General features: G+C 45.1%; 7 protein-coding genes across 8 annotated transcripts; 3 read left to right on the top strand and 4 right to left on the bottom strand.

The window, feature by feature from the left end:
• The first annotated feature begins 10,931 nt into the window (after nucleotides 1–10,931).
• LOC120992184 (zinc transporter ZIP10-like) lies at nucleotides 10,932–40,369 on the top strand. Its single transcript, XM_040420984.1, has 10 exons — nucleotides 10,932–11,130; nucleotides 17,619–18,559; nucleotides 21,172–21,343; nucleotides 23,896–24,065; nucleotides 26,164–26,358; nucleotides 30,409–30,532; nucleotides 31,762–32,103; nucleotides 33,272–33,352; nucleotides 33,427–33,617; nucleotides 34,754–40,369. The coding sequence occupies exons 2-10, from the start codon at nucleotides 17,630–17,632 to the stop codon at nucleotides 34,910–34,912; spliced, it is 2,364 nt and encodes a 787-aa protein (XP_040276918.1). The 5' UTR covers nucleotides 10,932–11,130; nucleotides 17,619–17,629; the 3' UTR covers nucleotides 34,913–40,369.
• A 5,543-nt stretch (nucleotides 40,370–45,912) lies between these two features.
• Nucleotides 45,913–58,294, top strand: TTC23L (tetratricopeptide repeat domain 23 like). The gene is made up of 12 exons (XM_040420989.1): nucleotides 45,913–45,949; nucleotides 47,191–47,312; nucleotides 49,493–49,667; nucleotides 50,788–50,911; nucleotides 52,252–52,408; nucleotides 53,164–53,289; nucleotides 54,961–55,138; nucleotides 55,292–55,400; nucleotides 55,882–56,009; nucleotides 56,355–56,492; nucleotides 57,351–57,433; nucleotides 57,894–58,294. The coding sequence occupies exons 2-12, from the start codon at nucleotides 47,245–47,247 to the stop codon at nucleotides 57,913–57,915; spliced, it is 1,308 nt and encodes a 435-aa protein (XP_040276923.1). The 5' UTR covers nucleotides 45,913–45,949; nucleotides 47,191–47,244; the 3' UTR covers nucleotides 57,916–58,294.
• A 179-nt stretch (nucleotides 58,295–58,473) lies between these two features.
• On the bottom strand, nucleotides 58,474–67,054 carry BRIX1 (biogenesis of ribosomes BRX1). Its single transcript, XM_040420990.1, has 10 exons — nucleotides 66,888–67,054; nucleotides 66,165–66,276; nucleotides 63,767–63,810; nucleotides 62,746–62,816; nucleotides 62,253–62,302; nucleotides 61,113–61,186; nucleotides 60,917–60,967; nucleotides 60,731–60,832; nucleotides 60,504–60,632; nucleotides 58,474–58,796 (listed from the first exon to the last, which is right to left on the bottom strand). Exons 1-10 carry the CDS (start codon nucleotides 67,011–67,013, stop codon nucleotides 58,548–58,550), a joined length of 1,008 nt encoding a protein of 335 aa, XP_040276924.1. The 5' UTR covers nucleotides 67,014–67,054; the 3' UTR covers nucleotides 58,474–58,547.
• Nucleotides 67,055–71,090: 4,036 nt separating this feature from the next.
• Nucleotides 71,091–78,924, bottom strand: RAD1 (RAD1 checkpoint DNA exonuclease). The gene is made up of 6 exons (XM_040420991.1): nucleotides 78,788–78,924; nucleotides 78,162–78,365; nucleotides 75,834–75,942; nucleotides 74,987–75,245; nucleotides 73,140–73,238; nucleotides 71,091–72,533 (listed from the first exon to the last, which is right to left on the bottom strand). The coding sequence occupies exons 2-6, from the start codon at nucleotides 78,354–78,356 to the stop codon at nucleotides 72,350–72,352; spliced, it is 846 nt and encodes a 281-aa protein (XP_040276925.1). The 5' UTR covers nucleotides 78,357–78,365; nucleotides 78,788–78,924; the 3' UTR covers nucleotides 71,091–72,349.
• A 200-nt stretch (nucleotides 78,925–79,124) lies between these two features.
• Nucleotides 79,125–100,657, top strand: DNAJC21 (DnaJ heat shock protein family (Hsp40) member C21). Of its 2 annotated transcripts, none has more exons than XM_040420987.1 (13): nucleotides 79,125–79,284; nucleotides 82,652–82,745; nucleotides 82,929–83,052; nucleotides 86,462–86,584; nucleotides 87,151–87,455; nucleotides 91,293–91,435; nucleotides 92,893–92,980; nucleotides 95,518–95,648; nucleotides 95,709–95,751; nucleotides 96,494–96,536; nucleotides 97,288–97,445; nucleotides 98,318–98,399; nucleotides 99,839–100,657. In XM_040420987.1, the coding sequence occupies exons 1-13, from the start codon at nucleotides 79,188–79,190 to the stop codon at nucleotides 100,004–100,006; spliced, it is 1,599 nt and encodes a 532-aa protein (XP_040276921.1). In that variant the 5' UTR covers nucleotides 79,125–79,187; the 3' UTR covers nucleotides 100,007–100,657. The 2 variants fall into 2 exon arrangements, with proteins under 2 accessions (XP_040276921.1, XP_040276920.1); XM_040420986.1 differs by having other exon boundaries at nucleotides 99,836–100,657.
• A 5,045-nt stretch (nucleotides 100,658–105,702) lies between these two features.
• On the bottom strand, nucleotides 105,703–153,613 carry AGXT2 (alanine--glyoxylate aminotransferase 2). The gene is made up of 14 exons (XM_040420988.1): nucleotides 153,492–153,613; nucleotides 123,839–123,909; nucleotides 122,977–123,161; nucleotides 122,486–122,609; nucleotides 121,318–121,412; nucleotides 121,047–121,140; nucleotides 119,686–119,779; nucleotides 118,942–119,042; nucleotides 118,676–118,768; nucleotides 116,901–117,033; nucleotides 115,451–115,539; nucleotides 110,521–110,670; nucleotides 109,944–110,042; nucleotides 105,703–105,998 (listed from the first exon to the last, which is right to left on the bottom strand). Exons 1-14 carry the CDS (start codon nucleotides 153,547–153,549, stop codon nucleotides 105,891–105,893), a joined length of 1,494 nt encoding a protein of 497 aa, XP_040276922.1. The 5' UTR covers nucleotides 153,550–153,613; the 3' UTR covers nucleotides 105,703–105,890.
• Nucleotides 153,614–182,894: 29,281 nt separating this feature from the next.
• Nucleotides 182,895–215,089, bottom strand: PRLR (prolactin receptor). Its single transcript, XM_040420985.1, has 9 exons — nucleotides 214,857–215,089; nucleotides 195,720–195,828; nucleotides 195,457–195,589; nucleotides 192,079–192,248; nucleotides 190,398–190,567; nucleotides 189,633–189,774; nucleotides 186,438–186,537; nucleotides 185,231–185,300; nucleotides 182,895–184,373 (listed from the first exon to the last, which is right to left on the bottom strand). The coding sequence occupies exons 2-9, from the start codon at nucleotides 195,781–195,783 to the stop codon at nucleotides 183,366–183,368; spliced, it is 1,857 nt and encodes a 618-aa protein (XP_040276919.1). The 5' UTR covers nucleotides 195,784–195,828; nucleotides 214,857–215,089; the 3' UTR covers nucleotides 182,895–183,365.
• Nucleotides 215,090–243,793: the final 28,704 nt, after the last annotated feature.

Genomic DNA, 243,793 nt, shown 5'->3' with positions numbered 1-243,793 from the left:
TGCGCTTCAGTATTCATTTAAATATTAGCTCATAAATCATCAGATTATAAATATTTTAGGGTAGAAATTGCATAAAATAATGACGTTATGGTCTAATATACAGGTAGAAACCATACAGATAGTTTAGTAAGAGAAGCAATTTAGTAAATTTATAAATGGACATTTCTGCATTCATTCCCCAGGTCAAAAAGAGGGACTATTAATGATCAAAGAGGGACATGGGTGAAAAAGAGGGACTGTCCCTCCAAAAGAGGGACACTTAGGAGGCATGAAACTGCTGTGGTTCGGAAACTGCTGTATGGGCACACAGCAGCGCTCAGAAGGGAAGGAGTGTTATATGGTTTTTGGAGAGGGTCAGACATGGGGCCTGTACCTATCTGACATTGATAGCATTTTCTAGCAATACACCATCAATGTAGCAGACAGGGAACCCCTTAAAACAGACTAGAAAAAACAATGCATTTCATGTAACCTACATTTTATCCTATAAAGGTGTTCTATCAAAAAACCTTACCCCGTGAAATTCCCTTACCCCTCGCGGCTTCTGGTGATGCGGCCGCACCGGACATAACTAAAATCAGCTGCAGGAGGGGGTGTGCGCCTCAGGGCAAGCGCAATACCACGGGTGCGCAAGCGCACTACCACAGGTTATAAATTACAGGGAGCGCTGCACAACCACCCAGAGAAACTGCGCCTGTGCACGGAGCCTTATAGAAACATAGAATGTGTTGGCAGATAAGTACCATTTGGCCCATCTAGTCTGCCCAATATACTGAATACTATGAATAGCCCCTGGCCCCATCTTATATGAAGGATGGCCTTATGCCTATTCCATGCATGCTTAAACTCCTTCACTGTATTTGCAGCTACCACTTCTGCAGGAAGGCTATTCCATGCATCCACTACTCTCTCAGTAAAGTAATACTTCCTGATATTACTTTTAAACCTTTGCCCCTCTAATTTAAAACTATGTCCTCTTGTATCAGTTTTTCTTCTTTTAAATATTCTCTCCTCTTTTACCTTGTCGATTCCCTTTATGTATTTAAAAGTTTCTATCATATCCCCTCTGTCTTGTCTTTCTTCCAAGCTATACATGTTAAGGTCCTTTAATCTTTCCTGGTAAGTTTTAACCTGCAATCCATGTACTAGTTTAGTAGCTCTTCTCTGAACTCTCTCCAAAGTATCAATATCCTTCTGGAGATATGGTCTCCAGTACTGCACAAAATACTCCAAATGAGGTCTCACTAGTGCTCTGTAGAGCGGCATGAGCGCCTCCCTCTTTCTACTGGTAATTCCTCTCCCTATACACTCAAGCATTCTGCTAGCATTTCCTGCTGCTCTGTGACATTGTCTGCCTACCTTTAAGTCTTCTGAAATAATGACCCCTAAATCCCTTTCCTCAGATACTGAGGTTAGGACTGTATCACTGATTGTATATTCTGCTCTTGGGTTTTTACGCCCCAGGTGCATTATCTTGCACTTATCAACATAAAATTTTAGTTGCCAGATTTTTGACCATTCCTCTAGTTTTCCTAAATCCCTTTCCATTTGGTGTATCCCTCCAGGAACATCAACCCTGTTAAAAATCTTTGTTTCATCAGCAAAAAGATACACCTTACCATCGAGGCCTTCTGCAATTTCGCTGATAAAGATATTAAACAATATGGGTCCCAGAACAGATCCCTGAGGTACCCCACTGGTAACAAGACCATGGTCTGAATATACTCCATTGACTACAACCCTCTGTTGTCTGTCCCTCAGCCACTGCCTAATCCATTCAACAATATGGGAGTCCAAGCCCAAAGACTGCAATTTATTGATAAGCCTTCTATGTGGGACAGTATCAAAAGCCTTACTAAAGTCTAGATAGGCGATGTCTACTGCACCTCCGCCATCTATTATTTTAGTCACCCAATCAAAAAAATCAATAAGATTAGTTTGACATGATCTCCCTGAAGTAAACCCATGCTGGTTTTCATCTTTCAATGGTTTCCATTAATTTTCCCACTATTGATGTCAGGCTTACTGGCCTATAGTTGCCTGATTCCTCCCTACTACCTTTCTTGTGAATGGGCACAACATTTGCTAATTTCCAATCTTTTGGGACAACTCCTGCTACCAGTGATTGGTTAAATAAATCTGTTAATGGTTTTGCTAGTTCGCCGCTGAGCTCTTTTAATAGCTTTGGGTGTATCCCATCAGGCCCCTGTGACTTATTTGTATTCATTTTAGACAGCTGACTTAGAACCTTTTCCTCTGTAAAGACACATGAATCAACAGACTCATTAGTCTTCCTTCCTAACTGAGGTCCTTTTCCTTTATTTTCCTTTGTAAAATACTGAACAGAAGTATTCATTGAGGCAGTCATCTAGTTCTTTATCTTCTTCCATATACCTTCCTTCTTTTGTTTTCAATTTGGTAATTCCTTGTTTTAGTTTCCTTTTTTTATTTATGTATCTGAAGAATGTCTTATCGCCTTTTTTCACTGACTGAGCTAATTTCTCTTCTGCCTGTGCTTTAGAAGCTCTTATAACTTGCTTGGCCTCTCTCTGCCTAATCTTATAAATTTGCCTGTCATCCTCGTTTATTTTTTTTTTATAATTACTAAATGCTATCTTTTTGTTTTTAATGATTTTGGCCACTTCTGCTGAGTACCACAGTGGTCTCTTCCTTTTTTTGCTTTTACTGACAAGACTAATGCAATTATCTGTTGCCTCCAATAGTGCCACTTTTAAGTAGTCTCATTTCTCCTTTGAAACTGTTCCAATCTGATAGGGACTCGTATACCACTAATCTAATTTTCTAAAATCTAAAACTTTTGTTTGTGTGGTGTGACTCAGTCACTGTACTTATAGTAAACCACACTGACTGGTGATCACTAGATCCCAAGCTTTCTCCTACAGTAATATCAGATACTAAAATCCCATTGGTGAATACTAAATCTAAAATGGCGTCCTTCCGGGTTGGCTCCTCAACTACTTGCTGTAGAGATAATCCCAGTAGGGAATTTAGAATATCTGTACTCCTGGCAGAACTAGCTATTTTGGTTTTCCAGTTTACATCAGGAAGATTGAAGTCTCCCATAATGATAACTTCCCCCTTCAATGTCATTTTAGCTATTTCCTCAACTAGTAGATCATCTAATTCTTTGACTTGGCTAGGTGGTCTATATATCACACCTACACGAGTTACCTTATGATTATCAAGCTGCGGTAGGAGGGGGAGGGGGTGCATGTCCGTGAGTCAGGCTGTGCTGGCTGGCTCCACACGTGCGCACTGAGGGGTAGGGAGTTCGAATGGTGTTTCGCAGTGCGAGCGAACCCTGGCCGATGGAGCGCACGCGCAGTGGAATCCCGATGTTTGTGGCCAACGGGAGTACATCACAGTGTTAAAGTAGCCCTAAATTAGAGCATTTGAGATACACTCTGGTGCTCCAAATCAATGTACCCCCAGGGGGTTAATATCCACGCGTGGTTTAGAGACTGGACACTGACACAGAAGCTGGTCAAATAAATCTCTAATTTATTACAGAAAGTAAGTGGTATATGTATCTTCAGAAAAGGGCAGTACTTTCTGAAGCCCAGGCATTATTTCATTGGCTCAAAAGGAAGAAGAGATAAGAAAGAGAAGATAACACCCTGGCATCTGCGCACTACTTTGGAATGTGAACTAATGTAAACATCTGGTTATCGTCGCCATTTTGTAATGGCGTTTATCCTAACAATGCTACTGCATACTTCATATGTGACACTTCAAGGAGGTGCTTCTCTATAGGCAGTGTATACATATCATCAAGTCATATGATTGGCCTATGCATTCCTCCACAATCTATACACCTATACAAAGATGAGAAAACAGACACTTCTCACAGCACAGCTCTTTGCCCCTCCCTCTCTTCTCCAGTCTTGAAACAAAGACGGGGGTGGGAGGCACTTTAAAAAGAAAAAGTTAACTCATTACATTCCTAGAGATACAAAATATAGAATAAAATTCACACATCTTTAACAGTCCCCCCTTGAATTTCATTCTCTCCCTAAACCTAAACATCTGTCCCAATGCTCATCTTCACCAGCTTCCACGAAAAGCCATTCCTAGTGAACAGCCTCCCATGACACTGGATTTGAGCACGGGGAAGTCACATGATCTTTCCCTAATTTGCATTGACATCACATGGGGGAGACTGGAGGTCATCAGTGCTTCTGATTTGACTGGACCGAAGTTTTCATACAATTTTCCATATTCTTTTGAGTCATGATCAACAGTCACACAAGGGAAAACCAGTCTCAACACGTCCTTGAAATCAATCCAATTATGCTTTTCTTTGAGCTTCACTGTTCTTGTGGTCAACAACACTCGGAATGGACCATCAAACCAGGGTTTTAGGACTTTCCTAACGTGTCTTTTACTACCACCCAATCTCCAGACACAACTGGGCGGGTTCCTGGTACTTTATCAAAACCTGGAAGTGAAGCAAAAACTCGAAAATGTACTTTAGTCAAATGTTTGTACAAAACTGATCACATAATCTGTCAGACAACCATGTTGCGTCTGGAGCTGCTGTGGGAAATAAAATCCTATCCTAGGGGCTGACCCAAAAAGGACCTTATAGGGACAAAGGCCTGTCTCACGGTTAGGCGTATACCTTACTAAAAGAGGGCTACCAGCAGGCACTCTATTAAGGCTTTTTAATCTTTAACTTAGTGTCCCGTTCAGTTCCTTTTCCCTACTCTACTGCTGCTTTGTGGATGGTACGAAGCATGTAAGGCCTGTCCTACACCCAAAACCTTCACCATCTCCTGCATCACTTCACCTGTGTAGTGAACACCTGTGTCACTTTCAATGATCTAAAGTACCCCATACCTGCACCCAATTTCGGTCATAATCTTCTTTACTTCTTTGGGTACGGTTTTGGCCATCCTGAAAACAAGTCATCACATATCAATACATACTCATACCTGCCCACCTTGGGTAGTTGAAGGTAGTCTGCAAACGTTGAAACAGATACAAAAAGCAAGACGTGTTTCTTGGGTACCTTAACCACCTTGCCCACGTTGTTCTGGGCACAAATCATTTATCCTTCAGTATGTCTGACTGTTACAGTGCTGAACCCTGGGGCGTACCATATGCTACGTACTAAATCACACATAGCAGTTTTTGTCTGGTGCATCACTCCATGGGTTGCCTGTGCCATCGTGGAGTAGAGGGACCTGGGAAGGCAAAGTTTCCCTTCTTATTTGTAGTCCCCCCCCTTTTCCATCCACCGGTCCCTTTCCTCCTTCCCCATCTGGTTCTGTAAGGTCTTAAGAGCTTTCGGGAGACAGGAGGAGTTATTTCAGGGACCTGAACTGTGGCCACTTAAGACAGGGGTCTGCTTAGGTAATTTGGCAGCCATTTTTGCTATCATCCCCCCTCATGTTAGTGACAAGAGGGCTTCCATCAGAGACCTCACTGCTTCCCCATTTTCGATGAGTTTACCTGAAGCGATCAAGGAGTCTCTGGCTTTCCATATGGGCCCATAGTCATGGGCTATCCCAAAAGCACACCTGGAATCAGTGTAAATGTTGGCTGTTTTTCCATCTGCATATCTGCAAGCCATCTTCAGAGTCTTTTAGCTCCACTTCTTGAGCAGACATGTGTGGTAATTCACGTTTAATCACCACTGCCCAACCTGTGTAGTACCTGCCATCCTGGCCATACCTCAATCCATCCACAAAGAGCACATGATCTAGATTACCTAATGGCTGATTTACCAAATCCCACTACCTCTTGTGACATCATCTGCAAACAGTCAGGAGCCTCTTCCTTTGAATCTGGAAGAAAAGTTTAAAGTGCGGTGCCCTAACTCTTCCCTCCCCCCTTGATCCAGAGGCAACAGGGTGGCTGGGTCCAAAGTATTACACCTTTGGAGAGCAACATTGTCAGGCAACAAAATTGAACACTGCATTCTCAAATAACGGGCAACAAAACAATCATTTGGATTGTACGTTCATGAGGATAGATGTAATATCACCATCACTTTGTGGTTCAGAACTATCTCAGAGCTTTCATCAAAGCATAGCTAGTACAACTACTACAGCTCTGATGCAGAAAGGGGCACCTCTGGCCACGGGATCAAGTCTGACTGAATAATATGCTACGGGGCGTTATTGCTGGCCATGCAGTTGGGTGAGGACAGCTGAGTCATGGCCACTCACTTCATAACAATACAATCTAAATGTAATAATCTGATAGGCCCAGTGTGGGGGAACACAAAGTTGCCAGTTCTAGGCATAAAAAGCATCTACCACCTCATCTGTGAGGCGGTAGGGACTAAAGGACAAATCAATCACAGTGGAGTGAGAAGAGGTAATGGGAACCTGAGCCAACAAGGTATGTTTATTGGGCACGATGTGGGTGTTAGAAACTGTGGCTTCATTAACGACATGTAGGTCATGTACCATCCAATGGTGAGTGGTTTTGCTTTCTCAGCTTCTGGGAGTACTGATACAAACATGGACCAGGGAATTTTATCACTAATGGCCAACAAACAAAGTTCCTAGTCATTGAGGGCACATGTAAGCTTCACAGTGCCGTCCTCCTGATATGAGATACTAGCATGTACTTTTGCAAGCAAATCTGCACCCAGGAGGCAACAAGGGGCGTTACCACTGACCAGCAAACGGGCAAGCGCATCTTGGTTAGGGGCAAATCTAATATGGATGGTTTCTGTTGAAAAGGGAGCGTACTACTTTCCCATCCACTTCTACCCAAAGACTGGTGTCCTTGGAGAGTAAATCAGGGGAGGCCATGTTTGCTGTGCACAACTGTCTTGGCTGCTCCAGTATCAATCAAAAACGGGACTACTTTTTTCATCACCCAGAGTGAGGGATATCATTGGGCCAGACTGAATCTGCTAAAAATGTTTAAAAGTAGAGCCGATACTGGATTTCCTGTTTCCTAATCTTGATCTAATTCCCCCCCCCCCCCCTTACCTGTCTTTGTTTTTTCCTTATGACAAAAAAAACCATGGGTGTCTGTGGGGACGGACAGTGATCCGGGCATGGTCAACATAGAATACAATCCTCTCGTGTGGTGTGGACGAGGAGTACCACACACAGCACAACACTCTCTCCTGGGATCTGGGTCCCACAAACTCTGCAGGCCCATCTCCCAGGACCATTATAGGGTGGCAGACTTACTTTTTCCTCACTTCAATGAGGCGTTTGACATCAGGGCTGAAACAATGCCAAAGGAACACTACCTATGGTTGGCACCACTGAACCACCCAATGCTGCTTGATGTTACTCTGCATTTTGGCTTACAGAAGTATCCAACTTTTCCTATAGCGGAATTAATAGACTGGAAAACAGGACTTCTCATCTTCCATGGGAGTGTCTTATAACTAGGGGATGGGCACAAGGGCTGTCGTTGTCTGTAAAGTCCACCCCTCTCCTCCTCCCTCCACTCTGAGTCATCTAAGTCCACCCCTTTCAGTTGGACGCTGTGGTCCTCCTTTTGTCCGTCAGTAGTGTGCCAGCTGTCCATTAGAACAGAGCTCTGATGTTTTTTCACAACACTTAACATGTAACACGTAACTTCAAACATTGAAACAAACAGATCTGACAATACAGACATGAACACACAAAGGGCCCATAAGAAACTTTCCATTGACTTCAATTTAAAAAAAAAAAATGTACAGCTCAATCAACACTGTTGGCACCAATAAAAAAACAAAAATCTTCTAAGGAAAATAAAATAAAATAAAATCCTTAATGCGCATATTATTTAAAAAAACAAATATCGTACTCCATACGCATTCACATTTTCATGTTCTCATTTTCACAAACAGCTCATAACCACGCCCTTATACATAAAATGTGAATTGCATTCACAGCTTCTGCTAAAAACATCAGTCTTCACACATATTCGACTCAACTACAACTCAAAGCCACACCCATTCACATTCCACTGAATCATTTATGTCTTCCAACCCAGCCACATAGCTTACTTTGTTTCATCCCAAAACTTGCAGCACAGACAAACACAGCTTTCCTGGAAACAGATAACCACACCACACCCAGAATTACTGATGTCCTATGTCGCTGTTGTGCTGTGTTTTCCAATGTCTTCTGGTCTTCACTCTGTGATTAATCAACTCTTATAAGAAGACAATATACATGTTATAATCATACAGTCATTTTGTTAAAAGCTGGATTCCCACATTACACTGTTTGGGAAAGAAGAAAGAAAATTATTGAACAATTCTTCGTCTTGTATAATATATTACACATCACTTACTCTGCATGATTCCCTATTAAAACACACACATATTATTAGGGTAACAAAACTTAACCAGTTCATTTCTGAACATTTAACACAAGCGCCGTTCTGATTGCAGACACTGGGGCACTTTCTTTCTTGCTAGTGCCATCAATTAACATCCTGACACTGCTCTGTTTTCTCACTCATTAGAACCGCCCCCCCCTCAACATCACAGGAGTTCTGATGCCCACAGTCTGTAAGCCCTAACTTCACATTTTCTTACAGATTTTCATCCCTGTTGCCAGCCGGGCGACCTGCTGTCCGGGGCCACACTTTCTCTAACATTCTTTTTCACATTTTAACTTTCAATTCTCCATTAATATCACATCCTATAATCTCCCTCTTCCCTCGCTACTAGCTAGGGGCTGTATTTTCTCCTTCTTCATAATACTGGGACTGACCCATTTCGACAGCAGTATTTCAGACTGACACACACAAAACAGAGGAGTAAAGAGGCACCTTTAACCCTTTCCTCCACAGACAAAGGATTCACCCTCCCCTCTGGTTGGCTCAAATCTGACTATCACGTCTGACTAGTCAGCTGGGACTCCCCGCACGTCTTCCCCTCTCCAGGGGTCAGGCGGGCTCCGCACGCATCTTTCTGGGGGTCAGGTCAGGTGGAGAATATCTCCGCAGTCTTCCCTTATCTAAGGGTCATGTGGCTCCACGCGTCTTCCTGAGGTCAGGTCAGGTGGAGAATATCTCCGTAGTCTTCCCTTATCTAAGGGTCATGTGGCTCCACGCGTCTCCCTGGCCAGGTCAGCCGGAGTTTACTTTGTCCCACACCTCGGCGCTACAGCGCCCCCTTCCAAACCAGGAGGTTACTGTCCCCTCCCTTTGTCTGTGGTTTTACTGTCTGTGCTCAACTCACTCCTCAGATAAATCACAGACACACACAAAACATATACACACCAGAGTGATCTATCAATTCAGATTATGGTTCTATGGACCCAAGGCTTTCAGCATATTAGCCGACTACTATACTTACATGGGTACCACCTCACAGCAGACTAAGCCAACATGAAGTGACGAACTAAATGGCAGAAAGGCGGGTAAGAGTATTCTTACCGTTCTATTAAAGCCTGCCATCTCCTCTCTGCCGTTCGTCAAGTCCTGGGGCCTCTTGTGTGTCGGCTGTTGATGCTCCCTTCGCCTTGGGGTCCCATCTGGGGTGCCATCTGTTATAGTAGCCCTAATTTAGAGCATTTGAGATACACTCTGGTGCTCCAAATCAATGTACCCCCAGGGGGTTAATATCCACGCATGGCTGAGAGACTGGACACTGACACAGAAGCTGGTCAAAGCAATCTCTAATTTATTACAGAAAGTAAGTGGTATATGTATCTTCAGAAAAGGGCAGTACTTTCTGAGGCCCAGGCATTATTTCATTGGCTCAAAAGGAAGAAGAGATAAGAGAGAGACGATAACACCCTGGCATCTGCGCACTGGGCACTACTTTGGAATGTGAACTAATGTAAACATCTGGTTATCGTCGCCATTTTGTAATGTCGTTTATCCTAACAATAATACTGCATACATCATATGTGACACTTCAAGGAGGTGCTTCTCTATAGGCAGTGTATACATATCATCAAGTCATATGATTGGCCTATGCATTCCTCCACAATCTATACACCTGTACAAAGATGAGAAAACAGACACTTCTCACAGCACAGCTCTTTGCCCCCCCCCCTATCTTCTCCAGTCTTGAAACAAAGAGGGGGGGTGGGAGGCACTTGAAAAAGAAAATGTTAACTCATTACATTACTAGAGATACAAAATATAGAATAAAATTCACAGATCTTTAACAACAGCTTGCACCCCCCTTCCTACCGCAGCCAAGGCTCCGTGCGCAGGCGCAGTGTCTCCCGGAGCCTAGCTGTTGGTGGTCGCGCATGCGCATTTGGTGGCCGCTTCTCCCGCAGTGCTCCCTGTAATTTTACCTTACCCGCGGTAGTGCGCTTGCTTGTGCAACCGTGGTAGTGCGCTTGCGCTGAGGCGTACACCCCCTCCTCCAGCTGATCTTCGTCATGTCCGGTGTGGCCGCGTCACCGGAAGTCACGAGGGGTAAGGGATTTTCACGGGGAAAGGTTTTTTGATAGAATTGAAACACAATTTTTTAGGGGCACTAAAAGTAATTTGAGCTGCGCTGAGATTGGTTTTCGTGGGCAACACAGACAGTACTTCTTTTAGACAGTTTTATAACTCTGCCCTAATGTATGGCTTATCCCTTCCATGGCAACTGATGGGTTAATTATATGCGTTCCACGTAGGAACACAGGGCGCGCATTTTTGCTAAGCCCTATTGGCCTAGCCTGACACGTGACTTCGCCACTTCCTGTTTCGTCCTGTAAGCGCTTTTTGTCCAGTCGACCTCTTCTTAGTCATGTGACTTACTCTCATCCGGTTTCGGCCTGGCCGTATGTGACTGTATGTTATTGGCCTGTGTACGAGTTAACAGCCTCCTTATGTCGCCTCCGCCACTGACGTCCGTTACCAGCCTTTTTTTTAATGATTTCGTCTGCTTGGGTTTCCCTGAGGAGCACGGTGCGTTCCACGTTGGAACGCACTGGTGGACCGGACGTGTCACATGACGCCGAAACTTCCGGTTCCTACCGAGCATCCGCGAGACGGACACCTGGGGTTTTTCTTTGACATGGTACTTGTGTGTAGGAGATAAGTGCTGAGTTCTGGGCGCCCGAGGAAAGAGTCCCCGAAACGTTGAGAGGTGTTTGTCCTTGTGGAGCGTCGCCGTTATTGGATGAAGTGTCTGCCTTATGTCTGGAGTAGGACTCCTCTATTAGGACAGGACATCTCTAGACTCAGGGGGTGAGTGTGACCCGGAGACCCCTTGGCTGGGTCATCGCCTTTGTTGCTGACGCTGTACGACCACCGCTACGCGCACAGCAAATCTGTGGTGGATGAGAATTTAAGCGCGTGTTCACACGGCGTATTTTCCGCGTGCGTTTTGCTCTATCGTCTGCTCTGAGTGGATCCCGTTTCCCGTTGCTTCTTATTTGGGAGTCCGTGTCAACTGAACGGGGCTAAATCCGCGGATCAGCTTCGCTTTCCCGTTGCAGAAGCCACGGCGGATTTTGCAACGAAAATAAAACCGCCAAGTGGAATATAGCCTGACGGATCCGCTGACAGAGGTTATGGCGGCCCCGCGGGTCAGTGCGCTTTAGTAATGAGATGATCGCTGTCTGCTGGTTGGTTGTTAACGGCCGCGCGGTTAGCGTCTGGGATGATAGACGTGCGTCCCGCCATCTCTCTCAAGAATGGGGCCCCTTTTCTGGCGGTAGCATACGCGGAGGTGGCGGCACATGCATTGACTTCTATGGGACGTCCAAACCACTGCTGTTTTCAGGACTCAGACGGAAGTGAATGGAGTGATGTGCGCATGCGCCGCCACCTCTCCGCGGCAAACAGGGCCCCCTTCTCTAGATAGCTGCGGACCTCAGTGGACCTGCGGATGAGCTGTAGATGCTTGGTTTACCTGGCTGCAGCGGTCACTTGTTGTCGATGTGATGTCGCCGCTGCAGCCAGGTTACTCGTGTGGGTTTGCAATGGCCTGTCTCCCCCCCCCCCCCCCCCAAAAAAAAAATAATAATTAACTGCAGGATCAGACTGGACAGGTTTCTTTGTCGCCCGTTACCATGGAGACACATAGGTCTGCATAGGAACTGTAGAAGCAAAGACATTTGTAATGGAGACTGTTTTTTTGTTTCGCATTTTGAAAACATTGGGGTGACAAAAAAAAAAAGGGCACGGTCTTTAGGCTACATGGCGTCACGTGTCGCGCAACATTTTTTATCATGACAGTCAATGGTGTCTCCCTTCGCAAAAAAATCAGGATTTTTGTGCAACCCCATTGACTATCATTGCAAAAAAAGTCGCCGTAGCCTTAAAAGGGAACCGGTCACCGGGATTTTGGGTATAGAGCTGAGGACATGGGTTGCTAGATGGCCGCTAGCACATCCGCAATACCCAGTCCCCATAGCTCTGTGTGCTTTTATTGTGGGAAAAAAACTATTTGATACATATGCAAATTAACCTGAGATGAATCCTGTCCCTGACTCATCTCACGTACAGGACTCCCCTCAGGTTCATTTGCATATGTATCAAATCAGGTTTTTTACACAATAAAAGCACACAGAGCTATGGGGACCGGGTATTGCGGATGTGCTAGCGGCCATCTAGCAACCCATGTCCTCAGCTCTATACATCAAATCCCGGTGACAGGTTCCCTTTAAAGGGGGATTCCAGGATTTTATTATTGATTGAAGTGAATAGGAGCAGCGCTGCAGTAACAAGCTCCATCCACTGCGCAATGGGCGGCGCTGTGCAGCTCCGGAGGTGGAGCTACTCGGGGGTCTATTTCCTGAAAGCCGACAACCTATTGATCGCTGTGGACGGGACGGACTGTTGACGGCCGCGTCCACCTTCATGTAACTTTGTGACAAACAGGAATTATTTGAAAAACGCATCAAAACAAGCATTTGAACCTAAAACGCGTATCCAAGCAACAGTTCACTCATTGAAAAGCAATGTAAAAAATATAACCTATTGAGGTGTGCAAAGAAACACGGACACGGAGGCCCCGGACTATAATGCTCATCATCCACATACGTGTTGTACCCGGCAAACCGCTTCTAGGCTACCAGACAGAACGTGTATAAAAATCTAACCTCCTCATTAAAGTAGTTGTGCAGAGCTGCGTAGTTGGTGACCGCTCCTTCATTACGAACTGCCAGTAATTCAGACCTTCTAGCAGGAGTAATAGAGGAATCACACAACCTAGTCATTAGGGGTGGGGGGCGTTGTGTCCATCTCTTTCTGTGCTCTCTGAATTGGCAGCGAATTTTCATACGCCTCGAGGTGTCGCTATGATGAGACGTTCAGTCACTTTTTTTTATTTTTTTTAATTTCCCCTAGACAAAGTAGGTTCATTGCAAGTTAAAAAAAAATCCCAAAGTATGTTGATCGCCCGGTGAAGAATGTGCGAGTGCTCTGCAAGACTGTGATAGTCACATGAGGCTGGTCATGGGGATGGGTCATCAGAGGACTCGAAGGAATCTCAGAGTAAAAAATAGCTACAGGAAAGCCCGCCAGCTACACGTCTTAGAATTCAAAGAGGCTCCGAAAACCCCACCAAAAATACCTTTAAAGGGGTTCTCCTACCACATATATCCCCGGGATTGGGCATCAGTATTTGCTGGGCGGAGGTCTGACTCCCGGAACCCCCGGCTCAATGCGACAACACTTCCTCGTCTTTTAGGCCTCTTTCACACGAACGCGTGCGTTCCGTGGCCGTATTGCAGATCCGCAATACACGGGCACCATACCCGTTCACTTCAATCCCTAGATACGGAACCCTATGTAACCACTGCGGAGTGCTTCCATGGGGTTTCCTCCCGTACTTCCGTTCCGCAAAAAGATTGGACGTGTTCTATCTTTTTGCGAAACGGCCGGATTGCGGACCCGTTAAAGGGAATGGATCGGCGATCCGCTGCGGCTGCCCCACGGTGGGTGTTCGTGCATTGCGGCCACCGGGCGCACACAAGAGGCCTTTACACTACACGTTGTCTCCCTTGCAGCGGTGGCGTCTTGTAATCACTTGAATGGAGCGAGTGCTTGTAATGACACTATGCCACCACTAGAGCGGAGACGACGAGCAGTGTAATGAACAGGAAGATGGGCCGCATGAAGCGCCACCTTCTCGTCAAACAGCTGATCTGGCGGGGGTGCCAGATTTTAGACCCCCCGCCAGATCAGATATTGATGACCTAGCCTCAGGATATACTGTATATGGCCGGACAACCCCTTTATAGGGTCACTAAGTTTTGGTAAAACCTTTGATACGTCATAGAGACCTATCAAAAGTTTCTATAATTTTTAATTTATTTTTCTTGATCTCCTTTGATACTTTTATTCTTAGAGTGGAGAATTCCTTTAACCAGTCCCAGTGCTTTGTCCTCTCTGCACAATTCGCTCTTCGTCGCGCCCCTGCATTCAGCAGCTGACCCCCTCATGTGATGTGAGGAATTCAGACCCGGACAGCGCACTGTGGAGCAGACTGCTGAAGTGAGGGACTGTAAGGAGACGGGCAGCGCTGCTGGAGGGACTATAGGGAGCCTGCCCGTGTGCGGAGCGGTAACCTTCCAGTCCTTGTGATCAGTACTCTGCCTCCTATACGGTGCCGGACCTCGGAGAGATTAGTAACCACTGGACCCCAGGTATGAAGGATTAACCTTTCCACTGCCCTCCTACAGGGATCTTACACTTAACTCTTTGAGTACCTTATAGACCGCCAAGGAGCCTCACATTAACGTTTTCCCTGTGCTCCTTTCACTGCTCCAGAGCACCAGGCATGTAGATATTAACCCCCTCACTTCCGTAGACCACTGGGGATACGGAAATTTATCCCATCACTGGCCTAGATCACCAGGGATTCAGGAATTAACACTTTCACTGCCCTAGACCACCAGGGTCACTGACATTAACCCATTTCACTGTCCTAGACCACCAGGGTTATTGAATTTTGCCCCTTTTACTGTCCTAGATCACTAGGGATACTGAAATTAATTAAAAAAGGAACATGGATCGCACATCCACATGCTATGCATTGATCTATTACTTCTCAGCCCGATTCGCTTTGCTTCTCATCATAATTAATACTTTACAGCGCCATAATGTGCATACTGTACACAAGACCTTTGCATACGTTTTAATCACAATGCATAAGCCCGCTCCTCACTAAGCAATGTGAATTGTGCTGAGAAACAACAATAGATCACTTTACTTGCCTTAACCACCTGGGATACTAAACACACACAATAACCATTTCACTGCCCTAGACCACCAAGTATACTGCAAACAACAATTTCACTGCCCTAGACCACCAATGATGCTTCCCTTACCTAGATCATAGAATCCCTTCCCTACCTAGATCATAGAAATGAATCTCGTCATTGCCCTAGACCACCAGGGATATTGATTTTTAACCCTGGATCAATAGGGACTTTGTGGCAAACACATTTACTGACCTAGATCCCTAGAGATGCTGATATTAAATCTTTCACTGCCTTAGACCACCAGAGGTGCAGACATTACGCTCTTCTCTAGTTCTGCACGCTGTTCAGTACTAGTTCCTGTAATCTCACCCAGGTCCCAAACTTCTCCGTTGCAAAGTATTATAGGGAACATTTATGGCCAGCCATAGCGACCGGAGGAAAAAAACCTCTTCCGTTTTGTCCCCATTCATTGTCATGGGGGACAAAACGTAACTGAACAGAATGGAGCGCTCCAAAATGCATTCCGTTCCGTTTGGTTGCGTTCCCATACCGGAGAGAAAACCGCAACATGTTGTAGTTTGCTTTCAGTCCTGGGATGCGGAGAAAGACGGATCCGGCATGACCCCCAATGCAAGTCAATTGGGACGGATCCGTTTTCTTTGACACAATAGAAAACGGATCCGTCCCCCATTGACTTTCAATGGAGTTCATGACGGATCCGTCGTGGCTATGTTAAAGATAATACAACCGGATCCGTTCATAACTGATGCAGACGGTTGTATTATCAGTAAGGGAAGCGTTTTTGCTGAGCCCTGTCGGATCCAGCAAAAACGCTAGTGTGAAAGTAGCCTAGGGGCTCATTAACACAAACGTGTGCTGCCTGTTGCCGTTTTGCGGGTCTGCAATACACAGCCACTTCAATGGGTCCACAATTCCGGAAATACGGAACACAACGGAAGCACTGCGGAGTGCTTCCTGGGGTTCCGTGCCTTCACACCACAAAAAGATAGAACTTGCTCTATCTTTTTGCAGAACGAATGGTTCCGCGAACCCCTTGCGGCTTTGCCACGGTCGGTGCCAGCGCATTGTGTACCGCGTGAACAAGCCCTAAGTCTGAAGGAAGAGCGAGTGTAAGCCCAAGGGGCTCCTTGCATAGGCTGCCCTAGTTGCGTTTGAACCAATGAGCCTAAACTGTGTCTACTGTCTCTGCTATATTTTATATTTAGTGATGATTTAAAGTATTTGACTTTTTCCTCCGGTCACCAATGTAATTCTTGATAATTGGCTTTATTATGCTGACATGTATTTATTTTTTTTTATTTTTTTTTTCTGGGTGTACAGTGGTATTCACTAGTGATTGACCGATATAGATTTTTTTAGGGCCAATACCGATAATCTATGAACTTTCATGCCAATAATTTATACCGATATTCTGTGAATTTTCATTTTTGAAAAAAAAATACAATTTCCTAAACACATCTGCTGAAAATGAATGTTTATTGTTAATGTGTAGTTTTTTTACGTTTTTAATTTATAATTAATAATTTTTTTTTATTTTTATTTTTTTTACTAACTTTTAGCCCCCTTATGGACTAGAACCCTTCTCCTATTCACCCTGATAGATCTCTATCAGGGTGAATAGAACCTCACACTGTCCCTGCTGCTCTGTGCTTTGTGCACACAGCAGCATGGAGCTGAACATGGCAGCCAGGGCTTCAATAGCGTCCTGGCTGCCATGGTAACCGATCGGAGCCCCAGGATTACACTGCTGGGGCTCCGATCAGAACTGCCACTGGGGAGGAGGGGAGAGGGGACCCTGTGGCCACTGCCACCAATGATTAATACTGGGGGGCTTGGGTGGGGGGGGGGTCACACTGCGCTACCAATGTCTTTAATTCTGGGCTTGGGTGGTGGGGGGGCTCACTGCGCCACAGATGTTTAAATACTGGGGCTGGGGGTTGGGGGGGCGCACTGCGCCACCAATGAAGATAACTCATTCATTCATATACAGGAGGCGGGAGCTGGCTGCAGAATCACATAGCCGGCTCCCGACCTCTATGAGCAATAGCTGCGATCCGCGGCACCTGAGGGGTTAACTACCGCAGATCGCAGCTACAGTTCATAGAGGTCGGGAGTCGGCTATGTGATTCTGCAGCCAGCTCCCGCCTCCTGTATATGAATGAGAGAGGTATCTTCATTGGTGGCGCAGCGGCCACAGCCCCTCCCCTTCTCTTGTCTTCTCTCCTCTCATTGGTGGCAGCAGCACAGGGGGAGGGAGACACGGCTTCCTTCTCCCCTGTGCTGCTGAGGGAACACGGAGAGCGCTGAGAGCAGCGCGATCCGTTATCGGAATATCGTTAAAATAGATGCCGATACCGATAACGTTCAAAATACTGAATATCGGCCGATAATATCGGTAAAACCGATAATCGGTCGATCCCTAGTATTCACGATGCTATTGTTTTGAGCTGCACCTTGAGTGCATTAACCAAATTCGTGTTTTTTATTTTATTTTTTCTCCAGGTGGATTCGAAATGAAGGTACACTTGCACACGAAATTTTGCTTTTTTTGCTTGTTAACTTTTATTTTTCCTCACTGCAACCACTGCCACGGGTACGTGCACGACCACACCTCCGAAGAAAGCCACACTCACAGTCACAACGACTACCAGATTTCACAAGAGCCCTACCTGCAGACTCGAGCCTCCGAGCCGTCCACGAGCAAGTCTCCATCGTCCGAAGCCGAGCACGAGCAAAAATACTTTATCGAAAAATTATTCCATCGCTATGGGGAGAACGGAAGACTGTCGTACTACGGGCTGGAAAGACTTTTATCTAGTTTGGGTCTGGGGAAGCTAAAAGAGGTTGAAATAGGTCACGAGGACACTGACCACGATCCAGTTTCACATTTGGATTTGGATCATGTAGATTCCCACCCCCATGATAAAAATGACTCAAAAACTGCCAAGGAGTGTAAAGACAAAAAGGCGACGAAAGCCATCCACAAAAATCACCCGCACCACCACCACGTTCATAATGCCACACACCATTCTCACAACAGTAGCCACCATAATCACACGGCCAGCCACGTGTCGCTCGACGGAAAGACAGACGAACCCTTGAACGGTACAAATACCACCCTGGAGCAAAACAAAAAGAAAACGCGCAAGCATAAAGAGAGGCGGAAAGGGGCAAAAACCAGCGAGGTGACCGTAGACTCTCAGTTGGATTTTGAACACGCTCAAGATGAGAACAAGCTCGGCTACAACCCCGACCATAACCACGCCGAATCGCTTCGATCCAACGTGGACGCTGATAATCTCGAATCTGAAGAACACAAGCAGGGCTCTGAATATCTTCAGAGAAACACCCGTAAAAGAGAGGCTCCCAATCATCACACTACTATAAAAACCCACACGAGAAGTCACGGCCCACATGACGATAAAGTGCATGAACATGATGAGGTAAGTGCAGGACATTGCTTCTGGATGCTACCCTGACAGTAGAATTTATGAAATCTCATTTACAGCTGTCTAGGACAGGCATCCTCAAACTGCGGCCCTCCAGCTGTTGCAAAACTACAACTCCCAGCATGCCCGAACAGCCTACAGCTGGGCATTGTGGGAGTTGTAGTTTTACAACAGCTGGAGGGCTGCAGTTTGAGGATGCCTGGTCTAGGAGGATTGAGCATAACGGTCTGATCAGCTGGGGTTCGACTGCTAGGGGGCCGCTCACGAGAAAGGGAGCCTTGTGTTTCCCCGTTTGAATGGAGAGCCCCCATTTAGCTCTTTGGCACTGCTGGAGACAGCCACGGTCAGGTGCTCGCCTATCCTTCCGCCGCAGGATGTTGGGTGGAACGGCAGTGCACAAGTGTGAGCGCTGCTCCTTTAAAAACACAGGATCTCTGTTCTTGTGGTCGTGGTGGCCCCAGCGGTCGACTCCTGCTGATCAGACACTTATCCCTAATCCTGGCGTAATGAGAATAAGAAAAAAGAATAATTATAGGTCTCTGAGTGTGAAGAAGAAAAAGAGGACTTAAAAAAATGCTCTGTCCTTAAGGGATTAAATCTTTGCATTCCTGATGGAGAACGGCAGAGCACAATAGAAATAGGAAAGGTGTGAATTAACCCTGTGCTGGGCCATACTTATCATATAGTGCCGCTCAGTATATACTGTGCCATACTTATCATATAGTGCCGCTCAGTATATACTGGGCCATACTTATCATATTGTGCCGCTCAGTATATACTGTGCCATACTTATCATATAGTGCCGCTCAGTATATACTGTGCCATACTTATCATACAGTGCGCTCAGTATATACTGTGCCATACTTATCATATAGTGCCGCTCAGTATATACTGTGCCATACTTATCATAGTGCCGCTCAGTATATACTGTGCCATGCTTATCATACAGTGCCGCTCAGTATATACTGTGCCATGCTTATCATATAGTGCCGCTCAGTATATACTGTGCCATGCTTATCATATAGTGCCGCTCAGTATATACTGTGCCATACTTATCATACAGTACTGCTCTGTATATACTGTGCCATACTTATCATATACTGTGCCATACTTATCATACAGTGCCGCTCAGTATATACTGTGCCATACTTATCATATAGTGCCGCTCAGTATATACTGTGCCATACTTATCATACAGTGCCGCTCAGTATATACTGTGCCATACTTATCATACAGTGCCGCTCAGTATATACTGTGCCATACTTATCATACAGTGCCGCTCAGTATATACTGTGCCATACTTATCATATAGTGCCGCTCAGTATATACTGTGCCATACTTATCATACAGTGCCGCTCAGTATATACTGTGCCATGCTTATCATATAGTGCCGCTCAGTATATACTGTGCCATACTTATCATATAGTGCCGCTCAGTATATACTGTGCCATACTTATCATATACTGTGCCATACTTATCATATAGTGCCGCTCAGTATATACTGTGCTATGCTTATCATATAGTGCCGCTCAGTATATACTGTGCCATGCTTATCATATAGTGCCACTCAGTATATACTGTGCCATACTTATCATACAGTGCCGCTCAGTATATACTGTGCCATGCTTATCATATAGTGCCGCTCAGTATATACTGTGCCATGCTTATCATATACTGTGCCATACTTATCATACAGTGCCGCTCAGTATATACTGTGCCATACTTATCATATAGTGCCGCTCAGTATATACTGTGCCATGCTTATCATATAGTGCCGCTCAGTATATACTGTGCCATACTTATCATATAGTGCCGCTCAGTATATACTGTGCCATGCTTATCATATAGTGCCGCTCAGTATATACTGTGCCATGCTTATCATATAGTGCCGCTCAGTATATACTGTGCCATGCTTATCATATAGTGCCGCTCAGTATATACTGTGCCATGCTTATCATATACTGTGCCATACTTATCATATAGTGCCGCTCAGTATATACTGTGCCATACTTATCATATAGTGCCGCTCAGTATATATTGTGCCATACTTATCATATAGTGCCGCTCAGAATATATAGTGCTATGCTTATCATACAGTGCCTCTCAGTATATACTGGGCCATACTTATCATATAGTGCCGCTCAGTATATACTGTGCCATACTTATCATATAGTGCCGCTCAGTATATACTGTGCCATACTTATCATATAGTGCCGCTCAGTATATACTGTGCCATACTTATCATATAGTGCCGCTCAGTATATACTGTGCCATACTTATCATATAGTGCCGCTCAGTATATACTGTGCCATACTTATCATATAGTGCTGCTCAGTATATACTGTGCCATACTTATCATATAGTGCTGCTCAGTATATACTGGGCCATACTTATCATATAGTGCCGCTCAGTATATATTGTGCCATACTTATCATACAGTGCCGCTCAGTATATACTGTGCTATGCTTATCATATAGTGCCTCTCAGTATATACTGGGCCATACTTATCATATAGTGCCGCTCAGTATATACTGTGCCATGCTTATCATATAGTGCCGCTCAGTATATTCGTTACAGATTTTAATTCATTTCTTTCTTTCTTCCAGTGTTTGAATGTCACTCAGCTCCTCAGTTACTACGGGCTAAACGCCGACTCTCCCATTTCCCCCGAGCAGTTTGCTTACCTGTGTCCTGCGCTCTTGTACCAGATCGATAGCCGGTTTTGCATCAAGCATTTCACCGATTTGGAAGTGGAGGAAAATAAAGGGGCAGCATTTGGTAAGTCCCCACTGGTCACCCTCCTCTTGCCTCTGATGCTGCACTAAACATTGAAATTGGAGAACCAAGAAGGGAAAGTCATGGAAATCACAGGATAGATAGACATGTTATAAAGGGGTTTTCCGAGTATTTAATACTGATGACCCAAGTGAATGGGGCAGAGCTGTGATACCAAGCACAGCCTCTATACAATGTACGCCGCTGTGCTGGGCGAGCAGAGACAATGCAGCTGCACTCACAGGAACGCCGGTGCCTTCTCCAAACAGCTGATCAGCGGGGGTCTCCACCAATCAGGTACTGATGACCTCTCCAGAGGATAGGTCATCAGTATACAATCTTGGAAAACCCTTTTAATGATTATATAAATGAGAAGGTCTTTTCATGGCGTTGTCCACGTTGTCTCCAGACCAATCTATCATTGCAACCAATACAAAATGGACTCTCTGAAGAGGACGGACCTCCATTGCAGTCTTTCCTGGCATCATGATAGCCTTTGAGCGGTGGTGTGAGGTCAGTAGAACACCTGTAGATGGACGTCTGGCTCGTAGCCCAATGTCCTGCAGACGCCTTCTGATTGTTTGACATCTCGGCCTAGTCGCCTTGCGATCTGCCGAAGTGATAAACCAAGGCCTTTCAGGTCAAGCATTCTGTCTCTGTGTGTGACAAGTGGTGATAACTGGCACGTGGATGAACAGGGGGCATCACACAATCATCCCACATGACCTGATTTTTGAAGCTTCATGTGGCAAAAAAAAATCTGCTTTCAATCTGCCTTTTATGCCCCTCCCACACGCCACAGATTGGAGCTAGGTGCTGAAAACATCTTCGTGACGCCGGCTACTTCCTCGATTTGTATAACCGTACAGCTCGTCCTTCTTGGTTTTGCAATTTCAGTGTTGTGCGTGCTGTATAAATGGTCGAAATAAGGAAGTGAAAAACTGTAAGTTGCTGTTGTAGCGCAGTCTGTATATCCTTTAGAGATGACCTGTAACTTAAAGGGGATGTCTGCGATGACTTCAAGGTCTTCAGTAGCGTAAAATCTAAAATGATACTTACCCTTTGTCCTGTGCCTTTTCTGTGGTGCTGGTCCGGGACTCCTTCAACCACTTGCAGAAGTGATGTCCGGGATACGGCACGTGACCGCTGCAGCCAATCACTTTAGACCGCCGAGGACTGTGATCGGCTGCAGCGGTCAGGTGCCCTATAATGAGGATTCTAGCAGAAGCTTACTCACTTCTGACAACACATGTATGGGGAAGGGAGGAATAGCTGTCAGCCGAAGGAGTATTTGATCTTAAAGGGGTTTTCCGAGACTACTGATGACGTATCCTCTGATCAGCTGTTTGAGAAAGAACCAGCACTCACAGTAGCACCTCGGGCTTCTCTCAGCTTAGCCTAGGTCATGTGACATCACGTTCATCGGTCATGTGGCCTAGGCGCAGCTCGTCCCCATTGAAGTGAATGGGGCTGATCTGCGGTACCAAGCACAGCCGCTATACAATGTACGGTGCGTCACTGCGCTTGGCGAGCTGAGGGAAGGCCACGGTGCAACTGGGAGCAAACAGCTGATGGGTGGGGGTCCCAGGTGTCGGACCTCCACAGATCCTGGAGTCCTATCCAGAGACGGAGGCCTTCCTCAGAGAGGCTATGCCGCAGGTGTGGAGGAGGAAAAACAGAATGGAAGACGCAGTGTTCATAATATGTGACGGAAAAGACGCCATTTCCCTCACATGTGTTTACACATCTTATGAACGCTGTGTCTTCCATTCTGTTTTTCCTCTTCCACACCTGCGGCCTAGCGTCTGAGGAAGGCCTGCGTGTCGAAACGTAACACGCATGAATTGCCGTATGTTGAATAATCTAAAAATATCAACCGTAAAAATTTAAATCTACAAGCTGTGGTTGTATCCATTACTGGAACCCTACCTACAGCAACTTCACTAGGTGAGAAGCTATCCGGAGATGGGTCCTCAGTCGTAAAGTCTTGGGAAAACCTCTTTTAAAGGGATTTTCCTCAGTCTGAGAAAAAAAAAAATATATATATAATCTATCCACTCACCTGCTCTGGTTGTCCTGGTTCCTGTGGTGCATCTCCCCACCGCTTCTGGTCCCGAAGTGTAGTGTGATGTCACCGGTGCCAGCCAATCAGTGGCTTCAGAGGTTGCTTCTGGGCAGGCCGAGACACGAAGCACAGGGGATAGAGACGCACAGCAAGAACCTGGATGACCAGGCCATCCCCAATTATTTTTTATTTTTTCCAGACAACGTCTTTAAGGTCAAATGCTCATTTAGCGGACAGGCATTCCTCGCAACGGTGCAGGATATTACAGCAAAGTTGTAATACTCTGCACCACTGCTAATGTGGGTGTAATGTGCAGACGGGCACTGAAGAAGTGAAAGATAAATGACTGGTCGGGGTGCCAGCGGTTTGATATAGATGCCCTCCCCTAAGGATAGGCTGTCGATTTATCCTGAACCCAGAAACCCCTCAAATGACAGATTGTATGATCCTTATGTTGTGTATATGATGTGCTGTCTTTTGCATTTTCTAGCCTGGATCTGCGGCCTCATCTCTATCACGGTCATCAGTCTCTTGTCTCTGCTGGGGGTGATTCTGATTCCCATCATTAACCAAGGTTGCTTCAAGTTCTTGCTTAACTTCCTTGTGGCCCTGGCTGTGGGAACTTTAAGTGGCGACGCTCTTCTGCATCTCTTGCCCCATGTAAACACTTCATTTTATTACTACTAATGTAATCCAATGACATTTTCATTCAGTATGTGATAAGGGCACAGGGCTGTGCACAGGTGAGTGTTTGTTTTTTTAAAATTGGGAACAGTTACCAACCATTGAGGTTGTCTGCTCCTCGGCTAAATGACCCCCTGACAATTAGGGCTCATGCACACGATCAGAAGTATTTCACAATCCGTAAAAAAAAAAAAAGGATGACATCCGTGTTGCGTCTTTTTTTTCTTTCTTTTTGCAGATCCATTGTAACAAAGTTCGTTCTTTTCTGCAAAAAGGACAAGAATACGACAAGATCTTTTTTTTTTTTTCTCTTTAAGCCCTCCGTTGAAATGAATGGTTTCGTATATGGACTTGTAAAAAAACAAACAAAAAAAATGGAACGGAAATGGAAGCTCGTGTGCATGAGCCCTTAGAAGCATAAAAAGCGGGGACTACAAGAGGATGCCATACATATGCTACGGGCGACATTCAGGTCATATGGTACAAACACAGCAAGCCACGACTGCCACGGCACCCGTCACCCAGCTCCGAGATTCAGCTGCTCCATACTGAGCATAGCGACATAATGAACGTGAATTGCAACTCACAAGTTATTGCAGCCGGACAGGGGCAAGAAATCCACCAGGTTTGGTCCCCAGTCTTCGTGACCACGTGGCTGTGACCACGTATGGTACAGCCAAAGTTACCGTGTAACCCCAGTATAGTGTAGAAGAATTACATTTGCCTCGTTCATCCAGACTAGCCAGCGGACTGCTACACATTAAATAAAAAAGCACATCTAATGGTGAAAAATACTGTGATTCTAAGAATATATTTTGCTCTTTTATAGCTGTGTATGATCTGCGAATGACGCAATCATAACCGCCCAGGAAATCAGTTATTGACTGCTGCGTAAAGTAACACTAAGCATAGAAAATGCACAAAAGAAAGCTACAATAAAAAAAATTAAAGGTCACGACAATCCCTTTCTAACAAAGCGAGAACCAGCCCTGTACCTCACATGGATCCTGAGATCTCCCCATTCATTGCTCTGCTAGATTTACTTCAGGCTGGGAGCACGGGGGACTGGGGGTGTCCTCTCTGCTGCAGCTCTCATCCTATCACAGCTCCTTACTGCTGTAGCGCTTTCCCTGTAACTGTCACGCCTTCTAACGGTAGATTTGGCTGTTGGCAAGATTTAAACTTGAATGTGTGAGACCATGAAATGAGGAAAAGAGCAAACAGCAGGTGGCGCTATACAGATAGTTTTTATTGACTAGCTCAGTGACTGTACAAAATTTTGAATTACCTGCAATTACAGAGGTATTCAGATCCAGTTGCTGGTTTTGAAAAATGTAGAGTATATTTTATTTAAGAAGGGTCCAAAGTGTCCCCTGGCTGTGTACTGTGGGGAGTCCTGGTGGTAAGTGTGCTGTTTCTCTGCACAGGGGTAGGTTCAGACAAAATCCCCTGCGTATTCTGCGTCAGAAACCGCTGCGCGTTCTGCCGTGGGTTTTCATGCAGACCTTGCTCTAGGTTTACCTCCATTGAGCGGAGCTAAACCGCGAGCAGGCTCCCGTCCCAAGAATGGACCTGTACGTTCTTGGCGCGGGCTTGAAAACCAAGGGGCAGAAAAAGCCGGAGCCGCATGAACTATGGCAAGGTTTGGCAACCGTCGGCACTCCAGCTGTTGTGAAACTACAACTCCCAGCATGCTCCATTCCCTTCGATGAAAGATCAGAGAACAGTTGAGCAGCTTTGCATGCTGGGAGTTGTAGTTTTCCCAACAGCTGGAGTGCCAAAGGTTGCTGAACCCTGCTATAGTTCATGCGGCTCAATGGGTGGCAGTTGCAGCACAGATCTAGCCCAGTTTTTGGCACCGAATCTGCCCAAAATCCTCAGTCGAAACATGCCCTTAGACATTGGCTTTTCCCATCAGCCTCCTGTATACTGCGATAAAGCCAAGACTAGAAGGGGCTTCCATAGATCCAAAACTCCCTGCTCACCCGGTATATCCGTAAACTCTACCGCACAATGTCCGATTCTGTCTCTGGTCCATTCCTTTTGTTAACCTACGTTTCTATTTTGTTTGCAGTCCCAAGGGGGGCACGACCATGCTGCAGGAGAACACGGTAACGGCCATGGCAGCGATTTGGATGCAGCCCCAAGCAAGGAGTTTTTGGAAGAGTTTGACAGTGTTATGAAGGGTCTCGTGGCCCTCGGGGGGATTTATCTGCTCTTCATAGTTGAGCACTGTCTCCGAATGTTCAAACATTATAAGGAGAGGAAGGTAGGTGTCCTTTTTTTCCCCCATACTGTCCCTTTAGTATTTTCTCTGTCCTGTACTGTTCAGGTACTTTTAGTGGAGAAGGAACCCTGCGTCCTATAAACCAGTTTCAATGGCTTCCATTTTTATGCACATTAGGACCCTTTCAGACAAGCAAGTGACTCGCTGGTTTGACCCCCCAGCACTGCCGGGGTCACATAGCATTATATTGATTTATGATGATTTATGATGCTATATAACCCTTTTTTAGTTCTGGAATGTATTAGATGACACTGACATAATGCTGTCAGTGTTATCCAGTACATTCCAGAACTGTAAGGGTTATATAGCATCATAAATCAATATAATGGTATGTGACCCTGGCAGTGCTGGGGGGGTCAGGCCGGGTGCCTTGCTGCGAGTCCGCAGCGAGACGCTCGCCGGTCTGAGAGGGGCCTTAATCTCCTCAATCACCATCCTCTTGTCCATTTGATGCCTCCCAGACCTCGTCATGCTTTGCTTCCCTATTTAAGAACAGGTTTATTAAAAGGCACCTGTCATTTTAACAATCTTCAGAGTCTTACGAGAGAAATTCTGATCTGTGGTGGTCCAGGTACGGAGAGCCCCACCGATCGTGTCTCGTTTCTGTTCCGCTCTCCTTGGACGGCAGAGCATGTAGTGCACGGACTCATAATGGTGTACAATGCTTGCTTGAAGATGGGTACACAGCGTTCAGCCCCTACATTTTTAGTGCCTGCCCCCCCCCCTTCCACTAATCAAAACCTCTGCCATGTTATATCAGCAGTTTGGTAAAATGATCGGTGCCCTTTAAAGGGAACCTCCTGCATTGAAAATGCATTGTAATCTGCAGGAGGAGGGAACCAGATAGATTTTTTATTTTTGCGACAAGATTCTGTGTAACTCGTAATTATTATTTTTTTGTTAATTTCTGCTCATTCTAGGCTTTGGGGTGAAGGACGGTCCTATCTTTGTATGCCCAGTCTTGTTGCACCCAAGTGCCACTTATTTCTGTGGCTCTCACTGCTTCGATTGACAGGGCCAGTAAGCGGTAAAACAGAGAGGGAGGGGCTGACCTTGGGTGCAACAATGACACCCTTGTTGCACCAAAGGCCGAATTTGCATATTAAGAAAAAGAATCATAACTTTAGTACGGAAGCCTCGGATCAACAAAAGAAAAACTGCATTTTAACAGGTGATCCACACCATGTGTGTATGCAAACAGTTTGATTCCAAGATGCCATTTAAGGGGTTAATTAAGAGTAGCTTCCCATGAGTTAGTCAGGTCCATAAATATTGGGACATCGACACAATTCTAACATTTTTGGCTCTATACACCACCACAATGGATTTGAAATGACATATAGCTTTAATTTGAGGGTATTTACATCCAAATCAGGTGAACGGTGCAGGAATTACAACAGTTTGCATATGTGCCTCCCACTTGTTAAGGGACCAAAAGTAATGGGACAGAATAATAATCATAAATCAAACTTTCACTTTTTAATACTTGGTTGCAAATCCTTTGCAGTCAATTACAGCCTGAAGTCTGGAACGCATAGACATCACCAGACGCTGGGTTTCTTCCCTGGTGATGCTCTGCCAGGCCTTTACTGCAACTGTCTTCAGTTCCTGCTTGTTCTTGGGGCATTTTCCCTTCAGTTTTGTCTTCAGTAAGTGAAATGCATGCTCAATTGGATTCAGGTCCGGTGATTGACTTGGCCATTGCAGAACATTCCACTTCTTTCCCTTAAAAAACTCTTTGGTTGCTTTTGCAGTATGTTTTGGGTCATTGTCCATCTGCACTGTGAAGCACCGTCCAATGAGTTCTGAAGCATTTGGCTGAATATGAGCAGATAATATTGCCTGAAACACTTCAGAATTCATCCTGCTGCTTTTGTCAGCAGTCACATCATCAATAAATACAAGAGAAGCAGTTCCATTGGCAGCCATACATGCCCACGCCATGACACTACCACCACCACGCTTCACTGATGAGGTGGTATGCTTAGGATCATGAGCAGTTCCTTTCCTTCTCCATACTCTTCTCTTCCCATCACTCTGGTACAAGTTGATCTTGGTCTCATCTGTCCATAGGATGTTGTTCCAGAGCTTTGAAGGCTTTTTTAGATGTTGTTTGGCAAACTCTAATCTGGCCTTCCTGTTTTTGAGGCTCACCAATGGTTTACATCTTGTGGTGAACCCTCTGTATTCACTCTGGTGAAGTCTTCTCTTGATGGTTGACTTTGACACACATACACCTACCTCCTGGAGAGTGTTCTTGATCTGGCCAACTGTTATGAAGGGTGTTTTCTTCACCAGGGAAAGAATTCTTCGGTCATCCACCACAGTGGTTTTCCGTGGTCTTCCGGGTCTTTTGGTGTTGCTGAGCTCACCGGTGCGTTCCTTCTTTTTAAGAATGTTCCAAACAGTTTTTTTTGGCCGCACCTAATGTTTTTGCTATCTCTCTGATGGGTTTGTTGTGTTTTTTCAGCCTAATGATGGCTTGCTTCACTGATAGTGACAGCTCTTTGGATCTCATCTTGAGAGTTGACAGCAACAGATTCCAAATGTAAATAGCAGACTGGAAATGAACTCTGGACCTTTTATCTGCTCATTGTAATTGGGATAATGAGGGAATAACACACACCTGGCCATGGAACAGCTGAGAAGCCAATTGTCCCATTACTTTTGGTCCCTTAACAAGTGGGAGGCACATATGCAAACTGTTGCAATTCCTGCACCGTTCACCTGATTTGGATGTAAATACCCTCAAATTAAAGCCGACAGTCTGCAGGTAAAGCACATCTTGTTTGTTTAATTTCAAATCCATTGTGGTGGTGTATAGAGCCAAAAATGTTAGAATTGTGTCGATGTCCCAATATTTATGGACCTGACTGTATATCCTAAGACTGCGTGCATTACGTGGTCACCCCTGAGCCAAAGTTTTCAGATTTTAGGACGTCTGTCGATTGCAGAGCAACCTTGGAACAGATAATGCAAAGTGTCTTCTTGCAAAAACTCCTAGTAAGATTTTTTTATTTTTTAAACTGCCATATTAAATTCAAGGGGTCATGTGATATATCAATCTCGGCTAGAAACATACTGGAAGTGTTAGTTTTGACCTATCTTTAGCTGTATAGGAGGTAAGCGAGGGCAAAATTTCCTAAAGTACTTTACGTGACGAGTTCAATGTGTCCACCATTCTGCTGTTCTACGTGAACACGCTGAAGAACCGCAGGTGATGCTTCTTCACAGCGCCATCGGATTCGCAAATTTCAGGTGAGCCCTATCGCATGTTTTTCCCGCATAGATAAGGTATTTTAAACGACCCCCTCGATAAAAATCCAAAGGAGTTAAGTCCGGCGACCTTGGGGGGGGGGCTATTCTGTCGGACCCTTACGCCCAATCTAGTGCCCTAGGAATTTCACATCCAGCCATCTGCGTATGGTTCACCTGAAATGGCGACTCCAACAGCGCTGTGAAGAAGTATCACCTGCCGTTCTTCAGCGCATTGATGGAGACCGGATTAATCGATGAACCTTGTGCATTCAGCAGAATGGTGGACACATCAAACACATCGCTTTGACTCCTACACAGGTAAAGATAGGTCAAAAAACCGACACTTCTGTAGTGTTCCTGAGTAAATTCTAGCCAAGACTGATATATCACATGGCCCCCTTCCCATTGGAAGAACCTGAGTGGAATTCAAGATGGCAGATTTCAAGATGGCGGCTGAAAACATTTTCCTCCACCGAATAAAGCCACCTCCCTCCTCACATATTGGATGTCAGCTTTACACAAATTCCACCCGTTAAAGGCGCCTGTACGATGTGCAGTAACCTCACTGACTGCAGGCCTCCATGTCAATGTATTAAAAAAGACACCTTTTTGACTTCTCAAGGGGCAAGAGTCAAATATTTTTTGTCATTTTAGTGCCGATCTGATGCCGTGTGGGATGAGAAAGGCATTTATTGGCTATATGCTCTACCCCGTGTCGACGGCTTCTTAACCTGACGGAAGAACCTTCATCATTTAACGTGTTTTTATTTTAAGGGAAGACCAAGTAGGTTGAAGTGGAAGCAGAAAGCAGACGAGTCTGCAGTGGGAAGGAAATTGTCCGATCACAAGCTGAATCGCCGATCAGACACCGTGTGGTTACAACTAAAACCCTTGGCAGGTAATGACATTGATTTTGATGAGGCCGGTGACTAATGTACACACAATTATACAAAGCGGCTCTGGATAGGTTACCTCCATGTAAGATTAGGAGTAACACAGCCTTCAGGTTTTGTTAGATGGCAGACGTCCTCTTCCAGTCTAAAATGCTTCACGAGGGTCATGAGATGTGACGAGAAAGCAGCGTTCACTGGTATTATTTAAGCTCTTAACCCCTTAAGGATACGGCCTAGTTTAGGGTTTTCCATGCTTCTGATATTCATGACCCATCCTCAGGATAGGTCATCGCTATCTGACCTCTGGGGGTCCGACACCCAGCACCTCCGCCGATCAGCCATTCGTTGCCTGGACTAGCACTTTGAACTGGGCTAGATGCACAGCTCTATTGAAGGTGTGGTGGCCACGTCGCAGTAATGGCAGCTTAGTCGTGGTAACCCAGCGCGGCCACTACACTTTGAATGGAGCTGTGCCTCCGACTTCATTCAAAGCATCGGATAGGACAGCTAATCGTTGGGGGGTGGGGGGAGGGTGCAGGGTGTCAGACCCCCAACAATATATTGATGACCTAGGTCATTAATATCAGCAGCGCAGAAAATTGTTGTCACCATATTTTATAGAGTTTTTATCATTTGAGACATTTGGGGCCCGCACCTATCTTCAGGACGGGGCCCCCTGAATGTGAAGGAGAAGGCACCGCACATGCGCAGCATGCACTCTTATTTGTTTCTTTGGGAGATTTGAAAATAGCCGAGTGAACGTACTCTGTTATTTTCGGAAGTCACGTATAAATGAAGGACAGAGCACTTCGCACGTGCGGCCTCCGCTCCATTCACGTCTATGGGGCTGTCGGAAATAGCCGAACCAGCGCCTCGGGTATTTTCGGAACTCCCATAGAAATGAATAGAGGGTGGCTGTGCTCTCCCGTCCTGGAGATAGGAGCAGGTCCCAGGGGTAGGACCCGCATTATCTGACATTAGTGACGTATCCTAGCAATATGCCATCAGTGGGTGAGATGAGGCAGCCACTTAAAATATCTAAGCCCCAGAAACCGCCTTTAAATCGTGTACTTAAAAAAAAAAAAAAAAAAAAAAAAAAAAAAACGACTAAAATGCGTTTGGTCTTGAAGGTCCAAAACGCCCTAGACCTAAACCGGGTAAAGAATTGTCTCCAGCTGATAAAATGCGTGTTTATTATTTTCAGCACAATATCTCTTTCTCTCTTTTCACGTAGTCACTGAAGACGCGGCCGCCTCCGAATCCCAGCAGCTGAATGAGACCGAGATGACGTACGTGGACAGTCTCCATCAGTCGCCTGGGAAGGTTTTCGTTGCGGTTGACGACGCCGTGCCGCACATCAGCAAGGACGACGATCACAGCGTCGATGACGGACAGTTTGATAATAATCATGCACAAGCCAACATGCCAAAGAGACACAGTCACCTCAAACACTCCCACCATTCCCATGGCCACTGCCACTCGGGGAAAGACATGAAGGACACTGGGATTGCCAATATAGCGTGGATGGTGATCATGGGAGACGGGATGCATAATTTTAGTGATGGACTCGCCATAGGTACGATTTGTGCTTTCTGATTTTTTCTTTGGGTCGTCTAAAATTATATTTCAAGCAAAAAAAAAAGGAAAAAGTTTTATTATGAATAAGAAGTCGGCTGCCTGTTAATATCACAGCGAAACCGAAATTTGTACCTATGTGATGAAATATTTAACCCCTTAAAGGGGCTGTCCAGGATTGTACAAGTGATGGCCTATCCTCAGGATAGGTGATCAATAAATGAAGGCCATTCCCATTAATGTCCACTACACGATGGGCAGAGCTGTGTAATTCTGTTGCTGACTTCAGATGCTGAAGTGGGGTGCTGGACCCCCGCCAATCAGATACTGATGGCCCATCCTGAGTATGTACAATCCTGGATAACTCTTCCGCTAACAAGTTATACCCTATCCACTGTATAGAGAATAACTGTAGGATTGGTGGGGGTCTGACCACGGGGACCCCAAGAAATGAGGGTCGTGTGTCTCCCAGTATGGCTGTAGCGACGTTGAGCATGTGCTTCATTTATCTCTCTGGGAGTGAAGGCGATAGAGTACAGCTTGGGGCTCTCACATGCTCAACCTCACTACATTAATACCGGGTACACAGCACCCCCCAATCTTGTGATTGGTGAGGGTGCCAAAGGTCAGACATTTATCCCCTATACCAGGGACCGGCAACCTCCGGCACTCCAGGTGTTGTGAACCTACATCTCCCATCATGCACACTTTCTTGGCTGTTCTCTAAGCTCCCACAGAAGTAAAAGGAGCATGCTGGGAGTTGTAGTTTCACAGCACCAGCAGTGCTGAAGGTTGCTGAACCCCTGCCCTATACAGTGCATTGTGTGTTCAAAGATGGCAGACCTATGGGCTTTCGTTAGGCCCCCAGCTGCCATAAAAACCCAGCGGCAACCAGGTCTAACCACCGAGATGCTGCAATCAGCATTGACTGCAGCATCTAGTGGGTTAAGTTGTTGGGATCATTAGAGACATGTTGGTTTTCTGATGCTCCTTTACCTGCCCCGTCACATCCTATGTCGGTTTGCTGGAAATACCTTCCTGCCATCATAGTACATGACAGTGGGATAGTCATTAAGTGTGCCGCTGTGAGAAATGGCTGGAATACCTGACTTTCAGATCTCTAGGATCTCACCTCTTGGCTTCATCTCTTGTGATCTGTTTGGTTCTAGGCGCTGCCTTCAGTGCCGGCCTGACAGGTGGAATTAGCACGTCGGTCGCTGTTTTCTGCCACGAGCTGCCCCATGAATTAGGTAAGTGGAAAATCTCGGGCCCCCCAGAGAAATGTCTCCTGAAAACCGTTCCTTACGTGACGTCTCCTTTACAGGGGACTTTGCTGTACTTCTGAAAGCCGGGATGACGGTCAATCAAGCCATTGTGTACAATCTCCTGTCTGCCATGATGGCTTATGTAGGCATGCTGCTAGGGACAGCAGTCGGACAATATGCCACCGATATCACTACGTGGATCTTCGCCATTACAGCCGGCATGTTTCTATACGTGGCACTTGTTGATATGGTAAGGGAGAAGGAACACATTTTTATGTATTTGTATGTGAAATTGTGTAAACGCGTGTCCTGTAGTTGGGTGAGACCTTCTCATGTGTGATGACCATGACTGGTAGCCTACGCTGGTCCGTGTCATAAGAAAGCACTGGAAAAGACCATAACAAGGGGAATGCTCTCCTGGCCCTCCAGCCAGGGCTTAGGACCCCCCACTAGGCTTTCACAGTGGGGGGCATTAAAGGCAGTGCACTCCCTGTACAACAGACCGCTGCCAATATTCCAGTTGTTGGCTTAATGTGCGCCAAATAAATGGCTTAATGGCAAATTTGGGGTATCTTTTAAGTAGTAAGTCTTTGCTCCTGTCTCGATACCGTCTACTGCATTGCAATGATGGGGCACTTTGTATGTGAGCACGTAGACGCTGTATGTGAGCGCGTAGAGGGGAGAACTCTGCGAGCGCTCTCCTTGTTCTTGCAATTAGTGGGGGCCTCAGCACTGCCAATTTTTGATATATTTCAGCAATTTTTTTCGTGATGTACTTTTACTCCATAATAGATTATTTTTTTTTTTAAATTTGCATTCATCATTATTTCCTGTAAATTTTGATATGTTACATGTCTAATTTTGGATGATTGGGTCTTGACTAGTGGTACAACCGTGGTTAGAGTGTGGGATTGTTTTTTAAGGTGGGTGTGTGTGTGTGTGTGTGTGTGTGTGTGTGTGTATATATATCAGGTTCAGGAACAGCCGTACTTTGCGCGCGGTGTAGTGAATAGATGCATCGGCAACTTCGCTGCCTCTATCGGACCCGATGTGGTGTTCTTCATTAAAGGGGACCTAAACCTTTGGTCGTGCAGCACTGCTTCTCAGAGCGCTCCACATTGTTGGGTTTCATGGGCTCTGCTTAGCTTTTCCAGCGCACGGAGTACAGATCCACGGAAAGTATATGAGATCCGTGCTGCACACGCTGGAAAAACAGAGCAGGTGAAACGCGACAATGCAGAGCGCTTACGGTTTCACCAAAGGTTTAAGGTTTCGGACTTCTTTGGTTTGTACTTGGGTCGGTGTATTATCTCTTTTGTATTCAGTTCTCGATAAAGCTCTGCGTTCTTCCTTTAAAAATATCTTCTGCCTCTTTGTACTTCCCAGCTCCCAGAAATGCTGCACGGGGACGGCGAAAATGAAGAACACGGAAGCTGTCCGATGGGACAATTCATCCTGCAGAATTTGGGACTTCTGCTCGGTTTCACCATAATGCTGCTCATTGCCCTGTATGAAGATAAAATAGTGTTCGACATCCAGTTCTGATGGCACTCGCCATGGTCCAGGCCTAACGTTTGTGTCTGTCCGCTCGCTTTCTCTGTGAAATGATGCAAGCACATGCAGTAAATGAAACCCCCTTCCCGAAAATTGCATCGTAAGGTACTCCGTCATCACTGCAGGCCCACCAAGAAGTCCTAAGGAAATCATCACTGTGATCCGTGTTCCGCTGCCTGTTTCACCAATGGACATTACCATACACTGAGATAATGACTTTCTCATCGGTTCTGGGTTTTGGAAAGCTGCCGGGTTTTAACGCTTTACTACGTAGTAGTTGATGAGGTGGAACTTTTATTTTTTCCAGTTTGCTTGCATTCCAAGTCCTTGCGGTACCAAAACCCTATCAAAGTATTATCTTCACGTTGGGAGGTCTCTGGAGACGATTTACTTGATAATCACATAGTGTTCCTTGTTTACATGTTCTCGTCGGAGGTCCATTCTTCAGTTTTCGGTGCTTTTTTTTTTTTTTTTTCCCACAGGGGCCGAATCATTATCTTCATGCTGGAAAAATGTTCACGTAGAATAAAAAACAAATGTTTGCAAGGAATTATGGTTTCTCCTCCGCTCCTGTAATGTTGAGCGTTCGTGTGGCGCTACTGGTTTAAGCCATGCTTAGGACAGCAGGGAAGCCTAACGTGTAGGTATCCTTATAAATCACTGCACCCGAAAATATGTCTCTATGTGTAATGCAGAGTTGCAGACCCTTAAATTTTATGGATCTGAAATTTTTTTGAGGGATCTTCTCTGGGTCTGATCTAAAAGTTTCTGGTCTGTTGTCTGAATACATTTTGGGTTCTGGTCTGATGTCTGAATTAATTTAGGGATCTAACCTCAGACCAGGCCCGCCAGGTAATTCATACACTAGAACAAAAACCTAGAGTAATTGGGCGTGACTCCTGGGGCCTTGGCGTGACTCCTGGGGCCTTGGCGTGACTCCTGGGGCCTTGGCGTGACTCCTGGGGCCTTGGCGTGACTCCTGGGGCCTTGGCGTGACTCCTGGGGCCTTGGCGTGACTCCTGGGGCCTTGGCGTGACTCCTGGGGCCTTGGCGTGACTCCTGGGGCCTTGGCGTGACTCCTGGGGCCTTGGCGTGACTCCTGGGACCTGGGCGTGACCCATTCTAATCTCAGACATTCCATAAAAGACATATTCTACTTTGTCTTCGTGGTAACGTTTTTATGCAGACCTGATGTAATGTCTATTTTTCTGGCCCATCTGCCTGTACTTCATGCTGCAATTTAAAAAAAAATATATTTTTTTTAAATGTGAAAAAGTCAAAGCCCATAAAACGCATCAATAGTGGTGCAGTTTCCAAAAATGTGTTAAGCAGCGACATCTGGGAAAACTGCTCCAGAAATATCTGTTTTTGCGCAGAGTGAAGCTGTCTGTATTTTACTTGATAAATCAGTCCCTGAAGCGGTTTTTTTGTACATATCATTTTCACAGCAACACAAAGGGATGTGATTTCTCTGATCTTTATAATTTTGTACTAAGAAACTGTGCTGGAATTATTAATGGCGGTTGTCCTGCCCATCATATGGTGCACACAAAGGTAAAGAAACTGGAAATGTAAACATTTTCTTTGACAATCTGCCAGTGTTGATGTGCCATGGCTGCATGTAACCACTGCAGCCAGTCACTGTGCCATACTTGTTGGCATCACGTCTCTTTGGGTGATGCCAGTAGTATGGCTGCTGAAGATGCATGCAGCCATGGGTACGTCATCTGTCAGCCTCTCACCAGAGACCACCACCGGGGTTGGTTTTTATTTTTTTAGTTTTTATAACATTTGCAGCTTTTTGTTCTTTTAGGAGACAGTAAACCCCTTTAACTGTGTTACTTTTGTTCTCTAGATCTATTCATAAGGTGCATCCGGCTGTAGCTGTGAGAACCTACCTAAGCTTTAATGCTATGGTTTACATAGAACTGGTTGTGTCTCCTGCTATGGAGAAGGGGCAGCGCACAGAACAGGTACATATGGCAGATGAGCGGCCTGTCGTATCGCAATCTGTTTACAATAAACGGGTCCTCTTGTCCTTAAAGGGGTGTGCCAAGATTTAAACTTATCCACAGGGTTAGGGATAAATGTCTGGTTGGTGGGGCTCCGACTGCTGGGACGAGGAGGGGGCTCCTTAGTCTCCCATATGAATGGAGCAGTGGTTGAGCATGCGCACTGACACTCCATTTCCCTATGGGATTTCCAGAGATGGCTGAGTGCCGTACTCTCCGGCAATCCAGTGGAAGGGAATGGAGCCGCAGTGTGCACGCATGGGTCGGGGAACCACCCCCTTGAATGAATGTATTTCTGTGTATCATCCCATGACGATCCTGCAGATCATATCATTAGGCGTGTATAATGTTAACTCCCAACCATTATAGTCATGTAAATTGTATGCACATACTCTGCTGAGTTGTACGGCTCTTTAAGCCACAGGCGCATTTTGGTCACATCAGGATAGCGTTCAGCGGCAGAATGCGATCAAAAGATCCATAGTTGCAGCGAACCGGATGAGGTTTAAAGGTTTTGGACATCTTCAGGCAATTTTTTATTATTGCATTTTACTCATTTTGGGCTATAAATATAGATATTTTTTTCAATTGGTCTTTAAAAATTTCCAGCAGTTTTTTCGATACACGGGGTTAAAAATCAGTCTATTTGCAGACTGTATCTCCTGGGTTCTGCTCATTTGAGGCCTTATCTCTGATCTCCTGACCTCATAAACACTCATTAAGGCCTCATTCTTATCTTTTTAGCTAAAAATTCGTGTTTGAGGCCACGAGATCAGACTTGAGACTGATTTTTAACACCATATATCACAAAAACTGCTGGAAATTTTCAATACCAATTGAAAAAATATTTTTTACCCCCAAAATGAGCAAAATGCAATCTTAAATAAACCGCCCCAAAGGTGTCCATAGTCTTCCAACAAATCTCATCCACTCACTGCATGAAAATTGATGTCACAGATTTGAAATCCACCACACAGGGTAAAATCCGCTTTTTACATCCCGTTCGGACGTACCTTAAGAGCTCATTCACACTTGCGCACTGAATTCTCATTTGCGTATGTTTTTTGTTTTTTTTCAGTGCGCAGATTTTCAGCGAATCCATACTGTTTTAGCCCATATAAGTCAATAGGTTAAGTTAAAAAATGTGCGTTCCTTGTTTTACGTAGTTCAGGCATGCACATTTTGTTCCTTTTTTTTTGTCCAAATTTGAGCAAAAAAAAAGGTTAATTCTTTTTGACAAAAATAGAACATATTGGCTGAAAAAACTGACAAATTATATAGAAATGCAGCACAAATTAAAAAAATAAAAAAATTTGTATTTAATGCGTATTTTCATACGCAAGTGTGAATGAGCTGCTCTTGTTTTGTGAATGGGGTCCTCGGTGTTGCGCCAAAATGTAAACTTATCCGTGGGATGGCGGAAAAGTGTCTGATCAGTGGGAACCAACCTCTGGAGGTCCCATGTGTCCCCCTCCCCTTGTGAATGGAGCAGGGTTGAGCGTGCCCCCATTCATTCTCTATGGTTGTGCTGGACACGTATGGCGCTCGGCTATCTCCGGGAGTCCCGTAGAGACTGAATGGAGCGCCAATCCTGGACAACCCATTTAAGAGGTTAAAAGGGTTGTCCGCTCCATTCATTCGGGGAACCAATCTATATTGTGGCGCTACCCCAAAATAATATGGATGCATAAAAGGTTATCTGGCGTACAGATTGATGCACCGATACGGGAGGATTTGAGACATGCAGTGTGAACAGGCCCCTGGAGTCCTGATTTTTCATAGTTTAGATTTTTCCGCTCTTAGCTGATTGAGCGGGTTGAACTTCGTTACTAATGTAGGTTAGGGTAATTAACCTCTGCACATGTCTGGATATGTACGAGCTACTGTTTCTTTCTTTGCACTCTGATTTTATTTTTTTAGAGGTTTAATGTAGAATTTTTTTCCGAAATTTTGCGCTCTACACTCCGGAATGAATTGTAAAGATGTTACCATTTTTTTTTTTTTTTTTTTTACTTGTGTATTAAAACACCACATTAAAAAAAATAAAAAAATCATGTTTTCCTGGTATTGTCATGTTATTGGAGGCATTGATGGTTCCGGGTCCTGAAAAAAAAAAAATACTTGGAGAGACACAAGATAAGCGACAACAGAGTTGTTTGGCGGCCGCTTATCCCAATCTTGCTAAAGGAGTAGCATTCTTATCGCGATGACCTCGACGGGCGTGCCTTGGCTTTATTCTGCTAGGATTTTGATATTGATGGACTGTCCTTAGGATAGACAACCCCTTTAAGAGCCTGTGCAGAGATCAAAACGAGCATTACAAGGGGTATTCCCATCTCGGACATTAGGGTCTTATAACACTAGAACAGGGATCGCGCAAACCTCCAGCACTCCAGGTGTTGTGAAACTACATCTCCCATCAGGCACACTTGCTTGGCTGTTCTCTGAGCTCCCACCAAACTGAAAGGAGCATGCTGGGAGTTGTAGTTTCACAACAGCTGGAGTGCCAAAGATTGCCGATACTTGTGCTAGGAAATGTCTACAATGTCTGATAGGTGCTGGTCCCATCTCTGTTACCCGTACTTAGAATGGACACCACAAAGTGCCTGAGGGTGCACTGTGCATGTGCAACCGCCCTCCATAGCTCGGCTATCTCCGTCAGCCCCATAGAAGAGAGTGGCTGCACTTGTGTGATGCGCTTCCCATTCATTTCAGTGGGACTTCCGGAGCTCATTGATATATGGGGGGAGGCTGCTCACATTGGAATCGGGAGAGGGTAGGTAGTCAGTAAGGGCAGGTTCACACGGAGGATTTTGTCTGCCACAGCAAAAACTGCTGCGGTGGGTTTTCATACAAACCCGCTTTAGGTTTAAGTGCCTTTCAGTGGCGCTAAACGAAGAGCAGGCTTCTGCTGTGTCTTTGTAAGAGGTTCGTGCGGTAACTGCGCCAAGAACGGGGCTGTACATTCTTGGAGTGGTCTTGAAAACCGCATGGCACAATCCCTCAGCCGCATGAACTGCGAAGCGGACTCTGATTGAAAACAATGGGAGGCTGTTTTGGCACAAATTTTCGGCACCGAATCCGCTCTGAAACCTGCGCCCCAAAAATCTTACGTCGGAACATTCCCTCAGACCTTCCATATCATGTTAATCCCAAGATGATCTTCTGCATTTGCAGACGCCACGCTAAAGTCGCCTCATCAGGAGGTCTCCTAATCGCTGGCGATTTCAGGACACAGCCGGTCCACAAGCTGAAAGCCTAGAGGTGATAACTGCTGCAAGCGACTGCTTATATGCACTGCTTGCGGTATTAGGCTGGAGCCACATAGCGACTTTGCACGGCCGCGGATGGCGGTGTAGATATGATCCCTGACGGGCAATGATCGTATGCCATCCATCTCTAGGTATAGCGTTAGGCAGGAACGCTTCATGTATCAGCCCAATGCTGGTTGCCAAATTATTTTTTAATTTTTTTTTTCCACCATGGTATTACTTTAGTCATCCTTCATAGGCAGGTAGTTTGCATAGCATAGTAGAATTGTTACCTGGTGTGACGTGAGTATCCAGGCGGCTTGAAAAGGAATAAAACCCTTTTGCAAAAAATAAAAATTGGGACGCCACGTGTGTCGTTATTGCTGACCGTGCCGTACATGCGGAGCCAGAGCCGTCTGCTGGCCATCGGTACATGTGTCACGCTGCCCATTACATGTACATTGCTTCATGTATGTGGAGGTGATTGATGCTACTCGTAACACAATGTTGTCACTGTGTGACATGAACCGGACGCTTTACACCCAGGAAATGTTACTGTGGTCAGTACATCTTATTGTCCGTGAGTCTGTCGTCGTCTTCATAGTCTGTGATTGAAAGCATCTGATTGTGTCATGGAAAAAAAAATCACGTGTTAAAACCAAAACTGCGCTGTTAAAAAATGGAGGCTTCTTTTTGTGTAGAATATCAAAAATGTCAAATAAAAGATCTTCAAAAATAATGATTTTATTCCGTTATTTTGTTTCAAAGTTTATGCTTTCAGGAAAGGCCCCATACGCACGACCTTGTCTGTTTTGCGGGCCGCAAACCGCAGATCTGCAAAATGCGGGTGCAGTCCGTGTACATGCCACTCTTTGTTGCGGACCCGTTGTCTTAAATGGGTCCGCGCTTTGCAGACAAGTATAGGACATGTTCTACCAATGGTTCCGCAACCAAGTGCAGCGTGTACAAGGACTGCGTAATTTGCAGATCTGCGGTTTGCAGAGGGCAAAGTGGATGCGGTCATGTGCATAAGGTATAAAAGTGTTACTGAAATGATGTATGGAGACAGCTGGCAGCTATGGACATCTTTGCACTGATATTTTAATTGGCTGCTTCCTAAATGCAAAATGTAGCGGCTTGCATTTGCATCAGCATTTTGCTTCTGCAGAGTGTGTGAAAATCCTTCACCTAGCTGCTGGCGCTGCTGAATCTGGCATCTATCCTGCCCTATTCCTGACCGCTCTCTTCTTTTAGGCCTTTTTCACACTGCTGTGGAAAAATGGCAAAGTGACGGCCATGTTCAGAACAAGGACAGTCTATGGATGTATTCACATGGCCTTTTTCACAGCCTGACAGCCCCCTTACAATTGAAGGAGACCAGACCTGGTTAGCTTTCAGAAAGGCATCAGTGAAAAACACAGATCCCAGCCATATGCATGTTTATTTTTAATTTTTTTCCCCCCTTGTAGAAATGTCCTATCCTTGTCCGCAAAACGGACAAGAATAGGACATGTTCTATCTTTTTGCAGGCCAACAGAATGGTGGATCGGATGTGGACTGAAAATACGATCATGTGCATGAGAGCTATGGGGGTCATTTATGAAGACCAGTGTTTTTTAGACGCCGGTCTTACTAACCCCTATAGCTGGCGGTGTATCCTCCGAAGTTAAGCGGTGCCGGCCTCTACATATCTTCAGCGTCTCCAGCGCCAGTTCTAAATGTAAGACTGCTCCCTTGCTGTCTTACATTTCAACCAAATTTCTACAAATTAAATCAGGCACAGAAAATGAAAAGTGAGGCGGGCCTACTAGCCCATCCCTGCCCACACCATGCCCACTTTTTTTGAAACCTGATGTGATCTGGGAAAATTCGCAGATTGCGGCACAAATAACTTTTGTGCCGCATTCTGCACCAGAAATACGCCTGATATAGGTATGGAGATCAGAGGGAGGAAAGAATACAAGGTGGGCAGATCTCACATCTTTAGATAGGAAGGTGTCACTCACTGCAGTCTTCAGGGGAGGAAGGGGGAATCAAACAGGCCGTAAGCGGGGAGGAGAGCACACACAAGGCATTTGAAAGTATGTGTAAGTGTAGAGAAAAAAAAAAAACAGCGCCCACGACAGACTGCAGGGCAAGAAAGGGAAAAGACACTCCTCACCTCAGCATGTGTCAATACAAGTAAGAGAAGATCCCTCAAAGACTGAAGAAGGAGAAATCGGTCTGGGAATGAAGCTGTGCTGATTCATAAGAGCTAGTGAAGGCAGCAGCATTCTGGACACACAGATCTCACATCTATGATGTATTACTGGTAGGGACACAGCTACGTGAGTTGAATATTGGGGTCTGAAAATGAATGAAGACTGCAGCTGAACCCCCCCCCCCCCCCCAAAGTAAGACTTCTCCTAGTGGTCACCCAGAAGGGCATGTGAAGATCACTGTTCCCTGCTGTGTTAAGCGGGGAACAGTGATCCATAATCTATATGGAGCACCACCCTGCAGCGCAACCACAGGGGAAATAAAGTATTACACAGTTTCCATTCATATCAGTGGATTCTCTGTGCAATACAAAGTGCGTCTCTCTCTAGTGGACCTGTCCTGGAACTGCTCTGCATTCTGGCCAAGAGATGAGAATCCTGAACAGAGGACCCATTAAAAGGGTGTATGACGACGGGTTTTATAAAATGGACAACACCTTTTATTTCATAATATATGGTGGTTGGAGCTACTACTGTCTACAAGAGGTTAATCTCATCCCAGTCTTTCATGGTAGTGATTAGAATAACCCTTGTAAGTGGTGGCATTGCCAGGAGATCCCACTATGTCACATATATTACGTGATATTGCAATATGTTCTTCCAGGCAGGAGCACATGTGGTTATTACCATAGAACCCCTGAGGCTGATGCCAGCTCATTTACATATCTCTAAAATCATTTTTTAAACAAAATAAAAGCACACAGCCCTATAGGACAGGTATATTGCGGACATGCTAGCGGCGATCTAGCCGTGCATGTCCGCATCTCTATCGCCGAAAACGAGGTGACAGAATCCCTTTAACCATTTCCTAACATCCACCGTACAGAGCTCCATAGCTGTTTTGCACATGAGTACATGATTGGCGATAACGCCGATCACAGACTTTTGTCCCCCTTTAGATGCCATGGGCAATTGTGACCACAGTATACGGGCGGTCACTTAACTGGATCGCTGTGCTCCCGATGACCGAAAGGCTCCCCTGCACCAAGATTGCATGCACTATTCAGTTGCTATGTCAGCCCTGGGTCCTTCTGAAGGCTCCAAGTCCTGCCATATCAAAGTTCCTATCAAGCCCTATAGGAATGTAGTGATTCTCCTATAGACTGCACTGGTAAATCATGCAATCAGATGATCACATGGTAAAGGGGTTATCCAGGAAAGGATATTTATGACTTATCCTCAGGGTAGGTCATCGGTATCAGATCTGTGGAGGTGCGACATCATGGACTCCCCCCTGATCAGCTGTTAAAAGAGACTTTGAGTGCCACAGCCTCTTCCTAGGCCAGTGACATCACTGTACATCGGTCACATGGCCTAGTCCTCTAATGGCTAAACTCTAGCACTCCAGCTGTGGTAAAACTACAACTCCCAAGATGCACCACTTACTTGGCTGTTCTCATAACTGCATAGAAATGAATGGAGCATGCTGGGAGTCATAGTTTCACCACAGTGAAGGAGGTTAGCCATCACTGCTCTAAGGTGTCCTGCCTCAGTCATCACAGTGTATAAAAGGGCCCCTAGTTGAAGCTCAGCCCAATTTAAGTCAATGGAGCGGAGCTGCAATACCAAGCACTGCCACTATACAATGTATGGCGCTGTCCTTGGAATGCTGCTGGGAGCCGCATCGCTCACCAGTGCTTCAGTGAGAGAAGAGGTTTCCTGAAACCGCTGATTAATGGGGGTGCCGGGACTTGGACCCCCGCAGATGTGATAATGATGACTCCGTCTGTATAAAAAGTAACCTACGGCCACGGATCACGGACGCGGATGCCAATCTTGTGTGCATCCGTGTTCTTTCACGGACCCATTGACTTGAATGGGTCCGTGAACCGTTGTCCGTCAAAAAAATAGGACAGGTCCTATTTTTTTGACGGACAGGAAACACGGATCACGGATGCGGCTGCAAAACGGTGCATTTTCCGATTTTTCCACGGACCCATTGAAAGTCAATGGGTCCGCGAAAAAAAACGGAAAACGGCACAACGGCCACGGATGCACACAAGGGTCGTGTGCATGAGGCCTTATCCTGAGGACAGGTCATTATTGTTTTCTGGATAACCCCTTAAAAACTCTCTAAGAGGACCTAACGTACTGTAAGTGTAAAAAAAAATAAAAAAAAGTTTTTAAAATATAAAGAAAAAACAATTTAAAAAAATTCGAATCCCCCCTTTTTTTTAGAAAAAAAAAAATGATCATCGGTACTGCTGGGTCACAAACTGACTGTACTATCTAATTATCCCGTACAGTGACTAGCAAAACAAAAAAAAATTCCGAAACTACAGATCGCCCTGCAAAAAATTAAAAAGTTATAGCTGTTAGATCATGGCCATGTACAGAAAAAAAAAAAAAATTTTTTTTCAAGTTTTACTGCATAGTAAATGCCATAAAAACTAAACCCATAAAACTGTGGCAGAGTTGCATTTTTTTTCCATTTTCACCCCATAGAGAATTTTTTCCCCCACTACATCGTATGCAATAGTAAATGGTGCATTAGAAAATATAACGTGTCCTCCCAAAAAAAACACTCCCTCCTACGTTTATATGAACAGAAAACATATTTTTTTTAAATGATGGCTCCCGGAAGTAAAAATAAAATAAATAAAAAATACCAGAAAATCGCTGTGTCAGAAAAGGGTTAAGCTACTCCATGACTATTATTGATGCAAGGTTAGATGTGCGCCCATTGATAACATGTGATGCCCTACGCCAGGGGTAGGCAACCTCCGGCACTCCAGCTGTTGTGAAACTACAACTCCCAGCATGCATACTTCCTCTGCTCTTATCAGAACTCTCATAGAAATGAATGGAGCATGCTGGGAATTGTAGTTTCACAACAGCTGGAGAACCGCAGGTTTCGGGCCCCTGCCCCACTGCGAGCGTCGTGTAGAGAGGCAGCCACAGACAGAACGCAGCTCCTCCCGGACGCCTCCGCAGGTTTCCCTTTCTAGTCCTCAAAATGACTTCCTGGCAGAAACCACTTAAACAATGGAGTACATGGAACCAGCTCCCATCATGCCTTGAGTGCTGTGACCCCGCCCCTGTTGTCAAGATGCCTCCACTAGATCTCCCTAGCAACCAGACAACTAGTGTAAACAAACACTGGAAGAAACACAGGGCCGAGGATCAGCTGTGAGGTATACGCCACGTTATATGGGGTTCCTTAAAGGGGGACGCCCCCATGTCAGAAGATATTGTGGTGGGGGGGCAGGCCAGGAGCTAGGACCCCTTAAAATTAGGAGATTCAGGGGATCAGAGACTTTTTGCACCTCAGAGATTGAATGGAAAATTCTGCTCATAGGCAGCAATTTATTTTTCTTCAATCGCTGCGTTCCTCGATGTAACTGTACTTTTTTGCTGTTATTTTTTGGGGCACCTACTGTATAATGAATAACTTTTCATTTTATTTTTAGGAAAATGAAAAAAAGCATTTTCGCAATTTTTTTTTTAATGGACTTAAAATTCTGCAGATGGTTTGCAACTGCGGCGGTACCAAATTTACATTTTTTAGTTTGTTTTTTTTTTGTTTTACACAAAAATGACTATAATTTATTTTTTTGTCCCGCCATACTGTGTGGGGGGCTTGTCTTTTGCTTGAATTTTTTTGGGAAAGAGGGGTGAAAAAAAAATCTGCCATTTTTTTAATCCTTTAGGGCTCGTTCAGACGACCGTGTGAAGCCCGTGCTGTGGACCGCAAACTGCGGTCCACAATGCACGGGCACCGTCCGTGGGGCAGGCACATGGGGATCGCAGACCTATTCACTTGAATGGGCCCGCGATCCTTCAGTTCCGCAAAAAGATAGAGCAAGTTCTATCTTTTTGCGGTGCGGCAGCATGGAACGGAACCCCAGAAAGCACTCCGTAGTGCTTCGTTCCGTTCTTCCGTTCCGCATCTCCGGATTTGCGGACCCATTGAAATGAATGGGTTAGCATCCGTGATGCGGAATGCACACGGAACGGTGCCCGTGTATTGCGGATCCGCAAATGCGGTCCGCAATACGGCAACGGGCATCACACGTTTGTGTGAACGAGCCCTTATGCGGGATAAATAATGTACTGCCCCGGTGGCGCTGATACAAATTATGTGTAAATTATATATATATATATATCATATTTCATTTTTTTATTTATTTTTTCATTTCTGACCATTCTATTATATTGTTTAGTCCTACTTGACCCTCTGCTGGGTTGATCGCTGATAGAGTACACTGCAGTACTTCTGTATCGCAATGTGTTATGCCTCTGACAGGGCCTAATAGGCTCAGACATGTAGCAGACCTGCAGAACCTCCTTTAGGCCACCAGTTGCCATAGCAACCCATCGGCACCTTGTGATCTCAGGGGTGACAGAGGGAGACTCTCCGTCTGTCTGACAACTTAGATGCACCTAGTGACTGCGGCATCTGAGAGGTTAAACGGACAGGATTAGAGTGGTACCAGTTTGCGGTATATAAATCTTATTAATCTATTTTTATTATTTTTTTATCTTTTGGGGGGTGAAATAGACACGGGGCTTAGTTGTCCATAGCAACCAATCAGCTTCTACCTTTCATTTTCCAAAGGAGCTCTGAAAAATAAAAGGTGGAATCTGATTGGTTGCTATGGGCAACTAAGCCAGTTTTCCTTTACAACACATATAATTATGCCTTTCTGACCCAGGGGGGCGCCACCAGATAAAGAGGGGGCAGCAAATGTAATATTTTCTCTCAGGGGAAGGAAATAAATGCATAACAAAGCAGATTTGTGTTTCAGGTGTCCGGGAAAGCTGGGTTGACAGTCCCTGTGGAGCCCCCAGGTGTCTGGGAGATGATGACGTCCATCCCTATACGTATCCCCACTGACTCCATATATGAAGAGGCCGAATCGCTGTGCACGTGCGTACATAGAAGCCGGGACGTCCTATAGTCAGGGTTTACGGCTCTGTAGGCTCAGGGGGAGTCTCCCAAGGACATAGGAGCACGGCTGTGACCCCATCAGATCCTCCAGGGAGAAAGATAGTACAATGCCCAATATCCTGGACCTAGAGCAAGCCAGTGCCCCCAAAATACAGTGTTAGTACCCCAATAATAGTAAAAGTCATGCCAATAATAACAGTACCAACTAAGGGACTCTATACTGGTGCCAACCACTAGTACCAGTACAGGGTCCCTATAATAGTGGCATCCACAAGTCCTTTATTATAATACCAATACAGAGCACCTATAACAGTACCAACCTAAAGTCCTCTATAACAGTACCAATACAAAGTACCTATAACAGTGCCAACCTAAAGTCCTCTATAACCATACTAATACAGAGCACCTATAACAGTGCCAACCACGAGTCCTCTATAACCGTACTAATACAGAGCACCTATAACAGTATCAATACAGAGCACCTATAACAGTGCCAACCACGAGTCCTCTATAACAGTATCAATACAGAGCACCTATAACAGTGCCAACCACGAGTCCTCTATAACAGTACTAATACAGAGCACCTATAACAGTGCCAACCTAAAGTCCTCTATAACAGTACCAATACAGAGCACCTATAACAGTGCCAACCTAAAGTCCTCTATAACCATACTAATACAGAGCACCTATAACAGTGCCAACCTAAAGTCCTCTATAACCATACTAATACAGAGCACCTATAACAGTGCCAACCACGAGTCCTCTATAACCGTACTAATACAGAGCACCTATAATAGTATCAATACAGAGCACCTATAACAGTGCCAACCACGAGTCCTCTATAACAGTATCAATACAGAGCACCTATAACAGTGCCAACCACGAGTCCTCTATAACAATACCAATACAGAGCACCTATAACAGTGCCAACCTAAAGTCCTCTATAACAGTACCAATACAAAGCACCTATAACAGTGCCAACCACGAGTCCTCTATAACAGTACCAATACAGAGCACCTATAACAGTGCCAACTACGAGTCCTCTATAACAGTACCAATACAGAGCACCTATAACAGTACCAATACAGAGCACCTATAACAGTACCAATACAGAGCACCTATAACAGTACCAATACAGAGCACCTATAACAGTGCCAACCACGAGTCCTCTATAACAGTACCAATACAGAGCACCTATAACAGTGCCAACCACGAGTCCTCTATAACAGTACCAATACAGAGCACCTATAACAGTGCCAACCACGAGTCCTCTATAACCGTACCAATACAGAGCACCTATAACAGTGCCAACATAAAGTGCTCTATAACAGTACCAATACAGAGTACCTATAACAGTACCAATACAAAGCACCTATAACAGTACCAATACAAAGCACCTATAACAGTGCCAACCTAAAGTCCTATATAGCAATACCAATACAGGGTCCCTACAATAGTGCCACTCTAAAGTCTTATAATAGTACCAACCACAGGGCCCCTCTACTGGTACCAATACAGGACTATAATAGTAACTAAGGGCTTCTATACTAGTGCCATTACAAGGCACCTATAACAGTACTAAGGACCTCTATAATAGTACCAACTAAAGGCCTCTTTACTAGTGCCAGTACAGGGCACCTATTAAAGTACTAACTAAGAGCCTGTATACTAATGCCAATATAGGACTTCTATAATAGTGCCAATAGTACCAACTAAGGGCATCTATGCTAGTGCCAACCACTAGGCCACTGTACTACTGCCAATACAGGACCCTTATAACAGTTAACTGTGCTACCTCTGTAATAATACCTATAGGGGGCTCTGACAGTGTCATCCACTGTGCCTCAATAATGGTGCATGGGCTGCAGTAATAGCGCCAACCACAGGGCCTCTATAATGGTGCAAACTCAAGGCCATTATAACAGTGTCAACCACAGGGCCCCCATAACACAGACAGCCCCAGTGACTCCATAAATGGGTCATCTACACCGCCCTAGTAAAACCTCCTTCCTGAAGTCTGAAAAAGCTGGGTGACAACCTGGGAGGTAGCGGTAATGGTGGCCATACTGGTTGTCAGGGTTCCCATACACAGGGACAGCTGAGGAGCATTTTACCAAGATGAACGATGAGAACACAAGTTTTAATGTCTTGCTTCACAGGACCCCAAAGTCAGTGGCCGCCAGTCAAGACGAAGACGGAAGCCTAATAGACTATACAGAGAGGTCATGTGATGGACCAAACCACGCACCCCGTGGCCTGAAGAATCGGGCACTTCCTCTGGATAAATTATCCCGGGCTCAGCTGATGGTGGAACAGTACATCAATGACAACGAGGTGAATGCACAGCTGTCCGCAGTCTCCTGAGGCGGTCATGTTTTCTTCTCTGTTCACACCCAAAGCAATTCGGCTGCTCCTCTGAACATGACCTCCGTTTATTTCAACGCTGTCAGACATGTGACCGACAAGCTTTACTACCATCTGTGCTCCCACAATGCACAGCTCTTTGGTAACGGGAACCCAGCAAAATCGTGCATTATCTTTGGATGTGAATGGAGAAGAAAATACAGTGCTGTGTTTTGCGGTCCGCAAATTGCGGATCTGCAAAACACGGATGGCGCCGTGTGCCTTCCGCAATTTGCGGAACGGAACAGGAGGCCTATTATAAAAATGCCTATTCTTGTCCGCAAAACGGACAAGAATAGGACAGGACTCATCATTTTCGTGGGCCCACGGAACGGAGCAACGGATGCGGACAGCACACAGAGTGCTGTCCACATCTTTTGAGGACCCATTGAAATTAATGATTCCGTGTACGGACCGTATGCAAGATACGTTCGTGTGAGGCTACATGCACACGACAGTTGTTTTTCTCTGCGTCCGTTCCGTTTTTTTTTTGGGCTGATCGGATGGTTACCCATGCATTTCTATGGAGCCGTTAAAATTGCGGTGTAGTCAACCATTTCTTTTCCGCGTCCGCTGTCCGTGTTTCCCATCCGCAAAAAAAGTATTGCATGTCCTATTTTTGTCCGCAATAAATGTTTTGCGGACCCATTGAAGTCAATGGGTCCGCAAAAAAATGCGGATGACCAACTGAAGCCATCTGTATGTCATCTGCATCCGTTTTTTTTGCAGATGGTTGCTGGGAAACCTGTATATATTAAATTTCAAGAATTACAGCCTTCAGGGTTTTTTTTGCGGACCGCAAAAAAAAAATAATGAAGACACACGGAAACACAACCTACAAAATTTGCGGACAAACTGAACGGATGTGGATGTAAAAAAAACAGGAACACGGATCCGCTATTTGCGGACCGCAAAAAAACAACTGTCATGTGCATGTAGCCTGAACGAGCCCTTAAGCAACATTTTTCATAGGTTTCCACAGTAAAATGTTGCAAAAATTATATTTTCTTTTTCCAATGGGCAATATTTTTAAATGGTTCCTTTTTATCAGCTGCTAAAGGCGCACAAGGAGTTAATCCGCTGCGTGGCACTAAATAAGATAATACATGGAGACGGCCACTGGAGACTCGCGAAGGCGTTTGCGGACCTTGCCTACAGTTACCTTTCCGTTAGAGGTAAGTCACGTGATAAATGCGCCCCGTCACTTGCGTATACTGGACACGGCCATTTTGGGAATTTGCATAAGTATTCAACCCCCTTAAGATCAGTACTTGGTAGAACCCCTCCGCAGCTATTTGGGGTACAGTAGCGGTTAGTGACGCACAGAACAGCATTTTAGGCAGGGTTTTCTAATAAAGAACCCGTTTCTTGACAAACATTTGCAAAAACATTCACATATTATATATAATTGCACAGAAATATTTTTCACTAAAAGCAAGAAATGATCAAACTAAAGTGGATTTATCGGTCACATGACCAGTAATAGGAAGAAAATGCTATTTGTAGTCTGAAAACTTTGAAAACTTCTTGGAGTCCAATGTGGAGGATGCTACTGCCATCTGGTGGTCAATCTATGAACAGCAGGACTTTACCCACTAAATTTAAGCAGGTTTATTTTTAATATTGATGAGCTATTTTTAGGGTGAGTTAGGAATATCTGACCAGAGGGGGGGCTGGCTCCCTGCACCTATGGTGATCAGCTGTTTGAAGGGGCCCCAACACTGCAGCCTTTTCATACTCTACCAGTGGCAGTGCTTGGTATTGCATCTCGATCCTGTTCATTTGAATAGGGCTGAGCAGCGCAAAGGTCATGTGACCAATGGACATGGCGACGGAAGAAGCCGCACCGCTGGCTCGAGCATCCCCGGCCCCTTCAAACAACTGACCCTCGGGGCCCGAACAGTCCCATTCAATTGAGCTGCCATACCAAGTACAGCCACTATACAACATACAGTGCTTTGGTATACCATGACGACAAACGCGACCGCTTTCTTACAAAAACAGCGCCACACCTTTCCACAGGTTGTGTCTGGTATTGCATTCCTACTGTTTTTGGAAGAAAGCTGCCGAGATTTTGGTAATCTCATTTCAACCCCTTTAATCCCCTAGACCAGGCATGCTCAACCTGCGGCCCTCCAGCTGTTGCAAAACTACAACTCCCAGCATTCCCAGACAGTCTACAGCTATCAGCCTGCAGCAGGGGATGGTGGGAGTTGTAGTTTTACAACAGCTGGAGAGCCGCAGGTTGAGCATCCCTGCCCTAGACCAAGGATGGTAAGCTTAACCACGTCATGTCTGACTGCCGAGACCCCAGGAGGAGCTGCAAGCGCTCATGCATTTCTTCTGCAGCACGCTGCACCACGTCTGGGGGGCTTTTTGCATTGTGGAAGGGAGTCCTGAGCCTACGACCCCCCTTTTATAACATCACTATGCCCTATTGAGAATATGGACAATCCCTTTAATCCTCACAGAGTACCAGGGATTTTCTGCTGTATCTTGTGCTCTGACTGTCTAGGGTTACCCGTCCAAGCCAGACAACATGCCGAATCTGCTAAAAACATCCTGCTGCAAGGAGTGGACATGTCGAAATCCCTAGAAGAGAAGCAAGAAATCCTGGGAACGCTGGTGACCATTTACTATACCCTGGGCATGTCTCACCTGCTGCAGAATAAATATCCTTTATTACAAAGTGCCACCCTAGGGGGCGAGGCTTTTTTCCATAGGGTGAGTGTATAATGAGGGGCATTGACTCACACCTACCATGTACTATTTACAATACCGGTTGGCAGAGGGGCATTTGGGCCCCTGGGACACCAGGGCTTGGGTATGACTTCTACCTCTGGGTGTGCAGACTGTAGCATCTGACTGTCCTTTCCACAGAGACCTGACAACTACGACTTTACATAACGCAGCCGTTTTCTTCCAAAAACAGCGCCACGCCTGTCTACAGGTTGTGTGTGGTATTGCAGCTCAACCTCATAACCTGAGCTTAAATACCACACGCAGCTCATTTGAATGCCGATAGATAGGATTACTCACAGCAGCACAGAGTACTTCGGCATCATAAAATTTAAAGTGGCTCAGTTTATAAGATAGGTGCGAAGTGAAACATATTCAGCAGGAAATGATCCCCCCGGATAGACTTACACATTCATTTCTAAGGATGGAGGAGACGGTACAGCTGCTAAGGTGCCACTTATCTTGGGGGGGGAGCAAAATAATCACTTGATGAAAGCAGAACATACTTGTAAGTTGAGACCCCCATTATAAGCTAGTGAGGAAGGCTCAGGGTGGGTTTTGTGTCCGTGCCATAGTATCTGGTCCAAGATTTACCTGTAATCGTAGACAGTCATGTGAGGTCATATGACAAACTCCGCTCTGCTGCATCAGTCCACTACTGACAAGCTGCTGTCCTTAATTTCCATACTGGAAGAGAATCCTATCTCAGTTTGCAGAAAGTGGAGAAAATCGTGAAAGAACTGGAAGAATTGCAGGAGAAGACGTCTGTTCTTGGCAGAATATCGGACAAGGACATCGCTATGGCGCTGGGCAGGTATGGGCTGCGGGGGATGATCGGGTTTATTTAGGCAGCGGCAATGGATAACGGAGGTGACCACCATGTATACAGCGTCTCAGTTTGCCATCACAGGTTCCTTTTAAACCCAAAATTAGGAACTAGGGATTGAGGTAGATCCTGATATCACTGATGACTTAAAGGGGTTTTCCATTTATATATAAATAAAGTTTAAAAGGGGTTGGACACCTTTTAGTTTTTTAAGTTTTTTGACAGACCCCTCCTCCTGTAAAGGGAAGCATACTTACCTGCTTCCTGCCAGTGGGTAACAGCTGCTTTGCTCCACAGCCATCGCTGGGGTCCTCTGCTGTCAACAACCACTCTGATGCCGCTGCAGCCAATTACTGGCCACAGTGGTGACCTGCCCCCTTTGCGTCATGTCAATTAGTCACGTGACATGGAGGGGGGGGGCAGCCAGTCAAAGTGTATGTTGACAGAGGGGTATTACAGAGAAAAAGCTGGGGAGCGAAGGAGCCAGGACCCCATGAAGGGAAGCAGGTCTGGCTAGGAGGTGGGAGGGTGTTTGCCACCCTCCCAAAAAGGTGGCGAACCCCTTTAACCCTTGTTTGTATAAATGGGAGGTTTAGCAATTTGCTAATAGACTTTGCCTAAATTTTTCACTATTTTCAAGATTTCTGGTTGCTGTCAGTGAATGTGAGCACTATAGATTCCATTCAGAGGCAGTAATCCTGTCCATAGCTAGTCCTGCTCTCCGAAGTGGATACAACTGTATCCAGTCTAGAAAATTCTCTGTGAGCTAAACCCATCAGCAGCAGCAGCTGCACAGATCTCTCTGCTGGTTTGTTACAATGTATCAGTCTGGAGTCCGGGCTGTTTAGCTCACAGAACATTGTCTAGACTGGATACAACTCTGCTAGTTTGTTACAATGTATCAGTCTGGAGTCCAGGCTGTGTAGCTCACAGAGCATTGTCTAGACTGGATACAACTGTACTAGTTTGTTACAATGTATCAGTCTGGAGTCCGGGCTGTTCAGCTCACAGAGCATTGTCTAGACTGGATACAACTCTGCTAGTTTGTTACAATGTATCAGTCTGGAGTCCGGGCTGTTTAGCTCACAGGGCATTGTCTGGACTGGATACAACTGTACTAGTTTGTTACAATGTATCAGTCTGGAGTCCGGGCTGTTTAGCTCACAGGGCATTGTCTAGACTGGATACAACTCTGCTAGTTTGTTACAATGTATCAGTCTGGAGTCCGGGCTGTGTAGCTCACAGAGCATTGTCTAGACTGGATACAACTGTACTAGTTTGTTACAATGTATCAGTCTGGAGTCCGGGCTGTTTAGCTCACAGAGCATTGTCTACACTGGATACAACTGTGCTAGTTTGTTACAATGTATCAGTCTGGAGTCCGGGCTGTGTAGCTCACAGAGCATTGTCTAGACTGGATACGACTGTACACACTTCTCAGGGCTCCATCTTCTGTTAGGCATTTAAAGGAGTTGTCAGTTTTAAAATACTAAACTAACGCCTACTTGGAGTCAGAAGCCCCTCTGCTCTGATCCTCCCATTTGTGTGACTGCAGCAGTAACATGCCGTCTACCGCTGAGGCCAGCCACTGGATGCAGGGATGAAATAACATCTGGTTGCAGCCTAAGATGAGAAATGACCAGAAGTCTTCTTTGGCAGGGCCTGCGTGATGCAGAACAAGCTCAGCTTAGCTATGAATTACTTTGACCAAGCTGTAAAGATCGTCATCTCGTCTGAAGGGGACAGCTCTGCCGAACTGATAAACCTCTACCGGGAGATGGCCCGGGCTGAGCAACAGAAGAGGAGGCACCAGCAGGCCATCCACTACCTGCTGCAGGTCAGTTACCAGTCCCGGCACAGAGGTGGCTGCCATTACAGAGCCCCCTGCCTGGCACTGCATTGATGTCATCATGAGGCCTGGGGTATAAATGGCGCATGCTAGGTGGGGGCCCTTTTTGTATTTTCCTTCTATGCCGTTCTGTCTCCCTAGGCCCATTCTATATGTCAGGCAGAGTATAAAAAGCTGAGTGAAGAGGCCGCACAGACAGGGCTGCTCCTAGCTCAGGCCTATGCTGCTGCCGGACATTCTGAATACAATGGTAAGTGCCGCATCTCATACATTTCTAATACTTTGGGTGGGTATGGGACACTGCCTGCTATAGAGCCCTCCGCTGTGACATCACTCAGTGCAACATATCTTGAAATAGGTGCACTTATTTTTATAATGGTCAGAGCCCAGTATTGTTTCATATACAGAGTTAGACCTCAAACCCCTCTGCTTTCACTCACACAGCCCCAGTTGCACAATATTGTTTGCCCGCAACCACCACGAGGAAGAGCTCACTGCGTATGGATTTATACTGATCCCATTGAGCTCAATAATAAGTCTGTAGACTATGAGCGCCCCCAAGTGGCAGCAGAAAATATATTATGATTTAACTCTTTTGGAGAACAGCTCAGGTAGTTTTTAGGCAGCAGGATTTTTTTTCCCTATAATTTGCATATGAGGATGACAGAGAAGTTTCCTTTCTAGCGATTTATCCTCAATTCAGTGACATTGTGTTTTTTTTTCTTTTCTAGAAAGCGCTGATAAGTACTTTACTGAGAGTCTCAGCATTTACCAGGTGGTGCTGGGCCCGGACGACCCTCAGACACTGACCACGTGCGTGCAATTTAGCAAATGGCTCATACAGATCGGTAGGACTCAGGTATGGCGGCCGTCAGGGGGTAGCTGCGTTGGGAAGGCTGATGAGTGACTATCAGGGGAATCTGCTAAGTCAGATATGCACAGGATTTGCTCTAAATGTCTGACCTGTTCCTACCTCCAGAATGAAAGTCCACTACCCATATGGTGAGGCACCTGCCATATCTAGGCAGAGAGTGAAAAGACAGTCACCTATACATTCATTCTCACCTGGATGCGAAGTGGGAATATCCTATGGATACGCCATAAAGCAGACTCAGTGACCAGACCTCCACAGTCTGACTTTTAATTTATGCCCATCTAGTAAATAACCCTTTAATTGTGCTGTAATTGGTCTCTGTTCTTGTAGGACGCGTTCAAAATGTTACAGGAAGCGATGGGCACAGAGACGGACTACAGCGAGACTGTGGCTGAGATGCTCAGTATCATGGGCAGTATACATCTGGCAAATGGGAAAATACAGAAGGGCTGCCGACTCCTAAAGAAGGTGATTCTTCTTTCAAAAACTCATAATCACAGATTTAAAGGATAACATCAGGTCTGCCATCAGTCACCACTAGAGGGAGCTCAGGAGACTACTGCATACAGATATATACAGCCGCCACTAGAGGGAGCTCAGGAGACTACTGCATACAGATATATACAGTCACCACTAGAGGGAGCTCAGGAGACTACTGCATACAGATATATACAGTCACCACTAGAGGGAGCTCAGGAGACTACTGCATACAGATATATACAGTCACCACTAGAGGGAGCTCAGGAGACTACTGCATACAGATATATAAAGCCACCACTAGAGGGAGCTCAGGAGATTACTGCATACAGATATATACAGCCTCCACTAGAGGGAGCTCAGGAGACTACTGCATACAGATATATACAACCACCACTAGAGGGAGCTCAGGAGACTACTGCATACAGATATATACAGCCACCACTAGAGGGAGCTCAGGAGATTACTGCATACAGATATATACAGCCACCACTAGAGGGAGTTCAGGAGACTACTGCATACAGATATATACAGCCACCACTAGAGGGAGCTCAGGAGATTACTACATACAGATATATACAGCCACCACTAGAGGAAGCTCAGGAGACTACTGCATACAGATATATACAGCCACCACTAGAGGGAGCTCAGGAGATTACTCCATACAGGAGATTACTGTATACTGTTATGAAAGAGTTTAGTGTGTAGACATTATGCTGTAGGCTCCTGAGCTCCCCCTAGTGGTGGCTGCAGGCAGATGGGATATTTTTGATTATCTGAAGTCTTTTCTTATGTCTGCTGCAGTCAGCAGGTATCAGTATATAATGGCAGGACTCCTTTCTTTCTTAGAGTCTAGAGATTCAGACCGTGTTTTATGGCTCCCAGCACAACAAGACCAGAGAAACCCAGAATCTCCTGACCACACTGCAGAAGTAAGTGGCAAAGACCGACTTCAAATGTAGTGTCTTAGACAGTCTTAAAGAAATCCTCTGTCTCCCAGGTGGTCAGCTATTTTCCTGGCTATCCTCAAGCTGGCTGCAGACCACAGTCAGCAGCGGGAGCCCTCCAAAACTGATGCTCACCCCATTCCCTTACAATAGTGGCTATTAGTTGTACACACTGATACACTGTGACCTATATTGCGCCCAAATTCACAGTGTACCCCAGCCTAGCATATACAGTTGCAAGAAAAAGTATGTGAACCCTTTGGAATGATATGGATTTCTGCACAAATTGGTCATAAAATGTGATCTGATCTTCATCTAAGTCACAACAATAGACAATCACAGTCTGCCTAAACTAATAACACACAAAGAGTTAAATGTAACCATGTGAAGTGCTCACGTATATTCAGTCTGGATAATTTGACCCCATAAATGTTCTTCTTTGCAGGTCTGGAGCAATAGGGGAGTAAACTATGGCTGCAGGTTCTATCCAGATCCTCGTCCTACCAACCAATGAGGAATCTCCTACCTATACCTCAGAGGAAACCTTCAAGGAGATATCCGTGGGGTCCGCACTTACCCCTGGAGAGATACATGGCCTCCTATGTAGGATATCATGGACACAGGCTACAGTTATCATCAGAACTGATGCCCGCCAACCTGCGGCCACGTACAGCGACAGGTGCACCCATCTGAACCCCAGTTCAATCCCATTCACTCCTGTGGGTTGTGATGCTTTTGAAGTTAAGGCACAAAATCTGAGGCTGCACTACTGAAGGATTCTGCCCAAAACATGATTTCTGTCGGCCATAATTATGTGTGAATTCAGATCACCACCCTGGCTGAAAATGTCTGCGATTTGGATCCAATATCTCCACCTGATAAATCACAATCTCAGTAGTGCAGCCTCAGACTTTGGGCCTGTAATAGTCTTTCCTCTTTGTCCCCCATTAACCCTTCATTACCTGGCGCCATACAAATTACAGAGAGGCTCACAAGTGAAGCGAGGTAACAGACGACGGCTCAAAGACTTTTCCTTCCTCTTTTAATGTATAAAACAGACCGCCGGCCCCCGAGCCTCGCACACAAGGCCTCGCACAGTTCAGAAGCGTTTTTTGGCCATTCTCTGGCGTTTGAACTTTTTGTCTTTCCGTTTCACCCTGGGTTTCTGTAATGGCGGCTCCGTCTCAATAACGACGGGCTTGTCTGCAGCTGGGGTGGCGAATACGTCCTCCGTGGGGTCCTTGGGAACAACCTGCGCCCCCTCACTCTTCTTCATTTTATGAAGTGTCTTCACTTGCTGCTTCTCCCGAACCTTCGCTGCCGTGGCCAATCGGATCATGCGTCGATGCTGGAAGGAAAATACTTCATTAGCTGTTAGCGCAGAAAATCACATCAAAACAAGTCAACATTTACAGCTTGACCACGTCTATTTTTTTTTCGGAGTCAGAATGAAAATGTCAAAAATTTGGCTCAGTTTTAAAGGGCGTCTGTCAGCAGTTTTGTACCTATGTCACTGGCTGACCTGTTACATGTGCGCTTGGCAGCTGAAGGCATCTGTGTTGGTCCCATGTTCATATGTGCCCGCATTGCTGAGAAAAATGATTTAATATATGCAAATGAGCCTCTAGGAGCAACGGGGGCGTTGCCATTACACCTAGAGGCTCTGCTCTCTCTGCAACTGCCACTCCCTCTCCTCTTTGATTGACAGGGCCACACAGTAATCAAGCTTCACCCTGTCAAAGTGTAGAGGGAGCAGAGCCTCTAGGAGTAATGACAACGCCCCCGCTGCTCCTAAAACAGCACTTTTTCAGGCACATGGACTCCATGCCTATGGTGTCAGGACCACACAAAATGTTTCCTGATGTAATATTTTTTTTTGCATCAATTTTAAAGGAATATTCACCCTTAGGGGGCCTTTCGGGCAGACTTTCTCCGTGGTATGGCCAGACCTCCTGAGGGAATTATACTCCACTGGGTTCAGGCTCCTTTGTTGCCGCCTCTGCATCCAATGACTGGCTGCAACACTCATGTGTCACGTCACCCAGTGACATGATGCATGCGGATATATGTCACCGCTGTAGTGCCCACGTGACCTACCTGATCCCCGCTGGGTTCCGGTTCAACGTAGGAAGAGTGGAAGCCATGGAGCGAAAGAGCCGGAACCCAGCAGCGGGGATCAGGTAAGTATGATTTCCTCTGAGGGTCCGGCCACTCTAGAGTCTGCCTGAACAACCCCTTTAAGGAATAGCAGTAAATAAAAAATAATAATAATTTCTTTCATTTTAAGTGGTTTATGTCTTTCTACAGCCATACTGTGATGGTTGTGAGGGTCTATACTATTTTATACAGCATGTGTTTTATAAAATGTCATTTTCTTAAAATGTGTTTTGCATCATTTCAAGTTATATTTCATAAGGGCCTTTCATTTGGGCTGGGTTCAGATCTGCACTTACGGTAAAAGTAAAATAATGGCAGCGCCGGATCAGTCACATGGCAGACACCACTAACACCAGATGGACCCCATTTACTGTAATGGCATTCACCGGGTTTCTATCATTTTGCAGATATAGACGCAGGCTATGTCCATACTGACGGGAGCCCCGGATATCATGACTACAATGAGCTTCCTCCTTGTCTCCTTGATCGCAGTGCTGAGTGGGTGCCCGGCTAGGATCGGATTGCAGCAGGCGCCTGGCTGTGCTCTTCAGCTGATACCAGCACAGGTACTGAGGCAGCCTGCGCACAATCCCCTTGGCTTACTATGACAAAGGGGTTAAAGCAGGCATCTCAAACTCGCGGCCCTCCAGCTGTTGCAAAACTACAACTCCCAGCATGCCCGGACAGCCTACAGGTATCAGCCTACAGCAGGGCATTGTGGGAGTTGTAGTTTTACAACAGCTGGAGGGCCGCGAGTTTGAGATGCCTGGATTAAAGGAACACTCTGGAAAAAAGACACACTATTATGCCTAGTGCACGGCCGGAAGAAACACGAGAGAATACGCCCCTCAGCAGGCGTAACACAGCGTTACCAGGAGCGTAAAGCTGAAGAACGCACCATGTTTGGAGACTGGTAGTGAGCGTTCTCGTACAGGGTTGGTCCCCCAAAGCTGCCTTTGAAGATCTTGATAAGATTTAGCACAAAGCGAGGTCCGATTTCCACCAGAGATGCGTCCTCCTCGATAATCTGCCATGAGACAAGAATACAGCTTTCCTTGAAACGGACAGAACTGAGAAAAAAAAAATATATATACTTTTTGGACTCAATACATGGAACCAACTGACCTGATAATTCCTAAACCAGATCCTCTTGTCTGCTACGGAGAAGGTGAATACGTGGTCCACGAAGGGCTGACTCTTTGGGTGGTATCTCGGGGTTCCGAAAATCTGCAACCAGAGAGAGACCAGGATGTTAAGTGGCGGCCGAATGGCGAAGGAGCGCCGAGCATGTAACCCCGAGGCAGCCATTACCTGTATGAAGAGCTCCTTTAACACTGTGAGGTATGGATCACGATCAAACGCCTGCAGAACAGGGGGAGATTCAGTCAGCGAGATTTTACCAGTATGTTACTACAGCACTCACGACTAACCAAGGAATGCTGGGAGTTATAGTTTTCTATATAAAGAATTTAGTAGCTGCAAAAGCTACATTGAAAAAGATACCAACCGGGTCGAAGGAGAGCAGCGGACGGGAGCCCTTCAGGCAGTTTCCGGTCATCTTCAGCTCTGCCAGGGTATGAACTGGAAAAGGGGGAAGACAGGAGATGAGCGGGATCCACTGTATGATATACGGCAGGGATGGCCAACCTGCGGCTCTCCAGCTGTTGTAAAACTACAACTCCCACCATGCCCTACTGTAGGCTGATAGCTGTGGGCATGCTGGGAGTTGTAGTTTTGCAACAGCTGGAGAGCCTCAGGTTGGCCATCCCTGATATGAGGGGTCATTTTAAGTCAGTCACAGTCCTCCCATCAGTTGGTCCCCCATGATTTTGCTCTGTTGCAGTTTTTACACGGATACTACAGCACACAGTAGGCTGAAGCTACCCGTTTTCTGCAGCTAACTTTTCAGCTTTGCTTTATAGACTGGGACTGGATGAGCAGGGTCATCTCATTATCAATATAGGGCATGAAAGTTAAGGACAGCCCTACTGTCTTTCTGGAGGCCAAGATAAGGCACTATACACACAAACACTGTCACTCCCTGATCTCGGGGGGGGGGGGGGGGGGGGGGGGGGGGGGGGGGGGGGAAAAAGGGGGGCTGTACTACATCACTTCCTGCAGACTGTAACCTATAATATTTCTCAATCCATTGACTCCCATTCATTGCATCTGCTATAAAGCACACACACTCACACAAGTGTGCCTCCAATATGGCCACCACTAGGGAAGGTTTTATAAAATTAAATATCGGTACCAACAACATTTAGAGAATGACACCATTAGGACACATTCCCTTTCTCCGGGCTTTTAATATTGATGACGAATCCTCTATGACAAAGCAGCGGCGAGCAGGAAGAGAGACGGCACATACACATACATGGAATGCAACATACATGGAAGATGCAACATACATGGAATATGTGGTCTCATCCAGTCTGCCAGAGCGGACCACCGTGATGTCCACATGTTCTGATTATGACAAAGGACTGATACCAGATAGTCTGTTCTATCGGGGGCGATTCTGTGTGCCCAGACCCAATGCAGAACAAATTTATAATGCTGCCCCCTAGTGGCCTGGAAGATTTTTTATCATCTTTATACAATCGCATTCACCATAAACAAAGCAGATGACGGAGAAGTCACTTACTGTTCTGGACTAGGAACTTTGCAGATGGTCCCTCAGGGGCGTTTGATATCCTAAAATATAGGAATATATAATCAGATGGGCGGAAAAGCGATTAGAAATCAGAATAAATACAGATTGAATGATGGCAGCCCTCCTACAAACAGTCCAGTCATAGAAAGACTATCACTCTGGAGGACCTGACCTGTCCTGCATTAGGCCTCGTGCGCGCATCCAGGATCCACGGTTTGCAGACCACAAAACACTTATGGTTGCCTGCATGAGGCCTTACACAGACAACCCACTGAAGTCAATGGACACTCTGCAATACTTAATTTCTCCTTTGGTGGCGCTGTATGAAAACTGAACACTTGATGCCAGGTTTCCTCCCAAGCAGCCGCTGATCGACCAAGCAGGGGTAACATCTTGCGATTAACTTATTGTAAAGGGACCTATCTAATAAACTAGGGGTTCCCCAAAGCGGAGCACCCCTTTAATAAATAAGGGGGTCACTCACCACATATACAGATCCTGCTTCTTCTTTGCTTCAAAATAAATACACTTGTTGCAGTTTTTCATTTCACAGACCTGCAAGACAAGCAAACGTCACACAGAAGGACCAGAAGGGGGTGCTGTAGGGTGCAGCAAGTGGCCGCAGCGCTATCGTCGTTGCTACTGTGATCAGCTTATCCCCAGGAGAACCCAACAGATTGGGCATGTTGAAATCCAACTGCGCAATCCTCATTTCTGCAGACATCTGCTGTCAGTTCAGAGGCTCCCTTACACATTAGATCAAGGGTGTTGTGAAACTACATCTCCCAGCATGCTCCACTCACTTCTACGGGAGTTCTGAGAACAGCCAAGCAAGTGTGCAAGCTGGGAGTTGTAGTGTCAGCACAGCTGGAGTGCCGGAGGTTGCCGATCCCTGCACTAGATGGTCGGCCAGTCTACTGACAGGTCGTTGGGTTAAAAAATAAATTATACATTTATTATTATAAATTCAAAAGGGTTTTCTGGGAGTCAAAGGGGTTGATGAGGCCGGTGACTGACTGCAGCGGTCACGTGTTGCAGAAATGACATCACCACTGCAGCGGCAGGGGATCTGCGAGGTAAATACTTCCTGTTTTTTTTTTTTTTCTGTTTTCGGCAGATCCTTGGGCTGTCCCGTTTCCTCCTGAAACCAGACAACCCCTTTAAATATCATCAGGATGGGTCATCACTATCAGATTGGTGTCGGTCCGACTTCCTGGACCTCCACTTAGCTGCTTGAAGGGATCAGCGATGGTATGCCAAGTACAGCGCCACACGTCATATAATGGCCGCACCTGGTATAGCAGCTCAATCCCATTTACTTGAATGGAAGTGACCTACAGAAAGCCCTTGTGACCTCACAGGCTGATCGGCAGGGGTGCTGGGGGGTAGCACCCTAACCAATCAGAAGTGACATGTTCCATGTGCCCTAACAAAAACTGATTGTCTAATACAGGAACCCCCCCCCCCCCCCCCCCTGTAAGTCGTGATAAACGGACATCACTTACCTCGTTGATGACAAACAGTTTATCTTTCCGGTCCATCTTTGTATCTGTAAACGTAAAGTAAGAAAGTGAATGGGAGGAGGAGGAGGAGGAGAGCAAGAGGAGGAGGGGAGGAGGAGAGCAAGAGGAGGAGGGGAGGAGGAGAGCAAGAGGAGGAGGGGAGGAGGAGAGCAAGAGGAGGAGGGGAGGAGGAGAGCAAGAGGAGGAGAGCAAGAGGAGGAGAGCAAGAGGAGGAGAGCAAGAGGAGGAGAGCAAGAGGAGGAGGAGAGCAAAAGGAGGAGGAGAGCAAAAGGAGGAGGAGAGCAAAAGGAGGAGGAGAGCAAAAGGAGGAGAGGCGCGTCCGCTCTGCATCACCTTATACCATGTGATGGGACGTGTATGGGGAGATACAGAACCAATGTCAGGAGGGCGTCTCTAAAAGGTGCCCAGAAATGTAATGGTGAATGATAACACTGTGACCTGAGGAAGCGACATTCCTATTGTAGCATGCAATGACATCACTAGGGCATTCTGATTATTGGGGGTCGGATTCTGGGACCCCCTCAATCCACAGATCGCTCTCATTGACAATACAAGTGCACGGGGCTGTGTAATACATTCCCTGCCAGGAGCTCAGCAAGGATCACTGGGGGCCCCAGTACTTGTTGGCCCCCACCAAGTAGTAATCTCTAGGATACGCCATCACTTTCAATAGCGAGGGAACCCCTTAAAAGGGGCTGTCCAACTTCATATAGCTTTTTTTAAACACCCCCATAGGACCTGTTGAAGGAAGCATACATACCTGCCCTGTGAGGCCGGCCCGGTTCTGGCTCTGTGGGTCCAGCGCTGTCTTTGCTCCCTGCATGTAAACATTCTGTGATGGACGGGGCCACATGCGCCCAAGTGGCACTTGACTCAGCAGTGACATACCGCTTGGGGAGACGTCAACACTGAGGCCGGTCATTGGCTGCAGCGGAGCATGTGACTCATCATGCGTGCTGGAAGTTTACATGTGGGGACCGAAGCACAGTGAAGAGAACCATGGAGCCGGAATGTCTCTCTACCGAGTAGGACATTTAAAGGGGTTTTCTGACTTTTTTATTGATCATCAGGGACCCCAGCTGTTTGAGAAGGCACCGGAGCTTACAGTTTACCCTACACCAGCGACATCACGTTCATCGGTCACATCATCACGTTCAAGTGAATGGGGCCGAGCCGTAATACCAAGTGTGGCCACTACACAATGTACGGCGCTGTGCTTGGGGAGGCGCTCACTGGAGAGCTCCTGGAACAGCTGATCGGCAGGGGTCCCACCACCGATCAGATACTGAAGACTTATCCTGAAGATCATCAGGTCATCAATATAAAAAAAAAAAATTATATATATATATATATATATATATATATATATATATATATATATATATATATATATATATAGTCAGAAAACCCCTTAAAAAAAAAAAACTATTTGAATTTGGACAACTTCTTTAAACGATGTTTACGACTTGTTTTTCAATGGTTATTAAATGTTCGCGAATATCAGTACATCACCCTTCCCAATACCTCTGCTTGCTGTCAGTAAATGGGAACATTCTTAGGCCTCTTTCACACTTGCGTTGTTGGGATCCGGCATGCACTTCCGTTGCCGGAGGTGCCTGCCGGATCCGGAAAAACGCAAGTGTACTGAAAGCATTTGAAGACGGAACCGTCTTCCAAATGCGTTCAGTGTTACTATGGCACCCAGGACGCTATTAAAGTCCTGGCTGCCATAGTAGTAGTGGGGAGCGGTATACTTACAGTCCATGCGGCTCCCGGGGCGCTCCAGAATGACGTCAGAGCGCCCCATGCGCATGGATGACGTGATCACATGATCCATGCGCTTGGGGCGCCCTGACGTCACTCTGGAGCGCCCGGGGAGCCGCACGGACGGTAAGTACACTGCTCCCCCGCTCCCCCCCGCTCCCCACTACACTTACCATGGCTGTCAGGACTTTAGCGTCCCGGCAGCCATGGTAACCACTCTGAAAAAGCTAAATGTCGGCTCCGGCAATGCGCCGAAACGACGTTTAGCTTAAGGCCGGATCAATGCCTTCCAATGGGCATTAATTCCGGATCCGGCCTTGCGGCAAGTGTTCCGGATTTTTGGCCGGAGCAAAAAGCGCAGCATGCTGTGGTATTTTCTCCGGCCAACAAACGTTCCTGAACTGAAGACATCCTGATGCATCCTGAACGGATTTCTCTCCATTCAGAATGCATTAGGATAATCCTGATCAGGATTCTTCCGGCATAGAGCCCCGACGACGGAACTCTGTCGGAAGACAATAACGCAAGTGTGAAAGAGCCCTTAGTCGCATGCTGAGGTCCCACAGGAAGCATTACATAGTATGGCGGTGTGAGGGGCATCACGGGGGGCACCCACCGGCCTTGGCGTGCGGCATTAACGTTCTCAGGTCTTGCATCAAATGTCTGGTGCGGAAATTAATCCCACGGGAGGAGAATATCAGCACCCGCTCCTTGTTCTTCCACTTGCCCTGCAACAATAAGAGCGCGGTCACACACGGGCGCCCAGGACATCATAGGCACAGCGGGTACTTTGGCCCCCATAACACCAAACCAAGCTACGTATGTGGAGTAACGGACCACGAGGTTTCCAAGCCTGGCTGTTTAACCCCTGAAGTGCTGCACTGATTGACACTCCCATTGTCCCATCACAAATCTCCTCCGCCAGCCCGACTGACTCCATTACAGTCCACGGAGCTGCGCCCGCATCCGTCAGGCGAGAGATCCGCTGCTTCCGTTATTTTCGGAAATAAGAATGCCAATGTGAACGCGGCCTAATATGAAGTCCTGAACAGGAGCCGCCCCCACGAACGTCCAATCAAAGGACGGGTCACCTGAACGCAGCAGACTAATAGTGTAAGTATATTAGATTTTTTTTCCCCCCAAAAAAAACGTTCCTGTGTTGTTTTAACCCTCTACTCCCAATAATTGAAACAAGTGTGCGGTCCCTTTAAGAAGAAAAATAAAAAAAAACATATGGTGAGGTCAAATGACATTTTGACTGCATGGTGTGAACAGACCCCTGTTTCAGAGGACAGGGCCCCGGACTCCTGTGTTTCCCCTGGTGGGGGCAGTACCCTACCTCTGACACCGGCGGCGGGATGGTGAACTCGTCCTCATTCTCCGCTGCCTTCTGCTGTAATTTCGGTTTTTTGCTCTGGCCGGAGGACTCGGCGACGAAGCCACGTTTTCTCCGGTAGGCTGCCATGTTGGTCTGTTACCGGAAGCTGCTGCTGTCTGCTCTGTACTCTGTACGGCAGGAAGGACTCTATGGTTCTGTACTGCGCCAGTGCGCCCTCTGCTGGAGACTATGAGGAGCGGCGACCCGAGCTGCAGACTATGAGGAGCGCGCCCTCTGCTGGAGACTATGAGGAGCGCGCCCTCTGCTGGAGACTATGAGGAGCGCGCCCTCTGCTGGAGACTATGAGGAGCGCGCCCTCTGCTGCAGACTATGAGGAGCGCGCCCTCTGCTGGAGACTATGAGGAGCGCGCCCTCTGCTGGAGACTATGAGGAGCGCGCCCTCTGCTGGAGACTATGAGGAGCGGCGCCCCGAGTGGCAGACTCCTCCTTTCACATTATTATAGGAAAATCATCCTGTGTCCAAGAGAGAAGTGTAATAACCGCAGACAGGATGTGTAAAACCCTCTCTGCTTTCTGTCTGTGAATGGAAACATTTTTACATGCAGAGGCTGAAATTCTGTCTTAATTGATAACAGTATAAAATCCATAAGCAGAGGTTGTCAGAGCCCTGCGTTGCAGTGTCGCAGAGGTTGTCAGAGCTCTGCGTTGCAGTGTCGCAGAGGTTGTCAGAGCTCTGCGTTGCAGAGGTTGTCAGAGCTCTGCGTTGCAGAGGTTGTCAGAGCCCTGCGTTGCAGTGTCGCAGAGGTTGTCAGAGCTCTGCGTTGCAGTGTCGCAGAGGTTGTCAGAGCTCTGCGTTGCAGTGTCGCAGAGGTTGTCAGAGCTCTGCGTTGAAGAGGTTGTCAGAGCCCTGCGTTGCAGTGTCGCAGAGGTTGTCAGAGCTCTGCGTTGCAGTGTCGCAGAGGTTGTCAGAGCTCTGCGTTGCAGTGTCGCAGAGGTTGTCAGAGCTCTGCGTTGCAGAGGTTGTCAGAGCCCTGCGTTGCAGTGTCGCAGAGGTTGTCAGAGCTCTGCATTGCAGTGTCACAGAGGTTGTCAGAGCTCTGCGTTGCAGTGTCGCAGAGGTGGTCAGAGCTCTGCGTTGCAGTGTCGCAGAGGTTGTCAGAGCTCTGCATTGCAGTGTCGCAGAGGTTGTCAGAGCTCTGCGTTGCAGTGTCGCAGAGGTTGTCAGAGCTCTGCGTTGCGGTGTCGCAGAGAATGTCAGAGCCCTGCGTTGCAGTGTCACAGAGGTTGTCAGAGCTCTGCGTTGCAGAGGTTGTCAGAGCCCTGCGTTGCAGTGTCGCAGAGGTTGTCAGAGCTCTGCGTTGCAGTGTCACAGAGGTTGTCAGAGCTCTGCGTTGCAGTGTCGCAGAGGTTGTCAGAGCTCTGCGTTGCAGTGTCGCAGAGGTTGTCAGAGCTCTGCGTTGCAGTGTCGCAGAGGTTGTCAGAGCTCTGCGTTGCAGTGTCGCAGAGGTTGTCAGAGCTCTGCGTTGAAGAGGTTGTCAGAGCCCTGCGTTGCAGTGTCGCAGAGGTTGTCAGAGCTCTGCGTTGCAGTGTCGCAGAGGTTGTCAGAGCTCTGCGTTGCAGTGTCGCAGAGGTTGTCAGAGCTCTGCGTTGCAGAGGTTGTCAGAGCCCTGCGTTGCAGTGTCGCAGACGTTGTCAGAGCCCTGCGTTGCAGTGTCGCAGACGTTGTCAGAGCTCTGCATTGCAGTGTTGCAGAGGTTGTCAGAGCCCTGCGTTGCAGTGTCGCAGAGGTTGTCAGAGCTCTGCGTTGAAGAGGTTGTCAGAGCCCTGCGTTGCAGTGTCGCAGAGGTTGTCAGAGCTCTGCGTTGCAGTGTCGCAGAGGTTGTCAGAGCTCTGCGTTGCAGTGTCGCAGAGGTTGTCAGAGCTCTGCGTTGCAGAGGTTGTCAGAGCCCTGCGTTGCAGTGTCGCAGACGTTGTCAGAGCCCTGCGTTGCAGTGTCGCAGACGTTGTCAGAGCTCTGCATTGCAGTGTTGCAGAGGTTGTCAGAGCCCTGCGTTGCAGTGTCGCAGAGGTTGTCAGAGCCCTGCGTTGCAGTGTCGCAGAGGTTGTCAGAGCTCTGCGTTGCAGTGTCGCAGAGGTTGTCAGAGCTCTGCGTTGCAGTGTCGCAGAGGTTGTCAGAGCTCTGCGTTGCAGAGGTTGTCAGAGCCCTGCGTTGCAGTGTCGCAGACGTTGTCAGAGCCCTGCGTTGCAGTGTCGCAGACGTTGTCAGAGCTCTGCATTGCAGTGTTGCAGAGGTTGTCAGAGCCCTGCGTTGCAGTGTCGCAGAGGTTGTCAGAGCTCTGCGTTGAAGAGGTTGTCAGAGCCCTGCGTTGCAGTGTCGCAGAGGTTGTCAGAGCTCTGCGTTGCAGTGTCGCAGAGGTTGTCAGAGCTCTGCGTTGCAGTGTCGCAGAGGTTGTCAGAGCTCTGCGTTGCAGAGGTTGTCAGAGCCCTGCGTTGCAGTGTCGCAGACGTTGTCAGAGCCCTGCGTTGCAGTGTCGCAGACGTTGTCAGAGCTCTGCATTGCAGTGTTGCAGAGGTTGTCAGAGCCCTGCGTTGCAGTGTCGCAGAGGTTGTCAGAGCCCTGCGTTGCAGTGTCGCAGAGGTTGTCAGAGCTCTGCGTTGCAGTGTCGCAGAGGTTGTCAGAGCTCTGCGTTGCAGTGTCGCAGAGGTTGTCAGAGCTCTGCGTTGAAGAGGTTGTCAGAGCCCTGCGTTGCAGTGTCGCAGAGGTTGTCAGAGCTCTGCGTTGCAGTGTCGCAGAGGTTGTCAGAGCTCTGCGTTGCAGAGGTTGTCAGAGCCCTGCGTTGCAGTGTCGCAGACGTTGTCAGAGCCCTGCGTTGCAGTGTCGCAGACGTTGTCAGAGCTCTGCATTGCAGTGTTGCAGAGGTTGTCAGAGCCCTGCGTTGCAGTGTCGCAGAGGTTGTCAGAGCTCTGCGTTGAAGAGGTTGTCAGAGCCCTGCGTTGCAGTGTCGCAGAGGTTGTCAGAGCTCTGCGTTGCAGTGTCGCAGAGGTTGTCAGAGCTCTGCGTTGCAGTGTCGCAGAGGTTGTCAGAGCTCTGCGTTGCAGAGGTTGTCAGAGCCCTGCGTTGCAGTGTCGCAGAGGTTGTCAGAGCCCTGCGTTGCAGTGTCGCAGAGGTTGTCAGAGCTCTGCGTTGCAGTGTCGCAGAGGTTGTCAGAGCTCTGCGTTGCAGTGTCGCAGAGGTTGTCAGAGCTCTGCGTTGCAGAGGTTGTCAGAGCCCTGCGTTGCAGTGTCGCAGACGTTGTCAGAGCCCTGCGTTGCAGTGTCGCAGACGTTGTCAGAGCTCTGCATTGCAGTGTTGCAGAGGTTGTCAGAGCCCTGCGTTGCAGTGTCGCAGAGGTTGTCAGAGCTCTGCGTTGCAGTGTCGCAGAGGTTGTCAGAGCTCTGCGTTGCGGTGTCGCAGAGAATGTCAGAGCCCTGCGTTGCAGTGTCACAGAGGTTGTCAGAGCTCTGCGTTGCAGAGGTTGTCAGAGCCCTGCGTTGCAGTGTCGCAGAGGTTGTCAGAGCTCTGCGTTGCAGTGTCACAGAGGTTGTCAGAGCTCTGCGTTGCAGTGTCACAGAGGTTGTCAGAGCTCTGCGTTGCAGTGTCGCAGAGGTTGTCAGAGCTCTGCGTTGCAGTGTCGCAGAGAATGTAAGAGCCCTGCGTTGCAGTGTCACACTGAGGTTGTCAGAGCTCTGCGTTGCAGTGTCGCAGAGGTTGTCGGAGCTCTGTGTCACAATTTCACATTATCCAATTCGCTGTCTACATGCCGAGCTTCAGGTTATAAACAGCAGCCAACCTAAACAAGCAAAGGCTGCAGTGTAAAGCAAGGGGGAGAGAGACAGAAATATTGATCACTTATTCTCAGGATAGGTTCTCAGTATCTGACTGGTGAGGGGCCCGACACCCATCCCCCCCCTGCAGCGCTCACAGGAACAGCTTCACAAACACTTGAATGGGACTGAGCTGCTCTTACATCAGGTGACCGATAACTGTGATGTCACTGGTCTAGGAACAGGTCCCAGCACACACTGGAGCGCCGCAGCCTCTATGGGGGGTACCGGGCTGATGAGGATAGGTCATCAGTATCAAACACGCAGAAAACCCCTTTAAGGATGACCAGGAACGAGTGAAGATACTTTTTATAAACATTTATTGAAAAAAATTGCAACAAAAAAATACATTTTGTACATCCAAGAAAATATACAGTAGAAACCCTTCATATACAGCTCCTAATCCCCAGTAAATGCAGACCCTCCTCTGCCCGGTTCTTCTATCTGTTTCTGGGAAAGTTTGGTGCCACGAAAACCTCATGCAGGCGTCCGTGGAACACCGGACTGGCATTGGCAGGAGCGCGCGGCGTCATAGCAACCAGCGACGCAGTGCGCTCCTGCAATGCCAGTCCGGTATCTCACGGACGCCTGGATGAGGCCTAAGTCTGTAGCCGTGCCGCGGTCCAGAGGCAGACTGATTTCTTAATATATCTCCATCGGTATCAGATGCTGATCCAGAGCTCCAGATTCAAGATTCCAGCTCCTGCAGCCACCACTAGGGGGAGCTCAACTGTATACTGTTCATACTCTGCGCTCAATTATATAGTAAGCTCTCCAGCTCCTCCTAGTGGTGGATGCAGATAGGCAGAATATACATTTTTAACTCTATATCTGTAAGAACCAAGGGTTTTATGCATGTGTGTCAGATTTTAGGGGGTGGGGGGCGCAGACTGTCAGCGGGAGAACGCCAAATATCTGGCATTAAACCTATGCTTAGTCTTCCTCCGCACCAAGCAATGAGTTCACCCCACAAAACAGCAGAGCTGACCTTTGTGTTTTAAGATCTCACCAAGATCTCTGCTTGCTCTCTGCGAATAGGAACACCGTCTATATCCAGAAACTAAAAACGGATACATGCCTAATGTTCTTCACAGCTGACATTTCGTCATAGTTGCATCCTGTGAACTAAACAGTCTTCCCTCCGTACAGATACATTTGACCTTCACTGACACATTGTAGCGAATGATTAGGGCAGGAGAGAGATTTGTGCAGCTTCTGCGTTTTTGGCGAGGACACTGCATCAAAATTCCAGTGGATGCGCCTCCTATTGTTTTCAATGGGCTGCAGTTCACAGGCTGGTGGTTTAAAGCCGCGACTAACAAGGGATGTGTCCCTGGTTGGCGCGGCGCGAGCCTCGGTGGGTGGACGGAGCTACAATCCGCATATGTGGACATGCCCTTAGAGAGGTTCTACGCTGGATACAATGGTAACAAACCCTCAGCTGTGTCTGCACAGGTTTTAAGCCTCTGGGTGTAATTCATTTATTCACCGACAGCAAACAGAGGTTTTGAAGCTGGTGAGGAATAAAAGTTAGAAGAACTTTTTACGTGGATTACGCTTTGTTCCACAAATCCAGAAGGTTGGAGGAAACCATGAAGTTAAGATTCTCCGTCCTGGAGGTCCTCGTCGGGACAGCAGTAATACTCCACAAAGCAGATCTGGCCGTCCTCGTTCCTGACCATGTACTGCAGCGAGAGGAAGCCTCGGTTGTCAGTCCGTATGGACACCTTGCAGGACAGGGCCAGGGCCTTGGTAGACGGCTTCAGCAGGGAGATCTTATATCTGCGCAGAAAAGAACCATAAATGTACAGAATATATACAGCCGCTTGTCAGCTCCGAGGACCCGTCCCCTCTTCTAGCATCCTCCATATAATAACAATTCTGGGGCATCTATCACTATGACTATGTCGTGCTGTTCCTTTATTATTCCTGCTAGAAGTAATGAATGAATTACCAGCAGTCGGCAGTAAAGGTCCATCTGGGTGTCCCTGTACAGTCTGACCCCTCCAGCACTGACTGGACAGGGACACCTCCCCCTCAGATGGTCTTTGATGGCATGAGTGGAGTGATTGCAATTCTAGTAGGAATAAGAGAGGAATAGCACAGCATTAAGTCATAAGCACAGATCCTCCCGAATTGCTATTACACGGGGAATGCAAGTAGTTACGGACATGTCAGGAGAGGGGACACAAAAAAAAAAAACATAAAAAGAATAAAATATATATTTACAGGTAGGAAAAACATCCCTACGTGTCATAAACTACGCTGGTGTCACCGCCAGAGGTGGCCAATCGTGTGCAAAAAAAATTGTGTCCAGTCATTTAGGAGTTAAAGAGCAGTGCTCAGCGGTTCTGACGCCACGCTGCGGCTGAGGTGCCGCCATCTTACCTGTTGGTCTGCGTCTGGGTGCAGTGAAACGCTTCTATCAGATCCGAGTCTTTGGGGTAATCCAGGTGGGCGCTTCCCGCATTACCGAACGTGGACAATCTGTAACACAAAGCAAAAAGGAACATCATTTACAATAATCTCTCATAAAAAGGTGGGTGCAGCCGCAGAGGGGGGCGACAGGGGCATCTACCTGTCTGACCCTCGGCACAGGGCGGGGTGGGGCTCTGTACCGATATTTTTGGAACAGTCTCCTTTAAAGGGGTTGTCTCATCAGAGACAATGGGGGCATATCGCTAGGATATGCCCCCATTGTCTTATAGGTGCGGGTCCCATTGGTGGAAGCCGCACCTATATTGGGAACGGAGCCCAGCAAAGTGGTGGACAGCGCACTACACATGCGCAGCAGCCCTCTATTCATTTTCTATGGGGCCGCCAAAAATAGCTGAGCGCTGGCTCGGCCATTTCCGTCGGGCCCATAGAAGTGAACGGGAGCAGGGGGCCGATCATGCGCGGTGCGCTCCCATTCACTTCTGTGGGGAGCCGGCTTGGTGGTGGCCGGACCGCAGTCGATACCACCTTACGGGGCTCCGTTGCCGATATAGGTCCGGATCCCTGCGGTGGGACCTGCACCTATAAGACGATATGCCCCCATTGTCTGAGATGAGACAACCCCTTTAACTAAACTGAGCAAGTCATACAATCCCACCCACGCTGCGGATCTGAAGCACACGAGCATACACCTTTAAGGGGGTTTCCAAATTTATGTAAGCAAAGCTTTAGCCTTGTAAAATGACAACTTCTGCAAGTTTCTAATTGACCTTCCAATTTTCAAGATCTCTGCTTGCTGGCAGTGAACAAGAATGTTCTGGTTTACTCTACGAGGAGAAAACGCTGGTCCTAACCAAATCTATCTCACGGCTCAGGGTTTGTTACAATTGTATCCAGTCTAGACATTCCTAAAATGAGCAGCACAAATGCAGCTTCAACCAATAGCGGCAGAGCAGGAAGTCTGTGAGGTGCGGCTCCAGCCAATAGCGGCAGAGCAGGAAGTCTGTGAGGTGCGGCTCCAACCAATAGCGGCAGAGCAGGAAGTCTGTGAGGTGCGGCTCCAACCAATAGCGGCAGAGCAGAAAGTCTGTGAGGTGCGGCTCCAGCCAATAGCGGCAGAGCAGGAAGTCTGTGAGGTGCAGCACCAACTAATAGCGGCAGAGCAGGAAGTCTGTGAGGTGCAGCTCCAACCAATAGCGGCAGAGCAGGAAGTCTGTGAGGTGCGGCTCCAACCAATAGCGGCAGAGCAGGAAGTCTGTGAGGTGCAGCACCAACTAATAGCGGCAGAGCAGGAAGTCTGTGAGGAGCAGCTCCAACCAATAGCGGCAGAGCAGGAAGTCTGTGAGGTGCGGCTCCAACCAATAGCGGCAGAGCAGGAAGTCTGTGAGGTGCAGCACCAACTAATAGCGGCAGAGCAGGAAGTCTGTGAGGTGCGGCTCCAACCAATAGCGGCAGAGCAGGAAGTCTGTGAGATGCAGTTTCAACCAATAGCGGCAGAGTAGGAAGTGATGTCAGAGAAGGGGGTGTGGTTTTGGCAAACTCTGCTGTAGAGCCCAGGATCATGCAGCAGAGGTTATTTTTGGTTATTTTTTCCTGTGGTGTACAGAGCGGCTCAGGAACTTGTATTTGGGGCTCGGAGTGAAATAATGTATGTTACATGACCCATAGATCTTAATTTGCCCAAAATTACACTTTAAGTCTCCTTAGTGCGGGACACTCCGCACAAATTAAAGGATAACTTTATTTACAAGTCATAAAAGCACAAGGTGGCAACGACAGACAATCGCTGGTGTCCGTACCTTAAGTAGGGTTTGTCCGGAGACATGGTGATCTGCAGAAAGTCGCTGGTCATGTCCAGTTCGGAGAACGCCTCCCTGAGCCCTTCTGACTGCAGGATGATTTTATTTAGGACATTGGTGCTGCAGAAATCAAAGTCCAGGGTCTCCTCCGGCTCCTGGGTGTGAATTTTACACACTGTCACCACCCCACCTTCCTCTAGAAATAGGGTGAGGGGGTGGCCGTAGCCCTGGTAGCCCATCTTCAAGGCTGTGCAAGTGGCTGCAAGGTAGAATTTACACAGAATGTTATATATTAAAGAATCAGGAGGCTCAGGATGAACAAAGCTACAGGTAAGGCTACTTTCACACTAGCGTTTTTGCTTTCCGTTAGTGAGATCCGTTCCGTTTTGCCCTAATGCATTCTGAATTGAAAAGGATCCGCTTGAAATGCATCAGTTTGCCTCCGTTCAGTCTCCATTTCACTTTGGAGGTGGACACCAAAACATTGCTTGCAGCGTGATGAAGCGGAGCCAAATGGATCCGTCCTGACACACAATGTAAGTCAACGGGGACGGATCCGTTTTCTATGACACAATAGAAAACGGATCCGTCCTCCGTTGACTTTCAATGGTGTTCAAGGCGGATTCGTCTTGGCTATGTTAAAGATAATACAAACGGATCTGTTCTGAACGGATGCAGACGGCTGTATTATCTGAACGGATCCGTCTGTGTAGATCCATAACGGATCCGCACCAAACGCGAGTGTGAAAGTAGCCTAAGCTGCGAAACGCGCCCTCTTCTTCCAAGGATCAGACGAGGCGATCCATAGAGTCTTTATGGGCTCTCTCTCTATCCAGACTATAATTACCTGGTACAGCGCTTGCCCCAAAAATAGTCAAACAGTCGAGCAGGACGGTCAGATTTATGCGAAACACGACAGAATCCTCCCGGACGTTGAATTCCTGAAATATCCCGGCCTGATATACAAAATAAGAAAGACACATAAGACATTGTATAGTGTTACCTCCAGCTCCATGACCTTAGCTTATCGAGGAGGTTCCCAGTTTTATCTATGAATAATCGACAACTTTCTCCTAGTCTTTTGAGGAATTTATCATGAGGGTAATATTGGAGGTCAGGCCCCGCGCAGGCGACCGTATCCATTGTGTGCTCTGCAGATGCCAAGACTGCCACCAAATAGGCCGGCGCCTTTTCCTATGGTGTGCAAGCACGACCACCACTGCTGGATTACAGGGTGGTCATAACCATGGAAACGAGCAGTGTCTAATGTGAGGGGGGAAATAAATCCAGCCAGCACAGGAGGCAATATGGAGAATCACAATACATTAGTAAGTGGCCTGTATTAACTTTCTCTACATGATAAATGTCATTTGCTGAAGTGGGAGGACCCCTTTAAGCTCAAAAAGTGGGAAAAGCCCTATCTGGGGGCTTGATAAATTCTCTCTTTATGATTTAATCCTGTCCATAGCCAGTCCTGTTCTCAGCTGAGAAGTGGATACAATTGTGTCCAGTCTAGACAATGCTCTGTGAGCTAAACAGCCCGGACTCCAGACTGATACATTGTAACAAACTAGCACAGTTGTATCCAGTCTAGACAATGCTCTGTGAGCTATACAGCCCGGACTCCAGACTGATACATTGTAACAAACTAGCACAGTTGTATCCAGTCTAGACAATGCTCTGTGAGCTAAACAGCCCGGACTCCAGACTGATACATTGTAACAAACTAGCACAGTTGTATCCAGTCTAGACAATGCTCTGTGAGCTATACAGCCCGGACTCCAGACTGATACATTGTAACAAACTAGTACAGTTGTATCCAGTCTAGACAATGCTCTGTGAGCTATACAGCCCGGACTCCAGACTGATACATTGTAACAAACTAGTACAGTTGTATCCAGTCTAGACAATGCTCTGTGAGCTATACAGCCCGGACTCCAGACTGATACATTGTAACAAACTAGTACAGTTGTATCCAGTCTAGACAATGCTCTGTGAGCTAAACAGCCCGGACTCCAGACTGATACATTGTAACAAACTAGCAGAGTTGTATCCTGTCTAGACAATGCTCTGTGAGCTAAACAGCCCGGACTCCAGACTGATACATTGTAACAAACTAGCACAGTTGTATCCAGTCTAGACAATGCTCTGTGAGCTAAACAGCCCGGACTCCAGACTGATACATTGTAACAAACTAGCACAGTTGTATCCAGTCTAGACAATGCTCTGTGAGCTAAACAGCCTGAACTCCAGACTGATACATTGTAACAAACTAGTACAGTTGTATCCAGTCTAGACAATGCTCTGTGAGCTAAACAGCCTGGACTCCAGACTGATACATTGTAACAAACTAGCACAGTTGTATCCAGTCTAGACAATGCTCTGTGAGCTAAACAGCCTGGACTCCAGACTGATACATTGTAACAAACTAGTACAGTTGTATCCAGTCTAGACAATGCTCTGTGAGCTAAACAGCCTGAACTCCAGACTGATACATTGTAACAAACTAGTACAGTTGTATCCAGTCTAGACAATGCTCTGTGAGCTAAACAGCCTGGACTCCAGACTGATACATTGTAACAAACTAGTACAGTTGTATCCAGTCTAGACAATGCTCTGTGAGCTAAACAGCCCAGACTCCAGACTGATACATTGTAACAAACTAGCACAGTTGTATCCAGTCTAGACAATGCTCTGTGAGCTAAACAGCCCGGACTCCAGACTGATACATTGTAACAAACTAGTACAGTTGTATCCAGTCTAGACAATGCTCTGTGAGCTAAACAGCCTGGACTCCAGACTGATACATTGTAACAAACTAGTACAGTTGTATCCAGTCTAGACAATGCTCTGTGAGCTAAACAGCCTGGTTCCAGGCGGTTTAGCTCACAGAGCATTGTCTAGACTGGATACAATTGTATCCACTTCTCATCTGAGATCAGGACTGGCTATGGACAGGATTACTGCCTCTGAATGGAAACTGGAGTGCTCTAATTCACTGACAGCATGCAGAGGTCTTGAAAACAGTGAGGAGTTGAAACAAAGTCTGTTGTGAAACTTTTCATTCATTTGCAGATGTCAGGTGACCTCAGCCGTTCCTTTGGCTTTCACTCCAGACTCTCCTTCCTCGTCGGTGTTACGGACGTCGGCACATCCGCGGGGTGGAGGCTCCTACCTGAATAAAGGCATTGGCCTGCAGGCATTTAGCATTCTCCACTGTGACTTTCAGTCCGTTGCTGGTGGCGAAGCAGGATGCGTGGTCTTTGAAGTGGATGGCCTTCAGGATGTTGGAGAGGTTGCGGACGTTGTCCAGGCTGCAGGTGAGCACGTACTGGTCCTCATCCACGTCAGGCTGTGACAAGAACGACATGCTGGAGACCTGGACACAAAACATCATGATCAACGCAGGAACGTTCACACCCGTCTGGTATTTGGGTCTAATTCTAGAAGGACTTATATAGAAAATCTAATTGGGCCTTTCCTGCAGCGATTTACCCCCCATTGTAATCCACAGTGAAGCCCGAACTAGGAAGCGGAGACCTGGTAAGTATCAGAGACGGCGGCGTGGGATCGGTGAGGTGAAAAATGCCTTGTTTTTTTTTACCCATTCTTCCACTTTTAGCCATTTGGACAACCCCTTTAAACAAACGCTCCCTTATTTGTGCAACGTATGGGGAGAAAGCCAATGGGGTGTCACCTGCTGTATCTGCCCCACTAAAAATTGACTGCCATAAGTTGGACCAACTAGTAGTACTACAAGTCCCAGCATATTCTAATATGCACCTACTATATAACACTTACCCTTCACTGACACCTGTCTGCCAGGCCGCCCTTTATCAGCACCGTAGCTCTCTTCAAATACGGCTGTAGCCAAGCATCTTCCTGCCTATAAATCTACTTCAACACGGCTAAGCGCTGTCAGCCATGTTTAAGAAGACGGACGCCGTAGAAATAACCGCAATCGGGCGCATCAAACATGGCGCCTGATGTTAGGACACTCACGGAACACGCCGTTTTCCCCCTCGGGACGTTCTTGTTCAACGACAGGCGCGCATGCGCACAGAACCCCGCGCGCTGCATTGTGGGACAATGCAGAACTGGTTACCCTGGTGAGAGCGAGTGGGCGGAGCTACGGCTTAGCAGTTCCGGGTTAGAGGCACGCGTGTGTATTAGGGGGGTCAGCCGGCAAGTTGTCAGGGCTATGCGGTGTCACTACGAGGTGCTCGGGGTCCGCAGGGACTGCACTGACGATGACCTGAAGAAGGCGTACAGGAAGCTGGCCCTCAGGTGGCATCCAGGTGAGGCTTATGGGGCTGTCGGTTTCCATGTCCCCCTTAAAGGGCATTTTAAGATTCCTTAAAGGGGAACTCCATTATACAGTGTATGTTATTGTAATGATATGTTTGGTTAATTTTAAAATGTCCTAAAATAAATAACAGTTTCTGCCGCCCCCTCACTGCGATCTGTCCGTCCTGGTGCCATGTGACCGTGTCAGGTGATTTCTGCTGGCTGTTTTGACACTTGTCCATAGTGACATCATCATCAGCAGCTGTTATTGGCCGCTGCAGTCATGTGATTTTGATGCGATGTAAACATAGCAGCGATCAGCGGACACCGGTGCACAATTTACAAGGTAAATGTCAGAGACGTTAATCTTTTTCTCCCTGGATCAGATTCCCGGGGGTTTTGATGATTGTCAGTCAGTCCCTTTAAGTAGGTTACGTCTCTAGAGGCATCGGTGGCGTGCAGCGAAGATCTGACCAATGGGGGTCCGACCCTTGTGCCCCCCATGTCACTAGAATGAAGAGGCGCTAGTGACGCTCTGTGCCTCATCGGCTGCGACTGATCCCCACAGACTGACTGCTGAGGAAGCGACAACTGCGCTGAGCAGGTTTCTGACACATTAGGAGTTGTCACCTTCATGGCTGTTACAGTCTGTATGTGCTGCACTGGCCCCCTGAGAAACACATCCGTCTCCTCCTCCCTGTACCGATGGTATGGATTAGCAGTCAGGGCGGGAAACCAGAACGGGGGGCACAGCGGGGAACGGGGCATCTCCTCAACATGCCCTACACCGCAAGGTACTTAGATTGTAATGTCAGGTCCTCTAGAACTGCAATACCAGGCACAGCCACTATGCAATGGACGGCTCTGTGCACCGATTAGATACTGAGGGCGGCAGAAAACCTTTAGGCCTCTTTCACACGGACGTTGCGGGAACACCCGCGATTTTTATGCGCGAGTGCAAAACATTGTAATGCGTTTTGCACTCGCGTGAGAAAAATCGGCATGTTTGGTACCCAAACCCGAACTTCTTCACAGAAGTTCAGGTTTGGGATCGGTGTTCTGTAGATTGTATTATTTTCCCTTATAACATGGTTATAAGGGAAAATAATAGCATTCTGAATACAGAATACATAGTACAATAGCACTGGAGGGGTTAAAAAAAATAAAAATAATAATTTAACTCACCTTAGTCCACTTGATAGCGCAGCCCGGCATCTCCTTCTGTATTCTTTCTTCAGGACCTGGGTAAAGGACCTTTGATGACGTCACTCCGGTCATCACATGGTACGTCACCATGGTAAAAGATCATGTGACGTACCATGTGATGACCGGAGTGACGTCATCAAAGGTCCTGTAATGAAAGGGTTTCTGTCACCCCACAAAACTCATATATTTTTTTTTGGATAGTTAGATTCCTTTATAGGGCGATATAGGAGAATATAATAGTCTTACTTACTTTCATGCGGCCGATTCTTTATAAAACGAAGTTTTATAATATGTAAATGAGGGCTCTACCAGCAAGTAGGGCGTCTACTTGCTGGTAGCCGCAGCAGAAATCCGCCCCCTCGCCGTGTTGATTGACAGGGCCAGCCGTGATCTCCTCCTCCGGCCGGCCTTGTCAGTAATTCAAAAATCGCGCGCCTCTGGTCATTCGGCGCAGGCGCTCTGAGATGAGGAGGCTCGTCTCCTCAGTGCGCCTGCGCCGATGACATCACCGAAAGAGAAGACTTCATCGGCGCAGGCGCACTGAGGAGACGAGCCTCCTCATCTCAGAGCGCCTGCGCCGAATGACCAGAGGCGCGCGATTTTTGAATTCCTGACAGGGCCGGCCAGAGGAGGAGATCACGGCTGGCCCTGTCAATCAACACGGCGAGGGGGCGGATTGCTGCTGCGGCTACCAGCAAGTAGACGCCCTTCTACTGAATCTAACTATCCAAAAAAAAAAAAATGAGTTTTGTGGGGTGACAGAAACCCTTTAATGCTCACCACAGGTCCTATTCAACAAAGGAGACAGAAGGAGATGCCGGGCCGCGATCAAGTGGACTAAGGGGAGTTAAATTTTATTTATTTTTTAACCCCTCCAGCGCTGTTTTACTATGCATTCTGTATTCAGAATGCTATTATTTTCCCTTATAACCATGTTATAAGGGGAAATAATAATGATCGGGTCCCCATCCCGATCGTCATCCTAGCAACCGTGCGTGAAAATCGCACCGCATCCGCACTTGCTTGCGATTTTCACGCAGCCCCATTCACTTCAATGGGGCCTAGCATGCTGCGATTTTCACGCAACGCACAAGTGATGCATGAAAATCACCGCTCATGTGCTCAGCCCCATAGAAATGAATGGGTCGGTATTCGGTGCGGGTGCAATGCGTTCACCTCACACATCGCATCCGCGCGGATTACTCGCCCGTGTGAAAGGGGCCTTAGGCTGGGTTCACACGGGCGTGTCCAGATTAGGTCTGGATGCGTCCCGGTGTATTGCGGCAAACCCGCGGGAGTAGGTACCCAATTGCAGTCAGTTTTGACTGCGATTGCGTTCCGATGTTCAGTTTTTATCGCGCGGGTGCAATGTGTTTTGCACGCGTGTGATAAAAAAACCGACTGTGGTACCCAGACCCGAACTTCTTCACAGAAGTTCAGGTTTGGGTTAGTTGTAGTGTAGATTTTATTATTTTCCCTAATAACATGGTTTATAAGGGAAAATAATAGCATTCTGAATACAGAATGCTTAGTAGGTGGTCAATTGAGGGTTAAAATAAATAAAATAATTAACTCGCCTTCTCCTCTTGATCGTGTAGTTCCCGTCTCTTCTTTACTTCTTTAATGATGAACTACCGGCTAGGACCTGTGGTGACGTCAGATCACATGCTCCAATCACATGGTCCATCACCACGGTGATGGAGCATGTGATCGGACTTCACCACAGGTCCTTTGGCCCACAGCTCATCATGGTCAGCCCCCTCGATGCCTCGCCCTCTCGATACCCCACTCTCTACATGGTCAGCCCTCTCGATACCCCACTCTCTACATGGTCAGCCCCCTTGATACCCCACTCTCTACATGGTCAGCCCCCTTGATACCCCACTCTCTACATGGTCAGCCCTCTCGATACCCCACTCTCTACATGGTCAGCCCTCTCGATGCCTCGCCCCCTCAATACCCCAATACGTGGGGGTATCGAGGGGGCATATAATATTAGTGTTGGCCGCTGCTGACCCCCCAGTATCTTCGCTCACCAGCTGATTGCCGGGTCTGTTCTGTTGTCATGGTGACATCACCCCATTAGCAGCCGCGCCCGGTGACATCACTGCGTTGAATTTGGTCATGTGTAATATATCCCATAATTCCGAGCGCCGTCACCTTCTCTTACAGATAAAAACTTGGACAACGCAGAGGAAGCGTCAGAGCAGTTCAAACTGATCCAGGCGGCCTACGATGTGATCAGCGATCCCCAGGAGAGGGCTTGGTAAGTGATCTGTCGGCTCTGCTATGCCAGCACTACTCAGGTCTACCATTCAGTGTAGCCATGTTTGCTAGCATCGAAATAAAATCCTAAAAATGCGGGGGACTCCTCGTCCTGTGCAGAGAGGGGGCCACCACCTTAGAAGGATCACAGGGAGGTCACCGCTTCTTACTGTATGTTCCGCAGGTATGATAACCACAGAGACGCTCTGCTGAAGGGCGGCGTGGGCGGCGAGTACCAGGACGACAGCTTGGATCTGGTCCAGTATTTCACAGTCACCTGTTACTCCGGTTATGGAGATGATAAGAAGGTGAGGCTATGCGCAAGATGGAAATTGCTCTTTATAGAAGGGTCCCCAAAAAATCAGCTGTGATCTGTGCGGAAACTTGGTAGTAAGTCTTCAGTTTCCCTGCAGCGCCTCTGCAGGGCAAATTAAGTATTACACAGTGTCCATTCTTATCTGTGGGCTGTCTGTGTAATGCAGGAGAGGACAGGTCCTCCAGAGTGAGAGACGCTCTTTGTAGTTGCTCTTTGCGTTGTACAAGAAATTAGGAACCCAAAATTCACTGCTAGGGGATATGGAATTGGGTCTTATTAACTTGACACCCCCTTTAAGGCTGCAGCACCTATTCATACACGTGATTGACGTATACAGAAGATAAGGATCTAAATCTGTCTGTATTGTAAGCGCATTATATCCGTTTTCTCTCTGTGTTTTCCTAGTTCTGTATCTGGTGATCTCTAGGGGGACGGGGGTTTGGCCACAACTTTAACACTTCCAGCCCTGGGCGATTTTTGTTTTTAATTGCCTTCTTGGAGCCATTTTTAAAAAAAATTTTTTGGTTGGACAAGTACTTTCTGATGGCACCATTTAATATGATAGTGGGTAGCGGGAAAAAAATTGTCTGGATGTGTCCCGGTGCATTGCGGCAAACCTGCGCGAGTAGGTACGCAATTGTAGTCAGTTTTGACTGCGATTGCCTTCCGTTGTTCAGTTTTTATCGCGCAGGTGCAATGCGTTTTGCACGCGCGTGATAAAAAACTGAATGTGGTACCCAGACCCGAACTTCTTCACAGAAGTTCAGGTTTGGGTTCAAGGTTGCGTAGATTGTATTATTTCCCCTTATAACATGGTTATAAGGGAAAATAATAGCATTCTGAATACAGAATGCATAGTACAATAGGGCTGGAGGGGTTAAAAAAAAAAAAATAATAATAATAATTTAACTCACCTTAATCCACTTGTTCGCGCAGCCGGCATCTCTTCTGTCTTCATCTGTGAGCAATAGGACCTTTGATGACATCACTACGTTCATCACATGGTCCATCACATGATCTTTTTACCATGGTGATGGATCATGTTACGGACCATGTGATGAACGTAGTGACGTCATCAAAGGTCCTATTCCTCACAAAAGAAGACAGAAGAGAAGCCGGCTGCGCGAACAAGTGGATTAAGGTGAGTTAAATTATTATTATTTTTTTAACCCCTCCAGCGCTATTGTACTATGCATTCTGTATTCAGAATGCTATTATTTTCCATTTATAACCATGTTATAAGGGAAAATAATAATGATCGGGTCCCCATCCCGATCGTCTCCTAGAAACCGTGCGTGAAAATTGCACCGCATCCGCACTTGCTTGCGGATGCTTGCGATTTTCACGCAGCCCTATTCATTTCTATGGGGCTGCGTTACGTGAAAAACGCACACAAAGAGGAGCATGCTGCGATTTTCACGCAGCGCACAAGTGATGCGTGAAAATCACCGCTCATGTGCACAGCCCCATAGAAATGAATGGGTCGGTATTCAGTGCGGGTGCAATGCGTTCACCTCACGCAATGCATCCACGCAGAAATCTCGCCCGTGTGAAAGGGGCCTTATGGTTTCGTTTTTACAGCGTTCCCTATGCAGTAAAACTTATCCGTTCCCTTCATTCCCTGGGTCAGTACCATTACAGCAATACCACATTTAAATAGTTTTTCTTGTGTTTTAATAATGAAAAAAAAAATTGGGGGTTTTCAATGCCATATTCTAACCCCCATAACTTTTATAGTTGCGTAGCTGTGTGGAGGGTCTTTTTTTTTATTTTTGCGATCTGTAGTTTTTATTGATACCATTTTGGATAGTTTGTTGGGCCGCAGAGGAGAGAGGGGCGCAGACGCCAGGCACGCACATCAGGAGAAGGGGAGAGGGAATCCCTCCCTCCCATGACGCGGCCGCCGCAGAGCCCAATACAATGAGCGGGCGCTGAGGCGCCGCACCACTGCCACCAATGAATGTGTGTCTAATATTAAAGTAGGAGGAGGGACGGGGGAGGGTTTACCGCTGCGCCGTCTCAGCCTGTGCTTGGCGAACGGCAGAAGCGGCCGCCTCCTCCTCCTCCTCCTCCTCCTCCTCCTTTTGAGTCTTGTGTTCTCCAGTCCCCAGCCATTAGTGCCCTGAAAAGTGCAGGTACCCACACACTGCAAGATTATTGGCCTTCCTCAAAATAAAGGCAGGCAAAAAACATGTATCAGGCAGCCAGCAAGATTTGGGGTTAATGTGACTCATTAACCGCAATGTTGCCAGTAGCCATAATTTGAGAAGATGGGGTCGCCTATTATTAATCTGAGGTACATGGTGCTATTACATTAGTACCCCATGTACCTCACAATAAAAGTAAGTGGCCCCCAAGCACCTCATCTAATAATGGGCAACATTGGGTTAACCATTAATGTGAGGTACACATGATGAGGTTAGTTACTATTAATGTGAGGCACATGCAGGTCCAAATTGAAAAAACGATGTGCCTCATATTAACAGGAAGTTACTCCAGCATGTACCTGATGCCATTAGCCCCATCGTTATATATTTTAATATGCACCTTGTGTTTTCTTATGCGCGTGAATCAGTCAGCGCCGACCAGCACCCCCTAAGCCCCACCCGGTCCCTGGGAAAATTGTCTTGCATGAAACTGGTCCTTGGTGCAAAAAAGCTTGGCGACCACTGCCTTAGAGGACTTGAACAAGTGATTTTTAGATCACTTGTCCTAAAGACTTAATTACCATTGCAGCCTATGGGAGTTGCCATATGTTCCTATGTAGCCCTGACACCTGCAGGCCTCCATAGGAACTACTGCTGTGATCGCCTTGGTCCCTCTGAAGGAATGAACTGCTCCCCAGATCACTGCATCTGGGGAGCCGTTCGGGCCCCAAGGAGCGCAGCCTCAGATGCTGTGTTCACAATTGACCACGGCAACTGAGGGGTTAAATGTCTGCGATTGGCGTTCTCGCTTGTCACTGACATTAGCCCTGTGCCTCTGCTGTGTGAAACAGAAACACGGCAGCTGTTGTGCCCGCTCCGCCCTAGAGCAGGTGCCATATTTAAAGACCCGGCCAGTGCCGTACATTTACGGTGCTGATGAGGAAGGGGTGAAATGGGCAATCGCATCCTGCACCTATGAGGCAAACAGGGGGTCCCACTGACTGTGTTTGTTTCTGAGTATTATTGAAATCAACAGAGAGATGTCTGAATATGGAAGGCGTCACACAAGCAGCACCTCTCCATTGATTTTAGTGGGGAAAAGTCATTCACTTTGAACCTTCTCTGAGACCCACAGCATTGTAGATATACTGGTGGATAGGCCCAAGATGTGACTACCCTTTAATGCTGCAGCCATGTGATATTCTGGGCCATCACGGTGTAAGTCACTTACCATGTCATGCTCTTATGTTCCAGGGCTTCTACGCCGTCTACCGACATGTCTTTGACCTGATTGTGAAGGAAGAACTGGATAGCAAGATAAACGATGACGGCGAGGAATACCCAACGTTTGGAGACTCTCGGAGTGATTATGACACGGTACGCTATACCCCTCTGCCTTCTTAAACCCCCAGATGATGAGCTGCAGTGGAAATGTAGTATGACCTGCCAGCCAGTCAAGTGAGGGTGCTCAGTCAGCCAAATCAAGAGCCACTGTTTGCAGGGTGGTCCCAAGTGGGAACCCCCTCTATGATGTTGATACGCTTTAATAGGGCATATGGACGGGAGTCGTAACGAAATGATCCCAAAGGGTTTCTTAAGGACAGGTTTGGGAAACTGCTCTGACCTTTCTATGTTGTGGCTGAGGCTACTGCATATGGCTTTTTATTCATGTGGTGCTGGTAGGAAACAAAAATGTAAAGAACATTTAAGTTTTTTTACTGGGAATTCCTGCTGTGAGAGGGGAAGATAGAGCCGTACACCTAGTTGTTCACATAGCTGCTCTTGGTGACCGCAAGCTGAGATTCTGGTATTAGAAGCTGTAGAAGAGTAGTTATCAAAAAAATTAAAAAAGGGATCAAGGACCAGTGTTTTATAAGTAGTCTAAAAAAAGCTTTGGCGTCCTGGCATGGGGTCAGTTATATTCACCGTATGTCCTGCTGCAGGTGGTGCACCCGTTCTACGCCTACTGGCAGAGCTTCTGTACAGGGAAGAACTTTGCTTGGAAAGAAGAGTACGACACGAGGCAAGCCTCCAACCGATGGGAGAAGAGAGCCATGGAGAAGGAGAACAAGAAAACACGGGACAAAGCCCGAAAAGAGCGCAATGAGCTTGTCCGGGAGCTGGTGGCCTTCATCAGGAAAAGAGACAAGAGGGTACAAGCCCATAGGAAACAGCTAGAGGAGCAAAACGCAGAGAAAGCCAAGAAGGTGGAAGAGCTCCGAAGACAACAGAAGCTGCAGAATGCTAAGTAAGTTTGGTGAGAAGACCAGCGCCCCCACTCATCTACCCCCTGCATTACAGCCCTTATTCTTCTGTGTTTAGCCTACCGAGTCCTAGATAGGATTCTGTAGACTTGGACTTCTGCCACCATTCATTCCCAACCAAAATTTGACAGCAGTGGCTTCTATTTTTCTTCCCCTTCTTCCAAGAACCATAGAAATTGTCATTGTCATGTGAGGGCTTATGTTTATTGCAGGGCAAGTTGTGTGTGTATATATATATATATATATATATATATATTTTTTTTTTTAACAGCGCCATTTAAAGGGGATTTGGTCCCGTGACTGCCTGTGATTGGCCGTAGCGATCATGGGACAAGCCACCTCCTGGTCCAGCGGGGACTAGAAGTGGCCAGCATAGGGGTAGCGGCACGAGCATGGTGGCAATGTGCTTTATTTTATTTACTTCTTAACCCCTTAGACACCCAGCGTCATACATGTGCGGCACTAGGAAGGTCTTTAAACATGGGGGCCCCCTTCAGACAGCAGAGGCCAGCGGCTCATGTCTGCCGCTGGCAATAATGCTGATCAAAGGCATTTAACCCTTTTTTAGATGCCGTGGTCGCAAATGGCGAAAAACAAGGAAGTGCACGCTTCCAAGTTAAGAGCGGCTCCCCGTGCGACGTCAACATTGGATAACAGCAATTTCCACGTATACTGTAGTTCTATGGAAACTAATGTAAGCTAAATAAATCTGATTAGTCAGTTTCGAAGCCTCCTAGAGAGGTTTGAAAAAGAAAAAAAAAAAAGTTAAAAATATAACAAAAAAATATAAAAACTTAAATCGCCCTCCCTTTCCCTAGAATAAAAAAATAAATACATATACAATACAAAAAATAAATATATATAAATATGTGATGAGTAGAGTTGAACGGACCTGACAGGTCCGCAGGTTCGGGTTTTGTGTAATGGATTCTGTTCTCAGGGAATCCATAACGTAATTCAGTGCCTTTTTAGAGGCATTCTGTTTTGCATGCCATCATAATACAAGTGTATGGCCAGCAGAACGGAACCCTCGGGGGGGGGGGGGGGGGGGGGGGGGGAAGGGTGTAAAATGTGATCAAAAAGTCACACATGCGCCAAAATGGTATCAGTAAAAATTACAAATTGTCCCACGAAAAATATGAGCCCCAACACAGCTCAGTAGATATAACTATAAAAAAAATTATGGGGGTCAGAATAGGGCGATTGTAAGAAATAAATAAAAAAATAAAAAAATTCTAAGTTTTTTTCTTCCGCATAAGGAACGCTGTAGGGACAAAAAACCCATAAAGCTAGCAGAATTGCCAGGAATTTCCAATTCCACCCTATTTAGACTTTTTTTTTCCCCCCCGCCTTCCCACTACATTGTATGCCATATTAAATAGTGGCTTTACAAAGTACAACTTATCCCGCAAAAAAAACAAGCCCTCATACCGCTATGTAAATGGAAAAGTAAAAAAGTTATGGCTCCGGGAAGAAAAATGAAAACGCGAAAGCAAAAAAACTCCAGTATCCAAGGAGTTAATGAGGCACGCATTAGGAGCATTGGGCTGTCAGCTTCTAGGGAGGACAACCCCTTAGGGCTCTTTCACACGAGCGGATACTGTGTGGATAATCCGCTGCGTGAAAGAGGGCCAAGCCCCGTTCCGGAGAGCAGAGACGCGGAGCATTAACATGACTGGTAATACTCCGTGCCTCTCTGTGATCTTTTTACTACAAAATCACGGTGACAACTTTATTTCTCTGTGATTTTGTAGTAAAAAGATCAGAGAGGAACTGAGTATTATCAATCTGCTGTCCGGAGCGGGGCTTGGCTCTTTCACGTATTGGATTACCCGCACGGCATCCTCTCGTGTGAAAGAGCCCTTAAAATGTTCCTTTATAATGTATTTCAAAACTTGAAAAATATTTATATTTTTTTATTTTTCTTATGGTTTGGAATTGGCAAAAAAATGTAGTTCCGCCTTTTCTATATATATATATATATATATATATTTTTTTTTTTACAGCTGTAAGGAGAAAACTTAACTTAATTCTGTGTGTCTGCGAATAAATGACGTTATATTTTAATATTTCAGACATGTTCAGATGCAGCAGTGCTGATAAGGTTTCATTTTTTTATTGTTTTATTTGATAATGGAAAAAGTTTTGTTTTTATAGTATGAAATATTTTATCATTTTGGTTTATTTTATTATTATTTTTGATTTTATTTTTTAGGTGTCCTCAGGGAACTTGAAATGCGTTCATTTGATTGCTTGTACAATACATTGTAATATTTCTGTATTGTAGCGTAGGGTGCTTTGCTATTATTCTATTAAGCCCTGCCTCTGTCGGGGTGTAATAGGAGTTCTAAAATGGCAGGTGTAGGGGGCCCTCACTATACTCAGAAACCCCTCAAACTTGTCATGGGGAGAGAGGGGCCCCCTTTGGTTTTAGGTTTAGTAGAGATTCCAGAGGGACGGGTCCTCACTGATCTTAAAGGAAATCTGTCACCAGAATCATCACCATTAAACTAAAACTATTGTCTTGCAGAACTTACTACCTCCTTTCCAGATGTGCTTTTCTTTCCTTGCTGCTTGGTTTCTATCTTGAAAAAATCCACTTTATTCCTTATGCAAATGAACCAATAAGGTGCCCAGAGAGGCGTTATTTTTGTTCAAAGGTGCCCAGGAACGCTCCCATTGAGTGCCCAGGCCCGCCTAAGCACGCCTCTCCTCGGCTCATACTCTACGCCCCCAGCAGCGCCGTTGTCCCCCCCATATCACTAACAGCAGATAACCCCACCCACCCTTGCTTTCAGCGTCGCTGACAAATCTTGCCGCGCTTCTTCTCCTTTTCTTCCAGCAGAGGATGAAACCGTCACTGGGCTCGGCGCATGCCCAGTAAAACATTTTAGGCTGATGCCCTCAGTTCCGAACACTGCCCGCGCCTCCGCTCTTCTGCTTCAATTGAGGGCATCAGCCTCAAATGTTTCACTGGGAATTGTTACAATATAGCAAATAAAGATGACACATTATACTCATATATCATATTTCAAAATACAAAAACGGGTCCGCAATCCCGTGTCCGGGCAGCACATGGTGCTGCCTCATAGCAATGAATGGGTCCGCAATTCCGTTCCGCAAAATGCAGAACAAAATTGCGGACTTGTGAATGGACCCTTAATCATGGTTTAGGAGCCCTCTAAATTGCAGATTTCATCAAAAATGCTGGACAAACTAGCAGTGTATTCAGCGGTAAGAACGCGGACACCGCGACTGAAACCCCAAGTAGCCCTTTATAGCCAGTGTCACTAGTGTCATATGACAGATCCGTCTTTCGTTCTGTTTTTCTGTTCCTGTGACATGAAGGTTAGGGCAGTGCGAATGGAACCGAAAGTAGAATTGTCCAGATTTAGGAAATGTACAAATATTCCCTGTTACTGCTTGTATAGAAAAGTTTGTCAGTTGTACTGGGAGTTCCTGCTGGGAGAGGGGAAGATAGAGCAGCTTTCCTTTTTGAGAAGACCTCCATGCTTACGGGCAGCATTTGTCCTGATGTTCATTCTAACCTTTGTGTAAGTAGGTCTTTTCTGATGGTACATGTGCAGTAATAAGGGATTTTATATAATGGATTATAGTAAATGACCAGATAAGCAAGTAAATCTTGTTCTAAAATATTTCTACATTGGACTTGTACGTGGCTGGTGGTTGTTGTGACTGCGGTGCAGATTTACTGTGTGGACTCCATGGGATGTTTAAGCATGGCATAAATGGGATAGGTCTCTTAAAAGGCTTATTCTGCCTGTTTCTTGTGTTCCTGATCTGTACCATGTGTGTTGCAGGCTGGCCGAGCAGTACAAGGAGCAGAGCTGGATGGCCATGTCTCAGCTGGAGAAGGAGCTGCAGCAGATGGAGGCTCAGTACGACAAGGAGTTTGGAGACGGCTCGGAGGACGATGAAGAGGAGGCAGAAGATCAGCAAGATGGTAATGAACGCAGTCATTCGGCTGAGGGTTCAAAACAGTGCGAAGGTCCCTACTAGGGATGAGCCAATCGACTTCAGATGAAACATCCAAAGTCGATTCGCATAAAACTTTGTTCTAATACTGTACGGAGCAGGAGCTCCGTACAGTATTAGAATGTATTGGCTCCGATGAGCCGAAGTTATTGCTTTGCCCAATAACTTCATAAATTAATTTGTACTGTAAAAAAAAACATTTCCGGAACTCGGTTCGGCTCATTGGAGCCAATACATTCTAATACTGTACGGAGCTTCTGCTCCGTTCAGTATTAGAACGAAGTTTTAGGCAAATCGACTTCGGATGTTTCATCCGAAGTCGATTCGCTCATCCCTAGTCCCTACTAAGAACATTACCAGAGCACCAGTCCTCAGCATAGGCCTTGACTATTTGATGGCATAGGTTCAGCTCCAGTTATTTCTTAGGCTACTTTCACACTTGCGGCAGAGAGATCCGGCAAGCAGTTCCGTCGCCGGAACTGCCTGCCGGATCAGGCAAAACGTATGCCAACTGAAGGCATTTGTAAGACTGATCAGGATCCTGATCAGTCTTAAAAATGCCTGATCAGTCAAAAAAATGCATTGAAATGCCTGATCCGTCTTTCCGGTGTCATCCGGCAAAACAGATCCGGCATTTATTTTTTTCACCATTTTTTCAGTCTGCGCATGCGCAGACCGGAAGGACGGATCCGGCATTCAGGCAAGTCTTCAGTTTTTTTTCACCGGAGATAAAACCGTAGCATGTTGCGGTTTTCTCTTTTGCCTGATCAGTCAAAATGACTGAACTAAAGACATCCTGATACAAACTGAACAGATTACTCTCCATTCAGAATGCATGGGGATAAAACTGATCAGTTCTTTTCCGGTATAGAGCCCCTGTGATGGAACTCTATGCCGGAAAAGAAAAACGCAAGTGTGAAAGTACCCTTAGGCTCCATTCACACATCCGTGGTGTGTTGCGGACCCGCAAATTGCGTATCCGCAACACACCCGCCCGGCACCCCTATAGAAATGCCTATTCTTGTCCGCAGCTGCGGACAAGAATAGGACATGTTCTATCTTTTGCGGAGCTGCGGACCCGAAGATCGGGGCCGCGCTCCGCAAATGTGGATGCGGACAGCACACTGTATGCTGTCCGCATCCATTCCGTCCCCATAGAGAATGAATGGGTCCGCACCCGTTCCGCAAATTTGCGGAACGGATGCGGACCCATTTGCGGACGTGTGAATGGAGCCTACAACAGCTCATTTGAAAGGCCTGCCTGATCATTGTTTGCAGAATCACAGCGCCATACATTTGGTAGTGGCTGTACCTGGTATTACAATGACAATTGAAAGTTATTGGGACTGAGCTGCATGTGGCTGACAGTCACTTATTACTATTTTCTGATAGATCAACCTTATTCCATTCTCTTTCCCCCAACAGGACGAGCCAGCGATGAGATAGATGAAGAATTACTGTACGACGACCTTTATTGTCCGGCATGTGACAAGGTGTGCCAGTCCGAAAAATCGTGAGTATACCCTTGCCTCATGTAGAAATGAGAGAAACCTGTATCCATAAAATGATTTGAGAATCAATCACTTTTGATTGGGGCGAAACTCAAATTTGGCAAAAGTTTGGTGGAAAAGTCTGTAACTTTAAATTAGGTTTATAATGGACAAGCTCTTTAACCCCTTACCGACATTTGGCATATATTTACAGCATAATGGAGGAAGGTGAGCACAGATCAGGAGCTGAGCCCACTCCATACAAAGCAGGCACCATCCGTGTTATACACCCACCTGCAGTGACCAGGGTCGATGATGCCTCTAGTCCTGGTCGTTTGACCCCTCAGATGTTGTGGCCCTTAGTGACCATGGCATCTGAGTGTTTAGACCAGGGGTAGGCAACCTCCGGCAGTCCAGATGTTTTAAAACTACAACTCCCAGCATGCATACTTCCTCTGCTCTTCTCAGAACTCTCACAGAAATGAATGGAGCATGCTGGGAATTGTAGTTTTGCAACAGCTGGAGCGCCGGAGGTTGCTGACCCCTGGTTTAGACAGAGAGTGGGGGGGCCCGCTGTATCTTGCAGTCATCCTGCTGCGTCAGGATTGCCAACCGTACAGAAATTTCTTGACAGTCTGTAAAAATGTGACATTTTCTCCTGTGTCCGTGATTTTTTTTTTATAGATTTTTCTTTTTTAGGCTGGTGCGTCTTGGCTGGGTTATTTTGGTGGTAATTATCATTTTACAGCTCACAGTAAATGCTGGTAATGGGTTCTTATCAGTATATTGAGCTGTAAACGTATTACTTATAATCTTCGTTATTCATTATGGTTGTTGGTTGTCCGTAATTTTGGGACAAGTTGTCCAGAAAAAATAAACTCTGGTTGGCAACCCTGCCCTGTGTCGAAATAGTAGGGTGTGGATCAGTTGTTATGACAACCTTGGGCCTCGTCAACGCTTCCCATAGTAAACTGCCCATTAATGGATATAGACACCTTTTGTTTAAAAAAATAAATAAAAAAATTATACTAATTTATTTTGTGGAGAAAATCATTTCTCCAATTGGTTCTATTTATCTATCTTTTTCCGTGCTTCCTATGCCCAGCAGGCTGCTCTCAGTGAGTTTACAGAGAATCCTCCTGGCTCCACACAGGAGCGCGCAGTGTCTCTCCCTAGAAATCCCCCCCCCCCCCTCCTTCAGGATGGCAGAGTGTCAGCTGTAACATACAGCTGACACTCTGCTTGAAACAGCTGTTTAACCTCTTCCATGCCGCGGTCTCCTTCTGGCAACGGCCTAATGCTTAAGTGGTTAATGTGGGGAACATGCCCCCAACCCAATCTGCCCTGTTCAGGATGGCCGTCTGTCCACCCCCCCCCCCCCCCCCCCCCATCCTGCCCGGCCACCACCATTCCCCCAGGATGGCGAAGCGGCAAGCTGCGCAAGTCACCCACCCTCCCATTCAGGACGACGCAGCAGTTGTGTACTGTAGCCCCCCCCCCCCCCCCCCCCATTCCAGTTATTACTTTAGTTGCCCTCCTCTGGACCCTCTTTGGTTTGTAAAGTGGTAGGACTATGTTCTCATCACGGGCATCTATGCCCCTTTTGATGCAACCCATTATCTTATTGGCCTTGGCAGCAGCTGCCTGACACTGGTTTTTGCAGCTTAGTTTGCTGTTTATTAAAATTCCTAGGTCCTTTTCCATGTCAGTGTTACCGAGTGTTTTACCATTTAGTATGTACGGGTGACTTGCATTATTCCTTCCCATGTGCATAACCTTACATTTGTCAGTGTTAAACCTTATCTGCCCAAGCCTCTAATCCACTGATGGCGAACCTTTTACAGACCGAGTGCCCAAACTGCAACATAAACCCACTTATTTATCGCAAAGTGCCAACACAGCAATTTACCTTGAATACTACAGTCCAATATAGTATATCTTCCATGTACTTTATCATTTATCTACAATAGCCTGCCTACATTCAGTGCGCTGCCTGTGCTGTTCATAGTGCGCCCTGCGCTGCTGAATGGCAGGAAAAGTCTAAGGCATATTGGTAACACCATAGGCTTTTTCCAGGGTGTTGGTGCCCACAGAGAGGGCTCTGAGTCAATACAGACGTTTTCTCGCAGTCTGAGCATTCTCATTTTATGTACTAACCTTTCATGTGGTACAGTGTCAAATGCTTTGGAGAAGTCCAGATATACGACATCCATTGATTCGCCCAAACTGTGACCAATTGATTGACTTGAATCTTCCCATGAAGACAACTACTCAATACTAAAATACACATCGTTGGTATTGCTGCATGCCAAAATGGCCCAACCGGAAAATATTAAAATAATATTATAAACACCGTAATAGAAAAAAATCTAAATGGCTGACTTGCCATAAATGTGCAGCAGATATCAAGGGGGTTAAAAATAAAAGTCTTAATAATCTCATGGATTCCTGCAAGGCTTGTACCTTTGTTTGGAGAAAGAAATGCGTAGTATATATCTATAGCATACCACAAGATGAATGCACGTGGATGTCACATTCATGTTTTTCTTTTATAAACCAGGATGAGGAATCATGAAAAGTCTAAAAAACACCGGGAGATGGTCGTCCTGCTGCGGCAGCAGCTGGAGGCAGAGGAGGAAGAGTTCAGCACCTCTGTTGGAGAAGAGAACGGTGTAGTGGAGGGAGAAGACGGTGTAGTGGAGGGAGAAGACGGTGTAGTGGAGGGAGAAGACGGTGTAGTGGAGGGAGAAGACGAGGAAGAGGAGGAGAATCTAGAGGAAACCTTAAAACCTAAGTAAACACATGTTTTATACTATGTGATAGCATTGGCTGCCTGAAGCCGCCACAAGGGGGAGCTCACTGCGTGTGGATTTAGGCTACTTTCACACTAGGGTTCAGCAAAAACGCTTCCGTTACTGATAATACAACCGTCTGCATCCGTTATGAACAGATCCGGTTGTGTTATCTTTAACATGGCCAAGACGGATCCGTCATGGACTCTATTGAAAGTCAATGGGGGACGGATCCGTTTTCTATTGTGTCAGAGAAAACGGATCCGTCCCCATTGACTTTCATTGTGGGTGATGCCGGATCTGTTTTGCTCCGCATCCCATGATGGAAAGAAAACCGCTGCCATCTGCGGTTTGCTCTCCGGTATTGGAAGGCAGCCAAACGGAACGGAATGCATTTTGGAGCTGCTCAGTTCTGTTTTGTCCCTATTGACAATGAATGGAGACAAAACGGAAGCGTTGTTTTCCGGTATTGAGATTCTCAATATTGGAAAATGTAAACGCAAGTGTGAAAGTAGCCTAATGCAGCTGGATTTGACTTCTCCCCCGGAGGCAGCAGCCTTTGATGGAGACCCTTGCAGAGATGTCCTCCCGGTTTGTCAGCCGGGTTTTGTCCAGCTCGGGATCATGGAAGCCATTATGCCGATGTGATCAGATGTGAACTGGGTACATTATCATAATGTGGTGGAATCTTAAGAAAATTTAATTCTATGTTTTACTTTAATAGCATTTTTATTCTTCCCGTAGGCTTAGTAAAAAGCAAAAGAAGAAGAAGCAGAAATCTTCCAAGGTATGTGCTCCTGGGGGTTGTCCACCAGCCCCCCTCACCCCTTAAAATCTGCCCTGGAAACTGGGCGACAAGTAGTTGACATCCAGCAAAGGGATACAATCAGAAAGTGATTGCAGTTTTTGTCACGTGCTGACATCTCGTCAGACATGTTTCACTGCAAACTGTTTTAAATGGAATTTCTAGGATCAAAGTGATCTTTAGAAGAGGCCGTCAATTTGCATTCAGTTGGAGGTTCACCCCTGGGGACCCCACTGATCTGCAGAACAGAGGGGCACTGACGCTCGCCTTAGTCCCTTCTCCTGGTACAACCCAGCAGGCTCATGTGGACTTCGCTGAAAGCTTCTACAAACCTGTGATCGTCTGAAACCAGCTAAAAAAAAATCCTCCCTCAGGTCCGGACTCCAGACGTATTCAGCTATCTGGATTGTCTAGGCCAGGCATGCTCAACCTGCGGCCCTCCAGCTGTTGCAAAGCTACAACTCCCAGCATGCCTGAACAGCCTACAGCTATCAGCCTACAGCAGGGCATTGTGGGAGTTGTAGTTTTACAACAGCTGGAGGGCCGCAGTTTGAGGATGCCTGGTCTAGGCAGTATACATTTATAACGCGCCCTCAGTATTAGTAGTATTAAAATGTATTCTGAGTTTTATATAAAGCTGGAGACCCCCTTTAAATGTGTCCCTTTTTAATATTACCATAACCATTTACATATAATATAGGAAGTAATAATGCCTTTCTCTTTTTGCTATCAGACGTCTGATGAAAGCTTGATGGTGGAGAGTGATAAAGAAACGAGTCCAGCAGCCAAACCCGCAGAGGATGAAGCAGAGCTGAACGGTGTGACGGAGCAGCAAGAGGACCTTGTACCAGACGCAGACAACACAACAGCCGCTACTGAGGGGAAACAGCCGTAAGTCACAGCTTTCTAGTCGAGAGGATGTCAAAAGGGGCTCTCCGCTTTGGAAATCACCTTTTTAAGAGTCTTCCTTGATAATGAGCTGGTCACTGGCTGATCAATATTCTGCAAGTGTTCAGTTTTCCTACGGCGCCACCGCAGGGGGTTTGAATTATTGCATATTGTAACCTGTAAGACCTGGAGGCGTAGAGCCCTCCTGAGAAAGACGCTCTTTGTAGCCTCTCATGACAGGGTTCCCCTCTATTAGGCCTCATGCACACGACCGTTGTTTTGGTCCGCATCCGAGCCGCAGTTTTGGCGGCTCTGAATGCGGACCCATTCACTTCAATGGGGCCGCAAAAGATGCGGACAGCACTCCGTTTTGCGGACAAGAATAGGCATTTTTATCAATGGCTGTCCGTGCCGTTCTGCAAATTGCCATCCGTGTTTTGCGGATCCGTCATTTGCGGACCGCAAGACACACAACGGTCATGTGCATGAGGCCTTAAAGGCATTGTCCATTCTTGGACTAGGCCATCAGTATCAGATCTGTGGGGGTTTGAGTCCGTCACTGTTTACCAGGAATAGTGCTGTACATTTGATTGCGGCTGTGCGTGGTACTCCAGATCGATGCAGATCCATCTCATGTTAGTGAATGGGACAGAGCTACGTGTAGTACCGCGCACAGCGCAGAGCCTGGCAATAAAGAGACCGTAGTGCCCAACCAAGTACGGAAAAAAAAACTTCAAACAAGTGATCAGCGGGACTGCTGGGAATCTGACCGCCACGGATCTGATGCACGATCCTGAAAATATATATATTTTTTAAACCTGCTGCTGTCATCTCCTGTTTGTGCGTCTACCGTAAATTCCTTTTAATTCTTACAGAACAACAAAGCCGAAGGGGAAGAAGGCAAAAGATTTGAAGAAAGCCGCCAAGATGGCAGCAGCCCAAGAAAACCCGGAGCAGGTAATGAGACATTTGATGCGCTGGAGCTATAGAGCACATGACGGAAGAGCCTTGCATCAGTCTTGGTGGAAGGCCCCCAATGTATGCCACTGTATACATATGTCCTCCATAGACTCCTAGACAAAATTATAAGCCTTGTGCACCGCACATGACATGAAAAGCAAAAAACGGAGGCAAGGCCGCATGGAGCCCTATGAATACGTGGAGCATATATGCGGGGTGCTTTTCTCCATGCATACACCACATGTAATGTGTACAGAGCCTAAGAGGTTTGTGCTTCTGTTTGGTTCTAGCAAATACGCAGTAATAAAATGGGTAAATCCATGTTCACACTAGGTGGACGCGACCCTGTTCACATACTATTGGGGGAAATTAAAACTGCCTAGGTTTTATGGCATTCTGCAGAAAGGTGGTGGATTACACTCTTTTTGTAAAGGGTTAAATCCGCATCAAAATCTGCATCTTTTGAACACTGTAGATTTCATGTGTACTTTTGTGTTTTTTCAATTTCTCACCGTTTTGAACCTCCACCTCTGTTTGTTTGCAGTCAGTGAACGAGGACATCCATCGTTTGACAGCCAATACTTCTCGCAGCAGAGGGTTTGTTACATTTGGGTCCACTTTAGACTGTGAGCTATACATTTGGGACTCTAGACTGATGCATTTCTCCTGCACTGGAACACTGTAGCACAAGCTTTTGCAACGGCAAATTGATGTGTTTAGCTCACATGTCGATGGTCTGGACTGGGTGCAACAGTAACAAACTCTCATCCGTGATCAGTATTTCAGCCTCTGCATGGAAGCAGGAGTGTTCTTATTCACTGACAGCAAGCTGTGTTGTGTTAAAAATCAAAATGTCTGCTTTAAAGGGGTTGTCCCACGAAAAATAATCTACAGTTTTCAAACCAGCCCCTGGATCTGAGTTGGTTTTTGTAATTGCATGTAATGAAAAATTTAGCATAGCCACTAAGTTAGTCCATAAAATTTATCTGTATAGCGCCACCTGCTGTTTGTATTTTTTCCTATTTCCTTGTTCAGCTCACTGAGGTGGTCGGACATGCTCAGTTTCAATCTACAGCTGCTTCCTGAGTTGTGATAGGGAGAGAGCAGCAGCAGAGTGGACACGCCTCCTGAGCTGTGATAGGGAGAGCTGAGACACGCCTCCTTAGCTGCAGCAGAAAGGACACTCCCCCTGAGCTGCAGCTTGATATAAATCTAGCAGAGCAATGAATGGGGAGATCTCTGGATCCATGTGAGGTACAGGGCTGCTTCTAGCTTTATTAGAAAGAGGTTGTCATGTATTATATGATGTCAGATTTATTTATTTTTTACGTTAGTCATGGGATGACCCCTTTAAAGAGGAAATATCCCTCTAATAAACCATATAGCATTTTGTAAAACCCAGTTCATACATCCAACATGGCTTTTCTTTACAGCAGACCGAACAGTCCCTAAAGTGCAACACCTGTGGGACCGAGTTTTCTACTCGCAACAAACTGTTCACACACCTGAAGAACACGGGCCACGCAATGTCCGTCAGTAACGCCCCCACAAGCGTGGCGGCGGCAGCGACCAGATCCAAGAAGGACAAACGGAAAAATAAATGACCTAAAATAGAGGAACTGAGCTGGACTGATGACTGCAGCGCTGCGTGCAGGGAATGGTGCAGGACCGTAAAACCTACCGCACAAGCCTCAGACCACCCACCAATGCATGGGATTTATTAAGCTGGTCTTTCTACTGCACAGTTTTTGGGGTAATGTCATTGAAGCCATGCCAATGGAAGAACCTGGCGTGAACAACACCCCCCCACCCCTTCCCATCATCAAAAACATGGAATCTGATCCGCACCAAACGCGAGTGTGAAAGTAGCCGTAACGAGAACATGTTATTTATTTATTTTTTTTCCCCTAAAAGCTGCAAACAATAATACAAAAAGCCCATGAAGGTTTATATCTTAAGTAAAGCTACAATTCAGAAGCATTTTAACAGTGCACTATGTCCACCTATGAGCACTATTTATTTTGTAATTTGTGGCCAATTTGTGCGCATTCATTACTTATCCTCTACTCTATAATGCTCCAGAGCTGTGTGCATACTTTACGTATCTTCTATGGCAGTGTATTTATATACACAATAAAGCCACCAGCAGAATAGTGAGTGCAGCTCTGGAGTATAATACAGGATGTAACTCAGGATCAGTACAGGATAAGTAATGTAATGTATGTACACAGTGACTGCACCAGCAGAATAGTGAGTGCCGCTCTGGAGTATAATACAGGATGTAACTCAGGATCAGTACAGGATAAGTAATGTAATGTATGTACACAGTGACTGCACCAGCAGAATAGTGAGTGCCGCTCTGGAGTATAATACAGGATGTAACTCAGGATCAGTACAGGATAAGTAATGTAATGTATGTACACAGTGACTGCACCAGCAGAATAGTGAGTGCAGCTCTGGAGTATAATACAGGATGTAACTGAGGATCAGTACAGGATAAGTAATGTATGTACACAGTGACTGCACCAGCAGAATAGTGAGTGCAGCTCTGGAGGATAATACAGGATGTAACTGAGCATCAGTACAGGATAAGTAATGTAATGTATGTACACAGTGACTGCACCAGCAGAATAGTGAGTGCAGCTCTGGAGGATAATACCAATGTAACTGACGTCATAGGCATGCTGTTATGTAGAAAACGTGATTGGGTACGGCCACACGTTCTGGTTTCATCATAAAAGGAGATAAAATATTAAGGATAGATACAGCTTCTCCTCTTTTATGAATTCACTCCTGGTTTTGACTTTCAAAACGGCATCATTTGGCTGTAGGGTAATTGTTATGGATTTACCCGACTAGCGATCTGGACGGGTCTGCTTCAGAGAGCAGTTATACCATTGGGCTATAATCCTCCTCCTGAAGTTTCAGGCCTGTGCATTCCCCTTCTTCATCGGTGCACCAGGAGAAAAGTGCTCCCAGCTTCACAACGCATATCCAGGGAGCAGGAAGAAACCAGGCAGACAGCAGATCTCTGGAGTGAATGTGATGACGTCGGCCCGGACGTCACACAGTCATTAGCGTGCCAAGTTTAATGAGTGCGTAAATTATTGCTGTGGTGTCAGGAAGTTTCAAGACCTCTAGTGAGCAGCACCAAATTTATCATACAATGTGTACCCACCAGATAAAATCGGTGCAGCTTCTGCCTCTCTGCTCTTATTTTATCCAGCAGTAATAAATCTGCCCCATATAAATCCGTATGATGCCGTATTGTGGATCTGTTCTCCCGTGGAGCACCATATGGCGGCAATAACTTAAAAGTTGTGTGTCTATACAATGCAGCAGGGCTGATCTGTACATACTGGAGGAAGGGGGCACAACAATGCAAATTTGAATATAGATTGTATATAGATCATTCAGAGGCCGACTGCAGGGACCCCCGCCGACGCTTGTCTGGGTTCTCCCTGTAGTAGGTTGATCAAAGTTATGCAATTCAATCTCTGCTTGCTGTCGGTGAATGAAAGCAAGTCTTCTTTATCTCCAGAGGTTAAAATCCTGTGATTATTGATATTTACATCAGCATGTGCTTTAATCATATCCCGTCTAGGCAATGCTCTGTGAGCTAAACAGCCCGGACTCCAGACTGATACATTGTAACAAACTAGCAGAGTTGTATCCAGTCTAGACAATGCTCTGTGAGCTAAACAGCCCGGACTCCAGACTGATACATTGTAACAAACTAGCACAGTTGTATCCAGTCTAGACAATGCTCTGTGAGCTAAACAGCCCGGACTCCAGACTGATACATTGTAACAAACTAGCAGAGTTGTATCCAGTCTAGACAATGCTCTGTGAGCTAAACAGCCCGGACTCCAGACTGATACATTGTAACAAACTAGTACAGTTGTATCCAGTCTAGACAATGTTCTGTGAGCTCAACAGCCCGGACTCCAGACTGATACATTGTAACAAACTAGTACAGTTGTATCCAGTCTAGACAATGCTCTGTGAGCTCAACAGCCTGGACTCCAGACTGATACATTGTAACAAACCAGCAGGAGATGTTTTTTCTGCCCAGCAAGCAAAGATTTTGAAAATAGTAAGAAATTGAAACACGATTAGAGCTGTGTAATTTCTCATCATATCAGGATTAAATGGATATTTTGGTTGCAACAAGTTATCCCATACTAGATAGGGGATAACTGTTGGAGGGGTGGGAGTCTGACCCCCAAGGATCATGAAAACGGGGGACCCTGTTCCTTGTATGAATGAAGCCGTGTAATCGCCAGTCCTATAGAGAAGAACGGAGCCGCAATACATATGCTTATGTTTGATTCACCCAGGCAGACATAGGACCCCCGTTCTTGTTAGTCAGACCCCCACCCATCTAACAGTTATCCCCTATTCTGTGGATAGGAGAGAACATGTTATTGGAATACCCCTTTTGTATAAAACATCTACATGTACTGGTAGAATGACACACTCAGCTCTGCTACATCTGCTTGTCAGAAATCTTGAGGATTATGTCCTATGGAGGGATCATCCAGCGGTTTTTGATGGCAGGAGAAAGTTCATGGCTTCTTGACCCTAGGATTGAGATGTAACTATTCCTAGGAGTAGCTGCTGCGGATTGTATGGAATCCATGGCGTTTCTGGTGACCTACGACCCCCGCCGTCCCGCATTTCTGCAGTTACTCACCGGTTCCCAACTTGTACAGCTGAAAATAAATTATTTTAATACCACAATTAACTTTGCTTTGTTCTTATTAGTCATTGATTGCAGTTCATGGCAATGTGGCTAAGGCTACATGCACACGACCGTATGTGTTTTGCGGTCCGCAAAAAATAAACGGATGACATCCGTATGCCATTTTAATTTTTTGCGGATCCATTGTAACAATGCCAAAAACAGACAAGAATAGGACGTGTTATATATATATATATATATATATATATATATATATATTATATAATATTTTTATTTTATTTTTTTTGCGGGGCTACGGAACGGACATACAGATGCGGATAGCACACAGTGTGCTGTCCGCATTTTTTGCGGACCCATTGAAATAACTGGGCCCTCATCATATCCGCAAAAAAAAAACAGACACGGAAACAAAATACGTTTGTGTGCATGAGGCCTAAAAGTGAGGCGGTTTTCTGTTTTATCACTCCATTGACTCGTCCCGCTACGAGTGGCGCTGTCTTTTAAAAAAAACAAAAACAAGCCCTAAATGAAATTGCAGTAAAAGCTACGGTAATGGATTTTTGTATTATTATTTTTTTTGCAGTAGTTTAAGCGAATGTGTGAGCGTACCCTAAGACAGTGCTGCTTCTCTAGTTCCCACTGTTTGTCAGAGCATGTTGGGAGTAGTAGTTGTACAGGGTGGGCCATTTATATGGATACACCTTAATAAAATGGGAATGGTTGGTGATATTAACTTCCTGTTTGTAGCACATTAGTATATGTGAGGGGGGAAACTTTTCAAGATGGGTGGTGACCATGGTGGCCATTTTGAATCCAACTTTTGTTTTTTCAATAGGAAGAGGGTCATGTTGCACATCAAACTTATTGGGAATTTCACAATAAAAACAATGGTGTGCTGGGTTTTAACGTAACTTTATTCTTTCATGAGTTATTTACAAGTTTCTGACCACTTATAAAATGTGTTCAATGTGCTGCCCATTGTGTTGGATTGTTAATGCAACCCTCTTCTCCCACTCTTCACACACTGATAGCAACACCGCAGGAGAAATGCTAGCACAGGCTTCCAGTATCCGTAGTTTCAGGTGCTGCACATCTCGTATCTTCACAGCATAGACGATTGCCTTCAGATGATATGAGATGTGCAGCACCTGAAACTACGGATACTGGAAGCCTGTGCTAGCATTTCTCCTGCGGTGTTGCTATCAGTGTGTGAAGAGTGGGAGAAGAGGGTTGCATTGACAATCCAACACAATGGGCAGCACATTGAACACATTTTATAAGTGGTCAGAAACTTGTAAATAACTCATGAAAGAATAAAGTTACGTTAAAACCAAGCACACCATTGTTTTTATTGTGAAATTCCCAATAAGTTTGATGTGTCACATGACCCTCTTCCTATTGAAAAAACAAAAGTTGGATTCAAAATGGCCGCCATGGTCACCACCCATCTTGAAAAGTTTCCCCCCTCACATATACTAATGTGCCACAAACAGGAAGTTAATATCACCAACCATTCCCATTTTATTAAGGTGTATCCATATAAATGGCCCACCCTGTATAATAGCTATTCAAGTTCATTCACAATTTAGTCATTATCCTGCAGCAACTCCAGTGAGAGTAAGGGAGGCTTCACGAGTTCCCCTTCTTCATAATGAGAATGCCCCCTTTTTTTTTTTGTCTCCAATTTGCGGTGAAAAATTAACTTAAAAGGTCGCAATCGAAACACGGACCGAATTTCTGCCATGATTTGCCGCCGTTCTCACTTTTTGGCATGGAAGGAGGACAAAAGTGGATGTGGTCTCCCGGGAGACTTAGTATAGGACTAATGGAACTGGAGTATGGGAAAATTACGTAAATTTATGGCGCAAATCTATTTGTTGCATAGCAGGCAAAGAAGGATAGAAAGCTGAGTGCGCCAAATTCACGTGAGACGTGCGCTTTGTAGTAAATTAGATGCGTTACTACTGTACTCTCTAGCCTTTATTAGTACATGAGGGCCAATGAACACTGCAGATGAGTGCACCAAAAGGCACATGCCCTTAAAGGCTATGAACACCTTTTGGGTGCAATTATTATTATTATTTTTTTAACTATTATTGCTTTTTACTTATTTTGGGCTTGAAATAATTTTTTTTCAATTGGCCTTTATTAAAAATTTTCAGCCACAATGATGTTATCTGTGTTTTTGCAGAGCAGGAGGGTTCTATGTTTACATTGAATCCCATCATTTGACGGCTCATGTTCATCCCTTAACTCTGATTTCCTGAGGCTCATAAACACTTATTTAAGCCATATTCTTATCAGTGTGGCAGGAGTTCAAAGAATAGGCCTACAGACCGAGCAGGAGGGTCTGCTGGATGACGGGACTCAATCGAAACTGACAGTCTGTAGGTGCTCTCGTTTAACCACTGTACGGTAGGTAGTTCAAGAACTGCTGGAAATTTTTAATGAAGACTAATTGAATTAAATGATTTTTAGCCCAAAATGAGTAGAATGCAATCATTAAAAAAAAATTGCCCCCAACAGGTGGCCTTAGCCTTTAAATAAAAAATGGGTGCCATTCACACCATCTTCAAAAACATCACTGTGTATCTGGAAAGGCATAATAATATAACATTTATTTTGGCACAATTACAGAGTAATTATATAATGAGGCGGCTGGTCCTCCTGACGCGGAGCGGACGGCGTCACTTTACACAGTAGTCCTGTTTATTATCCAAATCCATTGAAATTTGTCATTTTCCTCCTGTGGTCAGTACGGTACAGCTGTGGCGTCTATAGTTTCATCTGGCTGCTCCGTCCAGGTATTTAGTTAATGCTGCCTCTAACACCGCCACCGCAAAATCTGCGTCTTCCTTCCTGATACACATTGGAGGCTTGATACGGAAACTCTGTTGAGAGAAGTAAAATATATATATATAGTTTTGACTGACCACAGAGCCTCACAATAGGTTGACACTTCCTGTTCTGAAGAGATCACGTCATCTCATTATTCACACAGGCAGGATTACAATCACAGATAACACACTTATACAGGGAGTGCAGAATTATTAGGCAAGTTGTATTTTTGAGGATTAATTTTATTATTGAACAACAACCATGTTCTCAATGAACCCAAAAAACTCATTAATATCAAAGCTGAATATTTTTGGAAGTAGTTTTTAGTTTGGTTTTAGTTTTAGCTATTTTAGGGGGATATCTGTGTGTGCAGGTGACTATTACTGTGCATAATTATTAGGCAACTTAACAAAAAACAAATATATACCCATTTCAATTATTTATTTTTACCAGTGAAACCAATATAACATCTCAACATTCACAAATATACATTTCTGACATTCAAAAACAAAACAAAAACAAATCAGTGACCAATATAGCCACCTTTCTTTGCAAGGACACTCAAAAGCCTGCCATCCATGGATTCTGTCAGTGTTTTGATCTGTTCACCATCAACATTGCGTGCAGCAGCAACCACAGCCTCCCAGACACTGTTCAGAGAGGTGTACTGTTTTCCCTCCTTGTAAATCTCACATTTGATGATGGACCACAGGTTCTCAATGGGGTTCAGATCAGGGGAACAAGGAGGCCATGTCATTAGATTTTCTTCTTTTATACCCTTTCTTGCCAGCCACACTGTGGAGTACTTGGACGCGTGTGATGGAGCATTGTCCTGCATGAAAATCATGTTTTTCTTGAAGGATGCAGACTTCTTCCTGTACCACTGCTTGAAGAAGGTGTCTTCCAGAAACTGGCAGTAGGACTGGGAGTTGAGCTTGACTCCATCCTCAACCCGAAAAGGCCCCACAAGCTCATCTTTGATGATACCAGCCCAAACCAGTACTCCACCTCCACCTTGCTGGAGTCTGAGTCGGACTGGAGCTCTCTGCCCTTTACCAATCCAGCCACGGGCCCATCCATCTGGCCCATCAAGACTCACTCTCATTTCATCAGTCCATAAAACCTTAGAAAAATCAGTCTTGAGATATTTCTTGGCCCAGTCTTGACGTTTCAGCTTGTGCGTCTTGTTCAGTGGTGGTCGTCTTTCAGCTTTTCTTACCTTGGCCATGTCTCTGAGTATTGCACACCTTGTGCTTTTGGGCACTCCAGTGATGTTGCAGCTCTGAAATATGGCCAAACTGGTGGCAAGTGGCATCTTGGCAGCTGCACGCTTGACTTTTCTCAGTTCATGGGCAGTTATTTTGCGCCTTGGTTTTTCCACACTCTTCTTGCGACCCTGTTGACTATTTTGATTGAAACGCTTGATTGTTCGATGATCACGCTTCAGAAGCTTTGCAATTTTAAGAGTGCTGCATCCCTCTGCAAGATATCTCACTATTTTTGACTTTTCTGAGCCTGTCAAGTCCTTCTTTTGACCCATTTTGCCAAAGGAAAGGAAGTTGCCTAATAATTATGCACACCTGATATAGGGTGTTGATGTCATTAGACCACACCCCTTCTCATTACAGAGATGCACATCAACTAATATGCTTAATTGGTAGTAGGCTTTCGAGCCTATACAGCTTGGAGTAAGACAACATGCATAAAGAGGATGATGTGGTCAAAATACTCATTTGCCTAATAATTCTGCACGCAGTGTATATATATATATATATATATATATATATATATATATATATATATATATTAGCAGAAGGACCCGACTTTGCACGGGTATATTTTATCTATCCCCCTATAACAGTGACGACTACAGTACACCGCCCCCTTAAGTGACCTCCACAGCCCCCCACCCCTTAACACTGACCCGCCCCAAAGTGCCCCGCCTCCTTACAATGGGACCTCCACAGCAGCCAACCCCTTAACTTTGACCTTCACAGTAGCCTGCCCCTTTAACAGTGAGTTCCACATCACCCCACCGTCTGGATAATGACCTCCACAGGGGCCCGCCCCCTTAACAGTGACCTCTACAGCACCTGCCCCTTAACACTGACCATAGGTTACAGTCCCCTTAACTGTGACCTCCACCATTCCTGACCTCCACAGCGACTACCCCTTTAACAGTGACTGCCACAGTCCTCCGCTCCCTTAAAGGGATTCTGTCACCACTATATGACCATATACAGCACTTACATGGCGCTGTAGCACACCTATACATGAATCTAATGGTACCTTTGTTATATTCTTTAGACATCCAGAAGCAGGAAAAACAACGTTTATTTCATATGCAAATGAGCACTCGCTAGTGCCCAGGGGCGGCGTTCAGTGTGTAAGTGCCCAGGGGTGGTGTTCAGTGTGTAGGTGCCCAGGGGTGGTGTTCAGTGTGTAGGTGCCCAGGCTGCTCTGCTTTTTTTAACCGTTACTCCTCCCCCAGCCTCTTCCTTTGCCCGCCCTCCTATTCCCTTGTATCATCCCTAGATCCGGCCGAGATCCCGCGCCTAAGCACTGCTTCGCCGGCTGGCGCATGCGCACTAGTTGAGTTGACCCCGTACCCAAAATGGGCATTGCAGTGTGCATGCCCTGGCCCGGCGAAGCAGTGCGCAGGCGCGGAATCTCGGCCGGACCTAGGGATAATACAAGGGAATCCCCATCGGCAGTGGAGTGGGAGGGGGCGTGGCCTAATAGGTTGGGGCGTGACTTAGCAATACCCAGGGGAGGGGTTTTTAAGTCAGTCTGTGGACTGAATGGCCACCCTACATGCCCCCTTAACTTTGACCTCTGCAGTACTCCGCTCCCTTAAGTGTCATCCACAGTGCCCTGCCCCCTTAAAGCTTGACCTACAGCAGTGAAGAAAAATGGCTCGGTTGTTATGGAAACCTGGTGTAAAACTGAGTGTATGTGGAGACTAAGGGCTTGCGGGCTTCTATTGGCCGATAAGGGTCATGTGACCAGGATTCTATTGGCTAATTCATTTTTTTGGGAATATCTCAGGAACGGTACGTCCTAGAGAGATGAGACCTGGTCTAAAACCTTCCTGGACACCTGATGTACCTGTGTGCCAGATTTCGTGATTGTAAATGTGACGGTGCGGATTCCTTTAGTGAACATACATACATTACATACATACACACCACTTTATATATTAGATATTCAATAACACTGGATCCATCATTCACAATAGGTGAGGCGGACAGTCCAGCTCCTCTCTGTTTGCAGCATGCCCTGGGAAATTGTGTGCACGTTATTGAGAATGATCAGAGGACTGGCACACTAGTGGGCATACCTCCATAAGCTCTGCCCACAAATCACATAGAAGGGAGCTGTAACCATTTTGAAGCCAAAGGGGGTTATTTACTAAAAACGGGCGTTTCACACACCAGTCTTAATAAAATAAAAAAAGGCCTCTGGGGTAACATGCGGCCAATTCATTAAGAGGTGGAGGCCTCCAAAAGTCACAAATCTTGCAACTTTTTGTATGCCGGTTGGCATACAAGTTTTGTAAATGATTCCCAAATACCTTAGTGTCTAGGCTAGGAGTTTATTAAATTGGGGGAGATTTCTCAGACTCCTGCTAGAGCAGGCAGAAATTTCCTACACTCACCACTAGGGGGAACTTAATGCTTATACATTATTACTCCTATTGGCTTAAATGGGAGCTGTAGAGTTATGTATACAGTGAGCTCCCCCTGGTGGCTGATGAGGACAGGTGGAATTTAATCATATAATTCTGTGTAGGAAACAGGGGATTTGGACTTTCCAAGAACTGAGCGCTGACCCATATAAAGACATAAAATGAACAGTTTATGAAGGGGCACTTGGCAGACAAATACTGGGGGCACTGTTTGTGGGTGGGAACTTGAATGGCATTGTTGATGCTGTCATTATGCATCCTGACCTGTAGATATAAGTGAGGTTTAACCCTACCCTAAAGCCAAACTTACATTACTGTAAAGTCCTCCTTTTCCGACCAGCACCCCGTTTTCTCTGCAGTACTCCCATATAATGTTCAGCTCTTCTGCAGGGAGTGGTCGCCGTGTTTTCTGAAGAAGTAAAAATAAGTAATTTCATGAAATGGTTAAAGGGATGGCCTGGTTTAAAAACCCATTACTAAAAAATTGGGGTGGGGGTGACATGCTGGACCCTAATCTGTTAGCCATTGCAGTTACTCTCTGGAGGGCCCCTGCCTTACACATACAACCCATTGATTTCAAAAGTGTAATGCTTCATTTCACCTATGGTGGCGCTGCAGGGAAACTGAGCACTCAGATTACAGCTGATTGCTGGAGATCTCAGCTGAAGGACAACCTGTGATCTCCTTAGTGTTGGGGGAGGCGTCTAACAAAAAGTCATTGTCCAAAGTGGATGATCCCTTTAATTTTAATTGGTAATCTTACAAGATGGAAGCAACGCAAAACTCCTGCACTAAAAGGGAGCGAAGTAGAATATGACCTGCTAAGCTTCTGCTCGCATGTTCTCACCGATCCCCAGAAGATAGATTCTGTCCTCCATCGTGCTCACCTTATCAGTCACCAGCTCCACCCCGATCATCAGTCCTTTCCCACGAACGTCTCCAACAATTTCAAACTTATCCCGAAGCTTGGAAAGTTCCTGCAGGAAATGGCTCCCCACCGTCCTGCAGTTGTCCTGTAGACCGTCTTCGTCAATCACCTAGAGAGAGGGGTGGGAGAACATCCGGAGACCGTCAGTGACACAAACTTGTCCTGTGTCGGTCATTGTATTGAAAGCTGCTCGTAGAGAATGACAGATGGGCAACTTCTTTAGATATGACTGGTGGTCCTGTACTTTTCTTTTGGGGTCCTTGAAGGGATGTACATTAAGTACAGTGAAGAGATATTGCAGGAGACTGAAGAGATTGAAGAGATACTGCAAGAGATTGGCTTGGAGTTTGCAACTGGCTCATCTGTGTTTTTTTTTGCTGACCATTGCTTGAGAAGAGGTAAGGAATTTGGTCAGGTGTTTGCTATTGTGCGTTTGCTAATGAGCCTAGCTCACTAAGGTGTTACATTTGTTGCTGGGGGAGGAGCTTGTGAAGGAGTGTGTGTATATATAAAGACAGACTCATTAGCTGGCCTAATTCATTAGCTGCAAGTACTACCTTTAAAGTACTACATTAAGTACAGTGAAGAGATATTGCAGGAGACTGAAGAGATTGAAGAGATACTGCAAGAGATTGGCTTGGAGTTTGCAACTGGCTCATCTGTGTTTTTTTTGCTGACCATTGCTTGAGAAGAGGTAAGGAATTTGGTCAGGTGTTTGCTATTGTGCGTTTGCTAATGAGCCTAGCTCACTAAGGTGTTACATTTGTTGCTGGGGGAGGAGCTTGTGAAGGAGTGTGTGTATATATAAAGACAGACTCATTAGCTGGCCTAATTCATTAGCTGCAAGTACTACCTTCAAGTACTACATTAAGTACAGTGAAGAGATATTGCAGGAGATAGTCAGGAGGTAGGCTGGAAGGTGGAAACAATACAAAAAAAGGTAAGATTTGTTTGTTTGATTTAAATTTACAATTTTTTATTTTTTTTTCCTCTTTAAAATGGCAGACTTGGTTCAGTGCAGGAATTGTTGTGCATTTATTTCATGTTCCACTCTTTGGAGATTCGGATGCTGTCAGATCTGTAGACAGTTCTCCTTACTGCAGCAGGAAATTGCATTTTTGAAATCTGAGATATTTAAATTATCTGTTAAACAAACTCCAGCTAGGACTGCTGCAATGCCACTGCCACAGAGGACCCCCAGAAATGGCAGATGGGTTACTGTAGGTTCTGGAAGACTTAGAGTGGTGGATAGAAGACATGTCCCACAGTCGGTGGTTCTCCATAATTCATTTGCAGCACTCTCAGAATGTAAGGACAACATGGATATGGACTCAAGCACAGAGGGTGAGAAACCATCGACTCCTATGTCTAATGTATGCAAGACTGCAGCCAAGTACAAAAAAGATAAAGTGAAGTCTCAAAGGAAGCAGCTGTTGCTGGGTGATTCAATCATAAGAAGTGTGGAGCTTAAAGAAAATGGTTTTGTGAGATGTCTCCCTTGGGCTACTGCTAGAAGAGATAGAAGACGTATTATTAATATTGTTAAGCAAGCAAAGCAGGAAAGGGACGTGGATGTTCTTGTCCATCTAGGGACAAATGACCTGGCTTGCAATGAAGTGTCAGAGGTGAAAAAATCTTTTATCACACTTGGTAATGACGTACAGGATTTTGCATCCACCATTTCATTTTCTGAAGTTCTGCCTGTGCATAATGTTCAGAATGATAGGCAGAGGCGCATAAAGGAGTTCAACATATGGCTTGGTAAATGGTGTCAAGAGCAAGGATTTGGCTTTGTTTCTCATGATAGCTCTACTTGGAATAGAAAGGAACTGTACAAAAAAGATGGTTTGCATCTTTCTCTCAAAGGAACAAATGTACTTAGTGAACAACTCCAAGAATTTGCGAAAGAGTATTTAAACTAGGAAGGGGGGGGGGGGCAAAAGAGTGAAAATAAAAGAGTCCAATTGCCCCCCGAAACAATGCCAGAACAGGTCAGAAGCACAGAGGTTAAGAAATGATAAGCTCAGAGTCCTGTCTACAAATGCTCGCAGTTTAGGTAAAAAAATCTATGAACTTGGGTTAATAATGGCATCTGAGAATGTAGATTTAGTGGCTGTTACGGAGACATGGTTTAATGAAAGAAATGACTGGGACATAACCATAACCATACCTTCCTACAGAGGAAGATGTTCTAAGTTTGCTGTCTAAAGTGAAGACAAATAAGTCACAGGGGCCTGATGAGATACACCCAAAATTATTAAAAGAGCTTAGTGGTGAGCTGGCAAAACCGTTAACAGATTTATTTAACCAATCATTAGTAACAGGAGTCGTCCCGGAAGATTGGAAATTGGCAAATGTCGTGCCCATTCACAAGAAAGGTAGTAGAGAGGAATCGAGCAACTATTGACCAGTGAGTCTGACATCAATAGTAGGCAAATTAATGGAAACCCTATTAAAGGATAGGATTGTGGAACATCTAAAATCCCATTGATTGCAAGATGAAAAACAACATGGGTTTACTTCAGGGAGATCATGTCAAACAAAAAAAGATTTTTTTGACTGGGTGACTAAAATAATAGACGGTGGAGGTGCAGTAGACATCGCATATCTAGATTTTAGTAAGGCTTTTGACACTGTCCCACATAGAAGACTTATCAATAAACTGCAGTCATTGAGCATGGACTCCCATATTGTTGAGTGGATTAGGCAGTGGCTGAGGGACAGACAACAGAGGGTTGTAGTCAATGGAGAACATTCAAAACAAGGTCATGTTACCAGTGGGGTTCCACAGGGATCTGTACTGGGACCAATTTTGTTTAATATCTTCATAAGTGATATTGCAAAAGGCCTCGATGGTAAGGTTTGTCTTTTTGCTGATGACACAAAGATATGTAACAGGGTTGATGTTCCTGGAGGGAAACGCCAAATGGAAAAGGATTTAGGAAAACTAGAAGAATGGTCAGAACTCTGGCAACTGAAATTTAATGTGGATAAGTGCAAGATAATGCACCTGGGGCGTAAAAACCCAAGGGCAGAATATAGAATATTTGACACAGTCCTGACCTCAGTATCTGAGGAAAGGGATTTAGGAGTAATTATTTCAGAAGACTTAAAGGTGGGAAGACAATGTAATAGAGCAGCACGAAATGCCAGCAGAATGCTTGGATGTATAGGGAGAGGTATAAGCAGTAGAAAGAGTGAAGTGCTTATGCCGCTGTACAGAACACTGGTGAGACCTCACTTGGAGTATTGTGCGCAGTACTGGAGGCCATATCTCCAGAAGGATATAGATACTCTAGAGAGAGTTCAGAGAAGAGCTACTAAACTAGTACATGGATTTCAGGATAAAACTTACCAGGAAAGGTTAAAGGACCTTAACATGTACAGCTTGGAAGAAAGAAGAGACAGAGGGGATATGATAGAAACTTTTAAATACATAAAGGGAATCAACTCGGTAAAGGAGGAGAGCATATTTATAAGAAGAAAAACTACCACAAGAGGACACAGTTTTAAATTAGAGGGGCAAAGGTTTAAAAGTAATAGCAGGAAGTATTACTTTACTGAGAGAGTAGTGGATGCATGGAATAGCCTTCCTGCAGAAGTGGTAGCTGCAAATACAGTGAAGGGGTTTAAGCATGCATGGGATAGGCATAAGGCTATCCTTCATATAAGATAGGGCCAGGGACTATTCATAGGATTCAGATATATTGGGCAGACTAGATGGGCCGAATGGTTCTTATCTGCCGACACATTCTATGTTTCTATGTTTCTATGTTACATTACAAGACATCCAGAACACTAGTGGTGATTTCCCATGTGGAGTAGTTTCCCTGTAGTGTGCAGGTTGTGGTGGTACTTCAGGTTGCCTAGCAACTACTCGTCTCTATAGTGTGCAGGTTGGGGTACTTCTGGTTGCCTAGCAACAACCTATCTTTATAGTGTGCAGGTTGTGCTACTAAAGGTTGCCTAGCAACCACTTGTCCTTTTAGCTTGCAGGTTGTGGTGCTTCAGGTTGTCTAGCAACAACTTATCGTTATGGTGTACAGGTTGTGGCACTTCAGGTTGCCTAGCAACTACACATCCCTATAGTGTACAGGTTGTGTTACTTCTGGTTGCATAGCAACAGCCTATACTTATAGGGGGTCATTTAACAAACTGGTGTAAAGTAGAACTGGCTTAGTTGCCCATAGCAACCAATCAGATTTCACTGTTCATTTTGGACAGCTCCTTTGGAAAATGAAAGGAGGAATCTGATTGGTTGCTATGGGAAAGTAAGCCAGTTCTACTTTACACCAGTTTGATAAATGACCCCCATAGTGTGTAGGTTGTGACACTGTTGGTTGCCTAGCAACTACACATCCCTGTAATGTGCAGGTAGTGATACTTCAGGTTGCCTATGATGTTGCCTAGCAACGACTCCTCTTTCTCGGTGACTACTATCCATATGTTCATAAGTTATGACTTAAAATCGTTTCCTGCTCTGCAGTTTCCCACTTCTAGATTCTCAGCCACAGACAATGGCGTGAAGTCCTTGTGATGTCATGTGATCATGGTGGCCAGCCACCACCACATGACGTGGTGACATCAGCCTGGACATAATAGCGGCAGGTCTTGACTGACTGCTGCAATCACATGATGACCGAGACATGGACTTCAGAATGCGACCCCCTTGTTCCTTTGGGTTGCCATGTAACGGGGAGACCTAACAATGGCTCCCAGGCCCAAGACTGGAGGGAATCCTACATTAGTTACCTTATTAGGACGAAAGAAAACAAATGTTGAATAAAGTTTTCATAAAATCGTAAAAAAAAAAAACTATATTGGGATCCAAAAAGATTGAGGAGCGCGTGCTGTCCGTACACAGTAATGAGGGTGGATATAAAACTTACATCGAGGACCGCTGAGCCAACCGCACATGCAATGGGATTCCCGCCAAAGGTGTTGAAATGAAGAGCGCGATTGAAGGAGGTGGAAATCTCTGAAATGAGAGAAAACGGTGAACAACTGATATAGACCTACCTCCCGTCACGTTTTTTATTGGGGGGGATTGCGTAATTGAATGGACCGCCAAAAGAGCATGTCTTGTGCAAATATGTCCCAAAGTGGGTGTACCTGGGAGGTGCCTCAGACGGATCTTGGGTGGTCCTTAGAAATGACCCGTGAGGATTTAATATGGACAGCCGGACCCAGGGCTCCAGGAATAAATTGGCACCCAGTATTATTTAGCAGTGAATGGCGATATTATGAAATGTAGTGGATTCTTTACAGGCGGTACGGTGTGGATTCACATTTTTATTTTTTTAGGCACTATAAAGTAGTAGGCATGATATAGCTGCATTATTTTGACACTATATGGCAGTATTATGAAATATAGTGGATTCTACACATTTTAGACACTTGAATCTTAGGCACTTTAAGGAGGTATCATGCGGTCACGACTTAGCTGCATTATTTTGACACCATATGGCGGTATTAGGAAATGTCGTGGGTTCTTTAAGGGAGGTACTGTGTGGATTCTCCATATTATTTAGGCATTATAAGGTGGTATCATGTGTGCATTATACAACTATATTATTTTCACACTATATGGTGGTATTCTGAAATATAATGGATTCTTTACAGGAGTTACTTTATAGATTCTGCATATTATTTAGGCACCATAAGTTGGTATCATGTGTGCATTATATAGCTATATTATTTTAACACTATAGGGTGGTATTATGAAATGTAGTAGACATTATGGGAGGTACTGTGTGGATTCTCCATATTATTTAGGCACTATAAGGAGGTATTATGTGGGCATTATATAACTATTATTTTGACACTATATGGCAGTATTATGAAATGTAGGGGATTCTTTAGAGGAAGTACTGTGTGGATTCTGCATATTATGTAGGCACTATAAGATGGTATCATGTAGGCATTATATAACTATATTATTTTTACACTATATGGTGGTATTATGAGGGCTAAAATTATGAGGAAAAACTCTGGCTTTAATGTGTCCCTACTTATTACTTATTAATTTTCTATAAAATCCCTCCCTAGCCAGATATACTATTCAGTATATTAGATAAGTCTATCCTCTTAGACCCCCACCGATAACATGTATGGAGGCCCCTACCCCCCAAGGACCTCTGAAATAAAAGGAGAGGCGATGTAGAGCATGCACACGGCCACTCCCTGTTTCTGGAGATGAATGGAGTTGGGGGTATGCATGCTTCATTAATCCATTAATCCATTCATTAACTGTGGGGTATGGGGTCCCCATTTTTGTGATTGGTGGGGGTCCCAGCAACCTCTATTTACTGGTAATCGTATTTCTAATCTATCAATTACCTTCTGTTGTCACCACAGCAGCCATTGGAAACCCATTACCAATCCCCTTGGCCATGGTCACGATATCAGGCATAACCTCATGACTCTGAAATCCCCAATAATGGCTTCCAGTTCTTGCGAAACCAGTCTGGACCTGTATCCGGGGTAAGTAGGACATAGAGATAGATTATAGGTGCCGCCATTCTGTGCTCTGTACGGGGCCACATTACAGCACTACTCTTCCCCAGAATACAATTGATGGTAGTAGCTCCAGTGCGACATTTTACCTTGAAGGGGGTGCTGACTTTTGCATAGCTTTTTAACACACCCCACAACGTGGCCAGACCGGCGGCGGTAATCGTGCTTACCCGATCCCCACTACTGTGTTCCAGCTCATCCCTCCCCTTCTGCCAGCTCTGCAGGTCCCGGGTTTCCCCACATCAACATCCAGTTTGGCGCCGGGTCATGTGACCACTGCCAAAGACTGACTGGAGTGGTGACATGTCACCCTTGCAGCACTTCAATCAGTCATGGGTGACATGACACTGCTGAGGCCAGTCATTGGGTGCAATGGTCACGTCACCTTTCATCAAACTGTATGTTGGCATGGGGAGACCTGGGACCCGCTGAGCTGGCGGAGCAGTGATGGAGCCAGAAAATAGTGATTATTACCGCGGGTCCAGCCGGGTCCGTTGAAAACGCCTTTAAGGTGACTGTCTAGATACCTTTGGGGCAATTTTTTTATGATCGCATTTTACTTATTTTGGGCTGAAAATAATTTTTTTCAACTGGTCTTTATTAAAAATGTTTGACCATTTTTGAGATACAAGGGTTACAAAATCTGTCTGCAGAGAATCACTTCTCGGTCCTGTCAGCTGACGGCTTATGTGCAGCCTTATCTCTGCTCTCCTGACCTTACAAATGCTCATTATGGCTAAATTATTATCAAACTGATAAGAATATGGCCTAAATGAGCATTTATGAGGTCAGGAGATCAGAGATAAGATCTATACATGAGCTGTCAGCTGACAGGACCGGGAAGTGATATTCTTCAAACAGACAGATTTTTTAACCCTTGTATCTCAAATATGGTTGAAAATTTTTAATAAAAAAACTAATGAAAAAATGATTTTCAGCCCAAAATAAGTAAAAGGCAATTATAAAAAATGCCCCAAAGGTGTCCTTAGCCTTTAATATTCAAAATAATTCAGTACGTACAGGGGGTGATCACCTGCTAGTTATCTTGGTCCTTGGCTGTGTTTTAGCTCCGTTCTGTCAGGGCACAGCTGTGATCTGAGACTACTGTTTAGCTACAGGATCTACAGGGAGTTTCAGGCAGTCTGAGACACGCCTCCAGTCTCCCCATTGGTCCAAGCTGCTCGCTCACCCTGCAGCTCTGACTCCTCTGATTGGCTGCTCTGCTTAAACCAGTGATGAAAAGATAATGAAATGGCTCCCCGTAGGTAGGGGCGCACCTATCCTTTCTGCAGTCTGAGGCAAAAATTGAAACAGCCTCATGCCAAATTCTCAACCTGACCCCTTCCCTCCAGCACTACTGTTAAAGGTATACTCTGATACAGTAGACTATAGAGAGATTCCACAATGGAAGCGCTCATGTCCCACGGTCCTGCCACCGCTCCCACTTGTCTCTAGGTCTTGCCGCCTGAGGCAATATCTTCACCTGGCCTCATTGGCGGTGCGCCTCTGCCCGTAGGCTGAACCAGATGAGCCTCAGCATGGTGAGCCAAAGAGAGTCATTCTAAGCCGAGTCCCTGCTTTTACCAAGAGAGACTTACCTCATCCGCTATACATAACCCTCCTCTTTCTCGTACAAGCTCGTATGCATCTTTTAGAAATCCTTTGGGATACTGAATGACTCCTCCAACGCCCTGGAAGAAAAGGGAAATTTGGAATTGGGAAAAAAGCCATGTTTTTCTAATCCTGGACAACCCCTTTAAGACACTGCTGTACACACCCCTACATTGGTGACTGATACTTTCTAATATTGTTCTTTTATGAATCTTTATTAATCTGACAACTTTTGTGGCATTTTTTTTTTTACCATGATAGGTTCAGCTATAAATCCGGCTATCCTCTTGGCTGTGCTGGTGTTCAGGGTATCCTTTAACTGTTCGATATATCTATCTTTTGCTTCACAGGTGCCTGGAGAAACAGAGAAAGGGTTAAATTGATCCATGGAACAGCGACAAGTGTCCACATTATTAGGCCTCGTGCACACGACCGTGGTGTGTTTTGCGGTCCGCAAATCGCGGATCCGCAAAACACGGATGGCGTCCGTGCGCGTTCCGCAATTTGCGGAATGGCACGGACAGCCTTTAATGTAAATGCCTATTCTTGTCCGCAAAGCGCGGACAAGAACAGGACATGTTATATTTTTTTAGCGGGACCACAGAACGGACCAACGGATTCAGACAGCACACGGAGTGCTGTCCGCATCTTTTGCAGCCCCATTGAAGTGAAGCAGTTTTGGGGATTTTATGCACTCCCGTTATTGTGACCTGTCAGATGTCTTTGGGCCGAGACTAGATTTTAGCTCAGAATATTCTTAAAGGGGCTGTCTGCTTTAGGCGGTCTCCTTTTATTTGAAGGGTCCACCAAAAATAAGCCGATCAGAAATTGCAGTGATCAGGAGGACCCAGCAGCAAGTGTTGATTTTCCCTGCAGCGCCACCACAGGGTAAATAAAGTATTACGAGCTTGGGGTCCTCTAGAGTGAGAGATGCCAATTCTCTGATCTGGCTTATAGAGGGAGGTCTGGGACCTATATAATTCATCACGGATCCTACCAGGAGAACAGGAGCAGCTCCGCGTGGTTTGAATAGGGGAATCTCGGCAATTGCTTCCTCCCCATATACCTTGAAATACATCAGGACACATTGTCTATAAAGAAGACATAAAAATGATGATACAATATAAAAAAAAACTGCAACATCCCTCACCCTACTATAGCGCCAGCCTGTTAGGTGGGGGCTAGCCCTGATATCCCCACCGTACTGTATTCATTTTCCCCCCTTGTGTTTGTTGTCGGTGTTGTGTCCTCCAGTGTGGTTGTCCCTGCGTATGTCCCTGTTTTGCCCTTTGTGTTGGCAGCTGTCAGTGGGTTGCTATAGGTGGAGGCTCCCCCCAAACCCTCCCAATATCACTGGCAAAAATATGGGGGAACCTGTTTTCCAGCGTACAAAAGTCACTTGCGCCTCTTAATACATTTTTTGCATCCTGCTCCAAGACTTTTGACTAAGCCTGGACCATAGTTTTCAGGTTGCCATTTTGCAGGAGGAGCGGTTCAGCGCCTGCGCAGGTCCACACAAGATTTGGCCGTGCCACGGCATTGCTGTGTAGGGAGAGGCCAATGATAGGGCTGATAAGTAGGAGGAAGGACCAGGTGCACATTGTTCTGCTGCAGACATATCTTGTGTACAGATGCACAACTACTCCCACGCCACAAAAAAAAAGAAACAAAACTGCCTGGTAAAAATATGGGTCCAGATGTTTCTGGAATCTTTCCCACGTCATGTCACTGTTGCGCCTCACACAGTAATTACACGTATGTTTTTCTGTTGTTTGTTTTTCCCTCCATTGATGTCAATGATCACAACAGATAAATCCATATTAATCAAAAGTACAACCGACTCAGACATGGAAATGTGCAGACACAAAGGAGAGCGGAGCCTAAGGCTGTAATAAAGAATAATGACATCTAATCAGACAGTGTGGAGTCAGCGGATCAATGACTACAACCCCAGGGATGGAGAAAAGTAGTTCATCTGACGTTTATTATAATTTACACTATGCTGGGTGTAATCACCTCCTCTTACCCTAGGGTGGTAAATACAGTTTATATTACTGGGTATCGATCTTCCTCACTCCATGAGTAGTTCTGCTGTCCCTATCGCTGCAGTGCGTTGCACTTAAAGGGGAACTCCACCTAAATCCACCTTCTGACTTACCTTAGTTTGGTGAACTATGAGTCCTGCAGATTTCTGGGCATTTTGGTTCCAGGGTGGGTGGGTGGGTTTCAGTAGGTGTATATTTGTTCTTTAACATCTATAGGACTGGTATAGTGCAGTATATGGACTGGTTTTACTGGTTATTTTTGCTGTAAAATGTGAAATCTAAACCAAGGAAAGAAATAAACAATAAACGTTACCGTATGACACCCAAAACCATTGGCCACTCCAGGTTTGTAAGCGGAGATGGCTGTCGCCCCCAGGGCGTAAGGACTGGCACCGTGGTATCCGTTCCTGCAGCCGCAAATAGGATTAATTAGCCAGAAGTATAGTTATTAAAAGGACACTGTACAAAATCAGCATTGCAATTATTAAAGGGGTTCTCTGGAGCAGATAGTGGTGGGGGTCAGACCAGCCGCATGAAGCGCACAAGGCTATAGTATTTAGTAGCTGCAGCTCTCTTGGACTTGCCTTAAACTGATGATGTCATAGTTGCCAGTGTATATTCTTGCCATATACAAGGCAAGGTCATTGGCCTCTGATCCACTGTTGGTCAGATACAGAACCTGGAACGAGAAGATTTCAAGAAGAATGTTTTGCATGAAGCAACACTGCACTATATTATGACTATCTATCTATCTATCTATCTATCTATACTTTATCTATCTTCTGTCTATCTATCTGTTACAGTGGTGGCTTATGGCCACAGCTGTTTTACTCACTGGTCCCGGGGCTCAGCCTTCTGGTGGCCCGGATCCACCACCTGCTCTTCTCCTCTTTCTTGCAAGCCCCGCCACTGGGTAAATCTCATCCTGTTTGCAGGCTGAGACCTGTTAGGTTGTGCTTTCTGCACTCTTTCCCTCTGACTCTTACAGGGCCATCTCGCATGTCCCAATCTTTACCAGACAATGGTTGGCAACCGATGGATATTTAAGTCGCCTTCCCCTGTGGGAAGGTGCCTGAACAATAAGGTTCTTAGGTTTTTCCTGCACAGGTGTGCTGTTTTGTTGTCTTCTTGTGTATTGACCTCTGTCCGTTTCCTGGCTCTGATCTTTCGCTGTTGACCCAACCTGTGCCTGGTTTACCATTCTGACATTGCGTTGCTCGCCCTGAACTTGGTTCTGTTTCCTGTATTCACACAATATCTACCTGCCTGTCTGATGTCACCCTATTACTGACTATGGTTTTGACTGATCCCTTGGTGCCTTGCATCGGTGTCTCTGACCCCTGGGTGTCAGCTGTCAATCCTACAGAGACTACTTCAGGAGGAAGTGGCCTGGTGGTTCACCTGCAGCAAAGTCCAGATCTCTGTATAGGGATTAAAGGGTGAAAACCAGAGGCATGCCAGAACAACATCCTCGAGTCAAGTCCAAAGTCAAACCGGTTAGTTGGCACCGTGGTTTTGTCTGTCTGTCCAAAACATAAGGATGACCCCAATTTAATATTCTTAAGACCCTCTATCTACAATACATTATGAGAGTTTACTTTTCCTATATAAAACCTTGCAAAACCAAGCATGATTTTGCAGAAACCAGGAAAAAAAACAGGGGTCTTGGAGGGTATGGGTGGGGGGCTATGTAACCTTTTGGACTGTATGTTGCATGTATAAATTAGAGAGCTGACCACTCAACCATGGTACCTTCAGCTTCCCTGGCAGCCGACTGGTCAGTTTCTCGGCATATTCGTGGAGTGGAGAATGGAGGTAGATGTTTGTTGTGTGCCAGAGACGATCCAGCTGCTTCTTAGCTGCTTCTGTGACCTTCCTGCATAGACAGCACATACAGACATATAAAACATAGCAGAATGGCGTACATACAAGAGAGGGGCCCCCATTACAGTGCCAGGCTTTGCCACCCAGGGTGGCATTTATAGCAACGTGTATTCTGCTGATGCCATTTTACAGGAGTGACTCAGGGTCCATTATGAACAATGAATGGTCTTCCAGCCACTCTGGAGAACCCAGCACATCCATATGCTAAATGGACAGCCCATTCATTTGAATGAGAACCTTGTAATGCTTCTTTTTTCCTGTGGTGGCGCTGTGGAGAATTTAAAGACTAGCTGGCAGCTCTATGATTGGTGGCCCTATAAACCCCAAGTTTGTATGAATGATACTTCTAGGATACATACGGGTGACAATGTCCAACACTAACGGTCACAATTCCTCCGAAGAGGTCAAGGTAGCGACGTCCTTCATGATCAAATAACCACTGCATGTGCCCTTGGTGCAGCAGGAGGGGCTTCTTGTAATATGTTAATAGTACTGCCGATAGGTTCTTCTTGCGGACCTCTACCACGTGGTCATAGGGAAGAGACTGGGGAGCAAAGGTCACAATTTCATGCCAAGCACCTCTAAAATAACTACAGACCTGAGACTAGGCCCTCTTAATAATACAGATCTTAGACCAAACACCCTAAACAAATGCAGGACCAAAAACAGACCCCCTAAGCTAATACAGACTGCAGTCCATGACCATAAATCACACTGGACCAGACCCTCTAAATAAATGCAGACCCCAGATCAGACACTCTAAATATTTACAAAACTTAGACCTGATACCTTAAGTTAACACAGACTCTAGCCTGGGTCCTCTAAAGGACTACAGACCCGAGACCAGACACCCTTAATAATACAGATCCTACACTAGACACCCTAAACAAGTGGACAACCCAAAACAGACCCCCTAAACAAATACAGACTCCAGACTCGACCCCCTAAATAAATACAACCCTCCCCCCGACCAAACCTTCTAAATGACGACAGACCACAGAATAGACCCCCTATAAATCTCATACCAGACCCTCTAAATAACTACAGACCTTAGACCAGACCTCCTCAATAACTACAGACCTTAGACCAGACCCTCTAAATATCTACAGACCTTAGACCAGATCTCCTCAATAACTACAGACCTTATACCAGACCCTCTAAATAACTACAGACCTTAGACCAGACCTCCCCGAAACAGTATAATCACAAGAAGACACTTACCTCATACTTTTCGGGTACAAAGTCACAGGGGGGCATTGTCAGCTCATTGCTCGATAAATATCTGCAAGACACTATTACGTATAATTATCAATATATCATCTATCTGCAGTACCCCAGAAGAACTACTGCAAAGGTTTAATGAAATGGTATTGAGTTAAATGTTGCGATTTATTGTGTTCTATGTCTACTTAACAGCAATGTGTGGCTGACCAGCTAAGACCTGTCCTGGGTTGCTAATATAGCTTATATGTTTATACAGCTAGACCTGCCAATAACCTTAATACAATTCCTATGTTTATATGTTAAAGACAAAAGCAGAGTTATTTACTGTGACTTCATGTTTTTAGTTGTCACATAACAGTTATATATTGTGTTCACAGAAGCAGAAAAGATAATATGCCTTTAAGATTCATTATATGAATGTGAGGTAAGCTCAATGACACAGCATAAACAACAGAAAGCATAGAGTTAAACTGTTGTTACTGAGCAGGAGTCTTGACCAATCACAGCCAGCCTCACACTGAGCAGGAGTCTTGGCCAATCACAGACAATCTTACACTCAGCCTGTGTGGGAAATTCCCCTAGCTGGAATCATTATACACCAGAGGAGAGGAGCTGAACAGACATTCACTGCACTAAGAGCTGTGTTTTATGGAAGCAAGACGCCAAAATAGGTATTTAGAACAGTTATTATAATGTTCCTATTGTTAATGTAGTAATTAGAAATGTATACTAAACCCGTTATGTGTTTACTTACAGTTCCACCAAATTCCATACAAATTACAACCATACAAATTGCAAATTGCATACAAACTGCAAACTGCTCATACCAGATCATAACCAATTATATAGAGCAAACTGCAAACCAAGTTGAGCAAGTAGAACTATTGGTTACCTCAGATATACCGCTCAGAGCGATCATAAAGTGCTTAAATAACTTAAAGTGAGAGTACAGATACTGAAGAGAGAAATATATCCACCATTTTTTATTGAATGACAAGATTGAATAGTTGAACCACCATCTTATGCATACCGCCATTTTGTGATACTTTATTCAACACATGTTTTGTATATTTGCTGCAGAGGCGGCAGTGTTATATATGAAGAAAAGTTGAAGTTAATATAGAAGTTATTTCAAGCATTTGGTGTGCTCTTTAAACCTACTGTTTCCATAGAACGGCGCTAGAAGTATTACAGAGTAACAGACAGTCTGGTTAGACTAAAAAGTCAGAGATATCAAAATTCTTCTAATGCCACAGCGCAAAAGGGACTTCATAGTGCTGCGCCTGCCACAGTGGAACTATTACCCTCAGATGGTAAGCAATAGCACTCCTTAACTTGTACAGTAAAGAGCGCATTAGAGCAGCGGAGCGCCAGCATATACCGCCGCGCAGCAACTGTTCCCTGAGTGAGCAAGCAAAGACAACTCAGCGGAGCTACCATAGAGGCCATAGAACGTGTGCATTAGTCAAACTGCAGCCGACCCTTAAAGTGGCAGAACAGCAAAGGCAAGATAGTCAGAGAAAGAGCGCAGCAGAGTATCCAAGCCAGGGCATCGCAAGTCATCACAGATTGTCACAAGTCATCACAGATTGTCGCAAGTCATCACAGATTGTCGCAAGTCATCACAGATTGTCGCAAGTCATCACAGATTGTCGCAAGTCATCACAGATTGTCGCAAGTCATCACAGATTGTCGCAAGTCATCACAGATTGTCGCAAGTCATCACAGATTGTCGCAAGTCATCACAGATTGTCGCAAGTCATCACAGATTGTCGCAAGTCATCACAGATTGTCGCAAGTCATCACAGATTGTCGCAAGTCATCACAGATTGTCGCAAGTCATCACAGATTGTCGCAAGTCATCACAGATTGTCGCAAGTCATCACAGATTGTCGCAAGTCATCACAGATTGTCGCAAGTCATCACAGATTGTCGCAAGTCATCACAGATTGTCGCAAGTCATCACAGATTGTCGCAAGTCATCACAGATCGTCGCAAGTCATCACAGATCGTCGCAAGTCATCACAGATCGTCGCAAGTCTGCACAGAGCATCGCAAGTCAGCGCAAGCATCGCAAGCATCGCAACACATCAAGAAATGACACGTCTCCTTTAAGACTGACATTTGTTCCTGCTCTTCAGAATAAGGTCAGAGCTTTCCTATTATTACTTATCATTGCACATAGGTTTTCGCCTATAGAGACATTTTCGTGTTCAGGAATAAAAGACTCTAAAGTAAAACAAAGGACAGTTTGTAATATATAGACTCTAAAGTATTTAAAGTAAAAGTCATTTATTGCCTGCATTTATCGCTGTTACATTTAAAGTGAAAGTCATTTATTTATGCATTTATTAATATTGCAGTTAAAGTGAAAGGCATCATAATATTCTTTTTGATTGTTATAGCATTTAAAGTAAAATGTCTGAGCCTAGTATTACCATGCCACTGTTAGAGGATACAAAAATAGATAAAGTAGAGGGGGAAGAGCAAGAGAACCTGTCTGAGTTAGAAGAGTCTGATGCAGCATTAGTCTTGCCTCAAACAAACCTAGTCCAAACAAATGAACTAAGACGTTCATCACGTGCCAGAAAACCGACCCCAAAGATGCTGGAAAATTTGGAGCAAGAAGCAGCATTAAAATAGAAAAAGTTCGCCCGAATGTATGATAAGTGGAAATTATACATTAGAGGCATTCATGGAAAGCTAAAACAAGAAAGTATAAAAAGGAACTTGAGTGATATAGTAGAGACGGTAGAAGAATCTGAATCAGAGCTTATGGCAGCATATGTCTACGACAGCTTCCTAGCATATTGTAAGGAACATGGATACATGTACTGCGGTCACTAAAAATTTGGTAAAGCTCATGAGAGAACTATCATCTGCAGAAAAATATGATGAAGTTAAAGCAAGACGTAGAATTAATGATCTTTTTATGAGACTATGCTAGGTCCTTAGGTGGAAGCACAATCTCAAGTGTGACTTCCTTCGCTAGCAGAAGTGCCATCCACATATCAGAGTCCTCAAGTACTTCAGCCAAAAGAAAGGAATTAGCTGAACAACTTGCTGTCAAGAGTGCAAAAATTGAGATGGAAGCTGCCATCAAGGCGCAGTGCCAACGGATAGCGGAAATGGAATCTGAAAAGGATGCACAACGCTATCAAATGGAAGCTGCAATGGATGCACAATGCTATCAAAAGGATGCACAACGCCTTCAAATGAAAGCTGAAATGGAGGCACAGCACCATCAAATGGAAGCACAGTGCCAACAGATGAAAAGTCTGGAAAGGCAGCAAGACATTAAGATCATAGAAGCCAGACTAAGAGTACACGAAGAGGATATGAATCAGAGTGGTCATAGGTTCAAATCTGTACTAAGTGAAGAGGCAGACTCGTACTTTCCTACATACTCCCAGGAGAATGGAAGGAAATCTCCAGCACTTAGTGAGAAAATAAGTCATTATCCTTCCATCCCTGCTCAGAAAGACAAAGAGAGGCCTAGTCCAGTGGAAAAAGGTGTGTGGATTTACCTTCTATCTCTACCGGAAAAGATGAAGAAAGGGACTCACCTAATTCAGAATTAAGATTCTATTCCTAGATGCCACGGCAATGCTCAGGAAAATGTTACAACCATTGTCCCAGCAAGACCACAGAGAACAGTCCTAGTTAGACTTCCCGTTCCAGAACCTACTGTATTTTCAGGAGATGTACTGAAGTTCATAGAGTGGAAGGCAAGTTTTGAAATGATCATTGAGCATCATTGCTTCAGTCCAGTTGACAAGTTATTGTACCTTCAGAGATATGTTGGTGGAGAAGCCAAGGAAGTTCTTGAAGGTAACTTCTATAGAAAAGACGAAGCCTACAAGCAAGCTTGGGAAAATTTTTATGCAAGATATGGTCATCCTTTCTTAGTACAAAGAGCCTTTAGAGAGAAACTGAATAACTGGCCTAAAATAGGTCCTACTCCTAAAGAACACTTCAGACTCCAAAAGTATGGTGACTTCCTGCAAGCATGCAGCAATACCATCCCACATGTACGAGGACTAGAAGTACTACTGAACGATCATCTAGAAAGCCACAAGATGCTGTCTAAGCTACCTGAAGAAGTGGCTTCTAAATGGAATCGCTATGTGACTAAATAGTTAGCTCTAGGTAGCTAGCCAACACAGCAGCTAAAGGTCTAGACACCTACGAGAGCAAGTTCAAAGTCACTACTGGGATTAGTAGAGAGACAGAACCGACAAATCTTCAGACTACCTTCAAGTGTATGTTCTGTGGAAAGAACCACTCCATACACAAGTGCTCCAGATGAAAAGAAAAAATATGTACTCGATAACCAACTGTGTTTTGGATGTCTAAGAAAAGGCTATGTTACTAAGGAGTGTAAGAAAAAGGCCACATGCAGGGTTTGCAAAGGATGCCATCCTACACCACTACATGAAGAACATCCAAAGAAAGATAAATCCTCAATACCTAAAGATACTGAGGAAAAAAATAAAGTATCTGTATTCTCTTGTAGAATGAGGGAAGGAGAAAGCAATGACACATCAATGGTTGTACCAGTGTGCATTTCAAATCCTAAAAGGAGGAACAAGAAGGTATACACCTATGCGCTACTGGATGCCCAGAGTGACGTCACCTTCATTGATCAAGAAATCTGCAAGAAATTACAAGTGACTACAGAACCAGTGAAGCTCAAACCACAATGACGGGATGAGACACATTAGTGAACAGTCAAAGGGTCAAAGGACTGAGAGTTAGAGGACTTCATTAAAACTTCACATTAGATCTACCTCCAACTTATACAAAAAACTATATACCTCTAGATCGAGATCGCTGAACTACCTGTGAAACAGATATCTGTCATATCTCATGAAATGTCCCCGCTGAAGGAGTTTGGTGTTGGACTGTTGATAGGCTACGATTGTCCCGAAGCCTTGGTACCACGAAAGGTAATCACAGGAGGAAGGGGTGAACCCTACGCTGTTCAAACTGATCTAGGATGGGGTGTTGTTGGAAGAAAACAGCAGGTCGCAAACTCATGATAGGTGACAGGATTGTGTCATCGAATATCTGTACAGCAAAAGTAATCAAGATCCTTGAATCCGACTTCGCAGACATAAGTTCTAAAGAAAAGAGTGTATCCCAAAAAGACATAAGGTTCGTACACACTCTAGAAGAAAGTATCCAGCAGAATCAACAAGGTCATCTTGAAATGCCCTTACCTTTTAGAGAACGACCTCGTCTGCCAAATAACAGAAATCTTGCCCTAGCAAGATTGAAATGTTTGAAGGAAAAGATGGGAAGAGATCCCAAACTCAAGAATGATTATTTGAAATTCATAGAAGGCATCCTCGAAGAAGGACGTGCAGAGAAAGTTAATAACCAACCTAAAGAAGGAGAAGTGTGGTACATCCCACATTTAGGTGTTTACCACTCAAAGAAACCAGATAAGATTAGAGTAGTATTTGATTGCTTAGCAAAGTATGATGGTGTTGCATTGAAAGATCATCTACTAAAAGGACCAGATCTTACAAACACTCTGCCTGGAGTACTCTATAGATTCAGAAAGTATCCCGTAGCGGTCATGTGTGACGTTGAAAAGATGTTCCACCAGTTTCATGTGAAGAATGAAGATAGAGACTTCCTGAGGTTCCTATAGTGGGAGGACGGAGATACAGATTCAGAGCCAGCAGAATACAGAATGAAAGTACACTTGTTTGGAGCAGTATCATCTCCAGGTTGCGCCAATTATGGTATGAAGTACCTGGCCAGTCAGAATGAAAAGGATTGTCCATCAGCAGCAAATTTTCTGAAGAAAAACTTTTATGTAGATGATGGTCTTATAAGTCTAAAGTCCACAGAATCTGCAATCAAACTAGTAAAAGGAAGCCAAGAGTTATGCGCAAGAGGAAGCCTGCGCCTTTACAAATTCATCTCAAATAACAGAGAGGTACTGGAATCCATCAGTGACTCTGAACGTGCATCAACAATGAAGAATGTAGATCTCAATTATGATCAACCAGTTCAGAACGTATGGATTAGGATGGAATGTAGAAACATAGAAACATAGAATGTGTCGGCAGATAAGAACCATTTGGCCCATCTAGTCTGCCCAATATACTGAATACTATGGATAGCCCCTGGCCCTATCTTATATGAAGGATGGCCTTATGCCTATCCAATGCATGCTTAAAGGGACACTGACAGGCCAAATCAGCATATATAGTTAGATATATGACATTACAGGTCTTATAGAGTCTTTTAAAATCATATAAGTATCCCCCCTGTCCACCTTATAAAGAGTGAAATATAAAGTTTTATAACCTGCTTGTCCGGTCAGCAATCTGCCCAAGGGGCGGCGTTTCATGTGAAAATGCGCCCAGCTAGCCGCTCCCAACTGCCGTTCTTAAGCCCCGCCCAGCTCATCATTATTCACTTCGCTGGGCGGCGGCTAGAACTCTCCCCAGTCCGATCCTGCGCATGGGCAATTCAATCCTCTGGGACGCACTATTAACCCCTTTGACGATGTGAGTGAGCAGCGCTCTGAAGCGCTGCTCTGAACAGTGCATGGCTGAGGCTGCAGCTGCCTCCAAGACGCAGGCAGGCTGTGTGTGTACGCATGCGCGATCTAACCACAGTGGGGCGCAGGCGCAGAAGATTGGGCATGAACGATGCCCGGAGGATTGAATTGCGCAGGATCGGGACTGGGGAGAGTTCTAGCCCCACCCAGCGAAGTGAATAATGATGAGCTGGGCGGGGCTTAAGAACGGCAGTTGGGAAGGCTGGCTGGGCGCATTTTCACATGAAACGCCGCCCCTTGGGCAGATTGCTGACCGGACAAGCAGGTTATAAAACTTTATATTTCGCTCTTTATAAGGTGGACAGGGGGGATACCTATATGCTTTTAAAATACTCTATAAGACCTGTAATGTCATATATCTAACTATATATGCTGATTTGGCCTGTCAGTGTCCCTTTAAACTCCTTCACTGTATTTGCAGCTACTACTTCTTCAGGAAGGCTATTCCATGCATCCACTACTTTCTCAGTAAAGTAATACTTCCTGACATTACTTTTAAACCTTTGCCTCTCTCATTTAAAACTATGTCCTCTTGTAGCAGTTTTTCTTCTTTCTGTCTCTCGTCTTTCTTCCAAGCTATACATGTTGAGGTCCTTTAATCTTTCCTGGTAAGTTTTATCCTGCAATCCATGTACCAGTTTAGTAGCTCTTCTCTGAACTCTCTCCAAAGTATCAATATCCTTCTGGAGATATGGTCTCCAGTACTGCGCACAATACTCCAAATGAGGTCTCACTAGTGCTCTGTAGAGCGGCATGAGCACCTCCCTCTTTCTACTGGTAATGCCTCTCCCTATACACCCAAGCATTCTGCTAGCATTTCCTGCTGCTCTATGACATTGTCTGCCTACCTTTAAGTCTTCTGAAAAAATGACCCCTAAATCCCTTTCCTCAGATACTGAGGTTAGGACTGTATCACAGATTTTATATTCTGCTCTTGGGTTTTTACGCCCCAGGTGCATTATCTTGCACTTATCAACATTACATTTTAGTTGCCAGATTTTTGACCATTCCTCTAGTTATCCTAAATCCTTTTCCATTTGGTGTATCCCTCCAGGAACATCAACCCTGTTACAAATCTTTGTGTCATCAGCAAAAAGACACACCTTACCATCGAGGCCTTCTGCAATTTCGCTAATAAAGATATTAAACAATATGGGTCCCAGAACAGATCCCTGAGGTACCCCACTGGTAACAAGACCATGGTCTGAATATACTCCATTGACTACCACCCTCTGTTGTCTGTCCCTCAGCCACTGCCTAATCCATTCAACAATATAGGAGTCCAAGCTCAAAGACTGCAGTTTATTGATAAGCCTTCTATGTGGGACAGTATCAAAAGCCTTACTAAAGTCTAGATAAGTGATGTCTACTGCACCTCCGCCATCTATTATTTTAGTCACCCAATCAAAAAAATCAATAAGATAAGTTTGACATGATCTCCCTGAAGTAAACCCATGCTGTTTTTCATCTTTCAATCCATGGGATTTTAGATGTTCCACAATCCTCTCCTTAAGTATGGTTTCCATTAATTTCCCTACTATTGATGTCAGGCTTACTGGCCTATAGTTGCCCGATTCCTCCCTACTACCTTTCTTGTGAATGGGTACAACATTTGCTAATTTCCAATCTTCTGGGACGACTCCTGTTACCAGTGATTAGTTAAATAAATCTTTTAATGGTTTTGCTAGTACACCGCCGAGCTCTTTTGATAGCTTTGGGTGTATCCCATCAGGCCCCTGTGACTTATTTGTATTAATTTTAGACAGCTGACTTAGAACCTCTTCCTCTGTAAAGACACATGCATCATTAATTAGTCTTCCTCCCTAACTGAGGTCCTTTTCCTTCATTTTCCTTTGTAAAAACTGAACAGCAGTATTCATTGAGGCAGTCAGCTCGTTCTTTATCTTCTTCCATATACCTTCCTTCTTTTGTTTTTAATTTGGTAATTCCTTGTTTTAATTTCCTTTTTTCATTTGTGTATCTGAAGAATGTCTTATCGCCTTTTTTCACTGACTGAGCTAATTTCTCTTCTGCCTGTGCTTTAGAAGCTCTTATAACTTGCTTGGCCTCTCTCTGCCTAAGAGAGAATGACAAGTTCTTCTTTGAAGTATCTATTGAAGAGAAAGTTGCAACTAGACGTACCATTCTTTCCACAGTGGCTTCTATATATGATCCATTGGGATTCTTGGCCCCAGTAATCCTCAGAGCAATAGAAATACTACAAGAATTATGCAGACAGAAAATGGGATGGGATGAGCCCATACCTGAAAATTTGAGGCCAAGGTGGGAGAGTTGGATAAGAGACTTGCAAAACTTGAGAGTGATAAAAGACACTTGAGAGTTGAGAACCTGATGGCAAATTCCCTAAATTCATGTTTAAGTCCTACCACTAAGAACATAGAATTATAGGTAATTTTGGTGGGAGTGTAGCTGGCCAGCTAAGACCTGTCCTAGGTTGCTAATATAGCTTATATGTTTATACAGCTAGACCTGCCAATAACCTTAATACCGTTCCTATGTTTATATGTTAAAGACAAAAGCAGAATTATTTACTGTGACTTTATGTTTTTGGATGTCATATAGCAGTTATATATTGTGTTCACAGAAGCAAAAAAGATAATATGTGAGGTAAGTTCAATGACACAGCAGAAACAACAGAAAGCATACAGTTAAGCTGTTGTTACTGAGCAGGAGTCTTGACCAATCACAGCCAATCTCACACTCAGCCTGTGTGGGAAATTCCCCTAGCTGGAATCATTACACCAGAGGAGAGCAGCTGAACAGATGTTCAATCCACTAAGAACTGTGTTTTATAGAAGCAAGAGGCCAAAATAGGTATTTAGAACAGTTATGATAATGTTCCTATTGTTAATGTAGTGATTAGAACTGTATACTGAACCAGTTATGTGTTTACTTACAGTTCCACCAAATTCCATACAAATTACAACCATACAAATTGCAAATTGCATACAAACTGCAAACTACTCATTCTAGATCATAAGTAATTGTATAGAGCAAACTGCAAACCAAGTTGAGCAAGTAGAACTATTGGTTAACCTCAGATATACCTCTCAGAGAGATCATAAAGTGCTTAAATAACTTAAAGTGAGAGTACAGATACTGAAGAGAGAAATACATCCACCATTTTATGTTGAATGACAAGATTGAACAGTTGAACCACCATCTTATGCATACCACTATTTTGTGATACTTTATTCAACACGTGTTTTGTACATGGACTATTCGCTGTGGAGGCAGCAGTGTTATATATGAAGAAAAGTTGAAGTTAATAAAGAAGTTATTTCAAGCATTTGGTGTGCTCTTTAAACCTACTGTTTCCATAGAACTGCGCTAGAAGAATTACAGTCTGGTTAGACTAAAAAGTCAGAATCTTAAAATTCTTCTAATGCCACAGCGCAAAAGGCACTTCATAGTGCTGCGCCTGCCACACAATGTATAGGCAACCAAACAGTTAACAAATTGTCAGACTGTTTAGGTTACTGGAGAGATGGTCTAGATCCGCCCCCTGGTTAGGTTAAGAAGTCTAGTCTGAGAAAAGATACAGGAAGGACACGTGTGTGAGAGCTCCTTCAGACCAGGCCCAAGATCAGAGAACCCTAATCTCTGAGGCCACACTTGCCAAAGAAGCAAAGAGAACCGATGGGAGGAGATAAGAAGGTCCAGGACCTGACAGGCCACGCAAGCTTCAGACAGCAAGGTAACGCACGTTTATGGCATAAAGACTTTGCTGCTGTGGAAAGAATTATTGCCTCCTGCGCCCACCACACTCTGAGACGTACTGGCCATCCTTATCTTAACCACTTTACATCCGGACCATTTACCCCCTTCCTGACAGAGCCTAATTTTGCAAATCTGACATGTCACTTTATGTGGTAATAACTTTGGAACGCTTTTACTTATCCAAGCCTTTCTGAGATTGTTTTCTCGTGACACATTGTACTTCATGACAGTGGTAAATTCGAGTTGATATATTTCACCTTTATTTATAAAATAATCCAAAATTTACCAAAGATTTAGAAAAATTTGCAATTTTCAAAATTTCAATTTCTCTGCTTTTAAAACAGAAAGTGATACCTCATAAAATATTTATTTCTTAACATTCCCCATATGTCTACTTTATGTTGGCATCATTTTGTCATGTCATTTTATTTTTTTAGGACGTTAGAAGGCTTAGAATTTTAGAAGCAATTCTTAAAATTTTTAAGAACATTTCCAAAACCCACTTTTTAAGGACCAGTTCAGGTCTGAAGTCACTTTGTGGGGCTTACATAGTGGAAACCCCCCATAAATGACCCCGTTGTAGAAACTACACCCCTCAAGTTACTCAAAACTGATTTTACAAACTTTGTTAACCCTTTAGGTGTTCCACAAGAATTAAAGGAAAATGGAGATGACATTTCTAAATTTCCCTTTTTTGTGGTTTAGGCCTCCTGCACACGAACGTGTGCTGCCCGTGCTGCGGACCGCAAATTGCGGTCTGCAATGCACGGGCACCAGCCGCATTCGGATCGCGACCTTATTCACTTGAATGGGGTCCACGATCCGTCTGTTCCGCAAAAAGATAGAGCACGTTCTATCTTTTTTCGGTGCGGAGGCATGGAATGGAAGCACTCCATAGTGCTTCTGTAGGGTTCCGTTCCCTGCTTCCGTTCCGCACCGTTCCGCATCTCCGGATTTGCGGACCCATTCAAGTCATAGGGTCCGCATCTGTGATGCGGAATGCACACGGAACGCTGCCCATGTATTGCGGATCAACATATGCGGTCCGCTATACGGCAATGGGACACCTATGGTCGTGTGCAGGAGGCCTTACAGAAACACCCCACATGTGGTCGTAAACTGATGTAAGGGCACACGACAGGGCACAGAAGAAAAGGAGTGCAGTATGGTTTTCCTATCGCCCATGACAGCACCACCGGAGAGAGGAGGATCCGCCCCACAGAGACAGGAAACCTGCAGAATAAAACGGGCGGGCCTACTCCTCCTCTTCAGTGTGGTTTCCTGTCTCTGGTGGGAAGCCTGCAGCATGGATGCAACAAGATCCCTCTCTCTGGTGGCGCTCCGCTACTGACCTGCGGTCCCTGGAAGTTGGCGGCATCGAGGTGCGCTGGGGGCCGAGCAGAGGCACAGCTGAACTCCGGAGGGGGTACTCAGTGTGCTGGAGCTGGGGAAAGCCGGCACCTCCATGGAGGTGCCGCGAAGATTGAACGCCGGCCACCAGGGGGATGAAGAGGAGCGGCTTTGGCTGTGAGTGCCGGATAGCGCTCCTGTAGTCATGTGACCGGCGTAAGCGTCGGCGGTGACGTCATCTGCCTGCGCCCTAGGGAAAGGAGCGCGATTGTCGTTGCCGGTGTCTGTTTAGGACCTGGCTGAGCTGCCTGCAATGGAGGAAGACAAGCCCTCTGAGGAGCCTGCTATCCCTCCTGCTCCGGTACCTCTGAAGGGGTGAGTGTGGGTCTTATGACCTAGATACTTTTATACTGATAGGCATTACTGTTTATTACAGGTTAAGCCTAGGAAAGTGGTGGCCAAAAGAATAATAGAGAATGTGTGTTGTGTAAAGTGGGGTTTCCCTCCGACGGGAAAAAATGGGCCAGACCTGTATAGACAAAATGGTGGCAGAAGAATCTCCTTCCTTTTATAAATATCTACAGGCAGTGGTTCGGTCAGAGGTTAACTCCTCCTTAAACCGCTAGAAAGGAGCAGAGGCCTATTCGTAAAGAGACCCGGCGAAATCCAATTTTTTCAGAAGAGGAGGAGGATTTTCCTTCTTCAGTAATTGAACTTTCTGATATCTCATATCATCCCTCTCCTGATGAGGAAGAAGGCCAGGGGCGGAGACCGTGTTTCCCTGTGGAAGATACGGAGAAGCTTTTAAAAGGCCTTTCGTTCTACTATAGAGGGAGGCATCAACTTCATCTTTTAGGCCCAGTATAGCCTCCACCTGTACTGCCCGTTCCTTAATTGTTTGGCTGTCTGAATTAGAAACTCAGCTAAAAAAACAGGAGTTCCCGTGAGGAGATTCTGGCCTCCCTCCCTACGTAAAAAAGGAGAAAAAAAAAAAAAAAAGCAGCTGACTTTTTGGCGGATGCGTCTACTGACTCGGTCAGACTAGCCGCTAAGTCAGCAGCCCTATCCAATTCGGCTCGGTGAGCACTGTGGATAAAAAATTGGAGTGGCGATTCTGCCTCCAAGACAAAGCTCTGCGGAGTTCCGTGTGAGGGGGAGTACCTCTTTGGTCCTAGTTTAGATGACCTCCTGCATAAGGCGGCTGTCAAAAGAGAAAGTTTCCCGGATTTCAGAGCTCTTTCCCCAGTAAAAGCAGGTTTAGTCGCTCCTTTCGTCCCTTTAAGGGACACCAGGAACAAGATAGAAAATCTAGAGAAGACCGGTTTAGGGGTCAAAGGAAGAGCAGGAATTTATTCTTTAGCCAGCCCTCCTCGGATAAAAAGAAGTCAGGCCAACAATGACGCCAGCACTCCGGTAGGGGGCAGACTGAAGGATTGCGCATTAGAATGGAGGAAGATTTCCTTGAGCCCTTGGGTACTCGATACCATATCCAGAGGCCTTTATCTGGAATTCCTTCAGTCTCCTCCTGCCAGATTCTTACCATGCAAGGAAGATCCATTAGGGAAAAAGAGGAGGAAAAGGGTTCTATTCACCGCTTTTTCTGGTCAAAAAAAAACAAAACAAAAAAAAAAAACAGACGGTTCCTGGAGAACCATTATAAATCTAAAGAGATCCCGTCCACTAAGAAACAGGTGTTCCTGGGCTTAATTTTGGACTCTTCTCTCCAGAGATGTTTTTTGGCCTATAGAGAAGATACAGACCGTTCAAAGCAAGATTACAAGTCTAACCCAAAGACCGGTGACCTCCATAAGGAAGGCAATGTCAGTCCTGGGCTCCCTCACGTCCTGTATTCCAGAAGTAAGGTGGGCACAATTTCATTCCAGGGCTTACAGTGGGAGATTCTGGCCAGTTGGGAGAAGAGCAAATCACTGGACGCCAGTTTGGAAGTCTCTTCCCAGACTATCCAGGAACTAGCCTGGTGGCTAGAAAAAGAAAATCTCACAAAGGGGGCCCCGTGGAAGATCGAAAATTGGTTGCCTGACTACGGACGCAAGTCCTTGGGGGCTGATGGCGGTAGGCTTAGCTATGAGGAATTCACTTTCAAAAATAAAAGGAAGGAATTTAAGAATTCTTTCAGACATCAGGACGGTAGTATCCTATTTAAACAAACAAGGAGGAACGAGATGCAGAGCCAAAATAAATAAATAAATAAATTAAAAAAAAAATAATAATCTGGGCAGTATCAGAGATCTGGGTTATCCTGAACAGGTTAGGGTGGATAATAAACGAGGAGAAGTCAAGACCCCGTCCATCGAGGAGGCAGACCTTCTTAGGCCTAATACTGGACTCTTCTCTCCAGAGAACCTTCTTACCTACAAGCAAGGTAGTAGTTGTCCAGAACAAGATCCGAAATCTAACCCGGAGACCGGTTACTTCAGTAAGGACAGCAATGTCGGTCCTCGGCTCCCTCACATCCTGTATTCCGGGAGTAAGGTGGGCTCAGCTGCACTCCAGAGCTTTACAGTGGGAAATCCTGTCTGCTTGGAAGGAAAGCCGGTCCTTAAATGCAAAAATGGAGGAATCAGTCCAGACCTTACAGAAGCTATCATCGTGGCTGGATACGGAAAATCTCGTCCAGGGGATCCCGTGGTTTTTAGATGCCATGTCCCATTTGAAGCCCCCTTGATGCACCCTTACAGTAGAAACGCCCAAAAAGGCAAGGTAACCAAAAAATGGCTGTTTTGTCACTTTTTTTTTTTGTTTTTTTTTACAACATTCATCTGACAGGGTGGATCATGTGCTATTTTTATAGAGCAGGTTGTTACGGATGTAATGATATAAAATATGTCTACTTTCTTTGTTTGTTTCAGTTTTACATAATAAAGCATTTTTGAAAAAAAATATGTTTTTGTGTCTCCATTTTAGAAACGCCATTTTTTTTTTCTCCATTTTAGAAACGCCATATTTTTTTTATTTTTATGTCGATTGTCTTGTGCAGAGGCTCGTTTTTTGCAGGAAGAATGTTTTTATTGGCACCATTTTTGGGGACATATGATTTTTTGATCATTTATTATTACACTTTATGGGGCAAGGTGACCAAAAAATTGGTTGTTTTAGCACAGTTTTTATTTATTATTTACAGCGTTCACCTGAGGGGTTAGGTCATGTGACATTTTTATAGAGCAGATGGTTTCGGGCGTGGCAATACCTAATATGTATACTTTTTCTTATTTATTTAAGTTTTACACAATAATAGCATTTTTGAAACCAAAAAAAATTATGTTTTAGTGTCTCTATAGTCTGAGAGCCATAGCTTTTTTATTTTATGACCGATTGTCTTATTTAGGCCCCCTGCACACGAACGTGTACACCCCGTGGTCATGCTGCGGCTCGCAAAATGCGGGCCGCAATGCACGAACACAGTCCGTTGGTCAGGCGCAGCGGATCGCGGACTGTCGCGGCTGAGGATGGGGGAAATCCTCAGCCGTGTGGAGCCCGGTGATGTTACGGCTGCTTGGCCATGAAGACAGGATTAGGGAGCAGGTCACCTCCTAAACGCATCCCTAACCTGACCCTGGCTCCTAGCTACATGAGCCAACCTTGATGGTAGGAGGGCCCATGCTCCGGAACCTAAAAGTCCCTGCTAGCCCTCAAGATGACCCTCACCTAGGAGCTGAGTAAGACAAGCCCACTCCTCCTAGACACGGAGGAGCAGGAGTCTCAACGGCCAAGCTGCAGGAAAAGGGGAGACATAAACAGCTCTATGGATATGGCAGGTGAACAAAGAGTTCCACCTACCTGCCACAGCCTTGCTGACTGGATCCCTGTGTTAGCAGGGTGCAGATCACAAACGCATCCCCACACAGGGACCCAGATCCATAGCTGCACAAAAACACATATAAAACATCACACGGACATCACACATAACTAGAAATAACTTAAAGCGACATTATGGTTATGACCACAGGGGTGGCTCTTACTGGCAGGTAATAAAGACATGAGGCTGCTCTCAGCTAAGCATGGCTGAAGCAACCTGCAGGCCTGCAAAAGCAGTGAGGCTTTATAGGCCAAGAAGCCACACCCCACAGTCGGACACACCCAGTGCACACACACACACTAGGGAGATTAACCCTTCCAACACCAGGGAAGGGAAAACACCACTTAAAGGAGATGTGCACACAATAACATAAAAAGGAAGTGCACACATACACACATAACACAAAACCGCATGCACAACGTAGCGAGCTGCAATGGCACGGCTCAGCCTGCTACGCTGCCACATACACACTGTTGCCAGCGGCAACCACAGGTGAGGCAAATACCACAGCCCTCACCTGTGATTGAACACCAAAGAGAACCGCTGACAACCGCATGCGGTTCAGGAGTCACGGTCATAGCCATGGCCGTGACACGGACCCATTCACTTTAATGGGTCCGCGATCTTGCCGTTCCGCAAACAGATAGGACATGTTCTATCTTTTTGCGGAACGGAAGTACGGGACGAAACCCCACGGAAGCACTCCGTAGTGCTTCCGTAGGGTTCCGTTCCGTGCTTCCGTTCCGCACCATTCCGCATCTCCGGATTTGCGGACCCATTCAAATGAATGGGTCCGCATCCGTGATGCGGAAGGCCCACGGAACGGCCCCCGTGTATTGCGGATCCGCAAATGCGGTTCACAATATGGCAACGGGAAGCACACGTTCGTGTGCAGGGGGCCTTAGGGTCTCATTTTTTGCAGGATGAGGTGACAGTTTGATTAGTACTATTTTGGGCGGCATATGCCTTTTTGATTGCTTGGTGTTGCACTTTATGTGATGTTAGGCCCTTTTTTATTTTATTTTTTTACGATGTTCACCTGAGGGGTTAGGTCATGTGATATTTTTATAGAGCTGGTTGTTATGGATGCGGCGATACCTAATATGGTCATAGCGCTTCTTGATCTGTATACACAGCGCCCAGGGGCATAGCTAGAAATGCATGGGCCCCATAGCAAAAAAAAATGTATGCCCCCCACCGTGCCATCCACAGATCCCCCTCCCCTAAATAGTGCTATCCACAGATCCCCCTCCCCTAAATAGTGCCATCCACATATCCTCCTCCCCTAAATAGTGCCATCCACAGATTCCCCCTCCCCTAAATAGTGCCATCCACAGATCCCCCTCCCCTAAACAGTGCCATCCACAGATCTCCCTCCCCTAAATAGTGCCATCCACAGATCCCCCTCCCCTAAATAGTGCCATCCACAGATCCCCCTCCCCTAAACAGTGCCATCCACAGATCCCCCTCCCCTAAACAGTGCCATCCACAGATCCCCCTCCCCTAAACAGTGCCATCCACAGATCCCCCTCCCCTAAATAGTGCCATCCACAGATCCCCCTCCCCTAAATAGTGCCATCCACAGATCTCCCTCCCCTAAATAGTGCCATCCACAGATCCCCCTCCCCTAAATAGTGCCATCCACAGATCCCCTCCCCTAAATAGTGCCATCCACAGATCCCCCTCCCCTAAATAGTGCCATCCACAGATCCCCCTCCCCTAAACAGTGCCATCCACAGATCCCCCTCCCCTAAATAGTGCCATCCACAGATCCCCCTCCCCTAAACAGTGCCATCCACAGATCTCCCTCCCCTAAACAGTGCCATCCACAGATCCCCCTCCCCTAAATAGTGCCATCCACAGATCCCCTCCCCTAAATAGTGCCATCCACAGATCCCCCTCCCCTAAATAGTGCCATCCACAGATCCCCCTCCCCTAAACAGTGCCATCCACAGATCCCCCTCCCCTAAATAGTGCCATCCACAGATCCCCCTGCCCTAAACAGTGCCATCCACAGATCTCCCTCCCCTAAATAGTGCCATCCACAGATCCCCCTCCCCTAAATAGTGCCATCCACAGATCCCCCTCCCCTAAACAGTGCCATCCACAGATCTCCCTCCCCTAAATAGTGCCATCCACAGATCCCCCTCCCCTAAATAGTGCCATCCACAGGTCCCCCTCCCCTAAATAGTGCCATCCACAGGTCCCCCTCCCCTAAATAGTGCCATCCACAGATCCCCCTCCCCTAAATAGTGCCATCCACAGATCCCCCTCCCCTAAATAGTGCCATCCACAGATCCCCCTCCCCCAAACAGTGCCATCCACAGATCCCTCTCCCCTAAACAGTGCCATCCACAGATCCCCCTCCCCTAAACAGTGCCATCCACAGATCCCCCTCCCCTAAACAGTGCCATCCACAGATCCCCCTCCCCTAAACAGTGCCATCCACAGATCCCCCTCCCCTAAACAGTGCCATCCACAGATCTCCCTCCCCTAAACAGTGCCATCCACAGATCCCCCTCCCCTAAACAGTGCCATCCACAGATCCCCCTCCCCTAAATAGTGCCATCCACAGATCCCCCTCCCCTAAATAGTGCCATCCACAGATCCCCCTCCCCTAAATAGTGCCATCCACAGATCCCCCTCCCCTAAATAGTGCCATCCACAGGTCCCCCTCCCCTAAATAGTGCCATCCACTGGTCCCCCTCCCCTAAATAGTGCCATCCACAGATCCCCCTCCCCGAAACAGTAACATCCACAGATACCCATCCCCGACGCTCACAGGAGTACATTTATAAACTAATCAGTAACTTTAACTTTAATCATTGACATTGCTGATCTCTTTACTGGGATATCTTACTCTGTCTTAGCTCCAGTAACAGCAGGCAGTGCGGGAGGGCGGTGCTCACTCACTGACGTCATGCGCCTGCTCCTCCCACTAGGCGGCGCAGGCGCGTGACGTCAGTGAGTGAGCGCCGCCCTCCCGCACTGCCTGCTGTTACCGGAGCTAAGACAGAGTAAGATATCCCAGTAAAGAGATCAGCAATGTCAATGATTAAAGTTAAAGTAGTTAGTTACTGATTAGTTTATAAATATACTCCTGTAAGCGGCGTGGCCCTGTATATTCTAACCCCCAGGCAAGCGTCCCTGTCACCATGGGAACGCCTGGGGGTTAGAATATACCATCGGATTTGAGTTTTTACGATCTCACTGAGCTCGTGAAAACTCTGATCCGATGGTATATTCTAACCCCCAGGCAAGCGTCCCCGTCACCATGGGAACGCCTGGGGGTTAGAATATACCATCGGATCTTCTGAGTTACTCAGTGGCCTGGCTGGAGCCTCCCCAGCCTCTGTGTCGGCCCGGCCCTGCGTGCACCCTTCTCCAGTCCTGACTCCTCCCCAGCCAGGCCCGAGCCACGGACCGCCCGCGCCCCGCCCACTACACTAGTCTAGTGTAGTGGGCGGGCGGTCCGCGGCTCGGGCCTGGCTGCCTGTGTGTGGTGTGTATGTAAATAAAAATAAATCAACAGAAGGCGGCCCGGACGGGCCCCCAGTGGCGTAGGGCCCCATAGCCACTGCTATGGTTGCTATGGCGATCCCTACGCCACTGACAGCACCCATTGAGCGCTGTGTATACAGCGATCTAGAAGGCGGGGAAACCTGGGAACTGTCCCTGCCTTCTCTCTGGGTTGCCCTGCTGTCACTGACAGCAGGCTTCCCGCTCGGCAGCTGCACGATTAGCGTGCACCTGCCATCTCTGAATGGACGTTCCAGAACGTCCATTCAGAGATAAACATCCACCCATAGGACGTTTATATCCTATGGGCGGATGTGAAGTCAACCGGAGAACTGCAGAAAGGGTTAACAAGAACCTAACTACACTCCTGTGCTTATTTTTGGAGTGACTGCAAAGTGTCCATAGAGAGAGACAGGGAATACTACAACTACCATCATTGTTGTTGCCTATAAGCTGATATTGGGAGAAGACTAAACTGTACCTTTTACTTCTGTATGTACTATTACTCCCATCTGTATGTACTATTACTCCCATCTTCTGTTTAGTAAAGAAAGACTTTCCTTATTGCAACCTGCAGGCCGTGTTATTGACTCCACCACCCCTCGGGCCTCTTCATCTGCCCTCCTGCCTGGCACCCTGCTAACTATACACAATCAAGGGAACCCCAACACCAGTGTGTACCCAGGGGAAGAAAGGGTGGGCCCTCTATCTATCTATTTATCTACAAAACAAACACTCCTGGGCAGCACCACCAACCAAACGTACAAGTTGGAGTGCCAGCGGCTGAGGCAGTGGTCTTACCGCCTAAACATCCATTAAAAAAAAGAGTACCGCGGCACTTCCATAAAGTGACATGTGCTTTATTCACCAATAAGGCGCGACGTTTCGGTTCACGGCATGGAACGGTTTCACTGCTTGAAAAAGGTTCCATGGAGTGAACTGAAACGTCGCGCCTTATTGGTGAATAAAGCACGTTACTTTATGGAAGTGCCGCGGTACTCTTATTTTTAATATCTATCTATCTATCCTGAGTCACCTACAGCGCCCTCCTATTGCCACCACAATGTGCCTTAACCCATTTTCAAAATCTTGGCTTACTGCTGTGAATAGGTCGTACACCTACCTTTACCTATATGATTTTCTAATCCTGTAAGACCCCTTTAACGTAAATTCTGCAACTAAAACCACAGCTTTAAACATAGTTTTCTCTACAACTGGTTCTGGAGGTTTTCGGTATTCTAGACAAAGCGCTGACCATGGGGGTTTGTATTTTTTGTTCCCTTCCTGATACTTAATAACGCATAGTTTACGCGTGCTGAAGCTTGGAAGCTGTCCGTACCTTCAGGATATACACTCAGTTTAGGTTCATGATAAGTAAGGAAAAAGTGACTCGGAAATATCAGTCTTTTTTTGGGGAGGGGCCGGGCTGCAATTGTGAATTGTTAAACTATGACCTACATTCCTAGAAAGTCGCTCGGCGTTCTGGTCACTATGGAGAAGGCCCTGCTGTGAAGCTACCATCAAGGCAATGTGTGACAACTACTGAGGCCCCGTGAAAGTGCCTTGAGAAAGTATTCATACCCCTTGACCATTTCCAAATTTTTTCACTTTGCACCCACAAACGTAAATGTATTTTATGTGAGATAGACCAACACAAAGTATCAAGTATGTGTGAAGGGAAAAGAAAATGATAGATGGTTTTCAAAATGTTTAATAAATACAAATCTGAAAAGTGTGACATGCATTTGTATTCAACCCCCCTGCACTGTGATAGCCCTAAATAAAATCCAGCGTGACCAACCGCCTTCAAAAGTCACCTAATTAGTAAATAGAGTCCACCTGTGTGTAAACTCCGTATCAGTAGTGGGGCCCTGTATCTTTCAGCATGTCTTTGTATGCCTTATATTTATGTAGCTGCAAATTCCTAATAACAGGCTGGTAACCAACACTACACCTTAGTCACCACTAGATGGTGCTGGTGTATCCATATAAAAGGGACAGGCTAGCCACAGGAAGTTAATACTGAGGAGATGAGTTGTAGTCAAAGTTATGAGGAGAGTCAGACATGTCCACCATGTAGCGACCACTTTAGCCTGCTTGGCTCTGGCCAGGCTGAGGGAGTTTGGAGGAGAAGATATCGGAAGCTACCTAGCACAGGACAGAATAACTGTGGCTATAGAGCGAGTCTAGTGGAGATAGCAGCAGTCTCAGCTTATGGACTCCACAGCACCCAGTGACCGGGAGAAGCTTCCTGCATCTAGACACAGCCTGACAACTAAGGTCAAAGTTGTGTGTTACCATATTTCTCTATGGATTGTGTGGATCTGTTTCTGATGGCAACCAGTACAAAGAATGAAGCAGAGGATGGATGCCTGCCGCTAGGGAGACCGCCCTGTAGGTTACAGAAAACAAGATAAGATTATATTATATGAAGTACCAGGCTGTTAGGAAGTGGACAAGTGACCCAGTGAGCACAGATAGAGGGCTCTGATACCAGCTAAAGGAAGCCTGTACCTGTTAGTGCCTCACCTGAGCCTGTAAGTGCCTCACCTGAGACTGTTAGTACCACAGCTGAGCCTGTAGTACCTCACCTGAACCTGTTAGTGCCTCACCTGTACCTGTAAGTGCCTCACTTGAGCCTGCTAGTGCCTCACCTGAGACTGTTAGTACCGCAACTGAGCCTCTTAGTGCTTCACCTGAGCCTGTTAGTGCCTCACCTGAGCCTGCTCGTGCCTCACCTGAGACTGTTAGTACTAGTAACTGAGTCTGTTACCAGGAATTGCAGCACAAGTGAGATCTGAAGTGAATGTGCTTTATATGGATTACAACTATCTCTGCCATGTCAATGAACTTGTACATCTACCTCAAGGCAACTGATGTCAGTAAAAGTTCCCATTGTTTATAAGAACGGACTCCTCCTTATTTTACCACCTAATTTGCACTTAAGTGTGCTGGCATCACGAACACCAGGGACCCTGCCTTCCCTGCACCTAAAACCATACAACCAAGGGCACCTCAACCAACATCTGACAGGAGATCTCTGAACACCAGAGTGTGCCCCAAAGGAATCTGGTGCCTTCCTTCCCGTCACTGCACACTGGCCCAGGGAATTCAGTAACAACTACAACACTCATCGGCCCACCACACTCACATATTGCACTCCTGTGGTCCCGGTTGCTGCATAATGTATTCTCAGTATAACTACAGCTGTTCTATAAAGGCCTGTGAAGAGGTTTGTTACAGAACATCAGTGATCAAACAGCATCATGAAAACCAAGGAACACACCAGACAGGTCAGGGAGAAAGTTGTGGAGAACTGTAAAGCAGGGTTAGGTTATAAAGAAAAATATTCCAATCTCTAAACATCTTATGCAGCCCTGTTCAATCCATCATCCAAAATTAAAGGATTATGGCATAACTGCAAACCTACCAAGACATGGCCTTCCACCTAAACTGACAGCCCAGGGAAGGAGAGGACTAATTAGAGAAGCTGCAGAGGCCCATGGTCACTCTGGAGGAGCTGCAGAGATCCACAGCTCAGGTGGGAGAATCTGTCCACAGGACAACTATTAATCCTGTACTCCACAAATCTGGCCGCTGCAGCTATATGCTACGGGGATGTTTTTCTTCAGCAGGGACAGGAAAGCTGGTCAGAGCTGATGGGAAGATGGATGAAGCTAAATACAGGGCAATCCTGGAGAAAAACCTGGTAGAGGCTCCAAAAGACTTGAGACTGGGGCGGAGGTTCACCTTCCAGCAGGTGAGAGCTGGTAGAGACATCCCCCAAAATACTTGCAGCTGTAATTGCAGCTATAGGTGGTCCTACAAAGTACTGACTCAGGGGGTTGAATACAAATGCATGTCACACTTTTCAGATTTTTATTTATTAAACCTTTTGAAAACCATGTATCATTTTCTGTTATCTATCTATCTATCTCATATCTATCTATCTATCTATCTATCTATCTATCTATCTATCTATCTATCTATCTATCTATCTATCTATTATCTATCTCTAGCGAAAGAAAAAAAATGTAGTGGGCAGCATAGCAGTAATGGCATGAATCCGGAGTGCCAGCGGCTGAAAAGGCGATCCACCAATCCCAAGAATAAATAAAAAAATAAACTCAACGTGCTGTCTTTATCTATCTATCTATCTATCTATCTATCTATCTATCTATCTATCTATCTATCTATCTCCCACAAACCTGAAAACCCACCTCTTCAGACAAGCCTACAAGCAGTGACCCTGCTGCCTCTATACCGTCATGACCAGCTTGATCCTCTCCTACTGTGTCCTTCTCCCAAACCATGTCGATTGTAAGCCCTCGCGGGCAGGGCCCTCTCTCTCTCCTCGTCTTGTTCATGCTTAGTGCAGTTGTCTGTATTATGTATGTGCGCCGCTTATCATATGTACAGGGGTATGGAATGAATGGCACTTTAATAATAAATAATATCTATCTATCTATCTATCTATCTATCATCTTTTTTTCTTTCATCTGTCAATACTGGGCAACAAAGACAGTTTGGGTTCCCTTCGATAACAGGGCCACTGCTTCCTCTGTGCATCTTATAGCTATCCCCTCCCCCGGCTGTAGGTTATTCTACTTATATCATCTTAAAGGGAGTCTGTCACCACAATTTAACATTATACACCGCTTACATAGCACTGTAGCATAACTATACATGAGTCAAATGGAACCTTTGTTGTGTTGTTCTGAAGTTCACCAGAGGCAAAATTGCTGTTTTATTCATATGTAAATGAGGGCTCGCAAGTGCCCAGGGGCGAGTTCGGGCTGTAAGTGCCCAAGGGCGGTGTTCGGGCTGTAAGTGCCCAAGGGCGGAGTTCGGGCTGAAAGTGCCCAGAGGCGGCTTTCGGGCTGTAAGTGCCCAGGGGCGGCGTTCGGGCTGTTTGTGCCCAGGGGCGGCGTTCGGGCTGTAAGTGCCCACGGGCGGCGTTCGGGCAGTAAGTGCCCAGGGGCGGCGTTCGGGCTGTAAGTGCCTAGGGGCGGCGCTCGGGCTGTAAGTGCCTAGGGGCGGCGCTCGGGCTGTAAGTGCCCAGGGGCGGCGTTCGGGCTGTAAGTGCCCAGGGGCTACGTTCGGGCAGTAAGTGCGCTCTCTGTCTGTAACAAACTGTTGTACATTCATGAACTGTTCATCTCTCAAAACCTTTCCTTTCTGGGTCTCACAGAAACATGGCTGACACCCTCAGACACCTCCTCCCCTGCTGCACTCTTTTATAGTGGATTTCAATTCACTCACACCCCCCGCCCCGGCTGCAAACATGGTGGAGGAGTTGGTCTTCTCCTATCAGACACCTGCTCCTACAGCCCAACTCCACTGCCACCCTCCATTACGCTCACCTCATTTGAAGTACACTCTGTTTGCATCTACTCTCCCTCCAACCTTCAAGTAGCAGTCATTTACCGCCCTCCAGGCCCAGCCACCATCTTTCTTGACCACTTTAACACCTGGGTACTACACTTTCTTTCTGCCAACATCCCCACTATCATCGTGGGTGACTTCAACATCTCTATTGACACATGCCACTCGGCCGCCTCTAAACTCCTGTCACTCTCTTCCTCCTTCGGCCTATCACAGTGGTCTTCAGCTCCCACCCACAGAGATGGTCACACTCTGGATCTGATCTTTACCCTTCTCTGCTCCCTATCTAACCTTTCTAATTCGCCTCTCCCCCTATCCGACCACAACCTACTCACCTTCTCTTCACTGGTCTCTTCTGCAGCTCCCCCGGTCCACACACTAGCACACCCTCGCAGGAACCTCAAACATCTCGACTTTCGCTTGCTTTCTGACTCTCTTCTCCCACTCTCTACCATCTGTTGCCTCCAAGACCCAGATGCTGCTACTAACCTATTTAACACCACAATAAGTACAGCTCTGGACGCTGTTGCCCCCCTCACACACAACAAAAATTCGGAAAATCAACAGACAACCCTGGCACACCAACCTGACCAAAAAACTCAGACAAGCTTCCAGGGCTGCTGAGCGGCGATGGAAGAAATCCCATTCTAAATATCATTTCATTGCATACAAGCAATCCCTTCTCATATTCAAATCTTCACTCGCTGATGCAAAACAGGCCTACTTCTCATCTCTCATATCTTCCCTGTCACACAGCCCTAAACAACTTTTTAGCACTTTTAACTCCCTTCTCCGTCCCCCAGCGCCCCCACCCTCTCCACTCTTCTCAGCTGAGGACTTTGACAAATATTTCAAACAAAAGATAGTCCAGATCAGAGAAAGCTTTACTGCACAGTCCCCACAGACCCTCTACACAACTGCTCAGTCCTCTTCTCCCAAAACCCGCTTCTCCACCATTACAGAAGAAAAACTCTCCACTCTACTCTCCAAATCTCATCTGACCACCTGTGCACTTGACCCAATCCCATCCCACCTCATTCCTAACCTCACCACAGTGTTTATCCCAGCCCTAACTCATCTCTTCAACCTATCACTAAACTTTGGTGTCTTTCCCTCTGCTTTTAAACATGCTACCATTACACCCATCCTCAAAAATCCTTCACTTGACCCATCTTCCTTGTCCAGTTATCGCCCCATATCACTTCTTCCGTATGCCTCAAAGCTACTTGAACAACATGTCCATTCAGAACTGTCCTCCCACCTCTCCTCCTGCTCCCTCTTTGACCGCCTACAATCTGGCTTCCGACCCCACCACTCGACCGAGACTGCCCTTACCAAAGTCACCAATGACCTACTGACAGCCAAAACCAAGAAACAATACTCTGTCCTCCTTCTCCTTGACCTGTCCTCTGCCTTCGACACTGTTGACCACTCCCTTCTGTTGCAAACGCTCTCATCTCTTGGCATCACTGACCTGGCCCTCTCCTGGATCACATCATACCTCACAGACCGGATGTTTAGCGTCTCCCACTCCCGCACCACCTCCTCATCTCATTCCCTCTCTGTTGGTGTCCCGCAAGGCTCTGTCCTAGGACCACTGCTCTTCTCTATCTACACTTTTGGCCTGGGACAGCTCATAGAGTCCCATGGCTTTCAGTATCACTCCTACGCTGATGACACACAAATCTACCTCTCTGGTCCAGACATCACCACCTTACTATCAAGATGTCTATCCCACAATGTCTATCTTCTATATCATCCTTCTTCGCCTCTCGCTTTCTTAAACTTAACATGGATAAGACAGAATTCATCATCTTTCCCCCATCTTGTTCAACCCCCCCAACAGACCTATCTATCTTGATCAATGGCTGCACACTCTCCCCAGTCAACAAAGCCCGCTGCCTTGGAGTGACCTTGGATTCTGCCCTTTCCTTCCGACCGCACATCCAAGCCCTTTCCACCACCTGCCGCCTCCAACTCAAAAACATCTCCCGCATCCGTGCTTTCCTTAACTTTGAATCTGCGAAAATGCTTGTACAAGCCCTCATCATCTCCCGCCTAGACTACTGCAACATTCTCCTCTGTGGCCTTCCATCTAGCACTCTCGCACCCCTCCAATCTATCCTTAACTCTGCTGCCCGACTAATCCACCTCTCACCCTATTACTCCTCTGCCTCTCCCCTCTGCCAATCCCTTCACTGGCTCCCCATTGCCCAACGAATTCACTTCAAAGTACTAGCAAATACATACAAGGCCGTCCATAACCTGTTCCCTCTCTACATCTCTGAGCTACTTTCCCGATACACCCCCACACGCACTCTCCGATCCTCACAAGACCTCCTTCTCTCCTCTCCTCTTATTGCCTCTTCCCACAATCGACTCCAAGATTTCTTCCGTGCATCCCCCATACTCTGGAACTCGCTACCCCAACATATCAGACTCTCACCTACAGTGGAATCCTTCAAAAGAAACCTGAAAACCCACCTCTTCAGACAAGCCTACAACCCGTGACCCTGCTGCCTCTATACCGCCATGACCAGCTTCACCCGCACCTACTGTGTCCTTCTCCCATACCATGTAGATTGTAAGCCCTCACGGGCAGGGCCCTCTCTCCTTCTGTACCAGTCTGTAACTCGTCTTGTTCCTGCTTAGTGCACTTGTCTGTATTATGTATGTGCTTATCATATGTACAGCGCTATGGAATAAATGGCGCTTTAATAATAAATAATAATAATAATAATAAAACAGCAATTTTGCCTCTGGTGAACTTCAGAACAACACAACAAAGGTACCATTTGACTCATGTATAGTTATGCTACAGCGCTATGTAAGAGGTGTATAATGTCAAATTGTGGTGACAGACTCCCTTTAACTGACAGTTCTAACCATGCATTCTGTAGCCACAAAGGGTTAAATTACGAGGCCAGCTCTGCTACATCTGCATGGTATGTTTTTCTTGGTATTTTATAGTGAGGACTGTCAGTCCGCAGACCCTGTGCTTGTTAATCAGTAATATGTGGAGTCTGCTGGTAGCTGACTAGCTGCACATTTACCACGTACTGACAATACTATGGTCAGGGCTCCTATCCGCCCAGGCAAATTTACGCCTGTTGGCGAGTAGTTTTTACGCCAGGCGTGCGGACTGCCATTGATGAGGCGCATGCCTCATCATAAATTAGCCAAATTTTATGGGAGCGTAGGGAAGAATCGAAGACTGTTGGAAAAAGCCAGTCTTAGTAAATGACCCCCTCGATCTCCAAATAAGAGACAGGTTTTCGGCTTAGGAGCTTAAAGGGGCATCTCCATTTCTGACAGCACGGGATAGGATCCCTAGGATATGTCACCAGATAGGTGCCCACACAGTTTCTAAGAGGGCACTGCGCATGCACGTCGTGCTCTCCATTTATTACTGACGCGCCCAATTATTTTTGCAAGTCCCACATCGGTGAATGGAGAGCACGAAGTACAGGCACGGCCACCACTCCCTTCACTTCTTTGCAGGAAATAGCCGAGCTGCCACTTTGCTATTTTCGAGCTCCCTTAGCTGTGAATGGAGGCTGGCAGGACTTGTGTGGTGTGCTGTCCTTTGGTTTGGGGACCCCGTTCTGCAGATAGGAGCGAGTCCCAGAGGCGGCACACATTCGGGTCGGGACACATTTACACCTTCCTATTAGGAGACAGAGGAGGAGATTTATCAAAACTGTTGAAAAGGAAAACTGGCTTAGTTGCCCATAGCAACCAATAAGATTTCACCTTTCATTTTCCAAAGGAGCTGTGAAATATAAAAGGAGGAATCTGATTGGTTGCTATGGGCGACTAAGCCAGTTCTACTTTACACCAGAGATCTAGCTGTTTGGCAGATTCAGTGATTTCTTTGTTACAGTTTGGTGGTTTTAGGTGTTTATGGACATTTCCACAATACTTTGTATTCTTGCTCCTCGTACTTACTCCTTTTTATTTTTTTGCTATAACATACATGTAACGTGCGGAGCGCTGTTCTGAACGTATACAGTAATACTGTGTTCCCTTAGCGGATGCCATTTTTCATTTATTGCTGTGATTAGTCATCTGAACAGTTATCTAATATCTATCTATCTATCTATCTATATATTATCTGTCTATCTATATATCTATCTATTATCTATCTCATATCTATCTATCTATTATCTATCTATCATCTATCTATCTATCTATCTATCTCATATCTATCTATCTATCTATTATCTATCTATTATCTATCTATCTCATATCTATCTATCTATCTATCTATCTATCTATCTATCTATCTATCTATCTATCTCATATCTATCTATCTATCTATCTATCTATCTCATATCTATCTATCTATCTCCTATCTATCTATCTATCTATCTATCTATCTATTATCTATCTATCTATCTATCTATTATCTATCTATCTATCTATCTCATATCTATCTATCTATCTATCTATCTATCTATCTATCTATCTATCTATCTATCTATCTATCTCCTATCTATCTATCTATCTATCTATCTATCTATCTCATATCTATCTATCTATCTATCTATCTATCTATCTATCTATCTATCTATCTCCTATCTATCTATCTATCATCTATCTATCTATCTATCTATCTATCTATCTCATATCTATCTATCTATCTATCTATCTATCTATCTATCTATCTATCTATCTATCTCATATCTATCATTATCTATCTATCTATCTATCTATCTATCTATCTATCTCCTATCTATCTATCTATCTATCTATCTCCTATCTATCTATCTATCTATCTATCTATCTATCTATCTATCTATCTATCTCATATCTATCTATCTATCTCATATCTATCTATCTATCTATCTATCTATCTATCTCATATCTATCTATCTATCTATCTATCTATCTATCTATCTATCTTCACATACACAGTTCACAGAAATGATTAGGGTTCATTTACAAAGACCAGCTTTTCACGCCAATGTTTTTTTTCCCTCCTTTGCGCTGGCGTAGGACACCTCGCCATAATTTAGGCGCACCTCTGCCAGCCCGTGCGCCAGGTGTAAAATCTACCCCAGCTCCTTCCCTGTAGTGCTTAATTGCCAACATTTGCTCATGTTTCCAGGCGTAATTGTTGGTACATTTGTTGGGGCTGATGTCCCGAACCCTGCCACTCTCTTAACACCCCAAGTGTCGAACACGATGCAAAAACACCTGTACGAAAAATTGTTGCATGGGCATTTAAAAAGTTGCATTTAAATAATATCACTTACCTGCAGGGCAGCGGAGCGGTGTAAAGAGCCTGTAGTATCCTGTCATTACGGATCTCATATTTGCAGTGATTGTCGTGTCTTCAGGAAAGAAGATTGTCCCTTTTAGAGACAGAGGAGGAGAAGCCGATCACCTCCTCTGATCCCTCCTACAAAACCTGAACCTTGCACTCCACACCGTGTGCCGGTCTAGGATTTGTTCATAAGATATGTAGTCTTTTTCATTTCTATCTATCTATCTTGTATTATCTATCTATCTATCTATCTATCTATCTATCTATCTATCTATCTATCTCCTATCTATTTATTTATCTATCTATCTATCTATCTATCTATCTATCTCCTATCTATCTATCTATCTATCTATCTATCTATCTCTCTATCTATCTCCTATCTATTTATCTATTATCTATCTATCTATCTATCTATCTATCTATCTATCTACTGTATCTGTTATCTATCTATCTACTGTATCTATCTATCTTGTATTTATCTATCTATTATCTATCTATCTATCTATCTATCTATCTATCTATATATCTATCTCATATCTATCTATCTATCTATCTATCTATCTATCTATCTATCTATCTATCTATCTATCTATCTATCCTGAGTCACCTATAGTGCCCTCCTATTGCCACCACAATGTGCCTTAACCCATTTTCAAGATCTCTGCTTACTGCTGTGAATATGTAATGCCCCAGGGTGCTGTTACCACCTTCGCACCTTACTACTGTCTACTGTCTCCTATGGTTAACCTACTGTCATCTTATGTATTTATTTCCAGGTCTTGCATAATGTGTATATCTATTTCCATGTAACTGTTATGTTCATGTAATATGCCTGGTTCACCAGCAGATGGCCGCAAGCATGGCAGAGCTACACTTGCAGAGGATGGAATCTTCTTTCCATTCTATTTTATCCCTATAGGGAGGAGTTTAGTTAGTTGAGGTTAGTCTAGTTTTACCCCTGCCAAGGACGAGCCCTGTCTGGGCCAGCTTGAGCCCCTTTAGCTCTGCTGGACACAGAGGCCAAAGCCTGAAGCCTCAGAGACCAGGAGTAAAGTTTTCCCTGGATAAAGTTAGAGACAGATCAGACCACAGAAAGTGAAGTACAGCATGAAGAAGAAGCTGAGTTCTATGGTCAGCCTGTTAGCACAGCAGAGCCAGAGAGCAACTGATGTAGCAGAGTTGAGATCGTTTGCCTGCCAAAGTTCATGCCAAAGCCTGCTGGAAACCAAGACAAAGCCTCTAAATCGTTTTGGAGAAAAGTTCATTCTAGTAAGGCCTCATGCACACGACTGTTGTTCTGGTCCGCATCCGAGCCGCAGTTTTTGCGGCTTGGGTGCGGGCCCATTCACTTTAATGGGGCCGCAAAGGATGCAGACAGCACTCCGTGTGCTGTCTGCATCCGTTGCTCCGTTTCGTAGCCCCGCAAAAAAAATATAACATGTCCTATTCTTGTCCGTTTTGCGGACAAGAATAAGCAGTTACATCAATGGGCCGCCTGTTCCGTTCCGCAAATTGCGGAAGGCACACGGGCGGCTTCCGTGTTTTGCGGATCCACAATTTGCGGACCGCAAAAAACTGAACGGTCGTGTGCATGATGCCTAAAGCTGTTATCAACTTCATCACAAGGTCTGGACTCAATTTATTTCTTCATCCCCTTTACCAACTACCCCTTTGCTCTGCTGCGGACGACACCGCCCGGAGTCCAGCATATCCAGGTAGGAGCACCGTGACAAGTGCAACACCATTAAGGGACAATTAGGCCACCCACCACCACTCTGGCATTCCTACCCTGGGTACCATCCATATCAGTAAAAGGGGCCCTGTGCCCTTGTTGCTTCACTGCAACTGGCGTCACGACAAAATATTAATTCCGTTGCTAAAAGGGGACCCCTGGCCGCGGTCGTAGCCCGCTGAAAATAGGTCGAACACCCTCCTTTGCCTATATGGTTTTCTAATCCTGTACAACCCCTTTAACCTAAATTCTGCAACTAAAACCACAGCTTTAGACATAGTTTTCTCTACAACTGGTTCTGGAGGTTTTCGGTATTCTAGACAAAGCGCTGACCATGGGGTTTGTATTTTTTGTTCCCTTCCTGATACTTTCTGTGTAAATAACCGCTGACCTACATTCCTGGAAAGTCGCTCGGCTTCTGGTTACTATGGAGAAGGCCCTGCTGTGAAGCTACCATCAAGGCAATGTGTGACAACTACTGAGGCCCCCTGTGATATCATGTTAAAGTCAAAATATATTTGTACCGTGTTAGCCAATAAATAGAAGACAAAAAATATTGAGATTCCTCAGTTGTTGATACCTTTTAATGGCTGGCTGAAAAGATGATGACACAATTGCAAGCTTCCGAGGGTGCTTAGGCCTGTTCCTCAGGCGTCTGTTAAGACAGTATCTGAAGATTCACACATTTATACACAAAAGTACATAGGAATAATGAGGAAGATGAGACACGTGATGTACGGCGGATCAATATGAGTGGTGGAGGAAACAAACAGCTGCAGCAGTAAATTGTTGGAGCACTTATAGATGAGGATTTGAGATTCATCCTTCAGACAGAAGACAAAATCTATCATCTTGGATACGGACATACAATCTTATCATAATTAAACCAAAAGACACAGGAGGCACTAAAGTCATAATGAACGCATCTTTCTACATGACAGAAGCAAACAGGCAACTGACAGACACATGCTACTGTACAAAACTGCAATCAGACCCCACACAGGAGTATCCTACTGGACTATCTACACCAAACAACCTGATAGCGGAAACTCCAAGAGCAGGGACATTTTACTGGCTTCCCAAGATTCACAAACCTGGAAATCCAGGGAGACTGATAATTTCATGTGTGGACAGTGGACACCCTCACTGAGAACATTTCTGGATGGGTGGAAGGTGTCCTTAAACCCCAGGGTAGAGATACGGCCAGCTACCTCCAGGACACAACTGACCTACTGTCTGTAGTAGGTCCCCTACCAGAGGGAATTATTCTGGCCACCATGGATGTAGAATCTTTATATTCTAACATCCCACACCAGGATGGATTAAAGGCCTGCAAGGTTTTTATGAAAGATAAAGGAATTGGCACCGAATCTGTGGTGGAACTTATAAAATTCATCCAGACCCATAATTACTTTTCATTTGGTGAAAGCATATACCAACAGAAGATCGGTACAGCAGTGGGGAGCAAAATGGCACCACATTATGCAAATCTGTTCATGGCCAAGCTTGAAAGTGGCTTGCCCGTCTCCTGCCCCATCAAACCTTTGGCCTATTACCGTTACATTGATAACATCATAATTATCTGGACTGGATCTGAAAAACAACTAAAAACATTCCATGAACGCTTCAATCAGTTTCGTCCCACCATCAATTTAACAGTCAACTACTCCTTTACCGAAATAGACTTTTTGGAGACCATCATCAAGGTACAGAACAATGAAATAGAAGCACCGCATTACCAGAAACCAACTGACTGCACAACATACCTCAATTGGGACACTTTCCACCCCAAACACATACAGTCAAGCTATCAGATATGACCGCATATGTTCAAGCTCTACAGACAGGGATGAACACCTTGGAAACCTCAAAAAGACATTTTTGAGTCAGGGATACCATCCAACTGCAGTGGAAAACCAAACTGCCAGAGCCACCAGATTACCAAAGAGTGAGCTCCTACAATATAAATCAAGAAAATCATTGGGTGCCTCCAGGGCCGTCTTTAATATTGATTGGACCCTGGGCAAGAATTTACTTGGGCCCCCTGGATCCCGCCTTCCCACACTCTAGCAAGCAATCACGCCCTCCACCACAGCCGCATAGCAGCCCCCATTAGCCTCATAGCAGCCCCCAGTAGCTTTATAGCAGCCCACAGTAGCCTTATAGCAGCCCCCAGTAGACATAGCAATCCCCAGAAGCCTTATAGCAGGCCCCATTAGCCTCATAGCAGCCCCCAGTAGCCTTATAGCCTTAAGACGCAGGGGCATTCCCCCCCCCACTTTTTGGGGGGAAAAATGAGTCTTATGGGGCGAAAAAGAGGCAGCTGCCTTGGGTCCCCCAGGAGCAACTGGGCCCGGGGCAGCTGCCCCTTTTGCCACTGTATGCAGCTGCCCAGATTGCATATACTGTATGATATGTTCATCCCTGCATTATTTACTGGCTTTTATACCTTTTTTGACTCTTGGATAAATTTGCCCCTTTATTTGCTAACCACATAGTTTTCCAAGAGTGGGGACAGGTTCTTGCCAGACAGTAGAGGATGGGACCATCAGGACTGGGCCACCCATCGTCATGGGCCATAGAGTCTGTCACTATGGTGGATAGACCTTTGTCACTAGTGGTTCTGTAGTGATATTTTTGTATGCCGCCCTATTCTACCCATCAAAGCTGATGGAGTTAGCAGTAGAGCCTCAAAATGCTAATCGTTAGCTAAGGTCACGGTTAAATAAAGTTCAGCCAGCCACCTTGTACCAAGATTTAGGAAAAGATTGACAAAGGAGGTTAATAAGAGAAACCAACTACACCACAAAAATACAGGTTTCAGAGCGCCTGTGCAGAACTGGTATCTACAGTACTACTATATGGTCACTGTATGGTGGTAATGGTCTTTGTATAGCGGTTATTGCTCAGTAACAGTATGGTCATAATATTCAGGCACTCTGTGGTGGTAATATGTGGTAATTTTTTGGGGTGGCAGTATTATGTGGTAACAGTAAGGTGGTATTATTCAGACACTATGCACTTGTAATATGTGCTCATGATGTAGCAGTATTATTTGGTAACCGTAGGGTGGTTATTTTCAGTAACTGTGTGGTGGATATATGTGGCCATGGTGTGGCAGTGTAATTTGGTAACAGTATGGTGGTTTTATTCAGTCATTGTCAGGTGGCAACTTGCTGTCATGGGGTGGCAGTATTATGTGGTAACAGTAAGGTGGTATTATTCAGACACTATGCACTTGTAATATGTGCTCATGATGTAGCAGTATTATTTGGTAACCGTATGGTGGTTATTTTCAGTAACTGTGTGGCGGATATATTTCGCCATGGTGTGGCAGTGTAATTTGGTAACAGTATGGCGATACTATTCAGAAACTATATACACTGGTAATATGTGGTCATAATGTAGCAGTATTATTTAGTAACAGTATGATGATTTTATTCAGTCACTGTGCAGTGGTAACATGTGGTCATGGTGTGGCAGTATTTTTTGGTAATTGTATGGTAGAATTATTCAGACACCATGCACTTGTAATATTTGCTTATGATGTAGCGGTATGATTTGGTAACAGTATAGTAGTTTTTATTCAGTCACTACCTGGTGTTAGCATGCCGTCATGGTGTGCCAGTATAATTTGGTTACAGGTGGTATTATTCAGAAACTATACACTGGTAATATGTGTTCATGATGTAGCAGTATTGTTTAGTAACAGTATGGTGGTTTTATTCAGTCACTATGTCGTGGTAACATGCAGTCATGGTGTGGCAGTAAAATTCGGTAACAGATGTTATTATTCAGATAGTATGCAATTGTAACATGTGGTCATAATGTAGCAGTATTAATTGGTAACTGTATGGTAGTTATTTTCAGTCATTGTGCAGTGGTAACATGCGGTCATGGTGTGGCAGTATTTTTTGGTAATTGTATGGTGGCATTATTCAGACACCATGCACTTGTAATATTTGCTCATGATATAGTGGTATTATTTGGTAACAGTATAATAGTTTTATTCAGTCACACTATCTGGTGTTAGCATGTGGTCATGGTGTGCCAGTATAATTTGGTAACAGGTGGTATTATTCAGAAACTATGCACTGGTACTAGGTGCTCATGATATAGCAGTATTGTTTAGTAACAGTATGGTGGTTTTATTCAGTCACTATGTGGTGGTAACTAGAGATGTCCCGAACTATTCGCCGGCGAGCAGTTCCCGGCGAACATAGCTTGTACGCGTTCGCCGCCGCGGGCGAACATATGCGTTGTTCGGTCCGCCCCCTATACATCATCATTGAGTGAATCTTGACCCTGTACCTCACGGTCAGCAGACACATTCCAGCCAATCAGCATCAAACCCTCCCTCCCAGACCCTCCCACCTCCTTGACAGCATCCATTTTAGATTCATTCGGAAGCTGCATTCTCAGTGAGAGGAGGGACAGTGTAGCTGCTGCTGATTTAATAGGGAAATCGATAGCTAGGCTAGTGTATTCAGTGTCCACTACAGTCCTGAAAGACTCATCTGATCTCTGCTGTAAGGACAGCACCCCAAAAAGCCCTTTTTAGGGCTAGTACATCAGTCTGCTTTTTTTTTTTTTTTCCTGTGTAATCTAATTGCAGTTGCCTGCCTGCCAGCGTGTGTGTCAGGCTCACAGCGTATACTGTGCCCACTTGCCCAGTGCCACCACTCATATCTGGTGTCACAGTAGCTTGCATTGAAAAAAACCCCAAAACTTTTTTGACTGTAATATAATAGAAGTCAGTTGCCTGCACGTTCGTGTGTTTCATGCCCTGCAAGTGCATAGTGTCACCAGCGCAACTCCTATCTGGTGTCACAGTAGATTACATTTAAAAAAAAACAACAATTTTGACTGTAATAGATTGAATAGCAGTTAGTTGTCTGCAAGTGTGTGTGTCAGGCCTACAGCGTCTACTCTGCCAACTTCTGCCAGTGCACAGTGCCACTCATATCTGGTGTCACAGTAGCTTGCACGCATAGTACAACTAAACTAATCTAAAAAAAAATGACAGGCAGAGGCAGGCCACCCCGCAGGGGCCGTCATGGTGCTGTGATTCCCTTTGGCCCTAGAATAATGCCCAGTGTTCAGAGGCCACGTACCCTGAACTCGAAAAGTTCTGAGGACATAGTTGACTGGCTAACACAGGACACCCAATCTTCTACAGCTTCCGCTCGGAACCTTGACGCACCATCCTCCTCCAGCTCAGCTTCGGGCACCTCTCAAGTTAACACTCGCCCGCCTGCTGCCACCACCAACACTAGCACCGCTGATCTGTCAGAGGAGTTATTTACACATCAGTTGGAAGAAATGAGTGATGCGCAACCATTATTGCCAGAGGATGTAGATAACAGGGATATGTCTCAGTCAGGCAGCATTACACACATGGACGTACGGTGTGATGATGATGATGATGTTGTACCCGCTGCTGCTTCCTTTGCTGAGTTGTCAGATACAAGTAAAGCGGTTGATGATGACGATGTGTCCGTGGATGTCACGTGGGTGCCCGCTCGAAGAGAAGAAGAACAGGGGGAAAGTTCAGATGGGGAGACAGAGAGGAGGAGGAGACGAGTTGGAAGCAGGGGGAGGTCGTCGCAAGGAGCTAGTGGCACAGTCAGACAGCATGCATCGGCACCCGGGGTCAGCCAGACAGCACGCCAATCAACGCATGCTGTTGCCACCACCAGAATGCCGTCATTGCAAAGCTCAGCAGTGTGGCATTTTTTTTGTGTGTCTGCCTCTGACAACAGCGATGCCATTTGCAACTTGTGCCAAAAGAAACTGAGTCGTGGGAAGTCCAACACCCACCTAGGTACAACTGCTTTGCGAAGGCACATGATCGCACATCACAAACGCCTATGGGATCAACACATGAGTACAAGCAGCACACAAACTCAAAGCCGCCATCCTCCTCCTGGTCCATCATCTTCAGCCACGTCAACCACTGCTGTCTTCCTTGCCCCCTCTCAACCATCGGCCACTCCGTCTCTCGCCTTGAGCAGTTCCTGCTCATCTGCCCACAGTCAGGTGTCTGTCAAGGAAATGTTTGAGCATAAGAAGCCAATATCACAAAGTCACCCCCTTGCCCGGCGTCTAACAGCTGGCTTGTCGGAACTCTTAGCCCGCCAGCTTTTACCATACAAGCTGGTGGAGTCTGAGTCCTTCAAAAAATTTGTAGCTATTGGGACACCGCAGTGGAAGGTACCCGGCCGAAATTTCTTTGCACAAAAGGCAATCCCCAATCTGTACTCGATTGTGCAAAAGGAAGTAATGGCATGTCTGGCACACAGTGTTGGGGCAAGGGTCCATCTGACCACTGATACCTGGTCTGCAAAGCACGGTCAGGGCAGGTATATCACGTACACTGCGCATTGGGTAAACCTGCTGACGGCTGCCAAGCATGGAATGCGTGGCTCTGCAGCGGAGTTGGTGACACCGCCACGACTTGCAGGCAGGCCTGCTGCCACCTCCTCTACTCCTCCTACTCCATCCTCTTCGTTAACCTCCTCGGCTGAGTCCTCTTCTGCTGCTGCGTCTTGCTCCACATCAACTGCACCCCCCCAGCTCCCCAGGGGCTATTCCACATCCCGGATACGACAGTGTCACGCCGTCTTGGGGTTGACTTGCCTAAAAGCAGAGAGTTACACCGTACCAGCACTCCTGTCCGCCCTGAACGCACAGGTGGATCAGTGGCTGACCCCGCACCAACTGGAGATCGGCAAAGTGGTGTGTGACAACGGAAGCAATTTGTTGGCGGCATTGAATTTGGGCAAGTTGACACATGTGCCGTGCATGGCACATGTGTGTAATCTGATCGTACAACGCTTTGTGCATAAGTACCCAGGCTTACAGGACATCCTCAAGCAGGCCAGGAAGGTGTGTGGCCATTTCAGGCGTTCCTACACGGCCATGGCGCACTTTTCAGATATCCAGCGGCGAAACAACATGCCAGTGAGGCGCTTTATTTGCGACAGCCCGACACGTTGGAATTCAACACTCCTAATGTTCGACCGCCTGCTCCAACAAGAAAAAGCCGTTAACGAGTATTTGTATGACCGGGGTGCTAGGACAGCCTCTGCGGAGCTGGGAATTTTTTTGCCACGTTACTGGACGCTCATGCGCAATGCCTGTAGGCTCATGCGTCCTTTTGAGGAGGTGACAAAGGCACCATCAGCGACATCATCCCATTTGTTTTCTTCCTGGAGCGTGCCCTGCGAAGAGTGCTGGATCAGGCCGTAGATGAGCGTGAAGAGGAAGAGGAAGAGTTGTGGTCACCATCACCACCAGAAACAGCCGTATCAGCATCGCTTGCTGGACCTGCAGCAACTCTGGAAGGGGAGTCTGAGGAAGAGGAGTCAGAGGAGGAATGTGGCTTTGAGGAGGAGGAGGAAGACCAAACACAGCAGGCATCCCAGGGTGCTCGTTGTCACCTATCTGGTACCCGTGGTGTTGTACGTGGCTGGGGGGAAGAACAGACCTTCAATGAGATCAGTGAGGACGAGGAATGGGACATGATGAGTAGCTCGGCATCCAACCTTGTGCAAATGGGGTCTTTCATGCTGTCGTGCCTGTTGAGGGACCCTCGTATAAAAAGGCTGAAGGAGAACGACCTGTACTGGGTGGCCACGCTACTAGACCCCCGGTATAAGCAGAAAGTGCCTGAAATGTTACAGAATTACCGGAAGTCGGAAAGGATGCAGCAGTTCCAAAATAAATTAAAAAGTATGCTTTACACAGCGTATAAGGGTGATGTCACAGCACAACAGGAATCTAACAGGGGAAGAGATGAAAGTAATCCTTCTCCTACCACGACCACGCCGGCAAGGACAGGACGCTTTACAGACGTGTTGTTGATGGAGGACATGCAGAGCTTTTTAAGTCCTACGCATCGCCACAGCCCTTCGGGGTCCACCCTCAGAGAACGACTCGACCGACAGGTAGCAGACTACCTCGCCTTAACTGCAGATATCGACACTCTAAGGAGCGATGAACCCCTTGACTACTGGGTGTGCAGGCTTGACCTGTGGCCTGAGCTATCCCAATTTGCGATAGAACGTCTGGCCTGCCCTCTTCAAGTGTCCTATCAGAAAGGACCTTCAGTGCAGCAGAAGGTAATGTCACTGAGAAGAGAAGTCGCCTAGGTCAAAAAAGTCTAAATTACCTCACCTTTATTAAGATGAATGAGGGATGGATCCCGAAGGGACTGACAGTGGGCGATACATTTGACTAAAAAAGGCCTGGTGATGAGATGAGCTGCCTTGGGCTAAAAATGGTCCACACGCTGCTGTATGTTATCTCTGCATGCCGGATGACTTGCGTTACTTATCTGCCACCAACTAGAGTTCAAGCCGCAATGTTTTAGTGCACTTTCTGCCTAGAAAACATAAATTTTTCTGGCCGCTGCTACTGCAACAATACCTGATTTTTCTGGCATGTGTACATGCCTAATTTTTCTGGCCTCTGGTGCTGCACTGTGGCTGCAAAAACAAAACAAAAAAAAAGCCACATACATGTGTCAATTTCCCCTTCGTGATCATTACCTTGTTGTGGTGAAGGGGCTTGCGTATCACAATGAAGCGACCACCTCTATGAGTGTGTTGGCAATGGCAATGTTGGCACACCCCAGATGACAAGGTCGTTGCTTCATTGTGAACAGACCAAAAGCGATCGGCTGGATAATTTTGCATAGAAAAAACATAAATTTTCTTTGTGATCATCTAAGGTGATCATTAACCCCTTAAGGACTCAGCCCTATTTCACCTTAAGGACTTGGCCATTTTTTGCAAATCTGACCAGTGTCACTTTAAGTGCTCATAACTTTAAAACGCTTTGACTTACCCAGGCCGTTCTGAGATTGTTTTTTCGTCACATATTGTACTTCATGACACTGCTAAAATTGGGTCAAAAAAGTTAATTTTTTTGCATAAAAAAATACAATTTTTACCAAAAATTTTGAAAAATTAGCGAATTTCAAAGTTTCAGTTTCTCTACTTCTGTAATAAATAGTAGTATCCCCCAAAAATTGTGATGACTTTACATTCCCCATATGTCTACTTCATGTTTGTAGCATTTTGGGAATGATATTTTATTTTTTGGGGATGTTACAAGGCTTAGAAGTTTAGAAGCAAATTTTGAACTTTTTATGGACCAGTTCAGGTTTGAAGTCATATTGTGAGGCTTAGATAAAAGAAACCTCCCAAAAATGACCCCATTCTAGAAACTACACCCCTCAAGGTATTCAAAACTGTTTTTTCAAACTGTATTAACCCTTTAGGTCGTCCACAAGAGTTAATGGCAGATTGAGAAACAATTTTGAAATTTCAATTTTTTGGAAAATTTTCCAATATAATCAATTTTTTCCAGGAGTAAAACAAGGGTTAACTGTCAAACAAAACTCAAAATGGGTTGCCCTGATTCTGTAGTTTGCAGAAACACCCCATATGTGGTCGTAAACTACTGTTTGGCCAAACGGGAGCACATAGAAGGAGGGGAACACCATATGGGTTTTGGAAGGCAGATTTTGCAGGACTGGTTTTGTTTATACCATGTCCCATTTGAAGCCCCCTGTTGCACCCCTAGAATAGAAATTTCAAAAAAGTGACTCCATCTAAGAAAGTACACCCCTCAAGGTATTCAAAACTGGGTTTACAAACTTTGTTAACTCTTTAGGTGTTCCACAAGAGTTATTGGCAGATGGAGAAACAATTTAGAAATTTCTATTTTTTGGAAAATTTTCCAATATAATATATTTTTTCCAGGAGTAAAACAAGGGTTAACTGCCAAACAAAACTCAAAATGGGTTTCCCTGATTCTGTAGTTTGCAAAAACACCCCATATGTGGTCGTAAACTGCTGTTTGGCCAAACGGGAGCACGTAGAAAGAGGGGAACGCCATATGGGTTTTGGAAGGCAGATTTTGCAGGACTGGTTTTGTTTATACCATGTGCCATTTCAAGCCCCCTGTTGCACCCCTAGAATAGAAATTTCTAAAAAGTGACTCCATCTAAGAAAGTACACCCCTCAAGGTATTCAAAACTGGGTTTACAAACTTTGTTAACCCTTTAGGTGTTCCACAAGAGTTAATGGCAGATGGAGAAACAATTTTGAAATTTCTATTTTTTGGAAAATTTTCCATTTTAACCCTTACTTTATTACTGGAAAAAATGGGTTAACAGCCAAACATGGGTTGCCCTGATTCTGTAGTTTGCAGAAACACCCCATATGTGGTCGTAAACTACTATTTGGCTAAACGGCAGGACATAGAAGAAGGGGAACGTCATATGGTTTTTGGAAGGCAGATTTTGCTGGACTGGTTTATTTACACCATGTACCCTTTCAAGCCCCCTGATGCACCCCTAGAGTAGAAACTCCTTAAAAGTGACCCCATCTAGGAAACTACGGGATAAGGTGGTTGTTGTTTTGGGACTATTTTAGGGGTAAATATGATTTTTGGTTGCTCTATATTACTCTTTTTTGAGGCAATGTAACAAAATAAAAATTCTAAAATTGTTTCTACATTCACTATTTAGTTTTGTGGAACACCTAAAGGGTTAACATAGTTTGTAAAGTAACTTTTGAATACCTTGAGGGGTGTAGTTTCTTAGATGGGGGTCACTTTTTTGGAGTTTCTAGGCTACATCAGGGGGAGCTTCTAAAGGGACATGGTGTCAAAAAAAAACTGTCCATCAAAATCTGCCTTCCAGAAACCGTATGGAGTTCCCTTCGTTCTATGCCCTGCGGCTATATAGCCATTTACGACCACATATGGGGTGTTTCTGCAAACTACAGAATCAGGGCCATAAATATTGAGTTTTGTTTGGCTGTTAACCCTTGCTTTATTACCGGCAAAAAGGATTCAAATGGAAATTTTGGCCAAAAATGTGTGTTTTGGCACCGTTTTTATTTTATATTTTTAACACTGTTCATCCGAGGCGTTTGGTCAAAAGTTATTTTTATAGCGACGACTTTTACGCACGCGACGATGCCCAATATGTATGGCTCTCAGACTTTGGAGACACTAAGCAGGCATCCTAAAAACTGCGGCCCTCCAGATGTTGTAAAACTACAATTCCCACCATGCCCTGCTGATGGCTGTAGGTTGTCTGGGCATGCTGGGAGTTATAGTTTTACAACATCTGGAGGGCCGCAGTTTGAGGATGCCTGCTCTAAAACTAATATTTTTTTTGGGGAAAAAAATTGTTTCCGTGTCTCCAAAGTCTGAGAGCCATAGTTTTTTATGTTCTCTAGTGGACTGTTGGGGATTATAAAAATGTAGTACTCCATGGAAGTGTGATACTCCCTGAAGCAATCGATAACGCAGAGGCCCGGATGATCGGGGCACGTGTCACACTGAGTGGTGGTGTCCTTCCGTATCCCCCACTTGTGACACACTCTGCACCTTTTTTGGGTCCTTCCCATCTTTCAAGTATGGGGGACCACACCTGGAAAGTGATGGCCAGGGACGATCTGGGCGCCTCCAGTTCCCGAGGTACTCCGGCCTGCTTTTTCCCGGTCCAAAAAGATCAGGTCTTTGAGGACTGCCTCATAGAACTGGAGGAATGTCCCTGTGCTGCCAGCGCTTCGGGATAGTACAAAAGAGTTGTACATGGCAACCTGTACCAAGTAGACCGCAACTTTTTTGTCCCGGGTTTTGCGCATGGCATTATATGGCTTGAGGACTTGATCAGAGAGATCAACTCCTCCCATATACCGATTGTAGTCGACGATACAATCGGGCTTGAGGACCGTTGCCGCGGTACCTCGCACAGGGACAGGGGTGGTGCTGTTACCGTGGATTGTGGACAGCATAAGGACATCCCTCTTGTCCTTATACCTGACCAGCAACAGGTTTCCACTGGTAAGTGCACGGGTCTCACCCCTGGGGATAGGTACCTGGAGGGGGTAGGCAGGGAGGCCGCGTTGATTTTTTCCGCACGGTCCCACAAGCGAACGTGGATCTGGCGGCAAGGGACCTGAACAAGGGAATGCTGGTATAAAAGTTGTCCACGTACAAGTGGTAACCGTTATCCAGCAGTGGGTACATAAGGTCCCACACGAGTTTCCCGCTAACACCCAGAGTGGTGGGACATTCTGGGGGTTGAATACGGGAATCTCGCCCCTCGTACACACGAAATTTGTAAGTGTACCCTGAGGTACTCTCACAAATTTTGTACAGCTTCACGCCATACCTCGCCCGCTTTGTGGGAATATATTGGCGGAAACTGAGTCTCCCCTTGAACGCAACGAGAGACTCATCAACCGCGACCTCCCTTCCAGGTACGTAGGCCTGTTCAAATTTGGCCCCAAAGTGATCGATGACCAGCCGTATCTTATACAGCCGGTCATAGGCAGGATCACCTCGGGGTGGACATGCTGCATTATCGGAATAATGCAGACATTTCCGGATGGCCTCAAACCGGGGACGTGTCATGGCCATACTGTACAGTGGGGTCTGGTATAGGACGTCCCCACTCCAGTATTGCCTGACACTGGGTTTTTGGACTAGACCCATATGCAGCACGAGGCCCCAAAATGTCCTCATCTCGGCTGCACTGACCGGCGTCCAGCCACCGGGTCTAGCCAAAAATGAGCCTGGGTTTTGAGCGACGAACTGTTGGGCGTACAGATTCGTCTGCTCCACCATCAGATTCACCAGTGGGTTACTGAAAAAAAACCTAAAATAGTCAATTTCAGTAAACCCCACTGTGGGAATCTGGATTCCAGAATTGCCAGCAAAATGGTGGGGGGCTGGTGGGGGGGGGGGGCAAGTGGCAGGGGGGGGGGGTCTGGGGTCTGATAGATGGATCAAAGTTTAGTGTAAAAGTTTTTTTTTTTTTCCTAACTAACTTTTCCCTTCTTTCCCTTCCTAACGGTGCCTCTCCCTCACTGACCCTAACCTACCTGGGTGGCGATGGGTGCAGGAGGGTGATGGATGGCGATTAGGGGGATGCAGGAGCTGGTGCTGAACGGTGCTGCACGGTCAGGGTGCTGGACAGGAAGAGGAGGGGAGAGAGGAGCGCAGGAAGTTTGAATCTCGCGCCTCTCTCCCCTGCACCAATCAGCACCCTGGACAGCAGTGTTCAGCACCAGGGCCAGCACCGCCTCTCCAAATCCTCAGACTGCGATAGGTGGTGTATAATTACGCCACCGATCGCAGTCTTTTTCCGGTTCATCGGGTCACAGGACACCCGAATGGACCGGAAACGCAGAAAACCGCAGGTCTGAACTGACCTGCGGTTTTCTGCGATCGTCGATACGACCCCCCCCCTGCATTGTTACGGGATGCCAGCTGAATGATTTCAGCCGAAATCCCATTCCAATTAACCCCCGCGGCGCCGGAATAGCAAATTAAAGCCATGACGTACCGGTACGTCATGGGTCCTTAAGGATTCGGAACCCATGCCGTACCGGTACGCCCTAAGTCCTTAAGGGGTTAAAGCCTACTAGGCCAACAATGGGCCCACACTGCAGAATCATTGTTTTCTGGGTCACTTAACTGTCACTGAACTACCTCAGCACGACCATAGGCTTTGAAAAACCGCCATCGCCTGCAATCTCCTGAAGGTGCGCACGAGCACAGTCATCACTACACCAAGATTGACGCATAGAGGAATAAAATTTATGTCTATCAACTATTGACAACTCTTTACGGTTGTCTAAAATCTATTCCATACACGTCCCCTGATAGGGGACGTAACAGGGATTAAACTGATAGGAATAGTACTACTTAAACACACCACTCATATCTGGTGGCACAGTACATTGCAAGGCGTACGCGCAGTGCCCCAAATTGGAAGTAAGAAGACCGACCAAGCATCTTTTTCCATCTCCCGGTTCCTAAAATCTATTCCATACACCGGCCCCTGATAGGGGACAAAACAGAGATTAGACTGTTAGGAACAGATTTTTTTTAATAAAAAAAAAAAGAGGACAGCCTCTGCGGAGCTGGGTATTTTTTTGGCCGCGTTACTGAACGCTCATGCACAATGGCTGTAGGCTCATGCGTCCTTTTGCGGAGGTGACAAACCTGGTCAGTCAAACCCAAGGCAACATCATCGACCTCATCCCATATGCGTTTTTTCTGGAGTGTGCCCTGCGAAGAGTGCTGGATCAGGCCGTAGATGAGCATGAAGAGGAAGAGTTGTGGTCACCATCACCACCAGAAGCAGCCTTGTCGTCGTCGATTGCTGGACCTACGGCAACGCAGAGAGAGGAGTCTGAAGAAGAGGAGTCAGAGGAGGAAGGTGGCTTTGAGGAGGTGGAAGACCAACCACAGCAGGCGTCCCAGGGGGCTTGTTGTCACCTTTCAGGGACCCTTGGTGTTGTACGTGGCTGGGTGGAAGAAGAGACCTTCAATGACGTCAGTGAGGACAAGGAACGGAACATGGCTAGCAAATGCGGTTGTGCAAATGGACTGTTTGCGGTTGTTTGCGGTGCGTTAAACGGGGAGTTTGGTCTGTCACTGTGAAGTGGGCGTAACCCTTACACTACCAGATCGATACAACATCATACCTGATGTTTTAAAGCACGTTATTCCAAACAATTTAGGATTGTTAGGTGATTTATGCCCTTTATGGATTAAAACCTGACTCTGCGTCAACTTCGTAATTTTCCATGGGAGTTTTGCCATGGATCCCCCTCCGGCATGCCACAGTCCAGGTGTTAGTCCCCTTGAAACAACTTTTCCATCACTATTGTGGCCAGAAAGAGCCCCTGTGGGTTTTAAAATTCGCCTGCCTATTGAAGTCTATGGTGGTTCGCCCGTTTGCGAACATTTGCGAAAATTCGCGTTTGCCGTTCGCAAATGGAAAATTTTATGTTCGCGACATCTCTAGTGGTAATATGCGGTCATGGTGTGGCAGTACAATTCGGTAACAGGTGGTATTATTCAGACAGTAGGGACTGGTAATATGTGGTAATAATGTGGCAGTATTATTTGGTGACAGTATGGTGGTTATTTTCAGTCACTGTGTGGTGGATATATGTGGCCATGGTGTGGCAGTATAATTTGGTAACAGTAAGGTGGCGTTTAGTTTTGGTGTCTCAAGTCTGAGAACCATAGTTTTTTATCCGATTGTCAGTGGCTAAATTGGGGAGTACCACGGAAGTGTGGTACTCCCTGAAGCAACCGTCAATGCAGAGGCCCGGATGATCGGGGCACGTGTCGCACTGAGTAGTGGTGTCCTTCCGTATCCCCCTCCTGCGACACACTCTGCACTTTTATTGGGTCCGTCCCTTCTTTCCAGTATGGGGGACCACACCTGGAAAGTGTTGGCCAGGGACGATCCGGGCGCCTCCAGTTACCGAGGTACTCCGGCCTGCTCGTTCCCGGTCAGAAAAGATCAGGTCCTTGAGGACTGCCTCATAGAACTGAAGGAATGTCCCTGTGTTGCCAGCGCTCTGGGACAGCACAAAAGAGTTGTACAAGGCATCCTGTACCAAGTAGACCGCAACTTTCTTGTACCATGCCCGGATTTTGCGCATGGCGTTATATGGCTTGAGGACTTGATCAGAGAGATCAACTCCTCCCATATACCGATGCCGTTACTGTGAATTGTGGACAGTACAAGGACATCCCTCTTGTCCTTATATCTGACCAGCAACAGGTTTCCACTGGTAAGGGCACGGGTCTCACTCCTGGGGATAGGTACCTGGAGGGGGTAGGTAGGGAGGCCGCGTTGATTTTTCTGCACGGTCCCACAAGCGAACGTGGATCTGGCGGCGAGGGACTGGAACAAGGGGATACTAGTATAAAACTTATCCACGAACAGGTGGTAACCCTCATCTAGCAGTGGGTGCATAAGGTCCCACACAAGTTTCCCGCTAACACTCAGAGTGGGGGGACATTCTGGGGGTTGAATCCGGGAATCTCGCCCCTCGTACACACAAAACTTGTAAGTGTACCCTGAGGTACTCTCACAAAGTTTGTACAGCTTCACGCCATACCTCGCCCGCTTTGAGGGAACATACTGGCGGAAAATGAGTCTCCCCTTGAACGCAATGAGAGACTCATCAACCGCGACCTCCCTTCCAGGTACAAAGACCTGCACAAATTTGGCCCCAAAGTGATCGATGACCGGCCTGATTTTAGGGGGGACATGCTGCATTATCTGCATAATGCAGGCATTTCCGGATTGGCCTCAAACCGGGAGCGTGTCATGGCCGTACTGTAGAGTGGGGTCTGGTAGAGGACGTCCCCACTCCAGTAATGCCTGACACTAGGTTTCTTGACTAGGCCCATGTGCAGCACGAGGCCCCAAAACGTCCTCATCTCGGCTGCACTGACCGGAGTCCAGCCACCGGGCCTAGCCAAAAAGGAGCCCGAGTGTTGAGCAACAAACTGCTGGGCGTACAGGTTCGTCTGCTCCACCATCAGATTTACAAAGTGGTCACTGAAAAAAAGACTAAAGTAGTCATATTCAGTGAAGCCCACTGTGGAAATCTCGATTCCTGGGTGGCCTACAAAATCAGGAATCGCAAGCTCAAAATGCTCTGGGGTACACCAGACAAGTTCACCGGCAGGGGGCTCAGGTGGACTGATCGGGTGGGCTGGAAAACTAGTACGAGCCCTAGAGCTGCTCGTACTAGTGTGGGCCACAGGGTCCCTAGCATGGCGGTCCTCTTGCTCCGCCTGGTGGCGTCGCTACATGATAAGGGGGACGCGGATGACAAAAGGAAAGTGGGGTCATCCTCGTCCTCACTGGGGCTCTCGGACTCGGAGGCAAGCTGGGCGTATGCCTCCCCGGCCGAGAACATCCGGCGGGCCATAGGGGAGTGTGTGTGTGTGTGTGTGTGTGTGTGTGTGTGTGCGTGCGTGTTAAACTTTATTTGGTGTGCGTGTGTGTGGGGGCACGGGTGTTCACGAACTTACCCTAAACCTAACAGACAAAAAAAAAAATATAATGTGAATTTTTTTAAAAAAAAATTAAATAAAACTCGCTGATCAGCCGTCCAAAGCTGATCAGCGGTGGGGTGTGCAATGCGCTAACAGTGGCCGGACGCTAAGAGTGCCGGCCACAGTCAGCATACACAGAAAAATAAAAATAAAACTGCAGCACCCCTGGGGGGGTCTAGGGTCACACAGCTGTGCTGTGGACCCCAGATACCCGATTTAGGGTGATGCAATCAAAAACTTTTTTTTTTTACTTCCACTAACTTTCCCTGAATATCCCTGCCTAACCTTCCCCTAAATACCTTGCAGGTGGTGCACAGATGGGGGTGCTGTGGCACAGATGGGGGTGCTGGGGCACAGATGGGGGTGCTGGGGCACAGATGGGGGTGCTGGCTGATGATCCCTGCAGCTCTGAAGGATCGGATGTGCAGCGCTCCTCTCTCCTCGGCTCCCGGACACAAAAGGAGGAGGAGAGGAGCGCTGCAGTAATTTGAACTGCCCGCCCAGCCGACCAATGAGAGCCGATCCTGAGAGGTGATGACACCATCACCTCTCAGGATCGCAGGATGGTGATTGGTGGTATATTATCATCCTGTTCCGGGTTATCTGGTCCCCAGAGACCCGAATAACCCGGAAACGCAGCAAACCGCAGGTCTGAATTGACCTGTGGTTTGCTGCGATCGCCGACACGGGGGGGTCACGGGACCCCCCGGCGCATTGTCCCAGGGTGCCTGCTCAATGATTTGAGCAGGCACCCAGTTCCGATCACCGCCCGCTGCGGTGATCGGAACTACTCAGGATGTACAGGTACACCCTGTGTCCTTAAGTACCAGGACATCAGGGCGTACCTGTACGCCCTGTGTCCGGAACAGGTTAAGATTGCATTAAAAACACACTCGAAATGTGTCAGCAGTCTGAATGCATCCCTGTTTGGTGTTTGTACATTTTGGCTGGATTTTAACTTGGACCAATAAAAAAAAATTTAACAATCGTTGGCTGAAGTACCTCGTCTTTCTGTATGCTATATCCTGTCCATCATTCTCTGTGCCCCGGGATCCATGGTGGGAGCTGGCCGCATTGTCGGTAGAATATATGACTATGATATGGCAATATTATTTTTCTTTGCATAGTGGTATTACTAGTAATACGGGCCTTGGTTTACTGGATTTTGTTCCGTGACTGGATGATAATGAATGTTCCTTGTATAACTGTATTATTTGGTAACAGTATGACTGTATTATTTAAAAGTATATTACATAGCTATGTTGTGTTTCAGATTTGCCCTGGGGCCCTTAAGACTTGTAGTTATTAGGCCTCTTTCACACGGGCGTCATGTTTTTGGCACGGATAAGATTTTTTTTTAACCCCTCCAACCCTATTGTACTATGCATTCTGTATTAAGAATGCTATTATTTTCCCTTATAACCATGTTATAAGGGAAAATAATAATGATTGGGTCCCCATCCCGATCGTCTCCTAGCAACCGTGCGTGAAAATCGCACCGCATCCGCACTTGCTTGCGGATGCTTGCGATTTTCACGCAGCCCCATTTACTTCTATGGGGCCTGCGTTGCGTGGAAAACGCACAAAGAGGAGCATGCTGCAATTTTCACGCAATGCACAAGTGATGCGTGAAAATCACTGCTCATGTGCACAGCCCCATAGAAATGAATGGCTCCGGATTCAGTGCGGGTGCAATGCGTTCAACTCACGCATTGCACCCGCGCGGAAATCTCGCCCATGTGAAAGGGGCCTTAAGGTTTCTGGTCTGGGATTTACATTTAAGGGGTCGCATCTGGGGTCTATAATTGCTTAGGGGGTTTGGTAGGGAGGCAGTGTTTGTTCAGGCATTTGGTCTGAGGATTTTATTTAGGGGGTTAGTCTGGGGTCTGTTTATGTTTAGGGGTCCAGTTTGGGGTCTGTATTTTTTTAGGGATATGGTCTGGGGTCTGTATTTGTTTAGTGGGTCTGGTCTGGGGTCTGTCTGTGTTTAGGGGTCTGTTCTGGGGTCTGTATGGGTTTAGGGGTGTCTGTGTTTAGGGGTCAGGTCTGTTGTCTGTCTGTGTTTAGGGGTCAAGTCTGGGGTCTGTATGTGTTTAGGGGTCTGGTCTGGAGTCTGTCTGTGTTTAGGGGTCAGGTCTGTTGTCTGTCTGTGCTTAGGGGTCTGGTCTGGGGTCTGTATGTGTTTAGCAGTCAGGTCTGGGGTCTGTCTGTGTTTAGGGGGTCAGGTCTGGTGTCTGTATGTGTTTAGGAGTCTGGTCTGGAGTCTGTCTGTGTTTAGGGGTCAGGTCTGGGGTCTGTCTGTGTTTAGGGGTCTGGTCTGGGGTCTGTATGTGTTTAGCGGTCAGGTCTGGGGTCTGTATGTGTTTAGGGGTTTGGTCTGGGGTCTGTATGTGTTTAGTGGTCTGGTCTGGGGTCTGTCTGTGTTTAGGGGTCAGGTCTGGAGTCTGTATTTGTTTAAGGGTCTGATCTGGGGTCTGTATGTGTTTAGGGGTCTGGTCTGGGGTCTGTATGTGTTTAGTGGTCTGGTCTGGGGTCTGTATGTGTTTAGGGGTCAGGTCTGGGGTCTGTATTTGTTTAGGGGTCTGATCTGGGGTCTGTATGTGTTTAGGGGTCTGGGGTCTGTCTGTGTTTAGGGTCAGGTCTGGGGTCTGTGTTTAGGGGTCAGGTCTGGGTTCTTTCTGTGTTTAGGGGTCAGGTCTGGAGTCTGTATGTGTATAGGAATCTGGGAGGGGGTGTGAATTTGCATGTTACTCTATATCAGCCTAAGTTCGCCTTTTCAGTAGAAAAAAATAGAAATTCAGTAAGAAATAAAATGTGAGAGAAGAGAAAGTAATTTCAAATTGTTTTATTAATTTTTCTTACAAATAGAAATAAATTTTGGAATTTTCTCTGAAAAAAAAACAAAAACAAAAAACAAAAAACAAAACAAAAACTGCAAAACCATTCATCAAGTGCTTCAGTGGCTCATACAATCATGTTTCATCTGAATGCATGCAATTATGCAAACAGCCGCGAGTGTAGTCATCTAAATAACCGGAATCTATACGATCCCCGTGTGTACTGTGATTAATACTATATATATCTACAGGGGTGTGGATATATATATATATATATATATATACACACACAGCATTAATGTCCGAGTGCTACCACCACTTTAAATAAACTTTGGCAGCGGCTTGATAACCTCTTAAGTGAAGCGGCGACATTCATAGTTCGGCGGTAAAGTGTCCGCACGGTATTGTACATCTACGTAGACAGGTGAAACATAGATATCTATATATACTATACAATCTGAATAAAGTACCTTTGCTTTCTGTACAAAAGTCGATGCACCAGTTCGGAGTCATCTCTATATTAAAGAGATTGTGCAGGATTAGAAAAACAGCGCCACTCCTGACCACAGGTTGTGTGCGGTATTGCAACTTTTCCCCATTGAAGTGAATGGATTGCAATATTGCACACAACCTGTGGACAAGTGGAAGAACGTTGTTGTGATTTTCTCCTCCTGGACAATGGAGTTTCCTCAGGGTAGACGTTGGTGTCATATATCGTGAGGCTGTGCCCCCAATACCCAATTAGCAGAGGTCCAACCACTGTGACCCTCACCTTTTGATACAGTAAAGTGGGCAGTAGTGTTAGGATAAGGAATGACCCTGCCACATCCACATGGTCATTTCTCAGGTTTTACTAGCGGCCCCATGCATCTTCCAGAAAATGCCGCGTTCTAGCAGTCAACGGTCGGACCTCCACCAATTGGGCATTGGTGGCATGTGCTAGTGATGTGCCATCAATGTCTGTCCCAAAATGTAAGAAAAAAAAAGGAGTTGTCCCAAATTTGGCGCAGTCTATAGGCTCTACCAATGCTGACACCGGTCAAGGAGCTGAGCGTCTTGTGCCAGGTCGCATCCTAACCAAAGGTAAAAAGTAGGCGTAGATTTAAAAATATATATGTATCATTTACAATGTATCTTCTTCCTATCTCAAGTATCAAGAGGGATCTATGTTGTCTTCTGCTCCTCCCCCTCCCCTCCAATGCTAGTGCACATGAAACAATAAGCTTTGTAGAAACGGTGGGGCTCAGGCTGATTTGACTCTGGAGTCATCTTTCTACCTATTCCCAATACTCTATGTGTATCAGGCCAAAAACTCTAAACCCAACATTTTTGGCTAAGCCTCAACCACTACGGATCCCTAGGAAGAGATGGGTCTCTACGGAAAAACTTACATATTTCATATTGAGATTTACGGTAGTGCCCTTTTCAATGAGGTATAATGGCCTGACCCCAGAATTAAGGAAGGGACGTATTGTGGGCTTCCATATGTATGGTGGAAAATCTATGCACCATAGGACTATCTTTCTACAAGAAAGAACCATTCATGGGCCAGTTGTGCATAAGAAGTAATAGAGTGGACCGCATGGCACTGAGGCATCTTCCTGTGTAAGGCTGGCCATCATCTTGATCATGTATGGCCTGCACATGCTCAAGAAAAGCATGCGGGCCAACAGTCAGTATATGTTCTTATGGAGAACCATATTGGAGACATCTAGACATATGCAGAGTTGGTGGTACGACTGTCATGCATTGACTTATGACCGCACGCATGTTCAGGGTACTCATTGGAAAACTCATTGGGTAAAGAAAGAACTGAAGTCTCCACATTGACTACTAAGATGAATTTTTGTAGCTGGAGGACCCAACATGTCCATCCATTGATTTCACCGGACATCATGTAATGCTTCGTTTCCCCTCTAGAGGTGCTGCGGAGAAACTGAACACTTAAAATAAATCCACAAATACTAAAACCAATGTATCTGCTGAAAAAAAAACATACCGTGTCTGACTTTATTAGAGCAGATTCGCTTATCCATGGGTTTGGCAAGTGGAATGCTACTCTTCGGAAGGACCTATAGAGCACCCCCTTTCAATTTTCTCCCCACCCCACCCCCCCAAAAAAAAGAAATTTAGAACGCGGTGCCATCAAAATGTGTGCTTTTTTACACTATGGGTCACATTTTTTGGCCTATCAAAGATGGAAATATTTGAGTGAATACATGATGAAACTTGCAACCAAAATCGTAATTTCTTGTTTTGTAAAATAAAGTATAATCCAAATGCCCATAAAATGATAAGCACTATGCAACTCCGCAAAATAGCTAGACCCCCTTATGTATCCGAAAATAAGCACTTTGCTACACCAGTCCTGGATCTTTATATCCCGGCCAGGAAAAACGGGCTCGTTGGCAACTTCCTGGCACTAAGCTCTTGAAGCACATAGTCCGCCAGCTACTAATCTAGCAGAATCCCTATACTTGGATATAAACATAACACGTAGAGCATGACCCGCCACATCCTTAATTCCCCTAATATATTACGTCATAGCTTTATCTAACAAATCTACATGATCCCGAGGCACATACGGCACGAAATCATAATGGTGTACAGGAAGTAAATGGTCCATGCAGAAAATGGCCACCTGTATGGAATCCTTCGTACGTGAAATGCTGTCTTTCCCTATATCTTTAGCCTGAAGGTTATTATACCTTTACGGCCATGAACTGTACTGAGCAATAAATACAAACCATAAGACGAATAGACAGAATAGTCAGAAAACCAGAATCACATTTAAGGTGAATCTCCACCTGTAAACACCATGTGGTTCTGATTAATTTCCTATTACATTATATAATATATATCTTTATAGTGGACAGAGCTCAGTATTCCTGGTACAGAGCTCCAAATCCTCTGCTTACACTTAGGCTACTTTCACACCAGCGTTTTTGCTGGATCCGGCTCTATGACGGATCTCAATACCGGAAAATATTCACGCTAGTGGGAAAGTAGCCTTAGATTTAAATGATACATTTCTGGCTACAGGCAGCCACCACTAGAGGGAGCTAAAGGACTTATTGCATACATAAATTTAAACAGCCACCACTAGAGGGAGCTCATTAGATTACTGCATACAGATATATACAGCCACCACTAGAGGGACCTCAGGTGATTACTACATACAGATATATACAACCACCACTAGAGGGAGCTCAGGTGATTACTAAATACAGATATATATAGCCACCACTAGAGGGACCTCAGGTTATTACTACATACAGATATATACAGCCACCACTAGAGGGAGCTCAGGAGATTACTGCATACAGATATATACAACCACCACCAGAGGGAGCTCAGGAGATTGCTGCATACAGATATATACAGCCACCATTAGAGGGAGCTCAAGAGATTGCTGCATACAGATCTATACAGCCACCATTAGAGGGAGTTCAAGAGATTACTGCATACAGATCTATACAACCACCACTAGAGGGAGCTCAGGAGATTACTGCATACAGATATACACTGCCATTACTAGAGGGAGCTCAGGAGATATTACTGCATACAGATATATACAGCCACCACTAGAGGGAGCTCAATAAATTACTGCATACAGATATATAAAGCCACCACTAGAGGGAGCTCAAGAGACTACTACATACAGATCTATACAACCACCACCAGAGGGAGCTCAGGAGATTACTGCATACAGATATACACTGCCATTACTAGAGGGAGCTCAGGAGATTACTGCATACAGATATATACAGCCACCACTAGAGGGAGCTCAATAAATTACTGCATACAGATATATAAAGCCACCACTAGAGGGAGCTCAGGAGATTACTGGATACAGACATATACAGCCACCACTAGAGGGAGCTCAAGAGACTACTACATACAGATATATACAGCCACCACTAGAAGGAGCTCAGGAGATTACTGCATACAGATATATACAGCCACCACTAGAGGGAGCTCAGGAGATTGCTGCATACAGATATATACATCCACCACTAGAGGGACCTCAGGAGATTGCTGCATACAGATATATACAGCCACCACTAGATGGAGCTCAGGAGATTGCTGCATACAGATATATACAGCCACCATTAGAGGGAGCTCAAGAGATTGCTGCATACAGATCTATACAGCCACCATTAGAGGGAGTTCAAGAGATTACTGCATACAGATCTATACAACCACCACTAGAGGGAGCTCAGGAGATTACTGCATACAGATATACACTGCCATTACTAGAGGGAGCTCAGGAGATTACTGCATACAGATATATACAGCCACCACTAGAGGGAGCTCAATAAATTACTGCATACAGATATATAAAGCCACCACTAGAGGGAGCTCAAGAGACTACTACATACAGATATATACAGCCACCACTAGAGGGAGCTCAGGAGATTGCTGCATACAGATATATACATCCACCACTAGAGGGAGCTCAGGAGATTACTGCATACAGATATATACAGCCACCACTAGAGGGAGTTTAGGAGATTACTACATCCAGATATATACAGCCACCACTAGAGGGAGCTCAGGAGATTACTGCATACAGATATATACATCCACCACTAGAGGGAGCTCAGGAGATTGCTGCATACAGATATATACAGCCACCACTAGAGGGAGCTTAGGAGATTACTGCATACAGATATATACAGCCACCACTAGAGGGAGCTTAGGAGATTGCTGCATACTGTTTAAACATTGAACATTCAATAATAACACAGTATTTAGTAAGCTCCTCTAGTGGTGTTTGCAGGTAGCCAGAAATGTATCATTTAAATAATACAAATGTATACTGTTGCACAATTTGGATCAACCTAATAACATTTTATTAAAGGCAACCTGGTAGTAAGTGTGAGACTAAGCAAGGGTTATTTAAAGGGGTTCTCCCTGGATTAGAAAAAAAAGTTAGATTTTTTTCTCCCTCAGTAACAGTACGATTTCTGTCTGTGAAATGTGTCAGGTATTGCAGCTCATCCCTATTCTAGTGAGCAGTGATGAACTGCAATGCCAGTGACTGCCTGTGCACAAGAGCGGTGCTGTTTCTGGAGCGAAAAAAAATGTCAATATCTTTTATTTTTTTGCAATCTCAGAAAACCCCTTTAATTTTATACAATAGAAATTACAGCAGTGGTCATTATTAAATAAAGATCTGTTATATGAAATACAAGGTGCATATGTTGGATAAGTAGAAATATCTCTAGATTTGTATCAATCATAGCCTGTACCATAAATAGATCTTATATATATATATATATATATATATATATATATATACACACTGTACTTTTATATCTTTTAGGTTTTTAAAGATAATTATCTGTAAAATATAATCTAAAATCTCACAGCTCCTCACAGAATGGAACATATGTTTTTTGTTTTTTCGCTCCAGTGCATTTATAATTTAAATATATGCATCTAGAGTGGATTGAAAATATGCTACCGTTTCGTGTATGCAGCTCCCTAGTCTGTTCCTGCAGTCCTGTGCTACTCTTCTATCTACAGATGTAGTAGAGAGGGGGGAAATACAGGTCTGCATAGGAGCTGTATACATAAAACGACAAAAAAAGATTACTTGCAAGGTTGCTTTATTTTTTATGGTACATGCATTTAGACTAATGCAAATGGTTGTAAAAGTCTTCATACCCATGAAAGCTGGCTGAACATGGGTTACAGGTAAGGCTACGGCTGAAAAGTTAGTGGCAGTGGTGAAGAACAAGGCCGGACTCAGTTCTCTGTGTTAAATTTTGATATTCCAAAACCAGCAAAATGCCGGGCTAACAAAGTACGATCTACGGAAAATGGAAAACCCCTTTAAATCAATGGGGGGAATTCTCAAGAGTTAGAACTGCATCATAGACTGAGGCACTTAGAAAGTGGTTAGATGACCTATAAGACATTACAGTAATTTGCAGGTGAAGGCTGAAAACTGGACAATCCCTTTAAGAAAAAAAAAAAAAAAGAAAGAAAACATGTAAAAGATTACAGGTGCAGCCTGAGTATTTTAAGCATTGTAGAACATCTGACAACGAACAAGAAACTGCTCGACATCTTTCGCCTCGGAGAAGATAATAACATAAAAAAGATCTGGGACAATATCAAGTTTGAAGAACTGCAGGTCCCAATTCCCGTAATGGAAACCTTCCCTGTCTAGGACTGGAGGAGAATTATCAATTTCCAACATATAAGAATTATCTACAGCAGATAGAATGTAACCTAGATTATTAAAGTTTGAGATGGCGCTGAGACTTGCTGCTGTGAGAGAGGGAGATGAAGCCTACAAGCTGGAAAGTATGTGACAATGCTGCCTAGCACTTACCATACAATTATACCTATGTAGGTGATGGGTATAATTTGGACTGCTATTCATATTGGGGGTTATTAATTTTAAATCCTGAAATGAAATTACGTTTTCCTGAGTGTCAGGTAAATGCAAGAAGAACTTCTATTAAAGTGCACAAGCTGATGAGACAAAAAGTGACCTGTATATTTTTACTAATTAAAAGAGTTGCAGTATGCATCACAGTTCACTCATGTGACAAATGCAAGAGGTTTTTGCAGCCTCTAGGGTCTATTTGCTTAAAGTGGATCTCCGCTATCAATCAGTATATTTTTAGGTCCACTGTTCTGTGTTGATTAATTTCTTTATATACCTTTGCTGCAATCGTAGCTCAGTTGTTCTGATACCAATTTCCAAATCCCCTACATAGGGACGAGTTATAAAGAATAGCATTCTGTCTGCTTGCAGCCACCACTAGGGGGAGCTTAGAAACGTACTGCATACTTCAGCTCTGTATATAAATAGTACATTCCAGAGCTCCCTCTAGTGGTGGTTGCAGGCAGACAGAATTTAATGTTGTGTCTATGTGGGAAATTTGTATCAGGAAAAATATTGTAAGAAATTAATTAGCATAGCATTTTGAAGCTATTTAGATTTGAAAAATTACAGTGTGAAGTGTGATTTAAGGGTAGACCTTCACTTAAAGGGGTTTCACTGGGAATGAATAAATGTCATAAGTGTTTGTATACACTATTTGTTACTCCGGTATGTCCATAAGGGCAAATATTGAGAAACGCAGCTGAAGGAATGGAGTAGAGATAAGGATATACCGTATGTGATCCCCAAAATCAACACATTAGACCCAAAATTTAACAGGAAGTATATTAGGAACTATTGAGAATTATATTAGCCATATGACTAGGGTCCCATGGGTTGCCAGAAGGTTTAAAATTATTTATGTTCACTAAGTAAAATATTTTTTTTTTAGAATCACTGTGAGAAGTCCCTGCAGTACCTTCTTATGGCCAGCAGATGTCACTGCTGCTAAAGCTGAAGTCAGCAGTAGTACACGACTTACGACATGCTGCAAATTCCAAAACTCTTCAATGTGCAGACTAGAAGTCGACAATATAAAGCATACAAGTAAAAACGTAACCCTTGAGTTGGCTGTCAAGTAGGACATGGAAAAAACGAAAGTGACACAATATACATCTTATAAAAATATTCTGTTAATTTTACATCCAGCTGGTAGTTTCAATGCAAGTCGTGAAGGATAAAGTTTAAGAATAAAATATCTATTGAGAGCACTTAAGAGGATAAAGGTAGAGCCTGAGTGTCATAGACATTCTAGAACATCTCATCCCAGTACACACTGCTTTGCTTGAAGAGAGTGACAGCAAATGAACATTCCCTTTAAGCTCCATAAATGGAAGGTGGAAATTGCAAGTGTCATTATTTCTAACCGATCAGATAACAGTTTTCAACAGACTAAAGCGGCTGCTATTTCAATGAGGAGATAAGGGGCTGCCAGGCACATAAATCGTCACTTATCTCTTATGGAGAAAACAAATGAGGGCAGGTTAAAATTTCCTAAACAGCCAATTACACCCCTCCCGGCCCCTCAGTGTGAAGAGTTAGGTTCTCAACACCCATGGGCTTCACTGAATGTCTGTGGATGCATGTATCTGATGCGGTTTCTATGGGATATTTCAGTTTTAAAGTGTGTACATTGCAAAACATAAAGTGACAAAAGTACAAGGTAGTCAAGAAAAAACACTCAACAAGGCAGAAAGCAAAACCTAATAATTTGTTCCGCTTTGGAATAGTGGGCCTGATGGTCAAAGCAGATGTGCATCTCTAGACCTGAAGTTTCACTTGTCCTATTCCGCAATGTTGCCTTTGATAAGCCAGTCATAAGTAAACAACTCAATGAGTAGCTCCTCTCTCCTGCCCTTTAAGAGGCTCAAGCCCGTACCGAAACTAATGATATCACTAATTCTTGAGGGATAAAGTGACTGTGTGATGACTCAAGTTCCTGGTGAGCCAAGCATGGCCGTCTCCACCATGGTTCTATTCCAGGGATCAGGGAAAAAAGCTTGATGGGTCCATGTAACCCATTCCTAGACTTTTAATTTCACCTTCATTTACAACAGGTTTTAAAAGGCCCATGAGCTTTTCCGCTTGAGTTGTCTGGGGCTTTTGTATGAATTCCTTCATGACGTCTCCACCACTCGGCGGACTTACCTGAGGCTCTAGGTTTTGCATTAACACTAACGTGCTGTCAGCCTCAACCCTTTCCACCTTGGAATATTCCTGGTTTGGAACCAGTATAGAATATTGGTCTGTTTTCACTTTGTTTTCTTTGTGTTTTGGTACTAATGCTAGGGCACTGTTTTGGTTCACCTTATGGACTTCGACATAGTCCATGAATCGAGGCGCCATGAAGGGCGTCTTCTCGTTGAGCAGCAAGTTCAACATGTCCGCCTCAACACCCTTGGAATGCAAATCTCCCAAGTCATTCTGTTTATTTGATTTCTTGTCATCAGTGTTCTCGGTTGTTCGAAAGTACACAGGTTGTCTCTCGTCTTCCGTTGGCACTGAAAATTCCGATAGTCTGGCATTCATGACACCAAGCGCCAACTTACAGACGTCTGTGACATTGTGATAACTGGATTTTGGTGACTGGTTGCTGGATGTTTTACCATCAGACCAAATTAAAGATTTGTTATCACTGAAATTTGAAAATGTTGGGTCCAGTGCTTTGTTTTGTAGAGACCAAGGAGATTTGGCTGCCAAGTGATCATGGATACCATTCTGGATGCTTTCGAAACCCTGTGATGAGACTCTTTGGTCCTTTGTTCCTTCGAGAAGAGCAAAGGGGCTATCGCAGCTTCCACGGCCGGAATCATTGTCTGTATCCACAGGGTTGACTTTCATATGTTGGCACTGAGGTTCTCTTTCTGGACTTGACATGAGGTGCTCTTTGCTGTCATCTACCTCTAAAAATTCCACCAGAAGGTCTTCACAATCTGAAGTTGGAGGGAATCCTTGACAGCCAAGAGCACCCAATAGGTCTTCAGATTTTCCACTCTGGTAAAGAGAAGAATAATATTAAAATGATAAACACCCACATATACTTAGACATATCTGAAGACTCCACTGTCCACAGCCAATTTAAGTAGTGCTACTCTTTTTGCTGTTTCATTGATAGTTGAAGGCAGACCAGCAGTGGCTCACAGTTGTTAGAGGCCTCTGGGGAAAAAAGTTTGGTGGGGACCAGACAACCACTTTGGTGGGGACCAGTTACCACTTAACTACCAAACAACCACATATACCACATATAATCACCCTCTCCTACTGAGTCCTTCTCCCATACCATGTAGATTCTAAGCCCTCACGGGCAGGGCCCTCTCTCCTTCTGTACCAGTTTGTAACTCGTCTGTATTATGTATGCATACCCCTTTTCATATGTCGTGATCATCTCCACTGAAGTCTATGGTAGTCACCAAAATTGCTGAGCCATTGACTCCTTGACTTCAATGGACAGGGTCGCATAGATGCCAGGCCACCTCTTCTTCACACCTGCAGCTTACATGGGGAATGGTGGGGTTGGGAACCGAAAGCTCAGTTTCACCCCTGGACAGATGATGCAGTTGTGATTTTGAGAACTCAAACTAAAGAACTGGCCTGGGCAGGGGATGTAGTTGGTGGAGACTCCATGTTCCCTCCCTATAATCCAGCCCTGTCTAAACAGGTGGTGCAGGACCATGCATACCATAGAAGTTTCAGCTACCATGGACCAAGCTCAGGAATACCCCACAACCCTTCCCTAATCCTGTCATGGACTGAATCTTTCTATAGCCACCACCATTGTAAGCAATTAACCTAAGGCGTTTTATGTCTGAAATAAAATCAGGAGATTTTGTACAAAATATAGCAGCACTTACCTTAAGTAGTTGGGTATCAAATCCCATAATTTTTGGTCCGGGGACAGGAGGACATATACAGGACATCCAACTAATGCAAATCAATAAATAATTAAAATAAGGCAAGGTTCTAAAAAATGTATTGACATAAATTATTATCGAGACTGAATACGATTCTGTAGTAGAAAATGTAGGCTACGTTCCCTGGTGTCGAGTGGGTAGGTGATGTTCTGTGGCTTCCAGTGGGTAGTAGGGGTTGTTACAGAGATGGAAGTTTATAGATGGGGCCAAGTTAAGGTGAAAATTACAGTCCTCCCTTGTATTCAGTTCTTTATGAAAGGATTGTTAAGTAAGTTTCTTTGGTTTGCAGTAAATAGTGAGGGGGAATGGGGGTAGGTAATGTTCCTTGGTGTCTAATTGGTGGAGGTAATATTTCCTGGTGAAAAGTTATGGTGTTCAGTGATTAAAGAAATGGTTAGGTTATATTCCCTGGTGTCCTGGTGGAAGGGAAGTACTGTCATGTTCTATGCTTTTAGAGTCTAGTTGAGTGGGCAGGGAAGCGAGAACAACATCTATGATCTAGATAAATACATCATTCTGTGCTCGGTGATTGAGGAGAGGGTTAGGTTATATTCCCTGGTGTCCTGGTGGAAGGGAATGAATGTTCTATGGTTTCCAGTGGGTAGTGAGGGGGATGTGGGTATGTCATATACTTTAGTGTCTAGTGGTTGGGCAGAGAAGTGAGAGCAACATCTGATAAATACATCATTCTGTGCTCGGTGATTGAGGAGAGGGTTAGGTTATATTCCATCCCTGGTGTCTAGTGGATGGGAACGAAAGCAGTAGGTAATATTTCATGTGTTGAGTGTCTAGTGGTCTCACAGGTGAAGTGCCTAGTGTGCGGGAAGGTTCCTTGGTGTCTAGTGGGTGAGGGGGGAATATTTTGTGACTTCCAGAGGACAGGGAGGGAGGAGGAGGTAGGTAATATGCCCCAATGCCTAGTCAGTAGGTGGAACGTTTCCTGGTGTCTAGTTGAAGAGGTGGATACATTCATACCCCAGGGATTAGAGGGAGGGCAATGTTATATTCCCTGGTGGTCAGTGGTTAGGAGGGAAGTGGACACAGATTTTCTATTCCCTGGTGGTTGGTGGTTTCTTCTGCAGCACATCTACTCATATATCATCTCTTATCAATGTATTTCTCTGTATAACAACCAGTGGGTACTTACCTGACTCCTTTCAATGCCAATGTCCAGATCAATGTCAAGCATATGATGACCGACAAGACAGCGATGGATATCCAGAGTGTCAGGTCTCGTTTCTTTGTGACTGGAGGAAAGATAATGTCATTGATAGGTTAGTATTTGTATGGGTGGCATATGACTGGGTCACAAGAAGGGAACGCCCATCCAATACATAATAAGTCTAGGGACCTGACATTGGTACATACAAGTCATTGGCACCATGTGCAAAGGATGGGCACAAACGTCATTCTGTAAGTGCAATGAGCTATGAGATATGATGTGAATGAATCTAGTGTGGGCAGTTTAGTTCTAGCGTCATCCCAGGGGTGCACTAGAAACCATTATTTGAGCTCTTCATAAGAAATGGAGTTGCGTAAAAAAAAAATCTTTGTGCTGCCACTAGGGGCAGCATAGTTTTATTATTGGGCTAATTATTGAGAGCATTGAGCTCCCCCTAGTGGAAGCTGCAGCCAAAGATAATTTTATCATGTAGATGTACGTCTGTGGGACGGGAAGTAGTGGATCTGGAACTCTGTATAAGAATATCTCCTAGGAACCTTTTAAAAACCCTACACTTGTCTATGGAGTTTGCCATATATCTATGCATTGCCATCCTCATCCTCTCCAACTACATTTCACCATTTCAGCACTGAAAACATGACCTAGTCCTACTTAAAGGGATTCTGTCACCTTGTTTTCGGTTATAGAGCTGCGGACATGCACGGCTAGATCGCCGCTAGCATGTCCGCAATATACCGGTCCTATAGGGCTGTGTGCTTTTATTTTGTTTAAAAAATGATTTTAGAGATATGTAAATGAGCCTTGTAAGGAGCCCAAGGGGCTGTACAAACCTTCCTGGTGCCCAGCCGCGCCCGCCTGTGAAGGAGCCCAGCACCGCCTATGTCCTCCGAATCTCCTCCTTCATAGTCAGATTGCCGTAATCTCACGATGCATGAGCTCGCGCATGTGCAGTGCCGGTATAGTGTTCCTTCCCTGTGCTGGCATCAGCCTCAGGGAAGGAACTGCGCATGCGCGAGCTCATGCATCGTGAGATTACAGCAATCTGACTATGAAGGAGGAGATTCGGAGGACATAGGCGGTGCTGGGCTCCTTCACAGGCGGGCGCGGCTGGGCCCCAGGAAGGTTCGTGCAGCCCCCTGGGCTCCTTACAAGGCTCATTTACATATCTCTAAAATCATTTTTTAAACACAATAAAAGCGCACAGCCCTATAGGACCGGTATATTGCGGACATGCTAGCGGAGATCTAGCCGTGCATGTCCGCATCTCTATAACCTAAAACGAGGTGACAGAATCCCTTTAAGGCTGAGGGTGTGTCACAATGTATCAGTGTAGGCAATCCTCTGAGAGCTAAACAGAGCTGCAGTACAATTTTTGTCTGCCCTGGACTTCCCTATACGGATGCATTCTAACTAACCCCCATCTGTGGGCATTATTAGGTCTGTAGAGGTCTCAGGTTCAGAATGCAAACAATAAATGTTTCCTTCACGAGCAGCAAGTATTTTACACAGTTGCAGAACTTCCCAATATGCAAGGACTAAACCCATTTACATAAAACTGGCCTTTCCTTTAAGGCCATTTTTACACTTTGCAGTTATATTGCAGTTGCATTCAGTCTCAACAATGCTCTGGTGTCCAGACTGATACATTGTAGCAAACCAGTAGAGAGATTTGTGCAGCAGCTGTTGATGGGTTTAGCTCACAGAGCATTGTCTAGACTGGATACAACTGTACTAGTTTGTTACAATGTATCAGTCTGGAGTCCGGGCTGTTTAGCTCACAGAGCATTGTCTAGACTGGATACAACTGTACTAGTTTGTTACAATGTATCAGTCTGGAGTCCAGGCTGTTTAGCTCACAGAGCATTGTCTAGACTGGATCCAACTCTGCTAGTTTGTTACAATGTATCAGTCTGGAGTCTGGGCTGTTTAAGCTGACAGAGCATTGTCCAGACTGGATACAATTCTGCTAGTTTGTTACAATGTATCAGTCTGGAGTCCAGGCTGTTTAGCTCACAGAGCATTGTCTAGACTGGATACAACTGTGCTAGTTTGTTACAATGTATCAGTCTGGAGTCTGGGCTGTTTAGCTCACAGAGCATTGTCTAGACTGGATACAACTGTGCTAGTTTGTTACAATGTATCAGTCTGGAGTCTGGGCTGTTTAGCTCACAGAGCATTGTCTAGACTGGATACAACTGTACTAGTTTGTTACAATGTATCAGTCTGGAGTCCGGGCTGTTTTGCTCACAGAGCATTGTCTAGACTGGATACAACTGTACTAGTTTGTTACAATGTATCAGTCTGGAGTCCGGGCTGTTTAGCTCACAGAGCATTGTCTAGACTGGATACAACTGTGCTAGTTTGTTACAATGTATCAGTCTGGAGTCCGGGCTGTTTAGCTCACAGAGCATTGTCTAGACTGGATACAACTGTGCTAGTTTGTTACAATGTATCAGTCTGGAGTCCGGGCTGTTTAGCTCACAGAGCATTGTCTAGACTGGATACAACTGTACTAGTTTGTTACAATGTATCAGTCTGGAGTCTGGGCTGTTTAGCTCACAGAGCATTGTCTAGACTGGATACAATTGTTTCCACAGGTTAGAGCAAGACTAGCTATGGACAAGATTACTCCCTCTGAATGTAAACTACAGTGTTCTCATTCACTGCCAGCAAACAGATTTCTTAAAAAGGTGAAGAATTAAAGCTTAAACTGTTATAATAGTATTAAAAAAAGTATTAAAAACTTTTAATTTTTCATTACGCCGGCATAAAGCTGGAAAACTCCTTCAAACCAGCATCTGGATCTGAATACTTTTATAATTGCATGTAGTTAAGAACGTAGTATATCCACTGAGTTATTCAATAAAATGTATCCGTATAGCGCCACCTGCTGTTTGTTCCTTTCCTTATTTCTTGGTCACATGCACTCAGTTTGTCACCAGCCCTATCTTCTGTTAGAATCTGTGGCAGTTACAAGAAGAGAGCCACAGCAAAAATGACATGCCCCCTGAGCTGCCATCTTGAGTGAAATAAATCTAGCAGAAAAATTGGGACAATGAATGGGGAGACCTCTGGATACTTGAGAACCTTGAGATCTGTAACCCTACATTGCTTTACAGGCTCATGGTCAGATGCTGTAAGATACTGTCTGGTCCTTACCTCCAGGGATTTGAACATAACCTTCCTCACCCCATTCGCTCCATTTTCCGGTATCGGCCTTGCATTGCACTTGGACCACGTAATTTTTTCCTGGGGTTAAGCTAAATAATTTCAGCTTTGTTTGTTGTTCAACTATATGTTCCTAGAATGGGAAATAAAAATTTAGGAAATCATAAAAAAAAAGATGTGTATATAGCAGCCTTTTTGCAGTAAAGCCAATGTATCTAAACTGATAAAGTTTTCTTCTCTAGTTACACCCAAAACTAAATTCAGAATTTGCTTAGTTAATGCATTGTAGGAGTCAGATACAGTACATGGTGATGCTGGATGTGTAAATCAACATAAAATATTGGAAACAGTTGAATTTCACGAGTTACATAATCTACTTCAATCACTTTTAAAGCTCATTTCGGATTTCTCTTAGATGACCAGAGAGAAATGCCTTGTAGAACTTCAGACGACAGCGGCAGAGTTTAGAGATAGTGGTATTGCATTCCTAGTGATGTAACGTCCCATGAAAGCCACTGAATGCCACCATTGATGTTACACTGCAGGGGATTACAGCCATTGGATTACAGTTTGTCGTTAAAGCACAATCATTACGAGAAAAAAAATTGGATGACAGTGGTCGGAGGCTCAGAGAGACTTTGAAAGTATCACAATTTTTTCTTCGATTTTCTGAAAACGATCCCGGACGAGCCCCCAAGTTTTTAAAGTTCTACAATGAATAAGCTCTACTATATAGCTCTTTTTGCCGTGACTTACCTCCCAGATTTGTTTCTTCTCCTCTCTAAGGCGCACTTGATACTTTAGTGTCATCCACCCGGTTTTAACATCAGCCTTCTCTGGTGGCTTCCATTTTACCATAAGAAAGGGCAAGCTGGATTCTAAACCCTCATAGGAGAAGGAGAGGTTTCTGGGAGGGTAAGGTTGCACTAAAAAGAATAAAGAAGATGAACATAAAATTTAATCTAATAAAATAATTTATTTTCTACTATAATGACAGAAGTGCAACTTGAAGCTCCTAGGTCATAGAGCCCTAGGTACCATCTGACAGGTGACCCTAGGTACAGGGGAAATCAGTTCTACTACAGTGACATCTGTATCTAGTAGGATCCCCAATATCACCGCCGATCAAACGATCAGTCGTGTGACCCGGGGATCAGTAGTGTATATTTATGATTCTAATGACATAAAAAAAATCTTTTAGTTACTTTCCAAACAATTTGTGTGTACTGAGCTGAAGACGTGCTACGTGATGTCTACAGCTACTGGTGAGGTCCACCTAAAACTGCTGATAAATATAAAAGGGACATATTTATAGAAGCCTCGGGATAAATATACACAGGCTATAGGATTGTACAGCTCAGCTACTAAGCTATGGCCTATTTACGGAACGTATACAGTAGATGCAAGATGACAGCTCAAGAACAGATGTTATATCTATAAAGAGAAAGGCAGGGAGAGAAAGAAAGAAAGAAATGAGATAGATTATTACATAGATAGATATGAGATAGGTATTAGATGGATAGATACGAGAGAGATAGATGATATAGATAGATAGATAATAGATAGAAAATTACATAGATAGATATTAGATAGATAGATAGATAATAGATAGATATTAGATAGATAGATAGATAATAGATAATAGATAGATATTAGATAGATAGATAGATATTAGATAGATAGATAGATAGATAGATAGATAATAGATAGAAAATTACATAGATAGATATTAGATAGATAGATAGATAGATATGAGATAGATAGATAGATAGATAGATATTAGATAGATAGATAGATAGATAGATAGAAAATTACATAGATAGATATGAGAGATGGATAGTTGTTTGCAATATAACAGTGGATTTGTATTTATGCAATGTTTCTCACACTTATTGATATAAATACTGTATTTTTTACACTTGATTTATTAGGCGACCATCTAATAACATAATTGACATATGTATATATATATATGGTGCGGGGAACACGATTCATTGCTTGACAGAGGCTCCATTGAGTTGAGCTGAAACGTTGCAGAAGTATGGACTGTGCTTATACACAGAACTGCATTATTTCAACTCCTCGAGAGTTATAAGGCACAACTCGTACTGTCCCAATTAGTATTAAATTCGGCTCTGCCACCTCTGTAATCAACTATGGCAGGGATGCCCAACCTGTGGCCCTCCAGCTGCTGCAAAACTACAACTCCCAGCATGCCTGGACAGACTACAGCTATCGGTCTACAGCGGGGCATTGTGGGAGTTGTAGTTTTACAACAGCTGGAGGGCTGCAGGTTGGGCATCCCTAAACTAGGGAATCTGTTTATAAAGCTGATACAAGGCTGAAACTTAAATGTTACCAGCGTAGTACCTCCATGTGTCAACCATTAGTCATCAACCATTAGTCATGTGTCTGTGTTATTTTGCAGATTACTTACCTATGTCAAGTGCCTCAAATCCAAAGAGCTTAGATGCGTTCCACCCGAGAGCATTGGAGGCATTCACGATGACAACATAATACATCCAAATGGAGACATGAGCTTTACTGAAGTAGCAAGAGTTTGGACCTGAAGTGTGATAATCTGGACACTCAACTGGTGTTTTATTTCTGCATAAAAAAAATCATGAGATATTCATGTTAGACAATGCTTCGTGAGCAAAAAACAAAAAACTGAAACGGAAAATAACTATTATAATATTGCCATCTACAGTATTTACAAGAATATAACTACTATAATACTGCCTCCTATAGACGAGAATATAACTACTATAATACTGCTCCTATGTACAAGAATATAACTACTATAATACTGCTCCTATGTACAAGAATATAACTACTATAATACTGCTCCTATGTACAAGAATATAACTACTATAATACTGCTCCTATGTACAAGAATATAACTACTATAATACTGCTCCTATGTACAAGAATATAACTACTATAATACTGCTCCTATGTACAAGAATATAACTACTATAATACTGCTCCTATGTACAAGAATATAACTACAATAATACTGCTCCTATGTACAAGAATATAACTACTATAACACTGCCTCCTATGTACAAGAATATAACTACTATAATACTGCCCCTATGTACAAGAATATAACTACTATAATACTGCCTTCTATGTACAAGAATATAACTACTATAATACTACCTCCTATGTACAAGAATATAACTACTATAATACTGCCTTCTATGTACAAGAATATAACTACTATAATACTGCTCCTATGTACAAGAATATAACTACTATAATACTACCTCCTATGTACAAGAATATAACTACTATAATACTGCCTTCTATGTACAAGAATATAACTACTATAATACTGCTCCTATGTACAAGAATATAACTACTATAATACTGCCTCCTATGTACAAGAATATAACTACTATAATACTGCTCCTATGTACAAGAATATAACTACTATAATACTGCCTCCTATGTACAAGAATATAACTACTATAATACTGCTCCTATGTACAAGAATATAACTACTATAATACTGCTCCTATGTACAAGAATATAACTACTATAATACTACCTCCTATGTACAAGAATATAACTGCTATAATACTGCTCCTATGTTCAAGAGTATAACTACTATAATACTGCTCCTATGTACAAGAATATAACTACTATAATACTGCTCCTATATACAAGAATATAACTACTATAATACTGCTCCTATGTACAAGAATATAACTACTATAATACTGCTCCTATGTTCAAGAATATAACTACTATAATACTGCTCCTATGTTCAAGAATATAACTACTATAATACTGCCCCTATGTACAAGAATATAACTACTATAATACTGCTCCTATGTACAAGAATATAACTACTATAATACTGCCTCCTATGTACATGAATATAACTACTATAATACTGCCCCTATGTACAAGAATATAACTACTATAATACTGCTCCTATGTATAAGAATATAACTACTATAATACTGGTCCTGTGTACAAGAATATAACTACTATAATACTGTCTCCTGTGTACAAGAATATAACTACTATAATACTGCCTCCTATAGACAAGAATATAACTACTGTATTACTGCTCCTCTGTACAAGAATATAACTACTATAATACTGCTCCTATGTACAAGAATATAACTACTATAATACTGCTCCTATGTACAAGAATATAACTACTATAATACTACCTCCTATGTACAAGAATATAACTACTATAATACTGCTCCTATGTTCAAGAATATAACTACTATAATACTGCTCCTATGTACAAGAATATAACTACTATAATACTGTCTCCAATGTACAAGAATATAACTACTATAATACTGCCCCTATGTACAAGAATATAACTACTATAATACTGCTCCTATGTACAAGAATATAACTACTATAATACTGCCTTCTATGTACAAGAATATAACTACTATAATACTGCCCCTATGTACAAGAATATAACTACTATAATACTGCCCCTATGTACAAGAATATAACTACTATAATACTGCCACCTATGTACAAGAATACAACTACTATGTACAAGAATATAACTACTATAGTACTGCCTCCTATGTACAGGTATATACCGTATTTTTCACCCTATAAGACGCACTTTCCCCCCCCCCCAAAAAAAGTGGGGGGAAAATAGCAGTGCGTCTTATGCGGCGAATGCTGCTGATTTTGCAGAATTTTCAGTGATACACCCGCCGCGATGCCGCGCGGCGGGTGTATCAGCTGTGAGGGAGGAGGGGCTGGGGGCCGGCATCTGCTTTTATAATGACAGCGGGGCCCGTGCAGTGACTGTATTCTACTACACGGGCCCCGCTCACTGTATAATCGTATCTCTAATAGTTAATTGTTATGTATATACCGTAATCGCATAATCAGCGCCTGTATACTTACAAGCGCTCGGTAGATAGCAGAGAGGAGGGAGGAGGCAGGCCGGGAGGACGGGCGCTGGCAGCGTGAGTCACTACGTCACGCGCCTGCGCAGCCCACTTTATGAATGAAGCAGGCGGCGCAGGCGCATGACGTGGTGACTCACGCTGCCAGCGCCCGTCCTCCCGGCCTGCCTCCTCCCTCCTCTCTGCTACCTACCGAGCGCTTGTAGTTGTAAGAATACAGGCGCTGATTATGCGATTATATACATAACAATTAACTATTAGAGATACGATTATACAGTGAGCGGGGCCCGTGTAGTAGAATACGGTCACTGCACGGGCCCCGCTGTCATTATTGAGGGTCATTCACTACAGGGACACTTATGGAGGGGATCTGTGGATGACACATAGCATAAGATGCTATATATGTGTCATCCACAGATCCCCCCCATAACTGTCATACACAGATCCCCATAACAGTGCCATCCAGAGACCCCAATAAGAGCCACCCACAGATCCCCCATAAGTGTCACCCACAGATCCCCCATAAGTGTCACCCACAGATCCCCCATAAGTGTCACTCACAGATCCCCCATAACAGTGCGTCACCCACAGATCCCCCATAACAGTGCGTCACCCACAGATCCCCCATAACAGTGCGTCACCCACAGATCCCCCATAACAGACCACAATTAGTTCAAAACCCACCAAAAGCACACCTTTTGGTTCAAAATATTTTTTTTTCTTATTTTCCTCCTCAAAAACCCAGGTGCGTCTTATCATCAGGTGCGTCTTATAGGGCGAAAAATACGGTAGATACTATAATATGTATAAAAAGATAACTACTATTATACTGCTCCTATATATAAGAATATAACTACTATAATACTGCTCCTATGTACAAGAATATAACTAGTATAATACTCCAATCTTACTTTTCTGTCCAGTACATTAGAGAGTGGTTAGTCGGGAGCCCACCATCAGACCCGGGCTGCCACCAGCAGGTAAACGTTTCCTTCTCATAGGATCGGCAGTGGCTGACGCTTGGTTCTCCTGGGGGTGACTGAGCTGCAGGATGATACTAAATGAGTAATCAGCTTTCTCAGAATCTGATACATCTGAGAAATTGAATATTAATGGAAAAGACAGGATGTGATAACCTTTTTTTTTTTTTTTTAATTATTATTAAAATACTTGCCATTTAATGCTGTTGCTTTAAATACAAGTGGTACCAGCAGGATACAGATCACCTTCTGCAGCATTATGGCTGCTGGTTTCAAGTTCAAAGCTGGACAATTAAGGATTCACTAAAAGAGAAAAAAACATTTGGTTTCATGGATGTATGTATGCACATTATGCATGAGCATTGCTTTTTAAATCTGGGAGTGTAGTGCCCTCTCTGGCCTGCAGATGTCACTGTTGTTTTACATAAAGGCCATAAAACTTGCAACAATGCAAAACACTGACCCCTAGTGGCTGCAATTGAAAAGCACCTAAAACAAGGGCCCCCAACGTAGCATCTGCTATTTATTATACTGTTGTCTTATGTCGCAGAGGGGCTGTAAGAACCCCATCAGACACCCTGGCTGGACTACTCTGTTCATTGTGGCCTCTTATGACAGAGAAACCAAAGTAAGGATATTGAGCAGGATACAATAACCCGGTCAATATGAAGCATCAGGTTACGGTATGAAGCTCTCTGACAATGGCTTACTGGAATATATCCAGGCCAGGTTACGGGAAGCCTTCCAGCCCTCCATGTACTGGAGCTCTATCATAAAATCACTCCACTGCATGATCACAAAGATCTGTGTACATTTTTTGGAAACACAGTTTAAGTACTGATTGCAGATCTACCGGATTCCACATTCTAATCCAAGACGCCCAGTACCACAGGCCATTTGAAAAGGGTTCAGTACAGTAATATTCAGTGCAGACTCTCTGCCCTATCATAACAGGGCTCTGTAATGCACCCAAAGTATTAAATTATGGAGGGGATCTGTGGATGACACATAGCATAAGATGTTTAGAAAGGATCGTCAAAACCGGAGAGGGGGAGGGGTCTGCCTTTATGTAAAGTCCTGTCTAAAGCCCACACTCCGAGAAGATATAAGTGAGGGACATGAACATGTGGAGTTACTGTGGGTAGAAATACATGGAGGCAAAACAATAATAAATTACTAATAGTAGTTTACTATAAACCACCTAATATACCAGAGTCCACAGAAAATCTACTACTAAACGAGATAGACGAGGCGGCAAATCATAATGAGGTGGTTATTATGGGGGACTTCAACTACCCAGATATAGACTGGGAAACTGAAACTTGTATATCTCATAAAGGAAACAGGTTCTTGGCAATAACCAAAGACAATTACCTCTCTAAACTGGTTCAGGACCCGACTAGAGGGACGGCCATACTGGACTTAGTATTAACCAATAGGCCTGACAGAACAACAGACGTGCAGGTTGGGGGACACCTGGGAAATAGTGACCATAAAGTAATAACCTTCCAATTATCATTCAAAAGAGCGTTTCTACAGGGAGGAACAAAAATACCAAACTTCAAAAAAGCTAAATTTAGCCAACTAAGAGAGGCCATAGGCCTAACTAACTGGGACAAAGTCCTCAAAAATAAAAATACAGCCACAAAATGGGATATCTTTAAAAGCATCCTAAAATCTCATTGTGAGAGGTACATACCGTATGGGAATAAAAGGTTAAGGAACAAAAATAACCCAATGTGGATAAACAGAACTGTAAAGAAAGCAATAAATGACAAAAAGAAAGCATATAAAACACTAAAACAGGAGGGTAGCACGGAAGCACTGAAAAACTATAAGGAAAAAAATAGAACATGTAAAAAACAAATAAAAGCGGCCAAACTAGAGACCGATAGATTAATTGCCAAAGAGAGTAAAACTAACCCTAAAATGTTCTTCAATTATATAAATGTTAAAAAGTATAAATCTGAAGGTGTCGGTCCTTTAAAGAGTAATGAGGGGGGAGTCGCAGAGAGCGGCGAGGAGAAAGCAAAGCTGTTAAATATTTTTTTCTCCAATGTATTCACTGAGGAAAATAAACTGTCAGATGAAATGCTGAATGTTGAAATAAATTCCCCATTAAAAGTGTCCTGTCTGACCCAGGAAGAAGTACAACAGCGACTTAAAAAGATCAAAATAGACAAATCGCCAGGACCAGATGGCATACACCCCCGTATCCTAAGGGAATTAAGTAATGTCATAGCCAGACCCTTATTTCTGATATTTGCGGACTCTATACTGACAGGGAATGTCCCACAGGATTGGCGCATGGCAAATGTGGTGCCAATATTCAAAAAGGGTCCAAAAACAGAGCCTGGAAACTATAGGCCGGTAAGTTTAACATCTGTTGTGGGTAAACTGTTTGAAGGTTTTCTAAGAGATGCTATCTTAGAGCATCTTAACGGAAATAAGCAAATAACGCCATATCAGCATGGCTTCGTGAGGGATCGGTCATGTCAAACTAATTTAATCAGTTTCTATGAGGAAGTAAGTTCTAGACTTGACAGCGGCGAATCAATGGATGTTGTATATCTGGACTTCTCCAAAGCATTTGACACTGTACCACATAAAAGGTTAGTATATAAAATGAGAATGCTCGGACTGGGAGAAAACGTCTGTATGTGGGTAAGTAACTGGCTGAGTGATAGAAAACAGAGGGTGGTTATTAACGGTACACACTCAGATTGGGTCACTGTCACTAGTGGGGTACCTCATGGGTCAGTATTGGGCCCTATTCTCTTCAATATATTTATTAATGATCTTGTAGAAGGCTTGCATAGTAAAATATCAATTTTCGCAGAGGACACTAAACTGTGTAAAGTAATTTACCCTGAAGAGGACAGTATACTACTACAGAGGGATCTGGATAGATTGGAGGCTTGGGCAGATAAGTGGCAGATGAGGTTTAACACTGACAAATGTAAGGTTATGCACATGGGAAGGAATAATGCAAGTCACCCGTACATACTAAATTATAAAACACTCGGTAACACTGACTTGGAAAAGGATCTAGGAATTTTAATAAACAGCAAACTAAGCTGTAGAAACCAGTGTCAGGCAGCTGCTGCCAAGGCCAGTAAGAAAATGGGTTGCATCAAAAGGGGCATAGATGCCCGTGATGAGAACATAGTCCTACTACTTTCCAAATCACTAGTCAGACCACACATGGAGGACTGTGTACAGTTCTGGGCTCCAGTGAACAAGGCAGACATAGCAGAGCTGGAGAGGGTACAGAGGAGGGCAACTAAAGTAATAACTGGAATGGGGCAACTACAGTACCCTGAAAGATTATCAACATTAGGGTTATTCACGTTAGAAAAAAGACGACTGAGGGGAGATCTAATTACTATGTATAAATATATCAGGGGGCAGTACAGAGATCTCTCCCATCATCTATTTATCCCCAGGACTGTGACGAGGGGACATCCTCTGCGCCTGGAGGAAAGAAGGTTTGTACACAAACATAGAAGAGGATTCTTTACGGTAAGAGCAGTGAGACTATGGAGCTCTCTGCCTGAGGAGGTGGTGATGGTGAGATCACTAAAAGAGACCAAGAGGGGCCTGGATGTATTTCTGGAGGGTAATAATATTACAGGCTATAGCTACTAGAGAGGGGTCGCTGATCCAGGGAGTTATTCTGATTGCCTGATTGGAGTCGGGAAGGAATTTTTTATTCCCCTAAAGTGAGGAAAATTGGCTTCTACCTCACAGGTTTTTTTTGCCTTCCTCTGGATCAACTTGCAGGATAACAGGCCGAACTGGATGGACAAATGTTTTTTTTCGGCCTTATGTGCTATCTTATATTACAAAAAAAACGGATCTGTAAATGGCAACTTGTTGATGGTTTCCACGTAGTAAGATGTCACAAATTGAAAACAGTAGAAATTGTAAAGTAAAGGGGTTGCTTTCTTCCAAAGGTAGCCCCTACAATGTCGACCAGTTGTGTGCGATATTGCATCCCTGCCCCATTCACTTTAATGGAGCCGAACTGCAATACCAGACACAACCTATGGGCGGGGGAGGCGCTGTTTGTAGGAAAAAAGCAGCCATGTTTTTTTAATACTGGAAAACCCCTTTATTTATCCCCTTTGGTTTATTTAAGGTGGTTATCATTCCTGCCTGCTTGTAGTATCCTGGCTAGTATTCCACCCTTTTGACCGTCACCCTCTAGGATTTGAACCTGACACCCGCCATTTTGGACATGTCCTTCTGAGTACTGATCATTGGCTGTCCAGAACTTTGCATCTGGGTCATTATCAGCAGTGTGCTTGCTGTCAATGGCAGGCTGCATCGGGAGCAGTAGCCAGACTGGGAAAGAACATTTTTCCATGAATGGGGTCAAGCGTGGGACGATCCATAGAATGTGTCGGCAGATAAGAACCATTTGGCCCATCTAGTCTGCCCAATATACTAAATACTATGGATAGCCCCTGGCCCTATCTTATATGAAGGATGGCCTTATGCCTATCCCATGCATGCTTAAACTCCTTCACTGTATTTGCAGCTACCACTTCTGCAGGAAGGCTATTCCATGCATCCACTACTCTCTCAGTAAAGTAATACGGTACTTCCTGATATTACTGAGGTTACTGAAGATACTGAGGTTAGGACTGTATCACTGATTTTATATTCTGCTCTTGGGTTTTTACGCCCCAGGTGCATTATCTTGCACTTATCAACATTACATTTTAGTTGCCAGATTTTTGACCATTCCTCTAGTTTTCCTAAATCCTTTTCCATTTGGTGTATCCCTCCAGGAACATCAACCCTGTTACAAATCTTTGTGCCATCAGCAAAAAGACACACCTTACCATCGAGGCCTTCTGCAATTTCGCTGATAAAGATATTAAACAATATGGGTCCCAGAACAGATCCCTGATGTACCCCACTGGTAACAAGACCTTGGTCTGAATATACTCCATTGACTACAACCCTCTGTTGTCTGTCCCTCAGCCACTGCCTAATCCATTCAACAATATGGGAGTCCAAGCCCAAAGACTGCAATTTATTGATAAGCCTTCTATGTGGGACAGTATCAAAAGCGTTACTGAAGTCTAGATAAGCGATGTCTACTGCACCTCCTCCATCTATTATTTTAGTCACCCAATCAAAAAAATCAATAAGATTAGTTTGACATGATCTCCCTGAAGTAAACCCATGCTGTTTTTCATCTTTCAATCCATGGGATTTTAGATGTTCCACAATCCTCTCCTTAAGTATGGTTTCCATTAATTTCCCCACTATTGAGGTCAGGCTTACTAGCCTATAGTTGCCCGATTCCTCCCTACTACCTTTCTTGTGAATGGGCACACCATTTGCTAATTTCCAATCTTCTGGGACGACTCCTGATGCCAGTGATTGGTTAAATAAATCTGCTAATGGATTTGCTAGTTCACCGCTGAGCTCTTTTAATAGCTTTGGGTGTATCCCATCAGGCCCCTGTGACTTATTTGTATTAATTTTAGACAGCTGACTTAGAACCTCTTCCTCTGTAAAGACACATGCATCAACAGATTCATTAGTCTTCTTTCCTAACTGAGGTCCTTCTCCTTCATTTTCCTTTGTAAAAACTGAACAGAAGTATTCATTGAGGCAGTCAGCTAGTTCTTTATCTTCTTCCATATACCTTCCTTCTTTTGTTTTTAATTTGGTAATTCCTTGTTTTAGTTTCCTTTTTTCATTTATGTATCTGAAGAATGTCTTATAGCCTTTTTTCCCTGACTGAGCTAATTTCTCTTCTGCCTGTGCTTTGGAAGCTCTTATAACTTGTTTGGCCTCTCTCTGCCTAATCTTATAAATTTGCCTGTCATCCTCGTTTATTTTTTTTTTATAATTCCTAAATGCTATCTTTTTGTTTTTAATGATTTTGGTCACTTCTGCTGAGTACCACAGTGGTCTTTTCCTTTTTTTGCTTTTACTGACAAGCCTAATGCAATTTTCTGTTGCCTTCAATAGTGCCACTTTTAAGTAGTCCCATTTCTCCTGGACTCCATTGAAACTGTTCCAGTCTGATAGGGACTCGTATACCACTAATCTAATTTTTGTGATGTGACTCAGTCACTGTACTTATAGTAAACCACACTGACTGGTGATCACTAGATCCCAAGCTTTCCCCTACAGTAATATCAGATACCAAATTCCAATTTGTGAATACTAAATCTAAAATGGCCTCCTTCCGGGTTGGCTCCTCCACTACTTGCTGTAGAGATAATCCCAGTAGGGAATTTAGAATATCTGTACTCCTGGCAGAACTAGCTATTTTGGTTTTCCAGTTTACATCTGGAAGATTGAAGTCTCCCATAATGATAACTTCCCCCTTCAATGTCATTTTAGCTATTTCCTCAACTAGTAGATCATCTAATTCTTTGACTTGGCTAGGTGGTCTATATATCACACCTACACGAGTTATCTTATGATTATCAAGTTGCAGGGTAACCCAAACTGACTCTAAATTGTTCTCGCTAACTTGTATCAAGTTAGATTTTATGCTATCTTTCACATACAGGGCCACCCCTCCCCCTTCTTGCCTTCTCTGTCTTTCCTGTATAGAGAGAACCCTGGTATTGATATATCCCAGTCATTACTCCCCTTGAACCACGTCTCACTAACAGCCACTACATCTATATTCTCAGATGCCATTATAGCCTCAAGTTCATTGATCTTATTCCCTAAACTGCGAGCATTTGTAGACAAGACTCTGAGCTTGTCATTTCTTAACCTTTGTGCTACTGGCCTCTTCTGGCATTGTTCCGGGGGGCAGTCGGACTGCTGGATTATCACTCTTTTGCCCCCCTTTCCTAGTTTAAATGCTTCTTAGCAAATACCTGGAACTGTTCACCGAGGACATCCGTTCCTTTGAGAGAAAGATGCAAACCATCTTTCTTGTACAGTTCTTTTCCATTCCAACGAGAGCTAACATGAGACACAAAGCCAAACCCTTGGTTCAGACACCATTCACCAAGCCATACATTGAATTCCTTAATGCGCATCTTCCTGTCATGCTGAAGGTTATGCACAGGCAAAACTGCAGAGAATGAAACAGTTGATGCAACCTCCCATATATCCTTTCCAAGTGTGTGAAAAGCTTCTTTCACCTTTGAAACCTCATTGCAAGCCAGATCGTTTGTCCCAAGATGGAGAATAACATCTCTGCTACACTCTGCTAGCCGGCTGTCTAGGTAAGTTCCATAACATAACCAATGGTATTTCAAAGTGGAGGTTCACTTTAAGGGAGTAGTCGCCAGGGATTTATACTTAAAGGGCCGCTGGCATTAAAAAAAAAAATTCACAGTCACATGACAGAAGTTTGGATCGGTGCGGTCTAGGCCCTGGGATCCATTTAATCGCTTAAATGATGGACTAAAATCACTGAGCTGATCCCTGTGTCAAAGCTTTTCTAAAATAAGAGTTGCCCTTTAAAGCATCATACACAGCGATACATTGTTTCTGTTGTTTCTTTATATAGAAACATTTGGCTCTGAAAGAAAACACAAAATTCTAAAATTAAACAAAGGAATCCATGGTTTCAGTAAGAATGTGAGGTGAAGTATGAGGAGCGTGTCCTGAGAGCGCCGGAATGTCCTACAGTAACAGGATCAGGTCCTAGAATTCCTGCCGTAATCCCAACTTGCAATCCCCAAAAATGTGTGACAATAAGCAGCGGTTCATGGATTGGTCACAAACAGGGAGCAATTCATTAACCCCTTACAGAGGTTTCATTTTTAAAGTTAATATTAACTATTGATTGGTGTATAGACTAATCTACTTTGTGTTTCAATTTCTCACTTTTTTCAAGATACAGTCATGTGAAAAAATTAGGACACCCTTTGAAAGCATGTGGTTTTTTGTAACATTTTTAATAAATGGTTATTTCATCTCCGTTTCAACAATACAGAGAGATTAAAGTAATCCGACTAAACAAAGAAAACTGAAGAAAAGTCTTTTCAAGATCTTCTGTAAATGTCATTCTACAAAAATGCCTATTCTAACTGAGGAAAAAGATAGGACACCCTTGCCCCTAATAGCGAGTGTTACCTCCTTTGGCTGAAATAACTGCAGTGAGACGGTTCTTGTAGCCATCTACCAGTCTTCGACATCGGTCTGAGGAAATTTTACCCCACTCCTCAATGCAGAACTTTTTCAGCTGTGAGATGTTTGAGGGGTTTCTTGCACGTACAGCCCTTTTCAAGTCACCCCACAGCATCTCAATGGGATTCAAATCTGGACTTTGACTTGGCCATTCCAGGACTCTCCATTTCTTCTTTTTCAGCCAATCTTTGGTTGATTTACTAGTATGTTTTGGGTCATTGTCATGTTGCATGGTCCAGTTCCGCTTCAGCTTTAATTTTCTAACTGATGGTCTCACATGTTCTTCAAGCACCTTCTGATACACAGTAGAATTCATCGTGGATTCTATGATGGTGAGCTGACCAGGTCCTGCTGCAGCAAAGCAGCCCCAAACCATGACACTTCCACCTCCATGCTTCACAGTTGGTATGAGGTTCTTTTCTTGGAATGCTGTGTTTGGTTTACGCCAAACATGTCCTCTGCTGTTGTGTCCAAATAATTCAATTTTGGACTCATCTGTCCAAAGAACATTATTCCAGAAGTCCTGGTCTTTGTCAACTTTATCGCTGGCAAATGTCAGTCTGGCCTCGATGTTTCTCTTGGAAAGCAAAGGTTTCCTCCTTGCACACCTCCCATGCAAGTTAAACTTGTACAGTCTCTTTCTGATTGTAGAGGCATGTACTTCTACATCAACAGTAGCCAGAGTCTGCTGTAGTTCTCGAGATGACACTTTAGGGTTTTTGGATACCTCTTTTAGCATCTTGCGGTCTGCTCTTGGGGTGAACTTGCTGGGGCGACCAGTCCTGGGCATGTTGGCAGTTGTTTTGAAAGCCCTCCACTTGTAGACTATCTTCCGGACAGTGGAATGGCTGATTTCAAAATCTTTTGAGATCTTTTTAAATCCCTTCCCAGACTCATAGGCTGCTACAATCTTTTTTCTGAAGTCCTCTGACAGCTCTTTTGCTCTCACCATGGTGCTCACTCTCACTTCAACAGTCAGGAGCACACCAAACTAAATGTCTGAGGTTTAAATAGGGCAAGCCTCATTCAACATGCAGAGTAACGATCTACTAATTATGTGCACCTGGTGTGATATACCTGTGTGAGATCTGAGCCAATTTAAGAGGGAATACATGTGAGGGTGTCCTATCTTTTTCCTCAGTTAGAATAGGCATTTTTGTAGAATGACATTTACAGAAGATCTTGAAAAGACTTTTCTTCAGTTTTCTTTGTTTAGTTGGATTACTTTAATCTCTCTGTATTGTTGAAACGGAGATGAAATAACCATTTATTAAAAATGTTACAAAAAACCACATGCTTTCAAAGGGTGTCCTAATTTTTTCACATGACTGTATGTGCCTACTGTCAGTGAATAAGGACACCTTAGTTTCCATTCAGAAGCAGTAATCCTGTCCATAGCTAGTTCTAGACAATGCTCTGTGAGCTAAACAGTGGACTCCAGACTGATACATTGTAACAAACTAGCAGAGTTGTATCCAGTCCAGACAATGCTCTGTAAGCTAAAACAACCCGGACTCCAGACTGATACATTGTAACAAACTAGTATAATTGTATCCAGTGTAGACAATGACCTGTGAGCTAAACAGCCAGAACTTCAGACTGATACATTGTAACAAACTATGTTTAGCTCACAGAGCATTGTCTAGACTGGATACAACTCTGCTAGTTTGTTACAATGTATCAGTCTGGAGTCCGGGCTGTTTAGCTCACAGAGCATTGTCTAGACCGGATACAACTGTACTAGTTTGTTACAATGTATCAGTCTGGAGTCCGGGCTGTTTAGCTCACAGAGCATTGTCTAGACTGGATACAACTGTGCTAGTTTGTTACAATGTATCAGTCTGGAGTCCGGGCTGTTTAGCTCACAGAGCATTGTCTAGACTGGATACAACTGTGCTAGTTTGTTACAATGTATCAGTCTGGGGTCCGGGCTGTTTAGCTCACAGAGCATTGTCTAGACTGGATACAACTCTGCTAGTTTGTTACAATGTATCAGTCTGGAGTCCTGGCTGTTTAGCTCACAGAGCATTGTCTAGACTGGATACAACTCTGCTAGTTTGTTACAATGTATCAGTCTGGGGACCGGGCTGTTTAGCTCACAGAGCATTGTCTAGACTGGATTGCAATGCATTAGAGTGTAGCAGGGGCTGACTGTGTGGGTACAATGGGAACCCCTTCTTTTGCTGGTGCCATGGTCGTCAGAGGGTATTACTGAAGTCAAGCACCCTGCATCCAAATTTTTGTCAAGCCCGGCCATTGCTGGGGTGGCGTCTGTCAGCCCCAGATTCCTTGTGGGTGATTGTGCAGGATCAACCATAATTAGTGATGTTCTATTGGAGGGGTGTGGCTAGTTAGTCACAACATTTGATATTTTAATTGCAGGTTTTTTCCCACTGTCTTTGACCTGGGATAAAAAAAAAGTTGCACACACCAGGTGGCGCTGTTGTTTCAATCAATACTACAAACAACCTGCTCCTCGCACACAGCTCAGCTATGTAAATAAAGCTAAGTTGGATTACAGGGGAGTTTCTTTTTTAAGAAGCGCTGATGCTTTGTCTTTGTTTACACAAGCGCATGTGAGAACACCTCTGTCCTACAGTTACCTCATAGGACTGAAATCACACAGCCCAGCTCTGTTCACAGGCCTAGAGCAGTGCAGACCTTATGTATCCGCCCTGGCTTCCTGAACTACAGCCACAGCAAAATAGTGAGAATGTTGCTATAGACTATGCGTCATTTCATACAGCTGCCAGAAGAGGGTGCAATTTGCAAAGGTAAAGGGGTGTGCTGTATGTGACTTATGATTTACAGAGGATTGGGAACCGCTATGGGGTCGACATGAACCCCATGCATAGGTTATGGCAATATTTTACATATACTGATCAAAGACAGACCCAATAAAGTGGATGGAGGTTTGGATCTACATATTAAAAGGGGTTTTGATATTGATGGTCTATCCAATAAGCTGTTTGATGACGCCATGGCGTTCTGGTGAGATCACATTCATAGGCACTGCTCAAGTGAATGGAGATGAGCTGCAGTACCAAGCATGGCCCCTATCCATTGGACAGCGCTGTGCTTGGTAAGTGGTGAGGAGGTTGCAGCCCCAACCAGAGTTGCCAGGAGTCGGACCTCAGCCGACCTGTTAATGATGACCTCACCTAAGGTAACCAATATCAGAATCTTGGAAAACCCTTTGAAGGAGGCATCAGTACCATAGAGGCAGACAATGTAGTTCCTTTGGAGCCCATAGGAAGTAACAAGCCTAGCTCGGGCTAGCCTATATCCCAAGTCCAAGCCCCAATTTGCCCTAGATAGAGTTTTCCAAATGGGGAGCATGCCTATCACAAAGCAAGCTAAACAAACAAGTAGTGTTGTCATAGGGACACAGACATAGAGGAGCTACAGACCAGGGGTGGACCAAGACCTCAGAGGACCCTTGTGCAAGAAGGTATATGGGCTCCTTGCTCTCTAATAGCTCAGCCCTGAGCCCACATTAGGTCTCTCTAAGGAACTTTATTAGCTTTATGCGGTTTAGTAAAGACAGTGGGTCCCGTTACCTCCTGGGCCCCTGCCCTACTGCGTAGGTTGCAGGTACATTATGTCCATCCCTGGCCTGAACCATCTGAGTAACAACATAATGAGAATGCTGAGGCTATTGCACATGGCTGCCAGCAGAGGGGGCAATATGGAAGGGTAGAAGGATATACTGTGGAGGATTGGGCACCGCCATGGGGTCTTCACCAAGCCCATATGATGACTGAAGTCAAGGGGCATCGTCCGTGTAACTGTCCCTATGATAAAGCTGAACAAGGCTAGGCAGGAAGTGTTGTCATATGGACATGAACATGTAGTAAAGTAATACGTTTGCACACACACTCTGGACAAAACTGATACACTGCGTCCCACTTGGAACCTGAGGGGCGGAGCATGACATGTGGGGCCCTCAAACCTCAATTTTGAAAAAAAAAAAGAGCCATATGGGTGTGTTTAAAGGGGTTGCTCACTTTGAAAGCCCTTCTTAATTAAATAGTCCCCCCGAGACTAACGGTTGATATCTGCAGCATCCCTTCACTCTGGCTAATAAAGGGCGTTGTTCCCACCCCCCATTACATCCAGACGCCCTAATAATTTTCAGAGAGAGGACAAACCCTTTAAGCCTATATATAGCACAATAGAAACCAGTGACGCCTATGGCTATGCTGCTTACATCACCGCCATGTGCGTCCACCGCACAACCAGAAGTACGTGAAAGCTTTGGCATCAGGTTATTCTGTCTCTTGCTTTGCTCTCTGTTGAAATGACTGGAGGCTGATGGGGGTTGTAGTATTATTATATATATTTATTTTTTTACAGCAGGTGGAATTGATTCAACAATGAAACCCATCACACGTCGCTTCATAACATACACATGAAAATGACAGATTCGGCAGAGCTGAGTTTGTCAGACGTAAAGCTAGCAAATGCAGAAGAGCTGAGCTTGTTAGATGAAGGAGAACTGTCAGGTGCAGCAGAGCTGAGTTTGCCACTTGTACGTGCTAGGAGTGCTGTCAGATGCAGCAGAACTAAATTTGTCAGGTGTTGGTTGTATTAGAGCTATTTGATGCAGCAGAGCAGAGTTTGACAGAAGTGGGGTCTAAGGCCTCATGCACACGGCCATTGTTTTGGTCCGCATCCGAGCCGCAGTTTTGGCAAGTCTGATGCGGACCCATTGACTTCCTACGGCCGCAAAAGATGCGGACAGCACTCCGTGTGCTGTCCGCATCCGTTGCTCCGTTCCGTGGCCCCGCAAAAAATATAGTAAAGGCTGTCCGTGCCGTTTCGCAAATTGCGGAATGCACACGGACGCCATCCGTGTTTTGCGGATCCGCGGTTTGTGGACCGCAAAAAACGGAACGGTCGTGTGCATGAGGCCTAAGTGTTGTCATGTACAGGAAAGCAAAGTTTGTTAGATGTAGGTTCTAGGAGAGCCATTGGATGCTGCAAGGCCGAGTTTGTTAGCTGTAGGTCCCTGGAGGACTGTCAGATGTAGCAGAGCTGAGTTTGTCACCTATGTTCTAGGAAAATTCAGCTGTGGTTGTGGTTGTCAGATGCAGAAAGTCGTGTTTGATAAGGGTTATAGGAGAGATGCAACAGAGCGGAGTAATTGTACTTCTAGCAGAGCTATCAAGTCGAAATGTGTCAAGGCATCACTTGTAGGATAGCTAGCTGATGCAGCAGAGCTGAGATTGTCAGGTGGGAGTTCTAAGAGAGCTGTCAGAAGTGGCATAGTGGAGTTTGTGGGATGTCGATTGCAGACAAGCTATTAGATGCAGCAGTGCCGAATTTGTCAGGTGTCGGTTAAAGGAGATCTAGTCTATGCAGCAGAGACGAATTTGACAGATGTAGGTTCCAGGAGAGCTGTCAGATGTGGCATAGTGGAGTTTGTGAGATGTAGATTGTGTAGACTAGCTAGTTTATGCAGTAGTGCTGAATTTGCCAGGCTTTTGTTTGCAAGACATCCAGCTGATGTAGCAGAGCTGAATTTGACATAGTTAAGTTCTAGGAGAGCTGTCAGATACAGCCAAGCCATAGAGATCTCAGTGACAGCAGAGCAGATGATACGTAGTTGTCGCAGAGCAGTCAGATGTATGCCAGCTGTTTGTCGTTTGACACCTACAAAATAGCCTGGTGCGCACATATAGATTAATGACAAACTCCGCTCTGCTACATCTACACGTCATAAATGGTGATTGTGAGCTCCTAAAACCAAGATTTTGTTTTATTTCTTGAGGGAAATGTCATGAAGTAAACTAGATAAATATCCAAGTCAACAGCAACACAAAGGAAGCCGTCCAGATGTAGCAGAGTTGTTTGTCATCTGGAACAAGTAATTGAAAACTCAGTAGTTTTAGACAGGACAGCAGGTAAACCAGAGCACGTTCAGCACTGCTACATCTGTAGATTGCCTGTGTTATTATGCCTAACAACCCAGTGGCTGGTAATTGCACTACAGATCCTGCATCTTTCAGGGCATGTTGGGGGTTGTAGTCTGACAAAGGCGAAGGTAAAATTCAATGTTCTAAAAAGTGTGTTTTCAAAACAGATGTAGCAGGGCTGACTTAGTAATTTGGTCCCATGATGTGGCTTTAACGTAGGGCTGCATGTTCACTTCAAAGTTTTAAAGAGTTCATAAGGCCTCCTGCACACGACCGTATGGCTTTTTCAGTGTTTTGCAGTCCGTTTTTTACGGATCCGTTGTTTCCGTTGTGTTTCCGTTCCGTTTTTCCGTATGGCATAGGCCTCATGCACATGACCGTTCCGTTTTTTGCGGTCCGCAAACAACGGAAGCCACCCGTGTGCTTTCCGCAATTTGCGGAACGGAACGGGCGGCCCATTGTAGAAATGCCTATTCTTGTCCGCAAAACGGACAAGAATAGGACATTTTTTTTTGCGGGGCCACTGAACGGAGCAAGTGAATGGGTCCGAGGCCGAACCGCAAAAACGGCGGCTCGGATGCGGAACCAAACAACGGTTGTGTGCATGAGGCCATATACAGCATACAGTAATTACATAGAAAAAATTGGACTGGGCATAACATTCTCAATAGATGGTTCCGCAAAAACGGAACGGATACGGAAGACATATGGATGCATTTCCGTATGTGTTACGTTTTTTTTTGCGGACCCATTGACTTGAATGGAGCCGCAGAACGCGATTTGCGGGCAATAATTGGACATGTTCTATCTTTCAACGGAACGGAAAAACAGAAATATGGAAACGGAATGCATACGGAGTTCATTCCGTTTTTTTTTGCGGAACCATTAAAATGAATGGTTCTGTATACGGAACGCAAAAAAACGGTCGTGTGAAAGAGGCCTAAGAAAGGATTAAATGACAAAATCAGATCCGCTACATCTATATACGGACAGTATTGTATTTGCAATCTACCACACATTAGCCCCACAGGACGCTTGCGCCCCCTGAAGGTAATCCCAGGTATTACATGGGTAACACCCACTTTTGACAAAATTTGGTAACAGCAGTCGGATGTTACTGTTTCTCCGAAGATGATGTAGTGTCGGTGCACCCCATGCATTGCTCTACACCTTCATAATCCTGGGATGGGACAATGCGTATCCATGAAACATCTGTCACTGCCCCAAATGACCAAACCTCACATCATATATGTAGCAGAGCTGAATTTGTAATTTGACGCTGCATCATGATTACTCTCCCTGTCCTATTTTTATTCTAGTCCTTAAAGGGACGTGCACAGAGATCTACAAGGATGCTGCACATCCAACTTGGTACCCCGATGACTAGCTGGATATGGGGGGACTCCTCCGCAGCCCGTGGGTGCCACCGCTCGACACACCAGACCCTCCAGAATGAGAACACCCCATGTGCTCAAATTGCCCAGACATATTGCTAATGATCATCATTATCTGTAAGGCCCCTTTAAAACACCGCAGTCCAAGGTAAAACCACAGAATAGCATCCTTATCGACCAGTTGTGCCAAATGACAAACCCAGCTCTGCTACCTCTGTACATTTAGAGAGGACTGTTCCCTTCCAGACATGAAGAATGAGGATAATCCCACTTCTCCCCCTTCTCTCCTTGCAGACTGCTGGCAGGATGACAACGCCACCGCCGCTCACCGGTCAGGTTCACGCCCGTCACACCCTCCATCTTATCCAATAGGACCGTAATCTGACCAGCTGAGTGCCAGCCACTTGTGCCAGCGCAGGTCCAACAGCGGCCACTGGGTGGCGCCAAAGGCACTAGTGTAGTCTGATTGCCAGTCATAGGCCCTGTTAACCCCTCGCTTTCCGCTTTTGTCAGGTGCTGTGCAACATATGGTAGCATACGAAACGCCGCCTCTAACGCATTATATAGCAGGATAGGTAATAGACGCGATATCGCTCCGTAAATCCGTAAATTAAAGAGAATTTCCCTCTAAAACCAACTCTTGCGCCACGGAGATGCTGGGTGACCACCGGTGATGGGGGTCCTACGGCGGACATGGTCACCCAGCTTTCCCACGTTCCTGCTATTACTGGGAAAGCTGGGTAATCTGATCTTCCAGAGTCATCCGCCTGCCCAGCATGCCCACCGTCATACGAACCCTGGCACATGGCGGCGCGTCCCTCACCTCGCTGCCGAGTCCTGATGACCATATCTGGCACCTGATTTGTGGGTGTATCGCCCCCTCCCGAAAATACAGCGTCCTCCTGGTAATTAAAAGATTCTTGGAGGCCAGAGAGCGGCGGATCTGGTCCGTTCACATTGCAGCGACGCCGCGGCCGAGAGCGACGTCAACCGGTATTCCGATTCTCATTTTAGTTTTAAGGACGGGAGTAATCTGGGGGTACAATCCTAATCTGGACGGGGCAGGCCACCAGTCCCCAGAGGGGGAGCACAGATTTATCCTAATCTGGAAATACAGCCCGTTCATCTTAGGCCTAGTTCACACGATCGTTTTTCTTGCGAGTGTACGGGCCGTTTTTTTGTGTTCCGTATACGGAACCATTAATTTCAATGGTTCCGCATTAAAAACTGAATGTGTTCCGTAAGCATTCCGTTTCCGTATTTCCGTTTTCCGTTCCGTTGAAAGATAGAACATGTCCTATATTTGGACGCAAATCAGGTTCCGTGGCTCCATTCAAGTCAATGGGTCCGCAAAAAAAACAGAACACATACGGAAATGCATCCGTATGTCTTTCGTATCCATTCCGTTTTTGCTGAACCATCTATTGAAAATGTTATGCCCAGCCCAATTTTTTCTATGTAATTACTGTATACTGTACATGGCATACGGAAAAACGGAACAGAAACAGAAACACAACGGAACTCAAAAACGCTGCCCACTAATCCTAATATAAAGGGTGCTGCTCACTAATCCTAATCGGAGGGGTGCTGCTCACCAATCCTAATATAAGGGGTGCTGCTCACTAATCCTAATCAGAGGGGTGCTGCCCACTAATCCTAGGGGTGCTGCCCACTAATCCTAATCGGAGGGGAGCTGCCCACTAATCCTAGGGGAGATGCCCACTAATCCTAATCGGAGGGGTGCTGCCCTCTAATCCAAATCGGAGGGGTGCTGCCCTCTAATCCAAATCGGAGGGGTGCTGCCCTCTAATCCAAATTGGAGGGGTGCTGCTCACCAATCCTAATCTAAGGGGTGCTGCCTCTAATCCAAATCGGAGGGGTGCTGCTCACTAATCCGAGGGGTGCTGCTCACTAATCCTAATCGGAGGGGTGCTGCCCACTAATCCTAATTGGAGGGGTGCTGCCCACTAATCCTAATCGGAGGGGTGCTGCTCACCAATCCTAATCTAAGGGGTGCTGCCTCTAATCCAAATCGGAGGGGTGCTGCTCACTAATCCTAATCGGAGGGGTGCTGCCCTCTAATCCAAATCGGAGGGGTGCTGCTCACCAATCCTAATCTAAGGGGTGCTGCCTCTAATCCAAATCGGAGGGCTGCTGCTCACTAATCGGAGGGGTGCTGCTCACTAATCCTAATCGGAGGGGTGCTGCCCACTAATCCTAATCGGAGGGGTGCTGCCCACTAATCCTAATCGGAGGGGTGCTGCTCACCAATCCTAATCTATAGGGTGCTGCCTCTAATCCAAATCGGAGGGGTGCTGCTCACTAATCCGAGGGGTGCTGCTCACTAATCCTAATCGGAGGGGTGCTGCCCACTAATCCTAATCGGAGGGGTGCTGCCCACTAATCCTAATCGGAGGGGTGCTGCCCACTAATCCTAATCGGAGGGGTGCTGCCCTCTAATCCAAATCGGAGGGTTGCTGCTCACTAATCCTAATCGGAGGGGTGCTGCCCACTAATCCTAATCGGAGGGGTGCTGCCCACTAATCCTAATCGGAGGGGTGCTGCTCATTAATCCTAATCAGAGGGGTGCTGCCCTCTAATCCAAATCGGAGGGTTGCTGCTCACTAATCCTAATCGGAGGGGTGCTGCCCACTAATCCTAATCGGAGGGGAGCTGCCCACTAATCCTAATTGGAGGGGTGCTGCCCTCTAATCCTAATCGGAGGGGTGCTGCTCACTAATCCGAGGGGTGCTGCCCACTAATCCTAATCGGAGGGGTGCTGCCCACTAATCCTAATCGGAGGGGTGCTGCCCACTAATCCTAATTGGAGGGGGGCTGCCCACTAATCCTAATATAAAGGGTGCTGCCCACTGATCCTAAACGGAGGGGTGCTGCCCATTAATCCTAATATATGGGGTGCTGCCCACTAATCCTAATCCGAAGGATGCTGCCCACTAATCCTAATATAAGGGGTGCTGCTCACCAATCCTAATATATGGGGTGCTGCCCACTAATCCTAATCTGAGCGGTGCTGCCCACTAATCCCAAGAAAAGTTTATAGGCCACCTATTCCAATCTGCAGGCCACTAATCCCAGCTAAGGGGGGTACAGACCACTAATCCCAGCTAAGGGGGGTGCAGACCACCAATCTCATAAAGAAAGCGCAGACCATTTATCATAATCTGGCAGAGCAGAACACTGGGGGCGCAGGCCACTAATCTTAATCAAAGGGCTATTGCCTACTAATTCTAATATGAGGGGCGCAGGCCACTAATCCCGATCTGAGGGGCGCAGGCCACTAATCTCACACGTGAGGGGTGTGGTCCATTGATCCCATCAAAGGGGTAACGGCTTCCAGTTCCAGTACGGGGCTGTGGGTACAGACTACTAATCCCAATCTGGGGGTGCAGGTCACGCATTACATAATAGCAGTTTGTATCCAAGTGTTGCTGTTGCTAGGTTACGTGACCCATTCTAAACTGCTCCTATTCAGTCTACAAATAGCTACAGTCTATATCGGAGGAGTCATACACAGCGCGATGGGGGTCGTAATAACTTTGCGGTCACTGCGATCGCTGCCATAGGGAATGTTCTGTTGCAATGTGCCAGTGCGTATACAGCGGAGACCCCTGTATCTGTATCCTGGCAGTAGCCGCCCTGTATACGGTATATCCTCCTGGAGAGATACATTGTAACGAGATGCCGCTAATGTATATGTACACACATACACACATACATACTGTACCTATGTACATGTAGCAGAGCCAAGTTTCCCATTGTGCACAACCCATCGTGCCATCTTGTCACGAACAGGACCGCGACAAAGAACGAGATGACAAATTCAGCTCTGCTACATCTATTACCCGGATACGCAATACAGAACATCTATTACCTGTCCATAGCAGCAGAGGGCAATCCTTGCTGTGCATTACCGCATAATCCCAGGCAGCAGCGTCCTGCTCTGCGTCCCCCATATTCCCAGGGATTTTCGGCTGCGGGTGAGCCTCCTGTGCCCGGGCAGGAATGGTCGCCCTGTGCCCAGCAGGATTCCCAGCCTTCTCCCGGCTCTTCTTAGGTTTAAAACCCTTCACTTCTCATCCTGACCGTCCCTGCCCATGATGGGAACGTCACAGCTGCCAGCAAAACCCAGCCTCCTCCTCCTCCTCCTCCTGGAAATGCACTCACACATTGTGATTTACAGGAGAGGAGGCTGCGAAACTAGGGGCATCTGCTGCTTCCTGGCCTAGGTGCCTATTTGCTTTATCATGTAGATGTAGCAGTGCTGAGTTTGTCATTTAAAGAGGTATTCCCATCTTATAAGGTGATGGGCGCAAATGGCTAGGGTCGTGAGACTGGTGAGGCTGCAGTTCTGATTCAGCGCTGCGACCCCTTTACCATCTTTTCCTGCGCAGGCGTCCAGACCCCCGACAGCTCCATGCAAGTCAACAGGGAGGACTGCAGTTCCTTGTACCGCACTACGACCCCCTCATTCCCAGGATCACTGAGGGTCCAAGAGGTTCAACCCCCCACCAGTACTAGACATATGCCATCACCTTATGAGATGGGAATAGCCCTTTAACTCTTTTGGGTGGGTGGGGGGGGGGGGGGGCCCTGTTTGTGCATTCTACGAATTAAAATGATGCAGTAGGTTAACCTGCAGTCCTATGTAAAAAAAAAAAAAAAAAAAAAGTGTGTAATTATAATGTGGTGTGACAAATGACAATGTCAGCCCTGCTACCTCCATATATTCTGTACTTACAGTCAAGAAATCAACTCAGCTCTGCTACATCTATATGTATAGTTTACCTACAGCTTCATATTCTTGCACTCAAGAACTGAATTCAGCTTTGCTACATGTGCATGTACTGTAATTACATTCAAGAACCAAACTCAGCTCAGCTACATCTGCATAGACTGTAATTACACTGAAGATTTAAACTCAGCTCTGCTACATCTGCATATACTTACACTCAAGAACTAAACTCAGCTCTGCTACATCAGTTTACTCAAGAACCGCCTTCCTATTTGTGTAGAAGGAGCTGTTTAAACTGTTTCCCTATGTAACTCACACATAACATATTGTGATATCATAATCAGTCGTGCACGATAACAAACTCAGCTCTCCTACCACATTATTTCAAAATAGTTGTTTTCTCAATAATACTTCCATACCTTATGTGCAATTGGTATACAGTGCTGTAAAACAACATGTGACGCAATGATCAGTTGTTGCAGGTGACACACTCAGCTCCACTACGTCTGTATATAGTGCAGTGTTGTGTAATAAGCATTGTCTGTAGAACATTTTCATATGTGAAGAACATTTCCTCTAGATAATAAATCGCTGGACGATGTAAATCTGTGAGTTATATCTGCTTCAGGGAAAGCTGAGTGACAAGTATAACCCCCAGCAGAATTCCCCTGGGGCTATCACACAGCTTTATTGGAATCCTGATGGGCAGATACCTAGTTATAAATTGCTGACTTTATGGGCTCATGCACATGGCCAATGCCCGGCCGTGGACGTATTGCAGGCCGCATACAGGGGGTCCGCAATACACGGGCACTGGCCGTGTTCATCCCGCATCCCGGATCTCATCACTACGGAGTGCTTCACTGGGTTTACTGTACGTGTCTCCGCACCGCAAAAAAGTAGTGCATGCTCTCCTTTTTTGCGGTGCGGACCGTCGGATGCGGATCAAGTGAATAAGTCAGAGATCCGCAATTTGCGGTCCACAGCACGGGCACGGAGCCCTTACATTCGTGGGCATGAGCCCTATCCCTGCTACACATTTGGCTCTGGGACCCGATAAACTCCATCCCAGACAGGTCTCCGCAGATGTCTCCACCTCTTATCAGCCTGACTAGAGATGAGCGAATTTCATGTTATGAAATTCGTTCACGCTTTGTTTGGTGGTAAAAGCAGAACTGCGTTATGGATTCCGTTACCACAGACCATAACGCAATTCTATGACGGAATGCATAACGGAATGCCTTTAGAAGCATTCTGCTATTCATTCCGTCATAATAGAAGTCGTTATGGTCAGTGGTAACGGAATCCATAACGCAGTTCTGTATTTACCACCAAACGAAGCGTGAACGAATTTCAAAATACGAAATTCGCTCATCTCTAATCCTGACATATCTGGTTCCCACAGTCTGTGCTAATTAGTTTCTTCATATATCTTTATAGTAATCAGTGCTCTGATACTGAGCTCCAAATCCCCTGCCTAGACATAAATAATATAATTCAGCTGCTACCAGCCACCACTAGAGGGACCCCAGGAACTTACAGCACAATGTATTATTATAGAGCTCCATTTATAAGTATGCAGCAATCTCCTGAGCGACCTCTAGTGGTGGCTGTATATATCTGTATGCAGTAATCTCCTGAGCTCCCTCTAGTGGTGGCTGTATATATCTGTATGTAGTAATCTCCTGAGCTCCCTCTAGTGGTGGCTGTATACAGCTGTATGCAGTAATCTCCTGAGCTCCCTCTAGTGGTGGCTGTATATATCTGTATGCAGTAATCTCCTGAGCTCCCTCTAGTGGTGGCTGTATACATCTGTATGTAGTAATCTCCTGAACGCCCTCTAGTGGTGGCTGTATACAGCTGTATGCAGTAATCTCCTGAGCTCCCTCTAGTGGTGGCTGTATATATCTGTATGCAGTAATCTCCTGAGCTCCCTCTAGTGGTGGCTGTATACATCTGTATGTAGTAATCTCCTGAACTCCCTCTAGTGGTGGCTGTATATATCTGTATGCAGTAATCTCCTGAGCTCCCTCTAGTGGTAGCTGTATATATCTGTATGCAGCAATCTCCTGAGCGCCCTCTAGTAGAGACTGTATATATCTGTATGCAGTAATCTCCTGAGCTCCCTCTAGTGGTGGCTGTATATATCTGTATGCAGTAATCTCCTGAGCTCCCTCTAGTGGTGGCTGTATATATCTGTATGTAGTAATCTCCTGAGCTCCCTCTAGTGGTGGATGTATATATCTGTGTGTAGTAATCTCCTGCGCTCTCTAGTGGTGACTGTATATATCTGTATGCAGTAATCTCCGGAGCTCCCTCTAGTGGAGGCTGTATATATCTGTATGCAGTAATCCCTTGAGCTCCCTCTAGTGGTGGCTGTATATATCTGTATGTAGTAATCTCCTGAGCTCCCTCTAGTGGTGGCTGTATATATCTGTATGCAGTAATCTCCTGAGCTCCCTCTAGTGGTGGCTGTATATATCTGTATGCAGTAATCTCCTGAGCTCCCTCTAGTGATGGCTGTATATATCTGTATGTAGTAATCTCCTGAGCTCCCTCTAGTGGTGGCTGTATATATCTGTATGCAATAATCTCATGAGCTCCCTCTAGTGGTGGCTGTATATATCTGTATGCATTAATCTTCTAAGCTCCCTTTAGTGGTGGCTGTATATATCTGTATGCAGCAATCTCCTGAGTGCCCTCTAGTAGAGACTGTATATATCTGTATGCAGTAATCTCCTGAGCTCCCTCTAGTGGTGGCTGTATATATCTGTATGCAGTAATCTCCTGAGCTCCCTCTAGTGGTGGCTGTACATATCTGTATGTAGTAATCTCCTGAGCTCCCTCTAGTGGTGGCTGTATATATCTGTATGCAGTAATCTCCTGAGCTCCCTCTAGTGCTGGCTGTATATATCTGTATGCAGTAATCTCCTGAGCTCCCTCTAGTGGAGGCTGTATATATCTGTATGCAGTAATCCCTTGAGCTCCCTCTAGTGGTGGCTGTATATATCTGTATGTAGTAATCTCCTGAGCTCCCTCTAGTGGTGGCTGTATATATCTGTATGCAGTAATCTCCTGAGCTCCCTCTAGTGGTGGCTGTATATATCTGTATGCAGTAATCTCCTGAGCTCCCTCTAGTGATGGCTGTATATATCTGTATGTAGTAATCTCCTGAGCTCCCTCTAGTGGTGGCTGTATATATCTGTATGCAATAATCTCATGAGCTCCCTCTAGTGGTGGCTGTATATATCTGTATGCATTAATCTTCTAAGCTCCCTTTAGTGGTGGCTGTATATATCTGTATGCAGCAATCTCCTGAGTGCCCTCTAGTAGAGACTGTATATATCTGTATGCAGTAATCTCCTGAGCTCCCTCTAGTGGTGGCTGTATATATCTGTATGCAGTAATCTCCTGAGCTCCCTCTAGTGGTGGCTGTACATATCTGTATGTAGTAATCTCCTGAGCTCCCTCTAGTGGTGGCTGTATATATCTGTATGCAGTAATCTCCTGAGCTCCCTCTAGTGCTGGCTGTATATATCTGTATGCAGTAATCTCCTGAGCTCCCTCTAGTGGTGGCTGTATATATCTGTATGTAGTAATCTCCTGAGCTCCCTCTAGTGGTGGTTGTATATATCTGTATATAGTAATCTCCTGAGCTCCCTCTAGTGGTGGCTGTATATATCTGTATGTAGTAATCTCCTGAGCTCCCTCTAGTGGTGGCTGTATATATCTGTATGCACAAAAAACAAGATGGCTGCACACCATTATACATACAAATAATAGAGCTAAGAAATGGGGGTCATTCTAAATAAAAGTGGTACAATACCGACTATAAATGAGTTGATGGAAGCTCTTAGCGCACATATTTGCTCAAACATGTGTCGGGCCCATCTATTTTTGTAATTATGTTAGCTTCATGGTTATGCACCTGTGATTCTGAAGGTTCTAGTCTAAATTCTCTTGTAGTATATATTGAGGGTAGCGCCTCTTTTAGACTGAACACACCCATGTGCCTGGGACTTCTGAGCAGAGTACGTATGTAGCTGGTCTCTATACTGCCCTGAATATTGTAGGCTTAAGTAAGTCCAAAGAGAGGCAGTATATTTAGTGTTAGGGACCCATCTGCGGAAGCCACCTTGACACCTGGTAGATGGGCCCGACACATGTTTGAGCAAATATGTGCGCTAAGAGCTTCCATTAACTCATTTATAGTCGGTATTGTACTAATTTAATTTAGAATGACCCCAATTTCTTAGCTTTATTGTTTGTATGTATAATGGTGTGCAGCCATCTTGTTTTTTGCAATTATGTGTTCTTCATGGATATGCACCTGTGATTCTGAAGGTTCCAGTCTAAATTCTCTTGTAGTTTATCTGTGCGCAGTAATCTCCTGAGCTCCCTCTAGTGGTGGCTGTATATATCTGTATGCAGTAATCTCCTGAGCTCCCTCTAGTGCTGGCTGTATATATCTGTATGCAGTAATCTCCTGAGCTCCCTCTAGTGGTAGCTGTATATATCTGTATGTAATAATCTCCTGAGCTCCCTCTAGCGGTGGCTGTATATATCTGTATGCAGTAATCTCCTGAGCTCCCTCTAGCGGTGGCTGTATATATCTGTATGCAGTAATCTCCTGAGCTCCCTCTAGTGGTGACTGTATATATCTGTATGCAGTAATCTCCTGAGCTCCCTCTAGTGGAGGCTGTATATATCTGTATGCAGTAATCTCCTGAGCTCCCTCTAGTGGTGTCTGTATATAGCTGTTACCAATAATCTTCTAAGCTTCCTCTAGTGGTGGCTGTATATATCTGTTACCAGTAATCCCCTGAGCCCCTCTAGTGGTGGCTGTATATATCTGTATGTAGTAATCACCTGAGCTCCCTCTAGTAGTGACTGTATATATCTGTATGCAGTAATATCCTGAGCTCCCTCTAGTAGTGACTGTATATATATATATCTGTATGTAGTAATCTCCTGAGCTCCCCCTAATGGTAGCTGTATATATCTGTATGCAGTAATCTCCTGAGCTCCCTCTAGTGGTGGCTGTATATATCTGTATATAGTACTCCTGAGCTCCCTCTAGTGGTGGCTGTATATATTGGTATGCAGTAATCTTCTGAGCTCCCTCTAGTGGTGGCTGTATATATCTGTATGCAGTAATCTCCTGAGCTCGCTCTAGTGGTGGCTGTATATATCTGTATGCAGTAATCTCCTGAGCTCGCTCTAGTGGTGGCTGTATATATCTGTATGCAGTAATCTCCTGAGATCCCTCTAGTGGTGGCTGTATATATCTGTATGTAGTAATCTCCTGAGCTCCCTCTAGTGGTGGCTGTATATATCTGTATGCAGTAATCTCCTGACCTCACTCTAGTCATGGCTGTATATATCTGTATGCAGTAATCTCCTGAGCTCCCTCTAGTGTTGGCTGTATATATCTGTATGCAGTAATCTCCTGAGCTCCCTCTAGTGTTGGCTGTATATATCTGTATGTAGTAATATCCTGAGCTCCCTCTAGTGTTGGCTGTATATATCTGTATGCAGTAATCTCCTGAGCTCCCTCTAGTGTTGGCTGTATATATCTGTATGTAGTAATATCCTGAGCTCCCTCTAGTGGTGGCTGTATATATCTGTATGTAGTAATCTCCTGAGCTCCCTCTAGTGGTGGCTGTATATATCTGTATGCACTAGCTTCCTCTAGTGGTGGCTACAAGTAGCAGAATTGTTTAATAAAATATGGAAAAACAAAAATACAATGGGGGGTGCTAAGAAAAACTTGCTTAGTTTCCTATATCAGCCAATCAGATCCTTTCATTTTTCCAAGGGAGCTCTGATAAAAGAAAGGTGGAATCTGATTGGTTTTCAATTTTCCTTTACACCAGTTTTGATAAATCTCCCCCCAAAGGGTGGACTTTCAAGTTAAACAAGAACTTGGAGCTACAGGTTGTGCGAAGTTCTGAGATAAAGTATTTTGTGCTACATTTTAGGAAAGGTAAAAATGGGACAATGTTCCTTAATGATTTTATTATTTGGCGGAATTATTTGGTCACTGTGTAGTAATATTAATTGGGAACTGAATGGGTGTGTTATTTAGGTACGTTAGGCTGGTATTATTTGCACTCTATGGGAGAATTATTTGGGAACTGTATGACGGTATTGTTTAGGTATTGTGTGGTAATGTTATTTGGGCACTGTATGGCAGTACTATTTGAACAAAGTATGACAGCATTATTCAGACACTGTATGACAGTATTATCTATGACAGTATTTTTTGTGCACAGAATGACATTATTATTTGGAAAAGTATGCCAGCATTATTTGGGCACTAAAAGGTTGCGTCATTTGGGAACACTATGCTGGCATTATCTGAGCACTGTATGGCAGAATTATTTTGGAACTGTATGGCTGTTTTCTTTGGGATTGTGTTGCAATATTATTTGGGCACTGTATAGCAGTATTATTTAGGCAAAGTATAACAGCATTATTTGGCCGCATTTTGATTTTATTATTTAGTCACAGTGTGACAGTATTATTTGGACACAGTATGAAAGTATTATTTGGGCACAGTATGACTAAACATTCACAAGGATAGGTGCACTACTGTGTTGGATGCAATCATCAAAACCTGACTAAACCATCACTGATGTTAAAATGAGATTTTAGCCTATATATTCTTGTATTAAAGGGAACCTGTCACCAGTTTTATGGTGTCCTAACTAAGGGCAACATAAATAAGTGACTGATCCTCTTCGCACAATGCTGGGTCACTTTCTTTAATTGACCCAGTCAATCTGCCAACATTTTGTATTGAAAAGCTCCAGCTGATAATGATGAGTCATGAATATTCATGAGCTCCTGACAATCCCCGCCCACCTGCTGCTGAATGACAGTTATTTTCCATATGAATCAGCAGCAGGTGGGCAGGGGAGTGGCTATAGCTCTGAATTAAATATACGCTGGACTCAATGACATCACACTGGACTCAAATCAGCTCATTAGCATGCGGCATCTTTGTGTGTATATTATGAGGTAACCATCTGTCACACCAGTAAGTGAATACATCTAAGGCACTTTTTAGTAGTTAATGATTGTATATAATTAGTTAGATTATAATCAAATATTAACATGACAGGTTCCCTTTAAGGACATACCGGAGCCCGCGCACCCTGTCAAGGTATCTCAAGTGGCACGGGACCTAAAGCTAACCTACCTGTTCAGTATGGGCAGTACCAGGGGCCAGTGGGCAAATTACAGAAGCGTAAGGTGCGACTCACAGCAAAGTGTGAGTGCCACAAAGACATCCTAGACCAGATAGCAAAATATGTGTATGTCTTTGTGGCACTTGTGGTCCGCTGCGGGCATCCTCCATTGTAAGCATTTTTTGCTGGGGATCGCCATTAGCAACGGACCACATGTGCAGGATTTGCTCCCCCGGGTATAGATGCACAACTGCATATGGGGTTGAGCATTTCCTGCCTCTTAAGACCACGTTATCTTGTTATGTGGTTTCTATATGGCGTGGGGATTCGCTCTGGTAGACAGGACAAGCGGACGCAGTACAGAGGCAAAGACCAGTTTGTAATTAAAAAAACTTCAATGTTTTATTCACACTTATGGCAACAAACACAGTACGACGGTCACGAGAGAGGTAATCACACACAGCTGACACTACTGGCTGTTTTTTTTTTAGAGCGGTGAAGACCCGTCCTGGAACGTGGGTAGTAGTCACCCACCCAGCACTTTGACTACTCCCAGTAAGAGCCGTCCCGGATCAGCTATACAGCCATACTAAATAGCTAGGTGTCAAACAGCAACTGCTGCTGACACATGAAAACTGGCTCTTACTCCACCGAGGCCAGGAACCTCGGTGACACATACCTTCCATCAACGACGGACCCTTGCGTCTTCCTACAATGGGCACAGTATGACAACATAATTTGGGCACAGTATGGCAGTATTATTTTGGCACAGTATGGCAGTATTATTTTGGCACAGTATGACAGTATTATTTGGGCACAGTATGATAATATTATATGGGCACAGTATGATAGTATTATATGGGCACAGTATGACAGTAGTATTCGAGCACAGTATGATAGTATTATCACAGGCACTGTACAGTATTATTGTTTTGACACAGTATGGTAATTTCATTTGTGCACCATTATGGACCACTATTTTGACATATGGCAGTTTGACAAAGCAGAATCTGACGCTTGTCAGGTGAATGGCATACTGAAGTTTCAGTAGTGTTTCCGTTTACGTTCCGCTTCCGTTCCGTTTTGCCATTCCGTTTGGTTTAATTTTTTTTGCGGATCGCAAACGGAAACGGAAGCATGGCATATACAGTACACAGTAATTATATAGAAAAATTGGGCTGGGCATAACATTTTCAATAGATGGTTCTGCAAAAACGGAATGGACACGGAAGACATACGGATGCATTCCGTATCCGTTCCATTTTTTTTTACAGCCCCATTGACTTGAATGGAGCCACGGAATGTGATTTGCGGGCAATAATAGGACATGTTCTATCTTTGAACGGAACGGAAAAACGGAAATACGGAAACGGAATGCATACGGAGTACATCGTGTTTTTTTTTGCGGACCTATTGAAATGAATGGTTCCGTATACGGACCGCAAAAAACGGAGCGTAAACAGAAAAAAAAACACATTTGTGTGCAAGAGGCCTAAGTAGTAGTCTGCATTCTTTGGCTCTTCAACTCTTGGGATACTATAACTCCTAGTATGCACTGACTTCCATCCAGGGAGTTGTAGTTTCTCACCATTTCACTGCCAGCATTGCATTTCAGCAGAGTATGCAGGACAGCGCACTTTGTAGAACCTCACAATCACCCCCGTTTCCGTGTAACGCGCCATGTACACTGCTTGCTCCATATGAACAGGCTGCAATAATAAATGCAAAACAAATGTCTGGGATTTATTCAAAGCTTTGGGAGCGGATACTTCAAACTGACGTCTGACACCCCGGGGTCAGGAAAATAGCCCCGAAAGGAAATTTGATGATTATGATTTGACCATATAAGGTGTCCCTTTAAATAAGACCTTTCTACTCCTGAGAGATAATCTGGACTTTCTGACATCAGAAGACAGTGATGATCTGACGTTGTACTGGATCCATGTGTGATCGTGAGGCTGGTAATGTCTGCAAGACTAGGACCCCGGGGACTTACTCGGAACAGTGCTCTCCTTCTTGGCTTCTGCTCCTCCTCTCCACAGAGTCAGTTTCTAAAAGTTACAGTATTTCCCTTATAGTACCATAGAATAGTTATAAAATAATACTGCCATATAAAATCACTATATAGTGCCAGAATAAAATGTGCTATCCAAATTATACTACCTTAAAAGGGCATCTGTCAGCAGTTTTGTACCTATGACACTGGCTGACCTGTTACATGTGCGCTTGGCAGCTGAAGGCATCTGTGTTGGTCCCATGTTCCTAATGAAGTTTTAATATATGCAAATGAGCCTCTAAGAGCAATGGGGGCGTTGAAGTTACATCTAGAGGCTCTTCTCTTTCTGCAACTGCCCCGCCCTCTGCACTTTGATTGACAGGACCAGGCATGATGACATTTTCACTGTATGGTCCAGTAAATCAAATCATTTGCATATAATAAAGCATCATTGTTCTCAGCAATGCGGGCACATTTGAACATGGGACCAACGCAAATGCCTTCAGCTGCCAAGTGCACATGCAACAGGTCAGCCAGTGTCATAGGTACAAAACTGCTGACAGATGCCCTTTAAAGGGAATGCATCACTTACAGTATATTTAATTAAAACCAGATAGCGACACATATCCTGATTTATGTTTTTATTGACTGTAGATTTTTCAAGATCTATATTTTTTTACACAATTATGGCGGGGGTCATGTTGAATGAGTGGCTCAGAGATTGGATTTTCAGCAGTGGCATGGACCACTAAATCTGTGGTATGGAGATGACTTCTAAAAAGGAGTGTTTTGGGGGCATGCGCTGTGGCATGTGCAGAGGTCAATGTGCACGGAGGGAGAGCAGATAAGCTGTGTCTCCTATTGTGAATGGTGGATCCTGCCTGTGATCATAATGAGATGACTGCTGAGAACTGATCTCTACAGAACAGGAAGTGTCAGCCTACTGTAATACATCCTCAGAAAATTCCTTATTATTATGTTGGCTTGAAGCTACACTACCCAAACTCGGACCACATATTGTCGGTGTCAACACGAATAAAAGGGTACATTTTGAGGGGACACCCCAAAGTGTTAACTGATCCCACCCTCCGGTGCCCCTAGCGCATTTCGGGGACTTTAAAAAAGTGGGCGGAGCAACAAACAACCAATCAGATTTTCCCTATTGACTTCAATGAGGAAATTTAAATTGCTGTCATTCTCAGAGTATTTAAGCCAGAATACCCAAACTTGGCACCGTGGGTCACTGGGGTTAAAATGTATGAAAAGTGGGCGGAGTCCAGGGACAGCTCAGATCATCCTCCCTCCACTGGGCATGTACAGCGGAGGATGGAAGGAGTGGTAGTAGTACTCACAGTTTGCAGTGGCTAACTCCACCCTGGCTCTCCCATTGACTGGAGGATGCACCTTTTCTACCCTTGGAGCACACGCTGGTGTTGGGGTTCCTGCCCAGGATGCCCAGGCAGATGTGGAGGTCGACGGAGGGATGGTGGGGTCAATAACCGGGCCCGTTGGTTGCCATAAATAAAGTCTTTCTTTATTGGATTTATGATAGGAGCAGTAGTACAAGTAGCGGCAAAAGGCACAGTATAGTTTCCTCCGAGTCACTGTGCATGGGCAGCAACAATGATAGTAGTTGTAGTACTCCCTACTTCTCTCTCTGAAGACACTTTGCAGTCTCTCCACAGAAGCAAAGGCATGCAATTGCCTTCCTATTAACTCATGCAGTTCCGGGGCTGAGGGGTGCAGAACCAAGATAAAGGTGGCCAGTCCATCTCAAAGTATGGGGGATGCCTAAGCAATATTCCCTCTTCACAGCAGCAAAGTGTTTCTGCCATAAACTAGCACAATACCTGGCTGAGTCCACTGCATGGCCTGGTTGGTTTTTGACCTTGTAAGATGCCTGATCTCCTTTTTTAAGGGGTATACTCTCTGGCAGCTGTAGTCTCTGAAGGAAGTCTCAGACACATGTCCTCGGCTCAGACTAAAGTCCACAACTATATAACCAGGGGGTTGACCTAGTCCATCACCCTGGTAATCTAACCAGTCTGCCATTTGTTGCCTATACATTGCTATTAGTTGTCTATAAGGCATAAAGTATTAAACAATTTAACAATAGATCACAACTTTTCACACAGTAACATAAAATTAACTATTTTAGCCCAAGTTAACCCTTTGCAGTAGTTCTCTGGGGTACTGGATATGCCCACAGCACTTTTCTGTAGAAGTCGCTAGGTTGTTTTTCTGGTGGAGCTTCCTCATGTCTACGTGGCTGCTGTAAAGCAATCCTCTGAAATGCTGTCCGTTAGGGATGAGCGAACTTCATATTTTGAAGTTCGAGTTTGTGTTCGGGTATATGCTGAATTGCGTTATGGATTCCGTAACCACGGACCATAACGCAATTCCGCGACGGAATGCATTTAGAAGCATTCTGTTATTTATTCCGTCATAATAGAAGTCTATGGCCTGCATAACGGATCCGTCCGGTTTACGTTATGCAGAAACGGGACGGATCCGTTATGCAGCCCATAGACTTCTATTATGACGGAATGAATAACGGAATGCACCTAAAAGCATTCCGTTATGAAATTGCGTTATGGTCCGCGGTAATGGAATCCATAACGCAATTCACCTTTTACCACCAAACGAAGCGTGAACGAATTTCAAAATATTAAATTCGCTCATCTCTACTTATAACCATTGAAAAAATAAAATACTGCATGGTTAACCCTGGGTAGCCTGAACTACGTAGATCAGGGTTCATTAACCTTTGGCACTGAAGCTGTTGTGAAACTACAACTCCCAGCATGCACACATGCTCTCTTGTTCTCGGAACCTCCATAGAAGTGAGTGGAGCAAGATGAGAGCTGTAGTTTAACAACAGCTGGAGCGCTGAAGGCTGCTGACCCCTGAACTAGAGGATACATAGTAGGCAGGATCAGACAACACAGGGTTTGTTTTGTAGTCTGTTGCCACGGAGACACGTAGATCTCAAAACAATAGGAGATTTGTAATCAAAACTATTTGTAAAGTTGCTTCATTTAAAAAAAATATATATATTTTGCATGCATCTCCAACTCTAAGAGCATAACTGAAATGGTCTCCCCTAATCACTGAAATCCTCTGTGCTGCTGTGAATATCCAGTCCCAGAATGCAATGAAGCCTCTGAGGAGGTAATTTGTGACGTGGTGTGAGGTCCCAGGGCTCATTTTCTATACCGGCTTTACCAGATTGCTCTTTTGCATTGCTCATACGTGTGATCGCACGCAGCGTTTAGTGCCTGTAGGCTGCTCAACAGGGTGATGTAGACGAGGGACGGACATATTGGATTATAGTCGGCATTAATATTTAGCTCTTTAGACAGATTTTACTGTTGCTGCAAATCCTAATCCCATTTCATTGTGTAACCGGATGCGGCTCCTCCTGTGCCATATGGAGGTTTACCAGCGACAGATCGCTACGCTGATGACATTTACTAACGGCGGGGTGCCAGGGAGTCGCTGCCAGGGCGACTGTACAGCAGCGGGTACAATTACTGGCAGGTAGGGGAGAGACGGAGCACCAGCTGCTCGGAGGGACCAGCGGGCAAGAATTGCAGCCTGCTTTGAAAAGGGGGCCGGGGTAGATGGGGGTAACTATAGCAATGTCAACACTGGCACGACGGCGCGTCGTCAAAGACTCGCAGGTTTAGTCTTCGCTTAAAGGCACAGTCACCGACGGGTGCAGGATTTTAACTCTCCGTTGTCTCATGCTAGTATTTAAGGCAGAGCTAACTCTGTCATGTGCAAACTACAGGTAAGGCTTCTTGAAGGGACTAAAGCAAAAACAAACACAAGGCAACACAAATAATCAAGTAAATACAACAGTGCCATACTCACTATAGAAAATGTACTAATTTGTCAATGCTAGGTTATAAATGTGAGATTGTTGTACAAAATCATTTGTGCCTGTCCGCCAACGATAAAGCGATCTCTTTAGGACGGAAATCTACACTATATACTACCAGGCATGGCACCTCCATTAAATTCAGGGAATGCAGGTCCCACATGCATGCTGAGCACACACTATATTATACCTCTCCTGGTGCCAAACGGCCTCCAATAAATGGAGGGCGAGCAGGCTACAGCTTTATAATTGTACTAATTAAAATCAGCTCTGGGGCAGAAAGGTTAGTTAGGAGTGCACGACCAATGGAGTCATCACACCTCCAATGCAGACTGCAAAGAAAAAAGGGGGTCAGTCAGCACATCCCAGTGCGCAGGTGCATGTCCAGGGGCGGATTGACCATAGACCCTACAGGGAAACTTCCTGGTGGGTCGATGCCAAGGGGCCTGGATGAGCCGTCCTCACGGCCGCCAACACTGGTGAGTAATGATCTAACTCTCCACTCCTGACTCCTGAATTGAACTCTATTGCCATCCTAAGGGCCCTTTCACACGAGCGAGTTTTTCGCGCGGGTGCAATGCGTGACGAGAACGCATAGCACCCGCACCGAATCCTGACCCATTTATTTCAATGGGTCTGTGTACATGAGTGTTGTTTTTCACGCATCAGTTCTGCGTTGCGCGAAAATCACAGCATGTTCTATATTCTGCGTTTTTCACGCATAGAAGTGAATGGGGCTGCGTGAAAAACGCATTGCATCCGGAAGCAAGTGCGGATACAATGCGTTTTTCACTGATGGTTGCTAAGAGATGTTGTTTGTCAACCTTATGTTTTTTATCACGCACGTGAAAACGTATCAAAACGCATTGCAGACAAAACTGGCTGAACTCACTTGCAAAATGGTGCGAGTTTCACTGAACGCATCCGGACCTAATCCGTCACGCATTCCCCACATCGCCGTGGCTGAAAGTGCAAAAGCAAAGACAAACACAAGGCAACAGCACTCTGCAAACACAAATAATAAATTAAATAGAAAATATACCACGTTATAAATATGCTACGTTATAAGGCCTCATGCACACAGCCGTTGTTGGCCAGTGCCCGTATTGCAGGCCCCCAAACAGCGGGTCCGCAATATACGGGCACAGGCCGTTTGTGCACTGTATCATGGATGCGGACCCATTCACTTGAATGGGTCTGCAGTCTAGAAGGTGAGGTGCGGAACGGAGGCACGGAACCCCACGGAAGAACTACGAAGTGCTTCCGTGGGGTTTCTATCCGTGCCTCCGCACCACAAAAAAGTAGTGCATGCACTACTTTTTTCAGTGTGGACCGTCAGATGCGGATCTCGGACACCTTCAAGTGAATGGGTCCTGCGTCCGCATACAGTGGCCGTGCCCTATGGCTATGTGCATGAGGCCTTAATGTGAGATACAGTTGTAAAAAAAACATTTCTGCCTGTCCGCCAATGACAAGGCGATCTCTTTAGGAGAGGAATCTAACACTAAATACTACCTGCCTGATTATGCAAAGCCATTTCCGCCTTCTTAAAGGGGTATTCAGAAGTGACTCATAAGTCGAGAACTGGGCTCCCTAACCAGCATGGGGAGGTGCAGAAGGAACCCTCTGTTGTATGGCAGTTATGTAAATGGTAAAGCACATCATCTATCCAGTGGATGCATCTCACATCACACAGACACCCAATAAATTTTAATTCCTTTTTTATGACACAACTTTCCAAATTTAAAGGTTTTTTTTTCCTGCCTTCCCAGAGCCATAACTCTTTATATTTTTCCATTCACATGTTTGGAGGACAAATTGTACTTCCTAATAGTACCATTCAATATAGCATGCAATGGTGGTGGGAAGCTGGAAAAAAGATTCCAGATGGGTTGGAATTGGATACCATTCATGTACTGTATTTTGTAATTGTATTTAGAATTTTTACTGGGGTATTTGGTTTTTGCTTTCTTTTTCTTTTTCTTTTTATATTTGTAACCATTTTATTCACCTCTGATATAATACACTGTAATACTATTACATACCTCCCAAGTGTCCCTCTTTTGGAGGGACAGTCCCTCTTTTTAACCCAAGTCCCTCTGTCCCTTTTTGCTCCTTAAATGTCCTCTTTTTTTTGACCTGAGGTATAGTTTTGCATTATTACAATTACAATATTGATCCAGAATGTGTTTCCTTGGTTCCTATCTATACTTTAAAGCCCACCAATATTCAGATAATTTTTGCTCTATTGTGTAAAACAAAAGCTATTGAAGTATATAAATATGCAGGAAAAGTGGACCTTTCACATAATAAACCATAATGACCATCCCAAAAGTTGGGAGGTATGCTATTACATCTGTCAATATTACAATGACAGCCAGCATATTAGACTCTACTACTGCCAGGGCCTAATAGGCTTTTGTGGATGGCAGGCCTTAAGATAATTTTTAGTCCTATGGCTGCAATCAGTTCTCAGGGAGGAGGGATTGGTTATTGGGACGTCAGTCACTCTGGCATACCCCTTAAATGCTGCAGTCACTAATGACCACAGCATCTAAAGGGTGGAATAGAAAAAAAACACCATTCTGCTATTGTGTATTGGGTTAAGTTTTTTTATGGTGTTCACTGCACGGTATAAATAACATGTTACCTTTATTCTGCTGATCAGTACTATATAATCTATCTAGTTTTAATTATGTTTTACTACTTTTAAAGAATTGATAAAAAATTTTTTATGGCAGTCACGATAAATGACATGATTTTATTTTGGACGTTTTCAGATGTGGCAATACCACTTATGTTTATTTCTATGTATATAATTAATGAAGAAAGGTTTTTTGTTTTAATTTTTATGGGTTGTTTTTATATTTAAAAAAACATATTTTTGGGTAACTTTTTAAAAATCCCCCCAAGAGAACTTGCGATCAATTGATAGCTTGTACAATACACTGCAATACTTCTGTACTGCGGTGTATTGTAATTTTACTAGCATCCTATTACACCCTGCCGGAGGCATAATAACATGGCAGATCTGAAGACCTTCACAAGCAGGTGGTCTTTCTATATACAATGCAACGACGTACAGGTTTAGTGATTTTCATTGCATGGTTTGGAGGTGATGAGGAGAAAGGTTGTACAGACCAGAAGGCTGCTATGAGGCCCTTAAAGACAAGGAGCCCTGCCCTGGTTGGTCATATACCCTTTGCTATTAGATGGCGGAAACCGCTGAGGACTCCCCTCTGCAGTAATCAAACAAGGGCGAAGTGGGGTAGAACTGGCCGAAGTTCATGGAAAAGGGGTGAAGAGGGAAGCAAACTCTGGGCGGCACCATAATGGACGGACTTCATGGAAAGAGGGGGAGGGGGAGGCAAACACTGGGCAGCACCATAATGGGGGCCCATTTGGATCTTGAACCTAAACGCCAAAAGTCAGCTGTCCTAAATGGGTTAAGTAAAACTAAACAATAGGAATCATGAGAAGCTTCAGAGAAAAAATAAATTTCAGCACATACACAAACTTGTGAAGGAGTAAATTAGTGTGAAGTCAAGGGCAGGTGGTGAGGGAGGCTGGATGTGCGCGCAGGGCGATGGTGCACAACAGAGATAATTAGCGTGTGAAGGAACACACATCCGTGCTGCTATTTTCAATACAATATATTTAGCATCGTCATCTGAAAAGCAGCTCCTCTTGTGTGCATTTATTAATTCTCAACTTTAGGGACTCTGTGTGCTGCCGTACAGTGCCCATGTATGCCGTAATACCACATACATGTGCAGCAAGCTGGACTGCTGTGGGAGACGTGGGGGTGGAGAGCATGGGAGTGATGGTGTCAATGAGTGTGGTGGTAGCCCTCACAGTGGCTAACCCTGCTCCAGCCCTTACTAGGCCGTTCGTTCAGTGATGGGAGGGACATACCCTTTCTTCTGCTCAGAACATACACCGTGATGTGCAGAAGAATGCAGTCTATTGCAAGGCATCTCTGAAAAGAGAGTGAGGCGTCTCTGACCTATTCTCCAACCCTCTGAGCCATAAGGCCCTGGTGGAAGAGTCAGAGACAAGTGACTTCCCCTAGCCCTGTCTGAGATAGGTGACAGTTCACACTGCCCCTGAGCTTCAAGTCTAGATTTACCTCCCCCAGAAGGAGAAGCTGGGTTGCAGGAGGAGAAGAACCTGGTGACCACAAACACCTCCGGGATGGACAACCAATCACACCCAAGGAAATTAGAAGAGATATGTGCCGCGCCCAGACAGCCTGGACATCGACTACAGTTCTAAAAGTTTTTTTGATATTTGTTAGAAGGTCCAGGAAAATAGAAGTATCTGCAAACGCGACGTCAGTCAGTGGCAGCCCATCCCCAGCGATTTCAGGCATTCTGGGGTCACCACTTCTGGTCTACTTCTGTGCCTCGGGTTTCAAACTACAGAGTAGTCCACCCTCACGGATCCCCAGTTCCAGCTTCTCTCCACTTCTGGTTCCAGTTGAATATACAGGAAATGCCTGGAGATGCTGGTCAGCCAATCACAGGCTGAGGCAAGTCAATCATACTGCCAGTGATTGGCCAAGCAGGCATTTCCTCTTTGTCAAACTGGAAGCTGAGACCAACAGAGACCGGTAAGCGTCAGAATGGCAGCAGCAGGGGAAAGGTGAGGGTGAGCATGACTTTTATTTTTTTACCCCACTATGGGCCATACAGTATATAAAAAATGTATTCCCACTGAACAACCCCTTTAAATCTCAATCTTTAATTCAGTGCGATCTGGTCACCTATGGGGCTGCGGTTAAGCCCCTGGCACACTGCCACACTTCTTCACAATGTCCCTTTAAAGGGAACCTGTCACCGGGATTTTGTGTATAGAGCTGAGGACATGGGTGGCTAGATGGCCGCTAGCACATCCGCAATACCCAGTCCCCATAGCTCTGTGTGCTTTTATTGGTAAAAAAACTGATTTGATACATATGCAAATTAACCTGAGATGAGTCAGAGCTTGAAAATATGACTCTTCTCTGGTCACGCAAGTAAGATATGACTCTTTTATGTTAATTTGCATATGTATCAAATCAGGTTTTTTTACACAATAAAAGCACACAGAGCTATGGGGACTGGGTATTGCGGATGTGCTAGCGGCCATCTAGCAACCCATGTCCTCAGCTCTATACACAAAATCCCGGTGACGGGTTCCCTTTAAGAACAGATGATACACTAGACCAAGTACAACTCCCAGCATGCTCTAATAGCTGTAGGCTGTGCAGGCATGCTGGGAATTGCAATTTTGCAACAGCTGGAGGGCGGCAAGTTGGTGATCCCTGCACTACACCATGTTTCAAGTGGTGGACATTGACAAAAAAATTACCTGTAGGTGGCACTAAAGAAACAGTTTGTTTTTTTCCTTCTGGAAGAGAGCTATTTTGCATATTCATTTACCAGGGTGCATTGCCCTACATTCACCCTAAAAAGGTAGCTTCCGTAAAGGGATTTTCCAGGATTACTGTTTGTGACAGCTATGCTCATGTAGTTACTTACCTCATGTACATCTTCCCATCCCTTTTTTATTTTTCAGTTTGGACTCTCCTGACCCATTTTCATCCTGTAAACCAATCCCTCCGATTTCTTTCCTTCCTGTAGGTAGCACTTCCTGTTCCTGTATCCCACCAAACCCATGATGCACTTCTCCTTTCTCTGCCTCAGCTCCAGCACCACCCAGCAAGTTTATAGCTCCTCCCACCCAGCTAGTTACATAGACACTCCCCTATCACTGCCCCGCCCACGGACAGGAAATAAGAAAGAGCTGCATAGATGCGATCATGTGACCACAGAACGGAATAGAAGATAGAAGCAAACGTTCAAGAAATATATCACAAAATTATTTTATTTCTAATGCAATCCCGAACCACTTTTTAAGGCCTCATGCACACGGCCGTGTTCCGCGGGAGAGAGCGGTCCGTGGTAACCCGGCCGGGATTCCTTCTGACAGCAGGAGCGCACGGCGTCATTGGTTTCTATGACGCCGTGCTCTTCATGCTGCCACTGCTGTACAGTGATACACTCGTATAGATCATACGGCCGTGTGCATGAGGCCTAAGACTGTAGACCAGGTATCCTCAAACTGCGGCCCTCCAGCTGTTGCAAAACTACAACTCCCAGCATGCCCGAACAGCCTACAGCTATCAGTCTACAGCAGGGCATTGTGGGAGTTGTAGTTTTACAACAGCTGGAGAGCCGCAGTTCGAGGATGCCTGCTGTAGACCATAGGAAATGTGTATTTACTTGAAGGAGGATCCTACTTTGTAATGCACCAAACCCAGAGATCTAATCAACCCAAAAACTCCAGAAGCAATGTTTTATATAGGAATATAATTTATCTACAGGGATCAGGGAAGGGCACGTCTGATGTTGAGTCACCCGGTTAATTATAATACAGGCTGAGACTAGTGATTCGGGATATCTCGTTAGAGACCTGATCATGAACAGTTTGGTGAAATGCCATCTGTAATCACAGTGACTCATTCGAAGGTTTTGGGCATCTCATATCTGAGGCCGAGTTCACACGAACGTGTGTGACCCGTGCCTGTGCTGCGGCCCGCAAATAGCGGGCCGCAATGCACGATCGCCGGCCGTAGGTCAGCCGCATCGGATCGCGGACCCATTCACTTTAATGGGTCCGCGATCCGGCCGTTCCGCTAAAAGATAGGACTTGTCACTTAACCCCACGGAGGCACTCCGTAGTGCTTCCGAGGGGTCCCGTCCCGTGCGGCCGTTCCGCGATTCCGGATTAGCGGACCCATTGAAGTGAATGGGTCCGCATCCGTGATGCGGAATTGACACGGAACTGTGGCCGTGTATTGCGCAATACGGCCACAGATCACACACGTTCGTGTGAACTTAGCCTAAGGCTGCTCTTCTATGAACCCCCAGTTTTTAGATATCATATCTAACTAGCCCTGATAAACCCTGGTATTAAGGTCTGGGCAAGGAGACAACCGGTTCATCCACGACACGGATGAACCGGAGTCTCACACAGGCCTAGCAACTGGGAATGGCAGACAGTGCACAGCTACTGGATTGGCAGGTAAGAGCCAAGAACAAAAGCACTTACCTGCTGCAGCAACAACGACGGCTGGACTACATGAAACAGTACTGGAACCTGAACACCTAACAGGACACAGCACAAACAACTCATACAGGAATCCAGCACACCAGTACCTGCCTGGACCCCCATGCGGACAGGATGCATGGTGGCCCCCGGCAGAGCTGCGCACTGACATATGGTTCCCCATCCGGGGAACCCCAGGGACCCCCTTCCGGAGGTACAGACAAACAAGGCAATGTCTAGCATACATGTTGGACAACAACAAACAACAGACCACACATGTAACTACAACTAGACATAAACAACAAATCTCCAAATCAAACCCACACCAAACATAACAACAGATAAGGTAGGGAAATGACAAGGAGGAAACCAAGGGATGACATCGCAGATGACATCGGACAGTGTGTCCCATAAGACATAACTTCTGACATTGTACGGTGGGGGGTTTACCCCACTCCCCATCGTGACAATATTTTGCTCAGGACCCACATCTCTTGGTCAAAGTGCAGAGCGGCTACAAAGAGCGTCTCTCCATCCCTGGAGGACCTGCCCTGTCCTTTATGACACAGCCTATCCATTGATATGAGAGGGCACTGTGTAATACTTCATTTCTCCTTTAGTGGCGCCGCAGGAAAGTTGAACACTTACTTACCAGGTCTCTCGACAGGTTACAATTGGATCTAGTGTCAGATTACTGTCAAGAGTCCCGGTAGAGATGGTCCAAAGAGGAGAATTTCTCTAATAACATAGGTTGAGATGAGGTATGCCCTGCTTCATGCCCGATACATCATTGATCTTGGACAGACTGGTTGCTATGGATTTTCTGCCTGACAACCATACCATGTCTTATGGGATTGTCAGACAGTATTTCCCCAGCTACTAGCTCACCCCTAATTAGCGAGGTTCATAGCGAAACCACGGGGAGAGCGGATTCGGTGTTACCCGATCTCACCTCTCTTCATCTGTTAATTCCTGATTGATCAGATTTTTTAATTCAGTGGGCAAAAACTTAATTTTTTCTGAATATTGTGAGTGAGCTGATGCATCGATGAGATGTATACTGTAGATGGCGGCTTTGATCTTTAGGAAGGCAATTGATGTTTAGTTAAAAGGAGTTTTCCGGTTGTATTTAATTGAAACCTAATCTCTGGGTAAATGAAAAGTTCTACAACTTTTCTATAGACTTTGGGGAGATTTATCAAAGTTTTACGCTATTTTTTTTAAATCTTCTGCGCGGCTGGAAGATGTGCCTAATTTATGAGAAGGCGCCAAGACTGAAATCAACTGCAGCTTGGAGCTCGGAACATAAATGTCGGGCCTGCTGACTCCACCCACTTTTACCACGCCCCCTTTTTCGAAAAGTGCTGAGGGTGGCGTAAAAATACCACTAGTGACAAAATGTATCACAGGTGGGGCTTGTAAGGTCGCAGACACTGTGTATGTGGCGCTGGAAAATGATCAATTTCCCCTATATATTTCAATTTCTCACCATTTTTAAAATCTGTGCTTGCTGTCAATTAATGAGAACACACGGATTACCATTCAGAGGCAGTAAACCTTTTCATACCTAGTCCTGATCTCAGCTGAGAAGTGGATACAATTGTATCCAGTCTAGACAATGCTCTGTGAGCTAAACAGCCCGGACTCCAGACTGATACATTGTAACAAACTAGCACAGTTGTATCCAGTCTAGACAATGCTCTGTGAGCTAAACAGCCCGACCCCAGACTGATACATTGTAACAAACTAGTACAGTGGTATCCAGTCTAGACAATGCTCTGTGAGCTAAACAGCCCGGACTTCAGACTGATACATTGTAACAAACTAGCAGAGTTGTATCCAGTCTAGACAATGCTCTGTGAGCTAAACAGCCTGGACTCCAGACTGATACATTGTAACAAACTAGTACAGTTGTAGCCAGTCTAGACAATGCTCTGTGAGCTAAACAGCCCGGACTCCAGACTGATACATTGTAACAAACTAGCACAGTTGTATCCAGTCTAGACAATGCTCTGTGAGCTAAACAGCCCGGACTCCAGACTGATACATTGTAACAAACTAGCACAGTTGTATCCAGTCTAGACAATGCTCTGTGAGCTAAAGAGCCCGGACTCCAGACCGATACATTGTAACAAACTAGTACAGTTGTATCCAGTCTAGACTATGCTCTGTGAGCTAAACAGCCCGGACTCCAGACTGATACATTGTAACAAACTAGCACAGTTGTATCCAGTCTAGACTATGCTCTGTGAGCTAAACAGCCCGGACTCCAGACTGATACATTGTAACAAACTAGCACAGTTGTATCCGGTCTAGACAATGCTCTGTGAGCTAAACAGCCCGGACTCCAGACTGATACATTGTAACAAACTAGCACAGTTGTATCCAGTCTAGACAATGCTCTGTGAGCTAAACAGCCCGGACTCCAGACTGATACATTGTAACAAACTAGCAGAGTTGTATCCAGTCTAGACAATGCACGGGCACCAACCATGGGCCAGCCGCATGCGGATCGCGACCCCATTTACTTGAATGGGGTCCGCGATCCGTCCGTTCCGCAAAAAGATAGGACAAGTCCTATCTTTTTGCGGAACGGAAGCACGGAACTGAACACCACAGAAGCACTCCGTAGTGCTTCCGTTCCTTGGTTCCATTCCGTTCCGCACTTCCGGATTTGAGGACTCATTCAAGTGAATGGGTCCGCATCTGCGATGCGGAATGCACACGGCCGGTGCCCCGTGTACTGTGGACCCGCTATACAGCCACGGGGGTCGTGTGCAAGAGGCCTTGGAGCTTCAGACAAAGGTCTGTCTGATGATTTGTTAGTTCTTTGAAAATATGAGAATAATTGGAAGATGTTCCTGATCCAAGGTTAGTCAGTAAACAGCAAGAAATGTGACTGTCTGCACTGAATCCTCCGCTGGTTACTGTTGTCCTGGGGTTTGGAGGTGACGTCATCCCATAAATGAGGACTTTACAGCCAAGTAAATACCATCATACTGCAGCATAAGAATGGAGGGAGCAGGTATCTGTCTATTATCTATCTATCTATCTATCTATCTATCTATCTATCTATCTATCTATCTCTCTATCTATCTCATATCTATCTATCTATCTATCATCTATCTATCTATCTATCTATCTATCTATCTATCTATCTATCTATCTATATCATATCTATTATCTATCTATCATCTATCTATCTATTATCTATCTATCTATTATCTATCTATTATCTATCTATCTATCTATCTATCTATCTATCTATCTATCTATCTATCTATCTCTCTATCTATCTATATCATATCTATTATCTATCTATCTATCTATCTATCTATCTATCTATCTATCTATCTATCTATCTGTTATCTATCATCTATCTATCTATCTATCTATCTATCTATCTATCTGTTATCTATCATCTATCTATCTATCTATCTATCTATCTATCTATCTATCTCCTATCTATCTATCTATCTATCTATCTATCTATCTATCTATCTCTCTCTCTCTATCTATTATCTATTATCTATCTATCTCCTATCTATCTATCTATCTATCTATCTATCTATCTATCTATCTCCTATCTATCTATTATCTATCTATCTATTATCTATCTATCTATCTATCTCTCTCATATCTATCTATCTCTCTATCTATCATCTATCTATTATCTATCTCATATCTATCTAATTATTAAAAGTTGACAACCGTCAGGATTGTTAAATGTTCCAGTCATTGCCGTTAACCCTTAGACCTCTTGCACACGAACGTTCTTTTTTTCCGTTTCCGTTTCGTTTTTTTGCGTTCCGTATACGGTACCATTCATTTCAATTGGTCCGCAAGAAAAATGGAACGTACTCCGTATGCATTCCGTATTTCCGTTTTTCCGTTCCATTCAAAGATAGAACATGTCCTATTATTGCCCGCAAATCACGTTCCCTGGCTCCATTGAAGTCAATGGGGCTGTAAAAAAAACTGAATGCATCCGTATGTCTTCCGTATCCGTTCCGATTTTGTGGAACCATCTATTGAAAATGTTATGCCCAGACCAAATTTTCTATGTAATTATTGAATGCTGTATATGCCATGCTTCCGCTTCCATTTGCGATCCGCAAAAAAACGGAAACCAAATGGAATTGAAAAATAGAACGGAAACGGAACAGAAACAGAAACACTACTGAAACAAAAAACTGAAAAACTGATCCGTTTAAAACGGACCGCAAAACACTGAAAAAGCCATACGGTCGTGTGCAAGAGGCCTTATGATGATGCAAGTGTTTGTCCGCCACCTTAATACTGATCGCCAAGGCTGAATGCTCCCCCGGGGTTCTCCAGAGCTCATCACTGTTAGGGCTTGTTCACACGACCGCAATACGGCGGGTCCACAATTACACGTGTGCATTCCACATCACGGATGCGGACCCATTCACTTGAATGGGTCTGCAAATCCGGAGATCCGGTGCAGAACGGAACCCTACGGAAGCACTACGAAGTGCTTCCGTGGGGTTTCTGTCCGTGCCTCTGCACCGCACAAAAGTAGTGCATGCACGGCCGGTGCCCTTGTATTACGGACTGCGATTTGAGGTCCACAGCACGGGCCCGGCCGGTACACAGTCGTGTGCATGAGCCCTTATTGTGAGCCAAAACTAAATGCGGGTCAAAACCACAGAACAAGTGGAGATCTTTCCATTACACCTGATCTCTGTGCAGCTTCACTACTGGGTTTGGCTCAGAATTAGGGCTCATTCACATAGTCAGTGTTCGGTCAGTGATTTCCATCAGTAATTCTGAACCAAAACCAGGTGCGGCTCTAAACACAGAACAGGTGCAGCTCCTTCCCTTACACCTTATCTCTGTGGAGGCTCCGATCCTGGCCTCACAATCACTGATGGAAATCACTGACCGAACACTGACGTGTGAATGAGGCATAAGTAAAGGAAAAGATAAAGTTTAATAAAATAATAAAAAAAACAGAGCATGGAAAATAAAAAAATAGATAATATCTACTAAAAGCAGTGTGTCAGAACTTTAAAATAATACAAATTCTAGGTGTCATGTACTGAAGGCTAAACATAAAACACGTAAAATACAATCTCTCGTATATATATATACTGTATATGTAAAATGTGATGAACAGGCTGCACCTGTGTCTTTCAATCTCTTCCAGGCGCCGGGATCAGGATCATGAATAATGCAGAGCTGAATGTGCGCGGTTTATGATGCAGCATGAAATGTGGATATTGTGTTTTATCAATAATACATATTATTCATGCAGAACATTCTCCTCACCTGAAAGGAACGCTGACAACATGGGGACGCAGGGGTAGTAGTCACCTCCATCGCAGGAGACCCCTACGATTATAGATATGTAATAGTGGGGGGCCCTGTTGTAGCTTTGGATTCAAGGCCTTAGGCCCTTTCACACGGGCGAGTATTCTGCGCGGATGAGATGCGTGAGTTGAACGCATTGCACCCGCACTGAATCCCGACCCATTCATTTCTATAAGGGCTGTGCACACAAGCGGTGATTTTCACGCATCACTTGTGCGTTGCGGGAAAATCGCAGCGTGCTCCTCTTTGTGCGTTTTTCACGTAACGCAGGCCCCATAGAAATGAATGGGGTTTCGTGAAAATGGCAAGCATCCGCAAGCAAGTGCGGATGCGGTGCGATTTTCACGCACGGTTGCTAGGAGACGATCGGGATGGAGACCCGATCATTATTACTTTCCCTTATAACATGGTTATAAGGGAAAATAATAGCATTCTGAATACAGAATGCATAGTACAATAGCGCTGGAGGGGTTAAAAATAAATAAATAATAATTTAACTCACCTTAATCCACTTGATCGCGCAGCCCGGCATCTCCTTCTGTCTTCTTCTTTGCTGATTGTAGGAACAGGACCTGTGGTGACGTCACTCCAGTCATCACATGATCCATCACATGATCTTTTACCATGGGGATGGACCATGTGATGACCGGAGTAACGTCACCACAGGTCCTTTTCCTGCAATCAGCAAAGAAGGAGACAGAAGAGATGCCGGCTGCGCGATCAAGTGGATTAAGGTGAGTTTCATTATTTTTAATTTTTTTTAACCCCTCCAGCGCTATTGTACTATGCATGCTGTATTCAGAATGCTATTATTTTCCCTTATAACCATGTTATAAGGGAAAATAATACAATCTACAGAACACCGATCCCAAGCCCGAACTTCTGTTAAGAAGTTCGGGTTTGGGTACCAAACATGCGCGATTTTTCTCACGCGAGTGCAAAACGCATTACAATGTTTTGCACTCGCGCGGAAAAATCGCGCATGTTCCCGCAACGCACCCGCACCTTTTCCCGCAACGCCCGTGTGAAAGAGGCCTTACAGTTTCAAGTTACGCCACAAAGTGACAATAACTTGTGCAGCTGACTACAGATGTAGCAGAGCTGGATTAGTCTTTTGCATGTCTGACTGCAGATATAGCAGGGAAGGGTTTGCTGTTTAGCGCGCATTCATACGCCGCGGATCAGTTGGGCTTGCAGAAATCCAGGCGCTTGCCGCATTTTCAGTCGCAACAGATTTCTGCAACTAAATCCGCCACGTGTGAGTGCGCCCCTAAAGCGGACCCAGATCTGCAATTTTTATAGGTGACTACACAGTGGGGTTTGTCATCTGTCCAGCAGACTATAGATGAAGCAGGGCTGGGTTTGTTATTCGTGTAGCATACCACAGATGCAGCAGAGCTGTGCTTTTACGGCAATGCAGAAGAGCAGCTGCAGGGTAAATCAGCTTGTGTAACCGGGGCTGCTATGGAAATGTGGAAATGAGGTGAAAACGTGACCCTTTTATGGGAAGAAATCATAAACATTTTTGAACTAATATTTTCTCACTCAATAAAAGACAAAAATAAACAAATTGGAACCAAAAATATACAGAAGGAGCATTTATGACCTTGTCAATAAGCCCAAACTGCCTGTGACTCAGTCAGCACTGCTATATCTGCTTATTTCCCAGAGAACACCACATCTGGTTTGGGTTTCTGTCCCCGTCATTTACCGATCTGCTACTGAAGGATGTACGGTAATCGGCACCGTCCATCAAATCCGCTTTTAGAAGTCGATATTTTTGCTCACCTCTTATTAGAGGCCCCTGATATCATATCACAATAAGGGCAGAGGATTTGTGTGGATACATTACTGGGGGGGGGGCGGCGTATTCCAGTAATACGGAGAATAACGCCTAAATCTTCCTAACTGGGCTCCATGATGACTCTTGTCCTACCCCACACTGCCTCTGGTATTCCTTCCCAGTAGAAGGAAATGCCTCATCGAATATTTGAGTTCATATCCCAGAGGTTTCACAATTATTTCTAAAAAGTTGTGGCAGGCTACGACTGTATGGGGTACAGCTGCAAACACCTGGGGCAGATATTTAAGGGTTAAAGGGGTTGTCTCACTTCAGCAAATGGCATTTATCATGTAGAGAAAGTTACTACAATCCACTAATGTATTGTGATTGTCCATGTTGATTCATTTTTCCATCCACATTATACACTGCTCGTTTCCATGGTTACGACCGCCCTGCGATCCATCAGCGGTGGTCGTGCTTGCACACTATAGGTAAAAAGCACCTGCCTACGCGACCTCACGCGGTTTCGGCCACCAGAGAGGCCGGCGCTTTTTCCTATAGTGTGCAAGCACGACCACCGCTGATAGATAGCAGGGTGGTCGTAACCATGGAAATGAGCCGTGTATAATGGGATGGAAAAATGAATCCAGCCAGCAAAGGAAGCAATATGGAGAATCACAATACATTAGTAAGTGCCTTGTATTAACTTTCTGTACATAATAAATGCCATTGGCTGAAGTGAGTGCAGGGGGTGCACCTAGCCTTTCTGCTGCCGGAGGCGAAAACTGAAACGGC

The sequence above is a fragment of the Bufo bufo genome, chromosome 2 (assembly GCF_905171765.1).
Source record: "Bufo bufo chromosome 2, aBufBuf1.1, whole genome shotgun sequence".
Taxonomy (NCBI): domain Eukaryota; kingdom Metazoa; phylum Chordata; class Amphibia; order Anura; family Bufonidae; genus Bufo; species Bufo bufo.
Note: the sequence above shows the minus strand (reverse complement) of the source record. Positions and strands in the feature narration are given on the sequence as shown.

What these genes read in the sequence shown, in the direction of transcription:
- AGXT2 (XM_040420988.1), bottom strand. Translation starts at nt 153,549, where the DNA reads ATGAGATCCGTAATGACAGGATACTACAGGCTCTTTACACCGCTCCGC. An exon ending in TTGTACCCGAAAAGTATGAG is followed by an intron (nt 123,162 to 123,838) that starts GTAAGTGTCTTC and finishes TTTGCTCCCCAG; the next exon opens with TCTCTTCCCTATGACCACGT. An exon ending in TGCTGTGGTGACAACAGAAG is followed by an intron (nt 115,540 to 116,900) that starts GTAATTGATAGA and finishes CTCTCATTTCAG; the next exon opens with AGATTTCCACCTCCTTCAAT.
- TTC23L (XM_040420989.1), top strand. Translation starts at nt 47,245, where the DNA reads ATGATGACGTCCATCCCTATACGTATCCCCACTGACTCCATATATGAA. An exon ending in CAGTTACCTTTCCGTTAGAG is followed by an intron (nt 50,912 to 52,251) that starts GTAAGTCACGTG and finishes CTGACTGTCTAG; the next exon opens with GGTTACCCGTCCAAGCCAGA. An exon ending in GCTGCCGACTCCTAAAGAAG is followed by an intron (nt 56,493 to 57,350) that starts GTGATTCTTCTT and finishes TTTCTTTCTTAG; the next exon opens with AGTCTAGAGATTCAGACCGT.
- RAD1 (XM_040420991.1), bottom strand. Translation starts at nt 78,356, where the DNA reads ATGTCGTTCTTGTCACAGCCTGACGTGGATGAGGACCAGTACGTGCTC. An exon ending in AGGCCAATGCCTTTATTCAG is followed by an intron (nt 75,943 to 78,161) that starts GTAGGAGCCTCC and finishes TTTGTATATCAG; the next exon opens with GCCGGGATATTTCAGGAATT. An exon ending in CCGGACAAACCCTACTTAAG is followed by an intron (nt 73,239 to 74,986) that starts GTACGGACACCA and finishes TTTGTGTTACAG; the next exon opens with ATTGTCCACGTTCGGTAATG.
- BRIX1 (XM_040420990.1), bottom strand. Translation starts at nt 67,013, where the DNA reads ATGGCAGCCTACCGGAGAAAACGTGGCTTCGTCGCCGAGTCCTCCGGC. An exon ending in AACTGTTTGTCATCAACGAG is followed by an intron (nt 62,817 to 63,766) that starts GTAAGTGATGTC and finishes CTTGTCTTGCAG; the next exon opens with GTCTGTGAAATGAAAAACTG. An exon ending in TAAAGGAGCTCTTCATACAG is followed by an intron (nt 60,833 to 60,916) that starts GTAATGGCTGCC and finishes CTCTGGTTGCAG; the next exon opens with ATTTTCGGAACCCCGAGATA.
- PRLR (XM_040420985.1), bottom strand. Translation starts at nt 195,783, where the DNA reads ATGCTGCAGAAGGTGATCTGTATCCTGCTGGTACCACTTGTATTTAAA. An exon ending in AGAAGAAACAAATCTGGGAG is followed by an intron (nt 189,775 to 190,397) that starts GTAAGTCACGGC and finishes TTCCCATTCTAG; the next exon opens with GAACATATAGTTGAACAACA. An exon ending in TTATGTTCAAATCCCTGGAG is followed by an intron (nt 186,538 to 189,632) that starts GTAAGGACCAGA and finishes TCTTTCCTCCAG; the next exon opens with TCACAAAGAAACGAGACCTG.
- LOC120992184 (XM_040420984.1), top strand. Translation starts at nt 17,630, where the DNA reads ATGAAGGTACACTTGCACACGAAATTTTGCTTTTTTTGCTTGTTAACT. An exon ending in AAATAAAGGGGCAGCATTTG is followed by an intron (nt 21,344 to 23,895) that starts GTAAGTCCCCAC and finishes TGCATTTTCTAG; the next exon opens with CCTGGATCTGCGGCCTCATC. An exon ending in ACGTGGCACTTGTTGATATG is followed by an intron (nt 33,618 to 34,753) that starts GTAAGGGAGAAG and finishes TGTACTTCCCAG; the next exon opens with CTCCCAGAAATGCTGCACGG.
- DNAJC21 (XM_040420986.1), top strand. Translation starts at nt 79,188, where the DNA reads ATGCGGTGTCACTACGAGGTGCTCGGGGTCCGCAGGGACTGCACTGAC. An exon ending in GATCCCCAGGAGAGGGCTTG is followed by an intron (nt 82,746 to 82,928) that starts GTAAGTGATCTG and finishes TATGTTCCGCAG; the next exon opens with GTATGATAACCACAGAGACG. An exon ending in GGCAGAAGATCAGCAAGATG is followed by an intron (nt 91,436 to 92,892) that starts GTAATGAACGCA and finishes TTCCCCCAACAG; the next exon opens with GACGAGCCAGCGATGAGATA.